Source organism: Oryctolagus cuniculus, chromosome 2, assembly GCF_964237555.1.
Source record: "Oryctolagus cuniculus chromosome 2, mOryCun1.1, whole genome shotgun sequence".
In the NCBI taxonomy this organism is placed as follows: domain Eukaryota; kingdom Metazoa; phylum Chordata; class Mammalia; order Lagomorpha; family Leporidae; genus Oryctolagus; species Oryctolagus cuniculus.
In genome coordinates, this window is record NC_091433.1 from 109,269,844 (window position 1) to 109,558,201 (window position 288,358).

A 288,358-nucleotide genomic window follows, 5' to 3' on the forward strand; every position below is an offset into this window, starting at 1 on the left:
TGGGACTTAATTTATTATCTTTTTTTTTTTAAGATTGATTTATTTATTTGAAAGGCAGAGTTACAGGGAGGCAGAGACAGAGAGGTCTTCCATCTGCTAGTTCAGTCCCGAATTGGCCACAGAGGCCAGAGCTGGACTGATCCGAAGCTGTGAGCCAGGAGCTTCTTCCGGGTCTCCCAAGTGGGTGCAGGGGCCCAAGCTCTTGGGCCATCTTCTACTGCTTTCCCAGGCCATAGCAGAGCTGGATTGGAAGTAGAGCAGCTGAGACTCACACTGGCACCCATATGGGATGCCGGCACTGCAGGCGGTGGCTTTACCTGCTGCACCACAGCACTGGCCCCTTATTTTATTATCTAACGATAGGTATAACACATTTTGAAAAAAAAAAAAAAGTACTGAATTTTAAGATGTTTCTATCTGGTCACTTTGCTAAACTCTCTTATTAGTTCAAATAGTTTACCAATTTACTCTGTTGGATTTTCTAGGAGGTGATCACTCTGCACTACTGACAATTTTGTCTCTCTTTTTTAAAAGATTTATTTGAAAGGCAGACTGACAGAGAGGGAGACAGAGAGATCTTCTTTCTACTGGTTCACTCTCCAAATAGCCACAACAACCAGGTCTGGGCTGGGCTGAAGCCAAGAGCCAAGAACATCCCCGTCTTCCACGTGGGTGGCAGGGACCCACGTACTTGGGCCGTCTTCTGTTGCCTTCCCTGGAGCATTAGCAGGGAGCTGAACTGGAAGTGGAGTAACAAGGACTGAAGCTGGTGCTCAGTAGGGGATGCCGGCATCACAAGTGGGTTAACACGCTGCGCCACAATACTGGTCCCAACAACTTTGTCTCTTTTCCAGTTTTATATATGGGTGATAGCAGCATAGCAGGCATCTCGATTTTAACTTAAATAGGAATGAATCTAAGTAATTATGGTTTCTAGGATTAATTCAAGACATAGGCAGCCCCACGTGGATGACTAGACATCAGCACTAAAATACATGTAAGGAGACAGGAGAGTTATGTTTACATTAGAAGAGAGCAATTATTTTCATTAAGACAGTTGTTTTATAAGCTGCTTCACATTCCTTCATTGCTTCTTTGAATTAATAGACATTGAAACTAGTATAGAAACTTCCCATTGTAATCTGCATATGATATACACAGTACAGCTTTAGAAATACATTAATAATTCAGGCAAAAAATTTAACTCTCGCTGTTAACAGGGCATTGGGAACATGCAGCAAAGTAGTGGCCTAAAAGAAATAAAAGAGTCACTCAGGAACCATGGAGTATTGTTGGAAGTAGAATATTCTTCTTCAATACATGACCGAGAAATTAGGTTGGTGTGCAATATTTTAATTTTTAAATTTCTGTTAATGTTTTATGATTGCATGTTACTATTTTTAAATATTGAAAATTTGAATAATTGGAGTAACTTCTTGAGGAGAAAATACTTGAATAACTGTTCTTTGTGTGCATTTAATATTTCCTAGTAGAATAAAATTTACATGTTCTGTGTCATGTGAGAAAGATGAGTAGTTTCTTGTCTGTTCAACTCTCTATGTAATGTTATGTTGGAATAATTCATTTTCTAGTGAAATTAATATTTACTCAATGTGGTTTTACTTCTTATTGGATATTAAATATCCTGGTAGTTTGTGGGTCTGTAAGAAAAGAGCATACACAGTTATTTTAGCAGGGTTTTCATATGTTTATGGCAATATCATCCTTGGTTTTAATGAAAACTTGTTTAAAAATTATTTATTTTAGAGGCAGAGAGAGAGAGAGTAACTCTCATCCTCTGGTTCACTCCCCAGTGCCTGAAATAGGCAGGGGAGTTACTGAAGCAAGCAGCCAGGAACTCAAAGCAGGTCTCCCATGTGGGTGGCAGGGCCCAATGCCTTGATCCATTACTGCCTTCTCCCAGGTTCACATTAGCAGGAAGCTGGACTCCGGAGCTAGAGGCTTGCATTAAACATAGGTACTCTAATGAGGGACACTGGCATCCTAACCTGCATCTTAACCACTAGGCCAAATGCCCACCCGTGAAAACTTAAGCAGAACCTAAATAAACGAAGCAGATGCAAGTGCAGCCACTTGCTTAAGTGGAGGTCAAGGCCCAGGGCTCTTCCTCACCTCCCCCAGATCCAAGTAGGAGAGCCTCTGAGCACCACCAGCAGTCCCCCTAAACACACTTGCACTCGTCAGCAGGACAGGGAGACTTTTAACCAACAAGCTGAATTCAAGAGTCAGTTTTGATTTAATTGTTAATTTTTTTTACCAGTTAATCAGACCAAGTGATTGTTTCTACAGGATGGCCGTTTTGTTTCATTCTATGCAGAGGCCCTGATTAACTCCAGATTTGATGCAATTCCTGCCACTGGAGGAAACAGTGGGAAATTTTGCTGAGAGTTAATACACTATAGCTTGAATAATTGTCTGATTTAAATGTCTTCAGTGTAATGCTATATACTAATTTCCATAGGTTCAACAATGGATGGATGATTAAGATTGGAAGGGGACTTGATTATTTTAAGAAACCACAGGTAGGATATAATCTTATGAGTATATATATAGTGTTGTTTTCATATCATTTTTAACAGTATCTTTTTTTTTTTCTCTTCTTAGGGTCGTTTTTCCCTTGGATATTGTGATTTTGATTTAAGACCATGTCATGAAACAACAGTGGATATTTTTCATACCACCCACACAAAAAAAATATGATGGGTAGCAGCCTTATATGTTTCTGCTCTAAGTGATGTCTTAGTCTATTTTCTGTTGCTACAACCAAATACCAGACTGGGTAATTTATAAAGAATTGAGATTTATTTAGCTCATGATTCTGGAGGCTGCAAAGTCCAAGAGCAAGGTGCCGGCATTTGATGGAGGCCTCCTTCCTGCATATTAACATGGCCGTGGCATCTCTGGCCAGAGAGAGCTCGCTACTACAACACACCACACCAGCAACAGCCCATAACCCATTATCACAAAGGAGCCTCTGCAACCCAGTCATCGCCCAGCACTGCTGCAGTGGGGACCAGATTTCCAGTACCTGAACTTCTGGGTCAAACCTTAGCCAGTGATTATTGGATTTTATTTTTTTATTTGAACAGATGACTTTTATAATGTATGAATGTAACAATAAACTCTATTTCTAGTAATTTACGGCTGCATTGTTCACTTGAAGGAACTCCTGAGTACTTCTGTGAATATTATTCTCAGTAGATTCATAGTACAGTGTTTCTTTTCAGGTCACACAGCCAATTTAAACATTTCATCAGTTTTTCTCTTACTTTTTGGCAAATAATTGCACAAACAGTAAGTGGGTATCAAGAAGATATTAATCTTGACCCTGAAAAGGGAAAATTATCCTGGATTAGAGTGCTCTTAAGAGACAGATGGGAGGCAGATGTTGTGGCTTAGTGGGTTAAACCACTGCTTGGATGTCCATATCCCACACCAGAGTGGCAGCCCGAGTCCTAGCTGCTCTGCTTCCCATCCATCCTGCTAATCATCTTGGGAGGCAGCAGGTGATAGCCCAAGTGCTTAGGTTCCTGCCACCCATGTAGGATACCCCTGTGGAGTTACAGGCTCCTGGCTTTGGCTTCTCCCAGCCATGGCTGTTGAAAGCATTTGGAGAGTTAAACGAGTAGGTGGAAGATCCCTCTCTATTTTTTCTCTCTCTCGTGCCTGTTCAAATAGATAAAAAAATAAACATTTTTAAAAGGTGGACATTGGGAGTCCAATAACCAGACCAAAACACCACAACATTAATTTTATGATTAAATTAACTGTCGTTGGCAGAATCGCCAGTGTTCAGTTGTCTGATATGGATGACTCCATTCAATTTGAACCTGACTCTAGACAGGCACATCGACTCAGTTATGCAGATGCATTTTGCCCCTCATTCCCTTTGGCAAACCCTTGAAGCTCAGAATCCACTGGATTAATCCATCCAGATGCTGGTAGAGCGACTAGGGACAAAGATTAGGACTCATGGAGACGGTCAGGAAGAGGGAAAGCATCCTGGCGGCAGGGGGCAGCCCACAAGCTTAAAGAACAAAGCCAAAGTCCCTAAGGGAAAGCTGAAGTACCAGTTTTGCAGAGAGTATTCAACAGTGTGGTGGACCAAAGCCAGGTAAAGGCCACTGGAACAAGGTTAGACAGGGGTCCTGGGCAGCCTGGGACACTGGGTTTATGTTTAGTCTTTGTGTCCAACAGGTATTTGAATTGGCATTCAAAGACAGGAAGGGCTTCCAGGAAATTTCCTGATGTTTTTCTTTGATATTTTCAAGTTCAGTTGCTGATAAGGCTGAATCTGAAAAATAGACCCAACTAGTTTTTCTAAGATTATCTGGAAATTAAGGGTGTCTGGAGAACTCTTGGACAAGTTTTTTGGTTTTTTTTTTTTTTTTTTTTTTTTTTTTTGGTTGCTTTAAGATTATTTTATTTGAAAGAGTTAAAGTGAGAGAAGGGAAGACTGAGAGAGGAGAGAGATCTTCCATCTGCTGGTTCACTCCCCAGAGGGCCATAACAACCAGGGCTGGACCAGGCTGAAGCCAGGAGACCCACTGGGTCTCATGTAGGTGCAGGGGTCCTAGCAGGGGGCCACCCTCTGCTGCTTTCCCAGGTACATTAGCAGGGAGCTGTATCGCAGTGGAGCAGCTGGGACTCAGACTGATGCCCATATGGGATGCTGGCTCTGCAGATGGCAGCCTAACCTGCTGCCCTATGGCTCCAGCCCCAATTGGACAAGTGTTTAACTCCATCAAAAGTTCCCTTCTGCACAGTTCCCCAGCCTGTCTTGCCAGTACCCATTGCCAGGTGGAGTGGCTTTTCATTCAGGGGACAACTGTGGTAGACCTCTTTATCTTTTTCCTGTTAAAAATAACAATTTGATTTATAAGCCATTTGAATCTGTCACTATAGAGAGTAATTCACAGCCCTGTGAAATCAACTTTTATCCAACTTCTTTAAAAATCCTAGCTAAGAGATAGTGGCGTTTAAGAAAGTGAGTCTGTGTACTATCCATTATTTTAGATATTTGCAATTTTATCTCCAGATCAAATTAAAGTACCAGAAGGCTACCAAGTACAAGTTTAAATATATCAAGAGATGTGCAAGAATTACGTGGATATTTAAAAGCTTTATGAAAAGATGTAAAGGCAAACCAGAGCAACTGGAAAGACAAATTATATCCTGAAAGGGAAAAGTTAGTTTCAGTTCTCCCTAAATTAACTTACAAATCAGATGACAAAGGAGACCTAACACTAGACTTACCTGGCCCACTATAAAGAAAAAGCTACAATATATATATATAATACACACACACACTCATGAACATCCAGTGACTAGTGTAATATCTGGCATATAGAAGCCACTCTGAAATAAACATAGTGAATGAATGAACTGTAGAGACAGGAAATGGTCAAGAATGATATTTTTTGTTTTTACTTATTTGCGAGACAGAGCTGCTGCCTACTGGTTCAGTACCCAAATGCCCGCAACAGCTCTCCACTGGGGCCAAAGCCAAACTGAGAACTCAATCCAGGTCTCCTACAAGGTGGCAGGGACCCAACTACCTGAGCCATCCCAGGATGCGCATAGCAGGAAGGTGAAATTGGGAGCAGAGCTGGGACTTGAACCCAGATACTCTAATAAAGGATGCAGGCGTCTTCATCACTAAGCCAAACACCTGTTCCTCTTACAAGTTTTTGCAATGAAGAGATGGAGAGAAAGGGTCTTAAGCAGGAGAGTTCTGAGACCGAGATGTATGTTCACTAACTATGGTTAATGATACAGTAAAAAGGAACAGAGGGGAAAATGTGATACACAAAATACAAATTGATAGTGCAAGTCCAAACACAAGCAGGAGAGAACAGAATCCAGCGTACAATTAGGACAGCATTAAGGAAAGAAGGTACTTCTGAGACTGCATGAGAAATGTTGAAGTAGAAAGCATGGAGGCCACAGGGACTCTTACTGCATGCAACTCTCAAATTAGGAATGAAAGTTTAGGACAAGGTGAGATTCGTGGAAATCTGAGTGGGAGACCGGTGGAAACAATAATCCCTCTTAAGAAAGAGGGAGTGTACCAGAGACAAACCGAATGACACTAACAGCAAGAAGATATGAAATTGGACTAACATGTGTGATTACATAATCCCCACGCCCCCCAGCATTGCTTGACATTTAGGTACAGGTGTTTGGATTCAGCAAATGTGGCTGTGAGTAGGAGGTGAAGGGAGAGAAGTAAAAGAATACAGGTAAGAAAGTACAGTATTCTTGCAGTAATTCTGATTGGAATATGAAGGGAAGTGAAGCAAGAGTTAGGGCTCTTCTTTAATCTTACAGAGCAGTAGGTTTCGTTTAGTGGGAGAATGAAGACAATGAAACCTACTTAGTCCCCAATATTTGCAGATTCAGTCAACGAGGGATAAAAAATATTGGGGGGAGGGAATGCATCCCTACTGAACTTGTCTAGGCATTTGTCCTTGTCATTATGCTCTAAACAATACAGTATAACAGCTATCTACCTAGCTTTTACATTGCATTCTAGAGATGATTTACAATATATGGGAAGATACGCATAAAGGATATATGCCATCACCATGCCATTTTTTGAGACAGAGAGAAAGGTCTTCCTTCCGTTGGTTCACTCCCCAGATAACTGCTACGGCCGACTCTGCACCGGTCCAAAGCCAGAAGCCAGGTGCTTCTTCCTGGTTTCCCATGTGGGTGCAGGGGCCCAAGCACTTGGGCCAAACTCCACTGCACTCCCGGGCCACAGCAGAGAGCTGGACTGAAAGAGGAGCAACCAGGACTAGAACCTGGCGCCCATATGGGATGCTGGTGCCGCAGGCGAAGGATTAACCAAGTGAGCCATGGCACCGGCCTCACCATGCCATTTCTTTAAGGAACTCAGTCATCCACAAATTTTGGTATCCTTCAGGTGTGCTGGAACCAATCTTTCATGGATACTGAGGGTCAACTGTGTAACTAAAAGGGAGAATTTTAGAGTTTAAGAAAAATAGAAGCCTGGGTTATAATCCTTAGAAATAAAAAAGCAAAAAACAAATTCAGAGTTCAGAGTGTCTAACATGGTTCCCATCTCGAGGTCAATAAATGAGGAAGAAGCTTGAATATAAATATGTGCCAGGTATTAAATCAGTGAAGAAAGAAAGAGTATTCTAGAAGACGGTAGGAAATGGACAAGGATTGGTGATCATTTCAAATGGGAGTTACTGGGAGAGTAAGCACTCTCTCGTTTTTCAAAGCAGACACAAAACATGCATTGGGAATTTTTATTTTCTCATTGAAATGGTATTAAGAAATGTAGGAATCACATTATTCCTTTAATTTTTTCACAGAGCATATTCCATTTACTGTGCAGTTCATGGTCTTCTGGACATGTTCTAAGTAATATATTTGTTAGCATGGTAGTTTCAATTGGGCAAAACTTGCTGCCAATAAAATTTGAATTTAATTTGTCACATATTTCCAGTGGCAACCAATGATCAGGTGCTTCAATACTGCAGATTTCAATTCTGCCATTCTTTATGTCTATGAATACTTTAATTTCTAGGTGTGAGTGTTTATACAACACATTAAAGGAAGTGTTTATACTAAACTTTGGAGTTTTGCCATATATCCATTCCCAAGTTTGTAGCTCTTTGGCTTTGCTATTTATTCCAGGAAACAGTGTCTCGTCTGCTGGGTTTATTAGGGTAATGTGATTATCAAGTTGATGGTAGGCAGCATACTCTGCAGCAATGGCATTCATCACCACTTCACAGGTCAGAGTTGGATCTTTTTCAAAAAGATTCTTTACCACGGAAGGTATGCTAGTGGTGGCATTGGTCTTGATCCCCTGGTAAGGGCTCTTCAGCAAAGAAGATAAGGCGGTCCTATCAGTACAACATAATAAAGTGCAATGGTGATAGGCAGTCACCCGGCCGATCTTAGAGGCTGTTCCTGAGATTTTAAACTGTCCATCGAGTAAAAGGTCAAACCTTTTGGTAGCCTGCACATCCAGCTGGGGTTGGATGGCATTCAGAGCTCTCACAACCAATGTCAGATTTTTCATTCTATCATACCTGTTTTTGGTTGTAAAGAAAGTCAAGTTGATATTACCCATATCATGGTAGACTGCTCCTCCTCCACTTCTTCTCCGAGCCAGTTTTATACCTCCTTCTCTCATCAGATTCAGATTACATTCCTGCCAAGGATTCTGATGCCTACCAATTACAACAGAGGGAGAATTTCTCCAAAAGAAAAGAATCGGCTTGCCTTCTAGATTCACATGGTCATGGATCCAGTCTTCCACAGCCAGATTTTGATAAACGTCATTGGAAACTGACTGTAAAATGAGTCCACTTTTTACTGTGGTTTTAAAGCCAGCTACTGGGACCTTGTGGTTACAAAGTAACTGGAGGCAATTCTTCATTGAAAATGGAGTCCGCATGCTCTGAAAAATGGAATACAAACCAGTAAATTCAAGGAAAATTAAATTCTCTTTTCTCACTATCAATTATTGGTTATTTATTCCAAACACACCTAATTCTCTGAAGTATCCAGTTCAGTTGCTTCTCATGCCTTTTAGCTTTATTCTTAGTCCTCTGCAACTCTACAACACAGTACTGAAAGTACTATTTGATCCCTCTTTCTTGTAATATTTAGAAGGCAGAGACGGAGATAGAACTCTTCTATTTGCTGGTCCACTCCCAAATGCCAGTGACAGCCAGGGTGGGCCAAGCTAAAGACCGGAGCCCAGAACTCTGTCTGGATCGCCCCTGTGGGTAGCAGAAAACCAAGTCTTGAACCATCACCTGCTGCCTCCCAGGGTGGCTATCAGCAGATGCTGGATCAGAAGTGGAGTAGCCAAGACTCCAGGCTCGACACTCCAATGTGAGATGTGGCCATCCCAAGTGGGGACTTGTCTATTGTGCCAAACACCATTCCCTTCTCTCCCTCCCTCCCTCTCTCCCCCCTCACCCTGGTTCAGATCCTTGTTATCTTCAGCCTTGACAACTGCATTAGTCTACTAGCTGCTCTCCCTACTTCTAGTCTATCCTTTCTCTAACATGTTGTCAACCTGCAGCAGCAGGCTTATTTAATGGCCGACTTAACACTTTCCTGCTTAAAACATTTGTGAAGGTAATAGCTACTGTTCAGTCCTGGCGCTGCGGCTTGATAGGCTAATCCTCCACCTGCGGCGCCGGCACTCTGGGTTCTAGTCCCGGTCGCCCCTCCTCCGGTCCAGCTCTCTGCTGTGGCCCGGGAGTGCAGTGGAGGATGGCCCAAGTGCTTGGGCCCTGCACCCCATGGGAGACCAGGAGAAGCACCTGGCTCCTGGCTTCGGATCAGCGCAGTGCGCCGGCCGCAGCACACCGGCCACAGTGGCCATTGGAGGGTGAACCAACAGTAAAGGAAGACCTTTCTCCCTGTCTCTCTCTCTCCCACTGTCCCCTCTGCCTGTAAAAAAAAAAAAAAAAAGTAAATAGAGCAAACTCCAAATAATTTCAGTTGACATAGTTTTCAAGCAGTAAGTCTACAGCATATACATTATGTACTAAATCTCAGAGCTGAGAAAATTTATTATTATTATTGTTACTTTTGAGAGGCACAGAGAGAGAGAGAGAGAGAGAGAGAGAGAGAGAGCTTCCATTCACTAGTTCATTTTCCAAATGCCTGCGATGGCTGAAGCCAGAGCTGGGTACCAGAAACTCAATTCTTGAGCCAACATTGCTTCCTCTCAGGGTGCACATTATCAGGAAGCCAGAGTCAGGAGTGGGAGCCAGGTGTCGAACCCAGAAAGTCTGATGTGAGCCGTAAGCATCTTGGCTGGCATCTTAACTACTAGGCCAAATGCCTGCTCCAAATCTTTTTTTTTTTTTTTTTTTTTTGACAGGCAGAGTGGACAGTGAGAGAGACAGAGAGAAAGGTCTTCCTTTTGCCGTTGGTTTACCCTCCAATGGCCAGCGCACTGCAGCTGGCGCACTGCGCTGATCCGAAGCCAGGAGCCAGGTGCTTCTCCTGGTCTCCCATGTGGGTGCAGGGCCCAAGCACTTGGGCCATCCTCCACTGCACTCCCGGGCCACAGCAGAGAGCTGGCCTGGAAGAGGGGCAACCGGGACAGAATCCAGCACCCTGACCGGGACTAGAACCTGGTGTGCCGGTGCCGCAAGGCAGAGGATTAGCCTAGTGAGCCGCAGCGCCGGCCTGCTCCAAATCATTTTAAAGTATTTCTTTATTCGAGAGGTAGAAGCAGGGGTTCGGGGAGGGCTAGCTCCCATTTGTTGGTTCACTTTCCAAGTGCCTGCATAGGCATAGGCTCAGGCTGGGCCAGGGCCAAAACTGTGAATGCAACCCAGGTCTCCTATGGGGGTGAAGGCAACCTCATTACTTGAGGCATCACCGCTGCCTCCCAGGAGGCAGGACTGCACTGGCAGGAAGCTGGAGTCAGAAGCTGAAGTCAGGAGTCAAACCCAGATACTCTGATGTGGGATGCAAGCATCGTGACTAAATGCCCACTCCATCAAACCTAAGCAAATTATTTTGAATTCACAAGTAATACAAGTTCATTGAGAAAAATGAGAAGATACTGATAAGTAAAATACAGAAAATAAAAGAATCCATAATCGCACCACCTGGAGAGGATCAAAATTTAACATTTTAGTATATACCCACTTTATTTCAGGCCATATGTGTGTGTATACGCATGCACGCACACACATACACACAGAGGTTATTCCAGGCAAAGGCAAGAGTCATCCAATAGTAAGGCATCTTCTAGGGACACCTTCCTAAGGGACAGAGTTATATTATCAGTCTTCTAACTCCACTGAAGCCTCTGGCTACACCATCCCAGGAAGTCCCTGCATCCAGATTGCATTTCTTTGGTAAGTCTCATCATTCTTGGTTCTATTTGAATTCCTCCAACAAATATTTAAGGAATGCCTACTAGGCACAAAGCAGGAAGGGGACAGAGGAGAGGACAAGAAAATTTCTTCTAATCTGTAACATTTGGACTGAACAGTAGCTATTACCTTCACAAATGTTTTAAGCAGGAAAGTGTTAAGTCGGCCATTAAATAAGCCTGCTGCTGCAGGTTGACAACATGTTAGAGAAAGGATAGACTAGAAGTAGGGAGAGCAGCTAGTAGACTAATGCAGTTGTCAAGGCTGAAGATAACAAGGATCTGAACCAGGGTGAGGGGGGAGAGAGGGAGGGAGGGAGGGAGAGAAGGGAATGGTGTTTGGCACAATAGACAAGTCCCCACTTGGGATGGCCACATCTCATATTGGAGTGTCGAGCTGGAGTCTTGGCTACTCCACTTCTGATCCAGCATCTGCTGATAGCCACCCTGGGAGGCAGCAGGTGATGGTTCAAGACTTGGTTTTCTGCTACCCACAGGGGCGATCCAGACAGAGTTCTGGGCTCCGGTCTTTAGCTTGGCCCACCCTGGCTGTCACTGGCATTTGGGAGTGGACCAGCAAATAGAAGAGTTCTATCTCCGTCTCTGCTTTCTAAATATTACAAGAAAGAGGGATCAAAGTGCCTTCAAGAAAAGAAGGTCAAAAAAAGAAAAAGAAAAAGAAAAAGAGACAGAACTCATACAAAGAATTTGATCCCAGTCGCTCTAGTATATATGACTGCAAGAATTGGGGAGTTGCAAGGGATAAAGAGATAGAAGAGGTCAGATTAAGATAAGCCTTAAAATCCTTGTGGAAACAATAATCCTTGAGAAATAATTGAACTTCACCCACAGAAGCATGAGGGAGGCATATGGTACTGTGGAAGCTTCAAGGAAACAAGAGGGGCAACAGAGCCAAATGCTGAAAACAGATCAAATACGATAAGGAGTGGAAAGATCTATTAGCATGAACAGCATCAAGGTTATTCGTGATCTTGGCCAAAACCAGATGTGCTGTGGCAAATGGGAAGCCCACAGTGGAGAGCGAGTGTATCCTAGCTGTGAGGTGGGAAATCTAGGGCAGTAGTCAGCAGTGGTATGTGCAGTTAGGAGAAGACTTACGACATAAGAGACCCGAGTATGTTTAGATCCCGGTAGGAGAGATGGAAGATGAGAGGACAACCTTGGTGGAGGCAGGTCTCTGAAAAAGTGATGGTGTTGGAATCCAAAGTGCAGATAGGGAGGCAGCCTCTGCCCGCACCAAGGAGTCTTTCACTGGGATCCAAGGGAGCAACAGTAACAAAGAGGAGTGGTAGATGCTACTAAGCTGGATGGTGTTTATAATGGAGACCCTCAAAGACCTTGTGCACATTCTTCCCTAAGGCTAAGGCTCTCACACTAGTCTGCGAATGCAGCCTGTAGCAGGATAGCAAATTACTGAAGAGCTTAAAATTTTAATCCTGGCTCTGCCACTTAGCACTAAATAACCTTAGGCAAGTGATTAACTTCTACTTGCTTTAAATGCCTCAGACTTCACAGAATGCTTGAGAATTAAATGTGTTAAAATGCACAGAGTTAGCCAGTACTGTGGTGCAGAGGGTTAACACCCTGGCCTGAAGCGCCAGCATCCCATATGGGTACTGGTTCGAGTCCCGGCTGCTCCACTTCCCATCCAGCTCTTTGCTATGGTCTGGGAAAGCAGTAGAAGATGGCCCAAGTCCTTGGGCCCCTGTGCTGCATCGGAGACCCAGAAGAAGCTCCTGGCTCCTGGCTTTGGATCGGCGCAGCTCTGGCCATTGCGGCCAATTGGGGAGCGAACCATTGGATAGAAGACTTCTCTCTCTCTCTGACTCTCCTCTCTCTGTAACTCTTTCAAATAAATCTTTAAAAAATCAAAATAAAATGCACAAAGTATCCATGTCTGGCAAACATGAAATACACTATGTTAACTGTCATTATATTATATTATAGGCTTCCTCCCTTCTCATCTTCATTCTGATCATACTGTTCCTGTCGTATAACAAGCTTTTCCTCAAGTGTACAAGAATTCCTAAGACACATCAAATTGACATCTGCCTTGACAAATTAACTGCAGTTCACAATATATTAGCCAAAAACATGATCTTGTTGGGGTTCCAGGATTAATTCAATTCATGCATTGTGGATCACATATTAATCTAATTCATGTCTTTTTTTTTTTTTTTTTGACAGGCAGAGTTAGACAGTGAGAGAGAGAGACAGAGAGAAAGGTCTTTCTTTTCTGTTTGTTCACCCCCGCCCCCCCAATGGCCACTACGGCCGGTGCTGCGCCGATCCGAAGCCAGGAGCCAGGTGCTTCCTCCTGGTCTCCCATGCGGGTGCAGGGCCCAAGCACTTGGGCCATCCTCCACTGCCTTCCCAGGCCACAGCAGAGAGCTGGACTGGAAGAGGAACAACTGGGACAGAATCTGGGGCCCCAACCGGGACTAGAACCTGGGGTGCTGGTGCCACAGGCGGAGGATTAGCCAAGTGAGCCGCGGCACCGGCCGTAATTCATGTCTTTTAATAGTGCTCAAAATATCTCTATTCATTTAGGTATTATGTGTACAGTGTGAATGAGACAACAGAGGAATGAATTTAACAAACTGTGCATCTATTACCTGACAGGCATTGTTCTTGGCACTTGGTACTCATCACTGGGTCAATTAAAAGTGAAAATAAAAAGCAGAGGAGGGAAAGGGCGAGGACTGGAAATGTGTACTCTGAAGGAACTGGGTTGGAGTTCTGAGTAGGGTTGTTATACAACGGCCCTCATTAAAAAGCTGACAGGGGAGCAACCATGGAGGAGTTAGAGGGAGTACCTATTATTGGCCCAGCAGTTTTCAAGGCAACTGAACATGTGAACCCATAAATAGGCCTGGGGATGTAACATTTTAACTGAGCCCTGAAGAATTAGAAAGGGTCACACAAAAAAGTAAGAAAAAGTACAAAGGGGTTGCTCCACAAACTCTGAATGCAATTTTCCAAGAGAACTACGGACTACCAGCCAGATACTCAGATCAGCCTGCGCAGCTACTGGCTGCGGGAATACCGATAAACCAATTTGTCCCAAACGTACCTGGTGAACATACAATCAGAACAAAAGGGTTAAGTTCTACTCTTTCAATATCTGATTGGAGGGGACCAGAGGAGATCATGTCCACACCCGGGTCTGGAGAGTTAAACCAAGATATCTGTTTCCTTAGATTTTTCTGGGATGGGTACACCTTTCCTTCTCTCCTTTTTTTTTTTTTTTTTTAAGATTTGTTTATTTATTTGAAAGGCAGAGTTACAGAGAGCAGAGGAGACACAGAGAAAGAGGTCTTCCATCGCTGGTTTACTCCCCTGATAGCCACAATGGCCAGGGCTGGGCCAGGCTCAAGCCAGGGGCTTCACCCGGGGTTTTCCACGTGGATGGCAGAGGCTTGGACACTCGGGCCATGTTCCACTTCTTTTCCCAGGCCATCAGCAGGGCGCTGGATCAGAACCAGTGCCCACATGGGATGCCGGCATCGAAGGCAGCCGCTTTACTCCCTATGCCAAAACGCTGGCCCCAACACGGCCTTTCTTTAGCTGTTGGGATCTAGTCAAGCCTTCGAATGCCTGGTAATACTTTGTTTGAAGCCATTTTGCATATCTCTGCTTTCCCTATACTCTGTTTTGTTTTTACAGTTTTCTCTTTGAGGGGTTGATTTTATTTATTTGAGAGAGGGAGGGAGAGCCAGCGACAGCGCTCTCTTCCACTGGCTGGGTCACCCCCTAAAGTCTGGCAATGACCAGGCTGGGCAGTCAGGAACCCACCTGCTGACTCCCAAGGTGGGCACTGGCAGGAAGCTGGAGTCAGGGGGGCGCCGAACGGGGGAATGGATCCCAGGTACCCCAATAACGGACGTGGGGGTCTTACCGGCCATGGCACCTTAATCGCTAGGCCAAACGCCAGACCCCCTAGGAAGGCATTCTTATTGCTGTGTTCTTGGGGACACTTCGCTACCGCTTCGCACTGCCAAACACGCTTTTCTATCACCAAACAGCAAAGCACAGTGCTATCTATGTTTCTAGGCAGGCCAAGCTGCTTCACAAAGACCCCATGATTTTGCTGCGTCTCTGAGAATTCACAACCTATCCGGCATCTCATCCCGGGAGTGCGCCTGTTTTACTGCGCCTCTAGGCTCTCTGCGGGCGTGCACGCAGCTAGCAGCTAGCACGTTTTACGCTGTAGACCCTCCTTAACTGGATTTAGGATCAACCATTCCTAACAGGGAAAATCAGGTCGTTCCAAGCGCGGAGGGCAAACCACAGACCCCCGAGCTCACGCTGCGGCGAGCCTCGGGCGGCCAGCACGCGGGACCCACCCTCAAGGTCTCCGGGTCCGTGCCTCCGGCGGGAGGAAACCCGCGCACGCACCCGGGGCCCAGGTCTCCCGCCAAAGCCCGGGAGATCTGCTTCCGGTTTCACTTACCGGCTGCTTCCGGTCGCGTCCCGGGCTTCTTGTGTGTTCTCACGGGTTATTGCGGGACGAGGACGCGTCTGACTGCGAGCTCCCGGCGTCCCAGTCGGGCCCGGCCTGGGTCTCCTGTCGGCTCCGCCCAGGGGCGGAGTCTAGCCTGGGCCCGCCCCCCGAGGGCCCGCCCCACCGCTCGCAAGGCCTGACTGCCGGAAGTGCCGGCGGAAGCGGGGCTGTCCCCGGAGCGCGCCCGTGCTCCCTTTGGCTTTCCGGGGTCTTGGGGCCCGGGGCTCCCGTAGGGCTTCCAAGGGCACTTGTGGGAGGGCCAAGCCCACCCAGGGACGCAGGACACATGGGAATAAAATACAAAAGTCACAAATCCCCAGTTCAAATGAGAGTTCTGTGCGTGACGGCTCGGAGTTAACCGCCAGCCGGAGGCGAAGGTGGGAGAAGCCGGTGTTGTGTGGTGTGGTGGAGCGAGCTCAGGGGGAGGCGCCGGAAACCCAGGGCCGTCGGGCAGGGGTCTCTCACCCCATCCCGAGCACTGACCCTGCAGGTATCGCCCTGGTCTTTCATATCGCCTTCCCACTGTCCAGACGGCAGGTTAACTCCCCTTGACAGGTGAAGAAGCTCACTCATATCGGCTTGGGAAGAAATTGCATTTGGAGGAATAAACGTAGGCATTCGCAATATAGAGATAGCAATAAGTAGGATGGAGTGGAGCGGAAAACGCACCCCGAGGCTAGTGATTTTTTGCTTAAGGTTTATTTTATTTATTTCACAGATGGAGTTAGAGAGAGGTAAATAGAATGAATCTTCCATCCGCTGGTTCACTTCCCAAATGGCCATAACGGCCGGAGCTGAACCATCCGAAGCCAGGAGCCAGGAGCTTCTTCCGGGTCTCCCACGCGGATGCAGGGGCCCAAGGACTTGAGCGCACTAGCAGGGAGCCGAGCCGGATGGGAAGTGCAGCAGGCGGGACTCACAGGGGGTGTCGACGCTGCAGGCTGGGGCTTTAACCCACTGCGCCACAGCGCCATCCCCTAGCGATCTTTGTTTAGGGTGTCCCTCATACCATTTGGCAGGAAATCCCCCCAGCTGCTAAGGTAGCATGGTCATAGTTTCAACTCACTATTGCATGCCTTAACAAACTGCCACCAACATTAGTGGCTTACAAGGACTTATGGTCTCTAGCAATCATGTGGCAGGTTGGGTGATTCCTCTGCTGGTATCACCAGAGCTTCTCCCCGGGCTTCCCTAGGCCAGGGCTGGCTGCACTGGGCTGGTTGGGCAGAGCCTTAGCAGCAGCCCTTCAGCTGCATTGTTTGCCAAAGCAACAACAAAGCCAGCCCAGAGAGAAGGGGTCGGGTAATGGGCCCATAGAGTTTAGTAAACCTTCTTTTTCAGTGACAGTGGAACACAAGTCTTGCCTCTTGGAGTAAGAAGTGATCAAGGTTCACCACTTGGTGGTGCCAATACTGCATCTGACCAGGGTGTCCTATAGAGCTACGGTGAAGACCCAGTGACCCCTCATTTATCATTACACCTGTGAACAGTCACCCAGAGTCGGTCTTGCATCATGCACGTGGGATTAGTGTCCAGAATTTAATTCCCATAGGCATTTTCCTATTTGAAATAACCACGTAATACTGTTACTCTGCTTATATCCCTGCGAAATGCCATTTCTTTGGAAATCAAGATGGCTCTCCCCCGCCCCGTACCCGGCCCCTATTGTCTTCTGAGGTGGTGTTAAGGGTCCCCTGCCTTTCTCCCTCCTCTAAGGCTTCTGTCCCTTGGTTATTCTTACTCCCTCTCCTACCTCTTCGCCTCTCTGTGACACTCAGACACGCGTACCCTGTCTCATCTCAACAGTCCTCACTTCTTCCACCTTCATCCTTCCACTCCCTTCAAAGCAGAGCTGCTTCTACTTCCCCACTTCCAAATCTGCTCTAAAATGGCTTTTGCCTCACTGTCCCAGCGGAAGTGCTTCTGACCCAGGTCACTGGTGACATCGTGTTGGCAGATCCAACGGACTTTCACTGTTCTTCATCTAACCTCTCGGCTCACGGCCTCTACCTGGCAAGACTCCTGTGGGTGACCTTGACGTTCACCTGCCCCGGTTTTTCTCCAGCCCCATTGCCAAATCCTCAGCGCTCAGCTGTTCCTGTTCTCATCAGCTGCTAACCGTTTCGGTTTTTATCTCACACTGTGTGTTCTCCTTAAACAATCTCCCTCATTCCTATGGCTTTATAAATACCACATCTGAATACAACTTCACATTTTTTTTTTTTTTTGACAGGCAGAGTTAGTGAGAGAGAGAGACAGAGAGAAAGGTCTTCCTTCCATTGGTTCACCCCCCAAATGGCCACCACGGCCGGCACTGCACGGATCCGAAGCCAGGAGCCAGGTGCTTCCTCCTAGTCTCCCATGTGGGTGCAGGGTCCAAGCACTTGGGCCATCCTCCACTGCCTTCTCAGGCCACACCAGAGAGCTGGACTGGAAGAGGAGCAGCCGGGACTATAACCCGGCACCCAAATGGGATGCCGGCGCTGCAGGCGGAGGATTAACCAACTGAGCCACCATGCAGGCCCCCCAAAATATTTTTTAGTTCATATATATAACTACTTTAGAAACCTAGGATGTCCGAAATCCGTGCACCTGAATTCTCTCTTCCCCTCAGGGGATTTTCGTGTGTTGCCCTTTCTTGCTAGAAACCCTTTCTTCTTCCTTACTTTCCACTTCCCAACCATCACCACATCTGCCAAGTTCTCCTGGACTCTTGTCATAATCTACTTGGACAAGCATGTCAATGCAAAAACTATAAATGTCATGTCCTCAGAGACATTGTGAGAACTAGCCTTCCTAGTTCTCACAATTAAAATCGAGTTTATGTGTTGTGCCTCCTATTATTTCTCTCTAAATGCTTCAGTTTTTCTCCCAGGCACGTCAGTTTTATCTTCTGCAGTTAGTCTGTAATGTTTTTGTCTTCTCTGGTGGACAGTGCTGTGAAGGCCGTGGCTGCTTACTCACTGCTTATCTCCAGCACAAAGCACAGTGCCAGGGCAGATATGCCAATGAAAGACTTGTATGTTTTTTCTATTTTTCTCTTCTAAAAATTGATGTTCTGTAAACGACACAAAGCATGGTCTTATTGGCTTGTGTTCCATTCAACATTTTTTTCCTCCTCTAGGCCCACTACTACCTACAAATATATTTCCTCAGTATTTTTCTGATTTATAAAATACTGACTCCCCCAAATGAAGATTTCTTTTCCTTTTCGTTTGTTATGACTATTAAGGAGGTTACACAGTTCAGCATCAATAAAGTACAGGAAGATGTTCAAAACATATATAATACAATTACAGGCCATAGTCCAGTTAAAAAAATGGCTTTAATTTCATCTAACAATATTGCTGTTCCACACAAGACATTTTAATAACCAATATATTCAACATTTTTTTAAACACTGTGTTTTTTAAATTAAATATTGGTGGTATACAATGGTAACATCTGCAAGATAAACCATTACAATTGGAAAGAGTATTTTATAACTGAAATTATTTCAATGTGAGGAAAATAACAGCTTTAAAAGGAAAGTGTGAAATGTGATATGCTTCTTTCTGAAGATACACAATTAGCCTGTCTTTTGCAGAGTTCGTCTGCAGTGATCTTATACAGAATAGAAATGGAAAATGTAGGAAGGTAAAGTACCTCAAAGCAAAATCCCAAATTGGAAATGTCACATACAGAACTGGTCCACCAAACAGCATGTGAAATACTGAAGTCAAATTGCTTGCACACTTTAAAAAAAATAACACTTGCTAAAGAAATACAGTGAATGTTGATGCCATTCAAATATTCTTACTGAAAAACTCTGTTTTTTTTTAATAAGGATAGAATATACTACCAGAGAAACCTGTTTTAAATTTTGGAAGGTTTTTTCTCCTTAAAGCAACTGCCTTTTGAATACACATCATCAAAAAATGCAGTCTAAGATGGCTCATAAATAGTGAAAAATAAATATTCTTCCTTCATTTTGTCAACTTTCCTGAATAAAGTTCAGTTCTCATTCAACACCCCCTCTTTCAAAAGCGATTTTGGTTTCTGTGTTAGTATGTAGAAATTACTTCATTCCACATCTGTCATTTCTATTCCATCACTTTCTTTAACATATACCACTGAACCCAAGGCTTTCTCTGAAAGATATCCTGTGCCAGTCCCTTCATTCCTTGAAAAGTTGGCTTGGTTTGTATCTTCAAACCTTATTTTCTTGGTGTTCTGAAATAACTGAGTCACAGGTCCCAACTTCGTTTTCTCAGTCCCCTGTATTAAGTGGTCATCCATTTTTGAATCAGTATGCATAGCAGTTACCTGAGTGACAGATTTACTGAGTGAAAATCCCATTGGGACTGCTGAACAGATACCACAGTGGTTCGCAGGCACCTTTTTAAGTTGTGGAAATGTTTCTTCAGCTTTATTACTGAAAAAAAAATACAGGAAACAAGTGAATACAATAGGAATTTCAATCAATTTTATGTTAATGTTTGGATAAAATGTCATAACAAAAATTCACAGAATAAAATTGCCTTCCACACTTCAGCATTTACATATTCGGGGGAGCACTTGCTCTATACATTCTCACTGAAATTCTTTTTAAAAGGAGATTTGCCTAATTTTATGTTTGGTTGCCTTTCTAAAAATAGAACTTCTTATAATTGTCCTTCAATCTTGTTAGTAAAAACGTGTAATTAATTATTACTAGGTTATAGAAATAATTACCACAGGCCCTGCTAGGTATTCTGCAAGAAAAAAAAAAAGTCCAATAAAGATATGGTATTTGGTATTAAGAATGCCCTATTTATTAATAGTAGAGAGCAGGCAACATTGAGTGAGGCCTTAAAAAGTTTCCCAAAGGAGTGGGGGCCTAGGTCAGGGTGCGGCTTTGAAAGGCAGGCAGGAATTTTCTAGGAAGAGTTGACCAAGATGGTAGAAGGGGAGGGACTCATGGCACAATATATTTGAGAAAGCCCAATTCTTTTTCTTTCTTTAACAGGGTTTATTTTTATTTATTTGAAAGGCAGAGTTACAGAGAAAGGGAGATCTTCCATCTTCTGGTTCACTCCCCAAAGGGCTGCAATAGCCAAGGCTGTGTTAAGCAGAATCCAGGAGGCAGGAGCTTCACCTGGATCTCTGGCATGGGTACAGGGGCCCAAGCACTTGGGCCATCCTCTGCTGCTTTCCCAGGCACGTTAGTAGGGAGCTGGATTGGAAGTGGAGCAGCCAGGACTTGAATTGGCATCCAAATGGGATGCTGGCACTGCAGAAATTGGCTTTAACAGATACGCCACAATGCTGGCCCAAGGAAGCCCAGTTCTTATTGCAGAATACTAATCTACCAAAGGTGCTGAGATCTGAAGCACACTCCACAGCTATGAATGAAGGCATTCACCTACTTGCTAGAATATTTGCTTTAACAGTTAGCTACTATAATGTTTTTTAAGATTTTTACTTATTTGAAAGGCAGCATTACAGAGAGGCAGAGACATAGAGAGAGAAAGAGAGAGGTCTTCCATCCGCTGGTTCACTCCCCAGATGGCCGCAATGGCCGCAGTTGCATCAGTCAGAAACCAGGAGCCAGAAGCTTCTTCCAGGTCTCCCACATGAGCGCAGGGGCCCAAGGACTTGGGCCATCTTCTACTGCTTTCCCAGGCCATAGCAGAGAGCTGGGTCAGAAGTGGAGCATCAGGGACTTGAACCGGCGCCCATATTGTATGCTGGCACTGCAGGAGGCAGCTTTACTTGCTGTGACGCAGTGCTGGCCCCTCTAATGTTTTTTTTTAATGTAAATTTTATTTCTCTTTTTTAAAAACTTTTATTTAATAAATATAAATTTCAAAAGTACAACTTTTGGATTATAGTGTCTTTTCCCCCCATAACCTCCCTCCCACCCGCAAGCAAGCATCCTATCTCCCACTCCCTCTCCCATCCCATTCTTCATCAACATTCATTTTCAATTATCTTTATATACAGAAGATCAATTTGGTATATACTAAGTAAAGATTTCAACAGTTTGCACCCACACAGATACACAAAGTATAAAAAACTTGTTTTCAAATGTTTGAGTACTAGTTTTACCATTAATTCACATAGTTTACAATTCCATACCCTTCAAGCCCTAATTATCTTGAAATCCTGTTTATCCATTTCTATAATGGAATACCGATGTTTAATCTAGCCTATTGTAGTATTCTAAATACTGTAGTTGTACAAATGTTAACAATTAGATAAATAGTAATGATTTGGCTTTGTGGGAATCAAATACAATTTCACTAATTTTGTAAATGTCTCTGATGAAATTCTAAAACGTAGGTACACTTGTTTCTTAGATTTGTAACGTCAAGATGGATTTTTCTTCCTCACCAAAGTAATATCCAGTACTACCTTCAAATTAATAAAACTGGCTTTGTTCTATTCTATGGTTTTTCTTCTTTAATTACTGTCGCTCCCCCTCTTCGTGGAGGAACGACACAGGACCCTGCGCTGTTCTTTTGTCTGCTCGGCCCTCCCCGGGTTTGCTGCTGGTTCTTCCCGGGTTGGCTACTATCCCTTCCACCTCCGTGGAAGGGCAGTTCCCCCTGGCCACATTCCCCACTTCCGCAGGGGAGCGGCACACCGCCGGCCGGCTCCTCTCGGGGGCTGCACAGGTGTTCCTTCAGCTAGATGTTCCCCTTAGATGTTCCTGGTGCATGCCGTCTCTCTCCTCCTTTATAGTCCTCCTCCGCCAATCCCAACTCGGCTGCCCACACGCCGAGTACGCTGCTCTCCTCCAATCAGGAGCAAGTCCTACAGTTTATTGGCTGAACTGGAGGCAGCTGTGCAGAAGCTGTTTACTTCTCTCCCAGCGCCATATTGTGGGAGAGCAGATGCATAGAATAAGTCTTAATTCCAGTAACTCAGTCTAGTCCGGGTTGCTCCCCACAAATTACAAAGAAAACATCCTGTCAAAAATGCATAATCTGAATCTACTCATGAAAAAACAAAGAAATCCAAATTGACAGTCTATTAAACAAAATGCCTGTATCTGTTTTATAGTATCAATAACATGAAAGTAAGAAAAGCAGAGGAACTGTTTCAGATTCAAGGATAATAAAAATGCAGGACTTCCAAATGCAATGGACGATCCTGAATTGAGGTTGGTGGTGGAGAATGTACTATAAAGTCACTGCTTGAACAATTTCAGAACTTAGATATGGAGGGTTTCTTAGATAATAATGTTGCAATGTGACCACTCTATTCACGTTCTGGTGAATGTCCTTGGTCTTAGGAAAAACATGCTGAAATAAGGGTGAAGGATCAGATCTGAGCTTGTTTTCAAGTGGTTTAGCAATAGACACACTGATAGGAAGACAAATACAGAGAGAAAGTAAAATATGCCAAATATTAACAATTGTTGAATCTAGGAAGTAAAGAGTAAAAAACTAAGCATATTATTCTTGTTACATTTCTGTAAGTTTAAAGCCTTTCAAAATGTCAAAATTGGAAAACAGTTTGAAAAAACACTAACAAATTCTACAGTCATACTGTGTCTGAAAGCAACAAATGTAAACTAATAATGACATAATTATCAGTTTGTACATTAAACTTCAATCTAATAGTGTGATTGAAGAGGAACCAAGTAGGTAAGATTTGGCACTGCGGATTATCTCACCTTACCTCCCCCAGAATCCAGAGGGCTTGCAGGAAGAAAAAGTCTAATGGGGCTTCTTTGGCCTGCTTGCCATTCATGAAGTCTTAAATGTACATGGAAGAATAAAAGAATATAAGAAGCTAAATCAGGGTTGACATTGTACTGCAGTGCTTACTTCTGGTCTAGCTGCCTGCTAATGTGCCTGGGAAAGCAGTCAAGATGGCCCACGTAATTGGGCACCTGCACCCATGTGGGAGACCTGGAAGAAGCTCCTGGATCCTGGCTTCTAGCTTCAGATTGGCCCAACTCCGGCTGTTGAGGCCATTTGAGGAGTGAACCAGCAGATGGAAGATCTTTTTCTCTCTGTCTCCCACCTCCCCCCCCCGCCCCGCTCCAGCCCCGTAACTCTGCCTTTCAAATAAATAAGCTTTTTTTTTTTTTTTTTAAATAGAAAGGCTACATCAATTTGGACAAAAAGAACAAAGAAACTTGCCTACTTGCCTTAACAGATATGTTACAAAGCCAAAGTAACACAACTAGTCAGGTGCAGTTAAACCCATAAAACAGGACAGAACTGCAACTTGAACTTGGTTATGTTCAGGAACTTCACATATGACACAGGCGGCACTGTTAGGCAAAGGAGAGAGAACAGACTTAGTATGACAATGTTATGACCACTGGCTCATTATGTGGACAAAAGTAAAGCAAAGATCCCTGTCATATATATATATATATATATATAAATATAAATATATATATATATAAATATATATATATATATAAAAGTGGAGTCCAAGTGCATTAAAGATTTAAATATGAAAGGCAGGACTGTAAATGCAATAGAAGAAAATGTAGGAAAATATATTTGTTACCTTCAGGTGAAGGATTTCTTGAACAAGACCTAAATATAAAAAAGAACTTAAAGTCAACAAGGAAAAAAGAAAAGTTAGTAGAAAACTGGACAAAGAATATAAAGACATAATTCACTGGGTAGGGAACTCCAAGTAGATAATGAGCATATTAAAGAGATATTCCTATTTAGCAAAAATCACACAAATGCAAATGTACTGCCACCAGAATGGTGGACTTTACAAGGGTAAACAGTATCAAGTATTCAAAAGACTACAGGAGGACAGGAAACTTTGGACACTGCTGGAGGAGTCATTCCAACTCCTGTCTTTGAGTTCCATGCCCAATTTACCAATGAATCTCCCCCCCTCCTTTTTTTTTTTTTTTTAAGATTTATTTATTTGTAAAGGCAGAGTAACAGAGAGCAATAAAAGCAGAGAAAGAGATCTTCCATCTGGTGGCTAACTCCCCAAATGGCTGCAACAAGCCAGGGCTGAGCCAGGCTGAAGCCAGGGGCCTGGAATTCCATCCAGGACTCCCACGTGGGTGGCAGGAACCCAAGTCCTTGGGCCATCTCCACTGCTTTCCCAGACACATTATCAGGAAGCTGGGACAGAAGTGGAGCAGCCAGAGCTCCTGCCAGCACTCATTGCTGTTCCTCAACTGTGTGCTGTGCCAAACCCTCTCCTGTTTCAAGGTCTTTGTGCTTGGTTTCCTCAGCTGGAAACAATTTTTGCATTGCAAACGCTTCGAAGTTGGGGATAACTAGTGACATGGGACCTGCGGCTATGAATGGGGGAAGACGTCTGCTTCCATCCATAGTGGAGGAATGGGGACCACATTTATCCTCATGCTTTAAACATCTTAAAAATAACAACAGACAAAACACATGGAACAATGATCTTCTGATGTTGATGTAGGCAGCAGCTCAGTAAAAAGGCAAAATTGCCCCAGACATTATACTGGAGTTGATGATAAACCTTAAAAGCGAGACTCTAAATAGCACTATGCAATAGAGCTTTCTCTAGCGAGGGAAATATTCTGTATCTACACCATTCCATATGGTAGCCAGTTGCCAAATATGGTTTCGGAATTTGAAATATAGATAGTACATCTGAGGAAATGATTTTAAAAACTTTATTTCATTACTATAAATTCAGACAACCACATGTAGCTAGTGGCTTCCGTTTGAGATAGTACAGATCTAAGTTTTCCAAATAAACTTACTGCATCTCAGAAGAAAGCCAATTTTTTTAATCATTTATTTGAAAAGCAGAGTTATAGAAAGGAAGAGGCAGAGAGAAAGAGAGGTCTTCCATCTGCTGGTTCACTCCCCAGATGATGTGCCGATTCAAAGCCAGGAGCTTCTTCAGGGTCTCCCACGCAGGTGCAGGGGTCCAAGGACTTGGGCCATCTTCTACTGCTTTCCCAGGTCATAGCAGAGAGCTGGATCAGAGGTGGAGCAGCCGGTACTCAAACCAGATGCCGGCACTGCAGGCTGGGGCTTTAACCTGCTGATATACAGCGCCGGCCCCAGAAAACCAAATATTTATTTTTTTCCCTTTTTTTAAAAAAATATATTTATTTATTTGAAAGGTTACAGAGAGGCAGAGGCAGAAAGATAGAAAGGTCTTCCATCTGCTGGTTCACTCTCCAGATGGCCACAACAGCTAGAGCTATGCGGATCCAAGGCCAGGAGCCAGGAGCTTCTGGGTCTCCCACGTGGGTGCAGGGGCCCAGGAACTTGGACCATCTTCTACTGAAAGCCAAATATTTTTAAAGGAAAAAACAAAAACAATCCTATAGCATCCAAAAGTGCAAAATCTTCACTCTTTCAAAATCAATCAAAACTCAGAAGGCATGAAAAGAAGCATAAAAGTACAACCCACAGGGCTGTTGCTGCAGCATAGTGGGTAAAGCTGCCACCTGTAGTGCTGGCATCCCATATGGGCACCGGTTTGAGTTCTGGCTGCTCCACTTCCAATCCAGCTCCCTGCTAATGTGCCTGGGAAAGCAACGGAAGACAACCCAAGTGCTTGGGCCCCTGGCACCCACAAGGAAGACATGGCTGGAGTTCCAGGCTCTTGGCTCCGGCCTTGCCAAGTCCCAGGCATTGCAGTCATATAGGGAGTGAACTAGCAGATAGAAGTTCTTTTTTTCTCTAACTCTGCCTTTCAAATAAGCAAATGAATCTGTTAAAACAATAACTAATTAAAAATGAACAGAGTGGCGCTGTGGCTGGCAGGTAAAGCCTGCAGTGCCGGCATCCCATATGGGTGCAGTTCAAATCCTGGCTGCTCCGCTTCCTATGCCACTCTCTGCTGTGGCCTGGAAAGCAGTAGAAGATGGTCCAAGTCCTTGGGCCCCTGCACCCACGTGGGAGACCCGGAGCTCCTGGCTCTTGGCTTTGGACTGGCACAGCTCCAGCCGTTGCAGCCAAGTGGGGTGTGAACTAGCAGATGGAAGACCTCTCTCTCTTTCTACCTCTACCTCTTCCTCTCCTTCTCTCTGTGTAACTCTTTCAAATAAATAAATAAATCTTAAAAAAAAAAAAAAAAACAGCATCAGTAGGCTGTGGAATGCTAGTTTTTTTTTTCCTTCTTTTCTTGGAAGGGACCAGGAAAAAACAAAAAAGGCAAAACAGCTGGTTTTTAGTGAAGTTTATGAAATGATGGAGAAACTAAGGCACTAGAAAATCCAAAACTTATAATGAGACAGAAGGTGTCTGAATCAAGAGATAGCAAGAGTACTAAATAAGGTTTACGTGGGGGAGGATGGAGCACTCACCACTCTCTGGGATTCCATAGAGGGAAGGGATTTCCCTCCCAGGTTAGGGAAGTTAAGAGTCCTCTACGGAAAAACAAAGGAAGATCTGTATGCTCTGTTTGACCTGAAAATGATCTTTTTCCCACATTCTTCCCATAGAACTTTCAGGAATATCTAGATGGCATATTTCATTGCCTAAACTTTTGTCACTCATTTCCTAATAGAATTACTTTCCTACCTACTTTATTAATAATCCTCTCCTCTCCACATTTTTAATTCTATACAGTACATTTTTCTTATTAGTTTTCAATAATGCTAGGTAACAAGATTCCTATATTCAAACTAATTTCAGTTATCTGAAGACGCCATGAGATTATCCATTTATTCCCAGAACATAATTTTTCAGAACGATTTCTGAGAATGCACTGCTTCTTTGTCACTTATTTTATCACTTATGTATAATTATATTTCAGGACAAATGTGTTCCTTGGGTCTTCTGAGATGTTTACCTGAAAATAAAAGGCAGCAGTTGGCAATTGTCTCATGGGTAGCTGGGATACTCATGTCTCATTTCCGACTGGGTTCCTGGCCACCAGCTTAGTCCCCAGTGGCTGTGGGCACTTGGGGGAGTAAATGAGCAGATAGGATCCCTCTCTCTCCCTTGTTTCCTCTCAAATGAACATTTAAAAAAACAATAAAAGAGACACTCAGTTTAACTTTCTAGTGTCGTTATACTTTAAAAATGGTATCTGAAAATAAAATACAATATATGAGACTATGGCACAAACACCCTATGAAAACAACAAGAAGCTGAAAAAATAAGGGACTTTTATGAAGAAACTGTTTGAACCTAAAAATTGCTTATCCTTTTTATGTTTGTGTGTGTGTGTGTGTGTGTGTGTGTGATGGGGGAAGAGTACTCACCAGGAATTGTCTCCTTAAACAAATCTTACTTTCAAAACGCACAGGTGTATATTACATCTAGGGCATCAGAGGACTGCTGTAAAAACCGAGTATCTGTAATTCAACTGTAGAAAAATGCAAGGGGATGAAGTCAGCGCTGAGGTTCAGAAGTTCTTGGGTTGTTTAAGAAAGATGACATACTAAATAGTAAGAAATATTCCTATTCAAGCTGGGCCCTTAAAAAACTGGCAGAATCACGCCAGTCTCATTCTTCACTAAAAATCTAATTTACCAACCTCAAGGTCATGTTCATTTTCACGCACTTGGATGGCCAAAAAGACGACAAAAGGTTAAGTTACTGAGTGAGCTCCGACCAGAGGCTCCCAGATAAAAAAGTTTAAATAGTATTAAACAGAAAACGATCCAGTATTAAATATGAAGTGAGATTGTACATCTTTTCGTTTTCTTCGTTAAACATCACCGGTTTTCCGGAAATGGGGTCTGGCGAAGCACCAGCATGTGCAGAAGAAATAGTGGGCAGGAACCAGGGTTTTCACTGCTTGTTTTGCCACTTCCCAAATCAACCCAGCCTCGGCGGCACAGCGCTGACCGAGGCCTGGTCGCCTCACTCCCCGAGGCCGAAGAAGAACCCCACCTGGTAGGCTTCCTGGAAACCGGCCCCGTCGGCTGCGGCAGCGGCTGCGCCAACAGCAGCTCTGAGGAGTAATGGGCTCGCCGAACTCAGGTCCCAGACGATTCCGGCTCCCGGGGCCAACTAGCACAAAGACACCGCCACCAAGCAGCAGGTGTCCCAGAGGGAGCGGAGGCGCCTGCGCATGCGCGTTCCCGCCAGGTGCGACCGGCCCGGGCCGCGGGTACGGAAAGAAGTCTCGCGGCTGGTTACTAGGAGACGGGACGCTCGGGCCGGGAGCTGGGCGCTGCGTGGGCGTGCGCCTGCGCGGCGCGGATGGGCCAGAGAGACGCCTCTCCTCGGCGCCCTGTACGGCGGGCAGGTGGATGTACGCGACGCTACGTGCGTAGGTGCGCGCGCGCACGGCTGTAGTCCTGTCGAGAGGGAGGGTCGAGCCAGGTACGCGTGCGCACGGGGACCGGAGGCGCGTGGGACGGAAGCGGAGCCAAGGCGCCGCTGAGGTGGAAGACGAGCCCGCCCCAGGTACAGAGCGTGAGGGCGGGGCCGAGGGCGGCTCCGGCCGGCGCTAACCGCCCCCGCCCGCTTGCCGCCGGGTCCCCTCCCTCCTCCGACTCCGCCGGGGCGGGGCCAGGTCGACTGGGGGTGTGGGAAGGGCGGGGACAGGGGCGGAGGATGGAGGCGGGGAGGGCCCCGGCTCGCCGGCGGAGGCCGAAGCCCGGCAGTCGCCGGGATGAGCTCCGCGGAGGACGCGGGGCCCAGGAGCCCGAGGAGGGACCCGGAGCGCCAGGTAGAAGCACGGAGGATGCGCCGGGGTGGCGGGGTGGGCTCTCCTGGGCTTGAAGGCCCCGGCCGCGGGAGGGTGGGAGTGGTCGGCGTGGGGGCTGCGGGCGACCTGAGGAGGGTCCTCGCTGCCCGAGCCGCGGTGAGGGGCCGGAGCGGACGGAGCGGCGGGGTCCGTGTTGTCCGGCCTTGGGAGCCTAGTCCCTATGGTGACCGCCCCGCCTCCTGTCGCTCCCCGCTCCGTTGTTGGGGACGCGGTTTTGTTTGGGAACTCTGTAGCGGAGCTGAGGAATTTGGAAGGCGAGAGATGGGGAGGTTCAGCCTGGCTCTCAGTCTCTCTTCAGAGTCTCCATAGACTTAGGGAATCGGGGGCCGAGACCGTAGCAGGCATTTGCATGAAATCCTCGTATAATTTCAGGAGAAACTACAGCGAAGGCAGGGTAGCAGGGCTGTGTTCGGAAAAGATCCTTGAGCCTGGTTGATCAGGGACCTGACACTGAAATGCACAGGGATACACTTGTGTGGGGGTTTTTTTTGCCCGTCAGATAAAGTCAAGGATTGCGGCTTTAGGAAGTTTTGCATGTCGGACAGAGTTCCAGCGCTTGTATACCACGACATCCGATGCTTTAAACTTCCTCTGCTGATTGTCAGCCCTTTTTTTTTTTTTTTAATTTATTTGACAGGTAGTGTTATAGACAGAGAGAGAGGTCTTCCTTCCGTTGGCTCACTCCCCAAATGGCCGCTACGGCCGGCCAGCACTGCGCGGATCCGAAGCCAGGAGCCAGGTGCTTCCTCCTGGTCTCCCATGGGGTGCAGGACCCAAGCACCTGGGCCATCCTCCACTGCACTCCCTGGCCACAGCAGAGAGCTGGACTGGAAGAGGAGCAATCGGGACAGAATCCGGCGCTAGAATCCGGGACTAGAACCGGGGGTGCCGGCGCTGCAGGCGGAGGATTAGCCTAGTGAGCCGCGGCGCCGGCCAATTCTTAATTGTATTTTAAGTAATCTGTAACCCAATCCCTGAGTCCTAATCAGTGGGAAATTTACTTTATTAATTTATTATTAAATTTACATTAAACCCTGAGGCAATACTTAATGGTGGCTTTCAAAATATATCACAACTGTTAACTTTCTGAAAAAAGAAAAAAAAGTCACTGCTTGTTGTCTGGAGTATAATCAGGTATCCAGACTGGTTGGGCTCTCCTTTCTGTCTTTTTCAGTTGTTTGAAGCAGTTTGCTTTAGGATGCTTGGTTTTTAAAGTCTCCGTACGCAGAGGCAATCGGAGCAGGTGTCACTGTTCATCCTCTTCAGATCATCCATCCCTTTCTCTCCCCACAGGTAGCAACTATCTCAACTTCTAATAGGATTTTTCCTTACAGTTTGAAACTATATATGTGAACATGGGAGTTTAGTTTGCCTTTTTTTTTAAACTTTATATAAATAGAATTGTATTTAGGTATTCTTGCTGTTGCTTGTAGTTGGTTTGCTGGCTAGTGTTCTATGTTCTGTTGTAAGGGTGTATTACAGTTTAAATACTGCACTGTTGGTGGACATTAAGGTTTTTACAGTTTTTGGCAATGATGAATGACACTGCAATGAACTTTTCATACATGTATTTCAGGATAACCTTTCGAAGTGAGCTCATTAGCAAAGTAATTATTTTTGTTAAGCTATTAACATCAGTCTTTTATGTTAATAAATTCTTGTAGCCCAGAAGAGCTTCTTGAAAACAACTGTGTAATCCCTGATGGAGCAAGGACAAAAAGCCTTAGATCCATGTTGACGTCTCAGCTACATAACAGCAAGCGAGCCCCCTTGTCTCTGCCCTGCTAATACAGCCCGCCCTGCTGTGATCAGCCCTGCCCTGCCTGGACTGCTGGACACTCCACTATCTGAAGAGTCCAGCTATCAGGCTGAGCTCGCCCCGCTCCTCCCAAACTCTCTCCCTTCCCCTCCCTCGGTTCAGCAGCCCAGCCTCAGCCCAGACCCCTCCCAGTTCACACCGTAATCTCTCAGGACCTTTAGAACTAGCTCAAGCTCTCCCTGTATCTCAGACCCCAAGCCCTCTTTGCCACTTTGTACTATATAAACTGCTAGTCTGTAAGGGAAGGGGCTCTCTCTGCTGTGTGTTCACCTGGGAGTGAGCCCCTCCCTGGCTTTATTCTTCTGAATAAGCCTGGCCTGGCTGTGGCTTCATACTCTGTCTGTTTCCTGGTAATTCCTTTTTGTGTTTCCAAGAGGTCTTGATAAACATTATTTCTCCTGTGGCCATTTTTTATGCTTCTTTGAAAAGACAAGTTATTTCTTTACACTTATGTGTGGATTGTGGAAAAGAGAGGAGCTTGGGTTTGGATGGAATGACCAGGGAGGTTCTTCTTCTTAAGAAGGATTGAACAGTGGGGCTTTACTGTTTTGTCTGACGTGAATTCCCAAAACATTTATTCAATTATGTTTATTGTAAATAAAAGGAGTCAAAATTATATATAAAAATTCTGTGTGGTTTTCCACATCTTTCTGTTAGTAAGGCTATTTCTACTTCAGAGTGTGTATAAGTCTAAAAACTTCTGGAGATCATTAAAAAAAAAAGATTTATTATTTAAAAGAATGATTGAGTGAGAGAGAGACCTTCCATCCAGTGGTTCACTCCCCAGATGGCCCCAACGGCCAGGGCTGAGCCAGACCAAAGCCAAGAGCTTCATCCTGATCTCCCATGTGAATGCAGGGGTCCAAACACTTTGGCCATCTTCTGCTTTCCCAGACCGTTGGCAGGGAGCTGGATTATAAGTGGAGCAGCTGGGACACAAACTGATGTCCATTTAGGATGCCAGTGTTGCAGGTGGCAGTTTTACCTGTTACTCCACAACACCAGCCTCTGCAAAGAATTTTTAAAAAAGAAAACAAATTCAATCCTAGTTGAGCTTTTGTGGAATATGATTGAAGAATCCCATGTGAAAGTACTCTGGTAGTCTCTATTAGCCTGTCAGAATATTCAGTAGACATTGTTGGACCCATATGTGTCTCATGTTTTGCTCAACATTGATGGTATTTTTCAGTACCTCTTATCTCACTGGAAAATTAAAATTCTAGCAGATAGGAACTTTGTCAGATTTCTGTCCCTTTTTTAAATTGTCACTTATACTTGCTAGTGCACACTACCTGGATCTCCTTAGCTGTCTTTCTTTGTCATTTTACACTACCCATATTAATTAGGTTAGTAACCAGCTGTCTTTCTGTCAGTCAACATTAACTGTGTCTTAGGAATATTTTTTTTTTAATACTCTAGGGCTGGGGCGGTGTTGTGGTATAATAAGTAAAAGTACTGTCTGTGAGGCCAGCATCCCATATGGGTGCTGGTTCATGTTCCAGCTGCTCCATTTCTGATCCAGCTCCCTGCTAATGGCCTGTTAAAAGCAGTGAAAGATGGCCCAACTGTTTGGACAGCTGCCATTCATGTGAGACACCCAGATAAAGCTCCTGGCTTCAGTCTGTCTCAGCCCTGGCCATTATGGCAGTTTGGGGAGTGAGCCAGCAGATGGAATATCTCTCTGTTTCTCCTTCTCTCTCTCTGTAACTCTTTCAAATAAATAAGTAAAATCTTCAGAAAAAAAAATACTGTAGGGTTTCATTACCTGAGGTCATAAGATTATGCAAGGACCTAAGGGAGTTCTAGAACTGTCCCCACCTTGTCCAAATTGTAAAGTTTTGTGTGCACAATATGCATTTTCCTGAGGAGTGGACTCAGGGCTTTTATTTGATTCTGAAAGGGGTCCTTGATATAAAGAGAATTAAGAAATGAGTGTGTCTACTCTTGAAAGGACCTGGCACAGCATTCGTCTGCCCCCGATTTTTTCTCTACTTTTCTTGCTCCTACAGGCATGCTTCCTGAAAGAAGTCTATGTTCCCTATGTTCCCTGTTTCCTTTTCTTTACAGTTCCTTTATTCATTAATCCTCTTCAAAGCTGCTTCTAACCCACACCTATCACTGAAACGGATTTGCTTGAATTAAAGTGTGTGGTCTTGAAAGTGTTTTATTAAGTCCCAAGTTCATACTGGGCAGTTTTCAGGCTTTAAGGATATAACCAGAAAAGAGCCTTCATCTCCCAAGTTTATGTTCTAATTGGGGGAGACAGACAATAAAGAAATGAGCAAGTAAATGGTATAATATCAGGTAGTGGTAAGTGCAGATAGCCTGATGAGCCAGTGACTGGGAGAAAGGCTACTTTAGGTAAGAAGTGCAGGAAGACCCTCTGACATTGCAGCTAAAGAGCTGAGGATGAGAAGGGGCAGCCAGAAGGAGCTAGAGGAGAGAGTTCTCCTGGCATACTGCATTAGCAACCTCCATAAATTTCTATTAACACCTTCCTATTATTTATAAACTTGGCAGGCTAGTGGAGATACAGAGAGCTTTTGGATATTTCTTGTTTTTAATAGTCTAACAACAGTGTGAAGAATACATACAGAAAAATAGCTATATTATTTTGTGGCCAGTATATATAGAAGTCTCAATGGAGACATAATCATGCTTTGGAGAAGACAGAAAATCTGGAGAAAGGCAGTCAAGCTGAGTCTTGTAAGTGTCTTTAGTTAAATGGAGAAAGGAGTGAGTGCAAGGCTTATGAGTAAAAGGTAAAGTGCTTTTGAGTGAATCAAGAATGTGTAGAGGTCTCTTGCTGCAGCGACGCGAGTGGGATCTCCAGCAACCGGGAACCGGAGCGAGACGCCGCGGGTTTAAGAAAATGGCAGACAAGCCGGACATGGGGGAGATCGCCAGCTTCGATAAGGCCAAGCTGAAGAAGACGGAGACGCAGGAGAAGAACACCCTGCCGACCAAAGAGACCATTGAGCAGGAGAAACGGAGTGAAATTTCCTAAGAGCTTGGAGGAGTCCCCACCCCCGTCATCTTGGAGACCCCAAGTCGTGATGTGGAAGATGACCCACCTGCAAGATGGACGCGAGCCACAAGCTGCACTGTGAACCCTGGGCACTCCGCGCCGCCGCCACCGGCCTGTGGGTCTCCGAGGGGACCCTCCCCCAATCGGACTGCCAAATTTATCCGGTTTGCCCTGGGATATTATAGAAAATTATTTGTATGATTACTGAAAATAAAACACACCTCGTGGCAAAAAAAAAAAAAAAAAGAATGTGTAGAACAGGGACTGGTGCTGTGGAGTAGTGAGTAAAGCCACTGCCTGCAGTGCCAGCATCTCATATGGGTGCCAGTTCAAGTCCCGGCTGCTCCACTTCATCCATCTCACTGCTGATGGCCTAGGAAAGCAGTAGAAGATGGCCCAAGTCCCTAGGCCCCTGCACCCCCGTGGGAGACCTGGAAGAAGCTCCAGGCTCCTGGCTTCGGATCAGCCCAGTTCTGGCCGTTGCAGCCATTTGGGTGAGGAGTGAACCAGCAGGAAGAAGACCTCTCCCTATCTCTCTCCCTCTGCCTCTCTGTAACTCTGCCTTTCAAATAAATAAATCTGTTTAAAAGTGTGTAGAATAGTATTTAATGTGTTACTAGAAGTGTTTTAGGAGGTAAGTGTGGAGAAATGGGAAGGGATCAAATTATGAACTCTGAATGTTTGATAGGTTTAGACTTTAAGTGAATAGATGTTTGCTTTTGAGTGTAGTCCTTGTACAGACAAATGGGGATTGCCCAGCAGTTTTTCAGAAATGCAGAATCTCAGGTCTACAGTGACTAAGGTTCTGCATTTAAGTGATTCCCAGGTGATTTCGTTTATCCACTAAAATTTGAAAAATACAGTGGAGGAGTCATTCTGTTATTCTAAGTCAAATGTTTACAACTGGGAACACATTTTTTCAACAGAAAATATTTAAGAAATGATAGTAAAGGTTTTTATATAGTCCATAAAAGCCTAAATAATTGATAATTTCAAGTACTCTGAAAGCTAATGCTCCAAATGTCTAGTAACTTTGAGAATGAAGAACAGAAAAGCAGGTTTTTGTCTTGTTTAGACAAAGGAAAAAAGGGAAGTAAATCTGCCAGCCTGTGTTAAGTGCTGGGTTGCACAGAGTACAAGTTTAGGTTAGTTGTTTGCGTGATCCTGATCCAGTAATTCCCTGAGATCTTGGAGAAAACAGCTGTGTTCACTGGAAATATATAGGAAGTTCGTAACAAACTCTTACTTTCTCAACATAATGGCAACTTTGATTGAGAGAAAGAAGTTATTTTGCTAATATGCAAAATCACCAGGATACACTGTCAGGTAAAAAGCACAACGCAGAGTATTATGTATAATAAAACGTCTTTCACGTTTGTAATGTTGCACATTGGCAAACGTATCTGTAGGATAAATTCCCAGAAGTCGGATTATTTGGACAGAGGCCATATGTGCATTTGTAATGTTAATAGATTTTTAAAAAGATTTATTTACTTATTTGAAAGGCAGAGTTAGAGAGAGGGGGTGGAAGAAAGAGATAGTGACCTTCCATCCGCTGGTTCATTCCACAAATAACCTCAATAGCCAAAGCTGGGCCGGTCCAAAGTCAGGAGCCAGGAGCTTCCTTTGGGTCTCCCACATGGGTGGCAGAGGCCCAAGCATTTGGGCCATCTGCTGCTGCTTTCCCAGATGCATTAACAGGAATCTGGATCGGAGGTGGAGCAACCAGGATTCAAACTGGCGCCCGTACCAGCACTGCAGGTGGCAGCTTTACCTGCTATGCCACTGCGCCAGCCCATTAGTAGATTTTTTGTATACACTTGTTCTCCATAAATATTGTATCCATTCACACTGCCACCAGAGTTGTTTAAGAATATTATAGTGTTTCATTTCTTTTTTTTTTATTTATGCAAATTACATTTCCTGGAAATCAGCGTTTACTATATGGGTAGCAAACCTTTGTTAAGTATACAATAGCAACTGCAAATGTGTAGCTGATGTCTACTATACCAGACAACAGAAGCCTAGAAATTGACTATTTAATTTACCACCAACCTGGGTTTACTTCGAATAGTGATTACAAGGGAATTAGGGCAGGGCATATCTTCTTTGAAAAGCATGTTCAATGTCATAGTTTGATATTTGGAAAACACAAAATTTTGTAACGAAATTTTAATCCTCCTAGCTGGTGGGAAATGGTTCTAAACAACATATTTAATAATGTTATTTTAAAAATTTATTGATCTGAAAAAAATCATAGAGCTGTTTTTAACTGAATGCTTGTGCATTGTTGTCCATTCTTTCCACTAGGTTACCACCAAAGAACATGATTTTGGTCTAGGGGCTCCAGTTTCTGAAGCTGAAAAATACCAGAAGACTCTGCAGCTAGAACAAGAAGTGAGAAACCAAGACAGATTCATCTCTACACTAAAATTACAGGTTTACCTTTAGTTTACATATGTATTTTTCTGAATTTGAATTGGAGCCTACTTTAAAACAAGATGGACAGGGTGGGCATTTGGCAGAGGTTAAGAAGTAACATGGGGCCGGTGCCGCGGCTCAATAGGCTAATCCTCCACCTAGCGGCGCCGGCACACCGGGTTCTAGTCCCGGTCGGGGCGCCGGATTCTGTCCTGGTTGCCCCTCTTCCAGGCCAGCTCTCTGCTGTGGCCAGGGAAGGCAGTGGAGGATGGCCCAAGTGCTTGGGCCCTGCATCCACATGGGAGACCAGGAGGAAGCACCTGGTTCCTGCCTTCGGATCAGTGCAGTGCGCTGGCCGCAGCACACCAGCCGTGGCAGCCATTGGAGGGTGAACCAACGGCAAAAGGAAGACCTTTCTCTCTGTCTCTCTCTCTCTCACTATCCACTCTGCCTGTCAAGAAAAAAATAAATTAATTAAAAAAAAAAAAAAAAAGGCAACATGGGGTACCACATCTCATGTTGGAATGCCTGAGTTTGAGTTCCCACTCCACTTCCAATCCAGCTTCTTGTTAGTGTGCACCCTGAGAAACAGCAGATGATGGCTCAAATACTTGGGTGGCACCTGTGTGGGAGACCTGGATGGAGTTCCAGACTCCTGGCTTTTGCCTGGCCCAGCGCTGGCTGGGCATTTCAGAAGTGAACTGGTGGGTGGAAGAAGTCTCTTTGTCTCTGTCTCTGTTGCCCTGCCTTTCAAGTAAATAAAAATTAATAAAGATGTTTAAGAATAAAACAAGATATAGAATAAATAATTATTAATTCACAGCTCATTTAAATCTAAACCATTCAATTTTTATCTTAACCTTTTGGATAAACAGGTTCAGAGTGAGTGAATGCAAACTTTGTGCCAACTTGTGAATCAGATGCTTTCAGGAACCTTTTGAAACAGTGATGGTATTTCCATTTATAGACATGAAGCTGAAGTTCCAGTAGGTTAAGTAATTGTGATATTCAGCGAATGAGTGACAGCTAGGATCTGTCTGAACTCCCAGGTTAGCTGAGATTTGGACCTAGTTCTCTAAACTCCCAAGTTCAGTGTTGTTCCTGTTCTCAGGATGTCTAATGTGGTATAACTGTTAATAAAGCCTGTGAAAGAGATTACAACTTTGGAATGGAGTAGACTTCTTTCTTTTGCTAAATACACCTAAAAACTCACTCTGAACTTTATATATAAAATAAACAAAAGAATGCTCTAAAAGTAGAGGGACATCAGGACACATGCTACTGAGTTCCTGGATTTTCTTTTTCCCTATATGTCTCAGACAGGGTGCAGGAAAAACTGGCAAATGGAAATGACAATGAGTGCAGAAAAAACAGACCTTAGAAAAACCATTCTTATCTGGCCAAAGGACCAGGAAATGGGCTGTCTAGCAAGGCAGATGACATTTAGACAATGTCTAATAACTGCCCTGTCCACACAAAGACCATAGAAAAAACTACAGCCCCATTCCTGCCAGCACAGGACAAGTGGAAAGCCTGTGCTTGTGCCTACGCTTGTACCCTTGCCAGGGTCTGACAGAGGTTCCCAAGCCTTCCTGTTCCCTCTCCCCTTTGTGGGCTGAGTACTGAAGTCCTCAGTAGGCGATGCCAAGTGGAGACCACATGGGGAGGCAGGACATCCTTCCCTATCCTGCAGGAAGAGGTAGCCTCCTCCTCCTTGGGATGGTGTGAGAGGAGACCTGGTGCAGAGTCAGGACACTGGCCATCTCTCAGCAGTAGCAAAGCCGCATACTCATGATGTCAGTGATAGACACAGGAGGAACCCTAAGGAGGAGCCTTTGTTCCTCCCAGCTCTGGTGGTAACAACAGAGGCCTAGAGGGAACCTGATCTCCCACCCCTGTCTAGGAGTACCTAGGAGCCTGGCCCTCCTCAGGTGTCAGCTGAGGTTGGGTAGAGAAACTGTACTTGTACCCTTTCCTAGCACTGATGAGGCAGTGTCTTCCTTTTCTAGTGAAAGGAATATTAAAAGAGGCCAGCTAAAGTAAAAGATCACAGTCTTACAGTCTCAATAGGTCTCAATTAAAAATTCACTCATCCCAATAATAAGAAATATGAGAAAAGACAAATCAGGCAAATATGAGAAATGAAACAGATGTTAACAGTTATCTGGTGGTCTGCACTGTGGAGTAGTGGGTAAAGCCACCACCTGCAGTGCCAGCATCCCGTAGGGGTGCCAGTTCGAGTCCTGGCTGCTCCACCTCCGATCCAGCTCTCTGCTATGGCCTGGGGAAGCAGTAGAAGATAGCCCTTCACCCACATGGGAGACCTGGAAGAAGCTCTTGGCTCCTGGCTTCGGATTGGCGCAGCTCCGGCCATTGCAGCCAATTGGGGAGTGAAACAGCAGATGGAAGACCTCCCTCTCTCTCTCTGCCTCTCCTCTCTCTATGTAACTCTTTCAAATAAACAAATAAATCTTTAAAAAAAAGTTTTATCTGTTGAAGATTTTAAAACAGTCATAAAAAAATGCTTAATAAATAATTATGGGCATGCTTGAAACAAAAGAGCAAAATAGAAAGTCTCAGCCAAGAAATTAAAGTTATAAAGAACAAAATGGGAATTTTAGAACTAAAATGACAATTGGCTCACATAAAAAATCTTGACACACATATTTCTAGCAGCTTTATCACAATTGCAAAAACCTGAAAGTAGTCAAGATATCCTTCAATAGTAGGTGAATGAATAAACAAACTTTGATAACTTTTATACAATGGAAAGTATAAGTGATAAGAAGAAATCAACTATGAAGCGAAAAAAAAGGCATGAAATAACCTTGAAAGCATTAAGTAGGTCAAAGAAAATGTGAAAAGCCTTCACTCTATGTGATTCCATTTATGTGACATTCTAACAAAACAAAACCATAGAAACTAAAAAAGGAGCAGTAGCTTTCAGGGATTTGGGAGATGGAAGGAATGAGTACACCAAGTAGAGCAACTTTTAGGGCAGTGAAGCTATCAGTATGACACACTGATAGTTAGCATGCCATTCCACCTTCACAACCCACAAGGTCTACCAGGAGTGAAGTCTCCTGGGGACTGTTCACATTAATAATCTATCAGGATTTGTTTATAGTTAGCATGTCATTCCACCTTCATCACAACCCATAAGGTCTACCAGGAGTGAAGTCTCCTGGGGACTGTTCACATTAATAATCTATCAGGATTTGTTTATAGTTAGCATGTCATTCCACCTTCCTCACAACCCACAAGGTCTACCAGGAGTGAAGTCTCCTGGGGACTGTTCACATTAATAATGTATCAGTATTTGTTTATAGTTAGCATGTCATTCCACCTTCATCACAACCCATAAGGTCTACCAAGAGTGAAGCCTCCTCTGAACTGTGAACATTAATAATGTATCATTGGCCATCGCTGCGGTTCGGTAGGCTAATCCTCCATCTGCAGTGCTGGCACCCGGGTTCTAGTCCTGGTCCGGGCTCCGGATTCTGTCCCAGTTGCCCCTCTTCCAGGCCAGCTCTCTGCTTGGGCCCTGCACCCGCATGGGAGACCAGGAGAAGCACCTGGCTGCTGGCTTCAGATCAGCACGGTGCGCCGGCCGCAGCGGCCATTGGAGGATGAACCAAGGGTAAAGGAAGACCTTCTTCTCTGTCTCTCTCTCACTGTCCACTCTGCCTGTCAATAATAATAATAATATTAATAATGTATCAGTGTTTATTTGTAGCAAAAGGTGCAAATAAAAGGGACACACTGTTGTAGCAAATGTAACATAAGATCTAATAGGAGAAACTGTAGGGAAAGAGTTTATGTGGGAACTGGACTTTCTGACAAGTTTTTCTATAAACTTCTCTTTAAAAAAGTCTATTAAAAATAACATGGCAGAAAATATTTCCAACTCATATATTTGGTTAGAACTTAATATCCAGGATATAAAACATCTACTACTCAACCAAGAAAGAAAACAGGCAGGTGTTATGGCATGGTGACTTATGTGCCTGGATCAAGTCCTAGCTAGTCTGTGTTTCTGACTCAGCTTCCTGCTAATTCATTGGGAGGCAACAGGTGATGGCCCAAGTACTTGGGAACCCACATGGGAGACCCAAGAAAGTTCTGGGCTCCTGGCTCTTGTTGGGCCTAACCCTGGCTGTTGTGGGCATTTGGAGAGTGAACCAGTGGATGGAAGATCTCTCTCTATCTCTCCCTCTTTCTCTCTGCCTTTCAAGTAAATCTTTAAAAAAAAGCAATCTAATTCAAAATTGGACCAAGGGTTGAATGGACAATTTCTCCAAAGAAAGTATACAAATGACCACCAAGTAAATGAAAAGATACTCACCATCATGTGAATCATAACCACAATGAGATACCACTTCATAATCATTAGGATGGCTATTATCAATATAATAAAATGAGTGGGGACAAAGAATATAAAGAGACTTCTGTGTTGCTTGAGGGAATGTAAAATGATGCAGCAGTTTTGGTGGTTCCTCAAAATGTTAAAGCTTGAATAACCAGGAGCTGACACTGTGGCGCAGCAGGTTAAAGACCCAGTCGGCAGTGTCAGCATACCATATGGGTGCCAGTTCAAGTCCTAGCTGCTTCACTTCTGATCCAGCTCTTTGCTATGGCCTGGGAAAGCAGTAGAAGATGGCCCAAGCCCTTGGTCCCCTGCACCTGCATGGGAGACCCAGAAGAAGCTCCTGGCTCCTGGCTTTGAATTGGCGCAGCTCTGGTCATTGCAGCCATCTGGTATGTGAACCAGCGGATGGAAGACCTCTCTCTGTCCCTCTGTAACTGTACCTTTCAGATAAATAAATTAAAAAAAAAAAAAAAAGATTGAATAACCATATGACCCAGCTATTTCACTCTTAGATCCCCTAAAGAATTGAAAGCAGGGGCTCAGACACTTACACAGAGATGTTCATAGCAGCATTGTCCACAACAGCCAAAAGGTGAAAACAATCCAAGTGTACATTAGTAAATGAATGAATAAACGTGGTATGTAATACAATGGAATATTAGCCTTAAGAATAAATGACCTGGGGCTGGTGCTGTGGTATAGTAGGTTAAGCCTCCATCTCTAGTGCCAGCATCTTAAAACAAGTGCCAGTTTGTGTCCCAGCTGCTCCACTTCCAATCCAACTACCTGCTAATGGCCTGGGAAAGCAGTGGAGGATAGTCCAAGTGCTTGAGCCCCTGCACCCACGTGTGAGACCCAGAAGAAGCTCCTGGTTCCTGGCTTTGGATAGGCCCAGCTCCAGCCATTGCGGGCATGTGGGGAGTGAACCAGCAAATGGAAGACACTCTTTCTCATCCCTCCCCCATCCTGTAACTCTGCCTCTCAAATAAAAAAAAAAAAAAAAAAAAAAAAAAACCTTCTGGTACATGAATGAACCTTGAAAACATGCTTAGTAAAATAAGCTAGACACAAAAGGACAAAAACTGATTCTACTTGTACCTAGAATAGAGAGATTCATACAAAGTTAGTATTAAATAAGTAGAGGTTTTTTTTAAGATTTATTTATTTATTTGAGTTACACAGAAAGAGATCTTTCATCTGCTGGTTCACTACTCAGTTGGCTACAATGGCTGGAGCTGCACTGATCCGAAGCTGGAAGCCAGGAGCTTCTTCCAGGTCTGACACGTGGGTGCAGGGGCCCAAGGATGTGGGCCATCTTCTACTGCTTTCCCAGGCCACAGCAGAGAGCTGGATTGGAAGAGGAGCAGCCGGAACTTGAACCAGCGCCCATATGGGATGCCGGCACTGCAGGCAGCGGCCCAAGGGGATGATGAAAATTCTGGGAACTGATGGTGGTGATGGTTGCACACACTGAACATACTTAATGCCACTGAATAGTACACTTAATTATGGTTAAGATGGTAAATTTTATATTTTATTGCTAAAAACATTTACAGTAATAAAAACTCAGTGTTCTGAAACAATGGAATGAAAGGTAGAGGAATTGAATCAGTAAACATTAGACTAGGATAACAGAATTATTTAATCTGAACACCAGAGAGAAAATAGGTTGAAAAAAGTGTGACTGGAGCCTCAGGAACAGCTGAAACTATAACAAAAAGATCTAACATTTGGGGGCCAACATTGTGGTAAAGTGGGTTAAGCTCCCACTTGCAATTCTGGATCTTGTATGAGTGCCTGTTTGGGTCTTGGCTGCTCCATTTCTGATCCCTGCTAATGCAGTTGGGAACGCAGCGCAAGATGGCCCAAGTGCTTGGGCCCCTGCACCCTGCACCAAGTGCTTGGCCCCCAATAAAGTTCCTGGCTCTTGGCTTTGGCCTGGCCCAGCCCTGGCTATTGCAACCACTTGGGAGAGTGAACCAGCTGATGGAAGATCTCTTTCTGTCTTTCCCTCTCTGTTGCCCTGCCTTTCAAATAAATAAATATCTTAAAAAAACCCACTCTAACATCTGACTCACTGGAATTCCAGAAAGAAGTGACAAGGGTGGGCACTGCAGCATAGCAGTAAAAGTGTTGTCTTCTGTGCCGGCATCCCATATGAACACTGATTCAAGTCCTGGCTGCTCCACTTCCGATCCAGCTCTCTGCTATGGGCTGGGAAGGCAGTAGAAGATGGCCCGAGTCCTTGGGCCCTTGCACCCGTGTGTGAGACCCAGAAGAAGCTCCTAGCTCCTGGCTTCGGATCAGCCCAACTCTGGCCATTGTGGCCAACTGGGGAGTGAACCAGTGGATGGAAGACCTCTCTCTCTGCCTCTCCTTCTCTCTGTGTAACTCTTTCCAATAAATAAATAAATCTTAAAAAAAAGTGACAGAGTGGTCTGAAAAAATATTGGAAGAATTGATAGCTGAAATTCCTCATGTTTGGCACGAAAGATGTAAAAGAGATTTAAAAAGTGAGTGAACACCTAACAGGAGTTGCCCAGCGAAATACATCCTGACACTTCATAATCAGATTTCTGAAAACTCAAGACAAAAAATCCTGAAAGTAACCAGAGAGAAAGGATACTTTTAAAAACACACATAATTTTTCATCTGAAATTGCAGCAGTAAGAAGGAAGTGATGCAACATTTTTCAAGTTCTAGGAAAAAAACTATCAACCCTGTATTCTATATCCAGAAAAAGAATCTTTGAGGAATGAGAAGAAAATCAAGACATTGTAAAATGGGGAAAACGGAATTTGTTGGTCAGCAGAGCTACTCTAAAAGAAAAAAAAGATTTTGCTGACCATGATGAAAGAAGGAATCTTGGAACACTTCAATAAGAAAGAATGAACAACATATATAATATAGAGAAAATATGGGTAAATGCAAAAAAATTGTTTTTAGTTTTTAATATGTTTGACCAGAGTGATTCTTAATATATAGGGAGGAAATATTTAATATGGTTATTTTATTAGTAGAGATGAGTGGAAGCAAGGTTCATACCCTTGAACTGGTAAAACATAGGTTGTGATAAGTTATATGTATATCAAGTAATGCCTAGAGCAGCTATTATAAAAGACACACAAAGAGATAACTTAAAATCCCTAAGATAAATCAAAATGAGTTTCTAAAAATTGTTAAAATAACCCACAAAAAGGAAAAAGCAGAACAGAAGAGAAAAAAACATTAAGCCTAAATACGTAAATAATGACATCAAATATAATCAATACAGCAGTTAAAAGGCACAGATTGACAGAGTAGATTTAAAAAACATGACCTAGAGACTGGCACTGTGGCACAGTGGGTTAACGCCCTTGCCGGAAGTGCTAGCATCCAATATGGGTGCTGGTTCAAGACCTGGCTCCTCCACTTCCGATCCAGCTGTCTGCTATGGCCTGGGAAAACAGTGGAAGATGGCCCAAGTCCTTGGGCCCCTGCACCCACCTGGGAGACCCAGAAAAAGCTCCTGGATTCTGGCTTCAGATCGGCACAGCTCCAGCCATTGTGGCCAACTGGGGAGTGAACCATCAGATGGAAGACCTCTCTCTCTGCCTCTCCTCTCTCTGTGTAACTCTGACTTTCAAATAAATAAATAAATCTTTAAAAAAAAAAGTTGGAAAAACAAAGCAAGTAATATAATTAGAAGCACATTTTAAAAAATGACCTAGTTATATGTTTATCAGGAGTTACTTCAAATATGATTATGCAATTTGGTTGAAAGATTGAAAGGCATATAGACCTAAATTGAAGCAGTAAAACTGCCCATTTGCAGATGACATTATTGACTTAAAAATCATACAAAATCTACAATGCAAAAACTAGAATTAATGAGCCGGCGCCGTGGCTCAATAGGCCAATCCTCCACCTTGCGGCGCCGGCACACCGGGTTCTAGTCCCGGTTGGGGCGCCGGATTCTGTCCCGGTTGCCCCTCTTCCAGGCCAGCTCTCTGCTATGGCCAGGGAGTGCAGTGGAGGATGGCCCAGGTGCTTGGCCCCTGCACCCCATGGGAGACCAGGAAAAGCACCTGGATCCTGGCTCCTGCCATCGGATCAGCACGGTGCGCCGGCTGCAGCGGCGGCCATTGGAGGGTGAACCAACGGCAAAGGAAGACCTTTCTCTCTCTGTCTCTCTCTCTCACTGTCCACTCTGCCTGTCAAAAAAAAAAAAAAAAAAAAAAAAAAAAAAACTAGAATTAATGAGTTCATCAGGATTGCAATATACAAGATAAACATTGTATTCCTGTGTATTAGATACAAATGGAAATAAAATTTTAAATACAGTATCATTTATTGCTATTCAAATAGAAAATGAAATTGAAAGATTTAAATCTAGCAAAACAAATACTAGTGATAGAAACCACAGAAGACCTACACAAATGAAGAGAGAGAATCAGAGTCATGGATTGTAGCATCAACATAGTAGAGATTTTAATTTGAGGTTTGGTGCATTAACCGTCAAAACCCCAGCAAAATGACTTTGAAAACAAAGAATAAAGACTGGTTCTCCCTGATTTCAACTCTTATTGTATGTAACTATAGAAATCAAGAATCATTGCTACTTGGGAGGGGTAGACATAGATCAGTGGTACAGAACAAAGAATTCAAAGATAGTCTTATACATGAGCTGGATGCTTTTTTTTTTTTTCTTGACATAAGCAGACTCAATTCATGGGAAAAAAGAGGTCTTAATAAACAGTAATGGAGCAATTGGATGTTTTAGCAGCAAAAAATTGAACCTCTACTGCCACCTCATACCTCATACAAAAATTAACTCAAAATGGGTCATTTAAGTATGAAATTGTGCGACTTCTAGAAGGTAACAAAGGAGAAAATTTTCAGGACAGAGTTCTTCACAAGCATGATTCATAAAAGAAAAAATTGATAACTTGAGCTTTTTCAAAATTTATGTCTTGCTCTGCAAAAGTTCCTGATAAAATGATGAAAAAAATAAGCTACAAACCATGTGTGCTGAAAAACTTGAAGAATTTTATATGAAGAACTCTCGAAATTCTACAGTAAAAAGAAAGCAGTACAATTTGAAAATTAGCATAAGGCTTGGAGAGATACTTCACCGAATGATGTGTGGTTGACATGATAGAGATTCTCTGCAAACATCAGATAAATATACATTAAGACTATGATGAAATAGCAATACAGCTAAATAAGAACAACTAAATAAGAATAACTAAAAATTGGCAAAAATACCAAATACTGGCGAGGCTGTGAAGAAACTGGATTACCTATACATTCCTGCTAGGAATGGTAAATTATACAGCCACTCTGGAAAGTAGTTTGGCAATCGTTTTCATGAGACTAAACATAGATATACCATAAAACACAATGATTACACTCTTAGGCATTTATTCCAGAGAAAACTGTGCACCGTTTTTTCATAGCAGCTTTGTTTTAGTCCAAAACTGGAATCAACCAAAGTTTTGTCTTCTCTGAGAATAGTTGAAGATAGGAGATATTACTCAGCAATAAAGATGAATGAATTGTTGGTCCATGTAACAACTTGTGGGGGTCTCAAGGGCACTGTGCTGAGTGAGAAAAGGCAATCTCAAAAGATCACATACTTGGCCAGCGCCACGGCTCAATAGACTAATTCTCCACCTGCGGTGCTGGCACACCGGGTTCTAGTCCCGGTCAGGGACTAGATTCTGTCCTGAGTGCCCCTCTTCCAGGCCAGCTCTCTGCTGTGGCCCGGGAGTGCAGTGGAGGATGGCTCAAGTGCTTGGGCCCTGCAACAGCATGGGAGACCAGGAGAAGCACCTGGCTCCCGACTTCGGATCAGCGGCCATTGGGGGGTGAACCAAGGGTAAAGGAAGACCTTTCTGTCTCTCTCTCTCACTGTCCACTCTGCCTGTCAAAAATTAAAAAAAAAAAATCACATACTGAAGGGTTTATTTACATATTCTCAAAACGACAAAATTACACAGATAATGATTATTAAGAGTTGTCATGGGGGCCCAGTGCTTTGGTATAGTAGGCTAAGTTTTTGCCTGCAGCACCAGCATCCCATATGGGCACTAGTTTGAATCCCGGCTGCTCCACTTCAGATCCAACTCCGTGCTAATGGTCTGGGAAAGTAGTGGAAATGGCCCAAGTTCTTGGGCCCCTGCACCCAGGTGGGAGAGCCAGAAGAAGCTCTTGGCTCCTGGCTTCAGATTGGCGCAGCTCCAGCCTTTGCAGCCATCTGGGGAGTAAACCAGCAGATGGAAGACCTCTCTCTCTTTCTCCTCTCTCTGTAATTCTGCTTCTCAAATAAATAGATAAATAAATAAATCTTTTTTAAAAAGTTGTAATGGGGAAAGAGAGGTTGTAATATACAGGGGTGCTAAGAGGGTTATCTTTGTGGTGATGGAACAGTTCTGTATCTCCAGGTGGTAGAGCAATCTGCACATGTGAGAAAATTATATAGAAAAATATACACACAATTATTGCAATTATAGTGCAATAGATACTGTACTGTATTTAAGATGCAACTATTAATTTGCATGTGAGCCTTTAGTTATTTAAAACTAAAAGCTTTTTTCTTAAAAAAACTTAATTTTGAGTACCTATTACCTGCCAGTAATTTTACTTGAGATTTTATAATCTCTAACTACGACCCTGCAAATTGTAAGTGTTCTCTCCATTTAACAAATGAGACTCCAAAGTTTCCCATTTATTTTTTCTGAAGTCTGATGCATTTCCTAGGATCCAGAAAGTATAGTAAATTGCCCAAGGTTATGTCACTAGTAAAGAGATACAACAGGAGTTAAGCCTAACTGCTAAAATCCAAAGCCCACATCCTTTCTATTACTGTATATGGCCTCATCTAAAGTACTTTTGCCTTAGAGTGGAATAAAAATGGATTTGCTGTCAGAGGTGAAGGGAGTGTTCATTTATTGGTTCATTATCTGTTTATGTAACTTGAACATTATGTGTAAGATGTATAATAAAGGATATAGAAATCAGACTTACATTGATAGATGAGAGATGTGATCCCTTAAGTTGCTTAGAATTTACTGGAAAGGATAGGGAAATGAACAAGAGATTTTCTAAAAGATTCATTCATTCATTCATTCATTCATATGAAAGGCAGAGTGATGGGGAGAGAGAGAAAGAGATCTGCCATCCACTGGTTCACTCCCCAGATAGTGGCAAAGGCCAGGTCTGGGCCAGGCTGAAGCCAGAGCCAGAAACTCCATCCTGGTCTCCCACATGGGTGGTAGAGACCTAAATACAAGGACCGTCATCCACTCCTCTCCCAGGCACATTAACAGGAAACTAGATCAGAAGCAGAGCAGCCAGGACTGGAACTGGAACTCTCATATGGGATGTTGAAGCTACAAACCATGGCTTAACCCACTGCGCCACAACACTGACCCCTGAACAGATGATTTAAAAAAAAAAAAATTTATCTCAAAATTGGTCTTCCATCCACTGGTCCAATGGCCCGAGCTGAGCTGATCTGAACCCAGGAGCCAGAAGCCTCCTCTGAGTCTCCCACATGAGTGCAGGGGCCCAAGCAATTGGGTCATCTTTCCCAGGCCATAGCAGAGAGCTGGATCTGAAGACGAGCAGCTGAGACACAAACCTGCGCCTTCATGGGATGCTGGTGCTACAGGAAGATGCTTAGCCTATTGTGCCACAGCGCTGGCCCCTGAATAAATAATTTTAATATATCATAAAATACTCAGATTAAGCCGTTTAACAGGCTTTGGGAGTATGTACAAGGGCAATTCAAAGAGTTTATGGTACATGGGATTAAAAGATAAATATATTTTTGTGCAAAAGTTTTTAAATCCTTGCATAGCTTTTTTTTTTAAATAATGTGCATTTTCCATGAACTCTTTGAAGACCCCTTGTATGGAAAAGGAGAAGCATTTAACCTTTCCTGGTGTAGTGGAAGGTTAACAAGCATCATTATTAGTGTCTGCTGAGAACTGTAGCATAGTAGAAGCTAAAAACAAAAAATGTAGATAGATAAATTGAAATTTATCTGTTCATCCCACATCCTGTAGTTGTTAGGATAGGGAAAAACAAACTTAGTAGAAGTGTGGGATGAGAATAACAAACAGATCATTGCACACAATTTCTGTAGAAGTTACTCGAGTTGGGCTGCAGATTCAGCTATAAAATTAATTCAAGGCAGAGGCCAAAAGGATGTATTAAGTAACTCATGGTGATTAGGGTAAAAAATGGGAACGCAAAAGAAGTATTTTCAGGGAAGTGGTTGTGGCACAGCCATCTCTTGGGATGTCTGCATCCTCTGTTGTGCTGGTTCAGAGCCCAGCTGCTGTGCTTCTGATCCAGCTTCCTGCTGAGGCATCCTGGGAGCTAGCAGGGGATGACTGAAGTGCTTGGGCCCCTGCCATCCACCTGGAAGACCCAGGTGGAGTTCTGTGCTCCTGACTTTGACTCGGTCCAGCCCTGGCCAGGCATTCAGAGAGTGAACCAGCAGATGGAAGATCACTTTCTCTTTATCATCACCTATCATGTAGATAAAGGTAAATATTTAAAAACAAACCAAAAAAAGTATTTCCCTGAAACTGATGTCTGAGCAAAGATTTTCCATGAGGAGTCTCATAAAGAAGGTTCTGAATATATAGTATATAACAATTAAATAATTTCCCTAAAATAAATTTTTAAATGAGTTTAGATTGTTTCTTACAGTGTGTCTGGAGCTTAGGTATGTATTTGGAACAGTGAGAGGTTAGGCTGGACGGATAAGTAGGCTGGGATTACAAATGTCATTTTTAAAAGTCTTCATATGATAATAGACTATGAAGTTAAGGGAGTGACCTCAAATTTGCATTTTTGAAAGCTTTTTTAGCCCCATATGGGAGAAGGCCAAAGAGAAGAGAGTAGAAGTATTGTTTTGGTAAGACTCTACTAATGAAATAGGGCATTTATAGTTTCCCTGTTTTTAAAAATTCCTTCAAATTCTTTCTTATTTCTGGCTTTGATAATTTTCTTTTGAGTTTTGTAAGTAGTGTGCCATACAAAAATGCCAAAGCAAGGATTGGATTAAACTAATTACTTTTACCATGCTTCTTGGTGTGTATTTATTGGGTAGAGTAAGTCGCATTGTAACATATTTGGTTAAAAACAATTTATGACCTCTAGGGTATTCCTATTATAGTGTCAAATTATAGATAAACTTTACATTTTTAAAGAAAACATTGATTTTGGTAGTTTTGGGGAAAGTGTCTTTATATTATTTGAAAAGGGCAAGAACAGTGTTAGAAACTAGAGATCAAGGGTTTAGGAATTTGAGATGCTTCTTCCAGACAATTTCTCCTGGGTTTTTTGTTTGGTATCTTCTTCAGAATGCCAAACAGTATTTAAATTTTTATTAAATACACAATGAAAGACGAACACTGTGGAAAAGTATTTTTGCCACCACTTTATCTCATAGCTGTTTGTGTTATTATACATTTGTGTTTCTTTAAGAAAACAAAATTCTCTGAGGGCAGGTACCAAAGCAATCTTTGGAATTTAATATAGTTCCTGATGTAATCGTGCAATTATTATTCAGTAGGTCTAATGTGTGTGTTTTTTTTTTTTTCTTTAAAGGCATTTGAATACCTTCGTGATAGGAAAGGCCCTTTTCTTCATCCGTTGATGGTTTGATAGTGGGCTGGGAAGGAAAGCTGTGGTCCTCCACATTAGTCAGCAAATACTTGATTGATTTGGTATTTAGTTTAGTCAAGTAAGTTATTGATACATTCAAATGAACTTTAAGAGCTAACATATTTTGATAACCAAAATTAGAGATGTAATTCTAAGGAACTCTTCGTGATGTTAATCATTAAAATTAAATTTAAGTGCCAAGTTCTAGTCCCAGTTGCTCCTCTTCTAGTTCAGCTCCCTGCTGTGGCCTGGGAGGGCAGTGGAGGATGGCCTAAGTGCTTGGGCCCCTGCACCCACATGGGAGACCAGGAGGAAGCATCTGGCTCTTGGCTTCAAATCCGCGCAGTGCCGGCCGTAGTGGCCATTTGGGGAGTGAACCAACGAAAGGAAGACCTTTCTCTCTGTCTCTCTCGCTCACTGTCTATAACTCTACCTGTCAAATAAATTTAAAAAATTAAATTTAAGATCAAGATGTACTTGTTGAAGATAAAAGTATTTGGCCATTTTCCTAATAGTTCGGTTAGAAATCAATAGTTACTATTGATACTATTGTTACAATCTTATTTTAAAAAATAAATTGTGAATTATATGGAAATATAAAAGTATTAAAATTTGAAATGTTCATTCTTCATGTATATTTATAAATATATTTATATGCTACAATATTCAGAAGGTACATAAAGGTGTACAGTTAAGTCTCCTTGTCTGGCAAGCAAATCTCCCTGATTCCAATGACCTAGTTGCTCTCATCAGAAGTAAGTTGAGGGAATCTTTTAATGTGATTTTTTTTTCTTTCTGATTACAACAGATTGAAGACCTCACACAGACAAATCATGGCTTAGAAGAATATGTTAGGAAACTCTTGGATAGTAAAGAGGTGGTAAGCAGTCAAGTAGACGACTTAACCAGCCACAATGAGCACCTTTGTAAAGAATTGATTAAAATTGACCAACTAGCACAGCAACTAGAAAAAGAGAAGAATTTTGTGGTGAATATTGCTGACAAGGAACTTGAAGAAGCAAAGGTACTACTGATCAGGATTTTAATTCTGCTTTAAATATCATGTAATTATTAAATATATTAGAAAAGAAATTCTTACATCATTTGGAAGCTTTTCAGATGTGACATTTTATTTAAGTGTTCTGAGGGTTAGATTGTGTTATATTTTATTTATTTAAAATTTTTTGGTCAAAAATTCCCAGGGCAGGCCAGATATTTGGTGCAGCACGTAAGGTGCCCCTTAGGGCACCCCCATCTGGTTAGCTCAGTGCCTTGGTTTGGGTCCTGCTCTGCTTCATTACCTGAGGCAAGAATTTGACCTAGTGATTGGGTCACCGCTTGGGCTGCCTAAGTGGGTGGCTGGTTCCCAAGCACTTGAACCACCATCTGCTGCCTCCCAGCGTGCAGATTAGCTGGAAGCTGGGTCAGAAATAGAGGTACCAGGACTCAAACCAAAATTCCAATACGGGGCGCAGGTTTCCCAAGCAGCAGTTTAACACTTTGCCGAATGCCTATCTATCTATCTATCTATCTATTTATTTATTTTTAAATAATCACCTTGCTTATCTTTTTATTTATTTATTTTTATTTGAAAGGCAGAGTTACACAGAGAGAGAAGGAGAGGCAGAGAGAGAGAGAGAGAGAGAGAGAAAGAGAGAGAGGTCCTCCATCTGATGGTTCATTCCCCAATTGGCCACAACGGCCAAAGCTGTGCTGATTGGAAGCCAGGAGCTAGGAGCTTCTTCCGGGTCTCCCACGCGGGTACAGGGTCCAAGCACTTAGGCCATGTTCTACTGCTTTCCCAGGCCATAGCAGAGAGCTGGATTAGAAGAGGAGGAAAAGATCTAACTATGACTTGGTTCCTATTGTCCTAATTTCCTCTCTATTCCCACCCCAACCCCTTCCCCACCACTGCCACCACCAGCCCCTTACTAGTCACTATTCTGATTGAGGTTTGCTTTTTTGTTTTTTTAAGGTTTATTTGATTATTTGAAAGTCGGGGGGGGGGGGAGATCTTCCATCCGCTGGTTCACTCCCCAAGTGGCCATAATGTCTGAAGCAGGACAGGTCTGAAGCTAGGAACCAGGAGCTTCTTCCTGGTCTCCCATGAGGGTACAGGGACCCAAGCACTTGGGCCATCCTCTACTGCTTTCCCTGGCATGTTAGCAGACAGCTGGATCGGAAGTGGAGCAGGCAGAGCTCAAACTGGCTCCTAACAGGATGCTGGTACTGCAGGTGGCAACTTAACCCACTGTGCCACAGCAGTGGCCCCCGTGTGGCAGTTGTATTTCTAGTTTTAAAAAAAATCTCTATACTGCCTCCCATAGTAGCTGTACTAATTTGGATTCCCACTAACATTGTACAAGAGTTCTCCTTTCTCCATATCCTCCACAGCACTTATTACTTTCTTTTTTGAAAGATTTATTGCCAGCACCGCAGCTCAATAAGCTAATCCTCTGCCTGTGGTGCTGGCACACCGGGTTCTAGTCCCAGTCAGGGCGCCGGATTCTGTCCCGGTTGCTCCTCTTCCAGGCCAGCTCTCTGCTCTAGCCAGGGAGTGCAGTGGAGGATGGCCCAAGTGCTTGGGCCCTGCACCCGCATGGGAGACCAGGAGAAGCACCTGGCTCCTGGCTTCAGATTGGTGCGGTGCGCCAGCCGCAGCGTGCCGGCCGTGGCAGCCATTGGAGGGTGAACCAATGGTAAAGGAAGACCTTTCTCTCTGTCTCTCTCTCTCTCTCTCACTGTCCACTCTGCCTGTCCAAAAAAAAAAAAAAAAAAAAAAAAAAAAAAAAAAAAAAAGATTTATTTATTTATTTGAAAGAGAGAGAGAGAGAGCAAGAGACAGAGATATCTTCCATCCACTGGTTCACTCCCAAAATGGCCACAATGGCCAAAGCTGGGCCAGGCCAAAGCCAGGAACCAGGAGCTTCGTCCAGGTCTCCATATGGGTGGCAGTGGCCCAAATACTTGGGCCATCTTCTGCTGCTTTTCCTAGGCCATTAGCAGAGAGATGGATCAGAAGTGGAGCAGCCGGGACAGGAAATGCCAGTATTGCAGGCGGGGACTTTACCTGCTGTGCCACAATGCCAGTCCTATTACTTTCTTTTTGATAGTAGCCGTTCTAATAGGGATGAGGTGATAGTGCCTTGTGATTTTGATTTGCGTTTTCCTAATGGCTGGTGATGCTGAGCATTTTTTCGTGTATTTATTAGCCGCTAGTATTTCTTCTTTTGAGAATTATCTATTCAGATCCTTTGCTCATTTCTTAGCTGTATTTTTTGTTGTTGAGTTCTTTGATTTCTGGTATATATTCTGTATATTAACCTTTTGTCACCTAAGCAACTTGTAAATATTTTCTCCCCATCTGATGCTGCCTCCCAGGATGCATTAGGATGGAGCTGGATCGGAAGCAGAAGTGCCGGGACTTGAACAGGCACTGAAGTATGGGATGCAAGCATCCCAAGCAGTGACCCACCTGCTATTCCACAATTCCCACCCCCTAAATGTCATTTCTTAAACATCTTTTTAATGGACCAAGATTCCTGTGGTAGGAGCAGATGTTTGGCCTAGCAGTAAGACACCTATTAGAATACCTGTGTCCCATATCAGAGTGCCTGTGTTTGATTTCTAGCTCTGGCCCTTGACTCCAGCTAATGCAGACCCTGGGAGGCAAAGGTGAGGACTGAAGTGGTAGGCTCTTGCTGCCCACATGGGAGACCTGGGTTGAGTTTTTCAGATCCTAGCTTCAGCCCAGCTGGGCTGTTGCAGGCATTTGGAAAGTGAACTAGTGGATGGATGCTCTCTTTCTTTCTGTTTCTCTTGGTCTCTCAGATAAATATATTAATAATAATAGTAATAATAAGCCTGTGGCATTTAATAAAGCATTTAATTCAATAAATGATAGGGCTAAGAACATGTTAATGAAGGCATTATTTGTTAGAGTAAGTTGAAATATAAGAGCCCAGGTGATGAACTCTAGAGCGTTGTGTTTTTACTCAGTGACCTCACTTATTTACACTCATGAAGGATGAATAAATCTAAATTAGCAAACAAATAATAGAAAGTTTAAATACGCAAAGCTTATTGCTTTAAGGATGAGAGCTTCTCCAGCAGTATTGGCTTGAAGAGTGTTTAGGAGAACTGCTTGAGTAGTTTATTTTTCACCTTGTGAATTATTTATCTTTTAATGGTTGTTACTAAAATTTTTTTATTTGACAGGCAGAGTTAGACAGTGAGAGAGACAGAGAGACAGAGAGAAAGGTCTTCCTTCCGCTGGTTCACCCCCCCCCCCCCCAAATAGCCGCTACGGACGGCGCTGTGGTGATCCAAAGCAAGGTGCTTCCTCCTGGTCTCCCACATGGGTGCAGGAGCTCAAACACTTGGGCCTTCCTTCCACTGCCCTCCCGGGCCACAGCGGAGAGCTGGACTGGAAGAGGAGCAACCGGGACTAGAACCTGGTGCCCATAAGGGATTGCCGGCGCCGCAGGCAGAGGATTAACCAAGTGAGCCACAGCGCCGGCCCCGTTAATAAAATATTTGAAGAACATTTAGAAGTAGCTTGGATATTGAAAACATTTCTCAACAAATTTTTTGTTTGTATTATTATTGTCTCTATGAATAGTTATCCTTTATTCATTATTTGGTGGAAAATTGAGCTTAGTTTTTGTCTTAATTATAAAAATTACTATATTGAAGAGATTTTTAATGTCTTATTTTCCTCTTCAAATTAAAAATAATTGAACTCCTTCCTAGACAGAGGGAAGCATAGTTGGCTGAATTCCAGTGAGCTTCTCAGTTCTAAAGGCTTCTTAGGATCTGTCTTCAAGAGAAAGAATGAATGCTACTATATCAGGGTGAATTTTCTGCTGTCGAAAGGAAGAATGTCAGGAATGGAAAACTTCCGAAATATAAGAGCTAGGATTTACCTAAAACTGAATAGACTAAATTTGCAGGTGGAAATTCTGCCTGACTTAGAAAAGAATATTTGTAGGAAATAGATATCCAATTAGAATGTGGAATGTTGGGTGTATTCAATAACTAGAAAACCATTTGAGGAAGAGGTGGGCAGCAGCTATTTATGAATAGAGATTGTATTTCCAATTCAGGAAAGACATGAGAAACTTAATAAGGATGAGACAATGGGGCCGACGCTGTGGCGTAATAGATTAATCTTCTGCCTGTGGCGCTGGCATTCCATATGGGTGCTGGTCCTAGTCCTGGCTGCTCCTCTTTCAATCCAGCTCTCTGCTATGGCCTAGGAAAGCAGTAAAGATGGTTTAAATGCTTGGACCCCTGCACCCACGTGAGAGACTGGGAGCTCCTGGCTCCTGGCTTCAGATCAGCGCAGCTCTGGCCATTGCGGCCATTTGGGGGGGAACCAATGGAAGGAAGACCTTTCTCTCCATCTGTCCTTCTCACTGTCTGTAACTCTACCTCTCAAATAAATAAATAAAATCTTTAAAAAAAAGATGAGACAAAAGAGTACTAGGTCCTTTGGGTGGGTAGAATGTCCTGAAATGAAGAAATCACCAACCTCAGATAGGTACATGACCTCTATGCATTTGTGGAATAACTGTCAAATAAATCAAAACACTAGATAGCATGTTTTCACTTGAGCCAGTTATAATTTTATTTTTAAGAGTAAGATTAGCATTATTTTTTATCATGATAAAAATAATACATGTTTAATTATAAGAATTTCAGGGCCGGCGCCGCGGCTCACTAGGCTAATCCTCCGCCTAGCGGCGCCGGCACACCGGGTTCTAGTCCCGGTCGGGGCGCCGGATTCTGTCCCGGTTGCCCCTCTTCCAGGCCAGCTCTCTGCTGTGGCCAGGAGTGCAGTAGAGGATGGCCCAGGTGCTTGGGCCCTGCACCCCATGGGAGACCAGGAAAAGCACCTGGCTCCTGGCTCCTGCCATCGGATCAGCGCGGTGCCCCGGCTGCAGCGCGCCGGCCGCGGCGGCCATTGGAGGGTGAACCAACGGCAAAGGAAGACCTTTCTGTCTGTCTCTCTCTCTCACTGTCCACTCTGCCTGTCAAAAAAAAAAAAAAAAAAAAAAGAATTTCAGTCTATATAGGAAAGTATAATGAAAAATAACATCTATCACAATCATACCTTGACACCTAGACATAATCTATCTTCTTCTGTTTATATATTGTTTTGTCTATATCTAGGATGCGTATATATACACTTTCAGGAGAATGTGTCATACTAGATACTTGTTTTGCCGGGTGAATTTTTATTCTTAATTTAGTATGGAAATCTTCACGTGTTATTCAAAATACACCCATGTCTTTTTAGAGTCTACATAGTTAAAACATTGAAAATTATTTGTTTAAAATTATACATTAGCTTATATTGCAAACTTTAGAATCCGTTAATGCTTCATGAGCTTAAATGTCATTACCAGAGACATCCTAGACAAGAACCTTGGTGTAAAAAATAAATGGAGAACAGTAAAACCAGAAAATTCAAATTCAAACTCTAGCAGGCATTATCAGGGCAAATTTTATTTTAATATAATGAGGACATGGTTGGCGAATTTAAAAATACATTTATTAAGTTACTATGCTAATTTTTAGCAAAGAGCTTTACTGCTTTGCATAAAAACTTATCAGCCTTTAGGAACTTACAGTGCAGTCATATTCTAAATATAGGTCTACAGGTAGATACACCTTAAGACTGGGAAAGTTCAATGTCATAAAATTGACTCAACCATATTTTCTGGGTTGGATTGAAATAAACTATTTAAAGCAGTTCAGAGGAGAAATTAGTATATTATGATTGAGATAACTTGGGAAAACTTTTATTTCAACCATTCTTTTTTTTTTTTAAAGATTTATTTTATTTATTTGAAAGTCAGAGTTACACAGAGAGAGGAGAGGCAGAGAGAGAGAAAGGTCTTCTGTCTGCTGTTTCACTCCCCAGATGGCTGCAACTGCCGGAGCTGCGCCAATCCGAAGCCAGGAGCCAAGTCATTTTTCCGGGTCTCCCATGCGGGTGCAGGGGCCCAAGGACTTGGGCCACCTTCTACTGCTTTCCCAGGCCATAGCAGAGAACTGGATCAAAAGTGGAGCAGCTGGGTCTCGAACCAGCACCCATATGGGATGCTGGCACTTTAGGCCAGAGCATTAACCCACTGCACCACAGCGCCGGCCCCATCAACCATTCTTATCACTTCTATATTTCCATCTTTAGAATTACAATTGGTATTAAAATTTTATTACCATTTGTGGGGCATAGTTTGAAAAAATATAGTCAATTAATATTTTATGCAAAATAGTGCATAATTTAAAGGAATGCTGTATTTCATGGTAGATTCTTTTACCATTAAATGTAGGTCAACATAAGAGGTAGGTTATTTTCTTCTTAAAAATATTTACTACCTTCATGTTTGTAAGTGTCTTGTTTTTTTTTCATATGCTCTCCTTTCAGTTAAATCAGTTTAAACATCTTTAATATAAGTAACATGTACTGTTTTGCTTGATTTTTAGATTGAACTCATTTGCCAGCAAAATAACATAATAGTATTGGAAGATACTATAAAAAAGCTTAGATCTGTAAGTACATTTTTTTAAAAGTGAATGTTAAAGAATCATTTGTATCTGGTTAGTAAGCTACAAAAATTACATGTATGTTTTGTCTCTCATACCTTTTGTTTTCTTAAATCAGTACTCACAGCTCAGGCTGTCTGTCAGACTGATGCTTTTCATGCTCCATTTCATCACTACTTTCTTTCCTGGAAGGAAAGAACAATTTTTGTTTGGTTTTATTAATGCATTTAGCTGTTTCTTGATTTAAAATAATGACCCTGAAAGAGCTAATTCTCAAAATGTAAGGTGTATTTGCCTACACATGAACTTTCATTGCCCTTAGTAATATTTTAAAGCCATTAATTTTTGTTACTTAATTCCAAGTAATGCATTTTATTTATCCAGCAACTTGAAATGAAAACTATTGTACTTAAACATTTCAGTCTTATCATTTAAAATACTTAAAACACTTTTTGAAAGAATCTGTAGTTTTCTTCCATATTGGTAACAGAGTTGTTCAAGAAATGTTTCTAAACATATCAAATTTGGTTGAAATTCATGGGAATGCACTTGAAAGTGCATGTGTAAGTAAGGAATACCCAGTATTTCATTCATTCATTCATTCATTGAACAATAATTGAATAGAATTTACACATTTTAACAGATGCTTTAATAATAGCACACAAGTTTTCCTAAAACAAATTAATTCCATTTCTGGGATTTGGAATCTGTTGGCAGATATTTCTGGGCAATCAATGTTTTTTAACCATTTTTTCTTAAAAATTATTCAGTGGATTTAGGGATGCTTTCAATTAAATAAAAATATAGCACATCCAGAAATGCTGGAAAGGAAAGGCATCTAACTGCTTTTCAAAAACTAATTATGGGGTATTTTTTTTTAATTTTTTTTTTTTTTTTTGACAGGCAGAGCTAGACAGTGAGAGAGAGAGACAGAGAGAAAGGTCTTCTTTTTTCCGTTGGTTCACCCCCGAAGTGGCCGCCACGGCCAGCACGTTGCGACCTGTGTGCTGCGCCAATCCAAAGCCAGGAGCCAGGTGCTTCCTCCTGGTCTCCCATGCGCGTGCAGGGCCCAAGCACTTGGGCCATCCTCCACTGCCTTCCCAGGCCACAGCAGAGAGCTGGCCTGGAAGAGGAACAACTGGGACAGAACCCGGCGCCCCGACTGGAACTAGAACCCGGAGTGCTGGTGCCGCAGATGGAGGATTAGCCTAGTGAGCCGTGGCGCTGGCCAAGGTATTTTTAAATTTTTCTATCTTTAAAGTACCAAATTTAATGTATTTTTTAAAGATTTATTTTATTTATCTGAAAAGCAAAGTTACAGAGAAAGAGGTCTTTCATCCTCTGATCCACTCCCCAAATGCCCACCACAGCTGTGGCTGGACCAAGCCAAAGCCAGGAGCCAAGAGTTTCTTCTGAGTTTCCCATATGGGTGCAGGAGCTCAAGCACTTGGGTCATCCCTTGCTGCTTTCCCAGGTACATTAGCAGAGAGGTGGATCAGAGGTGGAGCAGCCGGGACTTGAACTCACCCCCAAATGGGATGTCAGCACTGTAGGCAGCAGCCTAACCAGCTATGCCACAGCACTACCACTCCCAAATTTAATATTTTTAAGGATACCATTAAAAATTAAAGCTTTCATTTAGAAAAGGACACTATAGTTTAGCTTAAAATAATGACCTGATTTTTTTCTTCTTTGGGAAGATAATTTTAGAGACTGAAAAAGCACAAAATAAATCTCCTTCCAGACTTGATTCCTTTGTCAAGACTTTAGAAGCAGACAGAGATTACTACAGGAGTGAAGCACAAAATTTGAGAAAGATGATCAGAAGTAGATCTAAAAGTCCGAGACGCCCATCACCATCTTCCCGGGTAGGTTTTAGAAACTTATAAATACTTTGGAGTTTGTTGTTCACATACTACTCTTATTCTTTGATTTACCTAATCTGGAAATAATTCATTTTAATTTGATATGAGTTGAGGTTTGGAGAGCGAGGTCTCTGATGGCTGTAGTAGACTACCTGTAATTAGTTCTTTATCCTCAGCATAGTTAATAGTTGGGAGGTAAATCAGATAATGCGGAGCAATTTAGGATGAAGCTGTTTAAAAGAGATGATTTTGTGGCTTTGTCTTTATCACTTCCTTTCTTTATATCATCATGTTTGCTTGGTAGAGATGTGTATTGCTATCGGTAGCACCTTTTTATTAGTGCCCTATGTCAAAGAAGCATTTCAAATGTCTTATATAATAATTGCAGGGTGCAAATTGTGATGTAGAGCTTTTGAAGTCAACAACAAGAGATCGTGAAGAACTTAAATGCATGCTGGAAAAATATGAGCGTCATTTGGCAGAAATTCAGGGTAATGTCAAAGTTCTTACCTCTGAGAGAGACAAGACCTTCCTTCTTTATGAACAAGTAAGCTTACTTATGAGTAAGAAAATTATGTAAGTAATAATCCTAGAGATATGGAATCCTTTTTAAGCTCCATTAGAGTTCTTAAACCTGTCAGTCAAATTAATATAACATTTGGGGATTGCTTTTGTTCTTAAGATGCTCTTAATGACATGTAATATGTTTACAATATAGTGAATGTATGAGTACACACATGTATTTCCATACCTCCACAAAGATCATATACATGTATAAATATAATCTAATTTTCAGAATGACAAATGGGAAAGTGTTAAATGATAGGGCATTGTGATTTCAAGGTGAAACAGTAAGGGTTTGGGAATTAAAAAAACACATACCCGGGCCTGCATTGTGGCGCAGTGGTTTAAGCTGCCGCCTGTGACACTGATATCCCATATGAGCACCTTTTTGAGTTCCAGCTGCTGTCATATGAGCACCAGTTTGAGTCCCAGCTGTTCCACTTCCAATCCAACTCCATTAGTTGCCAAGACTTGGGAATGACATTTGCATTTTTTTAATAGAGAAAGATTGAAACACTATGTTTTTTTTTTTAAAGATTTATTTATTTATTTGAAAGAGTTACATGGAGAAAGAAGGAGAGGCATTGAGAGAGAGAGAGAGAGAGAGAGAGAGAGAGAGAGGTCTACCATCTGCTGGTTCACTCCTCAACTGACTTCAGCGGCTGGAGCTGGGCCGATCCAAAGCCAGGAGCCAGGAGCTTCTTCTGAGTCTTCCATGTGGGTGCAGGGGCCCAAGGACTTGGGCCATCTTCTACTGCTTTCCCAGGTCATAGCAGAGAGCTGGGTTGGAAGTGAAGCAGCGAGACTCGAACCAGCACCCATATGGAATGCTGGCACTGCAGGCAGTGGCTTTACCCACTTACAGCGCCGGCCCCCAAAACATGTTGATATTCATCAAAACAATAGTCTCTTTCAATTGTATTGAATTCAAATTTATGCTTTAAAATATATTAATAGAATATGTTAAATAAATAAATTTCTTAGTGAAACATTTTCTGGTGCACTGACTCCGAGTTAATTTTATTTTAAATTTTTGGCCAAGATATTATAAAGTGAATTTCTACTTAAATACATTCGTTTTATTTATATAGACTCATTTAAAAATAAAAATACCATTACTCTTCTACATGCATATTTATATAAGTTTGCCTTTTAACAGGGTAAATATAAGATAGCTACATTTATGTTTGTCTTAAGGCTTATGAAACTGAATTCTTCTATGTATTTAAATAATAGGCACAAGAGGAAATAGCCCGACTTCGACGAGAAATGATGAAAAGCTGTAAATCTCCTAAATCCACAACAGCGCATGCTATTCTACGGCGAGTAGAGACTGAAAGAGATGTAGCCTTCACAGATTTACGAAGAATGACCACAGAACGAGATAGTCTGAGGGAAAGGCTAAAGGTATGAAAGCATCTTACCTGTATTAATATATATGAAGCACAGGTGCACTGTCATTGAAAGGATTTGTTTTGTTTTTGTTTTGTAAACAGATTGCCCAGGAGACAGCATTTAATGAGAAGGCTCACCTGGAACAAAGGATAGAGGAGCTGGAGTGCACAGTTCATAATGTAAAAAAATTGCTCTGACCCTAACCTATTTTTTCAAGATTTTATTTATTTATTTGATAGGTATAGTTACAGACAAATGGTTCACTCCCCAAAATGTAGCATTTTGTTATAATGAAGAAAAAACACTAGAAAAAGAAACATTTTTTTCTTTTTCTTTCTTTCTTTCTTTTTTCTTTTTTTCTTTTTTTTTTTTTTTTTTTTTTTTTTTTGAAAAGCAGAGTTAGATAGTGAGAGCAAGAGAGACAGAGAGAAAGGTCTTCCTTCTGTTGGTTCATCCCCAAAATGGTCGCTATGGCTGACGCTGTGCCAATCTGAAGCCAGGAGCCAGGTGCTTCCTCCTGGTCTCCCATGCGGGTACAGGGCCCAGGCACTTGGGCCATCCTCCACTGCCCTCCCGGGCCACAGCAGAGAGCTGGCCTGGAAGAGGAGCAACTGAGGACAGAACCCGGCGCCCCGACCGGGACAGAACCCAGCACCGCAGGCAAAGGATTAGCCTAGTGAGCCGCGGTGCCGGCCACTTTTCTTTTTTTTTAAGATTTATTTTCATTTATTTGAAAGAAATAGAGAGAGACAAAGAGGGAGAGTGGGAGGGAGGGAGGGGTGGAGAGAGAGAGAGAGAGAGAGAGAGAGAGAGAGAGAGAGATATTTTGCATCCACTTCCATTATTCTCAGATGCTGCAATGGAAGGGGCTGGGCTAGGCAGAAGCCAAGAGCCTCCTCCAGGTCTCCCATGTAGGTGTAGGGTCTAAGCACTTAGACCACATCCTCACTTCTTTTCCCAGGCAATTAGCAGGGAGCTGGATCAGAAGTGGAACATCCAGGACTGGAACTGGCACCCATGAGGGATGCTGGTATTGTAGGCACTGGCTTAACCTGCTATACCACAATGCTGGCCCATAATTTTTATTTTCATACTCTCATTTTATATGTGTAGGCTATTAACATTGGACAACAATTAAGAAATCCTTTTGCAGATAGGACTCGTATGCTATAGTTTAGTTGAACAAGATCGAAAAATACAGACTGATATACTATAATGTGCTTTATAGAAAAGAATTTAAGTGGCTTGTTCTTGTTTCTACTACGTAATACCTTGTCCATAAAACCTTCCATTCAGGTCTAACTGATCATCTCATCCTGTAAATCTTGACATAAACCAGTTTGCACAGAGGGAATGTGTCTCTTCAGGAGCATACCTAAGGCATTTTAGTGATGGCAGTAACCTTGTCATTCTACTTAATATAGCTTGATGATGAACGTATGGAGCAAATGTCAAATATGACTTTGATGAAGGAAACCATAACTACTGTGGAAAAAGAAATGAAATCACTAGCAAGAAAGGCAATGGATACTGAAAGTGAACTTGGCAGACAAAAAGCAGAGAATAATTCTTTGAGGTAAACTAAATGACCTTTAAACAACTAACAGTTCACTCTATAGGTAATAACTCTGATTTTTGTTGTATATTTTATAATGAAAATTAAATTGCTGTTGACTTTAATTTCTGAGAGGACTGTTTTGAAGTTTTAGAACCCTCAACACACATTGAACGATGTCACCAAAATCAGTCAGACTGGTAATGCCACACGTAGCTAAAAGTTATACTTGCAGTAATTTTAACCTTCCTTTGCAAAAGCCTTGAAGTTTAACCAAAATAATTAAAAAAAAAAAGACTTATTTATTTGAAAGAGTTACAGAGAGTAGGGAGAAACAGAGAAGTCTCCCATCTGCTGGTTCACTCCTAAGATGGCCACAAATGGCTAGGGCTGGGCCAGACCAAAGCCAGAATCCACGTGGGTAGCAGGGGCCCAAGCACGTGGGCCATGCTTTGCTGCTTTTCCCGAACCATTAGCAGGGAGACTGACTGAAGTGGAGTAGCCGGGACAGGAATTGGCTCCCATATGGGGTGCCAGCCATTGCAGGTGGAGGCTTTATACACTATGCCACAATGCCAGCCCCCAAAATAACTTTTACGAAGCCCTCTGAGTAAACAGCATATTTGGCTTTGGTATTTGGTTGTTTAATGTACCTTTATAACTTAAATTCTGTTCTGGGATATTAACAGAATAAGAAAGCACAGATGGGACAGTAGCTTAGAAAAAGGGTACTTTAGCTTATAATTAAAAGTCTTAGAGAAAAAGGATGGAGCTTCTGTTAATTGAATGCCAAGTATTGTTCTTAGCCATTTCTATATACTTGGTATACTAGCTGAAGAAATACCAAAGATGCCTACAGATGATAAGTATGGGAGAATACATTTTTGAAGATCTCTGCATTCCTAGTTTTACTTTAGATCTGTTAATATGAGAAATAGAGGTTCTAAAAGTTGAGCATATCTGAATTTCAGTGCATTGGTGGATATTGGAAAGAGTTCATATGCTTTAGAAGTATATTATTAAATTTACAGATAATACTTGGTTTGCATACAAACTCCCAAAGTCTCTCTTTGATCTTCTCATAGTACATAGGTTAGAATCAGTTGTCAGGACAGATGGTTACTCAAACTCATTCCTTTCACTTATTTTAAAATTTCCTGCTTATAAGAGTGTTTTAAGCCTGGGAAAAATTAAGCAAATTATAAAACATATGACAACAAAGAAAACCTTGGAATACAAAAAAAAGTAGGGAGAGAATTTAAATTACTCATGATTCCATAATCTGGGGAGAATTGAGATCACCCTTATATAGTTTTATATTTGGTCAATTTCATTTAATTATTTGCCATAAGCATTTCTCCATGTCATTACAATCTCTTTAAAGGCATTCTAGTAGTCTTTAAAAATATTCTAATGGATAGATATGTTATAATTTAGGGTTTTGTATATAAATTTGTCTTAACAGTTTCATTGAAGTATAATCAGTGCACACACAGTACACTGGACATACTTCATGTGTTCAGCTAGTAAGTTTGGGCATATATATGCACCTGTAAAACCATCACCACAATCAATTTAGTGAGCATATTCTCTACTATTCTCAGAAGTGTCCTTATGTTCCTCTGTTATCTCTCCCCCGCCTGTCGTTGCCAGACAATTGGTGATTTGCTTTCTGTCAGAGATTTGTTTGGATTTTTAAAATTTTAAGAGAGTGAAAACATACAGTATGTATGCTTTTGTGGGGCTGTGTACCTTCATCATAATTACTTTGAAATTTTTTCTTGCTGTTGTGTGTAATCAGTATTTCATTCTTTTTGATTACTGACTAGTATTCTATTATATAGATATACCCATAGGCTTTTGGATTGTTTCCCATCTTTGGCCATAACAAATAAAGCTGCTAAGAACATTTCCATACAAGTCTTTGTGTGGACATATGCTTTTATTTCTCTTGGATTAATTCCTAGGAGTATGATGGCTGAGTCATATGATAGATATTTGTGTTTTACTTTTGAAGAAACCATTAAATTGCTTTCAAAAGTGTCTGTACACTTTTATTTTACATTTGCACTAGCAGTGCATGAAGTGTTTCAGTAGTTATCATCCCCAACATTTGTTATGTAGTGCCTTTTTAATTTTAGCCATTCTAATAGGTATATATTCTTGTTTTGATTTGCCTTTCCCTATTGACTAATAATTTTGCACATCTTCATTTTCTTATTTGTCATCCATTTATCTCCTTTAGCTACATGTCTGCTCAAATCTTTTATGTGATTATAATGAGTTGTTTTTATTGGTAAATTGTGGAAGTTCTTTCTATATTCTGTGTATAAGTCTTTGCCATATCTATGTTTGCAGTTATTTTCTCCCGTGAATGCCTTGCCTTTTTATTTTCTTAATAGTGTCTTTTAAAGAGAAAATTTTAAAATTATTTGTTTAATTATTTGAAAGGAAGAGAAAGGTATCTCTTGTCTACTGATTCACTCCCCAAATGTCTTTAGTGAAAACTGGGTCAAGTTGAAGCCAGAGCTGGGAACTCAATCCAGGTCTCCCATGCAGGTGACCCAACTGCTTGAACCTGCTGCTTTCCAGGGTGTACATTAGCAGGATGCTGGAACTGGAAGTAGAACTAGGCAGAAAACCCAGGCATTCCAATATGGAATACAGGTGTATTAACCACCTACCCTCTGTGAATTTTTTGAAGACTCCTTGTATCCACTTCTTTATCCATTTATTTCTTGACATTTGTGCTGTTCCCCTGTCTTGGCTATTGTGAATAATGATGCAATGAATTGGGTCTTTGATATAGTAATTTTATTTCATTTTGATATTTATACCCAGAATTGGGTTTGCTAGATCATATAGTTGCTTTAATTTTTTGAGGAGCGTGCGTACTGTTTTCCATAGTAGCAATACCAAGTTACACTTCTACCAAGTGTGCAAATGTGTTTTCTTTTCTCTGTATCCTTGTCAACACTTATTATCTTTTATCTTCTCAATAAGAAAACTGCCATTCTCACATGTATAAGGATATTTCCCTGATGGTTAGCATTGTTGAGCATCTTTTCATATACTTGTTGGCCACGTGTGAGTCTTCCTAGGAAAAATGTCTGTTTAGGTCCTTTGCCCATTTATTAATTGGGTTATTTGTTGTGGTTTTTGTTGTTCTTTTGCTATTAAGCTGTACGAATTTTTATATACTTTAGATATTAACTTCTTATCAGATACCCAGTTTAAAAATGTTTTCTCCCATTTTGTAAGTTGCCTTTTCTTTTTATTGATTGTTTCCCCGGCTGTGCAGAAACTTTTTATTTTTATGTGGTGCCATTTTTCTTTTTTTTAGGTTTTATTTATTTGAAAGCCAGAGTGAGAGTGACAGTGACAGTGGGACAAAGGAGAAGGAGGAGGTTGGGAAAAGAGAGAGAGAGAGAAAGAAAAATCTTGTATCTGCTGATTTGCTCCCCAAATGCCTGCAACAGGAAGGGCTGGACCAGGCTAAACCCAGAAGACTGGAACATTCAGGTCTCCCACATGGGTGGCAGGAGCCCCTAAGTACTTGAGCTATTGCCTACTACTCCAGGGTGTAGTAGCAGGAATTTGGATTGGAAGCAGAAGTAGAAGTTTGTACCCAGGCACTCCAATATGGGATGTGGGTGTACCAAGCAGTAACTTTACTACTGTACTACAGCACCCATCCCTCTGATGCCATTCTTCTGTTTTCTGCTTTTGTTGCCTGTGCCTTCAGTGTCATATTTAAAAAAATTGTAGCCAATGTCATGGCACTTTCCCCTTTTTTCTTCTGGGAGTTTTATAGTTCTAAGTCTTATATTTAATTTTTAAAATCATTTTGAGTTGACTTTTTGTGTATGATGTAAGATAAGGATCCAGTTTCTTTCTTCCTTTCCCAGGCCATTAGCAGGGAGCTGGATCAGAAGTGGAGCAGGCAGGACACAAACTAGCACCCATATGGGATGCCATTGTCTTAGTTGGTGGCTTTACCTGCTATGCCACAATGACAGCCCTTTAAAAATACCTTTAAAAAGCACCCATTTTTGTTCAGTTAGTAATGTCAAAAGACTACATTAACATAGTTAAATTTCTAGGACTCTCATTTCTTTAGTGACAGACTAAATGGCTGATATCCTTGCTTACAAAAGTATCTTCAACTTGATTGAGCTTATGTTGAGAAATAAAGCCTAAGTTTTTTTACTTTTATCTTTTAATACCATTTTCAATGAAAATCAAGTCCTCTCATTTATTTATTTTTTCCAGTGAGTTTTATATTTTAATATGTTTTCATCTTACTAATTAGCATCCTTTCATTTCAGCTCAAAGAACTCCCTTTAGCATTTCTTGTAAGGCAGGTCTAGTGTGATGAACTCTCTCAGCTTGTGATTGTCTGGGAAAGATTGATCTCTCCATCATTTCTGAAGGACAGTCATGTCAGGTAAAGTATTCTTGGTTAGCAGGTTTTGTTATACTTTCAGCACTTTGAATGTATTATCCAGTTTTCTCCCAGCATGTAAAGTTTTCTGCTGAGAAATCCACTGAGAGCCATATGGAGATTCCCTTTTATAAGAATGTGAGGAAACTACTCTTTGGGCATTCAAGATTTTCCCTTTGTCTTGATTTTATAACAGTTTCATTATATTATGTCTTCAAAAAGTCTTTGATTTGAAACTGATTGGAAACCTTTGAGCTTCATATACTTAGATGTTTATATTTTTCCCCAGATTTGGGAAGCTTTTATCCATTATTTCTTTAAATATGCTTTCTGCCCCTTTTCCTTATATTCCCATAATATGAATATTGGCTCTCTTGACCATAGCCCATAAGTCCTGTGGGTTTTCTGTTTTCCTCTCTGATAATTTTCAGCTGACATTTTTCTGCTTCATCATTGCATTTTTCTTTTCTTTTCTTTTTGGCTGTGCATAATATTTACAAAAATTTCAAAGATTGGGATTCACAAAGAATAGGTCATTTAGAATTAAGTCAGTCTCAGGGACTTACTTACACTAAAGAAGGAGAAAAAGAATTCTTGGGATTATTAAACAGTTTTATGGGAGGGCCTCATTTAGACAGAAAAGCCCAGAATGGAATTAAAAGGTATGATTTTCAAAAGCAATATTCACAGCAAGCAATGATAAGGTACTATTTACTGAAGTCATAATGAGTCCCCAGTGTTCATCATGTAAGAAAATTTTTTTGAAATTCTAAGAAAAGGTTATGAGATCTTAGGTAATTTACTGTTTTCTTTATGCCAGACTTAAAGTGACCAGTAAGTATAGTATTACACATAGGCTGATGGAACTCAAAATAATCCTTATGCTAAGGTGGCTATTTTGGGATGAAATACTCTTGACATCTTACAAAGTTCAGATGTCTTAGAAACAATGAACCTTACACATATGACCAAGCATTTTACCAATTTTACCAGTGCAAGTTTGATGGATATTGCAAATGTGACCTTTGGAAACATTGTCAGTGTCAGCACTGACTTCAGGGTTACTTTTCTCAAACAATGAATCATTGCATTTTTCATTTCATTCATTGTGTTTTTTCAACTCCAGAATTTCTATTTGATTCCTTTTTTAAAAATCATTTCTATCTCTCTGTTGAAAATTTTGTTTTTGTTTTGTGTTGTTTCCTAATTTTGCTAAATTAGCTATGTTCTCTGTGACTTGGCTTTCTTAAAATTATTATTTCAAGTTCTTTATCCAACAGTCCATAGAATCCATTTCTTTGGGATCAGTTACTGGGAAATTCTTGTTTTCCTTTGGTGGTGTCATATTTTTCTGGCTTTTTTTTTCTGTTTGTTGTTGCCTTGTATTAATGTCTGCGCATTTAATGGAATAATCAGTCACTTCTACCAGATGCTTTATGGCCTAGTGTCAGTGGGGAAAGATCTTCAACTACAGGTGAGTGAGTGAAAGGGCACTATTTGGATACAGTGCAGTGGTTCAGTCTCTAGGGAGAGCACAGCAGCATAGTCTCATACATTTCTTTCAGCTGAGTTTGGAATCAGCAGAGATTGTGATCTTCAAGCAACCAAGTCTGTGGATGTCTGCTCCGGTGCAAAAGTTATTGTGGTCTTTGATGGCAAAGACTGTTAGGGTTCTTCTGATCTCTTTTTCTCCTGTGGTGGAAATTTTAACTAAAGATATTTGTTGTGACATTGATGTCCTGTGAACAGACTGTTATGGAATGGCTTCAGTGACAGGATCTCTAGAGCACAGGTATGCTCTAGAGAGGCTACCATTGCTCTGGGGAGGGGCGTGGGACATCTGCTGCAGCAATGGCCCCAATGTCCATAGTGCTGGCATTTGTAGAATGGCTGAGGGATTGGGGTTTGGAAAGTAGTCACAGATATGATGACAGTGGCTTTGTGGCCTAGGTGCCTTCTAGCTTGCCAGGTTGGTGCCTCCCATGTCTGAAGAATGGATGCACAAGTAGCAGTTGTGGCACCATGGTCCATAGTGCAAGCATACACAGAGTGTCCATGGCTCTGGACCCTAGGATGGGGCTAGACCATAGTCATATGGCTTTGATATTTGATGTATGGGCATGCATGGAGCAGTCATGGCTCCACTGTGTAGGACACATGCAGGTTTGGGATGGTAGTGGACCTGGTTCCAGGACAGAACGATACTGACTCCTTGGAGGTAAGGGCAGAGCAACTTCTTCATCTCCGAGGGGCCTGTGGCAAGGGTGACTGTTGGTTACCTTAGTGGTAAAAACTGCCAATGCCCTCTGTAGAGCAGCCTGCTAAGGATCACAGTGGCATTCACCGTGCGTTTGATACTGATAGCTCCTGTTTTATTTGTTCCTAGTGACCTCTGGTTGTCTCAAGTGTGCTGAGCTCTCCAGCAATCTTTTCTTAGCTGTTCTTTTTTCATTCTTTTCCTTCCTTCCTTTCTTTCCTCTCCACTCTGTCGCTACACTTTTTTTTTTTTTTAAAGATTTATTTATTTATTTATTTTGAACAACACAGTTACAGAAAGACAGAGAGGAAGGAACAGAGAGAGAATCTTCCATCTACTTGTTCACTCCCCAGATAGCTGCAATGGTCAGGGCCGAGCCAGGCCAAGGCCAGGAGCCAGGAGCTTCTTCAGAGTCTCCCACCTGAGTGGCAGGGGCCCAGCTACCTGGGCCATCCTCTGCTGCCCTCCTAGACACATCACCCTAGGGCCCACGGGTCGGAAGTGGAGCAGCCAGCACTCAAACTGGAACCTATTTGGGATGCTGGTGACTTTACCCACTATGCCACTGTACCACAGCACCAGCCCTGCTGCACATTCTTAATTGGCCCCTACAGTTTCGTTGGAATGTATTTTTTTCATGGATAGCCAGTTGTTTTTTTTTTGTGTGTGTATGTTGAGGAATGAAGGCTGGTATTTCTTCTGCCATCTTACTAATGTCACACTTCCTATTTTTAATGTTTTGAGATTTCATACTGTTTTCAGTGGCAGCTTTCCCAGCAGCAGCACATAAGGGTTACATTTTCCTCCGTATCCTTTTAAACCTTTATTTTCTTATTTTCTGTCTTGATGGGGGTTTTGTCTTTTATTTTTATAATGGCCATTCTAACCAGTTACCTCATTGTGGTTTTGATTTGCATTTCCTTGATAATTGGTGCTGTTCAGCATCTTTTCATGTACCTGTTGGTCATTTGTATGAATATGGCTTCTTTGGAGAAATGCCTATTCGAGTCTTTTGCCCATGTTTTGTTTATTATTGAGTTATATAGATTCTTTATGTATTTTGAGTATTAATCCTTTATTAGATACGTATTTTGTGAATTTTTCTCTAATTTTGTAGATTGCCTTTATTTATTTTTTTTTTATTTTGACAGGCAGAGTGGACAGAGAGAGAGAGAGACAGAGAGAAAGGTCTTCCTTTGCCGTTGGTTCACCCTCCAATGGCCGGCGCGCTCCAGCCGGCGCACCGCCCTGATCCGAAGGCAGGAGCCAGGTGCTTCTCCTGGTCTCCCATGGGGTGCAGGGCCCAAGCACTTGGGCCATCCTCCACTGCACTCCTGGGCCACAGCAGAGAGCTGGCCTGGAAGAGGGGCAACCGGGACAGAATCCGGCTCCCCGACCGGGACTAGAACCCGGTGTGCCAGCGCCGCTAGGCGGAGGATTAGCCTAGTGAGCCCCGGCGCCGGCCGCCTTTATTTTTTTAAAAAAATTATTTGTTTATTTGAAAGATTTACAGAAAGGGAGAGAGAGAGAGGTCTTCCATCCCATGGTTCACCCCTGAAATGGCCACAACAGCTGGGGTTGCGTCAGGCTAAAGTCAGGAGCTAGGAGTTTTATCCAGGTCTCCCACATGAGAAGTAGGAGTCCAAGCACTTGGGCCATCTTCCACTGCTTTTACCAGACCATTACTAGGGAACTGGATCGGAAGTGGAGCAGCTAAGGCACAAACTGGAGCCCATATGGGATGCAGGCATTGCAAGTGGCAGCTTTACCTGCCACACCACAACGCCGGCCCCGTGATTGTCTTTTAAGAGACATTTATTTGAGAGAGAGCTCTCAGCCACTGATTGACTCCTCAAACACCTGTATTGGCCAGCACTGGGGCAGGCCAAAGCTGGAGCTGGGAACTCAGTCCAGCTCTACCACATATGTGGAAGGAACTCTTACTTAGTTTGAGCCAACACTGTTGTCTCCCAGGGTCTACATTAACAGGAAGCTGGAGTCAGAATCTGGAGCCAGGTATTAACCCCAGGACTCCAATATAGCATGCAGGTATCTTAATTACCATTCCAGCCACAAGGCTAAATGCTTGCCCCATGGGTTTTAGTCTGTTGATTGTTTACTTTTTTTGTCCAGAAATTTTTAGTTTTATATATTCTCATTTGACTTTTTTCTGCCTGCCAATGCTTTTGGTCTCATATTCAAGAAATCATTGCCAAAACCAATATAATGAAACTTTATCCTTTTTTTTCCCCTAGGAATTTTATAGTTTCAGGTAATATTTTGATTATCCATTTGAGTAGATTTTTGTGTATAGTATAATATAAAGGTACAGTTTAATTTTTTTGTGAGTGAATTCCCAGCACCATTTATTGAAGTGACTCTCCTTATCCTGTTATGTAGTTTTGATACCGTGTTGAAAATCATTTGACCAGATACGTGTGGTTTATTTTAGCACTCTCTTTTCTATTCCATTGGTCCATATTTTTTTTTGTCCATACTAGACTGTTCCATCATTGTAGCTGTGTAAGATGCTTTGAAATCAGGAACTGCAAGGCCTGTAGATTAGCTTTTCTTTCATAGGGTAATTATTTCTCAATCTAGGAAAAGGTTAGCCAATTTTGTTGATCTCTATGGGTATATTTCTTGATTGATCTATTTTATTCTATGAATCTATTTATGTATTTTGAGTCTTTACAATCTTAATTACCTTAGTTTTTTTAGAATCTTATTATATAGTGTTAATCTTTCATCTTTTTTTCTAGTTTTTTTAAGTTGTTTTGGCTAATCCAGTTCTTTTGCTTTTCATTAAATTTTAGAATCAACTTCACCCACACAAAAAATCAGGATACTAAAAAAAAAAAAAAAAAAAAAAAAAAAAAAAAAAACCCAAACCTTGAGAATTTGATATTGTGGAGAAATGGTAACAAAATTGTCTTCCATCTCTCCATGTAGTTAGACCTTTAATTTGCCTTAGTAGTGTTTTGTAGTCTTCAGGGTACAGATCTTGTACATCTTTTGTCAGATTTATCCTTATGTGTTTCATATTCTTTGATGCTGTTGTAATGGAGTTTTATGTTTCAATTTCTGAGTGTTTATTTTTAGCATATAAAAATTCAATTAAAAACGATCTTAGAACAGTTTTAGGTGTATATAAATAGTGTGAAGATTGTATAGAGTTCATGCACACCTCACATCTAATTTCCTCTAGCATTAGCATCTTACATTAGTGTGGTACCTTTATTATAATTAGTGAATCTATACTAATACATTATTATTGACAAAAGTCCATGCTTATGCAGATTTCCTTAGTTTTTTCCTAATGTCCTTTTTCTGTTCCAGGGTCCCATCCAGGATACCACATTATATTTAGTTGTCATGTCTCCTTAGGCTTCTCTTGGCTATGACAGTCTCAGACTTTCCTTGTTTTTGATGACCTTGACAATTGTGAAGAGTACTGATCAGGTATTTTGTAGAACGTCTCTCAATTGGGTTTTATCTGATGTTTTTCTCATGATTAGATTGCAGTAATATGTTTCTAGGAGAAGTTCGCAGAGATAAACTGCCATTTTAGGGTACATATGTATCAAGAGTACATATGGTCAATATGATTTATTACTGTTGGTTTTTATATTGATCACCTTGCTGAGGTAGTGTTTGCCTTTTCCAAAATGTTATAGACTTGGAATCATCTATTAAGTAGACCTTTCATATTTGCTTCTTTTACTAAGCAGTGTGTATCTAAGGTTCATCCGTGTCTTTTGTACCTTAATAACTCATTTCCTCTTATCACTGGGTAGTAGTTCACTGTATAGATATACTACATTTTGTTTATCCTTTACTTATTGAAGGATATCTTGTTTGACTCCATGTTTTTGGTGATTATGAATAAAGACACTATGAACTTTCACATGCAGGTTTTTGTGTGGACATAAATTTTCAAATCAGTTCATTAACTACCTGGACCACAATTGCAGGATCATATACAAGTAGTAATACTATATTTAATTTTATAAGAGACTGCTAAACTCTTTCCAAAGTGACCAGAACATTTTGCATTCCTGCTCAAGCTCCACATCCTTTCTAAGATTTGATATCTTTTTTAGCTATTATAATAAATGTGAACTGATGCATTGTTATGATTGCAATTCCCAGATAACACATGATGTGAAGCATTTTTTCATATACTTATTTTCCATTTGGACAAGGGGTCTTCAGAAAATTTGTGGACAATGTATATTCCAAAAAAAGAGATATGTGCATTTCAAATTTTTGCAATAAAGTACACTTATTTTTAAACTCCATGGTTCCATGAACTTTTTGAAGTTCTTTTGCATATCTTCCTTGGTAAGCTTTTATTTAAATCTTTTGTTTATTTTAATTATTTATTTACAAGTACTTATTGTTTAAGAATTCTTTGTATATTTTTGATACATTTTCTTATCAGACATCTATTCTGTAAATATATCTTCCCAATGTATGCCTTGTCTTTGCTTTCTTTTTACCATGTGTTTTACAGAGCAGAAATCTGTCATTTTAATAAAGCCCAACTTGTCAATTTTTTCTTCCATGGATTGTGCTTTTGATGTTGTACTTAAAAACATATCACTAAACCCAAAGGCGTGGATAGTTTTCTCTTTTGTTTTCTTCTAAAAGTGAAATAGTTTCACATTTTCCATCTAAGATCAGTGATTCAGTCTGACTTAATTTTTGTAAAGTTGTGAAGTCTGTGTTCACTAATTAGTATATGAGCAGCCTCAAATTGTTCCCTCACCATTTGCTGAAAGGCTATTCTTTCTGCATTGAATTGCCTTTGCTCCTTTATCAAAGATCACTTACCTATACATGTTTGGGTCTCTTTCTCAGCTCTCTATTCTGCTCCATTTGTCTGTTTTTCTTTTGCCAAATCATGCTGTCTTGATTATTGTAACTTGATAGTAAGTCTTGAAAGCAGGGGTGGGCATTTGGCCTAGAGGATATGATGCCATTTAAAGATGCCTGCTTTCCTGGGTTTGGGTCCCAGCTCTGGCTTTGATTCTAGCTTCCTGGTAATGCTGGAAGACAGCAGGTGATGGCTCAAGTGGTTGGATTCCTGCCATCTTCATGATATATCTAGATTGAGTTTCCTGGTTTACAGCTTCAGTCCACCCCAGTTCTGTTGGGCAGTGAACTAGTAGATGGATGCTCTGTCGCTGTCTGTGTTTGTCTCTTGAACAACAACAACAAAATCTTCTGAGTCTTGAAACCAGGTAATATGATGAGTCCTCTAACATTATCTTCTTTGTTAATAACATTGTTGTCCATTCTGAGTCTTTTGCCTTCTCATATACTTTAGAATTTACTTTGTCAATGTCTGCAAAATAGCTTGGCAGGATTTTAGTTGAGATTACCCTACAAATAGATCTTGGCTGTGACCATCTGTACTTGCCTTTATTTTCAAATTTTGGGGTGGCAGTTTGCTCTGAAACTCAGTTCCCTGATGTGTCCAAGAAAATCTTTTATTTTCAGTTTGTTCACCTTTGTTTTGAATGAAAGTGATGGATTGCAAGCTCTTTACACGTTTGGGATAAAACAGGAAATCCTACAATTGATTTTTTTATGTATTCATTGTATATATTGATTTATATATATTGATCTGCTCTATGATCTTGCTAAGTTTACTTTTTGCTTCTTGTAGACTTTTTATAGATTCATTGACTTTTCTACATAGACAATTATGTCATCTGAAAATAAATAAGGACAATTTTATTTATTTAGTCTGGATGCCTTTTTCACTCCTTTTCTTGCCTTTTTTTTTTTTTTTAAGATACTTTATGTGAGGGGCAGAGTTGCAGAGAGAGAGGAAGAAGGAAAAGGAGAGAGAGAGAAAGAGAGATCTTCCTTTGCTGGCTCACTCCTCAAATGACCACAGTGGCTTTAGCTGTGCCAGGCTGAAGCCAAGAGCTAGCAGCTTCATCTGCATCTCGCATGTGGTGGCAGGGCCCTAAGCACTTGGGCCATCTCCCGCTGCTTTCCCAGCCACATTAGTAGGGAGCTGGACTGGAAGTAAAGCAGCCAGGACTCAAACCAGCACCCATACAGGTTACTGGCATCTCAGGTACCACCTTAACCTGCTATACCATAATGCTGGTCTGCTTTTCTTTTTTATCCTGGGTAGAATATCTAGTACAATGTTGAATAGGGATAGTGAAGAAGTGGACAAGCTTGTCTTATTCTAGATCTTAACATGGAAGCATTCATACTATAAACACACAGTATGATGTTAGTTATAGATTTTTTTATGGATGTCTTCTATTAAGTTGAAAAAATTACCTTCAGTTCCTAGTTTACTTAGAGATTGTTTTTAGGATTGGATGTTGTACTTTGTCAAATTCTCTTTCTGTACTTACTGAGGTGGGCATATAACTTTTTTACTTTAGCTAACTGAACTGTAATTTTTATCTGAACCATTCTGTTGTTAGATGAATAGATAATTGTTGCTTTTTCTGTTCTACTTATTTTTCTTTGTATTGATTCCTAAAAGTAGAGGTGTACTTAAAAAACTTTACATCCTTTATTTCTGTATTACCTTTCAAGAAATATTTATCAATTAAAAAAATTTTAAATAAGAAGGCAAGTTTTGTTAGGTCTTTAGGAGCATTAATATTAACCTTTTAAAAAAAGGTGGGTATTTGGTGCAGTCATTAAATCGCCATTTAGGACGCCCACGTCTCATATTGGAGTGTTTGATTCAAGTCTGGGCTACTTCTGGGAAGCAGCAGGTAATGACTCAAGTGCTTATTTCCCTGCCAACCACATGGAGGCTCAGGTGGAATTCCAGGCTCATAGCTTGCCTTGTCTGGTGCAGGTATCTGGGGAGTGAACCAGAGATTGATCAGAGACCTCTGTCTCTCTGCCTTTCAAATGAAATTTAAAAAATAGATAAATATAAAAAACTTTCTAATTTAGTTTTTTAAAAAAATTATTTATTTATTTGAAAGGCAGAGTTACAGAGAGAGACAGAGAAACAAAGAAAGAGATCTTCTATCTGCTGGTTCACTCCCCAGATGGCCGCAATGACCAGCACTGGGCCAGGGTGAAGACAGGAGCCATGGTGCTTGGGCCACCTGCAGGAGGTGGCTTAATCTGCTGTGCCACAGTGCCTGCCCCGGAAAATCTCATTTTAAATCACTTTAATTATGAAATTGAGGGTGATGAACTTTGTGGCATAGCAGGTTAAACTGCCACCTGCAATGATGGCATCCCATATGGGCACAGGTTTGCATCCTTTCTGCTGTACTTCCAATCTAGCTCCCTGCTATTGGTCTGGGAAAGGCAGTGGAAGAAGGCCCAAGTGTTTGGGGCCCTGCCATCTACATGGGAGACCTGGATGGAACTCTTGGCTCCTGGCTTTGGCCTGGCCCAGAATTGGCTTTTGCGGCCATCTGGAGTGAGCCAGTGGATGGAAGATCTCTGTCTCTCTGCCTCTTCTGCTCTGTAATGTTGACTTTCAAAACAAATAAACCTTAAAAAAATGAAATTGAAGATTTAAAAAAATGTATTAATTTTTCATTTATATAGTTATTGAAATCATTTTTTCTGATAGGTAATTGATATTTAAATGAATTTGAGTGTATTTTTAGAGAAGATGTATTGAAAATGGTTAAATTTTATCATATTTGTGATAACTATTTTAAGTTTTTTCTTTTATTACATCTTTTAATATATAAATACTCCTTATTTTTAAATTTCTATTTTCCTTGGTGATTTATTTCACTGCTTTTATGAAAATAGTTTAGTTAACACACATATACACAATGGAGATGATAATTGTATACCTGAATACCTTAATGAATTGTGGGGAGCAACTCGGATTAGACTGTTACTCGAATTAAGACTTGTTCTATGCATCTGCTCTCCCACAATATGGCGCTGGGAGAGGAGGAAACAGCTTCTACACAGCTGCCTCCAGTTCAATCAATAAACAGCAGGACCTGCTCCTGATTGGAGGAGAGCAGCGTGCTCAGCGTGTGGGTAGCAGAGCACGGATTGGTGGAGAGGACTATACAGGAGGAGAGAGACGGCATGGTGGTGTGGGTTGGTTGGAGGGTGCATTGGAGAATTCGCGGGGAAGTTCGTTGCTTCGTTCTTTCTCATTTCTCTCTACTCATTCTTGCTTTGGGAGTTCGCTGTTTACTTATTCTTACTTTACTATAGAAAAGACTTGTAAAAAAGGGGAACAACAAGCGTCCGGTCCGGTGCGGCTCCTCCGTGTGCGGAGGAGCAGCAATGAATTATTATAATGTGAAATCCCTTTCTCAGTTTAAGAAATGCAGTGGTTTAGTCACTTTATAAGTCCCTTATGCCTGCACTTAATCACATGATACTTAACATCCACAGAAGTAATCACCATTCTGACTTTTATGACTACCTCTCCCTTCCTTTCCTTTATAATTTTGCCACCCATGTATGCAGGCCAAATGGTTTGGTTTATGCTTTGTATTGCTGATCAGGTTGAGCACCTTTCAGTGTATTTATTCACCATGTGGTTGTATTGTTCTGTAAAGTGTTCATTCATATTCTTTCTCCACATACCTATCTTTTTGAAATTGTAGAAGGTGAAGACAGTGTGCTTTATGTTCTATGGTAATTTATATATTCTGGATACCTGCAGATTGTAACTTCTCTCTCTCTCCTTGACTTGTCTGTTTTGCTCTCTTTAAAGTGTTTCTCGAGGATGGTGTTTGGAGCAGTGGTTAAGATGCTGGTTGGGGGCCAGCGCCGCGGCTCAGTAGGCTAATCCTCCGCCTAGTGGCGCCGGCACACCGGGTTCTAGTCCCGGTCGGGGTGCCGGATTCTGTCCCGGTTGCCCCTCTTCCAGGCTAGCTCTCTGCTGTGGCCAGGGAGTGCAGTGGAGGATGGCCCAAGTGCTTGGGCCCTGCACCCCATGGGAGACCAGGAAAAGCACCTGGCTCCTGGCTCCTGCCATCGGATCAGCGCGGTGCGCCGGCCGCAGCGCGCCGGCCACGGCGGCCATTGGAGGGTGAACCAACGGCAAAGGAAGACCTTTCTCTCTGTCTCTCTCTCTCACTGTCCACTCTGCCTGTCAAAAAAAAAATAAAATTAAAAAGATGCTGGTTGGGATGCCCACATCCCATACTGAAGTGCCTGCTTAAAGTCCCAACTGTGCTTCCAATTCCAGCTCCCTGTTAATGCACACCCTAGGCAACAGCATGTCCAAGTACCTGGGTTCCTGCCACCCACATAGGAGACCTGGATTCAGTTCAGGCTCTTGGCTCCAGCTTGGCCCAACCCCCGCTATTGTGGACATTAGGAGAATGAACCAACAGATGGAAGACTTCTCTCTGTCTTTGTCTCTCTGCCTTTCAAATAAACAGTAAATAAAAAAAAATTAAAAGTCTTTTGATTAACAGAAGTTACTTGTATAATCAGCTTTATCAGTCTTTCCCATTTAGTTTATGGTTTTTTGTTTGTGTTTTACTTAGGAAATATTTTTGTACCTTAATGTCATGAAGGTATTTTCCTGCATAATCTTCATTTTTATATCTGAAATTCACCCAGAATTACTTTTGTATATGCTGTGAGGCAGTGGTCACATACTGTTTTATTTTTGTATATATGGCTACTCAGTTTTTCCAGCAGTATATTGTGAGATTATCCTTTTCTCTACTGCTCTGCAAAGCCATTTTTCTCACTCATTAGATGTTCCTGTTGCTAGACTCAATAATCTGATTTGTATTTTACAGAACTCTTCTAATTAAGTGTGTAGTAAGTGGTGTATTTATTAAGACAAGTCCACATTGTTCTCTCTCTCTCTCTCTCTCTCTCTCTCTCTCGACAGGCAGAGTTAGACAGTGAGAGAGAGAGACAGAGAGAAAGGTCTTCCTTTTTCCGTTGGTTCACCCCATAAGTGGCCGCTACAGCCGGCGTGTTGCGGCCTGCGCGAAGCCAGGAGTCAGGTGCTTCCCCCTGGTCTCCCATGCGGGTGCAGAGCCCAAGCACTTAGGCCATCCACCACTGTCCTCCGGGGCCACAGCAGAGTGGACTGGAAGAGGAGCAACTGGGACAGAATCTGGTGCCCCAATTGGGACTAGAACTCGGGGTGCCAGTGCTACAGGCAAGATAGCCAAGTGAGCCGTGACGCCGGCCCACATTGTTGTTCAATAAGAAAATCTTAGCTGTTGTTGGCCCTTTGCATTTCCAATTTCCATATGAACTTTAGAGTGAATTAGTCAAACTCCACAGGGGAGGGAGTAGAAAAAACTCTTAGGAAGATTTGATTGTCATTGAGTTAAATCCACAAGTGAACTTTGGAAGAATTTATATTTTTATACTCTGAGTCTTCTAGATCATAAACATTGTATATCTCTTCTTATATTTATATGTTCTTTAATTTCTTTCAATAATTCTCCTAGTTTTTTTGTGTAGCAGTCTTGCTTTCATTTTATTAGGTTCATAGGTACTCAGTATTTTGACACTATGTTAATTTTTTTTGTTTGTGACTGTTATATAAAATTGGTTTTTGTATTTTGGTTTGGTATCCAATAGTCATTAAATTTTTGATAATTTCAATAACTTACCTCAGTGATTTCAATAACTTATCTTTAGATGATTCTCTTCATTTATGCTCCATATATTCATGCCATCTGCAAATAGTATTAATTTTTTTCTGCCTTTCTAATCCTTTGTACATTTTACTTCTTTTTCCTGTTTTGTTACATTGGATTTGGCTTAGTAGTGTACCAAAATGTTGTTAGTGGGCATTTTCATTTTGTTCTGTATTCCAAGGTTTCAACTTTTTAAATATATTTGTTGTAGTTTTTTTTGGTAAACATCTGTATTTCTTCTATTCCTAGTTTGCCCTGATGTTAAAAATTATACATATTTACAATGATCATATGATCTATTTTTGTTTATATTTTGAAATGGTAGCTTTATTTTTCTCTTATTCTATTAAAATGTAGGATTATAGTGACTATTGTGATACTAAACCAACCTTACAGTTTAGAGTAAATACAAATTTGTCAAGGCATAGTATACCTGTTATTTATTACTGAGCCAAATTAACTAATAATTTGTTAAGGATATTTTCATCTCTTTTTATAATTATGATTTATAATTTGTCTTATGGCTTCTTTATCAGATTTTCTTATAAAGGTAATATAGCTTTCTTTCTGATTCATTCCTCTTCATTTTGTCTTTTGTTACTTGGAAGTTTGTATAAGCCGAAAGTTGTATTAGTGAACTCCTGGGTCTCTATTTTCTTTCTTTCTTTTTTTTTTTTAAGAACTGAGCTTTCATTAGAAATTAAAATACTTCTTTTAAAGCATTTGTGAGGCAGAGAGAGAATATGAGAGTGAGAAAGGGAGAGAGAGGGACAAGAGACATGGAGATGGCTCTCTGAAACCGGAAGTGTAACCAGATCTCCTAACTGCTTGTCACATCACCTACTGCTTCCCAGGGTGTGCATTAGCCGGAAGAAGGAATTGGGAGCAGAGCTGGGTCTCAAACCCAGATGCTGCAGTACTGGATGTGGGCTGAATGGCTAGGTCAAACGCTTGCACCTCTCTTCTTTTTAACGGAAGTTTTTATTTTACAAAATAGAGCAGTTAGAATCTTCTTATGCCATTTGTTTTGTCTAAACATTTTTAAATGTTTAGCATAATGCTATTTGTAATATTCTGTGAAAATCTTAATGTCCACCGAATCTCTAATAATTTCCTATTTTTGTAGTCTGGAATTGGTGATTATTATTAGTCATTTCAAGGGACTAAATGTTTGCTTTTTTTTTTTTGGTTGTTGCTACAACTTGTTTTATTATTTCACTAACTTTTATTCTTATTTTTGTTATTTTCTTTCATTTATTTTCCTTAGATTTCGTTTTTTCCCTAATGTCTTCTTTTCCGAATATAACCATGTAAAGCCATAAATTTTCCTCAAAATACTTCTTTTGATATTTACAAGCTTTGAAATATACTAATTTCTTTATAAAACATTTATAATTTCTGTTATGATTTCTTATTTGGAACATTATTTACATGTGTTATTTTAAATGTTCAAAGCCACAATAAATTTCCAGTTACTATTTGTGATTGATTTCTTACTTAATACATTGTTTTTGAAAAATATACTCTTAGAAATTTCATATTTCTGACATTTGTTGACCTATACTTTATGGCCAGTTTCTGGCAATTTTTTTTTTTTTTTTTGACAGGCAGAGTTAGACAGTGAGAGAGAGACAGAGAGAAAGGTCTTCCTTTCTCTGTTGGTTCACCACTGAAGTGGCCGCTATGGCCGTTGCGTTGCGCCGATCCGAAGCCAGGAGCCAGGTGCTTCCTCCTGGTCTCCCATGTGGGTGCAGGGCCCAAGGACCTGGGCCATCCTCCACTGCACTCCCTGGCCACAGCAGGGAGCTGGACTGGAAGAGGAGCAACTGGGACAGAATCCGGCGCCCCGACCGGGACTAGAACCCCAGGGTGCCAGTGCCTCAGGTGGAGGATTAGCCAAGTGAGCCACGGCGCCAGCCCTGGCAATGTTTTATGTAACTTATAGAAATTTTACGTTCTGAAACAGTTGGATGTGGTGTTTTATATTTGTGAGATGAGTTTTGTAATTATCTTATTCAGATATTCTATATTCATGCTACATTTTCTATATGCTTTATATATACATACCATTATAAATGTACAACATAAGTATGTTGAATTTTTCCACTGTGATTGTTGTTTTACTATCCTTGTATGGTCAATTTTTTCTTTCTGTTTTTTGAGAGTGCACATAAATTACTATGTATATGTAAATTTAGATATTTATTTGAAAGTCAGAGTTAGAGAGGGTAAGATAAAAGAGAGAGAGAGAGAGAGTTCTTTCATCCACTGGTTCATTCTCTAGATGGTCGCAATGGCCAGCATTGGGCCAGGCCTAAGCCAGGAGCCAGGAGCTTCTTCCAGGTCTCCTAGCAGGGAAGCAGGGGTGCAAGCACTTGGGCCATCTTCTGCTGCTTTTCCCAAGCCATTAGCAGGGAGCTGGATCAGAAGTAGAGCAGTTAGGAAACGAACCTGTGCCCATATGGGATGCTGGCATTGCAAGCAACAGCTTAACCTGCCACCCCATTAAACCAGCCCCTATAATTTTTATATTACTAAGTGACAAATCATGTTTTTACGTTCTCCTTTACCTGATATCAACATAGCTTTATCAGATTACTTTTGGTAATGATATCCATGAAAAATGTTTACTGTTTCTCCGTTGTCATCCCTTTTGGTATCCTTATGCTTTAGATTTCATTCAAAAATAGTATATAGATAAGTTTTTTTTTTAAGATTTTATTTATTTGAAAGAGTTATGGGGGGGGGTATCTTTCATCCACTGGTTCACTCCTCAATTAGCTGCAATGGCCAGAGCTGAGCCAATCTGAAGCCAGGAGCTTCTTCCAGGTCTCCCACGTGGGCGCAGGGGCCCAAGGACTTGGGCCATCTTGTACTGCTTTACCAGGCCATAGCAGAGAGCTGTATATGAAGTGGAGCAGCTGGGACTTGAACCAGTACCCATATTAATGCTGGCACTGCAGGTGGCAGCTTTACCTGCTATGCCACAGCCAGCCTGTGGCTAAGTATTTTTAACCCAAATTGACCCCTCTGATTTTAACTTGATCATTTGTTCCATTTATATTCATTTTATTTTGTGATTTTTATAGTTTAACAATATATGCTTCTTATTATTACTCTTTATTATATGATTCTTTATTTCCCCTTCCTTGCCTTCTTTAAGACTGATAGGGTTTTTAAAAAATCATTCATTTGCTTTCTTTTTTTCTTTTTAAGTTTTATTTATTTATTTGAAAGGTAGAGTTACAGTGAGGCAGAGGCAGAAAGAGAGAGAGAGAGAGAGAGAGAGAGATCTTCCAATCAATGGTTCACTCCCCAAATGGCCACAAAGGCTGGAGCTGGGCCCATACAAAGTCAGGAGCCAGGAGCTTCTTCCAGGTCCCCCATGTGGGTGCAAGGGCCTAAGCACGTGGGCCATCTTCTACTGCTTTCCCAGGCTATAGCAAAGAGCTTGATTGGAGCAGCTGGGTCTTGAACTGACGCCCATATGGGATGGCGGCACTGCAGATGGCAGCTTTATCCATTATACCACAGCACCAACCCCCATTCAATTGCTTTCTGTCAGCTTAAAAATCAGCGTAAAAGTTATAAACTTTTTAATTATTATTTTAATAATTACCTGAGAGATTACAAATACCTTAGATTGTGAACTCCATTTAACTCCTTCTCAACCACCATTGTCCTCTATTTTAATAAGGCAGATGTTTGCCTATGGATGTCTAAATGTATGCATATAAACTTAAGATTCTGTTATTGTTTGCTTGGTCAATATTTGTTTAGGTTTACTTAATACGTTCATCTTTTGCATCCCTTTATCTCATCACCTTTGAGTGACCCTGAGTCTTTTTTTTTTCAATCAGAATACTTTACAGAATTTGTTATAATTTTTTCTGTTTTACTTTTTAAATTCTCTTATATATTTTAGATTAAGAATATACAATAAAATGTGATCAATTTGATGAGTCAGATAGTTCTATGTATCTTTAACCACCACTTGAGAGAAAACATTTCCTTTCCTCCAAATGATTACCTTATTTTCCTTTCCCCTTTATTGTCAGTTCCTTTCCTTTCCATTTCCTAACACTTATGATTGATTAATTTTGCCTCTATTTGGATTGCATTTAAGGCAGTCCTCACTTTTCATGACTTCTCTGTGCATGAATTTGGTTAACAGGGTTTAGGTAAACTAAATCAGTTTCACCATCCATACAGTTCATATTTTGTTTACCACAGTAAAATTGAGTAACTAAATGAAGTACAAACTTAACCTCTAGTTTTTCAGACCATAAATCACTAATTGAATAACAGCTGTAGATCATGAACAATGACCAGTCACATCATTTCTTTCAAAATACTTTGGTGATTGTTCAATGACACGTGTTATTCAATTCATGTACAACAGCAAAGCATGTTATTACAGTGCCTCTTAGTCTCCCAATGATAAACAGGCACTACATTTTATAAAATGTATATTTTAAAGAGGCAGTTGGTCATCAATGATGAAAATATAATAAACAAAAAGTCATAATACTGGAAGTAAAATTTGAATCAGTAAATGTATTTTGGAAGAAATATCTGACCATGGGATTGTAGACTCTGCTGTCAGTCAAGAGATTCTAGTTATGCAGTCAAGGGAACTTAGTAAAGGCAACCTTATCAACATAAATGAATAAAGTGATTGCAACACACAGGATGAAGGTGGTCTAGAGCAGGGGTGGGGAAACTTTTTTGTTCTGAGGGCCACTTAGATATTTATAACATCATTCACAGGCCATATAAAATTATCAGTTTGAAAATTAGCCTGCTATAGATTGATTGAATTTTGAGTGTCCCCTGCAGTTGCCTTGGCAGGCTAGACCAATGTGATTTTATGGGCCTATGTGCCCCAGGCCACACATTCCCCACCCTTGGTCTAAAGCAAGTGACACTGGCAAAACATCAAAATAAAGGAACTCTCGTGGATATTTAATGATGTGGAAAGCATAAAGGATATAACATGGAAGCTGATCCAAACTTAGAAAAGCATATAAAGTTGGCCAAGGTGTAGAAAAGATGCTTACTTGCCCTGTTTTGACAATAATTTTATTTTTAACTTAAGTTTTTTATTTATTTGAGAGAGAAACGGAGAGAGAGTTCTCACCTGCTGTTCACTCTCCAGATGCCTGACAACACTGGGGCTTGGCTGGGCTGGGCTGTGCCAGGCTGAAGTTGGGAGTTGGGAATTCAATCCAGGTCTCCCCTATGAGTGACAAGGACCCAGCTACTTGCTATCACCACTGCCTCCCAGGGGTTATATCAGAAGGAAGCTGGAATCAGAAGCTGGAGCTGGGCACTGAACCCAGGTACTCCAGTATAAGATATGGGTACTTTATTTTTTCTAAGATTTATTTACTTATTTGAAAGAATTAGAGAGAGAGAGAGAGAGAGAGAGAGAGAGAGAATCTTCCATCTGCTGGTTCACTCCCCATATGACTGCAACAGCCAGGACTGGGCCAGGCCAAAGCCAGGAGCTTTATCTGCATCTCCACATGGGTGCAGGGGCCCACACACTTCAGTCATCTTTCACTGCTCTCCCAGGCACATAAGCAGGGAGCTGGATCAGAAGTGGAGCAGCTGGGATCAACCATCATCCATATGGGATGCTGACACTGCAGGCAGCAGCTTAAACCGCTATGCCACAGCACCAGCCCCAGATTATGGCTACTTTAAATAGTGTCTTAACCACTAGGCCAAATGCCTGCCCCTTGACAATAATTTATAAAGGTGATGTAAAAACAGTTTTCCCCATTGTTGATTAATCGTTTTGCATGCTCAGCTTCTGTAGTCGCTTTTGTGTTCCTATACAGCTGTGAAACCAGGACTTAGTATATGGATGATGCAATGTACTTTTTTAGGCTGGCTTCTTTTTTTTTTTTTTTTTTTTTTTTTACCCACTACATGGTATATTTTGGAGTCATCTGTCTCATTACTCATACAAGTTTCAATCTCTTTTTAATTTCTAAAACATATCCCATAGTATAGATATACCTTACCTGTGTATTCATTCTCCTGTTGATGGATATTTGGGTTAATTACCCATTTTGGCTATAAGGATTAAGACCACTGTAAATTTTTTGTACTTTTTTGTAGTTGTATTTTTCTATTCTGTTAATCAGAGTGGAAATGCTGGATTGCATAATAAGTACATGTTTAACTTCATAAGAATTGACCGGGGGGCCGGCGCCGTGGCTTGTTTGGTTGATCCTCTGCTTGCAGTGCCAGCATCCCATATGGGCACTGGGTTCTAGTCCCGGTTGCTCCTCTTCCAGTCCAGCTCTCTGCTGTGTCCCGGGAGGGCAGTGGAGGATGGCCTAAGTGCTTGGGCCCTGCACCTGCATGGGAGACCAGGAGGAAGCACCTGGCTCCTGGCTTCGGATTGGTGCAGTGCCGGCTCTAGCGGCCATTTGGGGAGTGAACCAATGGAAGGAAGACCTCTCTCTCTCTCTCTCTCTCTCTCTCTCACTGTCTATAACTCTACCTGTCAAAAAAAAAATGACCAAAATGTTTTCCATGGTGATTGTATGATTTTACAGTCCCAATAAAAGTGTATAATGCAGCCCTTCATAGTAGGGACTCTGAGAGAGCCTAATCCACTAAAGTATCCATTGTATGTAATAAATTACCAATTACCATCTCTCTGTGATTCTAGATTTCTGGTACTAGCTTTGTACTCTTCTTAAGGTAACTGAGAAAATGGTCTCTCACATACTATATATATATATATATATATATATATATATATATATTTAATTAATTAATTTGAAAGCCGAGTTACACAGAAAGAAAAGGAGAGAGACAGAGAAAGAGAGAGAGAGAGAGGTCTTCCATCCGCTGGTTCACTCCCCAATTGGCCTCAACGGCCAGAGCTGTGCTGATCTGGAGCCAGGATCCAGGAACTTCCTCCAGGTCTTCCATGCAGGTGCAGAGGCCCAGGACTTGGGCCATCTTCCACTGCTTTCCCAGGCCAGAGCAGAGAGCTGGATCGGAAGTGAAGTGGAGCAGCTGGGACTCAAACCGGCTCCCATATGGGATGTCAGCACTCAGGTGGCGGCTTTACCCGCTACACCACAGCACCGGCCCCCACATACTATATATTATCTAATTCTTAAGTCTGTTACAGAACCCAACTTGAGATAGGTTGTGTGTTTCATTTGCCTCACATCCTTGCCAACATTAGCTGTTGTCATTCTCTGATTCTACCCATTCTATTGGATATCAAGTGTTATTTCTTTGTGGTTTTAATCTGTATTTTATTGATTGCGAATGTTTGGTGCCTTTTGGTGTGCCATTTGTATGTCTTTTGTGAACTTTATGTTCAATTATTCTGTGATTTTTTGTTTGCTTATCTTTTATTTGTAGAAATTTTTGTAGATAGGAGCCCTTTTTCTGAAACATGTGTTATCAGTTTTTTCCCAGTCTGTGGCTTGCTTTATGTTTTTGATTGTCTTGTTTTTTTTTTTTTTTTTTTAATGAGAAGTTTTTAGTTCTGATAAGTTGTTTTTAATGTCTTTTTAAATAGTTTGTAATTTTTACTATCTTGGAAAGTCTTTGCTGATGCTAAGTTTTTTGAAATACTACATATTTTCCAGAGGCTTAAAATTTCTAGAGGCTACTGTAGGTTATGATACTTCTTGAATTATTTTTGATTTGAGGTATGATAGGGGCCATGGTTCATTTTTTTCTGTATGAATATTTAGTTTTTCCATGAACATTTATTTGAAAGATTTTCTTTTCCCTATTGAATAGATACCTTTCACACCTTTCTTGAAAATGAATAAATTTAATAAGTTTGATTTTATTTATAGAGTCTGTTTCTATTGATCTATTTCTCTGTTTTTATACAGTACCATAATATATCTTGATTACTGTAGCTTTATAATGAATCTTGCACTTATTTTATCTTCGTTATCTTTAACCAGCTTTATTGGTGTGTGATTTACATACAATACTATATAGCCATTTTAAGAGAATAGTGCAGTGATTTCTGACAAATGTTTACACCCAAGTAACTACTGCCACAATTAAGGTAGGACATTTCCAGCACTCCACAGGGCTCCCTAGTGCCCTTTTGCTGATTGGCATTCCCTAGTTCCAACCAACTACTGATCTGCTTTCTGTCACTGTAGTGACAAACACCTGCTACCCGGGCTACACAAAGATACTGGTTGTAAGCCCAAACATGAGCATGGAAAAGAGCTTCCCCTTTGGGATTTGGTGAAAGCAATTTATAAATACGTCTTGAAGGATGTTTTACATCTGTTTTCTGACATTAGAGTCGCAAGTTTCTGCAAGAGAAGCTACCAGAAACTATTTCTAAAGTTTCTCTTTCTTGAATGCCTGTTTTAGGATTTAGTTACTGATTTTTGGACAGGAAGCAGGATTTATTGGGTGACATGGTTAAGAAGGGGACAGCACAGTGTAAGCCCTTATCCGTGCAGAAGCCATAACTTGCCAAAGGGACCGTGACTGAGGATGTATTTGAACCTGCAGCCATCGGGAGCCACTTTTCAGCCACAGTGTCTCCAAATCCACCCTAATTAATGTTGGTAAAGCCCCACTTCTTTGAGATGTGGATCTTCTGGTAGCCTGGACACTTGAACTTGCTCCTGCACAAGGCTTCAGTTGTACGTTCCTTGATCTGCAGCTTAGTTTGGATGAACATAATGACTTAGCCAATGTGAGCTCTGGCCACCATGCCCTGGGGCTTTCTAAAAGCTCCCCACAAACCTATGTAGAACCTAGATTGGAGGCAGCACAAGGCAAGACTCATGAAGGTTCATTGAAAGGGGCTGTCTCCAAGGGTTCTAAACTTAGGGTAGCAAGTACAAGCAACAGGCTTCATACACTTACTACAAGGTTGCTCTTTACAGCCACTGCACACTAGGCCTCTGCATGGAAAGGAGCCTGTTCCGCTTGCTTGGCTGCAGAAGTTATTTTTTAAATCAATGATTTAATGAACTGATTTAATGACTTCTGATAATGCATATAGTTTTCCATTTTCTTTTTTTCTAATTAAGTGGTTCTGCAGTGTTCTTCAGGGATTTTATTGTTGTTTTAGAAAATACTGGTAATGCAGTTTAACAGCAGAAGAGTAGCCACAGTGTATACCGAAAGGTTTTGCCAATGTATATGGATAGAACAGTCCTGAGGAGGCAGTGACCCAGATGCCATAAAACCACAATGACTTTTACCTCATGTAACACCTTCTCTGTTACAAGTTTTTCACCTTTTGCCCTCCTGGGTGAAGTGATGTTAGGAGGCATACCTTAACAACTTTGGCTGCATAATGGAATCAAACAAGGGGCTTAAAAAAAAACAAACAAACAAACAAACAAAAAAACACTGATGCCTAATTCCTGCTCCCAGAGAATTTGATTTAATTGGTTTAGTTGTACATGGATCTAAAAAATTTTTTAAATGATTATTTATTTGAAAAGCAGAGTGACAGAGGGAGAGACAGAGAAGTTACTTTCCATCCTCTGGTTCACTCCCCAGATAGCCAAAGCCAGGAGCCAGGAATTCCACCTGGGTCTCACCTGTGCAGGGTCAGGAAACCAAGTACTTGGGCTCTATCTGTGGCCTCCCAGGAACATCAGCAGTAGCTAGATCTGAAGTGCAGAGTAGCCGGGACTAAATCCAGTCACTCTGATTTGGATTTGGGTATCCCACGCAGCTGCTTAACCTGCTGCACAACAAGACCTGTCTCAGATTTGGAAATTTGTTTTCAGTACTTTAAATTATTTGCTAATTCATAGGAAGTCACAGAAGTATGCAAAGAAGTCCATGTACCTTTTACTCCAGGTGTTATCATTTCTTAGTGTATTTTGTAATTTTGAATTGTGACATCATTTTTAAAGGCATTTAACTGGGATTTAGTCCTGTGCCTGGGTTGAGTGCAGGTCAAGTGTTTTAAATTATGTGAACAACCTGGAACCAAATTTTATTTTGATTTTTTTATTTAAGTTTAATGATTCTGGGGGGGGGTACTTTTTATTTCTCTGAGGCTAGCAACAATTTAAAAGGTCTGGCCTTTCCACTAACAGTGTAGCCTTAAGTCATTTTATGTGTGACATTTTATTTCTATTCCTTGTGCTGCAAGGCCTCACATTATGCTTCTGAGTGAAAGCATAAAAAACCTAGGTTACTGAGACAGACAGACCCCCATCCTAGCTATTTAACATCAGTTCACAATCTTAGTCTGATTTGTAAGGGGATTTATGTGCAAATCCATACAAGTTTTGCTGTACATTTAGAAGGATGATTATGTTTTTATTCAGTATGGTTTTTATGGTGAGAGAATGTTCAGATTGTTTAGTCTTCTATGTTTCCAGAAATTGAATTCTGTTTACTTGTCTTAACGATGAACTTCATGAGTATTGTGCCAATACCAACCTGGTTCACCACAGCTTCCTCAACACCTAGTCCTAGGTACATACTAGCCACTTAATAAGCATTTGTGGAATTAATGGAATTCTGTTAATTACAGAGATTAATAAAAGTGAAAAAGTAAAATGAACCCTGAATATCTAATAATAGGGGAATAGTTAAATGGTTACATCTGCTTAAAAGTAGATTGCTCTCAGTCATGTAATGTTTTAAGCCAGAAATTAATGATTTAGAGGGCTATATTATTAATACTAAAATTAATGATGGAATGAAGGTTAAAAATGTAAATTTATAGTATGGTAACTCTAAAATGTGTATAGCAAAAAAACTGCTAATAGTAACTGATGTTGGAGTGGTAGATTAAGGATCCCTTTTAAACATTTGTTTTCCAAATTTCCTGTTGTCTGATTTTAAAATGAAAACATTAAAAAGAGGGAAAGGTATATTAATATCCTTGGAAGTTTTTATGTTTAGATACACTAAAAGTTAACATAAAAATTTCAGAATTAGCTTTATTAAAATATTTGCAGACTTTTATATGAAAACACAGAAAAAGATCTTTCTGATACTCAGCGACACCTTGCTAAGAAAAAATATGAGCTACAACTTACTCAGGAGAAAATTATGTGCTTGGATGAAAAAATTGGTGAGTGTTTTTCCTTCTTATGTTACATTTATTTTTGCTTAAGACTAGTAGGAAAATACATTTTCTTTTCTTCAGTTATAATATAAATAAAGTTGGAAACAAGTACTTCACTTGAAAGTTTATGAATAAATTTTTTGTAATATAATTTTTTAACTTAGATTTAGGACCACAGATACTTGTTAATTATTTAAAATTTATCAGTAAAGAAAATAGCTAGACAAAGGGGCAACACTGTAAAATTATAATGATTACTTTTAAATTTATAATTTTTTGAATGATATTATAGCTTGTTCATAGCTATTGTAGTAAAACACAGTGCATCTATATTAGTTCTAGGAAAAGTATACATATGTTTGGCTGTGCCTGTGATATTGGGTTTATAGAGAAAATTACTTTTATGAAGTCTCCTAGTTTCTTACCAGTGATCTAATAAAATTTGGTCATAGCTTAATCTTCCTTTAAGGTAAAATTTTGTCAGGGCTATAAAAGAACCTATTTTAGAGCACAGGAAGTACTTTTAACATCTGCTATTTAGCCGGCGCCGCGACTCACTAGGCTAATCCTCCACCTTGCGGCGCCAGCACACCAGGTTCTAGTCCCGGTCGGGGCGCCGGATTCTGTCCCGGTTGCCCCTCTTCCAGGCCAGCTCTCTGCTGTGGCCAGGGAGTGCAGTGGAGGATGGCCCAAGTGCTTGGGCCCTGACCCGCATGGGAGACCAGGAAAAGCACCTGGCTCCTGCCATTGGATCAGCGCGGTGCGCTGGCTGCAGCGCGCCGGCTGCAGCGCGCCGGCCGCGGCGGCCATTGGAGGGTGAACCAACGGCAAAGGAAGACCTTTCTCTCTGTCTCTCTCTCTCACTGTCCACTCTGCCTGTCAAAAAATAAAAATAAAAAAAAAAAAAATCTGCTATTTAAGTTCAAAAATGTCTGACACAAATCATTAGGTAGATGGAACTGCTATTTATGAATACAGGAAATATCTTAAAAGGAATGTAAAAGTAATATCGAAGGAGAATTCTTTTTTTTATATTTTAAATTTAAGTAAAAATGTAAGGTAAGCAGTTGAATATATAAGTTTGTGCTTCAGAAAATAAGTCCACACCAAAGATATCTCTTAGGGACACATAAGCGTATAAATGATTTTTTTGCAGAAAATTTATATATTTGAAAGGCAGAACTACAGAGAGAGAGAGAGAGAGAGAGAGAGAAATCTTCCATCCACTGGTTCACTCCCCAAATGGCCACAATAGCCAGGGGCTAGGCCAGGCCAAAGCCAGGACTCAGGAGCCTCATCTAGGTTTCCCACGTGGGTACAGGAGTCCAAGCACTTGGGCCACCTTCTGCTGCTCTCCCAGGAGCATTAGCAGGGAGCTGGATCGGAAGTGGAGCAGCCGGGACACAAACTGGTGCCAATATAGGATGCAGGTGGAGGCTTAACCTTCTACACCACAACTCCGGCCCCTATATTTGATATTTTAAAACCATGAAATCACCTTGAGAAAATATAAAGAATGAGGGAGAAGAGGATCCAGAACTGGGTAAGAAGAGACCAAAGACGTAGGAAGAAAACCCAGAAGTGAGTGTTTTGGAAGGCAAGAAAGTATTTTACAGAGATCAATTGTCAGACACTTTTGAGAATGAAATAAGATGAGGGTACAGAAATATGCATTGTATTTAGCACATTGGAAGTTCTGATAAGAAACAAAAAAAGTTTGAATGGAGGGTTGGCTGTGGAAGATAGAGTAGATTGAGGAATGAATGGGAAATGAAATGGATACTGAACGGAAGTTTGGCTATTAAAGGGTTGCAAGAAAATAGAGTGGTAGCTCGAGTGGAATGTGAGGTGGATTTTGTTTTTTAAATTGCCACTGCTAAGCTATTTTAGTGATTGATTGCTAACAGGAATGAATTCAGATATAAGAACATCTGAAACATATATTTTATAATGAGGGCAGTATTGCCTGCAAAAAGAGATACGATGCACTGTCAAGTACTATTTAGAGCCTACTGTTGGCATTATGATTGTGATATTACTTCTTTAAGTACTGCGGCTAGATGCCTTTGGTGGGGATTAACCTAGAAGTATGGGCCTTCTTACAGTGCTCTTGGCCAGTGGCCCTTAAACTTTGGCGTGTGTCAGAATTACCTGGACAGCTAACAAGGATCCCCGGAGCCAGAGTTGTGAAGTAGGATGGGACCAGACTTTTTTATCTTTACCAATTTCCCTGGGTAATTCTGATACGTTAGTACCTCTGGTCTAGACCACTGATTCTTTTTTTTTTTTTTTTTTTTTTTGAAAGAGCTACATAGAGAGGTAGAGACAGAGAGAGAGGTCTTTCATCCACTGGTTCACTCTCCAGATGACTGCAATGGCTGGAGCTGCGCCGATCCGAAGCCAGGAGCCAGGAGCTTTTTCTGGGTCTCCCATGTGGGTGCAGGGGTCCAAGGACTTGGGCCATCTTCTACTGCTTTCCCAGGCCACAGCAGAGAGCTGGATTGGAAGAGGAGCAGCCAGGACTAGAACCGGCGCCCATATGGGATGCCAGCGCTTCAGGCCAGGGCGTTAACCCGCTGTGCCACAGCACCAGTCCCAAGACCACTGATTGTTAAGCCTTATTGTACATTAGAATCACTGTGGGGGAGGGAGTTCAAAATAAATTGCTGTGCATCCCCTCAAGAATTTCTGATTCAGTGAGTCTGGGGTAGGGGCCTAAGGATTTGCCTTCCCAGGTGATGTTGATATTTGTTTAAAAACCACAGTTTGAAAACCACTGTTCTTTACCAACCAGTTAGACCTCAATATGGACATAGGCTTGCCAGAGTACTCACGAGTTGATTCAGGTTTCCTGGATGGTTTTTTAATAGAATTTTTTGTAATGTTACTTTAGAAAAATCAGACTGTTAGAAGACATTTGACTCTGAAGATTACTTGCTTGAATATTACATTCTGTTATTGACTAACTTTACATACAATAGTCATTCTAGGCTAGAGGGAGCATAGAGGAAATTAGGGTGGTAAAGCCCACAGATCATTTTGATATTCTACCTACTTCATCTGCCCATCTTCCCCCTGCCACACATGTAAATCTACTTTGAGAACTTGTGATTAAGAGTTTCCATTTGCTATCATAATTCATAGGTATAAATTGTGCTTTTTTTTTTCTTTTCTTTTTTTATTTTTTGACAGGCAGAGTGGACAGTGAGAGAGAGAGACAGAGAGAAAGGTCTTCCTTTGCCGTTGGTTCACCCTCCAATGGCCGCCGCGGCTGGCGCGCTGCGGTCAGTGCACTGCGCTGATCCGATGGCAGGAGCCAGGTGCTTCTCCTGTTCTCCTATGGGGTGCAGGGCCCAAGCACTTGGGCCAGCCTCCACTGCACTCCCTGGCCACAGCAGAATGCTGGCCTGGAAGAGGGGCAACCGGGACAGAATCCGGCGCCCCGACCGGGACTAGAACCTGGTGTGCTGGCGCCGCAAGGTGGAGGATTAGCCTAGTGAGTTGCAGCGCCGGCCTAAATTGTGCTTTAACATTTATGAGTCATTTTGAACTTTATGACTCATTGTAGCTTTTTTAATCACAAAAAAGCCATCTTTTTCTTTTTAAAGGTAGAATTTTAAAAATTATTTATCTATTTGAGAGACAGAGAGGGAGAGAGCTCCCAATCACTGTTTCACTCCCCAAATGGCAGCAACAGCTCTTGGCTCAGACCAAAGCTGGAAACTGGGAACCCAAACCAGGTCTCCCACATGGATGGCAGGAACTCGCTTTCTTTTTTTCTTTTTTCTTTTTTTTTTTAGGATTTTATTTATTTGAGAGGTAGAGTTACAGACAGTGAGAGGGAGAGACAGAGAGAAAACTCTTCCTTCCGTTGGTTCACTCCCCAGAGCTGTGCCGATCTGAAGCCAGGAGCCAGGTGATTCTTCCTGGTCTCCCATGCGAGTGCAGGGACCCAAGGAGTTGGGCCATCTTCTACTGCTTTCCCAGGCCACAGCAGAGAGCTGGATTTTGGAAGAGGGGCAGCCGGGACTAGAACTGGCGCTCATATGGGATGCCAGCACCACAGGCAGAGGATTAACCTGCTGTGCCACGGAGCTGGCCCCAGGAACTCACTTTCTTGAGCCATTATGGCTGCCTCCCACAATCTGCATCAGCAGGAAGCTCGAGTCGGGAGTAGGGCCAAGTGTTGAATCCAGGTACTCCAGCACATCACATGGGAACCCCAACCACTGTCCTCTAAAGCCATTATTCGGAATATAGTATTGTTGTTTTTAATTGTTGAGTATCATATGGGAGAATCCATTTGGAAAAGTATTTAAATCTGCTTGCACTGGAAAAAAAAGTTTTGTCTTGATTAAAACTACATCTTTATGATTACATATTTAGATAATTTTACGAGGCAAAGTATTGCACAACGAGAAGAAATCAGCATTCTTGGTGCAACTCTCAATGATATGGCTAAAGAAAAGGAATGCCTGCAAGCATGTTTGGATAAAAAATCTGAGAATATTGCATCCCTTGGAGAAAGTTTGGCAATGAAAGTATGTTCTGAGACCTGTGGTTTATAAGAAATGTTTAAGTGAAATATTTAAATGTTTATAAACTGGCCTAAAAGAGCTCAAATCTGAATAAAACAGTAGGATTTTCTCAGTCTTTTTTAGAGAGCTGAAAATTTTAAATCTTACTTAAGAGTATTTTAAGGCAGTCTTAGAAATATGTGTGCAAATCCACTAGGCAACATTTTCTATGATGAATCATTGACTACCATTCACTGATAATTACCAATTCTAATATCAAAATGTAAAGCATGACAATAAAGTAGCAAAAGTGATTACTTTTTTTTTTTTTTTTTTTTGACAGGCAGAGTGGACAGTGAGAGAGAGAGAGACAGAGAGAAAGGTCTTCCTTTGCCGTTGGTTCACCCTCCAATGGCTGCCGCGGCCGGCGCGCTGCAGCCGGCGCACCGCGCTGATCTGATGGCAGGAGCCAGGTACTTCTCCTGGTCTCCCATGGGGTGCAGGGCCCAAGCACTTAGGCCATCCTCCACTGTACTCTCTGGCCACAGCAGAGAGCTGGCCTGGAAGAGGGGCAACCGGGACAGAATCCGGCTCCCCGACCGGGACTAGAACCCGGTGTGCCGGCGCCGCAAGGTGGAGGATTAGCCTAGTGAGCCGCGGCGGCGGCTCAAGAGTGATTACTTCTTAAAAACATTTTCATGTAGTCAACTTGGAAGGCAATATGTTTATTCCATTGAAACTGCCTTTCTGATTCTGTTCAGAACTAGAAACACATTCTACACTATCCTCTGCTTTTGAGAATATATCACATGGATTCTCTTTCTCTCTCCTTCCTTCTTTCCTTCTTTCCTTCTTTCCTTTTTTCCTTCCTTCCTTCCTTCCTTCCTTCTCTTTCTTTCTCTTTCTTTCTCTTTCTTTCTCTCTCTCTCTCTTTCTCTCATTCTCTTTCTTTCATTCTCTTTCTTTCATTCTCTCTTTCTCTTCCTTCCTTCCTTCCTTTCTCTCTCTCCTTCCTTCCTTCCTTCCTTCCTTCCTTCCTTCCTTCCTTCCTTCCTTCCTTCCTTTTCTCTCCCTTCCTTCCTTCCTTCCTTTCGCTTGTAAAAGAAAGGGTGTTTCTAACAGGGTGTTTCTTTTCTAGTTCATACACTGATTCTGAAGGCAATTCCAAACCTGTTTTTCACAAATCTCTTGGCAAAGGCAGCATCATTGGAATAAAATCTTTATCCACTCTGTGGAAACCAACTATTGATTTCCATCCATTTATGAGCACCTCTTGACGTGCTTTAGATATTATATTACAAACTGAGGGTGAGTGGACCTGTGGTATAATGGGGAGAGATAAATGAAGATGCTGCTGTGATAGACATGTGCACAGTGTGTTGTTAGGGCTTGGCGGAAGCACACCTGAATGGGATCAGCCCTAGAACTAATCAGGAGAGGAAGCCTTCCAGAAAGTAATGCCCTGGAAAATGACTACAAATTAACCAGGAAAAGTTTTAAGGGGAGAGGACAGTGAGAAATGTGATCCAGACAGGTCAAGCAGCTAACATAAGAGTCCAGTGGCTTTCATGAGAGAATTCAGCAATACTACCTGATAGTTTAGTATGGCCAGAGATTAGATTGCAGAGAAGATTGTACAGAAGAACAAAAGAGATGAGATAGAAAAACATCATAAAAATACATGTGATGTGGAGTGTAGACTTTATTATGAATACAGAGGAGGGTCTTTGAAATAATGCAAATTAAATGTTAACATCAGATTTTTATTATAGATCAAATATATTTTTACTTGTAAATCCACCTAAAGATGGCTGATAGGCAAATGAAAATAGTGACAATGACACCAGTTAAGAGAACAGTGATGAGACATGTATCAGAAAGGTGGCAGAATCAGAGAAAGAAAGAAATAGATCTATTAAAGAAGTAAAATTGACAAGATGTCGATTTAGGAAACTACATGGATAGTTTCTAAACATAGGAAAACAGGTATAGCAAGGAAGATTATTGGCATTCTAAGTCTGAACTGTCTTTGGTACATACAGGTAAAATATTCATAGGATTTTGACTTTTAGATTTGGAGAGGAAATTAAATTGAGGCTAATAGATTTGGTATCATGGGCCTAACTGAAAGTCATCAAAGGTATGAGATAGTAAATACTAGCTAACTTGTTAATAAGGCTCATTGATTATTTTTGAAATTTTATGATTTTTAGGTAGAATTTTGCTTCTCCTTATCTTAAAAACATTTTTGAATTAAGTATGATTTCTGTTTAAAACACTAGCACTAAGTAATTCTTCACATCCTTTTGAATCTCACTTCCCCCTGCCATATCTAGTACATGAATGCTGCCTTCGTTCTGCTCTGTACCGACAGTGTCTTTCTTGCAGCAGGAATACTGTTTCAGTCCAGCTCACAAAGACTTTGCATAAATGAATACATCCACCCTCTGACGGGAAAACAACTTTTAAAACAGTGTTAGAAAGTCAAAAGAGCATGTATCTTCTGTAATATCTCAGAGCTGAACTAACAAATGCCCTTCAGGGAAAAGTAGTACTACTTTACAATTGATTATAGAGAGTATAGAAATAAATTGGTATGGCAAATGGTATGGTGTGATAAGGTATAGTGAATGAGGTGAAATTTTTCTGCTCACCATAGCTTTGGAATATGTTTTACTGCTTGCTGTCAATTACAGTTAGAAAACTCAGCAGCATGTCCATAGAATTTTGAGGAAGATGAGCCAGAATTGTTTGTGTAAAATTTCAGTTAATTTTTTCTGAATACATTTATGACCATCCTGTCCAGGCTGAATTTAAACAGTTAACTTGAATATATATCCCCAGTTGGACAAGCATTCTGAGGTTGTATGGGAATGTTTCATGATGGTAAATTTGAGAAATGGTACCAGGGGCATATTAAGAGAAAAATAGACTAAGAAGATATATTATTGAATTCTGTCCATTAATTTTGTTGTCCTGGATACTTTGCAATCTTCCTAGAGAGTCTTACTTTCAAGGTGCACTTTTATTGATAAAGAAATAATTACTTTTAGGCATTTAAAGTATATTTTAAACTTAATCAGGTAATACATTTTTAGAGCCACTAAAAATTCACTTCATCCTTCAGAATTTGTTTAAAAATATATTAATTTATGTTTCAATTCAATATGTAAACATTCTGCTTTATGAGATATTTTGGTTTTGGGTTTTTCCTCCACTGGCTTGTCCTTCTTAAAGGAGTGTAACTGGTTTTGTAAGTGGGTATTTTAGCTATACTCCAATATCCATTACTACCAGGTGTGGAATTTCCACCATCCTATCAGAAAACACGGTGAGAAAGAATAGCTAAAAATACCCTGGAAAGAAATACATGGATAAAGGAAGGTAGTGGGCACACACAAAAAACAAATTCTGCCCGTAAAAAGACAGAAGCAGAACTGAGAAATATAATTTTGATTTTTCATCTTTTTACCTGGTTATTCAGGGTTTGAAAATTCAAAGAGCAGGGTAAAATCTAGTCATTATTTAGTGAAAAAATGATTTCTCTACTGTTTTTTAGGCTTAAGGTTAGCTGTAAATGTTTGCTTATGGCTTAGACTAATTCAGGCTCAGTTCAAGTTTTAAAAGGTGATATGACAATGGTAGTGAAGATACTAAGATATCCAAACTCTTCAACATTGACCGACTCCACTAATTCTACTCCCTCACAAGATCTTGGCAAAAGGAGAATGTAAATAGTTTACTGCCTTATACCTTTTTTTCTACACCAAATTTTATCTCCTTATTAACTAAAACTTGAAAATATTAATAGTATACTGTTTGTGAGTGCTTCCATGGAGCAGCTATTTGAAGATGTTATTGCTGACTAATATAAAGAATATAACTGATGAAAGTTATTTTTAAGAGCTAATTTTAGTTATGCATCATTCACTTCTCTAGCTTTTTAACGTGAAGAGGGTAAGGAAGCACATCTGTCCTGTTACCAGGGTAGGACACTGTAGTACCAATCTGTCAATTTGCCTAAAAACAGTGGCTTATGGGGTTCTTGCGTTGTTGGATGATTCACAAAACATCTTTTGTTTTTTTTTTTTACTTGTTTGCACCCATTTCATAAATACAACTCCAGGAACATAGTAATTCTTCCCACTATACATGCCCTCCCACCTACTTTCTCTCCCCTCTTCCTGTTTTCTTTCCTGTTCCCTGTCCCAACAAAACATCTTTTATCAAAATATTTGATACACTGATCTTACATCAGTACATCTGAGTGAAGGCTTCGTGTCCGTGAGCATAACCTATTGTTTTTACCACATGCAAATATTCATACTTACATGCTAAATTTAAAGTATAGAAAAGAAGAATAGGACAATAAATGTTTAAAATCAGATTGAAATCAAAAGTGGAGGAGAATTTTTTTATTCATCCAGTTTTTAAAAAAATAAGTTGAAGATAAATTTTTAATGTAATACTTATATTACTTTTCAAGGAAAAGACCATTTCAGGCATGAAGAATATCATTGCTGAGATGGAGCAAGCATCAAGGTAAATCATTCATTCAACAAATATTTGAGAATTTACTGGAGGCAGAATACTATATTAGGTACAAAGATAGTAAAAAACAAGAGGTATAGTGTGAGGTATAAAGCAATAACTCTCTAATATTCAAAAAAATCCCCAATCTATAAATAAATAAAGCATAAAAAAAGAAAAAGAAAACCTAAATCTATTTAGGGACATAAAAGACTGAAGAATTTCAAAGTAGAAAGAAAGGCAAAGAACCACAGAGAACTACAGATTTGTTCAAGAGCCTCTTAAATTACAAGGGAGGAGAGGCTAAGCAGACAGAGGCCTATGTTACAGAAAAATGAGTCTTGATTTTATCCTTTGGACAATAAAAAATCATTAAAGAATTCTGAAGAGACTGCCCAGGCAGAAGAGCTATTGGTAAATTGGGGTTTAGGGATGACAAAGGTCTTATGTAGGAGAGACTCTAGGACAATGTCGTGTTTCTGAATGGGGATGAATACTGAACAGGACAGAAACATAATAAGAAAGATAGTTGTGGTTTTTTTTTTGTTTGTTTTGTTTTGTTTTTTGGACAAGCAGAGTTAGACAGTGAGAGACAGAGAGAAAGGTCTTCCTTCCGTTGGTTCACCCCCCAAATAGCCGCTACGACGGGTGCGCTGCGCCGATCCAAAGCCAGGAGCCAGGTGCTTCCTCCTGGTCTCCCATGCGAGTGCAGGGCCTTGGGCCATCCTCCGCTGCCTTCCTGGGCCACAGCAGAGAGCTGGACTGGAAGAGGAACAACCGGGACAGAATCCAGCGCCCTAACCGGGACTAGAACCCCGGGTGCCGGCGCCACAGGTGGAGGATTAGCCTAGTGAGCCGTGGTGCCAGCCGAGAAAGATAGTTTTACCTCTGAATTTGAGGAGCCTTTGACACTTGCTGAAAACCTGTCAAGTAAGCAGTTATAGTTAAATTTGAGTCCGGAGTCTAACAGAGGGGCTAAGGCTGCAGACAATGACATCGGAGTCATCTGGGTATAGATGGGGTTAGGAATTACGAACATGAATGCAATCTGATCAGAGAAGGGCCAGAGTGAGAACCAGGAGGCTAAGATTTGAGTTCTGATAAATGTAGATTTTTTTTTTTTATTTTTTGCCAGGCAGCCTTAGACAGTGAGAGAGAGAGACAGAGAGTTATAGACAGTGAGAGAGAGAGAGAGAGGTCTTCCTTCTGTTGATTCACTCCCCTAATGGCTGCTATGGCCGGCGCTGCACCGATCTGAAGCCAGGAGCCGGGTACTCCCAGTCTCCCATGCGGGTGCAGGCACCCAAGCACTTGGGCCATCCTCCTCTGCCCTCCTGGGCCACACTCAGAGAGCCGGACTGGAAGAGGAACAACCAGGACTAGAACCCTGGGGTGCCGGCACCGCAGGCGGAGGATTAGCCAAGTGAGCCATGGCGCTGGCCAAAAATGTTGATTTTTAAGAGACAGAGGAAGAGGACTCTGTAAAGGAAACGGAGCCATTCCATCTATAGGTGGGATGAAGGTCTTCCTATCCTTGAGTGTCAAAAGTTTTGAACTGCATAGCAAGTTGTTGACTGCTATGTATATTTAGTACCCTCTTCATAGTGAGATGATGGCAACATAGATTGGAATGTACTGTATCAGCAGAATTTATTCCTGTGCACTTACATATATTAAAAACCTCCTCAAATGTTTTCATGCTAACTGTCCATCTTCTGTCTTGTGAGAATTTGTTATTCTGTTTCAGTAAAATGTCTCTTCTTATGTGCTATTTGATTTGTGGAATAGACAGTCTACTGAAGCCCTAATTATGTGTGAACAAGACATTTCCAGAATGCGCCGACAATTGGATGAAACAAATGATGAGCTGGCCCAAATTGCCAGGGAAAGAGATATCTTGGCTCATGACAATGACAATCTCCAAGAACAGTTTGCTAAAGCTAAACAAGAAAACCAGGTACACATGTTCCAAGGGTTTCGTTCTCCAAGAATGCAGTTATTTCCTAGGCACAGCCCTCATTTTATTTTATAGGAAAACCTAGATGCAATTTCTAAATGAAATTCTCAGACCTAAGTATTAAATATTAAAAGAAGGAATGGAGACATAAAAGATTTGTTCTAAACATTTAAGAAGTACTTCCCTTACTGAGGGGCCAGTATTTAAATAAATCAACAAGTGATGATAAAAACTTTTAGAACCTTAAAAAAGTGTTATACTTGTAGCATATATTTTAAAAATATTTATGATATCTTAACATATAGGAATTTTTAAATATTTTATAGTCAAATCTAGCTGTCTTTTTTTCACCATAGGCACTGTCCAAAAAATTGAATGATACTCACAATGAGCTTAATGACATAAAGCAGAAGGTCCAAGATACTAATTTGGAGGTTAATAAGCTGAAGAATATATTGAAGTCTGAAGTATGTATACAGTTTTTTCTCTTTGCTCATGATACCCAAGAGATTTCATAAGAGTTAATTTAGTAATCAATTATACTCATTAAGACAGTTGAATCAGGTTTTCTTTTAATACATATCTTATATTTGTTTTGACAATGGTGTATTAACTGTATATTTAGAATGTCCCCAGTGTCCAGAAATGCTTAAGAATGTGGGTCAAGCATTTGGTGCATTGGTTAAGATGACAAGGATGTCTGCAATCCCGTTTCAGAGTGCCTCGTTCCAGTCCCAGCTCTTCCACACTTATGACTCCAGCTTCTTGCTAATGCACACCTTAGGAGGCAGCAGGTGATTATTCAAGTAATTGGGTTTCTGCCACTTACGTGAGAGACCTGAATTAGGTTCCCAGCTGCTGACTTCTGCCTGACCCAGCCCCAGAGTATTTGAGGAATGAAGCAGTGGATGGAAGATCTCTGTATTTCTGTCTCTGTCTCTTTGTGTCTGCTTTCAAATAAATAAAAATTAAAATAAAGAAGAATATTCCCCTTTTACTTTGCTACTCAGCCAAACTAGACAGTCAAAATCTTCCAAACTGATTGAAGGACAAAGGGTCAGAATTGACTTGCCTCACTTATATTTGAAAATGGAGTTTTCTATTACAGATCTCTAACAGAAGAGACTCTGCCTGACTGTGTAGAAGATCAGGACTGGTCACCCTGTTAGGGAGCCATCTGTTTCTTAGGACCATAGAGCAGATGGCTCTTCTCTGCAATTGTCTGTTAGTGAACAGTGGACCAGACTTATGTATGTGACATCAGATGATTCCAAATAAGTGTGGGTGCGTGTGTGGCAACCCTGGAAGAAACAACCTGGCAAAGAATATTAGATGTGTTCATTACGTAAAATATCTAAAATAGTACAGGTGGATTTTTATGGTATGGTATTACCTACATACAACTTCAACCATTAATGGGAATAGTTTCCTTCCAAACTGTTTATTGTTTAATGTATCATGTAGTATCAATTCACAAACATATCTTTTTAAATTTTTTAAAACATTTTATTTGGAAGAGAGAGACACCTTCTATCTACTGATTTGCTTCCCAAATCTCTGCAGCAGCTGAGGCAGGGCCAGGCTGAAGCCAGAGGCCTGAAACTCAATCCAGATTTCCCATGTTGGTGGCAGGGACCCAAGTTCTTGAGCCATCAACTGCTTCCATCCAGAGTAGCAAGGAAACTAGAATCAGAGGTGGAAAGCCAAGACGAATCCAAGTATTCCAATATGGGTTGCAAATACCGCAAGAAGTGTCTTAACCATTGCATTAAATGCCTGTCCTTACAAACATTTTAAGCGTTTATTGATAGTATACATACGACTATTAAGGGCTTTCAGGAATAAGAGATTGTAAGGACTTCAAAATTACGATCTATACTTTGAGGCAGTAAGACAGCAGAGTTATGCAGGCAAAGCAGGTTGCTTCATATACTTCTTGATTTTAAGATGCCTCAGTGTAATATGTAAAAGGATGGAGCCCTGGGATTCAGACAGACATGGTTCCTCTTCTCACTAATGACATGGACTTACCTGGGCTATGCAATTCCTCTGAGTCTCCATTTTCCATGTGTAATTGGGAAGAACATCCAAGTAAATGAGATACAGTATTTAAATAATTTTTAAAGTTTCATTTTTTAAAGATTTATTTATTTATTTAAAGACAGATTTTCAGAAAGAGAGAGAGAGACAGAGAGAGAGGTCTTCCATCCTCTGGCTCACTCCCCAACTGGCCGCCAACAGCCAGAGCTGCACCAATCTGAAGCCAGGAGCCAGGAGCTTCCTCCAGGTCTCCCACGGACTTAGGCCATCTTCTACTGCTCTCCCAGGCCATAGCAGAATGCCGGATTGGAAGAGGACCAGCCAGGACTAGAACCAGCACCTACGTGGGATGCCGGCGCTTCAGGCCAGGGCTTTAACTTGATGCGCCACAGCGCCAGCCCCAAGAGATACAGTATGCAAAAGACTGAGCACAAAGAACCATCTAAATCTATTCTGAATTAGGTCAGAAATAAATAAGTGAATATCTGAAACAACATAAGCTTTCAGCCTGTGTTAGACAATTCCCTTGTCTCTCTAGTCTGTCAGTCATATTACCTGAAAGTTTACCTTTAGGAATTGGAGCTTTTAGAAGCTAGAATTATATTTTTAGACATTATACATCAAGCTTCTCTAAAGCATCTGGCATGAATTTGTTTTTGAGATTGGACTTTACAACACTTGATGAGTCTAGACACCCGCCTGGAGAGAATGAATCACAGGTCCATTTTGATAGGGAAAGGCCATCAAGTAGTGTGGGGTACTTCATTCACTCACACTGCAGTATGCTAGGTGCTGAGGTGCCAGAAATGAAGATCGGTGGAAACAGAGTGGCTCCCCAAGAAGTGGGAATAGCATGAGCGAAGATGTGAGGGGTGGAGAGGGGAGTACAGTTCCTGTAGCTACAGTGGAGTGTGTGGGTGGGTGGTAAGAGAGCAATAAGAAGGGCCTTCTTAAAACTTCGTTTTTCATTAAAGTGAAAGCTTTCATTAAACTTAAGCACAGAAGTTATTTGAGAATTGCCTTTTAGAAAAAAATAGTTATAAAGATTATGCTGGAAATGTTAGGGAGAATAAGTCAGAAGGGTAACAAGGAGAATGAGGGGGAGCAGTTAGGGAGGCTGTAACACTAATTGAAGCAAAAAGTGCAAAGGACTCTAATTGAGAGAGGTAGAGTGTTTGCAGTGAGCCTGTGGGCAGCCAGAGGGGGCCTTGTAAAGGATGGGATTGGCACCATACAGTAAGAGATTCTGAAAAACAGCACAGAGAATACCCAAGAATTCTTTCATGTTCTTTATGATGTTATCTGCGCTGTCCTAGCCTCAAGGGCAACATTCAGAAGGGAAGTAATATGGGCTCTGGTTGCCAAGAGAGAGAGGCACCGAGTAGTTGAAGGACATGAGATATTTTATGGTAATCTTTTTTTGCTCTGAGCCACATGTTACCTGGTCACAAAACTAAATGCTATTAGTGGTTCCTATCCTCATGAAATACATGGCATTACTGAGGAGGCAGGACCTCCACACCACACTACATAAAGCTGAAATGAAAGGCAGTTCAAAGAGAGTGACATAGACAATAAGTACAACAGAGTTAAAAAAGAGAAAGGTTGATGAGAGTAAAATTCAGCTAATGTATATTGTACCACAAAATCCCAAGTACACACTCTGTAACCAACTGTTTTAGTACAATCAGGGAAACCATACATCATATTCCTGCTGGAACATTTGGATTATCTGAATCTTAAAAGCTAGTAAAGTAGTTTAGTATATAAATTTGACAGACTTGGCGAAGCTCTTTCACATTAGAGGCCACAAGGTGGCAATATTCACTGAATTTCTTCTTCTTTTTTTTTTTTTTTAAAGATTATTTATTTTATTTGAAAGTCAGAGTTACACAGAGAGAGGAAAGGCAGAGAGAAAGAGAGATCTTCCATCCAATGGTTCACTCACCAGTTGGCCACAACGGCTGGAGCTGCGCCTATCCGAAGCCAGGAGCCAGGAGCTTCTTCCAGGTCTCCCACGCGGGTGCAGGGGTCCAAGGACTTGGGCCATTCTCTGCTGCTTTCCCAGGCCATAGCAGAGAGCTGGATTGGAAGTGGAGCAGCCCAGTCTTGAACTGGCTCCCATATGGGATGCCGGTGCTTCAGGCCAGGGCATTAACCTGTTGTGCCACAGCGCCAGCCCCAATATTCACTGAATTTCAACCAGTCTCTTACTAATCATAATTGTAAGACTATAAAACATCTTTTAAAAAAGATTCATTTATTAGAGAGAGAGAGAGAGAGAGACAGAAAGAGGTACCAATCTTCCATCCACTAATTTACTCCCACATCAGCCAGGCTAAGGCAGGCTGAAACTGGGAGCCAGGAACCAGGAACTCCATCCAGGTCTTCTAAGAGGGTGACAGGAGCCCCCATACTTGGACCATAATCTGTTGCCTCCCAGGCATGTTATCTGGAAGCTAGATTGGAAGCACAAAGTAGCTGGGACTCAAACCAGGCACTTGGATATGGGACATTGGTGTCTTAATCACTAGATTGAACATCCACACCTATTGGGCTATATTTTTTAAAAGCATATTCTAGTATTATGATATATGGCCAACTTGCAAGAGAGCTCTTTCTACTTTATCTGTTAATAAATCGAACATTTCCCTGTCAGAAAAACTGGGCTAAATGAAATGACCAAATTGCAGTAAATAATGTATCACTCCATAAGCCTTCTGAATCAGGTTAGTGGCATGGCAGGTTAAGCTGCCATTTGGGATGACTGCATCGCTTACCAGAATGCTGTTCAAGCCCCTGGCTCAGTCTTCTGACTCCAGCCTCCTGCTAATGCAGACTGTAGGACAGAGCAGTGATGATTCAGATAGTTGAGTCCATGCCTCCGATTTGGGAGACCCGGATGTAGTTCCTGACTCCTGGCTTCAGCCTGGCTCAGTCCCAGCTACTGTGGGCATTTGGGGAATGATGAGACATCTCTCCTATTTTTCTTTCTTCTTCTCTTTTCTTCTTTCCTCTCTTCTAAAATAAATAAGTAAATATTTTAAAAAGCATAATGCATATGACTCAGTATATTGTTTGTAGAGTTGAATTTTTCCCTGTAGAAATAAGATCCTGCTTTAGTCAGTCTACTTATAATAGAACTTAAAAAGTTTTAAAAATCTGATTCTGTATTGTGTGCCCAATTTATACATGAATGTATATTTGTGATTTGTGCATACTGTTTATGACTAGTGGGGTATTTTGCATCTGAACAATTTCAGGTAAGTTACTAGAAGAGCAGGAAGAGTGAATCATGCAACAGTACATGATAAAGGAAATTAAGACTGGAGCTCTGATTGAAAGACAGAAATGACACAGGGAATGTGCCAAGCCAGGAGAATTATCAGAAATTGACATGAAAGATACACAAGAATGTAGTGGGCATTTAGCCTAGAAGTTAGGATACCGATTGGAACACTGATGGCCCACGTGGGAGTTCCTAGCTCCAACTCCTGACTCTTGCTTCCTGTTGATGTGGACAGTAGGGGCAGTGCTGATGGCTCAAGAAGTTTGATCCCTGCCTCCCATATGGGAGACCCATGTGGATTTTCTGGCTCCCTGCTTTAGACCAAGCTCAATCCCAGCCACTGAAGGTATTTGGGGGAGTAAAACACTGGATAACACACACTCTCTCTCAAAAATAAATAAATAAATAAGAAAATAAGTAAATTTGTAAAAGATATGCAAGCAGTGGTAAAGTCTGGAGCCAGTACAACCCAATGAAGTGGTCTGGAACTAGGGAATACTAGTCTGGTGTAGAAACCAGACTAGCAAGTAGTAAACAGACTTATGGGAAATGAAAGCAATGAAAAATTTAGTTTGAACAGAGGAAATATAAGAATGTATTCATTCAGGTCCTAAAGAGAAGAGTAATTTATTAGCAAGATGAATGTGACTCAGGAAGCAGGGAAGGTCCTGGTCTCATTCCCTTTTGTAAATAGCAGGATAACCAGTTTTCTAAACTTAGAGTAAGGATGGGTTTCCAGAAGTTTATATTATAAATGCTGCACATGGCAGGTGAATTCCCAATTACCTGGAAAATGTTTGATTTATGTCATATATTGAACATTTTGAAAGTTTTAAAGTAACACCTAAGGTTTACTTTTTAGGAATCTGAGAATCGGCAAATGATGGACCAACTTCGAAAAGCCAATGAAGATGCTGAAAGCTGGGAAAATAAGTCCCGTCAATTAGAGGCGGACAACAATACCCTTAAGTTGGAACTTATCACTGCTGAGGCAGAGGGTAACAGATTAAAAGAAAAAGTAGATTCCCTCAACAGAGAAGTTGAGCAAGTAAGTCTGGGAAAATATATGTATAATACATCCTGTATCATATTAAGAAGAGTTTTGTTGGTCTTCCAAAAATGAAATATATAAATAGGCAATTAAATTATTTAAATATACTGTGATTTATAGCCTATTAATCATTCTTTAACTTTTATTTAATAAATATAAATTTCCAAAGTACTGTTTATGGATTACAATGGCTTCCCCCTCCCCATAACTTCTTTCCCACCTGCAACCTTCCCATCTCCTGCTCCCTCTCCCATTCCATTCGCATCAAGATTCATTTTCAATTATCTTTATATACAGAAGATAAATTTAGCATATATTAAGTAAAGCTTTCAACAGTTTGCACCCACACAGAAACACAAAGTGTAAAATACTCTTTGAGTACTAGTTATAGCATTAAATCACAATGTACAGCTCATTAAGGACAGAGATCCTACATGAGGAGTAAGTGCACAGTGACTCCTATTGTTGACTTAACAAATTGACACTCTTGTTTATGGCATCAGTAATCACCCTAAGCTCTTGTCGTGAGTTACCAAGGCTATGGAAGCCTTTTGAGTTCTCCGACTCTTATCTTGTTTAGACAAGGTCATAGTCAAAGTGGAAGTTCTCTCCTCCCTTCAGAGAAAGGTATCTCCTTTGATGGCCCGTTCTTTCCACTGGGATCTCACTCGCGGAGATCTTTCATTTAGGTCCTTTTTTTTTTTTTTTTTTTTTTTTTGACAGGGTGTCTTGGCTTTCCATGCCTAAAGTACTCTCATGGGCTCTTCAGCCAGAACTGTATGCCTTAGTGGCTGATTCTGAGGCCAGAGTGCTGTTTAGGACATCTGCCATTCTATGAGTCTGCTGTGTATCCCACTTCCCATGTTGGATCATTCTCTCCTTCTTAATTTTATCAGTTAGTATTAGCAGACACTCGTCTTGTTTATGTGATCCCTTTGACTCTTAGACCTATCAGTATGATCAGTTGTGAACTAAAATTGACCACTTGGAATAGTGAGATGGCATTGGTACATGCCACCTTGATGGGATTGAATTGGAATCCCCTGGCACGTTTCTAACTCTACCATTTGGGGCAAGTCAGATTGAGTATGTCCCAAATTTTATATCTCCTCCCTCTCTTATTCCCACTCTTATATTTAACAGGGATCACTTTTCAGTTAAATGAAAACACCTAAGCATAATTGTGTGTTAAGTACAGAGTTCAACCAATAGTATTAAGTAGAACAAAAAATAATAAAAGGGATAAAGTATTAAGTTGTTCATCAACAGTCAGGACAAGGGCTGATCAAGTCACTGTTTCTCATAGTGTCCATTTCACTTCAACAGGTTTCCTTTTTGGTTCTCGGTTAGTTGTCACCAATCAGGGAGAACATATGATATTTGTCCCTTTGGGACTGGCTTATTTCACTCAGCATGATGTGTTCCAGATTCCTCCATTTTGTTGCAAATGACCAGATTTCATTGTTTTTGACTGCTGTATTCTATAGAGTACATGTCCCATAATTTCTTTATCCAGTCTACTGTCGATGGGCATTTAGGTTGATTCCAGGTCTTAGCTATTGTGAATTGAGCTGCAATAAACATTAAGGTGCAGACAGCTTTTTTGTTTGCCAATTTAATTTCCTTTGGGTAAATTCCAAGGAGTGCGATGGCTGGGTTGTATGGTAGGGTTATATTCAGGTTTCTGAGGAATCTCCAGACTGACTTCCATAGTGGCTTTACCAGTTTGCATTCCCACCAACAGTGGGTTAGTGTCCCTTTTTCCCTACATCCTCAGCCAGCATTTGTTGTTGGTAGATTTCTGTATGTGAGCCATTCTAACCGGGGTGAGGTGAAACCTCATTGTGGTCTTGATTTGCATTTCCCTGATGGCTAGTGATATTGAACATTTTTTCATGTGTCTGTTGGCCATTTGGATTTCCTCTTTTAAAAAATGTCTGTTGAGGCCCTTGGCCCATTTCTTAAGTGGGTTGTTTGTTTTGATTTTGTGGAGTTTCTTGATTTCTTTGTAGATTCTGGTTATTAATGCTTTATCAGTTGCATAGTTTGCAAATATTTTTTCCCATTCTGTCGGTTGCCTCTTCACTTTCCTGACTGTTTCTTTTGCAGTACCAAAACTTCTCAGTTTGATGCAATCCTAATTGTTAATTTTGGGTTTGACTGCCTGTGCTTCTGGGGTCTTTTCCAAGAAGTCTTTGCCGGTGCCTATATCTTGCAGGGTTTCTCCAATGTTCTCTAATAATTTAATGGTGTTGGGTGAGATTTAGATCTTTAATCCATGTTAAGTGGATTTTGTGTAAGGTGAAAGGTAGGGGTCTTGCTTCATGCTTCTGCACATGGAAATCCAGTTTTCCCAGCACCATTTATTGAATAGACTGTCCTTACTCCAGGACTTGGTTTTAGATCCTTGATCAAATATAAGTTGGCTATAGATGTTTGGATTGATTTTTGGTGTTTCTATTCTGTTCCATTGGTTTATCCATCTGTTTCTGTACCAGTACCATGCTGTTTTGATTACACCTGCCCTGTGGTATGTCCTGAAATCTGGTATTGTGATGCCTCCAGCTTTGTTTTTGTTGTACAAAATTGCTTTAGCTATTTGAGGTCTCCTGTGTCTCAATATGAATTTCAGCATCATTTTTTTCCAGATCTGAGAAGAATGTCTTTGATATTTTGATTGGCATCGCATTGAATCTATAAATTGCTTTTGGGAGAATGGACATTTTGATGATATTGATTCTTCCAATCCATGAGCATGGGAGATTTTTCCGTTTTTTGGAATCCTCTTCTACTTCTTTCTTAAATATTTTGTAATTCTCATCATAGAGATCTTTAACGTCCTTGGTTAAGTTTATTCCAAAGTATTTAATTGTTTTTGTAGCTATTGTGAATGGGATTGATCTTAAAAGTTCTTTCTCAGCCATGGCATTGCCTGTGTATACAAAGGCTGTTGATTTTTGTGCATTCATTTTATATCCTGCTACTTTGCCATACTCTTCTATGAGTTCCAGTAATCTCTTAGTAGAGTTCTTTGGATCTCCTAAATAAGGTATCATATCATCTGCAAAGAGGGATAGTTTGACTTCTTCCTTTCCAATTTGTATTCCTTTAATTTCTTTTTCTTGTGTGATGGCTCTGGCTAAAACTTCCAGAACTCTATTGAATAGCAGTGGTGAGAGTGGGTATCCCTGTCTGGTACCAGATCTCAGTGGAAATGCTTCCAACTTTCCCCCATTCAGTAGGATGCTTGCCGTGGGTTTTTCATAAATTGCTTTGATTGTATTGAGGAATGTTCCTTCTGTACCCAATTTGCTTAGAGTTTTCATCATTGTTGTATTTTATCAAATGCTTTCTCTGCATCTATTGAGATAATCATATGGTTTTTCTTCTGCAGTCTGTTAATGTGGTGAATCACATTGATTGATTTGCGAACATTGAATCATCCCTGCATACCAGGGATAAATCCCACTTGGTCTGGGTGGATGATCTTTCTGATGTGTTGTTGCATTCTATTGGCCAGAATTTTATTGAGGATTTTTGTGTCTATGTTCATCAGGGATATTGGTCTGTAATTTTCTTTCTCCGGCTTAGGGATTAAGGTGATGCTGGCTTCATAGAAAGAATTTGGGAGGATTCCCTCTCTTTCAATTGTTCTGAATAGTTTGAGAAGAATTGGAGTTAGTTATTTAAATGTCTGGTAGAATTCAGCTGTGAATCCATCTGGTCCTGGGCTTTTCTTTGTTGGGAGAACCTTTATTACTGTTTCAATTTCTGTCTCAGTTATGGGTCTGTTTAGGTTTTCTATGTCTTCATGGTTCAATTTAGGTAGGTTGCATGTGTCCAGGAATCTATCCATTTCTGATAGGTTTCCCTGTTTGCTGGCATTTAAGTCCTTGTAGTAATTTCTGATGATTCTTTTTATTTCTGTGGTGTCGTTACGTTTCCTTTTTCATCTCTGATTTTATTGATTTGGGTCTTTTCTCTTCTTTTTTTAGTTAGTTGGGCCAATGGGGTGTTGATTTTGTTTATTTTTTCAAAAAACCAGCTCTTCGTTTGGCTGATTTTTTGTAATGTTTTTTTGATTCAATTCTGTTGATTTCTCCTCTGATTTTAATTATTTCTCTTCTCCTACTAGATTTGGGTCTGGTTTGCTGCATTTTTTCTAGAACCTTGAGATGCATTAAAAGCTCATTTATTTGGTGCCTTTCCAATTTCTTGATGTAGGCACCTATTGCTATCAACTTTTCTCTTAACACTGCTTTTGCTGTATCCCATAAGTTTTGATATGTTGTGTTGTTATCCTCATTTACTTCCAGAAAATTTCTGATTTCTCTTTTGATTTCTTGAATGACCCAGTGTTCATTCAGGAGCATGTTGTTCAGCCTCCATGTGTTTGCATATGCTCTAGGGATTCATGAGTTGCTAATTTCCAGCTTCATTCCACTGTGGACTGAGAAGCTTCACGGTATGATGCTAATTCTTTTGAATTTGCTGAGACTTGCTTTATGGCCTAGTATGTGGTCAGTCCTAGAGTAGGTTCCATGCACTGCTGAGAAGAATGTAAAATCATTAGAGGAAGGATTGAAAGTTCTGTAGATATCTGTTAGATACATTTGGGCTACAGTGTTGATTAAATCTGCTGTTTCCTTGTTGATCTTCTGTCCGGTTGATCTGTTTCTGAGAGTGGAGTGTTGAAGTCCCCCAGTACTATTGTATTGGAGTCTAAGTCTCCCTTTAAGTCCCTTAACATATCTTTTAAATAAACCGGTGCCCTGTAATTAGGTGCATATACATTTATAATAGTTACAACTTCCTGTTGAATTGAACCCTTAATCATTATATAGTGCCCCTCTTTGTCTCTCTTAACAGTTTTTGTGTTAAATAATAATTTAACACATTAATAAGGCTACGCCAGCTTTTTTTTTTTTTTTTTTTTTTTTTTTTTTTTTTTTGGTTTCTGTTGGCATGGAATATCTTTTTCCAACCTTTCACATTCAGTCTGCATGAATCTTTGTTGGAAAGATGTGTTTCTTGTAAGCAGCAAATAGATGGGTTTTGTTCCTTAATCCATTCAGCCATTCTGTGTCTTTGAACTGGAGAGTTGAGTCCATTAGTGTTCAATGTGACTATTGATAAGTAGTAACTTTGCCCTGCCATTTTCCCAAAGATATTTTCTAATATATGCTTTGAACTTCCTGGGATCTTTTACTGTGAGGTTTTATTCCTTTACCTTCTTTCATATTGATGGCCATGTTTCTGTGTGTAATACATCTTTTTTTTTTTTTTTTTTTTTTGACAGGCAGAGTGGACAGTGAGAGAGAGAGACAGAGAGAAAAGTCTTCCTTTGCCGTTGGTTCACCCTCCAATGGCCGCCGTGGTCAGTGTGCTGCGGCCGGCGCACTGCGCTGATCTGAAGCCAGGAGCCAGGTACTTATCCTGGTCTCCCATGGGGTGCAGGGCCCAAGCACTTGGGCCAACCTCCACTGCCCTCCCTGGCCACAGCAGAGAGCTGGCCTGGAAGAGGGGCAACTGGGACAGAATCTGGCACCCCGACCGGGACTAGAACCCGGTGTGCTAGCGTTGCAAGGCAGAGGATTAGCCTAGTGAACCGCGGCGCCGGCCGTGTAATACATATTTAAGCATCTTTTATAGGACTGGACGAGTGGCGACAAATTCTTTCAATTTCTGTTTGCTATGAAAGGTCTTTATTTCACCTTCATTCACAAATGAGAGCTTTGCAGGATATAATATTCTGGGCTGGCAGTTTTTCTCTCTTTGTACCTGGGCTATATCTTGCCATTCCCTCCTAGCCTGTAGGGTTTCTGATGAGAAGTGTGCTGTGAGTCTCATTGGCAATCCTCTGAGAGTAATCTGACGTTTCTCTCTTGTACATTTTAGGATCTTTTCTTTATGTTTCACTGTGGTAAGTTTAATTACCACGTGTCGTGGTGAGGATCTCTTTTGGTCATGTTTATTAGGGGTTCTATGAACTTCCTGTACTACGATATCTCTATCCTTCTCCAAACCCCGGAAGTTTTCTGCTAATATCTCACTAAAAAGGCCTTCTAATCCTTTCTCCCTCTCCATGTCTTCAGGACCTCCTAGAACCCGAATGTTGGGTTTTTTAATAGTATCCTGTAGATTCCTGACAATATTTTTTTTAGATTTCTAATTTCCTCTTCTTTTTTTGGTTTGACTGTATACTTTCCTGTGCTCTGTCTTCTAAGTCTGATATTCTCTCTTCTGCTTCACTCACTTTGTTTTTAAGGCTCTCTAATGCATTTGTCATTTGATCTATTGAATTCTTCATTTCATTTTGATTTCTCTTCACTATCACAGTTTCATGTTCTACTAGTTTCTTCATTTCATTTTGATTCCTCCTTAAGATTTTATTTTCACGAGAGAGATTTTCTATCCTGTCCAGTAAGGCTTTCTGTAGTTCAAGAATTTGTTTTTGATAACTTCTAGATGTTCTTATCATAAATTTTTTGAAATCCATATCTTGCATTTCTTCTGTCTCATCATCTTCATAATCTTGAATTGGAGTGTCTTGTTCATTTGGGGGCATCATAATGTCTTCCTTGTTCTTGTTTTCTCGGTTTCTGCGTTTGTTGCTTGGCACTGTGGAGATATTCTTTGGTTTCTTCACTGTAGTGGTTTTTCTAGTTATACTATGACCCTAGATTAAGTGGACTGTCTGCTTTTGATGGATCCTTAGAGGCTTGTGAAGGGTGTGACCAGCAAGCTCTGTTCGGTTCTTCAGGGTTAAGGTTGTGCCAATGGTGACACACCAGATTAGACATGGTAAATCTCTCTCTCTCTCTCTCTCTCTCTCTCTCTCTTTCTCTCTCTCTTTTTATTCAGAAGGGAAGTAAATCCGCACAGCTGAGCAGAGTTGAAGGCAGTCAGTGTCTGAGCTCTGGCTGCTGTGGGTATAATATTCGTCTGCTCTGTCCCAAGGACCTCACAAAGGATTTGTGCAGTCTTCAGTGTAAGCTCAAACTCCCCTGCAATCTCCCACCGGGTTGCCAAGGTTACCGAGATTGTGGTGTCTCCGGAGAGTACTCACATCTCCGGTACTCCGTGAGTCCTCTCACACACTCTCGATTTTTTTTTTCACAGTCTCAGTTCATTAGCTCCACACATTCACTAGGTCCTAACCTCTTGTTATTTCTCCCCATTAGAGTCAGGTTTTTCTGCTTGGCTGATGGCAGGCACAGCTTTTACATATGTCCAAAATGGCGCCTGCTCTTTGTCTTGCTTGCCTTTGTAAGGTGAGTGGAGAGAGAGAATCGTGTCCGTACCAGTCCCTTTTATTTATTTATTTTTTTTCTCTCCTCTAGTTAGGCTGGTGAACTTTCCCCATGGGGCTTCAAGCCTCGTTCCCTCTAGACTCTTCCTTCCATTTTCCTGCCAGTGTCTCGGGCTACTGAGGTTTCACCTCACCTCCCTTTCCAGCACTGGTGCGAAGATTTGGTGGCTGGGGTCCCGAGCCGTGGGCACCCATGCCCTCCACGTAGGTCCACCATGTCCCACTGGTTCCGGAAGAGTTTCCTCTGCTGTTTTTTCCCTAACTCTTTCCTGAACCTACAGTATCTCCACTTTTATTAAACTGTCTTTTCCCAGACTATCAGTGTGCTCCCTCCCTATTCCACCATCTTGGAGCTCCACCACCTATTTTTCTAATCATTCTTCTTATATCTGTTTTGTTCTTCTGTAATCTCTTATCTATCCTACAACCAGAATAACCTTTATTACTTTCATTTTATTAAGTAAAATATTTAATAGGAAAAAATTTAACAATGATAAAAGATACAATTTGATAGTGATGAAATGTATTGAAATCTGTAATGCAAAGGGTGTTTAAAGCACCATGAGAAATCATCAATAACACAATGTTGTACTAGATCTATTAGATTCCTTTGGGCTTTCACATATAAAGTAGAAAAAGGATTGAGTTAATATGGATATATAGAATTTGATTATTATCATAAGATTAGTATTAGTTTCAAACTTTATAGGCTACAAAAACAGGAGGACCTATGAGAATTTCCAGTTGCTTCCCAGGGGCCTTGACAGATTCAGATGTTCAGGAAAAGGCTGCTTAGCTCCCCCCGAGATCATGACCAGTCACGGAGGGTGGCTTGTCTCATTTCTTGGGCCTCTGTAGGCTGAGCTGCTCAGGACTGGTTGCCTGGTTGCTTCCCAGGGCCATGGGTACCTTGTGTCCTCTTAAGAATCATAGAAAATTTAAAAATCAATTTCAAATTCACTGGTCAAATTCTCCAACCACTCAGTTTTAAGGAAAATTCATTTGGAAATTGTGAAAGAAGCAATTTTCTGTATAACTGCTGAATTAAAAGGCAGATGAAAGCTATTATTATGGACTATTAAAGATATTAATGTATATAAAACTTGAGGTTATGACCACATCTAAACCTACAGATATCTCTCTAATGCTGTCATGATCAAGTAAGAAAAAATGAAAATGGATGTAGAAACATTAAACAAAAAAATCTGTCCAATTGCTTCCTGGGATGAAGGGTGGGTTGGAGGGGCCAAGCACCTGCTTCTCAGGGCCTCAGTAGGGCAATCATCTGTGAATGGGCTGCTCAGCTGCTTCTTGGGATCACAGCAGGCTGAATAGGACTGCCCATATGTTTCTTGAGGACCTCAGCAGGCCAAACCATTCAGAAAAGGCTACAGACTATTTCCAAGGGTCGTGGATGGGTGAGCAGAATGGCTTGTAGGCTATTCTGGGCCTCTGTGACTAGCCATTCAAGACTGGTTGCCTAGTTGTTTTCTAGAGCCAAGTGTTCATAGACCAGGCTATCTGACAGATTCCAGGGCAGCAGTAGATCAGGGTTGCCTGACTGTTCCCTGGCACCAAGAGTGGGGATGTGGGGCTGCCTGATTGTTTTCTGGGAGTCTTTGCAGGCTGAACCATTCAGGATATGCAGCTCCTGTTCTTCCCAGGGCTGGAGGGTAGTGGGTGGGCAAGGAACCAAGATGGCTCTGTGTGGCAAGAACCCTAGAGCCTCTCTGTCTCTCTCTCTCACTGTCCACTCTGCCTGTCAAAAAAAAAAAAAAAAAAAGAACCCTAGAGCCTCAGAAGTGAAGAGGGTACAATACGTAGTCTGGAATTTCTCTAGGACAATGCAGTGGTTTGATAACTCAGTGCCTCCTCAGATTGGTCTCAGAGTTTGCAAGGGCGCAGGGTTCTCCAGTGGTCAGTGCCTTCCTCGGTTATCTGTGGTGTGAACTTGGACTGTTGAGGGCATTTAGATCTTTAATCCACTTTAGATTGATGTCTGCAATTTAAAGTGGAGATATAATTTTTCTTTTTGTCGATGGATATCCATCATCTTTTCTTCACTTATCAGTTTGCTTTATTATAAAAATAAATGTCCATGCATCATGCACTCTTGTAGCTTCTGTATTTTTATATTAACTCCTTTTATCTGAGATAATTAATGATCTCCAAAATTATTTTGATTGTGCTTGATCCTTACTAAATTCTCTCAAATGATTTTAGAATAAATTCATCACATTACGTGATTTTCTTTCTTTTTTTTATGTGCTTTTAAGGCTGGAAATTTCTATCTATTTCTTTGTCTGCAGTCCACAAGTTTTGATGTAATGCTTTTGTCTCATTGCTTTGTTTTTTAAAGATTTGCTTATTTATTTGACAGGCAGTTACCAAAATAAAGAGAGAGAGAGAGGGAGAGAGAGAGGGAGAGGGAGAGAGAGAATGAATGAATGAATGAATTTTTCATCCACTGGTTCACTTGCCAAATGGCTAGGGCTGGGCCAAGTCCAAGCTAAGAACTCCATTCTGGTCTCTCATGTGTGTAGCAGGGACCAGTCTTTCACTGCTTTCCTAGGCATATTATCAAAGAACTGGATCGGAAGCAGAGCAGCTGGGCATTGACATTGTGGCATAGAGGGTGACTGCCACACCAGCATGCCAAAATGGTACTGGTTTGAGTCCTGGCTGCTCCACTTCTGGTCTAGCTTCCTGCTGATGCATCAGGGAAGGCAATGAAGGATGGACCAAGTGTTTGGCCCTGGCACCCACGTGGGAGACCTGGAGGAAGCTCCTGGTTCCTGGCTCCTGGCTTCAGCCTGGCCCAGTTCTGACTGTTGTGGCCTTTTGTGGGAATAAACTAGCAAATGGAGGACCTGTCCCTCTGTGTCTCTCCTTCTCTCTCTGTAACTCTGCCTTTCAAATAAATAAAGTGAAAATAAGGAAGTAGCAGAGCAGCTGGGTGTTGAACCCATGCTCTGATACTGGATGCTGGTGTCTCAGGTAGCCACTTAATCTGCTGTGCCACAACACCAGCCCTTTCAGTCAGTTTTAAATATCACTTAAGTTCATAACGACATTTTAAAAATAAACTTTATTGTATTTATTTGAAAGGCAGAGTGACAGAAACAAAGGGGGAGAGAGAGAGAGAGAGAGAGCTCTTTCATCCACTGTTTCACTCCCCAAATGGCCACAACAACTAAGGCTGGGCCAGGCTGAAGGCAGGGGCCAGAGGCTTCTTCTCAGTCTCTCCACATGGCTGCAGGGGCCCAAGCGCTTGGACCATCCTCTGCTGCTTTCCTAGGCCATAGCAGGGATCTGGAATGGAAGTGGAGCAGCCAGCATTTGAACTGGCATCCAAATGAGATGCTGTCAAAACACAGACTGATGCTTTAAATAATAATAATAATAAATTTTCTGATAGTTTTGGAGGCTGGAGTTCCATGATCACAGTGCCAACATGTTTGATTTCTGCTGGGGCCTGGTACCTTAATCCATAAATGACTGCCTTTTCCAGTGTCCTTTACTCTGGTGCATGTGAATCCTTGCCTCTTCTTACAAAGAAGTAAATCAGATTAGCCCCTACCCTGGTGACTCCATTTAACCTTAGTTATCTCTTAAATCATCCTGTCTCCAAATACAGCCATACTGGGGTATAGGGCTTCAACATATTAATTTGAGATTGTTGGGAGGAGAGGGCACAATTTAGCCCATAACAAGTCGTTTTTAATTTTTGGCTATTAGGAATAAAATTTCTGTGAACATTGTATTGAAGTCTTGATGTGCACATACATTTTCATCTTTCTTGAATAACTAGAAGTGGAATTGTTAGATTGTATGGTTAAGTATACTTTGAAAGAAACTGACAAATTGTTTTCTGAAGTTGTTGTACCACTGTTCACTTTCCTGTGGCATTATTTGATAGTTCTAGTTGTTCCATATCTTCTCCCGTGCTTGGCATTGTTAATAAGTATGTAGGCTTATGGCTTTGTTGTTTTAGTTTGCATATCCCTCATGACTACTGATGTTGAGCGTGCTTATTGGTCACTATTCTATGCTTTTTGGTGAAGTGTCCATTGAGATCTGTTGCCCATATTTTTATTGGGATGTTTGTTGTCTAGTTCCTAAGTTGTAGGAATTTTTTTTTTTTTTTTTTGACAGACAGAGTGGACAGTGAGAGAGAGAGACAGAGAGAAAGGTCTTCCTTTTCCGTTGGTTCACCCTCCAATGGCCGCCGCGGCCAATGTGCTGCGGCTGGTGCATCGCGCTGATCCGAAGGCAGGAGCCAGGTGCTTCTCCTGGTCTCCCATGTGGGTGCAGGACCCAAGGACTTGGGTCATCCTCCACTACACTCCCGGGCCATAGCAGAGAGCTGGCCTGGAAGAGGGGCAACCGGGACAGAATCAGGCGCCCCGACCGGGACTAGAACCCGGTGTGCCGGCACCGCAAGGTGGAGGATTAGCCTATTGAGCCACGGCGCCGGCCAGTTGTAGGAATTTTTTAAAAATACAATGAATGTTTATTTGTCAAGTATTTGTATTTTGTATATTTTCTTCCAGTCATTGGTTCACCTTTTTATTTTTAGTCTTTCTAAGAGAAGTTTTAAATTTGGTAAAGTCAAATTTATCCATTATTTTATATTTATCAATTTTTTAAAGATTTATTTATTTGAAAGGCAGAGTTACAGAGAGGCAGAGAGAGAGACAGAGAGAGACAGAGAGAGAGGTCCTCCATCCAGTGGTTCACTCCCCAGATGGCTGCAATGACCAGAACTGCACTGAACTGAAGCCAGGAGCCAGGAGTTTCCTCTGGGTCTCCTACATGGGTGCAGGGGCCCAAGGACCTGGACCATCCTCCATTGGTTTTCTAGGTCATAGCAGAGTTGGATGGGAAATGGAGCAGCCGGGACTCAAACCAGTGCCTGCATGGGATGCTGGCACTACAAGCAGCAGCTTCACCCGCTACCCACAGAGTGAGCCTAATTTATTTTATACTTTGTACTTGTATGTCCTGTCTCATAAATCTTTGAATACAAAGATACATAGACTTTATTTTAGGAATTTTATACTTTTAGATTTTATATCTAGATTGTTATACATTTTGAATTAATATTTGTGTGTATATAAGGATCAAAGTTTACTTTTTCTCATGTGGATATCAAGTTGTCTGGTAAAATTTGTTTAAAAAATCATCCTCCTACCAGTAAATTATCTAATAACCTTTGGCAAAAATAAAATGATTATATACAAGAGGTCTTCAGAAGTCATGGAAAGGGTGTGCTTTTAATTCTGCGTTTCCGTGAACCTTTGGAAACCTCTTACATATGTAGGTCTACTTCTGCATTCTCTTCTATTCTGTGGATGTATTATATGTCTATACTTAGCCAGTACCAATATCTTGATTAATATATCTTTATAGCAAGTCTTGAAATGAATTAATATTGTTATGGGGGTGATCCCTGGGTGAGCTTGGTCCATATTCTTCTCTCTGTTCCAAGAAGGAATTCAAGGAAGAGATATAAACAAAAGAGAGAAGAAGTACTGCTTTTATACTGTCAGCAGGAATAGAGGTATGGAGATGGTAGGAGATTCCTAAAGCAGTGGTTATCTGTTGAGTTATTTTAGAGACAAGGGAGGAGCTGTTATCATATCAAAAGGACTTCTGGAGCCCAACACATGGGATTTTTTCTTTTAGTAGGACTTTGGATACTTCTTGTGTTTTTTCTGTTCAAGTTGTAAAAAAAAGGATGTCTTCTATCTGGCAAACCAGAAGCACATTTTCGAAAGTGGGGCTTACCATCAACTTTTGTGATTACACAGCTCTTTGGGGATGGGGCTCCATGTGGAAATTTAGAAAAGAGTAAGTGGTTCCCATATTCATTGGAAAATTGGTATTGTTACCTGCGACATACAAGATCAGCTGGGGCTCCAGGAGTGTGATCTTTAAATGGGTTGTGGAAGCCCCCTGAGTTCTCAGCCTGGTCAGTCTTCAAATAAGGACATGAGGGACCTGGGAGACCTTCTCTCCTTTCAGAGCTGAGGGTAATTCCTTTTTCATAGCCCTTTTCCTTGAGGGTAGGTTCCATGCAAGCTTTTCAGGTGGGAACATTCCTTGCAAATATTCCAGTTTCCCACACCCAGAACATTCTCTCATGAGCCTTTCAGACACGGTAGGACACATCTGATTTGGAGTGGTACATAGAAAGGAGTTGGGCAATTAGTGCTTTGGAAAGGGGATTTGGATAGAGTAGGCCTGGCTATCTATACTGCAAACTATGAGTTGGCTGGGGCTGCTGCATGAGCTGGGCAAAGCTGTTGCAGCTACACCACAATAGTACTATCAAATCTCAACTCCTCTTTGCTAGCTACCTACTTGCTCCTGTCAGCATTAGTCCTCTAAATATGTTCTTCCTCAATATGCTTGGCTATTACTGATTCTCTGTATTTCAATATAAATTTAGAATGAGCCTACCATTTTCTTCCTCCCAGTCTCCCATGCGGTCCCCTTGGGCAGGGACCCAAGCACTTGGGCCATCCTCCACTGCCCTCCCGGGCCACAGCAGAGAACTAGACTGGAAGAGGAGTAACCGGGACTAGAACCCGGCACCCATATGGGATGCTGGTGCAGCAGGCGGAGGATTAACCAAATGAGCCCCGAGCCTACCATTTTCTACAGAAAAAAACTACTTGTGGTTTGATTAGCATTGTTTTGAATGTAAAGAACCATATGGAGAAAGTTGAGATTTTAACAGTCTTGAGTCTTCCAATCTTGTCAACAGGGTACATCCACCCATTTCTTTATATCAGTTAGTCTTATTTCTTTTTTAAAAAATGTGTTTATTTATTTGAAAGGCAAAGTTAGACACAGAGGAAGAGACAGAGAAGGAAGGAAGGAGAGATGGAGAGAGGGGGAAAGAGAGAGGGAGGGAGGAAGGGAGGGAGAGAGAGAGAGAATCGCCCATCTGCTGGTTCACTACTCAAATGGCCACAACACTCAGAGCTGGGCCAGTCTAAAACCAGGAGCCAGAAACTTCTTCCAGGTCTCCAACATGGGTACAGGGGCCCAAGGACTTGAGCCATCTTCCACCGCTTTCACAGGCACACTTCCGGGAGCTGGATTGGAAGTAAAGCAGCTGGGACCCTCAACTGGCACCCTTATGGGATGCCAGCATTGCAGGTGGCAGCTTTACCCACTACATCACAAAACCAACTCCTTTGTCTTTTATTTTTTCAACAATCTTTATACATTTCAGTTTATGAAATTAATATATATTATATATAATATGTATGTGTGTTTGAGTTTATATTATTAAATTTATCTCATCTATCACATGAGCTTTTAAAATACCATTGTAAACTATATTAAATTTTACATTATGTTTCTGGTAGCCTATATGTAGAAATAGAATGAAATTTTCTGAGTTTTTATTCTGTTTCATTGCTTAAATTCAATATTTTACTTCTAGCAGACTTTGCAAGGATTTTCTATGTATACAATCATGTTCTGTGCATATGAAGATAGTTTTCCTTCTTCTTTTCCAGTTGAATGGCTTTTAATTCTACCCAGTACTTCAAGTATGAATATTGAATAAAATTGGTGAGAGTCGATGTGTTTCTTTCATTTATAGTCACAGGAAATAATATTCAGTATTTCAACTGAGTATGATGTTAGCTGCAGATTTTTTTGTAGAGACATTTTTTCAGGTTAAAATATTCCCTTCTCCTTCTTCTCTGCAACTCTGACTTTCCAAATAAATCTTAAAAAAAAAAAAAAACTAAACAGAGGGGCAGGCATTGTGGTGCAGTGGGTCAAGCTGCTGCTTGGGATGCCAACATCACATATGGGCACCAGTTCAAGTTCCAGCTGCTCAGCTTCCTATCCAGCTCCCTGCTAATGCACCTGGGAAGGCAGAGGAAATTAGCCCATGTGCTTGGCTCTTGCCACCCACATGAGAAACCTGGATGGAGTTTCTTGCTTCAGCATGGCCCAGGGCTGGCTGTTGTACCCATCTGGGGAGTGAATCAGCAAAGATCTCAGTCTGTCTTTCCCTCTCTCTGTGCCACTCTACCTTTCAAATAAATCTTTTAAATAAGTGTTACTGTAAAAAAAAAAAAAAAAAAGAGTGTGGTGGGAGCAGTGCTGTGGTGCAGCAGGTTGAAGCCTGCAGTGCCAGTATCCCATATGGTCGCCCATTCAAGTTTCGGCTGCACTATTTCTGATCCGGCTACCTGCTGATAGCCTGGGAAAGCAGTAGAAGATGGCCCAAGTCCTTGTGTCCCTGTACCACAAGAAACTCCTGGCTCCTGGCTTCAGATCCACTCAGCTCCAACTGTTGAGGCCATCTGGGGAGTGAACAAGTGGATGGAAGACTCTTTCCATCTCTACCTCTCTTTGTAACTCTTTCCAATAAATACAATAAATCTCTTTAAAAAATCCCCTTCTCATTCAAGATTTTCTTGGGACTTTTATCATGAATGGAGATAGAATTTTATCAAATACTTTTTCTGTTTCTATTGTGCTGATAATTTTCTTTTAGTCTATCAACTTGGATAATACATTGATATTTAAAATGTACCCCTCAGATAAACCCTAGTGGGTCACGATATAAGAATATTGTCTTTTAAAGAAATAATTATTAGACTGCTAATATTTTGTTGAAAAATTTTAAAGATTTATTTGAAAATTAGAGTTACACAGAAAAAGGGAGAGAGAAAGAGAGAGAGAGAGAGAGATCTACTGGTTCACAACGGAGCCAGGAGCTTCTTCCAGGTCTTCCATGTGGGTTCCAGGGCCCAAGGTTCTTCCAGGTCTCCAACATGGGTACAGGGGCCCAAGGACTTGAGCCATCTTCCACCGCTTTCACAGGCACACTATCCGGGAGCTGGATTGGAAGTAAAGCAGCTAGGACCCTCAACTGGCACCCTTATGGGATGCCAGCATTGCAGGTGGCAGATTGCACCTGCAAGTTTGGCTTACACTGTTTTTCCCAGGCCATTAGCAGGGAGCTGGATCAGAAGTGGAGCAGCCAGGACTCAAACTAGTGCCTATATGGATGTCACCATTGAAGACGGCAGCTTAATCCATTATGCCACAATACCTGCCCCTTGTTGAAGATTTTTACATTTGTATTTACGACTGTCTTTTGAGATCATCGGTGTGTGTTTTTGTAAAGATTTATTTTTTATTTGAAAGAGTCACCTTTGATAGGGAGGACAGATAGACCATTTGCTGGTTCACTCCTGTGATGGCTGCAACAGCCATCACTGGGCCAACCAGAAGCTTGGAGCCAGGAGCTTTATCTGGATCTCTCATGTAGATGGCAGGGGCCCAAACACCTAGGTCATATATCCATCTTCCTCTGTTCTTCCCAGGCCATTAGAAGGGAGATAGATCTGAAGTAGAGCAGCCGGAAGATGAACCAGCACCCATATGGGAAGCTGGCATTACAGGTGGTGGCTTTCCCCACTACACCCTGACTCCAGCCCCTTCTTTATTTTTTTATTGTATTTTTAAATTGCTTGTTTTCATCTATTTGTAAGAGAGAGAGAGAGAGACCCTCCAAATGCCCACAACATCCAGGCTCTGGGCAAGCTGAATCCAGGAGCTTGGAACTCCCAGATAGAGTTTAATAGACCTATAATTTAATAGACTTATACCAACAAAGAAATTAATTAGCAATTTTAAGACTTCTCATGAAGAAAAGACCAGGTCAAGATGGATTTACTGGTTAATTCTACTGAACATTAAAGAAGAATTAAACTAATCTCAAACCAAAATTTCATTACCTAAAGAACGGGGCCAGCAGAGTGGTGTAGCCTGTAAAGCCACCTCCTGGGACATCAGCTTTGCATGTGAGCACTAATTCACATCCCAGCTGCTCGACTTCTGATCCAGCTCCCTGCTAATGGCCTTGGGAGACCTGGATGAAGCTCCTTGCTCCTGGCTTCAACCTTGCCCAGTGCTGGCTGTTATACCCCTTTGGGGAGTGAACCAGTGAATAGTAGATCTCTCCCTCTCTTTGTAACTCTTTTAAAATAGATGAATATATCTTTTTTAAAAAAAAGTCTAAAATAAATAAATAGTCTAAATTTTTTTTTTAATTTTAAAAAACCCCCCCAAAATAAAAAATTCCTTTTGGATCATTTTAGTGTTTTTTTTTTTTTTTTTTTTTTTTTTTTTTTTTTTTTTTACAGGCAGAGTGGATAGTGAGAGAGAGAGAGAGAGAGAGAGAGAAAGGTCTTCCTTTTGCCGTTGGTTCACCCTCCAATGGCTGCTGTGGCCAGCGCACTGCGGCCGGCGCACCGCGCTGATCCGATGGCAGGAGCCAGTTGCTTATCCTGGTCTCCCATGGGGTGCAGGACCCAAGGACTTGGGCCATTCTCCACTGCACTCCCTGGCCACAGCAGAGAGCTGGCCTGGAAGAGGGGCAACTGGGACAGAATCCGGCGCCCCGACCGGGACTAGAACCCGGTGTGCCGGCACCGCAAGGTGGAGGATTAGCCTAGTGAGCTGTGGCACCGGCCCTTTTTAGTATTTTTTACCACTCATTTTTATTTTTCTCTTTAAATCCTTGGACATACTGAGTATATTTATAATAATTATTTTAATCTCTGTTTCCTAATTCCATCATGTCTGCCATGTCTGATTCTAAATCTATTGACTTTTTTCTCAATTATAAGCCTTTTTTTTTTTTTTTTTTTTAATTTTTGACAGGCAGAGTGGACAGTGAGAGAGAGAGAGAGAGAGAGAAAGGTCTTCCTTTGCCGTTGGTTCACCCTCCAATGGCCGCCGCTGCAGCCGGCGCACCGCGCTGATCCGATGGCAGGAACCAGGAGCCAGGTGCTTTTCCTGGTCTCCCATGGGGTGCAGGGCCCAAGCACCTGGGCCATCCTCCACTGCACTCCCTGGCCATAGCAGAGAGCTGGCCTGGAAGAGGGGCAACCGGGACAGAATCCGGCGCCCTGACCTGGACTAGAACCCGGTGTGCCGGCACCGCAAGGTGGAGGATTAGCCTAGTGAGCTGTGGCACCGGCCCTTTTTAGTATTTTTTACCACTCATTTTTATTTTTCTCTTTAAATCCTTGGACATACTGAGTATATTTATAATAATTATTTTAATCTCTGTTTCCTAATTCCATCATGTCTGCCATGTCTGATTCTAAATCTATTGACTTTTTTCTCAATTATAAGCCTTATATTTATTTTTTTAAAGATTTATTTATTTGAAAGACATAATTACAGAGAGAGGTAGAGACAGAAAGAGAGACAGAGAGAGAGGTCTTCTATCCACTGGTTCACTCCCCAGATGGCCACAATGGCTGGAGCTGCACTGATCTGAAGCCAGGAGCTTCTTCCACGCAGGTCTCCAACGTGGCACAGGGGCCCAAGGACTTAGGCCACCTTCTACTGCTTTCCCAGACCATAGCAGAGAGCTGGATCAGAAGTGGAGCAGCCTGAACTAGAACTGGTGCCCATATGGGATGCCAGTACTGCAGGCCAGGACTTTAACCCGCTACACCACAGTGCTGGCCCCGAGTCTGATATTTCTATATTTGAGCCCATCTTAATTTCAGGTGGGATTTTAGATGTTGTTAGTTTTACGTCATTCAGTGCTAGATTATTATTATTATTATTATTATTGATAGGCAGAGTGGACAGTGAGAGAGAGAGAGAGAAAGGTCTTCCTTTTCCGTTGGTTCACCCTCCAATGGCTGCTGTGGCTGGTGTGATGTGGCCGGCACACCTCGCTGATCCGAAGCCAGGAGCCAGGTGCTTCTCCTGGTCTCCCATGCGGGTGCAGGGCCCAAGCACCTGGGCCATCCTCCACTGCACTCCCGGGCCACAGCAGAGAGCTGGCCTGGAAGAGGGGCAACCGGGACAGAATCGGGCACCCTGACCAGGACTAGAACCCGGGGTGCCAGCACCGCAGCAGAGGATTAGCCTAGTGAGCCGCGGCGCTGGCCAAGTGCTAGATTTTAAAATATTAGGTTTTATCTTGAACAAACTGTTAAGTTGCTTACAGGCCATTTAATACTTTGGAGGAATGTTTTACAACTCTGGGATTGTTTTTTAGTTCTCTTTTCTAGGGCCAATGCATCCCAGCTTGTGAAGTGTGATGTTTCCTATGTCTCTTTTGAATGCCCTGTGTATTCAGTGCAGTGTCAAAGTGTCCTTATTGTGGCTGAAGGGATTTTCAGTAGTTCCTGGGCCTGTATGAAATGTGGGAATTGTTTGGCTTACAGGTTTTGTTGTTTTGTTTTGTTTGTTTAGTTTTTGATAATTGTTCTTTCTTAGAAAGTTGTTTTGGTTGGCCTCAGAGTTTCACCTATATGTGTGCAGATTTCTGTTACTCTTTCTCTGCATAGCTTCCACCTCTCTTCAATTTTTGCTCCACAAATTCTATCCACTTCACCTTCCCCAAATTCTGCTCTGCTCTTTTTCTTTTTTAAGATTTATTTATTTTATTTAAAGGCAGAGTTACAGAGAGGCAGAGGCATAGAGGAGAGAGAAAGAGAGAGGGAGAGAGGAAGGGAGAGAGAGAGGGAGAGAGAGAGAGAAAGTCTCCCATTTTCTGGTTCATTTCTCAAATAGCTGCAATGGCCAGAGCTGGGCGGATCTGAAGCCAGGAGCCAGGAGCTTCTTCCGGGTCTCCCACGTGGGTATAGGAGCCCGAGCACTTGGGCCATCTTCTACTGCTGTCCCAGGCCATAGCAGAGAGCTGGATCAGAAGTGGAGCAGCCAGAACTTTAACCAGGGCCCATATGGGAGGCTGGCACTGCAGATGGTGCCTTTACCCATTACACCTCAGTGTCGGGCCCTGCTCTTTTCTTTTAAACTTAGTGAGATCTTTGGGTTGATTTTGGTTTATTGTCCCTTCTTCATGATCTAGAATTTGTGTCTAGGCAAGATGCTGTGGCAGCCAGGAGTTCTCTTGCTGGTTTTCCTTCACTCAGGTATCATAGTTCTGTACCATCTGCTACCCACCATTTGAAAACAGACTTTCCCTTCTATTTTTTGTCCATTTTTAGTTATTTATAGAAACAAGGTAATTTATTTGATTTCAGAAACCTTTAACTTCCTTTTATCTAGATAATAGCTGTTTTGAAGCTCTCTCTGTTCATGCCGTCATTTGTCATTTTTTTATACCTGTTTACTGTTGGCTGATTTTTATTCTAGTTGTAGATGCTGTTTCCTATTCCTTTGCATGCCTGGTGTTTTAAAAATTGAGTAGTAGACATTGTGAATCATTTTTTGTTGAATGCTAGTTTTTCTGTCTTCCTTTACAGAGTGTTAGACAAGTTATTTACAAATCAATTAATATTTTCAGATAATTTTGAAGGTTTGATAGAGCATGTAAAGTAGCCTTTTTGGTAGGCATAGTTTAGATGTAATCCTTCTGGGGTCTCTGTTGAAGGCCCATCCCAAGGTTGGCCTTACTCACTCTGCAGAGCAGATTCAAACTCTCATCATCCCCAACTCTGTGAGCTACAGGATTGTTTATCTTGTAACTCCCTGATTGCTTGTTTTCCAATTTTCTGGAGCTTGACACTATACATTTATGGCATCAGACTCAAGAAAATTGCTGGCAAATTTCTGGAGGTCTTTGTGTAGGTCCTTCGCTTCTGAAACTCTACCACACAAATATCAGACACCTCTCTGTCTCCTCAACTCAGCAAAATGACTATGCTCTGACTGGAGTTTCCTTCCCTGAACCAATCTGGGAAGTGTCTCCATTTGGAAAGTTGGGATGGTCATAGGGTTTATCTCGTTTGTTTTCCTTCTTGCAAAGATCACAGGTGTGTGTTGTCAATGTCTGAAAGCAATTGTTTTCTTTTGATGCCTTTAAAATGGAGAGGGGGGATCATTAATTAACTGAAAAACTAAATTTATGCATATAACATTCCTAGGTTAATTAAACACACACATGTAATGGTGGTCATCAGTCCCAAGGATCAATTGCTGCAGATATCCATAATTTCAGGGATTGAGGGAGGATGCAGGGTAATGAGCATCCTCAGATGCTGTTGAGCAAGTCCTACCAAAAAAAAAATAGTTTTGGGGGTAAGTGTTTGGCACAGTGGTTAAGATGCCACTTGGGACACCCACATCTCCTACTGGAATGCATGGATTCAAGTCCTAGCTGTGCTCCCAATTCCAGCTTCCTGCAAACGTTCATTTTGGGAGGCAGTAGGTGATGGCTCAAGTAGAGTCCCTCTCTCCCTCTCCATCTTTCAAATAAGTTAAATTTTAGAATTTTTAATACAAATTTTGACTTGAAATCTTAGATTTTTGAAAATAATTATAAAAATAACAATGAAAACAGTTAATTTTTTTAACTATTTATTTCATTTGAAATGCAGAACAACAGAGAAATAGAGAGAGATCTTCCATTTGTTGGTTTACTCCCCAAATGGCCACAATAACCTGGGCTGGGCCAAACTGAAGCTAAAAGCCTGGATCTCCATCCAGGTCTCCAACGTGGGTAGCAGGGACCCAAGTACTTCAATAATCTGCTGCTTTCCCAGGCATATTAACAGGGAGCTGGATCAGAAGTGGAGCAGCTGGGACTGGAAACTGCATTCCAATGTGGGATACCGACACTGCAGGCTCTGGCTTAACCTGCTGTGCCACAATAGCAGCCCCTAAAATTGTTTTGATTAAACATGTAATCCCTACACATTTTTATGGGGCACAGTACAATATTTCAACACATGCATATGATGTAAACTGATTAACATTTCATTTTCTTTGTGTTTGGAACCTACCAACACCTCTCTTCCAGTTCTTTATACAGTATATAATACATTTCTGTGAATTATTAGTTGCCCCACTGTGCTGTAGTGCTCTAAAATTTATCACTTCTAACTATGGTCTGGTCTTATACATATGAATATCTCATTTTCCTAACTCCATTTATTGAAGAGACTGTACTTTGTTCAGTACATGTTTTTGGCAAGTTGGTCAAGAATTAGTTGACTTTAGATGCATGGGTTAATTTCTGGGACCTCTATTCTTTTGGTCCATATGTCTGTTTTTATTCTTTTTGATTCAATCATCTTTATTAACCTTACAATGTTACATTTATACATAATATCTAATTTTTTTCAAAGGGCTCTACCTTTAAGTACATCAAGTTATTAGTAAAAAGCCAAGTAAGATGGCTACATCTCAACCCAGCATTTTAATATCCTCTGGACAAGAGAAGCTAGAAGGTCAATCACTTTACATACATGTAAGAATAGTGTTCCAAAATAACTAGGAAGCTGCTACATTTTTTAAGCAGGGAAAGAAAAAACTTTGATTTTGGTCTTGTTTTATATTCCAGCAATTTATACTTCAATTATAAAAAATTTATACTTCAATTATAAAAAATGCTCTGCTTTTTTAAATTTCTGAACTTCAATACAAATTAAAATAAAATAGTATTGGAGTCTTTTGGGATAGCAATCAGCTACATTCATCAGTGTAGCTGAGCCTCCTTATCGATAACCAGGTCCAGGTTGGACATAGCTCTGACCAAAGGGAGGACGAGAACGTACATAAGGGTTGGGCCCACTTGTAGGAGGGGCAGCGGTACCTCCAGGGGGTGAAGTAAAGCCTGGTCTTGGTTGATAGGCCCCAGGTTGGCTTGGAGCCATTCCAGGTTGACAGGCAGGAGCCACAGTGTAATTGGTAGGCTGAGACCCTGGGGTAGTGTACGTTTGTGGAGGATAACTGCTCGCCTGGTACTGCTGTGGCGGTTGAGCAGGCAGTTGTTGGTTGAGGCTGACCAGAAAAGGCAGGAGCTGGCGCCTGGGAAGTTGGTTGTTGGCCATATCCCCGGAACTGCTGAGGCTGCTGGGGTCCAGTCTGCTGACTATAACTGGCTGAATACTGCACACCATACTGCTGAGGTGGCTGAGGTGGGGCCTGCGGCTGCTGCGCACCATAACCAGCCTGGTGCTGGTGCTGTTGGTACAGCTGGCCTTCGGTCTGACCTGCTTGTGTCTGAGCTCCCGTGTGCGGTGGCTGCTGCGGCTGAACTGGTGGGTGAGCTGCTGAGGAGAGGAAGCAATGCTGTCAGGAGTGCCTGATGGATCTTTCGCAGGAGCACTTGGTGGTCCTGAAACCTGATCATCTGTTAAGCCAAATGCTGACATAACATTTTTATTGATTTCATCTTGGTTTTTCAAAGGGTCAAAAGCTGACATGCTTGCTGCCCTACCCTGAGTAGACTGTTTCCCAGCAGTAGGTTTCTTCCCTACCATCCACAGTACCATTTTCAGGAATACTGGTGGAAGGTCCTGGCTCTCCAGGTGGCTCCAAGCTGTCCAATAAGCAATTCACTTTATTTCGAAGCTCGATCAGTTCTCGAAGGAGGTATTTCACCTGACTTGATTCAAGGGGTCTGGTTTGATCGTTAACAAACAATGTCAGCTTCAGTATCCCACTACACTGAATTGCAAAGGAAAGGTCAGAACTATCAAAAATTGTTATAAGATCTCCATCTTCATCTTTATACTTTATTGTAACTTCATCATTACTCAGAAGTTTTCCTCGGAAAACTCATTGCATCATTAGCACTAATTCATCATAAGTAATATCTTCATTTTGAATGGGAATTCGTCGAATATCCTCCCCGTGTTGAGCTTTGATGATTAGCTTTCCACTCAGGTCCAACTGTCCATTCATGGTGGATTCCAGGATGTTCTATATATACTAGTCTGGAGAAAAACAGCTTGCCAAGGCCGTCGCCGCCTCTCGTGGGTCTGCGCTGACCCCGCCAGGGCGAGGGAAGGCTCATGGGAGAGGCTGCGGTCACGGCCCGGTCCATCGCCCTCTGTGGCCGCCGCACTTCGCTCGCAGGCTCGCGCGGGCCCTGGCCAATTGCACAGACCCCTGTTTTTATTCTAATTTGCTATTTTGGTTATAATGGCTCTTTAGTATGTCTGTATTTTATTGCCCCCAGATTTGTTCTTTTTGTTCAAGATTGTTTTGACTAGTGCAGGTATTTGGTGACATGGTTAAGATGTCATTTGGGATGCCCACTTCCCATATCAGAGTGCTTCAGTTGAAGTTCTGGCTCCACTCCTAATTCTAGCTTCCTGCTAATGAATAACCTTGGAGGCATCAGATAATAGCTTAAGTGGTTGGGTCCCTTCCATCCATTTGGGAAATCAGAATTGAGTTCTCAGCTCTTGGTTTTGGTGAGGCCCAGCCCTGAATGTTGCTGGCACTTGGGTATTGAACTAGTGAATGGAAGAGCTCTGATCGTCTCTGTCTGATTGTGTGTGTGTGTGCATGTGTGGGCACATATGCAATAACATATGTTATTTAAAATAAATAAAAATAACAAAAATGTTTAAGAAAATAATGCTTTGATTATTCAGAATCTTTTTTGCTTCTTTATGAATTTTAGGATTTTTTTCTAATTCTGAAAAGAATGTCATTAGCATTTTCACAGGAATTGTGTTGAATCTGTAAATTGCTTTGGATAGTAAGGACATTTCAATATTAATTCTTCCAATCCATGAACATGGGGGAATATTTCATTTTTTTCTTTTTAGTGTCTTCTTCAATTTCTTTCTTTAGTGTTTTATACTTTTGATTGTGGAAATCTTTTGCATCCATGCTTAAATTTATTCCAATATATTCTTTTATTCTTGTAGCTCTGAAGAATGGGATTGCTCTTATAATTTCTGTTAGTAAGTTCTTTATTGGTACATGAAAATGTTACTGATTTTTGTGTGTTGATTTTGTATCCTGCAACTATATTATAGTCTGCTGAGGCCCATAGTCCTAGGATTTTGTGAAATGTCTTGGCACTCACCTACCATTTCTTCTCCCAAGTGGAAAATTATTCTCTCTGAGTTGTGTTGCCTGAGAGTGGGGATAGGAATTGAGTGAGCAGTTCTGTGGCCTTCAGTGCCACAATAGTACCCAGAGCCCACAGCATGCCAAAACCAGAATGGCATGGGGTAGGGCCAAGGCTCAAGTTGCTATGGGCTGCCTCCTGCCAAAGTGGACTTAGGGTTTGGGGCCACTGCAGCCTACCATATATAATGCTGGTCAGGATATAAATCTAATCTACTAAGGCCTTGGGTATCCAACTTTGCACTGGGGCAGGTCCAGAGGTTCCTTTTGTAGGCACTGACCTATAGATGGCAACATGAAATCTTCCCAGGGTTGGGTTTTACCAGCCTGACATTGAAGTCTAAGACACGCTCCTGTGCTACTCCTCACTAGCTGGAGTCTTGCTCTTCACTGTCTGTCCAAGGTTGGGGGAGGGTTGCCACAAGGGTATAGGTCTTCATCTTATGCTGGGCTGGTATAGAGGCTCCTTCTGAGAGGGGATGGGTGGTAGAGGCAGTGCTTGGTTGCCCAGACTAATACTCAGTGTGATACCTGGATCTTGCCATCACCAGGCCCTGAGCAGTCTCGGAAGTACATGTCAGGCCTGCACAAAACTGTGGTACAGGCTTAAACCAGTCCCTCTCATCTGAGTGCAGGTCTCTAGCTGATGCTGGGCAGATCTAGAATCTTCCTTTGTAAGCACTGTCCTGGGGATACAGGCCTTTGAGCTTTAGGTCGTGCTGAGTCTCATTGCAGCAGGACTGGCACTGAGGTTCAAGGCAGTGTCCTGCGCTCACTTTCTGCTGAACTCACAGCAGGCAGAGTCTTGCTCTGCTGTCTGCTGGAAGTTGGGGGGAAGGGGTGGTTACTGTGGTCTCTTGTCCACCTGCTTAAAGAGGGTTCAGAGACTTAGTCTGTGTACTCCTTGGAGCTGATATAGGAGTGACACATGTAACTCTTTCTTCCTTCCTTCTTCAGTATGTCTTTGCTTATTATTATAACAAACTGTGGTCTCTAGCCCTTGTCTCTGTGAAAGTAGCTCGGTGTGTGAATAGTGTCTTCTTCAACTGCCATCTTGCACCACTTCTTCTCTCTCTCTCTCTCTCTCTCTCTCTCTCTCTCCTGAAACCAGTTTTCTAGTTATTTCCAGTGGGATGATACATTCTGTCCCAGTTACCCTGTCATGACCTGAAGCAGAAGTATGACGTATCTTTTAAAAAATGCTTTTTATTGTCAACTATTTATCTCTAATAATAAATGTCATATGGATTTATCTAAAAAATTTAAATTGAGAATGTCCTTCTATTAACTGTTAAGTTTAATCTGCTTGTATTTATTTATATTACTATCATATTTAGACTTATTATTACCCAGTCATTTAATGTTTTCTATTTACCGTGATATTATGCTTCTTTCTATTCTGTCCTATGTGCTTTTGTTCTTTATACACTTTCTACTCCAATGCTCACTGACTTTGAAGTTCTTATTCCTTATTATTTTAGAAGTTAAAATTTTAATAAACATATTTGTAGCAAAATTCTATCACTGATACCTCCAACACTCTTTCTAAATAATACAGGGACCAAGACTATTTGAATAACGAGCACAGCACTCTGTTGTATACTGTTTTAGTTCTACCTTGTTTTTTTATGTCACCCACAAATGCATCCTAATGTGTTCCAGTCAGTGCTGATCTGTATCTATCCATATGTTTATACAGTCTTTGCTCGTCATTGCTTCCTGCATTCTGTTTCTTCCCTCTAATTCAGTTTCCTTTCCTCAAATTACTTCCTTTTAGCAAAGATCTGTGAATTAATATTCTCAATCTCTCTCTGAAAATCAGTTTATTTAACCTCTGAAAATGAGTTTACTTATGGTTTTGCTGAGTAAAGAACTCTAGGTTAGAAGTTAATTTTTTGTTGGTACCATTGCAGTATTTTTTTTTTGTCATTTTTTTGGTTGAAAGTCTGTTTTCATTATAGTTATTTATAAATCTGTCTTTTGTCATTTGTTCACTTTACAATCCATTCTTCCCCCTTTGTTTTCAGTTTCACTATTTTAATCTAGGTATTGACTTGCTTTTCTGGTTTTGGTTTTATGCTCCTTTTCATAGCTGTCATGCTTTTTATCAGTTATAAAAATTTTTCAGATATTATTTATTTAACTACTGCTGCTTCCAAATTCATTCTATCTCCCTCAACTCTTATACTTTTGGAATCTTCTCCTTCTGGTTCCCATGTTTTATTAATCATTTTCTCATAGTTTCTATGTGTTATTATTAGTCTTCCTTTTTAAAAAAGATTTTATTTATTTATTTGAGAGGTAGAGTTACAGAAAGAGAGAGGGAGTGGCAGAGAGAAAGGTTTTCCATCCACTAGTTCACCCCCCAAATGGCTGCAGGCCCATCCAAAGCCCAGAGCCAGGAGCTTCTTCTGGGTCTCCCACACGGGTGCAGGGGCCCAAATATTTGAGCCATCCTTCAGTGCTTTCCCAGGCTATAGCAGAGAGCTGCATCAGAAGAGGAGCAGCCAGGACATGAATGGGCACCAGCGCCACAGGTAGAGGCTTAGCCTATTAGGCCACAGCGCCAGCCCTATGATTAATCTTCTAGTTTATTCTTCCTCTGTTTAGTTTTATTAGTATATTCTTTGATATGTTGTGTTTTTAATTCCAATGACTACTTTTCTTTCCAGAAGTTATATTCAATTCTTTTTTAAATCAATGTGGTTTTATTTATGTGTGTGTGTGTGTGTGTGTGGATCTTATCCTTTTTGTCTTGAAATTGCTTCTACGTTAATCTGTTTTTCTTTGCTATAATAAAATACTTAAGACTTCATATATTTTTTGACAGGCAGAGTTAGACAGTGAGAGAGAGAGACAGAGAGAAAGGTCTTCCTTCTGTTGGTTCACCCCCTAAATGGCTGCTACGGCTGGTGCACTGCGCCGATCTGAACCAGGAGCCAGGTACTTCCTCCTGGTTTCCCCTGCGGGTGCAGGGCCCAAGCACTCGGGCCATTCTCCACTGCCCTCCTGGGCCACAGCAGAGAGTTGGACTGGAAGAGGAACAACCGGGACAGAATCCGGTGCCCCAACCAGGACTAGAAGCTGGTGTGCCAGTGCCACAGGCTGAGGATTAGCCTGTTAAGCCATGGTGCCGGCCTAGAGTAATCATTTCAAAACACAAACATCATCAAATCACCTCCCTATTTAAAATCTTTTAGTGGGTTTTCATGGAAAACCCAACAAAATAAAGATCAAAATTTTAACATGCATTACTAGGCTTTGTCCTGTATGTTTTCTGTATCTTTGCAACTGTATCTCATATCATTTTTTTCTTCACATTCTAGGCTCCAGACACACTAGCCTTCTCTCAGTGATTAAAGCATGTCGTTCTTCTTGTTGCCACAGTGCCTTTGTGTATAGTATTCTTCCCACTTGAAAAGCTCCCTCCTCAGCACAGTTCATCTCTACTTACTGTTCACTTCTTGGCTCAAGTATGCTTTACTCAAGAAAGTCTTTCCTGACTTCCTGGACTCTCTCAGTCTAGGTCAATTTCCTTTTTATATACTCTTCCTCCAAAAATATTTTCTTAATATTTGTTTATGTTCATCTGCTTCTTGATTTGATTGATGCATGACTTCCCCAGTAGTCTGGAGATTTCATGAGATCAGAGACCATTTTGCTTACCATTAAATATATGTTGAGGCACAGAGACTAGAACATAGAATATATGCAAGAAATATTGGACAGGTGGGTAGATGGATGGGTGGATGGATGGATAGAAGGTTGGTATGAAACAGTAAAAAGATGAGTGAGGAAGAAAGAGAAGGAAAGGCAGAGAAAGGTAGGACTGAATTGCCGCCAAATAATTTCCACTAACAGCAATTTTTAGTGCTTTATACTTGTAAAAGCACCTAAATGTCTTTGTCTCTCCGTTCTGTTATCTTCACATTATAGCAAACAAATACTTCTCTGTAGGTGGCAGTGCGCTTACATATGACATTTTTCTTGAAAAGGGGAGGAGTGGAGTCACCTTTAACATTTGAAAACATTTGTGTAGCTTGAGTCTCATGGTTTTTTAAAACGCTTATATTTCTCATGACTGTATGCGTGTTTAATTTATACTTGTTCAGAGTTTTTTCTCTCTTAGCGTATTAATGAAGTGCTAGAGAATTTATGGATCTCATCTTATGATATTATGATTGATATCAACATACCAATCAAAAATTGAAAAAGAAATGTTGTGAACAAAACAGTGGCTAGCATTTCTCTTTAGCAACAACAGCAACATTTGTATTTTAGAATCATTGAAATTGTAGCAAGTATAGATAGAATTTTAAACTAAACGTATTTGAAATAGGAAAAGGTTTTTTCCTACATACATTTAAAAGAATGATCATTTGACTACCCTACTACTCATTAATTTTATTGAAATAAATTTGAGGCTGGAATTTATCTTTCCCAGAGTGTTTTGAGCCACCTGTACCATCTAAAGCTTCTAACAGTCTAAGTATATTCTCATTAAGATTTACCCTACTTTTTTTTTTCCATGTTGTGGTTTATTTCAAGTTTTTATATACATGTCCATAAAATCTCGTCCTTGCAGCACCTAAATGCAGAAAGATCTTACAAGTCCCAGATTTCAACCTTACACAAGTCAGTTGTAAAGATGGAAGAGGAGCTTCAGAAAGTTCAGTTTGAAAAAGTATCTGCCCTTGCAGATTTGTCTTCCACAAGGGAACTCTGTATTAAACTTGACTCTAGCAAAGAACTTCTGAATCGACAGCTGGTTGCTAAAGACCAAGAAATAGAAATGGTATGTAAAATATTTTTAAAAAGTCTTTTAAAATGGCTATTTCTATAAAGTTACTATAATTTTAGAGAAAAGTTCCTTTTTAAAATAAAATATTGCATCAAGTCATGTATTTCAACTTTAGATTTTATTTTTTAAGTCCAAAAATTAATTTATGACAGCTATCTTGCAAGCAATCCAAAAATATAACAGGAAGTTTTCCTCTGAACATGTAATGCTTACATTTACTTTCAGCCAGAATAATTATAGGAAACATTGACATCACAATCAGCAAAGAACCGTGAATTTGAGGTTAATTCAGCTGGTTTATAACCTTAGTGACATTCTTTTTTTGTAAGATTTATATTTTGTTTATTTGAAAGGCAGAGTTAGAGAGAGAGAGAAAGAGAGTAAGTCTTCATCTGCTGTTTCACTCCCTAAATGGCCACAGAGGCCAAGGCTGGGCCAGGCTGAAGTAGGAGCCAAGTTAAAACAGGAGCTGGGAGATTCTTCAAGGTCTTCCACGTGGGTGCAGGGGACCAATCACTTGGGCCATCCTCTCTGCTTTCCCAGGTACATTAGCAGGGAGCTGGATCAGAAGTGAAGCAGCTGGGACTCAAACCAGCGCCCATATGGAAGACTGTGCTACAAGTGGCAGTGTATCCTGCTATGCCACAGCACGTCCCCATTTTTAATTTGAAAGCGTTACAGAGAGAGGTACAGCCAGAGAGAGAGAGAGAGGTCTTCCATCTGTTGGTTCATTCCTCAAGTGAATGCAACAGCCAGAGCTGAACCGATCCAAAGCCAGGAGCCTAGAGCTTCTTCTGGGTCTCCCACGTGGGTGCAGGGGCCCAAGGATTTCTGCCATCTTCCACTGCCTTCCTAGGCCACAGCAGAGCTGAATCAGAAGTGGGGCATCTGGGACTAGAACCAATGCCTATATGGGATGCTGGTGCTGCAGGCCAGGGCTTTAACCCACTGTGCCACAGAGCCAGCCCCTGATATTCTTTTAAAAGCTAGCTTTATTTACAAACTGGCTGAATTCTTTTCAGCTGTAATTCAATTGATTATATCTACTTTGTGCCTGACTTAGTATTCACAAAGATACAGGCTGCTGTCCTCAAGGATCTCTCAGCATTTACATACAAATATTTAGAGATGAATGTTCTAGTAACAACAGATACTTAAGGTTTTATAGAAGAAATTCCTGTTCAGTTTAGGGGTATCAGGGAGAGGGTCTCAAAGAGGTACTACTGAACTCTAGGCATGAGGCATCCTATTCAAGGGGAACAACAATTTAGGCATACATGGATATGTGTGTGGATTCTTGAGTGAATGATAAGTAATTTATAATGGCAACTGTGGCATGCGTGGGAGAACATGGCTAGAGAGGTGGATATACATACAGTGTAATTAAAATATCAGAAAATTTTGATATTATTTAGTTTTCTGTTGTTACCAAGCCTTATCAGATTTCTAATTTTGTTAGTCTATTGTTTGATGATGCATTTGAGAATAACATGTCTGGCTTGTTTCTGTAAGATTCCATGATTAATGTTTTAATGAAGTGGTATATGCCAAATTTCTCAGATCCTTCCTTGAATTATTTTTTATTTCAGTAAGAATGTTTTAGTGATGTAAGTGACTCATTAAAAATGTTCACTCTAAAAACCAAACAATATTTCCTTGTTTTTTACTTGATGTTTTCAAATTAGTAAAGTATCACATGTTGTTATAATAACTAAAGCAATATAAAGGTGTAATACCATAAGCTATCATACCAAAGCTGGTACAGACAATACACTATGACCAAGTAGGGTATATTCTAATAATATTCTTAAGGTTTTAAAGTCATTGTCTTTAACATAACTATATATAAAGCTTGACAATTTATACTAATTTTAAAAGTTTGAAATTTTTTTACTCCATGTTTCATAGTTTATTTATTTCCATAGTACTTCAAAATATTCCTTATATTAATCCTTTCTTGTCTTGGAATTTAGTTATTTGTGTATATGTTTTTATATCCTCAATTAGCTGCAATCTTAGGTGCTAGAACCATCCTATTTACTTTTCTGTTTCTTTAGCTTTACTATATGCATATGGGAAGCACTCATTTTTTTCTGAATTAAACTTTTGACTTCAAGATAATGGTAGATTTGCATCCTATTTAAGAAATAAAACAGATACATCTTGTGTAGCCTTTACTTGGTTCCCACTGATGGTGATACAGTCTAACACCAAAACCAGGATAGGAACATTGATGCGAGTAAGATGTAGAACATCATTAATCTATTCTCCAATTCTGTAATTTTGTCAGTTCAAGGGTGTTATATAAATGGAATCATACAATATGTAACCCTTCGGGATTGGATTTTTTTTTCACTCAACATAATTCTCTAGAGATCCATCCAGGCTGTTTTCTCTGACATAGTCCATTCCTTTTTATTGCTGAGTAGTAGTGCTCCATACTATTTGTGTAATACAGTTTGTTTAACCATTCACCCTTTGAAGAACATCTGTGTGTGTTTTTTTTTTTTTTTTTTCAGTTTTGTAGCTGTCACTCCCCCTCTTCGTGGAGGAGCGACACTAAACCCTGCCTAGGCTTCATATCCGAGTCACGGCACCATTATGTTGCTCCCCCTCTTCGTGGAGGAACGACACAGGACCCTGCGCTGTTCTTTTGTCTGCTCGGCCCTCCCCGGGTTTGCTGCTGGTTCTTCCTGGGTTGGCTACCGACCCTTCCACCTCCGTGGAAGGGCGGTTCCCCCTGGCCACTTTCCCCACTTCCGCGGGGGAGCGGCACACCGCCGGCCGGCTCTCTCGGGGGCTGCTCAGGTGTTCCTTCAGATGTTCCCCTTAGATGTTCCTGGTGCATGTTGTCTCTCTCCTCCTTTATAGTCCTTTCCGCCAATCCCAACTCGGCTGCCCACACGCCGAGTACGCTGCTCTCCTCCAATCAGGAGCAGGTCCTGGTGTTTATTGGTTGAACTGGAGGCAGCTGTGTAGAAGCTGTTTTCTCCTCTCCCAGCGCCATATTGTGGGAGAGCAGATGCATAGAATAAGTCTTAATTCCAGTAACTTAGTCTAGTCCAGGTTGCTCCCCACAGTAGCATAACCAATGAGGGTACTGTTAACACTTGTGTACAGGTTTTTGTATGAGTTTAGGTCTTCAGTTCTCTGTAGATGCCTAGGAGCATGGTTTTGGTATCATGTGTCAGTTTCATGATTAGTTTTTCTAGGAAGTGCATAACTGTTTTCCTGAGTGTCTATACCAATTTGCATTCCCACCAACAATATGTGAGTAATCGAGTTTTTCGAGATTCTTGCCAGCATTTGGTGTTCTGTTTTTTTATTTTAACCATTCTGATATGGGTGTAGTGCTAATCATGATGGTTTTAATATACATTTTCCTAATGACTATTGATGCTGAAATTCTTTTTTTGTGGTTTTTACCAATTGTAAATCTTTGGTGAAATGTCTCCTTATGTATTTTGTTCATGTTCTCATTGGATTGTTTGCTTCTTTAACGTTTTCACTATAGAGTTCTTTATTCTCGATACCAGTCCTTTATTAGATTCGTGGTTTGAAAATATATCTTCTCACTTTTGTAGCTTATAGCTTCTCTTCTCTTAACAAGATCTTTCTCAGATCAGAAGTTTCAAATTTTGATTAATTCTAATATATTAATTTTTCTTTTATGGATCATACTTTTAGCTGTAATTCTTTTTTTTTAGATATTTATTTATTTATATGCAAGGCAAAGTTACAGTAAGAGAGAGTTACAGAGAGAGAGAGTTACAGAGTTAAAGAGAGAGAGGGATATCTTTTCATCTACTGGTTCACTCCCCAAGTGGCCACAATGGCCAGAGCTGGGCCAGGCCAAAGCCAGGAGCCAGGAACTTTATTCCGGTCTCTCACATGGATGCAGGAGGCCAAGCACTGGGCAGTCTTCCAGTGCTTTTCCCAGGTGCCTGAGCCCAGAGCTGCATGAGAAGTGGAGGCTCCGGAACACTAATTGACACCCATATGGGATGCTGGCATTGCAGGTAGTAGCTTTACCTGCTGTGTCACAATGCTGGCCCCTATAGTTCTATTTTTATTCCATCATTCCTTTTGAGTTAATTTCTTCATAAGGAGTGAGGTTTAGGCCAAAGTTCACTTTTTTTTCTTTCTTTCTTTTTTTTTTTTTTTTTTTTTTTTGCCTATGGTTATCCATTTGCTCAAATACCACTTATTGAAAAAGCTATCTTTCTATATTTAAATTGATTTTTTTTTTTTGACAGGCAGAGTGGACAGTGAGAGAGAGAAAGGTCTTCCTTTGCCATTGGTTCACCCTCCAATGGCCGCCGCGGCTGGTGCGCTGTCACCGGCGCACTGCACTGATCCGAAGCCGCGAGCCAGGTGCTTCTCCTGGTCTCCCATGGGGTGCAGGGCCCAAGCACTTGGGCAGTCCTCCACTGCACTCCCGGGCCATAGCAGAGAGCTGGCTTGGAAGAGGGGTAACCAGGACAGAATCCGGTGCCCCGACCGGGACTAGAACCCGGTGTGCCGGCGCCGCTAGGCGGAGGATTAGCCTAGTGAGCCGCGTGCCAGCCGAGGTTTTTAAAATAAGAATTGCATTAAACCTGTGAAACAATGTGGAGAGACTTGACATATTTACCATGTTGAGGTTTCTAATCCATGAATAAGTTGTATTTTATTTAGATTTTCATTTTCTTTTTTAAAAAGATGTATTCATTCATTTGAAAGGCAGAGTTACAGAGAGGCATAGGCAGAGAGAGAAAGAGATTTTCCACCCTCTGATTCACTCCCCAAATGGCTGCAGCAGCTGGAGCTGGGCCAATCTGAAGTCAGGAGCCAGGAGCTTCTTCCCAGTCTCCCACATGGGTGCAGGGGCCCAAGGACTTGGGCCGTCTTCTGCTGCTTTCCCAGGCCATAGCAGAGAGCTGGATAAGAAGTGGAACAGCTGGATCTCAACCCAGTGCCCATATGGGATGCCGGCACTGCAAATGGTAGCTTTACCTACTGTGTTAGAGCGCCAGCCTCTTATTTAGATTTTCTTTGAGTTCTTGTATTTTAGGTTTTTTTTTTGTTTGTTTTTGGTTTTTTTTTTTTTTTTTTTTTTTTTTTTTTTTTTTTTTTTTTGACAGGCAGAGACAGACAGTGAGAGAGAGACAGACAGGGAGAAAGGTCTTCCTTCCATTGGTTCACCCCCTCAAATGGCCACTACGGCCGGCGCGTTGTGCCAATCTGAAGCCAGGAGCCAAGTGCTTCCTCCTGGTCTCCCATGCGGGTGCAGGGCCCAAGCACTTAGGCCATCCTCCATTGCCTTCCTGGGCCACAGCAGAGAGCTGGACTGGAAGAGGAGCAACCGGGACAGAACCGGCGCCCCATCCAGGACTAGAACCCGGAGTGCTGGTGCCGCAGATGGAGGATTAGCCTAGTGAGCTGCGGTGCCAGCCAAGTTCTTGTATTAACCTTGTATAACTTTCAGCATGCAAGTTCTGTACTTGTTTTATGAAATTTACACCAACAAAATGCAAAGTATCTCTTCTTTTTTGAGTTATTTTAAATGGTATTCTAGCTTTAATCCTACTGTCAGTGTGTTCATTGCCAGAATATAGAAATACTATCAAATTTTGCATATTTATATTATATCCTGTGATCTTGCCAAACTCACTAGATCTACAAGTTTTAGGCAGATTTCTTGGGTTTTTCTCTGTAGACAACCCTGTTATTCTGTTCCAATCTGTATGGTTGTTTGTTTGTTTTTCAAAGATTTATTTATTTATTTATTTGAGACATAGAGTTACAGAGAGAGAGAGAGAGAGGTCTTCCATCCGCTGATTCACTCCCCAAATGGCCACAATGGCTGGAGCTGGGCCGATCCAAAGCCAGGAGCCTGGAGCTTCTTTCGGGTCTCTCACGTGGGTACAGGGAGCCAAGGACTTGGGCCATCTTCTACTGCTTTCCCAGGCCATAGCAGAGAGCTAGATTGGAAGTGGAGCAGCAGGGACTTGAACCGGCGCTCATATGGGATGCTGGCACTGAAGGCAGCAGCTTTACCCGCTGTGCCACAGTGCTGGTCCCTGTTTGCTTGTTCTTATCTTTGTATGCTGTTGAGTGCTTTAGTACTAGGTTGAATAATAGTGGTTAAAAAAAAAAAGTGAACCTGTTGCCTTCTTCCCAGTATAAGAGGACAATTTTCAGTGTCATTTAATTAGTATACTCATGTCTGTAGTGATGTGTAGTTTCTTTTTATCAAGTTGAGGGTGTTCTTCTCTATCTCTGTATTTCTTAAAGATTTTATCTTGATTGATATGCTTTTGAATTGATGGCTTTTGAATTTTTGCTAAGTACTTTTTCTATACATATTGACATGATCATATGATTTTTCTTCTTTAGCATGTTGATATGATAGGTTACATTGATCGATTTTTGAACATGGGTCCAGCTTTTCATCCCTGGAACCACTCCAATAATTCTAATTGAGAAAGGAAAAATTAAGGACAAAAGATCTAAATTTCTGTCTTCATTCATAATGACTTAATACAATAACATAAGGAATTCTAGAAATGTTTTTAGTCATAACTGTTTGATTTTCTTTTTAAAAATATATTTATTGGGTTGTAATATACATACAGGTTCACAATTCACCCATGTGTTAGTTTTCTATCTTTAAAATCATAAATATACTTCATATGCTTAATTAACTAACTCTCCTCAAGAGGATTTTGACATCATGAGTTCCAAATATTCTTCCTTTAACATCCTTTAATTAATACTTACCAATGATTTCCTTATGAAAATTTGAAAAATGCTTTGGAGACATATATGTATTTTTTGAATGAAGCAAAGGATTTTAAAAATTATAATCATCATCTTAGGCTACAGGAGATTTCATAACCTAAAACTAGAATGAGGATCTTTCTATTGCTGTAGGCATTTTGTTACATTTCCTTCTTGCTCTTTTCTTTCCCTGTGCAGACTTTTTTTATTTTATTGCATGTTTGCAATAATAGTATATTAGTACTGATTGTCCTACTTTTTGCCATTTTTGCATAAATGTTTTCATGCTTCTTATTTGCACATAAAACAAGATGGAAAATATTTTGTTGCATAAAGCTTGTATCACATTTTGTATTATATTCATAGGAGTCCCATAAATGAAAATTTTAGCATAGACATAGAATTTTCAAAAAGTAGTACTTAAGAGGAAGCTAGTAGATTTGTGACAATAAGAAATGAAGCAATAAACCTCCTATAAGTTTAATAGAGAACTGCAGACAGAGACAGCTGAGAGCAGCCCTCTTGGGGACAGAGCAAGTCTCAGAGATTTGTCTCAAAACTATGCCTGCTAGCATAAGTTTTTCAGAGAGTAGAATGGTGGTGACCAGGGTCTGTAGGGTAGAAGAAGAGAGAAACTGGTGGTCACAAGGTACTGACTTTCAATTATAAGATGAATTGATGTATATCTGCTATGCCACAGTGCTGTTCCCCTGCCTTTTATTTTTAATTAAAAATAATTGTGATTTTAAAATATTTATATATTTTATTTGAAAAGGAGAAGTGGGAGAGAGAAAGATTTCTTATCTACTGGTTCACTTTCCAAATGTACACAATAACCAGGACAAGGACAGGCTGAAGTCAGAGCCAGGAACTCAATTTGGGTCTTCTGTAAGGATGATTACTTGTGCTGCCTCACAGGGTATGCGTTAGCAGGAAGCTGGAATCAGGAGTGGAGCTGGGACTCAAATCTAGGCACTTTCATATGGAATGTGGAAGTACCATGTGGCATCTTTTTAAAGAGAGAGAGATCTTCCACCTGCTGGTTCATTCCCCAAATGCTTGCAACAGTCAGGGCTGTGCCAAGCTGAAGCCAGGCTCCAGGTACTCTATCCAGGTCTCCCACTTGGGAAGCGGGGACTCAAATACTCATCATCTGCTGCCTCCTAGGCCCAATTGGCAGAAACTGGATCAGAAAGCAGAGGTGGGACTCAATCCTAGACACTCAGTATGGAATGCACATAATCCAAATGATGGCTTCATCCGGTGCATCACAATGGCCACTCCACACGTGGCTTGTTTTTTTTTTTTTTTTAAGATTTGTTTATTTATCTGAGAAGCAGAGTGGCAGAGAGAGGGAGAGACCTAAAAAAGATTTTTCCATCCACTGATTTACTCCTCAAATGCCCACAACTACCAGGACTTGGCAGGGCCAAAGCCAGGAGCCAAGAACTCTAATTTGATTTCCCACATAGATGAGAGGGACTCAAATACTTAGGCCATCTTTTACTGCCTTCCCAAATACATTAGTAAGAAGCTGAATTGGAAGCGGCATAGCCGGGACTTGAACAAGCACTCTGATATGGGATGCCGGCATCATAAACAGGGTCTTAACCTGCTGCACCACCATCCCCTGCCAGTGTGGCATCTTAACCGCCATGCTAGATGCCTGTCCTGTAATACTTTGATTTATGTTTACATTGTGAATAGATTCTGTCAAGCTAATTAACTAATCCATCCTCACCAGCTTAACATAAATCTGTAAAGCACTCTGCCAATAAGTAGAAAATCTTCTCAATTGTATATGGAAGATCCTCCAGAACAGACGATAAAACAAGCCTCAATAGATTCAAAAGGATTGAAATCTAACTATTTTCTCCACAGTATTTGCACCACAGTGCAATTGTTAGAAATTAGTAAAAAGAAAACTTGGGAAATTCACAAGTATATAGAAATTGCACAATACATTCAATTAGAATGCATTCACGGAAGAAGGAAAAATCCAAACAGCCTTTGAACCAGGCCTTGAATTACAATTCCATGCAGTTGATGAAGAAAGCTATCAAATAGAATTGCACTAAACAGGGTAGCATCAGAAGAAGACAACATACTTAGGAATAAACATAACAAAATAAGTACAAAACTTATAGAAACTACAAAATATTGTCAAAAGAAATTAAAGAACACCCATATGCAGGTACTTCAAAAAGTTCATTAAAAATGGAATTAAAAATATGAATGTATTTTGGCAAGTAAGAATTTTTGCAATCCATGCTTAATTTTTTTATAATACACATCTTAACCATTTTCTACATATTATGAAAAACTTTTTGTAAAGTTTTTGAGAGGGAGAGATAGAAAGAAAGGTCTTTCATCTTCTGGTTCACTCCCCTAATGTCCACAGTGGATAGAGCCAGGGCAATCCAAAGCCAGGAACCAGGAGCTTCTTCTGGGTGTCCCATGCGGGTACAGGAGTCCAAGCACTTGAGCCATCTTCTACTGATTTCCCAGGCTACTAGCAGAGAGCTAGATTGGAAGTGGAGCATCTGGGACACGAACCAGCACCCATATGGGATGCCAGCACTGCAGGAGGATGCTTAGCCTACTATGCCACAGTGCCAGCTCCCATGCAAAACTTTTGTACACTAAAATAAACCTGTACTTTAAAAGAAAATTATTTCTTGAGGTAGAGAGAAACATTGAACTCCCATTTGCTGGTTTACCCCTCAAATTCCCACAAGAGCTGGGGGCGGGGGACAAATGCAAGGAGAATTCAACTACTTGAGCCATCACTACTTCTTCCCAGGAGCTAGTTTAGTAGAAAGCTAGAATCAGGAGCCAGAGCCAGAAATTTGATCCAGGTTCTCCTATGTCAGACACGGATGTCCTAACTGTTGGCTTACCTGCCAAGCCAAATGCCTACCCCTTCATATTTTTTTAAAGATTTATTTATTTTATTTGGAAAGAGTTAGAGAGAGAGGGAGAGACAGAGAGATCCTCCATCCACTGGTTCACTGCATGATGACCACAATGGCCACAGCTGTAGCAGTCCGAAGCCAGGAGCCAGGAGCTTCTTCTGGGTCTCTGTGGGTACAGGGGCCCAAGCACTTGGGCCGTTTTCCACTGCTTTCCCAGGCATATCGGCAGGGAACTGGATCAGAAGTGGAGTAGCTGGGACTTGAACCAGCACCCATATGGGATGCTGGTGGTGGCTTAACCCACTACACCACAACACCACCTCCCCTTCATATTTTTAATTCCATTTTTTCATGAATATGTTAAAGGACCCTCATATAAATGGAAAGATATCCTATGTTAATGTGTCATAACAATTTTCATGATTAAGATGGCAATACTCCCCAGATTCATCTACAAATTTAATATAATGCCTCTCAGAGTCCACTGTTGTGAAATTGACAAGGTGGTCTAAAATTCATATGGAAACGCAAATGACCCAGAATACCAAAACAATCTTTAAAAAGAAGCACAAAGTCAGGGGACTCACATTTCCTGATTTCAAACCTGGCTGCAAAATTATGCTAACCAAGATAGCATAAGGAAAGACATAGAAGATAGTGGAGGCCGGCGCCGTGGCTCATTAGGCTAATCCTCCGCCTGTGGCGCCAGCACCCCGGGTTCTAGTCCCGGTCGGGGCACCGGATTCTGTCCCGGTTGCTCCTCTTCCAGTCCAGCTCTCTGCTGTGGCCCAGGAAGGCAGTGGAGGATGCCCCAGGTCCTTGGGCCCTGCACCCGCAGGGGAGACCAGGAGGAAGCACCTGGCTCCTGGCTTCGGATCTGTGCAGTGCCGGCTGTAGCAGCCATTTGAGGGGGTGAACCAATGGAAGGACGACCTTTCTCTCTCTCTCTCTAACTCTGCCTGTCAGAAGAAGAAGAAGATGATGATGATAGTGGAACAGAATGGTTCTTTTACATTTATGAACAAATGGTTTCACAAAGCTGATGCTATGACAGTTCACTAGGAAAGGGTAGTATTGTCAACAAATGGTGCAGGGATAAATATGTATCTATATGGAAACTAATTAAGTTGGATCCCTACCTCATACCATAGCAATGATTAACTTGAAATGAAGCATAGGCCTGCAAGTAAGAACCAGTACATCTTAGTGACTTTGGGTTAGGCAGTACTTTCCCAGATACATATCATAATCTCAAGCAAGAAAAGAAAAAAATAAAGGTACTTCATCTAAATGAATTTTTTAAAAAAAACCCTTTTTATGCTGCAAAAGAAACCATCCAGAAACTGAAAAGACAATGCACAGAATGGGAGAGAACATGTGTGAATCATACATCAGATTAGAGATTTGTATCCAAAGTTTATTCAGAACTCCCACAACTTAATTTTTCTCTATAGAAGACATATAAATAAACAATAAGGACATGTAATGCTGTTCAGTGTCATTAATGATAAGAGAAATGCAGATCAAAACCATACCATTTCACAAAAACTAGTGTTCTGTAGTCAGAAAGTCATGAAATAAAAGTACTAAGATGGGGAGAAAGTGGATCCCTCATTCATTGCTGGTAGGAATATAAAATAGTGAAATCACTTTGGAAAACGTTTTTCGCAGTTCCTCAGAATGTTAAAAATAGGATTACCATGGACCCCAGGAAGTCCACTCATATTTTTCTAAGAGAAATGAACACTTGACACTTGTGTATGGGGATGGGGTTGTGGCCAGCAAGTGAAGCTGCTGCTAGGGATGCCGGGTCCCATGTTGGAGTGCTGGTTTGAGGCCGGGTTCCTGTGCTCCCAGATCCAGCTTGCTGCTGAAGTGCCTGGGAAAGCAGTGGATGATGACCCAAACACGTTGTTTCCTGCCACCCACATGGCTCCTGGCTTCAGACTCTTGTGGGCATTTGTGGAGTGAGCCAGCAGATGGAGGATCTTGCTTTTTTTTTGCTACCATTCTGCCTTTCAAATTAATGAAAAAAAATGTTAAAAAAGAAAAACTTTACACAAATGTTCATGGCAGAACTATTTATAATCCTCTAAAAGTATAAAATGTTCCTGTCTCATGAATGAATGTCTGGTACATCTGTGCAATGGGATATTATTAGATGATAAAAGTGACAAAGCGAAACACTGATATCTGCTAAAACATTGATGACTCTTGAAACCATTATGCTAAATGAGGAAAACCAGCCACAGAAAGATCACACAAACAGTATTTGATTCCATTTGTTTGAAATTTGCAGAATAAGACAAGTCACAGAGAGAAAAAGTAAGTTAGGGATTGCCTAGGACCAGGGAGGGTAGGGCAAAGTAGCTGCTAATGGGTGCTAAGGTTTTTGGGTGAATGATGAAAAAGTTCTTAACATTAGATAGTTACAATGATTACACAGCTCTTTCAATATGTTAAAAAAAAAACATTGAGTTATTATGAAACTGTTACCAAAAAAAGTCATGCTCCATTTTGTACTGCTGCTAGAAAATATGGCATCGCCATTGCACAGCTTAGTGTTCGTCCAACACAAGCTAAAAATATTTGCCAGTTTGATAGATTAGAAAAGTGTCACCGGTTCAACCATGGAGTATTTTTGCTTCCCAGTAGATATTTATTTATTTATTTTTTACAGGCAGAGTGGACAGTGAGAGAGAGAGAGAGACATCGAGAAAGGTCTTCCTTTTTGCTGTTGGTTCACCCTCCAATGGCCTCCAAGGCCGGCGCACTGCGCTGATCCGAAGCCAGGAGCCAGGTACTTATCCTGGTCTCCCATGGTGTGCAGGGCCCAAGCACTTGGGCCATCCTCCACTGCACTCCCGGGCCACAGCAGAGAGCTGGCCTGGAAGAGGGCCAACCGGGACAGAATCCAGTGCCCCAACCGGGACTAGAACCCGGTGTGCCGGCACTGCAAGGCGGAGGATTAGCCTATTGAGCCGCGGCGCCAGCCTTAGCAATGTCTTGATACGTTTTTGATTGTCCTGACTAGGATAGGGAATCCTAGTGGAATCAAGAGGGAAGAAACCAGGAATATAGCCAACTATCCTATCATGCGTAAGGTAGTCCCTCACACCAAGTAATTAACCAACCCAAAATGTCAGTAGTTACTAGAGAAGAAACTCTGTACAAGAAATAGCACCTTATTTTAATTTGTATTTTTTGTATTACTAGTAAGGATCATTTTTTTCCATTTCATTGTATATCATAAATTTCGTATAATTAGTTGATATTTCTCATCAACTTGTCTGTATTCTTCATATTAGTAAAGATATTAACTATGTACTGTGTTTATTTATTACAGCTATTTTCTTTCAAATTTTGGTCATGTTTCTATTGACTTAAAATATTTGATCAAATTTTTAAGATTTTTGTGTTGTATCTTAGTTCTACTATATACCTATCCACTCCCACCTCCTGTAATTTCATTTTTACTCATTTTCTTTACTGGAATTTTAAGCCTTTCACATTTAAATTTTTTATGCATGTAGAATTTATTATAATATATATTTTGAGGTATGGAATAACTTTTTCCAAATGATAATGACTGGTCTTTCTCCATTTGAAGAAACATGTGGCTTACAGAGTATAATTTAGACTCAAAATAACCTTCAGAAAGGAAGCTCTTCACAGGTTTACACAAGAGAGCAAATGTGCCATTCCTCCTTATATTCCTTAACTTAGAGTGCAGTACATTCCTTCAGATAGGTGTTTGGAACTCACCTAGCTCAGGGCAAAGTCACAGAGATCACCATGTCAGCCTGTCAGCCTTGTAGAAACATAACATAAATATAGAAGCTAGGAATGGAAATTGGTTACAGTTGGGGTTAATATGCCTTTACTTAATGAATTTTGTGATAGGAGCTGAGAGATGGAGAAAGTGATATTATACATGTATGTGTGGTGTGTGTATTTGGTAAGAAGGCAGATAAAATTTCATTAAGTGATTTATCAGTTTATAACATGATACAACAATTTTTATGAATTCCTGATAATATACCAGTTACATGAATGAATGGGGATAAGTGTAGATGTCTTCATATTGTTATACAGATGGAGAATGAGTTAGATTCTGCTCGTTCTGAAATAGAACTCCTCAGGAGTCAAATGACAAATGAGAGGATCTCCATGCAGAATCTAGAAGCTTTGCTGGTGGCCAACCGAGACAAAGAGTATCAGTCTCAGATAGCACTACAAGAAAAAGAATCTGAAATTCAGCTTCTTAAGGAACACCTTTGTTTGGCAGAAAATAAAATGTGAGTTGTTTAGCAATATAATAACAGAAAGTCGTGTTTTTAATTTTCTGGTGCATTTATCGATTACAATTTTAAAGCTACAATGTAGAGAATTTCATTCCCATGATTTGCCATTAATTAACCTGGGTTCAGAAATACTATGATTTGCCTAAGACTTAGTATTCATTTTTATTTTGTTTTATATAAATTTGAGTTTAGCAGTCTCTATTCATTGTTTCCATCAGAGTTTTGGATATCATAGAATGTCAGATCTAAAATACTGCCTTTAAAAATATAATCAGATTAGAAAAGCAATTAAGCACTCTGAAACCAGCAGAGTTTTACATGTCTGGACCCTTCTGCCATTGCTATCTAGTCTTTCCATTTTTCACCTAGTATTTCTTTATGTTCCCGAGGCTATTGGAAGAACTACACTCACTTCCCCAGAACATGATTTGGGGTTGTGTTTGTAACCCCTAGCTTCACTAGTACTTTATTAGAAGACCCCTGGCTGAGGAATGGGTGGAAATACCTATTTGATTATAAACATTTTATGATTAAACTTGGTCACCTCACAGAAACTGAAAATAGGTCTTTGTACAAATAAAGAATGGGAATGGGAGAGGGAGGAGAAAGAAGGGTTGGAGCGTTGGCGGGAGGGAGGAGAGGGTGGGAATCATCTATGTGTTCCTAAATCTGTACATAGGAAATACATGAAACTTGTATTAAATAAAATTTTTTAAAAAGAAAAAAAACTGAGGCAGACTCTTAGCTTCTGTCCTTATTTGTCCCATCCATAATACTTTTTTGCTCTGCCCTCACGTCCATGCCTGAGACCTTGCAAAGGACAGAGATTGTGACCTCAGACACCAGTCACTCCTAGAAGCCCCTAAGGCTGCAGACTCAGGACCAGTTTCCTTCTGAAACTGCTTTCAGGTCATGGTAGCCATGACTGAGCCACTCCTTTTGGTTCCTGGAGCTGGGCTGTTGTGGTTCTTTCAGCTGGTTCTGCAGGATCACTTTCTCAAGCTGGTAGGTAGAAATCCACTTTTGTGAAGGATGCCAAAACTCCCGCGCCAGGAGGGACACTCTGTACCTGGCTGATGAGTACTATCACTAAGAGATGGTTAGCATGATGAACTTGTGCTCTCAGTCCCTGAGTTAACATTTCAGCAGTCTGTGCTGCTGTCCTGATAGCAGGCCCAGAGGGCAGAATGTTCTGTGCCAGCAGCCTTCATCTCTCATCAGTCTCCTTATGAAGTTGTACCTTATTACAGGGTTTTGAGGCCTCGTTTACCCTTAAGGAAGATCCTGTTAAGTTGAAGAGTTTTTGTTTCTAACTGTATGTATATAAATTTCATTCTGGCCAGTGCCGCGGCTCACTAGGCTAATCCTTCGCCTTGCGGCGCCGGCACACTGGGTTCTAGTCCCGGTCGGGGCGCCAGATTCTGTCCTGGTTGCCCCTCTTCCAGGCCAGCTCTCTGCTGTGGCCAGGGAGTGCAGTGGAGGTTGGCCCAAGTGCTTGGGCCCTGCACCCCATGGGAGACCAGGATAAGTACCTGGCTCCTGCCATCGGATCAGCATGGTTCGCCAGCCACAGCGCTCCGGCAGCGGCGGCCATTGGAGGGTGAACCAACAGCAAAGGAAGACCTTTCTCTCTGTCTCTCTCTCTCACTGTCCACTCTGCCTGTCAAAAAAAATTTTTTTTCATTCTATATATAAGTACATATAAGGCAGACCATATTAATTATTGTGCTTATGAATCCCCGTGTTAGCTGCTTGATCATGCTACTAAACACTTATATAATATTTCCAAGTACTTTTATAAAACTAATTTGCAGTAAATAGATAATATATATTATCCTATCTATATATAGGAAAATAGAGAAGGTTTAACCAATTGAGTGGTTAGGCTGGAATTGCTTAGGCCTTTCAAATAGGCAACTTTGTACATTCTGGATATCTGAAATCGGCAAATTTTAGAAGTACTAATAAAATCTCTCTGTAAAAATCAGTGTGACATTAACTCAAACTGAGAAACCATTCCTATGACTAGGGGTCATAGCCTTATCTTAAGTTTAATCAGCAACCACTCCTATCTTGTTTTGCACAGGGCCATCCAGAGTAGAGACGTGGCCCAGTTCAGAAATGTCGTAACGCAATTGGAAGCTGATTTAGACATTACCAAAAGACAATTAGGGACAGAGCGATTTGAAAGGTAAGTTTATTTCTATGGCCACTTTCAGTCTGGGAAACATTGTTTGTTGGGTACAACAGTAGGTTGAACTGCTTTCCTGAGGGTTTGAATTTAAGGTATGAATTGAGTTACGGTTTTATGAGCTTTGATAATGGTCACTGGATATTACAATTACAAGCACCATTATTTTGCTTTAGGGAAAGGGCTGTACAAGAACTTCGCCGCCAAAATTACTCAAGTAATGCTTATCATCTGAGTTCTACAATGAAGCCAAACGCAAAATGTCATTCACCAGAACGTGTTCACCATCGATCTCCTGACCGAGGCCTGGATCGATCATTAGAAGAGTAAGTCAGTATAAGAGTCGATCCTCTTGGAACCATATAGCAATATTTTCAGGGAGTATTTGAGAGTAAGGGAACTCAATATGAATATTGGAACAGTCCAATATTAATAGTGGTACTTAAACATGGTTACCAAGATATGTTGACATAAAAATAATTTTATGGTAATGATAAGCACATGTTTTTTAAAATTTTTCTTTTCTTATGCAAAAGTAGCATATTTTAGATGCTACTGCTTTTTTTAAAGATTTAATTATTTGCTTTAAAAGTCAGAGTTACAGGGAAAGAGGGAGAGAGAGAGAAAGAAAGATCTTCCATCCACTGCTTTATGGCCACAATACCCAGGGTTGGGCCAGGCTGAAGCCAGGAGCCAGGAGCTTCCTCTGTGTCTCTCACGTGGGTAGATGGTAGATGTCTCACATGGGTATTTGGGCCATCCTCTACTGCTTTTTCCAGGCATATCAGCAAGGAGCTGGATTGGAAGTGGAGCAGCCGGGTCTCAAACCAGCATCACAGGTGGTGGCTTTACTCACTGTGCCACAACACTGGCCTGCCCCCTATAGATGCTTATTTGCACTATGTTTTTCCTGCTTAATATATCCTATAAGTTATTCCATAATGATTCATAGAGATTCTCTTTATTCCTTTTGACAGCAGCCTATTCCACTGTGTGGATGTACCATAGTTATTTAACCACTCTCCTAAGTAGTTTATAACAATTTGCGATTATAAAGAAGACTGTAATTAATAATCTTCATATAGTTGTAGAAATATTATCAGAGTAAATTCCTAGAAGTAGGATTGCTAGATCAAGGGGTAAACCCATGTATAGTTTCGTTAGATAGTGCCAAATGCCTCTCTATTTTGCATTTCCTCCAGCAATATGCGAGAGTGCCTGTTTCCCCACAACCTTACCAGCAGAATGTACTCTTAAGCTTTTGAATTTGTGCCAGTATGGAAGGTGAGAAATAGTATTTCAGTGTACTTTTAATTTCAGTTTCTCTTATTATGAGTGAAGCTGAATGTCTTTATAGGTTTAAGGGCTATTTTTGTGTCTTTTTAAAAAATTATCTGTTCATTTCTTCTTTACTATTTTTCTAATAGTTTTGATCCTTTTGTTAAAAAATTTTAGAATAAATTTGAAATATTCAGCAGTGATACAGGCCACAAATATTTTTTCCCATTTTTGTCACTTCTATTTTGACTTTACCTGTACTGTTTTTTCCATGTGAAAGTTATTTTTATGTAATCAAATTTTAAAATCTTTTCCTTTAATACATATAGATTTCTATTCATAGTTAGAAAATCTCTGTATCTAGATAATTAAGGAATTCACTGTTTTCTTTCAGTATTTATACAGTTTTCCTGTTTTACACATGTGTATTTATTTATTTGTATTTTGTTTGAAAGGCAGAGAGACACATGGAGAGAGACTTTTTAAAAAAGATTTATTTATTTGAAAGGAAGAGTTACAGAGAGGCAGAGGCAGAGAGAGGGAGAAAAGAGAGGTCTTCCATCTGCTGGTTCACTTCTCAAATGGCTGCAACGGCTGGAGCTGTGCCGATCTGAAGCCAGGAGCCAGGAGCTTCTTCCAGGTGTCCCATGTGGGTACACGGTCCCAAGGACCATCTTCCACTGCTTTCCCAGGTCATGGCAGAGAGCTGGATTAGAAGTGAAACAATTAGGACTCGAATTGGCGCCCATATGGGATACTGGTTCTGCAGGCAGCAGCTTTACCCACTATGCCACAGCACCAGCCCCAAGAGAGAACTTTTTATATTCTGGTTTCTGATCCTTTTGGAGTTTATGTACGGTTTGAGGAATATATCTAAATTTATCTTTTTCCAAATGATTATCCAGTTGTCCCAGGACCATTCATTACAAGCTCTCTGATCTGGTGATTCAAGTGTCTTTCTGGACTTTCTGTTCCATTGATCTGCATAATCATGTGCCAGCCCTACACCGTTTAGATTATGGAAGCTTCATGGTAGGTTTTTGTTGTTTCGTTTCTTTTTGCAGGGCTAGTCCAGAGGTGCACTGGTGAACAAGTGCTTCAACGGGGAGGAGGGCAAAGCTCTGATCTGTAGCACCTGCCATTCTCTGTGGTGTAAATACTCCCACTCTGGCCAGTTCAAGCCATCAATGATTTAACAACTAGGTCCTAAAATCCTTAAGTATTTACCGTCAGTGGTAAGCCAACTCCAGCACAGCAATGGGCTAGTTCACTTTAACAGTTCTTCTTTTCAAGTGTTTATATTTTCCTGGGAGTTTTATTTTTCATATGAACTTTAGAATCAACTTGTCTAGCTCTGTTTTTAAAAATCCCATTGGAATTTTTATTAGGATCACACTAAACTTATGAGTTAACTTGGGAAGAACTGACATCTTGATTATGTTGAGATGTCCTAATCAATTTGTTCAAATTAACTTTTGTGTCTTTTCAGGAATTTCTTGTAGTTTTCTTTACATTGGTTTTGAACATTTTTTATTAAGTTTATACCTAAATATTTTTATCTTTTATGTTGCTATTATAGATGTCTGTTTCATTTGTTATATCTTCAGAAAATGCTATTTTTTCAAGATTTATTTATTTATTTGAAAGGTAGAGTTACAGAGAGGCAGAGGCAGAGAGAGAGAAAAGTCTTCCATCTTCTACCTGATGGTTCACTCCCCAAATGGCCGCAATGGCTGGAGCTGAGCAATCCAAAGCCAGGAGCCAGGAGTTTCTTCCAGGTCTCCCATGCAGGTGCAGGGGCCAAAGCACTTGGCCATCCTCTGCTGCTTTCCCAGACCATAGCAGAGAGCTGGATCAGAAGTGGAGCAGCTGGGACTCAAACTGGTGCCCATATGGGATGCTGCCACTGCAAGCAGTGGCTTTACCTGCTGTGCCACAGTGCCAGCCCCACTATTTATTTTTGTATGTTAATTTTTCATCATGCTACCTCACTAAATTCTTTTATTGTCTCATTAAGTTTTTTTTTTTTTTTTTTTTTTATTTCTTAACAGGCAGAGTGGACAGTGAGAGAGAGAGAGACAGAGAGAAAGGTCTTCCTTTGCCGTTGGTTCACCCTCCAATGGCCGCCGCAGCCGGCGCGCTGCGGCCGGCGCACCGTGCTGATCCGATGGCAGGAGCCAGGAGCCAGGTGCTTTTCCTGGTCTCCCATGGGGTGCAGGGCCCAAGCACCTGGGCCATCCTCCACTGCACTCCCTGGCCACAGCAGAGAGCTGGCCTGGAAGAGGGGCAACTGGGACAGAATCCGGCGCCCCAACCGGGACTAGAACCTGGTGTGCCGGCGCCGCTAGGTGGAGGATTAGCCTAGTGAGCCGCGGCGCCGGCCTAAGTTTTGTTTTTGACTCTCTAGATTTTTCTAAGTATGTTATCTGCAAAAAGAGGTGGCTTTCTGTCTTCTTCTGTTTCTGTGTCTTGAATTGTGTTTTCTATCCTTTAAAACAATTTGCATTGCTTTGAAGCTATCTGGTTTCTGAAGATTTAGTTGAACTCATGTATGAAACTGAGTCGCCTTGTTTCATTTTTGTGGAGTGCCTTCCTTGATAACTTGATTTTTCTTCTTTAAAAACTGATCTCTTAAAGCTCTCTGTCTGTATAGGCTTAAAGAATTATTTATTGTTTCTAGGTTTTCAAATTTATTTGTACGAGAGTGACCAATGTAGTATTTGTGAATTTTTAAATTTCTTCTTTATCAACAGTTACATTCCTGTTACCATTTTTTATTTGTGTATTTGTGTTCTACCTTCTACTTTTTTTTTTTTTAAGATTTTATTTATTTGAAAGGCAGAATTATAGAAAGACAGAGGCAGAGAGAGAGAAAGGTCTCATATCCGCTGGCTCAGTCCCTAAATGGCTGCAACAGCCAGAGCTGGGCTGATCCAAAGCCAGGCCTGGAGCTTCTTCCAGGTCTCCATGTGCCACCCTCTACTTTTTTTCCTCATTATATTAGTTAGTTCTTTGCTTACTTTGTTCATTGCATCAAAGAACCAGGATTTTTAAAAAAATATTTTTTAAAGAAAGCTTTTATTTAATAAATATAAATTTCATAGGTACAACTTTTGGAATATAGGGGTTCTTCCCCCCATACCCACCCTCCCACCCCTACTCCTGTCCCACCTCCTACTCCCTCTCCCATCCCATTCTTCACTAAGATTCATTTTTAATTATCTTTATATACAGATCAACTCTATACTAAGTAAAGATAAAAATCCTTCAAAAAATATTTCAGAAGCAGAAAGAAACACAGAGACCGAGAAAGAGAGCTCCCAAATGCCTGCAACAGCCATAGCTGGGGTTGAAGCTGGGACCGTGGGACTCAATCCAGGTCTCCCGAGTGATTGACAGGAATCCAATTACTTGAGCCATCTTCACTGCTTCCCAGGATCTGCGTTAGCAGGAAGCTGCAATCAAGAGTAAAGCTGGCTATGGAACCAAGGCACTCCGATATGAGGCCTATCTAAACTGGCAACTTAACTGTTAGGCCAGATGCCTACCGGAGAACCAGGATTTTGATTTGGTCACCTGTTTCTCTTACTAATTTTTTAAAATTATTTCCTCCCTTGTCCTATCTTCTAATTTGTTGTGTTTTTCCTGGCTTTTTCAGTTGGAGAATTTAATTAATTCTTTGTTCTTCTTTTATTTTATTGATATAAGTGTTTAGATCTATGAATTTTCCTCTGATCACTGCTTTAAATAGATCCCAAAGGTCTGGATACATAATAATTTTCTTCTCATTCTTTTCAGATGCTGTAATTTCTATTTATAGTTTCACTTTTACCTGAGTTGTTTGATAGGAAATATTTAATTTGCATTTTGAAGGGCTTTTTGTTTTGTTTTAGTTTCATTGTTAATTTCTAGTCTTACTACATGTGACTAAGGAATATTATCTATTGTGTTTCTGTTTTGTGGAACCTACTCATATTTTCTTTGTGCTTTGTGAAAAGTTCACATACATTTAAGAAGATGTGCCTCTTCTTATTGGAGTAGTAGCCAATATATTTCCAAAAGATTTACCTTTTTGATTTTCTGTAGATCTATTATATCATTGCTTAATTTTTATCCACTTGGCCTGTTTTAAACTAAGAGCATTTTAAAGTCTCCAGTTATTTGTAGGTTTTTATTTCTTCTGCTTTGTTGAAAAATATTTATTTGTTAATTTGAAAGGCAGAATGATAGAGAGAGAAAGATAGAGATCTTCCATCCACTAGTTCACTTCTCAAATGACAGTAACTGGGACTGGGCCAGACTGAAGCCAGGGATCCAGAGCTCCATCCAGGTCTCCCATGGGAGGTGTAGAGGCCCACATATTTGGGCTATCTTCAGCTCCTTTCCCGGGAGCATCAGCAGGGAGCTGGATCAGAAGCAGTGCAGCCAGGACTGGAACTGGCACTTCAATACAGGATGCCAACATCACAAGCAGCAGCTTAACTTGCTAGGCCACAATGCCACTTGCATCTCTAATTTTGTTTTCTATAGGTGGTTTGCTGTTTTATTTGTTGCATAGGTATTTTGAACTGCATTCTTCATTGTGGAACATAGATTTTATACTGTATCCTTTTCTTAATGCATTTAAATTTGGAGGGCAGAGGGAGTGGTACTACATTGGAGTTGCAACTCCTGTTTTCCTTTTGTCTCCATTTGCCTGGTAAATATCTTTATTTTTAGCTGTTTTGTTTTAAGCCTATCTCTTATGTATGCAGTATGGATTTGGAATTTACTTTGAGACATTTTGAAATGCTCTTTTTAAGGTAGATGAGTTAAAATCTTTCACATTATTTATGTGACTATTACGTTTGGTTGCAACTCTGTTATTATTATTGCGTGTAACGTGATATTTGGTTAATTCTCTCTTTTTAAACAAAACTGCTTATGGTATTTATGGAGGTTTGTATCTTATTGAATTTTTCCATCGACAGCAAAGAACTCACTCCCTCCTGAAACCCCTTGGTAGACTCTATCCCTTGCAGCCCTCTGCTTGCTCCTCAATCCCTTGGCAAACTCTAAATTTATTCTCTCTTTATTTTGGTAATCTTGAGAATGTTATGTGAATGGACTCCTATAGTGTATGTAACATTTTGGGATTGGCTCTTTTCATTTCTCATAATGAGATCCATCCCAAGTTGTATATAGTACTAGTTCATTCCTTTTATTGGTGAATAGCATTCCATAGTATGCATGTACCACAGTCTGTGAAAACTGAGTAGAAAAAAATACATCATACCCTTCACAGAAGCTAGAGGGAAATCTTAAATGTTGTGAAAGTAATGTTAGAATATATATTTTTATACATGCTGAAACAGTTAAATTAAATTGTTAATGTTAAATTAAAATATTAATCTGCATAATTTTTATCTCTCATAGGAATCTTTGCTACAGAGATTTCTGACACGCGAAAAGATTCTTCACATCCTTGGAAGAGTCAAAGTTACAAACTGATTTTTTTGCTATATGATTGCATTTATCTTTTGAACACGTGATGGTGTTAAATGTTTTTATTAACTTTGTGCCTCTGAATCTGTTCTCATGTGCCATGCCGCAGTGATCCGAGATGACTTATAAAACAAAAGTGTATGGCTCTTTCTATCCATACAGTAATAGTGAGTGTAAAATCTGCTTACTTCACTATTGAACACTGTTTTGTTAACTATCCAGAGTAAATAAAGAAACTTAAAAAAAAGAGGGAAAAGTGTTTTTACAAAACTGATGTCCTTTCCTTTCTTAGTATCTCAAATAATTGGTTGGTTAGATTTTTTTTTTCATTGTGATTTATGCTTTCATGGCTGAAGAAGTTGTGCCAAAATAGGCACAGTTTACCAGTACTGGCCTGGGACCCAATATTCCATTTTGGAACCAACCTGATATAAATTCCATGCCATAATCTGACTTCAAAGCAGCAGAAAGTAGGAGTGTGTCAGGGTTTTAAATCCATACTGTTGTACCACTCAAAGACTAATAAACATACATTTTCTACATTGTGTTTACTCCTGCTATTTTTAGAAAGGTAGGTGATGATACATCTGTCAAGAATGTAAGACTTTCAAAAATCTGTATTTTGAATAAGTTTTCTTTAAAACAGTAAAGTACTACAATCAACTTAATTGCCATTTAATTATATTTTTTGCCTGTGGCAGCTGTCTGTAATCTGGAATAACAAGTTCAGTGATGTTTCCCTTTTTTCCCCTCTTAAAATTTCCTAAATTGCTTATCTGTCCATAGGCTTTTATTTAATGTTGATATTAGAGCCTGAATGCTACTGTATTTTACTGATATAAGCTATTTGTATTCTTGCCATTTTAATAAAAGAAACAAATTCTGTTATGAATAGTATTCATATGATGTAGATAATTTCTCATTTTATCTAGTCACTTTTCAGTATGACTATAGTGTGTAGGACAGTGCCCTGATTTAAGTCATATTTAATCATTTACACACTGATGCTTTACTATAATTTCATGCTGCAGATTCACTTTAGTTTCATTTTTGAAAACCTTCAGGTTTACTCGTCTAGTTTAATATAGTCCCTTACAGATTGGTTAAAAATGAAAAATTTAAAATAAGATACCCTTTTACATGTATTTTAAGGATAAGATGCCAAAATGTTGTTCTTGCTAATATTAAATGATATATTGATATATATATACAAAATTAACCTTTTCTGGGGACCTCCATATTCTTAGCAGTAGGTCATCACAACATTGATTTTAGTCTGTCCATGTGGAAGAGCTGACCAAGAGCTGAGTGTCACTTGTCATATGCACTTAACACATCTGTACAGGGCAGTATGTAAGGAGAGCAGCATGAGAGGAACAGATGTATGTAAGAAAATATCTTCATGCTTGATTAAAAATATGCTATACTTGTGCTATCAATTACAGACTATTTAAAAAGAAAAGTATGTGGTAAATATGGCCAATATTATCCAAAGGCCAAGGAAACTTCAGATCTCCTCTATGTTAAAACTTGAAAGAAAATATTGCTTGTAATAATATTCAAGAACATTTTTTGTTTTAAATAAAAGTCTAATCATGTAATTATTTTTTTTTCTAATCATGTAATTATAAATATTCAGTAGCCCATTGATGTAGTAGAGACTACTTAATGCAAACTCAATATAAAAACTATAACAAGCATAGTCTTTCTTAGATGACAAATCACCTGAAAAAGAGCTTTCAGCTTCCAGGTGTCATGTCAGTACAAAACATACACTCCTGTTGAAGCAACAGTGTGTAACAGAAAATTGTTAAATCCAGAATCCCTGGTATAAACATCCTATTTTGAAGTTCAAGCACCACTAAGATGGCGTTAGTCTTGTTTTTGGCTTATCTAAACTGTCATCCAACTTTCTGTTGAGAGTAGAAGCAAAGCATTTGCATGGCGTGCCATTTGAAGTTCATAAGCTAAAATTTCAAAAAGAACACGTGTTACATTTTTGATCTTTAGATTATGACAGTTAGGGTTCATTCCTCTTATAATTTAGCAACAACATGCATAATGAGTTAACTAAGTGTATGTTCTGGTAGTATTAGCTACTAAAAACTTAGATGGAATCAACTAAAAATGTTAATAATGTAAAGAAAATGTCTACGTGACATTTTGTAAGAATACTGGCCACTGTGGTTATAAATGACTCACCTTGAAGATGCAGAAGAAAAAAGAATATGAATGGAAGCCTTTGGGTTTCTCATCACTTTTAAATGCTTCAAAACTTATTTGAAATTATGCATCCAGGTATTTATTAAAATATATTTCAAAAATCAGTCTCATAAGAATCTGCTATTTCCTCCTTTTCTACATATTTCCTCATAAGTCCTTGCTGTGCCCTTATATAGAATCTTCTCAGCTCCCCAAATTCTTTTATTAAGTTTTATTTTAAAGGCAGAGAGATGGAGAGATTTCTTTCATCTACTAGTTCATTCTCCCAAATGCCCAAAACACCTAGAGCTGGGCCAGGCCAAGGCCAAGAGCCCAGAGCTCAATCAAGGTCTCCCTTGTAGATGGCAGCAATTCATCCACCCAGCCATCTGATGTGAAGGTACTTAAAGAAGTTCATGAAAAATGGAATTGAAAGATGCTTATTTTGATGTAAAACATTTTTTAAATCTATGCATAGTTTTTCATAATATGTATTTTTGGGGCCGGCGCCGCGGCTCACTAGGCTAATCCTCCACCTTGTGGCGCCGGCACACCGGGTTCTAGTCCTGGCTGGGGCGCCGGATTCTGTCCCGGTTGCCCCTCTTCCAGGCCAGCTCTCTGCTGTGGCCAGGGAGTGCAGTGGAGGATGGCCCAAGTGCTTGGGCCCTGCACCCCATGGGAGACCAGGAAAAGCACCTAGCTCCTGCCTTCGGATCGGCCATTTGGGGGGTGAACCAATGGAAGGAAGACCTTTCTCTCTGGCTCGCTCGCTCTCACTGTCCACTCTGCCTGTCAAAAAAAATGTATTTTTGATGAACTTTTTAAAGACCACTTGTAGCCATGATTTTCAGTATTTTTGCACCAAAATAAAACTTTAATTATATTTTCTACAGATTTTTTTGAGGTACTTTGTATTACTGACAAAATATGAAGTGTATCAATTTCTTTCTTTCAGTAAATTTTCTAGTAGAAATAGTATTCCTTAATTTTATGAGGAATACACATGTTTTATAGTTTGGAAAAAGGATATCTATGTAATTATAGGATTAAAAAAGCAGAATATATTTTATAAACAGCATCAGACTAGTTTATTTAGGTGCTCCTTAATGTTTCAGTTTTAACAGTTTGTAGAAATAAGCAACCTTTAGAATTGTCTGATAAACATGCAATTAAAATATTTAAGTATAAATAAGTAATAATTGTGCAGTTCCTATAAAATAAAAATTATGCAAGGTGTTCTTCAATAGTAGACCTTATTCCAAATAATCCTGTGATTCATGGATTGAGTTAATATTGGAATAATGTAACATCTGCAGGCAGGAAGATAATCACAATATTGTCACATGTCAAATCTGCTTCCTTACGGTGCAGATTGAAATGTGAGGCAAGCAATAAGAAAAATAACATTTGTTAATTGTCTCATTACTTCAGTCATTCCTAATCCTAGCTTCACTTTATAGTGACTTGTGAATCTTTTAAAAAAATACAGTGAACTTAATGTCCTAGGGGCTGTAATGTGCCAAAAGCAGGAAATATCCTTATGACTCAATTCCAGGGAATCTATTCTTTCTGAATTTTTTGGACTTAAGTTATAACACTATTTGATCAAATTACTTATACTTGTCCCTTTTAAATTGTATTTAAAATGTTTCTTGTTTTTCTTCCTCATTTGATTCTCTAGGATTATAGAATGATTTCTCTAATATCAATTTTTTTCTGTACAATTTCTGTATTTTTTAATTAATTAATTTATTTTTAAGGAATACAAATTTCATATGTACAACTTTAGGAATATAGTCATTCTTCCCCTCATACTCGCCCTTCTACCCACATTCCCACCCCTCCTCCTCCTCTCTCTCCCCTTCCCAGTCCCATTCTCAATTAAGATTCATTTTCAATTAACTTCGTACACAGAAGATCAACTCTATAATAAGTAAAGATTTCAACAATTTGCACACACACACACGCACACACACAAAACTGCTTGGGAACAAGTATCACATTTAACTCTCATAATACAACTCATTGAGGACAGAGGTCCTGCTTGGGGAGTCGGTGCACAGTGACTCAGGTTATAGAGATTCAAAAGATGGTGGAGTAGGGAGAGAGCTTACTGCTCTGGTCTGGGAGAGGATAGCTTAAAAAAAGTGGAGAGTGCAGTCTGAGAGAAGAGTCAGGGAGAAAACAGCAGAGGAAACACTAAGCAAATTAGAGGGACACTGTGGACCTACATGGAGGGCGTGGACGCCCACAGCTCAGGACTCCAAGGACTCCAGCAGCCGAGAACTACTGCACCAGCGTGGGAGAGGAGGTGAGACCAGACTGCAGCAGCCGCAGCCACTGGCGATAAAGCTGCAGGAAGAGCCTAGAGGGGACCCGGCTTGGAGCCCCATGGCGGGGTAGTGTGTCTCTAATACCTCTTTTTTGGCTTTTTAGCTTATTACTTAGCATTTTATCTGTTACAATAAATGGCCTTTTCTAGCCTTTGTCACTGAAATGAATAATGTACCTTTGTGTGCTATAGTGGTAACCTCAGAAACAACTTTAATGAGTGAGACTTGGTTTGCTATGTTACAAATATGCGCTTTAAAGAAACACAGTGCTGTCCTCAGAGGATGTTACTGAATGGAGGAGGGCAAAACATATGCCTACTTGAGCATTCTATTGATTGCTATGCCTTTATATAGCCTCATGATGTCTGTGAGGTTTGTGAAAGGGCTGCTCGGATGTTATTGATCATGAACTTATGGGGTCCATGTCATCACCCGTCATCGCTGATTTGTTTTTGTTAGAACCTCTTGTCACACCTTGTATACTTTGCATTGTCTTTCTTAAATTAACTTTCTTCTTTAATATAGATTTAGTTATTCTTAGTCTGTCACATAAATGTATTCAGTTCCCCAAACAGCCAGTGATGTAGCCACGATTTTTTCCTATCTTAGGGGAGTAAGGAGAACATTCAATCTCAGACAGGTTTTATAACTATCTTTTATACAAGCTACAAAACAACTAAGTATTTGAGTGAAGGTCTTTCTTCTTTTTATTCATTTAAATTTATTCTAAAGGGAGAGAGAGAGAGAGAGAGAGAGAGAGAGAGAGAGAGAGAGAGAGAATTTCTATCTACTGGTTCACTCCCCAAATGCCTGAAACAGCTGGTGCTGGGCTAACTGAAGCCAAGAGCCAGGAACTCCATCTGGGTCTCCTATGTGGGTGTCAGGGGCCCAAGTACTTGAGCCATCATCTGCTGCTTTCCCAGGGTACACATTAGCAAGAAGCTGGATCAGAAGTGGAGGTGGGACTTGATCCCAGGGACCTCCCATATGAGACCTCCCATATGGGATGCAGGGTCCTGGGGTGGTTTAACCCACTGCCACACACTTGCCCCTGAGCCGAGGTCTCTGTGTGTAAGTCTGTGTGTTACCCGCTTGCTCTTTGCCTCCTCACCGCACAGAGATTGTGTGGCCATTGCCTGACAGGCGTGGTGATTTCACTAATTGGTGAACTTACCTATGACACAATTTTGTCATCTCTGTTCCTCCTGCAGAACTTACATTTTGAAGCTTCTTGGATTTTCCAATTTTCTTGAATTAAGGGTGTAATTCTGCAGAGTAATGGGTACTCAGTGTTCACACAGTATTATCTGTTATTTATGAAGCCATTTTCCATTAAAATCTGTTTATTTCTATTGACATGACAATTCAGAAAACATTGTTGCCAACTCTTTTTACATTAATAAACTTTTTGAACAGGAACTAAACATGCAAATACTTTACCTATGACTTTTACTCTGAACACTTCATACAATTTTGGTCTTTTCATTTTTTAAATTAAATATTTATTTATTTATTTGAAAGGCAGAGTTGGGGGGGAGGGAGAGAGAGAGAGAGAGAGATTAATTTTCCCTCTGCTGGTTCACTTCCCTCATGGCCACAATGGGCCAGACTGAAGCCAGGATCCAGGAGCTTCTTCCAGTCTCCCATGTGGGTGCAGGGGCCCAAGGAGTTGGGCCACCTTCTGCTGCTTTCCCAGGCCATTATCAGGGAGCTGGATTGTAACTGGAGCAGCAGGGACACAAACCCGTGCCCATATGGGATGCCAGTGTCACAGGTGGTGGTTTAACCCACTAGACCACAACACCGGTTCCATTTCACTTTTTTATTTTACTCAGAAATAGGTGTTAAATATGAAAATTTTAGATTAAAGCAATATGTATTTCCTTGATTAGCTGAAAGTGGATCTTTGTGAATGGTGTGGTCATCACAGCAGAGCATTTGTTGTAACAAAAGCATCTGAGCGTGGGATGCTCGACCCTCATATGTACTCAGGCTGGTTTTTCTCAATTAAGTCTTAAAGTCAGTGTTTAGTCTGATTCTGCAGCATCACAATTCCTTCTTGATAGAGTATAGTTATTGCAAAAATAAAATACAACCCTTTGAGGATGGGCGATAGCAATTTGTATTCTATAATAGCAAAAGTTTCTTTTAATGTACTGTTGATTGATCATTTGAGAAGGAAAGAATCTTATTTGAAGTTACTTGAACTTGTTTTGCATTGCTGTTTCATGAGGCCCTGTAAACTTTCTCCTCTTTGACACATTTGTTTATTCCTGTGTGACATAATGCTGCCTGAAATCTTCACTCCCAGCCCATTGAAATAGCCTCAAAATGAAGCTGCGATGTGATACATATTGTCACACCCTAGCTTTCTTTCCAAGAATAGACGCACTTCGACATTTTGCATTTCAGTAGAGTATTAAGTGGCTTGGAAGGCCTCGCTTTGCTGTAAAGAAGGAACGTATCGGAAGTTTTAGGATCCTAACAGACAGAAGAGTTGTAAGTGACTCTCTTTCACCAAGGATATCTGATATTTGATGTTAACACAGACCAAGTCTTCTGAATCATTTTTTTTTCAGCGAATAGTTCACAGATGTAATTATTTACAAATCTTCTTATGCACCCAAGCCAATTTGAAATATACCTGCTTAACTTGCATAATTGATGTATCAGGCTATGCATGCTTTTAACTGCTGTTGAAAATTTAATTAATTTATGTAATGTTTTAAATTGTTTTGGAAGAAAAAATTTTGTAGCTTCTAAATTCCAGAGCTTAGAGTCGTGCCAAGCACATCCTAAGTTTTTAATAGATGTTAACCATTGTTACAGTACCTCCCTTACTTATCCCATAAAGAAATTGGAAAGGACCTAGAGAAGACCCATGCTCCCTTTCTCTAGTGTTGGCTGATGTTAAATACAAACACGTAAAAGAATGAATTTAAGAAACTTACAAGTGTGAATTTGCCAACATTACCTCCCACAGCAGGGCTGCGAATCACCACTGCTAAGAATTCCAGGATGTCATAAATAGTATATTTTAAACAGATTTAAGTTTTATATGTGCTAAAATATGATAAATGTCTTTTCTTTATTTTCAGCAGAGAAATGAACACCAGCTAAAACACCCCAGATGTCTCACAATAGAAAAACCAATGATTTTGAGTAAAGCTGCTCACATGAGGAGTCTTCAGAAAGGTTATGGAAAACGGGCATTAATAAAACTAGACATGGATTTCAAAATAAACATTTTTTAATTCCATTTCTCCCACCAATTTTTGATGCTGCCTGTACATGATCTCTTTGCCATGCAGTTCCTGGTTTCTGGCCTCAGTAGCACAGCATCTCTCTAGCAAGGGAGGTTTGGCCAGACTAATGCCTGTTAAGGCAGGGTGTGAAATATTGTCCAGAGGTGACATCATCAGCAAACGGCACAGTGCTGAGACTCCGTGTGCTGAGAGGGCCTGCAGAGTCCGATAGTGCTGTTTTGAACTAGAAGGACACCTTCCATGGGGCCACACTTTTTAAAAAATTTTTTTTTATTTTTTGCCAGGCAGAGTTGGACAGTGAGAGACCGAGAGAAAGGTCTTCCTTCTGTTGGTTAACCGCTATGGCCGGCATGCTGCATCGATCTGAAGCCAGGAGCCAGGTACTTCCTCCCGGTTTCCCATGCAGGTGCAGGGCCCAAGCACCTGGGCCATCCTCCACTGCACTCCCGGGCCACAGCAGAGAGCTGGCCTGGAAGAGGAGCAACTGGGACAGAATCCGGTGCCCCAACCAGGACTAGAACCCTGAGTACCAGCGCCGCAGGCAGAGGATTAGCCTAGTGAGCCGCGGTGCCGGCCAAGGAGCCACACATTTTCAATAGTCTGCTTGTTATTTCCCTTTATGCATTTTCTCATGGGGAAACTGTTTGTTATTACTGAATCGGTACTTACTCTCCTATGTAAATTAAATAAAACACTAAATTATACCATGAAACTAATGTACTCCTTCAAAACCAGCACCATATTTTCCCCAAAGAAGCATTTGATCTATAATGAACATTTTCAATATATAAGCCAGTGATCATGAGGCCAGTGAGAAGCAAAAGAGCGCTATGTGTCAACTGGAGCTGGAATTCTTTGTTTTGTATGAATGTGAAGAGTGTAGGGCAACTGCTTAAGGGAAACTGAAGAGCTACATCCTCCATAAATATGAGATTAAGAATTTTTAAATATCTCCACATAGGCAACCTTTTGGAGGGCTTGAAATAACTCATGATGACAGCTGATAGCAGAAATATACACATTAGAGGCAGGCATCTGGCCTAGTAGTTAAGCTTCCAGTTGAGATGCCACATCCCATACCACAAAGACTGGGTTCAAATCCTGGTTCCACGCCCAAATCCAGCTTCCTGCTAATGTGTGGGCAGTGTTAATGGCTCAAGTACCTGGGTCCTTCCCACACGTGTGGAAGACCCAGGGTGAGTTCCTGGCTCCCAGTTTTGGCCTGGCCCTGTCCCAGTTGCAGGCATTTGAGGAGTGAACCTGAAGGCAGAAGAAAACTTGTGTGTTTCTCTCTCTGCCTCTCAAATGAAAAATAAAAATAAACCCATTATTACTGTGTGACTATATACACAAATATGCATATATAAAATTATTCATTTGTGTTTTAAATAAAGGTATTTAAACTTAACTTTTGTGTAAACATTGGCTGATCCTCCAGAATTTAGAGAGGTAACCATTCAAGTGAAAAAATCATCCACACACTCAATTTTACTACAAGTTAATATAAGCCAGTAAAAATGTGCCTTAAAAGTTAACACCAGTAATAAAGTTAATGCTGTGGCTTACTAAAGAAGGAAAATGCTCAGTTCAAGAGTGATATGTCTGCTCTGACCACTTAATTTCAGCAGAGACAAAGCGTTGAGAAATGTTAACCAGTGCTAGAGATTGGCAGGGTGGGAAAAGTGGGAGAAAAGGAGTCAGGGATGCTAGTGATGTCTGCTGCTGGACAGTGTAGACTGCGGATCCCACAGGAGTAAGTCCTCACTCTCCCAGTAAGTAACACCGTTGCCGCCTTTAGATTGTAAGATTCACAAGGGCAAGGCCATGTCCTAAGTCACTACTCTAGCCCCACACCTAGGTCAGCACACTTTCTAGGTCTCACTCAATATTTATTGACAGCATCCATGTGTGAGTCTAGCATCCAATGTCTTTACGTGATGTGACCGTACAAATTTTATTCTCCAGCCCAGATGAGAAGGAGGAAGGAGACCTGCATTGCAAGAGAACAGACCAATGTGGAGAAAGGTGCCAAGGTCTGAAGGAGCTAAACAGTCTGGGGATTGCAGGTGATTCACTGAAGGTGCAGCACAGAATGCGAGTGTCTGCTGGCTGACAGTGGTGCCGGGTAAGGAAGGGACTAGGTCATAAGGAACTTCCTATGCTGTACTAAGGGGTTTCAGCTTTGTCCAGAAAGCCTTTAAGGAAATTTCAGGGTACCAGTAACCAGGGGAATGAGCTATTCAGCTTTTCGTTTTAGAAGGATTACTCTAGGCATGGGATGGGAGTGGGGACAGACCAGTTAGAGGCCACTGCTATAAATCGTAAAACTAAGCTAGTGGGAGGAGGGGGAGCGGCACTGTGGCTCACTTGGTTAGTCCTCCACCTGCAGCGCCGGCATCCCATATGGGCGCTGGATTCTGTCCCGGTTGCTCCTCTTCCAGGCCAGCTCTCTGCTGTGGCCCGGGAGGGCAGTGGAGGATGGCCCAAGTGCTTGGGCCCTGCACCCGCGTGGGAGACCAGGAGGAGGCTCCTGGCTCCTGGCTTCAGATCAGCATAACTCCGGCCGTGGTGGCCATTTGGGGGGTGAACCAATGGAAGGAACACCTTTCTTTCTGTCTCTCTCACTGTCTGTAACTCTACCTGTCAAATAAATAAATAAAAATCTTTTAAAGAATTTTTAAAAAACCTAAGGTAGTGGGAATGGAGAGGTGGAAATTTCAGAAATATTGAACAGTTAGGACTTGGTAAGCAACTGAATAAATGACTTGAAGGAGAGAGATGTTTAGGATTTACTTTCAAGGTTTCTGGCCCAGGAAATTGCAAGACAAGGTGGGTTCACATTGTTGTTTGGGATCTCAAAGGAAACCCAGCGCTGTCTGCTTGGCTTCTGTGATGCCGTTTGCTCATGGTTTTCCTTCTGCCTCTCTGGGCTTTATTCTCTCCTACAGATGTCCTCTGCCTTCAGACGACGGTTTCCTCGGTGCTCCACTGTAGACCTCCTTTTAAAATTATTCCAGAGATCTCATCTAGTTCCTTGGTTTTAATTATTATCTGTATGCTTTTTTTTTATTCTTTTTTTATTTATTTTTTTATTTTTTTGACAGGCAGAGTGGACAGTGAGAGAGAGAGACAGAGAGAAAGGTCTTCCTTTGCCGTTGGTTCACCCTCCAATGGCCGCTGCGGCCGGCGCACTGCGCTGATTCGATGGCAGGAGCCAGGTGCTTCTCCTGGTCTCCCATGGGGTGCAGGGCCCAAGCACCTGGGCCATCCTCCACTGCACTCCCTGGCCACAGCAGAGGGCTGGCCTGGAAGAGGGGCAACCGGGACAGAATCCGGCGCCCCGACCGAGACTAGAACCCGGTGTGCCGGCGCCGCTAGGCGGAGGATTAGCCTAGTGAGCTGCGGCGCCGGCCATCTGTATGCTTTTTAATTTATCTTTCCAGCTTTGATCATTCTCTTGAAAACCATATCCCACTAGTTGCCTACTGAATATCTAAATAGCTCATAAGCACTCAATTTCACTATAGCTAAGCAAAATTCGCAACGTCTCCTCCCTGAATCCTTTGTTCTTGTTCCCCACAGCTCCACCAGCACTGTGTCAGATGTCTGATCCTTGAGCCCACCCATCATCCTATCACGTCCTACCTTTCACACTCCCCACATTCAGTTAGCCTAAATGTCACTGTCTACTATAAAATACTGCTGAAAAAATTTTAAGATTTAAGCAAATGGAAAGACGTTATGTGTTTATGAATTGGAGGGCTTAACTTGCTGAGATGACAATATTCCCCAAAGCCATCTACAAACTGAATGTAACCCTTATCGAAATACCAAATTGTTTATTTTTCATTCTAAATATGTACATTTTCTTCATGTTTTTGGGACTCAATTGTTAAGTTTATAATTGTTTAACTGTTATAATTAAACATTTCTATAAGTGTTATGTTATAATTGTTTGGTCTTTCTGATGTATTGACCCATTTGTAGTTATAAAATCTTTCTTTACCTCTCATAGCAGTTTTGTTTAAAGTCTACTTCGATGTTTAAAGTCATTCTAATTTTCTTATGTTTGCTGTTTACATAAGTCTTTAACATCCTTTTACTTTAAATTTTTTTTGCTTTTATTTCTGTTGTATCTTTGGATCTTAAGTTTGTATTATAAAAAAGAATACCTGAATTAAAAAAAATTGGCCTGTCTTTGCCTTTTGGTTGAATTGCTTGTATTCATGGCCATGCTTTTCTTGACTGTGGTTAGATTTACCTCTGCCACTTACCGTTTTGTTCTCTATCTATCGCCTGTCTTATTTTCCTCTTGTGCCTTTCCTGTCTTCTTTTCTATTAGGTCGCTGTTTTCTAATTAACATTTTGATTCACGTAATGGCTTTTAGCTATATACTGCTAGTTGTTTCCCCAATGATTGCTCTAGGATTCTCAGTATACATCATAACTTATTAGAATCTACTTGGCATTTTTTAGTAACTTAATTCCAGTGATATGTATTGTATGTTACAACCCTTTATTATAATTTTATGTTTCTTAAAGAAGTTCAGAGAAGAAAGGAGAGCACAACTGTTATAGAGTTTTGAGACAAATTAACCTTCTTGTATCCCAATTTAGTTTTTTTCACTTCTTCCTGTGAAGTCACCAACTGGTGTGATTTCTTTATCCCAATATAGTTCTGTTCCCACACACCTCCTTTGTGATGTTGTCAAATATATGACATTTCCTATATGCTATAGACCCCAAAATACAATTACATGCATATGGTTTTATGTAATTATTTTTAAAATATGAGAAGAAATGAGAACTATGCAATTATACTGTCACCTACATAATTACTTTAACTGGAATTCTTTGTTTGTTGTGTGTAGATTTGAATTACCCTCTTTTGTCACTTCCTTTCAACCTAAAGAACTTCCTTTAGTATTTCTTGTAAAAGCTGGTTTACCATGAACAAATTCTCCCCATTTTTGGGTAACTAGAGTGTCTTTATGTCTCCTTTTTGAGAGAGAGAGTTTTCTTGGCTATGGGAATCTAGAATGACAATGTTTTTCTTTCAGCACTTCAAATATGTCATCCCACTGCCTTCTGGCCCCCATTGTTCCTGATGAGAAATAGCTGGTGGTCTTTTGGGTTCTGCTATAGCAACTGACAAGTGAATAGTTAATCTTACTGGGGTAGTTAATGAGTCAATTTTCTCTTGGTGCTTTCAAGGTTTTCTTTTTGTCTTTGGTTTCAAAATTTTGGCCATGATGTATTTATGTGTCAGCCTCTGTGTTTATCCTACATACAACTGGTTGAGCTGATTAGATTTGTAGATTAATGTTTTACATAAATGTTGTGACTTTTTAGCTATTATTTCTTCAAATATATTTTCTGCCTCTCTTTTCTCTCCTATCCTCTGATATTCCCTGACACATGTAAGGACACTTCAAAAAGTTTGTGGAAAATGGGAATTTAAAAAGTTTATTTGGGAGCAAAAAAAAATTTTTTAATAAAGATTTTTATTTGAAAGGCAGAGTTATAGTGAGAGATGGGAGGAAAGACACAAGATTTTCCATCTGCTGGTTGGTTCATTCCCCCAAATGGCCGTAGCAACCAGGGCTGGGCCAGGCTGAAGTTAGGTGCTTCTTCTGGGTCTCCCATGTGGTTGCAGGGCCCAAGCCCTTGGGCCATCCTCCACTGCCTTCCCAGGTGCATTAGCAGGGAACTGGATTGGAAGTGGAGCAGCTGGGACTCTAACTGGCACCATACGGGATGCTGGCACTGCAGGCAGCAGCTTTACCTGCTACACCACACCCTCAGCCCTGTAAAAATTTATTTCTGATTATTTTATTTATTATTTTTTGAGGTAACATTTTTAATTTACATTTAATCAAAGGCTTAATGACTCCACTAAATAAGGAATTCAACAAGCAAAAAATAAAAAGACCATGGTCAACGGGAAAATAGGCAAGGGCTATACACAAAAATCCAATGAAAAGATGCTCAACTTCACTCATATAAATTAAATTTTCAAGCATCTACAAAAACATTAAACTTGTAGTAGTATATAATTCCTATCAATTTGACAAAGATTTGAAAGAACGCTTGATAAAACATTGTAAATGCTGAATGGGGCAGATTAAGCTGCTGCTTGGGACACCCACATGCCTTATTGGAGTGCTAGTTTCAGTGCTGTCACCTCTGTTTCTGCTAATGCCTCCTGGAAGGCAGCAGATGATGGCTCAAGTCCTTGAGTCCCTATTACATGGGAGACCCAAACTGAATTCCTAGCTCCTGGATTGGCCTGCCCCAGCCCTGGTTGTTGTGGTTGGAAGAGCTTTCTCTCTCCCTTCACTCTCTCTCTCTCTCTCTCTCCTGCTCTCTTGCTGTGTGCGTGTGTGTGTCTCACTCTGCCTTTGAAGTAGATGAAAATAAATACATGAGCATTTAAAAAGTTGTATAAATTCATGCTTAGTTTTTTTTGTAATACATATTTCGATAAAATTTTAAAAAAGTATTTTATTTATTTGAAAGGCAAAGTTATAGAAAGAGGAAGAGACAGAGAGATCTTTCATCTGCTGGTTCACTCCCCAGATGGCCTCAATGACAAGGGCTAGGCCAGACCAAAGCTAGGAGCTTCATCTGGGTTTCCCAGGTGGTGGCGGGGACCTAAACACTTGGGCCATCTTCCCCTGCTTTCCCAGATGCATCAGCAGAGAGCCAGATCAGAAGTGGAGCAGCTGGGCTTGAACTGGCGCCTGTCCAGCATACATGTAGGTGTCACAGAAAGCAGCTATGCCCACTGCACCACAACGCCAGCCCCTTGATCAGGTTTTTGAAGACCCTTGCATGTGTGGCTGAGCTTAACGGTGCCCCACGTTTCCTAATGGATGTTCAGTTTTCTTCATTCTATTTTCCCTCTGTCCTTCAGATCACGTGTGCTCCACTGATCTGTCTACATTTGATGATCCACTCTTCTGTCATCTCACATCTATAACTGAGTCCCTCTAGGCAATTTTTTTTCACTTTGGTCGTACTTTTCAATATCAGAATTTTCAGATGGTTCTTTTTTTAAAATATTTTTCAAAGATTTCATGTATTTATTTAGGAGGCAGAGAGAGAGAGGTCTTTCGTCCTCTGGTTCATTCCCCAAACAGCTGCAGTGGCTAGAGCTGAGCCAATCCAAAGCCAGGAGTCAGGAGCCAGGAGCATCCTCCAGGTCTCCCAAGCAGGTGCAGGGGCCCAAGGACTTGGGCCATCCTCCACTGCTTTCCCAGGCCACAGCAGAGAGCTGGATGGGAAGAGGAGCAGCCAGGACATGAACCAGTGCCCATATGGGATGCTGGCACTGCAGGCAGAGGCTCAGCCCACCATGCCACAGTGCTGGCCCCTAAAATAAACTTTTTATTGTTGATATTATTTGTTTTATGAGACATTGTCACCACACCTTATTTTATTTCTTCAAACATGCTTTCCATTAGTTCTTTGCACATATTTATTAATAGCTGAGACATTGTCAGCTAAGCCCAAACATCTGGGTACCCTCGAAGGCAGTTCTATCCTAGGGAATGGTCAAACCCCTCACACCACCGTTCTGTAGGTCCTAGCAGAGTTTTTTCTATTGGGTCTTCGAAGTCATCATTTTTAAGTATTTAAATTGGGTAAGCTTTCAGAATATGTAAGTCCTTTTTTAAAAAAAAGAAACTTTTTTTCCCGAAAGTACTGATGAAAACAGAGGAATGTAATAAGCTGTTGAGGAATGAAAAGGATTGTATCTTAGAAAAAGTACATGCACTTGATGGTCACAAAGAGAAAAGACCCAAATGTACGAATTCTAGGAGATCCTTTCTTTGGGCTGTGGCTGGAGAATGTACCTTCATTACTTTCAGTTGAGGTGGATAGAGCAAACCAGGGACCAGTGAAACTGAGTACAACAAATCTACTCAGTGGGAGGGGGCTCTCCGTCTAAGAAAGCCCAGGTGTTCAGCTGATGAATGCCCACTCATCTTTTTTTTTTTTTTTTTCCTGACAGGCAGAGTTAGTGAGAGAGAGAGAGACAGAGAGAAAGGTCTTCCTTCTGTTGGTTCACCCCCTAAATGGCCGCTACGGCCGGTGCACTGCGCCAATCCGAAGCTAGGAGCCAGGTGCTTCCTCCTGGTCCCCTACGCAGGTGCAGGGCCCAAGCACTTGGGCCATCCTACACTGCACTCCCGGGCCACAGCAGAGAGCTGGACTGGGAGAGGAGCAACCGGGACAGAAGGGGCGCCCCAATCAGGACTAGAACCCCGGGGTGCCGGTGCCGCAGGCGGAGGATTGGCCTTATGAGCCGCGATGCCGGCCCACTCATTATCTTTCCTGACACCTTTCCCTTTTAAGTGTCTCTGATTTAGTACTGGAGAGAAACCCATTCCCCTTCGTGTTTTAAATTTCTTGTTGCTCTACTTACAGAAAATTTTGCCCCTTACACCTACCTATTTAGTAAAATGAAGACCAAACCTTGTAAAGCTTCAACAAAAACAAAACGACAAAATAAATATATGAAGACCCCAATTTTATCCCTCAGGAAGTGAAAAATTACTTTAAATTCATTTTGCTTTTGGAGGTAATGTTGTATATATATATGGTAACATTGAACTGGTATCCATTCGAGCAAGACAAATATGCTATTATGTTTTCAGGAGTTAAGGGAAAGAAATTATCTTCTGTTTGCTACCTACTTGTATGTTTTGTTTGACTCAAACCAGTTTTATCTCAACAGAACAGAGAGATTATGGCAATCATCCACGCATCTGCGTCATCTCTTAGGCTATAGCATCTGTGTAATAGAGATGGCCTTTTGCAATATTCTCAACAGGAAGACTTTAGACTCCTCTGTGTGACAGAGTTCCCTTTCGTTCTGTCAGTTTTCCTAAGGCTGTGTAATCTTAGGGACTGCATTAAAGGGTCAGTTTCTCTAACGAGGCTTCCATCAAAACTGGTCCAACTGGAAGCAAGCCTGGCTCAAGGGCAGCTAATTAACTCCATCTGTGCTTCCTTTGCCCCAGGATAACAGCCTGGAGCAAGCAGGTCCAGGGAGTGATGGAGACACTCAGGAACACGTCTCCTGGTTGCCTTGTTTCAGACGTGATGTTCACAGGAAACAGGCTTCATCTGTATTTAAGCATAGGCTTAAACCAACCTTTACTCTCCTACAATTCTTCCTATTTCTGTTTAAAGATTCTAACAGCATTTTTCACTAATGCAACCTAAAGCATCAGAAATTTTCAGATAGTAGCTGTTTAGTAAATATTTGTTGAATGAACAAATGAGTGAAATGTGTTTTTAATTTTTAAAAATTTTCTAAAATTTGGCCGGCGCCGCGGCTCACTAGGCTAATCCTCCACCTTGTGGCGCCGGCACACCGGGTTCTAGTCCCGGTCGGGGCACCGGATTCTGTCCCGGTTGCCCCTCTTCCAGGCTCTTCTCACTGTCCACTCTGTCTGTCAAAAAAAAAAAAAAAAAAAAAAAAAAGGTAGAAAACCCAATCCAAAACTGGGTAAAAGACTTGAATAGAAACTTCACAAATACATGTACCAGTTGGAGCATAGGCATCTAAAAAAGTGCTGGATTTTCTTAGTTATTAGGGAAATGCCCACGATAACTGCAGTGAAACACTATTTCACACACACCAGAATGGCAGGAGTGAAAACCATTGACAATACCAAGCTTGTGGAGCTACAGTAACTCCCTTAGACAGCTGGTGGGTGTGTAAATTAGTACAATTACTCAGGGAAACAATTTGGATTATCTGTTAAGATGAGCACAAGAGTAATTCTGCCTCTAGGTGAACACCCAACAAAAATACATGCACATGCACACTAAGAAACGTCCGTGTGAAAGTTCATAGCAACATTGTCCTTATGAGTCACCAGGAAACAACTCAAATGCCCATTACCAGTAGAGTGAATAAATAGTGTTATGTTTGTATAATGGAACAAATGCAACAGTGAAAATTAGCAAGCTGAAATTATAGCTAGATTCATCAACGTGGGTAAATCTCATAAAAATATTGAGGCTGGCATTTAACATAACAGTTAAAATGCAGCTTGGGAGCACTGGTGTTGTGGTGTAGTGGGTTAAACCGCTGCTTACAAGGCCGGCATTCCACATGGGTGCCTGTTTGAGTCCTGGCTGCTCCACTTCCAATCCAGCTCCCTGATAACAGCCTGGGAAAAGCAGCAGAAGATGGCCCAAGTGCTTGGACTCCTGCCACCCACGTAGGAGACCCAGATGAAGCTCCTGGCTCCTGGCTTTGGCCTGGCCCAGCCCTTGCCATTGCGGCCATTTGGGGAGTGAACCAGTGGATTGAAGATTCTCCCCCCACCCCCACCCCACCCTCTAACTTTGCCTTTCAAATAAACAAAATAAAACAAGAGATGCCACTTGGGATACCCATGTCCCATATGAGTGTTTGCTCTACTTCTAATTCCAGCTTCCTGTTAACGTGCACCCTAGGAAGCAGCAGGGGACAGCTCAGGGACTTCGGTCCCTGCCACCCATGTGGCAGTTGATGGAGTTCCTGGCTTCTACTTTCAAACTGTCCCAGTCCTGGCTGTTTCAGGCACTTGGGGCGTGAACAGATGAGAGAGCTCTGTCTCTCTGCCTTTCAAATAAATTTTAGAAAAAAAAAAATTTTTTTTTTTTTTTTGGACAGGCAGAGTGGACAGTGAGAGACAGAGATACAGAGAGAAAGGTCTTCCTTTTGCCGATGGTTCACCCTCTAATGGCCGCCACGGCTGGCGCGCTGCAGCCGGCGCACTGCACTGATCCGAAAGCAGGAGCCAGGTACTTATCCTGGCCTCCCATGGGGTGCAGGGCCCAAGCACTTGGGCCATCCTCCACTGCACTCCCGGGCCATAGCAGAGAGCTGGCCTGGAAGAGGGGCAACCGGGACAGAATCCGGTGCCCCGACCGGGACTAGAACCTGGTGTGCCGGCGCCGCAAGGCAGAGGATTAGCCTAGTGAGCCGCAGCGCCGGCCAAGTTTTCTATCTTTTTAAGTTGTAGTTCCCAGATCCTGGATATAAGCCCACTGTCAATAATATGTGTTGCCAATAACCTTCCATTGTGGCTTGCTTTTCATTACTCATTTAATGTCTTGTAATAAACATGTTAATAATTTTAATATACATTGATTAATAACTGTATTGATCTGTATTTTTAATATGTATTTATTTTGAAAGAGTTACAGAGAGAGAGGGAGAGACAGAGAGACAGGGAGAGATCCTCCATCTGTTGGCTCACTCCCCAGATGGCCACAATGGCCAGGGCTGAGGCAGGTGGAATCCAGGAGCCTGGAGCTTCATCTGGATCTCCTGAATGGGTACAGGGGTCCAAGCACTTGGGCCATCTTCCGATGCTTTTTGCGGGCCATTAGCAGGGAGCTGGATTGGAAATAGAGCAGCCAGGACATGAACTGGTGCCCATATGGGATGCTGGCATTGCAGGCGGCAGCTCTACCTGCTATGCCACAATGCCAGCCCCGGATATGTATTTTTTTCTGTTATAAGAAATATTTCCCAATCTTAAGGTCATAATCATTTTCCATATTATCTTCTATGGACTTTATTGTTTTGCTTGTCAATTTTAAGGCTGCAGTCCATTGAAAATTGATTTTTATGAATGGTATGGGGCCATTTGATAATTTTTAAAATTTTACATACACTTTGTATTAACTCAGCACCAGTTACTGAAAAAACTTTTTCCCACTGTCATGCATTGCCACTTTTATTCTATTCAGTTCCTGATCTTAGGGATCAGTCTGGCTATAGGTTTATCTTAGATGCCCTTTATCAAGTTGAAGCAATTTCCTCTTTATTTCTACTTTATTAAGTGCTTTTTTTTTTTTCAAAAAAAAAAGATTTATTTATTTGTTTGAAAGTCAGAGTTACACAGAGAGAGAAGGAGAGGCAGAGAGAGGGAGAGAGATCTTCCATCTGCTGGTTCACTCCCCAGTTGGCCGTGATAGCCAGAGCTGCACCGATCCGAAGCCAGGAGCTTCTTCCAGGTCTCCACGAAGGTGCAGGGGCCCAAGGACTTGGGCCATCTTCCACTGCTTTCCCAGGCCATAGCAGAGAGCTGGATTGGAAGTGGAGCAGTTGGGACTTGAACTGATGCCCATATGGGATGCCAGCACTGCAGGTGGCAGCCTTATCTGCTATGCCACAGTGCTGGCCCCATTAAGTGTTCTTGTCATGGGAAAATGTTGAGTTTTTGTTAAATGCTTTTTAGAATTTCTGCATCTAATGAGATGTTCATGTGGTATTTGCCTTTTATTCTGTTAATATGCTTTATTGCATTGATTGAATTTGGCTTGCATTTCTGGATAAATTCCACTTGGTAATAATGCATAATAATATCATAATGTAATACATAACCCTTTTTATATGTTTCTCAGTTAATTTTGCTAGTATTTTATTGGGAATTTTTATATTCTTACTCATAAGAAATATTGGTTGGTGGTTTTCTTGTGATGCCTTTCTTTGTTTAGATATAAAAGAAATACTAACCTTACAGCTTGAGCCTGGGAAGTGTCTCTCTAGGAACTTTCCATTTAATGTGGGCATTTGATTTGTTGCCATACAGTTTTCATGGTCTTATACTCTTTTTATTTCTGTGGGTTGATAATGATGCCCCTTTTTTCATTCCTGAATTTGATTATTTGATTTTACTTAGTTACTGTAAACTAGAGTTTTTTCAATTTTGTTGACATTTTGTAAGAAATGCCTTTTGGGTTATAATTCGCATCAAAGCTGCAAATTTTGCATCTATTATTCCTCCAGCTATTTCTCTTTTCTTTTCTTGTTCACTTTTCCCTTTACTCTCAGTCTGGGACTTTAATACCACCATGTTAGAACATTTGCTACGGGCCTGTAGGCCCCTGAAGCTCTAGCCCATTTTCACCTCTAATTTATTTATGCTTTATTTTGGATAAATTCTGTTGTTTTGTCTTCGACTTCACTCATTATTTTTCTTCTACAGTCTTTGTTCTGCTGTTAAGACCATCCAGTGAATTTTTAATTTTATAAATAGTTTTTCCACTTCTAGAAGTTCCAATATACACACATCCCCACATTTAACAAATGAGCAGGTGGGAAAGATAGAAAGCCAAACTTTGCTATGTTCATGTTTTTCTTTAAATGCTCGAGCGAGCTCAGTTACAGCAGTCGCTTTCCTTGCTTGTCTGTCGGTCCTGTAACCTCTGTAAAGTCTGCCTCTGTTTCTGTTGCCCAGGATTTTTCTTCTGGGCGCAGGTGACCGTTTCCTTGGAGTAATTCACCTTCTATTGGATGCTGCAGTGTGCACATGTTGGGTCATGGAGGGTCTTGATTTTGTTTGTCTTCCTTTTAACAGGGTTGCTCTTTGTTTTGAAAAGCAAAAGCAGGCTTTCAAAAGAACATGAGTTTATCTTTTCGTATGCATGGACCTTTTACATTTAGTATCTTCTCATTTAACTGACAAGGGAATGAAAGTTCAGGAAGCTTTTGAAACTTCCACCTAGGTGGGCAAGCCGCTCAGAGCTGAGGCAGCTCCAGGACCAGGGCACTTGTCACTCACATGAATGCCGCTGCTCTGACTGTGCCCCCAACAGTTCTGGCCACTCCTTCTCATGCTCCTTGATTTTGTTTCTTACACTCGTCCTAGGCGGCTGGCATCGCTCCCTGCTTTTGTTCGGGGGAGAGACTTGAACACTTGTTTCTCAGGATGCCCATCATGCCTTGTCACGCCACTGCTAACCGGGTCGGTGGTGGTTTTATTCTTCAGGGGGCATGGAGCTGGTAAAGGATCTCTTCACTGGGTATCACTTTGAGAAGGGAGGGCTCAGCAGGCTGTTTTTAAAGTGAGTCAGAGTATGAAGCATAAAACCGTTTCGCCTCTGAGATTTTTCTTTCCAATGACTTTCCTTTTGTAAAGATATTATGTGTAGGTAAGGACATTGGAAGTTCGAAAAGTTCATGGAAAATGGAGATGCCAGGTAAGTTTATTTTGGTGCAAAAAGTTTTAGAAATCCATGCATGGGCTGGTGCCGTGGCTCACTAGGCTAATCCTCCGCCTGTGGCGCTGGCACCCCAGGTTCTAGTCCTGGTCGGGGCGCCGGATTCTGTCCTGGTTGCCCCTTTTCCATGCCAGCTCTCTGCTGTGGCCCGGGAAGGCAGTGGAGGATGGCCCAGGTCCTTGGGCCCTGCACCTGCATGGGAGACCAGGAGGAAGCACCTGGCTCCTGGCTTGGGATCGGTGCAGCTTCAGCTGTAGCGGCCATTTTGGGGGTGAACCAATGGAAGGAAGACCTTCCTCTCTGTCTCTGTCTCTCACTGTCTAACTCTGCCTGCCAAAAAAAAAAAAAAAAAAAAAAATGAAGAAGAAGAAGGAGGAAGAAAGGGAAGAAAGAAATCCATTCATTGTTTTCCACAATGCATATTTTCCATGCGCTTTTTGAAGACTCATATATGCACAGATTAGGAAAGATAAGAGTGATCGTGTGAGGAGAGAACCAGCCAGAAATTCAGAACAACTCATTAGACATTAAAAATTAAAACTTTGGGATGGGATGGGATGGAAGATAATAAGTTCTTTTCACACAGCTGTTCCATACAGTGCAACTGTCTGCAAAAATAGGAATAGATCACACAGCAATTCAACTACAAGCTAAAGCCATAGTCTTGCTTGGGTTTATAACTTTTGAAGTCTTTAAAACTGGACTAATCATCAAAGACCTTTTCGTGAATAGGCCAAGGAAGAAAAGCCTAATTTGTTTTTAAGTGCTTTAAACTACTGTCTGGCCCGCAGGTGGCAGATAGGCTGTGTGGGAGTACACCCAGTTGTTTGCAGTCCATCTTAACAGGTGAGCCCACTGGAGAGAGAAGACACTAGATTTGCCTTGGTTTCCTGTTGCTCACATAGATTCCCAGGTCACTTAGTTTAACTGCTGGGTAAAGATGTGGTTAAAGCACCATTCCCGAAGGAGAAAGCATGGGAAGTTTGTCTGCAAGTCCCCTTTGAGACTTACAAAAAAGTTCAGCCTCTCCTCTGCCGCTCTTTCACAGGGGTCTCGTTCAGAGAGACCTGCTCTCCTAAAGTTTCTATTTTGCTCAAATTCTCAAGTGGGTATTTACATTCAGAGTCTAGTTGAGGCAGTGCAGGTACAACTGGTCTGGCCAGGCACAGCCTGTGGAGGCTTGCAGAGTGTCCCACCCCCTGCCTCCCCCACTGACCACACCCGCCCCGCCTCCTTCTGAGTCTTGTGTATTCATTTTCTAAGGATGTCATAACGAAGTACGACCACAAGCAAGTGTTTTCAAACCACAGAAACGTGCCGTCTCACGGTTCTGGAGGCTGCAGGTCCAAGGTCAAGGTGTTGGTAGGTCTGGCAGCTTCTGAGGGCCGTGAGGGGGATGTGTGGGTTTGCTGGCAATCTTCAGCATCCCCCGCCTCCTAGATCCATCACCCAGACCTCTGCCTTCACGCTCACAATGCATTCTCCCTCTGGGTGGGACTGTTCAAATATCCCCTTTTTACAAAGACACCAGTCACATGGGATTAGGGGCCTACTCTACTCCAGTATGACCTAATCCTAACTAATTGTATCTGCAGTAATCCCTCTTCAAATAAGGTCAACTTGGAGGAATTGGGGGTTAGGGCTTCCGCAAACAAACCTTGTAGGGGAGGGGGACAAATTCAACCGTGGCTACGGTGGGTGTAGAGGATGCGTAATCCAGGAAAAGCTTAGGCCCGCTGTGAAGGTGTGACCCTTCGTGGATCTTCCCTGAGCGAGCTGTGTGACCCCCACAAAACTCTCCCTTGGCCCAGAGCTTGAGTGGCCCCTATCAGGATGAGACCTGGGGTGGTTCAGCGTCCACGTCCTTGGTCATCCGTTGTTCGGCCTTGTGGACGGTCTTCCTGGGCGCGGCAGCCTCACACTCAGCAGAGCCTAGATTCCTGGAGTTCTTTCCCCCAGGACTCTCTCCTTTCCAGAACTCTGCCCTGCACATTCCAGCCCTTCAGCCTCCCTGAATTCCCATCTCCATTTCCTTAACTCAGCGAGACTCCAGACTCTGGATTCCTTCTGCCTGCCCACGCAGTCTAGAAATCACCCTCAGGCAGGAAGCCAAGGTGAGCTTGGGATCCAGCTTCAGCTGTTTCTTGTTTTCCTCAGGGCTCGCTGCCGGTAGCCCAAGGTCCCTAGTCATTGCATATCGTTTTCTCCAGTGTTCTAATTGTTCAGCCCTTCTTATACCATTGTACCCAGAGGCAGAAGTTCGGAAGACAGTATTAAAAATCTCTTCTGTTTTACTTAATTGACTTGAAAGGCAGGCCTACAGAGATACGATTTCGATATATCCATTTGTTCATTCTTCAAATGCCTACAATAGTCAGGGCTGGGCCAGATTAAAGCCAGGAGCTGAAACTCAAGCCCGGTCTCCCATGTGGGTAGCAGGGACCCATCACCTGCTGCCACCCAGGTGTGCATTGGCAGGAAGCTGGAATCTAAAGCAGAGGCAGGCTGGAGCCCAGGCACTCCAACATGTGATGCTGGCATCCCTAATGGCGACATAACCACTGCGCCAAATGCCCACCCTCTTCTATTTTTAAAACAGCTACACAGTCACCTGAGTTGGTATAAATTCTGCAGCTTTAACTGTCTTCAGCATGTCGAACGCTGAGTTGTGCTATGGGTGCACCAAGGCTTAGCTAAAAGGACTGCAGAGCCCTCTTCCCCACAGGCTCACAAGGGCTCCCTAATGACATTGATCACGGGCCTCATCCAGACAGCGCATTTGCGTACCAGCAAGCAGGAATACACTAGTTGGCTAAATCTGTTCTCAGGTCACATGGGGAATATAAGCTACAGGAGACAAGTGTGTGGCATCCCGAAGCTTCAGGCCATCCTAGAAAAAATGTGGGAGTTGGCTCTGCCGTTTGTAGCGCACGTTGCTCACTGGTTTTGCTGTTATGCCCCACAGGCTAAAAAGAAATATATTCCCATTTCTACCATACCTTTGAGTTCAGAACTATCAAACTATCTTACTTAACTCAAGGATCAGAGGAGAGGCAACTTCTGAGTGGCTGCGGGTGAGGCTTCCCAGGCGGGTCTCAGTCCTGGCTTCGCCGCTCAGCCCCTTGACCTTTGGCAAGTATGCTCTGAGGTTCCTAATTCCTGGAATGGAGATAATATTTATCTCATAGGTGCCTGTGGGTGTTACCCAGGAGCACATGTCTGCTTGCAGCTGGCTCATGCAAAGGCAGCTGGGCTTGCTTCAATAAGCAGTGTCAGGGAAACGCTAACAGCCCACCCGACAGCTCCTCCTCCAGTGCCCTGTCCTAGGCTTTTTCCCAACAGGCATGCATTATCAAGGGCCTTTTTTAAAAGGATTTTACAAGGTTTTACATATCTATCGAAGATAGAGTCTGGAGAACATCAAGCGGGAATATGCCATTTACCCTTTAGAAAAGGATTGGTTTACAAACATGGTGGCTGACTAGTGGATGGGCATATTTGAATGAAGACTAGGGCGCGGGCAAAAAATGGGGTCTTGCTTCCAAAAAGAGGGCCTAGCACATCTGCAATACCATCTTTGAGCTGCAAGTGCATTCAAGACAAACTTCACCCCCATCATAGTCACCACCCCCCGTGCAATTGAGCGTAGAATCAACACTAATCGGACCATAAGCAACCAGGGACAGATACACAGGTGTTGAACACTTCCACGCATACGGGAAGTAGGCCAAGACTCCTAGGCATTTAGAATGGGAGGCGATAACAGTGGCGAAATGATCACCAGTTGTCTTGAGGTCTGTCAGCGATGCCATCCCATTTCTTTTCAGCAAGTCTCCGAGTCTGCCTAAGGCCTCATAGGCACAGGCAGACAGCGCCTATGACATTGCTCCTATTTTTCCATGGAAACAATGAAGAAATTATTCCACATCCTACTTTCACTCCAAACCCTATTTTTAGTGCTACCATTTGCTATAGAAACATTTTCTGCCTTCTTTCACCTTCATGTCCTAGCATTTCACTGCCAGCGACGAGGAGCTGCTCCAGTGAGAGTGTGTGCGCTTTGGGTACACAAAACAACTGCTTTCTGTACCTGTTCATAACTCAGCCACAAATAAGGAGCTGCCCAAATATTGACCATTACAAAATCTTTGTGATAAAAAAAAAAGAATCCCTACATTTCTCTTTTAAATTTACAATCTGCTTCCCCTGCCAATGAATAAGACTGTCACTAGTGTGTCCTCCCAAGAAGATAAGTTGTCTGGCAAAATGTCGCTGGGGCTGCCAAGGCTCAGGGAGCTGTCCAGTCAGACTGAGGTGGGCGGCTGCGTGTGGGGGACTAGCGCCCCCTCCCCTGGGTGCAGCTGTAAGGTGCAGCTCGGCCATGGACCCGTAACCCTGGGCCAGTCGCTCTCCCGCCCTGAACATGAGACTGAAGAACAAGATCTCTTAGATCCTGGGCAGCTTCCAAGTCTGCATTCCAGTCACGTAGCACATCCTGCTGAGGAGGGCCCCATCTAAATGAAAATGAACGGCACTGGGTACCCCGGATCTCAGCGGAGCGCTCATTGGCAGAGATGATCACTCTTGTTCACTGCCTTACATTTCTACTCCCACATTTGTTCTCCTTGCTTCTAAATTAGTCAGTGTAAAGACTTTTACAAGATTAGCTGGTTTAAAGCCACATTTGCAAAAGGAGCTATGTGGGCCAGCACATAAATCAGATAACAGGCTGCTTCTCTCTCCCTGCCCGAAAGAAAAGCAGTGGTTTAGACTTTTTCTTTATAGCATAATTAAAGTCCTCATTCCTCTTATTTAAAATATTATGCCATATAAACTCAAAGTAGGCCCCTTAGGGCACTGTTCCAAAATAATCTTTCAGATTCATCCACAGTCCATGGTACTGACTACATCCTTGGACGAGCAAGTCACAAGTAGCATCAGAGGAAATGAAGGGTTATGCATGAAAGTGCAGAACGTTCTGGCAAATGATATTATTACTGTTAAAGACCAACAGAACTCTGATTTTTAGGTCACCTAACTTTTCTAACGTTTTTGTTTCTTTGTTTAATTGAAAGGCAAAGTGACAGAGAGAGAGATCTTGTATCTGTTAGTTTGCTCCCCAAATGGCTATTATAGCCCAGTCTGGGCCATTCTGAAGCCAAGAGCCAGAAACTCCATATGGGTCTCCTACCTGAGTGATGTGAACCCAAGTACTTGAATCATCACTGTTGCTACCCAGGTGCAGCAGCAAGAAGGTGGATCTGAAGCAGAGGTGGCAGGCTGGCGCCGTGGTTAATCCTCTGCCTGCGGCGCCCGCATCCCATATGGGCGCCAGGTTCTAGTCTCGGTTGCTCCCCTTCCAGTCCAGCTCTCTGTTGTGGCTAGGGAAGGCAGTGGAGGATGGCCCAAATGTTTGGGCTCCTGCACCCGCATGGGAGACCAGGAAGAAGCACCTGGCTCCTGGCTTTGGATCGGCATATCACCGGCCATAGCGGCCATTTGAGGAGTGAACCAGCAGAAGGAAGACCTTTCTCTCTCTCTCTCTCACTAACTCTGTCAAATAAAAAAAAAAAAAAAAAGAGAGAGAGAGAGAGAAGCAGAGGTGGGACTGGATCCTAGGCACTCCCATATGGGATGCAGGCATCCGAAGTGGCGGCTTAACCTGCTGCACCATATTGCCTATCCCAGAACACATTTTTTTAAAAATCAGGGAAAAATTAACTTAAAAAATCTTATAAAATATGGGCATGTTGAGACCGAAAATGTTTTTGTTTTAGCAAAGGATGTAATTGATTGACGTTATTGAAGGTTTTATAAACTGTGGGAAGATATTTAAATGACTGAACAAGGCCCCAAAGTCTCAGACTGTCAGTGTTTTCTTTTTATTAATAAAGGGCGATATCTCTATGAGCCTTAGGTGAGAGTCTGAACCCCTTTAGAGCAGTTTGAATTATAACCTCCATTTATTGGTGTGTGTGTGAATTTATTTTATTTGAGAGACAGAGACAGACCGAATCCCTGATTCAGTGATTCATCCACTGATTTGCTTTCCAAATGCCTGGAATAGCCAGGGTTGGGCCAGGCCGAAACCAGGAGCCCAGAATTCAATAGGGTCGCTCAGGTGGATTGGCATGGATCCAAGTACCTGACCATCACTGCTGCCTCCCAGGATGCACACGAGGACCAAGCTGGATCGAGAGTGGAGCAGGGACGTGTCGCCAGGCCCTCTGATACGGAACGCAGGCATCCCAATCAGCGTCTTCGTTGTTAAGCCAAATACCCACCCTGACGACCTCCATGGAAGACAGGAAGTTTTTTCATCCAGGCGTTGGCCACCCTGTGTCTGCTGGGCCTCTGCTTAGACTGTGCCCGTGCATAGCGCTGGGAAGTGGGTTTTCCAGCAATAGGATCAGGCTCACCTTTTAGAAATCTGCAAATGTTTCCTATCGCTGTGGTGACACACTACCACCAACAAACCACCACAAGCTTTGTCACCAGGTGACACAAATCCATCATCTCATGATTTTGTCCGTCAAAATCCTGGTCTGGGGCCCACAGGGTGGAAACAGAGGAGCCTGCAGGACTGCCGGGGAGGAGTCACTTCCTTGCGTCTCTGCGTTGTAGGGGCTGCCCCTTCCTTGGCTGTGCGCCCTCCTCCACCCCCAGTCGGCGGTACGGGGCAGACCCTTCTCTCACCCTCGGCTGGCTGGTCCTGCCACTCTCCCTCCCCCACTGGAAACACCTTGTGACCATTGGGGCATCACCGAGATCGTTCCAGAAACTCCCTGCCCCCAGTTGCCGGCAGCTGATTGGCGGGCTTATTTCTGCGCTGGTAACCTTAACTTTCTCTGCAGCAGGAAGTGAAGCCACGTGTTCAGAGAACGTCGTGGCCACCGGGAGTACACGCGAGACAGCGGTGAGGGCCGGTTCTGCTGGGAGGAATGGGAAAAGGAGCTGCCGGTGACAAGCGGAAGTGCGTGGAGTTGTGGCATTTGGGATCTAGAACCTTAGAAACCTTCATACTCTGTGTCTCAGAGCCTTAAACTCAGGAATTCCTCCCTGGGCTTTCCTAAGGAAATAAATACTGGCAAATAAATGCAGACAGATTGCGTACACAGATATTTGCAAAAGAACATGTATTGTAGGGCCGGCGCTGTGGCATAACAGGTAAAGCCACCGCTTGCAGTGCCGGTATCCCATATAGGTGCCGGTTCTAGTCCTGGCTGCTCCGCTTCCGATCCAGTTCTCTGCTATGGCCTGGGAAAGCAGTGGAAGATGGCCCAAGTCCTTGGGCCCCTGCATCCCAGGGAGTGAACCAGCGTAACTCTGCCTTTCAAATAAACTAAGTACATCTTAAAAAAAAATTATGCATTACCTTCAAATTGGAAACAGCACAGAAGGGTGAAAATACAAATCATGATATGCTCACATAATGGAATATTTGCCCATTATTAAAAATTTATGCCTATGAAGTCATTAATACAAGTATCACATGGGATGGTACTTGTATTAAAAAGTGGATGAAAAGTCAGGATACAAAATTATACATTTGGCTTAATTTCAACTATGTAGAAGACACTTGAACTTGTAGGCAAGCTCAAATGCCTCTTTATTTATTTATTTATTTATTTTTTGACAGGCAGAGTGGACAGTGAGAGAGAGAGAGACAGAGAGAAAGGTCTTCCTTTGCCGTTGGTTCACCCTCCAATGGCCGCTGCGGCCAGTGCACTGCGCTGATCCGATGGCAGGAGCCAGGTACTTCTCCTGGTCTCCCATGGGGTGCAGGGCCCAAGCACTTGGGCCATCCTCCACTGCACTCCCTGGCCACAGCAGAGAGCTGGCCTGGAAGAGGGGCAACCAGGACAGAATCCGGTGCCCTGACCGGGACTAGAACCTGGTGTGCCAGCGCCGCGAGGCAGAGGATTAGCCTAGTGAGCCGCGGCACCGGCCTCAAATGCCTCTTTTATAAAAAAGGAAAACTGGGAAAAACCAAAGTGGCAGTGGAGATTCCATTGGGGTTGGAATCATGCATGTTCTCTCTTATTTTATGTACCATCCTATTTGCCTTTTCAGAGCAGGGTTAAAAGTAGTAAGGCTCAAGTGAGGTTGAAGACTACATTTTCGTGGTTTTACTCTGCATGGTTTTGTGAGTTTTCCTGGCGGCATGAAAAGGCCTGGCTGTAGGGATGGAGGAGGCTGGGGCTGAAAAGGCGAGTCACAGACAGGGAGAAGTTTGTGCATTCTCTCTCTCTCTCTCTCTCTCTCTCTCTCTCTCCTTTCCTCCTCTCCATATGTATGTATGTGTATATGTATGCATGCACACACAGACCTAAATACATATATGCAAAAACATATTTCTGGCAAAGGAATCAGACCTAGAAGATATAAGAGCTCCTATCAATATATAAGAAAAAGTCCAGCACCTGTTGTGGTACAGCAGGTTAAACCATTGCTGGCAAAGCCAGCCTCCCCTACCAGAGTGCTGATTTGAGTTCCAGCTGCTCTGCTTCCGATTCAGCTCCCTGCTAGTGTTCCTGGGAAGGCAGCAGAAGATGACCCAAGTGCTTGGGTTCTTGTAGCCACATAAGAGACCCACATGGAGTTCCTGACTCCTGGCTTTAGCCTGGTCCAGATGTAGCTGTTGTGGCCATTTGGGGAATAAACCGGTGGATGGAAGATATCCCTCTGTCTCTCCCTTTCTCTCTGTTGCTCTTCCTTTCAAATCCATAAATAATTAAAATTTTTAATGTAAAATATCCAGTAAAAGAGGATATCACAGTAGCTAACGAAAAGATGCTCAGTAGTTATGAGATAAATGAAAAGTAAAACCATAGTCAGATACCGCTACAACACCTACTGGAAGCACTAAAAAACAGCAGTACATTTAAAAGTAAAACTTCTACATGAATGGTGGCAATTTAAATTAGTTCAACCACTCCAGGAAGATGTCAGTACTAAAGCTACACACACCTATGCACCGTGTCCCAGAATTCTGCTCTTGGGAATACTAGCAAAACTGAGGGCTTAGGCCTACCAGAAAAAATTCATGGGGAACAGTCATAGCAGATTTATCATAATTACCCAAACCTGGAACCAATGCAAACACTAAAGAAAACTAGCAGGGGTAAATTGTGGTACATCCATATGAGGGAATACTATACAGCATTGTGAGGGAATGAACTGCTACACACAACATGGATGAATCTCACAAGCATAATATTGAAGAACAGAAGTCAGATACAAAAGAAAACATACTGTATCAGTCCGTGTATGTCTATCTATTTACTGAACACCAAGCAAATTTAATCTGTGGTGATAGAGATTGGAAGAGTGGTTAGCCTGGGACTGTCAGTGACTGCAGAAGGCCACAGGAAAGCATCCTGTGTTGTGAGAAATGTCCTCGATGTTGATGTGGACAATAGTTGTCTGGGAATGATCATATGTAAAAATTGACACTAAGCATTTCAGCTGTGTGTTCTTTAGGTCAGGTATACCTCAGAAAACAAAAACCAAACCAACCCTTCCATTCAAACAGACCACAACAAATGCTGCCAAGATTTACCCAACCCTGAAATGGTAAGATTTTATGAAACTTATCATCCCTGATAAATTTCTAACAAAACTACAGCCTCCCAGCCAACATTAGGCCAGAACTACTGAGTATTCTTACCTCACTATGTTTTGGGGTGGCTAGGTCAAGATGTCATCAGCTGTTTGGGTCCAGGTTCTTGTCTCCAATGCAAGAAGGAATTCAAGAATGAGATATAGGTAAAGCAAGGGAAGATGTATTTGCAGGCAAAATGAAAGTACACACCCAGGAGCTACACCCAGTAAGGTTCAAGGCCATCCCTTCACATGATTTGCAGGCATGCAGGGTGGAGTTTGGGTAGCAAAGCTTTCCTTGCTCTCTTATGGAGATCCCGGAAGTGTCATGATGTCAGGTGCATTATGGGAGCAGGAGTGTCAGCCATGGTAATTTTATTGTAATGGCATTATAATTAGCTAAAAGTCATCATGGAGAAGTGGTTGGCATCCAGTTGGTTACTTTGGGCCAGTGCCAGCTATGAGCGGCAATTCCTTGGAAGCTGTGGTTTCCCACTGCACGGGAAGGTTTGGGTGGTGCTGGTGGGGCTGTAGGGCAGGAGGGACTGCGGAGCGGAGCTGGTGACCTCAACTCCTCCTTGCTAGCTGCCTCTTGCCTACATCAAGGAAGCCTGCAACTCTTTGCTAAATATCAGCAAACTGGCCATAGAATTTCCTAAACACCAGTAAACATAAAAATATACTGTTTAGGTTAAAAAATATAGAATGCTTTGAACTTGTTCTGACATAAAACCTACTTAGTTTTTAATCTGCCATCTGCCTTACAGAAATGTCATAGAGGTTTATGAGAAAACATTCAGGACCTCTGAAATAAAGATGTGATATAGACGCGAGGCCTCAGGGCTGTTACCGTTACCTTGAAAATAGTTCATCACTAGGTAGAGCCAACATGCATACTGCAACTTATTTGTGGGGGCAAAAAGGTACCTGCTTGGATTTCATGGTGACAGATGATGCCGTGTACATAACAGGCAAGCAAGTAGGAAACATAAAAGAAATAGGTGCGGAATGCCTAAGTGATAATAGAATTTCTTAGTCTCCGAACAAAGCATCGACATCAAATGATGAGGATAAAACTCAGGTGAAAAAATGAGATTATGATGTACCCCCTTTCAAATCTGGAACAATTAAGCCTAACATGCAGAAAATACTTAGAAATCCTACATGGAAGTTGAGAGCTTGAAGTCATAGGTGGGGTGTGACAGCCTCAGTGTGAGTGAGGAAACATTCCACCAATTCCTGAATTTCAGGGAGTTCCCTCCCAAAAGTTCAAACGGGAATCTCTGGAAGCAACTGCCATAATATCTTATGTACAGCAGTTCCTCAATGACTGGTAATTGATCCTAATTCTATCTGAGTATTAGAAAGACTCGCATCGTGGGTTGTAACCTTGGAGGAAGTGGGTGCAAGTCAGCCTTGTCTGAAATGTCAGAGGTGAGGAAATACCATCTCACATGAAGCGTCAGGAATCCTGTTGCAGGACTGGAGTGGGTGAGGGGTTTTGAGAGTCCATGGTTGGGAATGTTGGTTTTCTCTGCAGAATGAAGCAAATCCATGTGTTCGGAAGAGGATACAGTGGCCACCGGAGCACAGGAGCACGGTAGCAGGGAGGGTTGGTTTTGCTGTGGGGAACCGGAGGAAGAGCTACCTAGGGACGGATGAGAGTGTGTCCAGCTGTGTCATTCAGTCTTTGGAAGCTTCAATGCTTCGTACTCTGTGTCTTGGAGCCGGAGGTTCCTCCACACCCACCCCACTCATCAAATCTCCCCTAAAGAAACTCATGAAGGCAGACAAATTATGTGATAGACATTGTCAAAGAATTTTGTATAATATCCTCAAATGGGAGACAAGGCTGTGAAGAATTTTTTTTTAAATCCAAAGAACAGAATAGTAGCTATGTATCAAAAATGTTTACCTGTGAAAACTTTACTATCACATGGGAAGGTATTTGTGTTATAAAGTAGTTGTGGGGCAAAAGGGGGAACCAGGATTCAAAATTGTGATTTGGCTCAATCTCAACTCGAGAGAAGACATTTGAACGGGCTTACCAGATCAATCACCTGGAAGGAAAAACAATCCAATGGCATCGATTGCCTGTGATGAGATTCTGAGCGGTCTTGCGTCTTTCTTATGGCATGTGCCACCCCATTGTTTACCTGAGCATGATTAAAGCTAATAAGACCTGAGGAAGGTTGCAGACTACACTTTGTGGTTTCCATCTGCGGGCCTCTATGAGCTTCCTTGGCAGCATGGAAAGACCTGGTGGTAGGAACAGAGGAGGCCCATGTTGGGTGGAGTTTCCAGCAGGATTATGGCAGGAGACCAAGAATGGAGGGCACCAGGGGTACCGGTAAGAGAGCCCTGCGGTGATGACCATGAGGGTCAGTGCTAGGAAGAGCAAGGCTGAGGAAGGATGACTTCTGAGACAAGAGGAGATCCCTACAAGAGCAAATGGAACTTGTGGGGCCAGCATTTAGGTAGCAGATTAAGCTCTGCTTATGCTACTGGTATCCCATATGAGAGCACTGGTTCGTGTCCCTGCTGCTCTTCTTCTTTCTGCTAATGCATCTGGCAAGGCAGTGGAAGATGACCCAAGTGCTTGGGCCCCTGCCATTCATGTCGGAAGCTCTAAGATGCAATTCCTGGCTGCTGGCTTTGGTTTAGCCCAGCTCTCTGGGTTGCAGCTATTTGGAGAGTGAATCAGTAGATGGAAGTGCTCTCTCTCTCTCTCTCTCTGCCTTTCAAGTAACTAAATAAATAAACTCTTAAAACAGACACTGCTGTTTCACACATTGGAGGCAGAACAGCTCAGCATCGTGACAGGTCATGGTAGAAACTTATTGATTCATAGATATTTATCAAGCAGCTGCCATGCACCAGCACCGTGCTGGAGGCTGGATATACCACAGTAATGCAGGAAACCGATGCAGTCTGCTGGAGGCTGTGCCCTGGTGGAAGAATCCAGGAGAAATCCCAAAGATAGTATGTGTCCTAAGGAAAAGTAAAAGTGCTATGGGGAAATACAGGTCAGGACAAAAGATCAAAGGAAGTGACACGTGAGCTAAGACCTGAGAGATGAGAAGGCACTAGCTAGGGGCAAGGCAGTTTCAGATGAAGGGTGGTGGGAAAGCACTCCAGGGGAGGAGGCAAAGACCCCCCAAGGCCAGACAGGGCTCTAGGTGTTCCCGGAACAGGAAGCAGGCTAGTGGGGTAGGAGTGCGGTGAGCAGAGAGCATAGTGAGAGGGGGCCGAGAAAGGGGCAGGGAACAGAGGAATCTCTCAAAGGATCTGGCTTGTGTCCTCCTGCATGGTCCCCAGGGAAGGGTTTTCAAAGAGGGAGATGAGGGGATCCAATCCATATTGCTGGTGTAGGATCCAGGGAGGGAGGGATCCTATAGCACTGAGATCTGGGTACTGCTGGGTGGTCGGCACCTGGAGGGTCCCTCACAGGTAGGAGCCAGGTGACCATGGCAATGAGGCAGCTGAAGCCAACATGTGGGCAAAGGCCTGTCGTCATGGGAGGAGGGTATCTTTTCTTCCTGGTTGGTTCCTGGCAGGCCTGTAGCTCCAATCCTTTACCTCGGTAAGGATGCCTGGGCCTGTAGGGTTTGGATTTTCTGAACCCAAGTGAAGACAAGCAGGTTGAGTGCTATGAGGACCCCGGCTGAGTTCTGGGACGAACAGCATTCTGAGGAAGCCTGTTCTCACTGCCAGCCGGGTTAGGGAGCCTGGTGCCTTCATTCATGCGGAGCCTCTGGTGGGAGTTAATGAGGCGTCAGGAGGAGAGAGACGGATGTCTAGTTAGGTCTTGTGATGATGATGGTGGTGGTGCTGGGAATAATTGAGTGACGAAGGAAACATAAATATTTTAATGGGTTGTAAATATTGAAAGAGTAAGTAGCCCTGCTTTCTGGTGTCCCAGAGGGTACATCACCCTGAGTGCTGGAAGCGCTAATTCTTTTTCTTCTTTTTTTTTTTTTTTTTTCCCCCTAAGCTGAAAGCCAGCCTCATTTTTTTCAGAGGACTTCAATTTTCAGAAAGGCAGCCCTGCTCAGGATTAAGAGTGGAGATTGTGGGTTCAAACCCTGGCTCTGCCTCTTGTTACCTACACGACCTTAGGCATGGTCCTTGTTCTTTCTGTGCAGTCTCTTCGCCCACAGCATGGAGACAACATCAAGGTCTCACCTGTACACTGTGGTAATGGCAACTCTTCTCTCAGGGTTTACATGAGTGACCATTAAGTGGCTTAGAACACATGCCTGGTATTGATAAAAATGTGATCCCAGGTGAGATGTAGTATATTCAGATGTAGCATAGCCTTCTTCTGTTTGGCTTGTCACTGAGGTCCCCCTTCCATGGATGTAGGTTTTATTGAGGGCTAGCTGAGGGAGGCTTCCTGGAATCCCAGGGAAGCAGCCAGCCCTACGCTCCCAGCTTTGCGGTGGTCTGCGTCAGATGCCTTTGACCTCGCAGCAGAACCTTGCTTGAACAGCTTAGCCTTTTCTCAATGCAGCTTAGAGGATTGCTCCAAGAGGCTTTAGGAGAGAATAAGCTTCCTTGATTGCCACTTGGTAGAACCCTGGGAACCAGAATTCTTGGAAGGTGAGCGTCCCGGGGGTGGGGTGGGGGGGCATTTTTTTTCCTTTCCAGAGAGACTCAGAGACAGACAGCTCTCATCTGCTGGTTCATGGCCAGGGCCGGGAACCAGGTAGCCAATCCAGGTCTCCCAGTTGGGTGGCAGGGACCCAACTACTAGGATCACCACTACCGCCTCCCAGGTCTGCCTTAGCAGAAAGCTGGAATAAGGAGCTACAGCCGGGCATGCAAGCCAGACACCCCAATACGAGAGTCGGGCATCCTAGCTGGCATCTTACCCGCTGGCCCCAAACACCCACCCCCTTTCCCACATTTGAAAAGTGCGAAGGTGTTTGCTCTGCAGGCTCCAGATAACTTTCCATTTTCCTAACCTGTGCACAAAGTTCCCTGCCACTTTCTATTTTGGGTGTTGACACCATGTTCCCAGCCTTAGCTAATCATCAAGAACCTTGGTTTTTGTCCTCTGAAAACCTGCAGGAACTTCAAAGCCACCCACAGTACACACAAATAAAGCCAGGGGCTTAAGACATTCTGGAAACAAGGTTCTTTAGGTAGAAAGGCAATCCATGGAATCAATAAATATTCAGCAGTTACAACAACAACAAAAATACATGTGATTTTGAATAGCAGGGGACAGAGGCTCAAGGTGGGATATAAATTTGCCTGCAGTTGTTCAGTTTGGTTTGAAAATTTTGAAGCAAAGCACACACACACACACCCCTGACAAATTCATTGTCTCTGCTTGTCATGAGTCACTTGTCCATTGTGAATGCGGGTCGTTAATTTGGGGGCTGCCGAGACCCACAATTTATTTTTGTTCCGTTCATACAGGAAAAGGGGGCTACGGGTGTGGAGGCGGTGGGGGCTGAACAGTTTACACCAAAGGGTATCACAGCTCTACAAAGGAAACTTCCTTTTCTATGTCGCAAAGTGGGCTCTGCGTGCAACCTCTCCTCCGACTCCGCCGCGGAGGGCTGCGGGGACGCCGGGCTTTCCGGCTCGTGCCAGCCGTCAGACCCACCGCGCCACGGGGCGTGGGGTGCGAGCCCCCACGTCGCGGCGCTTGCTGGCCCGGCGGCTCCTTCCAGGGGCCCCGAGGTATCCCCGTCGGAGGTCCGCACCCTTGCAGCGGGGCGCCGGGGCTTGCGCGGGGGGGTTTCCCGCCGCGGCCGTGGTCCCCAGGGCTCCCTTGCAGCGGGGGCGGCGGGGCTGTGGGATCTGCAGACCACAGCTGCAGGGCAAGACCTGTACTGGTTTGCCCGCGACACCCACGTGTGCTAAGACGGTCTCCCGCCGCGGCCCGGCCCCGTGTTGAAGAAGGGAAGCTACAAAGCGGAGCGGGCGAGGCTGGGGAGCCATCGGCAGCCTTTCTTCCCACACTTGCCCGTGTCACAACAATGATTCACCTCACGACGGGGCGGCAGCTTCCCTAATTAGCCCGGAGACGTTGAGGACCCACACGGTTATAAAAAAAAAAGTATATATATAAAAAAACTTTTTTATTCAAATGCACCTTCCCCTCCCACGCGCCGGCCCCGGGGCCCGCGAGCCGCCAGCTCTGCGAGGCGGATCCCGAGCGCCTCAGGCCCCACTGGTGACCCGGAAGGTGGAAGCTGGAGCCGGCGTCCCAGCCTCCGTCCCCGAAGGTGCGTGCACAGGTGTCCCCCGAGCGCGGGTCCCCTCACCGCCCGCCCGTGGCGGGGCGGGGGTTCTCCCGGCTCAGGTAACGGCGGCCAGGCCCCGAGCCCCGACAGCGCCGCCGAGTGGGCGGCCCGCGCCGCCGCGGCCGTGTCCCCCGCGGGGCCGCCCAGGCCGCGAACGCCGTCCCTCACGCGGCCGCGGCCCGAGTCGGCCCGGCGGCGGCAGCGCGCCGCGGGGGAGGTGCGCGCGGCGTCCGGCGAGCGGAGCGGCGTCCGCCCCCGCCGAGCTGAGCGGAGCCGAGCGGAGCCGAGCGGAGCCGGCGCGCCGGGCTTGGAAGAGCTGCGAGCGCGCGCGCCGAGCGCAGAGCTGAGCGGAGCCGAGCCGGCCGCGGGAGGGTCGTGTCCACGCCGGCGTCCCGGACCCGCGCTGGGTGGAGGCCAAGCGGCCACCTGCTGCGTCGCGTCGCCGAGCGCTGGGGCTGCGGGCAGGGGTGGGTCAGACTCGCACCAAGGCCTGAGCAGCCCCCGGCCCGCCGCACCCCGCGGACGGCGCCCTTCCCTGCGAGTCCGGATCCCGCTCCTGTGCCAGGTACCCCCGGATGGCTGGAAATCGCGTGGCCCCAAGGCGTGAGTGGGTGAAAGACCGGGGCGGCGAGGGCAGAGCCCACGAGGCCAGGAGCCCTTGGTCCTCGAAGCGGCGCCACCCTCGCGGCCGTCGCCTCGGGCAGTCCGGGGCCGTGGGGCGGACGGGAGGCAGACGCGCGCGTGCAAGCGCCCAAAGTTTCCCTTTGCTCACTTTGCTGGACTTAACTTAGCGTTGCGAGGCGAAGCCCAGCCTTTTACGCGCTGATGAAACCGATCGGGGCCGGCGGTCTTGCTGGGCTTCGATGGTGAGCGTTTGTCCCTAAGAGCCATTGCAGGGGGAGATAGTGGACTGATTCGCTAAGTGCTTCGCTTATGCGTCAGGGAATGGTTTGTTGAACAGGTTTTTTTAGGCTTGGATGACAACCCACCATCGGAGATCCTGACTTGGATCTAAGAAATGGTCAAATTCCTATTCAACAAATATTTGTGGAATCTCCGCTTTCTAACAGGCTGGGCTCTAACAGTAACGCGTGATCAGAGCCTAAAGGAGTTACTCAAATGAGTGAGCTTTTGGCTTTGGGAATGCAAGTGAAAAAGGAATCCCACGGTATGGATGGGTCTCGCACCTGAGCACAGGCCGGCAGCTGGCACCCTGGCACTGCTGAACACTAAAGAAAAAAAAAAAATTTTTGTTTTTGAACGCTAAATTTTGAGCCAGAAAAAAATCCGAGCGGGAAGACAAGCAGATCCCTTCTTAGAGCCTGCACACCTCCTTGGGGTTACAGAAACACAGGACCACGTATGGGGTCAAGTCTGGCCCTGGGTGTTCTTCCTGGCGTTCGGCTGGGCAGGTGCGGGGTGATGAAGCGTTGTGGTCACCTTAGGAGCCACTGGAGACAGAGCCAAAGACAGCACCCTGGGGTGCCATTGGGGTCCCTGTGTCCTGGTGGACAGAGCTGAGCTGGGCTGGTTTCCAGGCCCTGCCCAGGTGCTGTGCTGAGCCACCTTGGAGCCTGAAGCCGGAGGGAGCATCAGGAATAGCAATTCTGTCTTCATTTCAGATCGTGGCATTTTGCACCACTCATGGAATTTTGTGTTAATTTTAACGTTTTAAAATGCTGCATGAAAACCTGTCCCTTAGTGAGTTTTTGAAATCCCCTTAAACCATGTGCCCTGGGCAAAGTGCCTCACTTGCCTTTCTCTAAGTCTGGATTTGCTCTGCGAGTTGAGTCTCTCAACCTCTGCAAGCATCCGTGTCCTTGTCTTTGAAATGAAGTGTGCCAGCCAGGGGATGTTGCCCGGCTTGCACACCGCCGTGGGCTGCTGCACGGGGCAGGCTCATGGGGCATGCTCGAGGCGGCTCCCCACTTGTATTGCTACTCAGCTTGGTCGTTCTGGGGGAGTTTCCAGATCTTGCTAAGCCTCAGTTTGCCGTGGTGCTATGGTCTCAGTGTTTGTGTCCTCTCATAGTTCATGTGTGGAAACGCTCCAGGTGACCGGATTTGGAGGTCGGGGCTTGGAGAATGGAATTAGTGCCCTATAAAAGAGGCCCAAGGGAGGTGGGTTGCCCCTCTCACTATGCAGGACAAAGGCACCACCAGCGTGGGTGATCTTCGTAACCTCCGGAGCCGTGGAAACAAGTTTGTATTGCTTAGCAACCACCTAGTCTGGGGCATTTTGTTATAGCAGCTTGCATGGGCAAAGACAGGTGTTCTCAGGCTTAAATGAGAGAGAGAATGTGTGTGAAGGTGGCTGGAGGGCAAATTGTCCACCATGGCCCAGTGGGCCTGGGTTGGCGTGGTGGTTGTAGCCCCAGGCTTTTCCTCTGTGCCACGTGGTGCCCACGTCTATACGTACTGCTCATGTTGCAAGTGGAGCCTGCAGAAGTGTTTCAGACAGGCTAGAGATGTTTTCTGACCAGGGTTGATTGTGGAGGGGTGCGAGGGCTGTGTAAGTGACCCTAATTTTGCCACCTCAAGCTGCTTCGGTTCCCTTTTTGGTGTAGCTCCGGTCCAGGCTCATGGGTGGCTCCTCTTGAGCCAGCCTTACATTACCGTTTTTCAGTCACTGCCTACTTAAAGCAGCTTGGCCCCGAGAATGGCTCTCAGCCCCTCCAGGGCACCCCCAGAGGCTCCTTCTCTCGTGGGTGGTCTGTGGGCACCAGGAGAAGGCTGCAGTTGCCTCCAGGCATGCATGGGTGGCGTCTTATTGATCCTCTGGTCTTCTCGCTGTCCTACAGTGATCCCTGGCTCACAACACACACACACACGCACACGCACACGCACACTGAGCTTCCTTCTCATGTGTCTGCTGCATAGTGTCCAGCTGGGTGTCCCTGGAGTGAGTCAGAGCTGGCAGCCTGTGGCCCTGCATTGGCCCCGAGGCATGTCCCATGGTTCTGAAGTTTCTGCCGGGCCGGGTCCCTGCTGGGCACCCGAGAACCTGTCCAGCTGGTGCTGAGTGAGCCGCGCTGGCCACCGTTTCTGCTCTGCTGAGCATCTCTCCCAGGCGTGGCCCACAGGAAGCAGGACAAGAACGCCCTCAGCCTCCCAGGGCCTTTTATTCTCTTATTGCTCCGCCTCCTCCAGGCAAGGGGCAAGAGGGGGATGGGGTCGATGGAGTTCCTCCAGGCTCGCTGCCTTGGGGGGGGGGGAGGCGAGCGGGAGTGGCCTCAGGTTGTAATTCTGCCCTCTGTGTTCAGTGTGGCTCAGGGTGGTGCTCCAGGCTCACACCCCAGGCTTTGCTGTCAGTGTGTGGACAAAACCTAAAAATGCTTTCATGTGAGAGGAACAAGTTCTGCAGCATAGTAGGTGGCTACAGTTAATACTAATTTATTGTTTTATTCGCTCACTTATTTTATATAGTTGAAAGGGCAACAGAGTGGGAGAGAGAGAGAGAGAGAGATCTTCCATCCCCCAGTTCACTCTCCAAATGCCCACCACAGGTGGGGCTGGGCCATGCTGAAGCCAGCAACCTGGAGCTCTATCTGGATCTCCCCTGTGGGTGACAGGGACCCAAGCACCTGAGCCATCAGCTGCTGCTTCCCACAGTTCACGTCGGCAGGAAGCTGGAAAGGAAGCAGAGAGCTAGAGCTCTAACCAGACACTACCGTATGTGACCAAGTGCACCGTGACCACTGCACCACACCCCACCCCAGGAATTTATTCAATAGCTCAAAATAGTTAGAAGATTTTAAGTGTTTCCAACACAAAGAAATGATAATTGTCTGATGTGATGGGTGTGGGAATTACCCTGATTGGATTCTGACACTCTGTATACATATATTGAGGCATCACATTGTACCCCTTAAATGTGTATGGTTATTATGTCAATTTAAAAAAGTGTATTAACCTCTCCCCTCCGCCAGCCCTGGAGAAACCACGTGAGGTGGAAGGAGGCAGGGAGGAACAAGCTGGTAAAATGGACAGGGGGCTCCCTCCTTTTCCTGGTCTGGCAGGCGGACCCCGATCTTGTGTGCTGGGCTTTTCATTCCCTGACAAAGGCTGGGAAGCTGTGGGGTCTGAGGGAGATGTCCACCAGGGGCTGGGGGAGGCAAGGGTGAGAGCAGCCCCCACGCCTCCAGGCTGGTGGTGAAGGGGGATAGAGCACTTTCCGCCTACACGTTACTGAGCCCGGCCCAGTAAGCCAGTTTATTCACTCATTATTATTTCCTATTTATTTGAGAGCCAGAGAGACAGACAAAGGCAGAGAGACCGCTCCTAATCCCTGATTCACTCCCCAGAGGTCCACAATGGCTGGGGCTGAGCCAGGAGCCAGGAGCTCAATCCAGGTCTCCCATGTGAATGGCAGGGACTCAGCCGCTGGAGTCATCTCTTTTGCCTCTGGGGTCTGCATTAGCAGGAAGCTGGAATGGGAAGCCAGAGCTGGGAGCTGAGCTCCCACACTCCGATGTGGGACACAGATATCCCAAGCAGTGTTCTGACTGCTGGGCCAAGTGCCTGCCCCCAGCCAGGGTTCTTAGTCCTTCTGTTTTCCCCAGACTGAATGGAAATCGGGTGAATTCTCTTGTAATCCTGTTATTCTCAGATCTCTGCACCTGGAAAATAATGTCAAACCTTTAGATCAGGTACAGGATCTCTGGGACGCATTTGTGATTCTGAGAAGCGAGCTGCAAGTGCTTTGTGTTGCTTTGAACGTTACCACCTGCACTTCTGAGCTCAGCGAGTCCTGACCATGAGATGCTGCGTGTGTGCTCTGTGCAGGTAGCCGCGAGCCGACGGGAAATGCGGCGGCAGGTGTGTGCCCCTCTCTCCGTGTCAGCCGCCAGCTTCCTGCAGACTCAGACACTGCTCCTGAGGAAGTTCCTGGTAGGAAGGGTTCTCAAATATTTTTCTTGTGATTACGGTATCTGTGAAAAGAAATTGCGAAAGATCCTTTTGGAAGCGAGGAGTTGAAGGTGATTTGTTTGTTCAGGCCTCCTCCTAGCTGTGGTGTGCAGAACTGGTTTTTAAATGTATGCAGTTGAAGAACTTCCAGAAGTAGTTGCTCTCACCTCCAAGGTCTGAACACCAGTCTCTCCATGGCTTCTGCCTTCACGTTCTCATGTCTGTGGGAGGCACCGGGACCGTGAGCTGTGGTGCAGGTGGTTCCTGTCTCAGAAAGACGTGCCCCCAATGTGGGATATGAAAATGTCAGAGGGGCTTCGCGTTCTTGGAGCAGGTGGTCCAGCTGATGGAGGAGCTGGGCTCTGGTCTCTGCTCTGTCACTTGGGGGCCCTGTAAACAAGGCGCCGTATATACTAGGAGTGGTTGTGTGTGCATACACTCACATGCACACACACACACACGCATTCAGTGAGGTGCAGGCATAGGAAAATGCCTCCTATGTGACTTGGGGATATGTCTTTCTTATAAGAAGGTCAAAGGGCTTTCATCATACTTCCCAATTAGGTCCCATGGTAGAGCACAGTGCTCTAGGGCAAAAAGGGTCCTTCCACAGCCAAGATCTGATGACCTTATTTAAGGAAATCCATTTCTAGATTGGGCATCTCCTGTACCCGATGTCCCTGAGCAGAGCCAGTGGTGGGAGATGCCCTGTTGGAAATGACCTGGATGCAATGTAAAATGTACAGTGAGGAGCTAGGCCAGAGTGCTGTGATAGGTGGCGCAGGGGGGAGAGGGTGCTGTGATCGGGAGGCCCACTACCCTTGCAGCCTGGGGTACAAAGCACGCATGTGGCCCATCTCTCTGCAGCACCAGCCTCCCCCACTAACAAGTGGTTACAGGCCTGGGCTTACAATGTCAGCAGTGGGGCCGCAGGTGAGAGGGGCCCTGGGCCAAGGACATGCACACTTGTGCTGTGGGAGGGACGCCGGGGCACTTCTGCTCTGTCACATCTGATGACAGTCTGGGGTTCAGAAGACCAGAGCAGATGGCACCAGTGAGTGACTGATGACTGAATATTGGACTCCCCTTGTATATTTATTTTTATTTTTTTTTTATTTTTTATTTTTGACAGGCAGAGTGGACAGTGAGAGAGACAGAGAGAAAGGTCTTCCTTTGCCGTTGGTTCACCCTCCAATGGCCGCCGCGGCCGGCACGCTGCGGCCGGCGCACCGCGCTGATCCGATGGCAGGAGCCAGGAGCCAGGTGCTTTTCCTGGTCTCCCATGGGGTACAGGGCCCAAGCACCTGGGCCATCCTCCACTGCACTCCCTGGCCACAGCAGAGAGCTGGCCTGGAAGAGGGGCAACCGGGACAGAATCCGGCGCCCCGACCGGGACTAGAACCCGGTGTGCCGGCGCCGCAAGGCAGAGGATTAGCCTAGTGAGTGCGGCGCCGGCCTCCCCTTGTATATTTAGTCTCATACATCTGCATGCATTATCATGAATATTGAGAACCTTTTCTGTATTTGATGCATCATGAATAGTTTTGCCCAGCTGCCTTGGGTACGTCTGGTGCCCAAGACGGGTTCCTGTTGGTCCTTCCAATTCTTCCCAGCGTTACAGTACATGTGTGCTGTACTCCCTGAGACTGTGCCCATACTTAGCATTTCTTATGTGATTCATCCATTGCACCGGTCGTATTTTCATCAGAATTGAATGTTCCCAAACAATGCAACAAGTGCACAGGAGAGGCCATTCGTCTCCTAAAGCTGATTTCCAGGTCGGGTGTGCTTCCTGTGTGGAGGGGAGCCCAAGGTGCTTGGGGACCCCCAGCTCCAGCGAGGGTCTGTGGGGGTTTGTGAAGCTTGCTCACGCCCCCTCCGGTTCACCCACAGTGCTGAAGTACGTGCTCAGGGCTGAAGTCTACCCTTGGCTCCTCAGTAAGGACAAGTGCCCCTGGGAGAACGCACGGATCCCTTGGTCCATGCCGCTTTCTGTCTTGTGCACCGTGGTCGGTCTCCGCTCCCAGCAGTTCTCGTCTGCTTGCAGCACCTGACAGGTGTTGGGCCAGTAGACATCAGGGCTACAGTTTGTCCCAGGGCTTACCCTGTGCCCGGAACTCTTGAATTCCTTTCATTTCTATGCAGCCGACGTCGTTGGGAACATGATGAGTAGCCCGGAAGCACCGTGTCTGGTCACTCCAGTACTCCAACCTGGCTTGGTACCCAGCCCCTAGTCCTGAGGGTCTCTGGTCTGGCTTTAATACCTGAATTATTCACCTTCCCCTCCCACCCCAAGAACTTGCTTGTGGGTCGTTTTGCACGGAAGTTTTGTGACTTCGATGCTGCAGCGCTGGCTGTGCCCGTGGAGACAAGGCGGGAGAGGAATGGGGTCTGTTGGAGGGTCAGACCCGGCTGCCGAGGTCTGAATCACAGGGCGTCCCTCCCCGTGGGGCTCGGTGATTCATTCTGAACTCTGATCGTTTCCACAGGAACCGGATTCCTCATATTTTAGGGTGGTTTCTGGGTGTCAGAGCCTTAAGTCATCACGTATTAGTGCTTCCAGGATGCTCTCTGGGTGAAAATAGGATCCTAATGTACAAGCACGAGCTTTGTGCAGCTTCGAGTCGCCCATTCTCCCAGGCTCGGCCCGAGTGACCGAGTTTTCTTTGTGGTCTTTGAGTGGAGGTGCCCTGGTAAGTGCAGCCCCTCTGGTACCACACTCTGGGACAGAATGACTAAGTGTGTTTCATGGTCCTGGGACATCCCCCGGGGCCACTTCTAGCAAGGCTAGCAAGCAGGGGAGGTCCCCTGTCTGCCTCAGGGACTGCACTCAGAATAGTGATCATCTGACCCTCCTCGGGGTGCTGGTGTGACAGACACGGTCTTCCCAGGCAAAGCCAGGAGCAGAACAGGTGCAGAGGTCTCCGTAACATCTGGGACAGGTCCTTCCACATGTGTGTCTGCGCTGTATTAAATACGCATCCACAAAAGTACGTACAGTCATCCTTCCAAGTCCCCGCATGCCACCTGTGACTTAGCCTTCTGTGGATGGAAAATATTGGGGGAAAAAATCGCATCTGTGCCGAACACGTCCAGACTTTTCTTCGTGTCATCATTCCTTAAACCGCACATGAGAATAACCACTCATGTGGCGTCTACAAGTAATCCAGAGGTGATTTACGGTGTGCCCGAGGGTGTGTGCAGGCTATGTGCAAATCATCGTTTTTACCTGGGAGACTTGGGCATCCGTGGATTTTCGTATCTGATGGGGGTCCTAGAACCAATTCCCCACGGACGCCGAGGGATGAGAACTGTATTTACTAGGAAGGTACTATCTGTGTGGGTGCTGTCTACATTGTTTAGTGGGCTACCTTTTCAAAATGGATTGTATGTGTTGAGTCTGTTCCTCCACGTTGTTAGATTCTTAGACACTCTTCCTACGTGTCAGTTCCTGTGGCTGTGAGGAATACCACTGCGGGCTAAGGCCCGGTTTCCTCGCCCGGGCCCTCTCTCAGATGGGTGTTTAATTAGGTCATTTTCAGCCTCTCACTACTTAGTAACAGCACGCTGTCTGTGCACATTTGTCTGACTGGTTCCTTCATACCATAATTTGCTAAGTAGATTTCGGGGTCTATAAGAGACTCCCCCTTGGATAAGTCCTGCCTGAAACGTGTCCCACCCGCCACACCAGGGCATTCTCCCATGACATGAAGTCTTACTAGGATTTCAGGCCTCTTGTTTGTAGCATCTGTGTTATTCGGGAGTCCCTCTAGTTAGTCTAAGCAGAAGAGGATTTAACGTAGGAAGTTCTGGGCTACCAGAACGGTTGGAAGCTTGGCTGTCTGGGAGGCATCCAGAGACGACCCCAGAGTGATACTGCAGAGCTGGCCTGCAAGGAGCCACTGCCACCTCTGTCACAGCCGGGGGATTGGTGGTGACTCCAGCCCACAGGCCTCCTGCCACCCACACCTGTCTCACGGAGGTTCCACCTGCTGCTAAGCATCCTTGGGGCTGTGGACAAGGCTCTGGGACACCCCCCCCCCGCCCCCAAGAAAGCCAGATGCTAAGGTGGTCTGTTGCTGCGAGCCCTGAAGCCCCCTCCCTGCTGTCTCACAGCAGTCAGACTGGAAGCTTCCGCAGCCCGACTTTTAAGATGAAGCCACACACGGGCACTTCCTGCAGACGCGCCTGGCGTACGACCCGAGTGTCCAGAGATCAGAGCCCCAGGGGCCTGCAGGCTCAGAGGGCGTGTGTGTTGCAGCGGCCTCTCCGGTTATTTTGTCGATGCCTGAGAACACTTGGATCCCTTGGCCCCTTTCTTGTCAGTGCTGCTCATATGGAGCCGCTCTCTGCTATCAGGCGTGGGTGGGAGGCAGGAGTTAACCTACTGCTAGGTTAATAGCCGATTTTTTTTTCATGAGTCATAATTGATCAGCAGTCCGTTTGTGAACAGTGTTTCTCTTGGCCTCTTCAAACAGGCTTTTGTGGATAATTACTGTGAACTCAGGTGTTTCTGTAGTTCTTAGCTACCCCTGTGAGTGGGTTATTGCATTTTCTGTTCAAGGAAAAGTACAACTGAGCAAAGAATTCAGGAAAGACAATGTCTTCAGCAGCCCGAGCACAGCCAGGGGCTGGGGGAGTGTTGCAAAAGGTGGGGGGCTGGGGAGGAACCACTGGGTGCACACTCTTGTGACCCCCAACAGTGAGTGTCAGTCCTTCAGGGGTGCATTGTTTAGAACGACCTGGTGCTCCCCACCCGCTGTGCGCCTAGGGGGGTCAGCCAGAGGAAGAAGGAGCCCAGGCCAGGCCTCCTGCTCCGAAGGTGGGGGGGTGGGGCGAGGGGGGTGTGGGAGGGTGGTCTGCTCCTGGAGGGGAAAGCAGGTTGGCAGGGTTCGTCCGGGAACCCATCATTTTGTAGGAGAGAAGGTGACAGCAATTGGACACAGAGCAAATGATTCCCCAGAGGTTTCTATGGCACCTTCTCTTTATGAAGGTGGAATAGGGCTTGACTTACATGCAGTAGCTGCTTTTCTGTGGGGAGGGGGTGCACTGGTCGTGTATTGTGAAGCTGTAATAATGATTTTACCAGCAATAGCTACTTTTCCCTTTCAGTTCTGTTCGCCATTATAGCATGAGGTTCTTAGGGGGCGTTTGGTGGCGTGCAAATGCTTTGGTAATTCTGGACGCCTGGGGTGCAGCCCCTACCCCCAACCTCTTATCTTGTGCTTTCAAATAATGAGTAAGGTGGGAGGGTGCGCACAGTCCAGAGAGAGCCTCGCGCCAGCTCCGAGGCTGACCTGGGGGAGTGCTGCCGCTCAGTCTGGGTATCCCCGTGCACTTTTCAAAGGTGGAGAACCACGGTCAGGAGATGGGAAGGAGCTGGGCTGGGGCTGCCTGGCTGGCAAGTGACAGAGCCCTGAGCCGCCCCGGGCCCTGACTTCCCTTCCAGCTCGGCCTGCGTTTGTCCTCACATGTGTGCAGGGTGCTTGTTTGTTGTCCTGGCGTGGTGATTCCTTACCCCTCACTGCTAAGTCCCCAGAGGGGCACCCTGAGCCGCTGAGCCGGCTCTGGCCTTGCCTAGGTGACCAGCACACTGTGGAGCAGGGATTTGAACCAGGTTCCTTTCCTGCACCCTGTTTTTCATCTGTTTGAACTGTGACCTTGGAAACGGCCGTCTGGGGCGTGTCCTCCTAATCCTCCCAGGGTTTCGCTTCCTGCGGGTGAGGTTAAGCCCCAGGGTGTGCAGAGCCCCGGGAGCTGGGCCTGGGGTGTGTGTGCTGGGGGTGGGGAGGGCTCTGTACTCCCCAGGCAGTTCCTCTCTCCTCCTGGGTCCAAGCCCAGACCCTCCCCTTCTCCTCCCACGACTCTGGGAGAGGATGATGCCTGCCGGAAGTGGCAGATAGGCTGGTGTCCACAAGTGAGTTGGAAGCATTTTTATTATAATTAGATCTCCTTAATCCCTCCCCTTCCTCCCATTAAAAGAGACTAAGCCTAGGTGAGGTGGAGGTGCTGGGCAGGGCCCCTGGGCCTGGTGTGGGGGGGGGGAGTAGAGATGAGGTGGCGGCAGGACTCTGCTGCTGTCCTTGCCCTGTGATGGAGGTGTCACCTCCTTGAGCCCAGCTCCCAGTACAGCTCTGGGTGCAAAGCCCGAGCCTCCCCGTGTGCAGGAGCGCTTCAGGAGCCCGTCCTCGGGGAGGGACAGTCACACGCTGGCTGCCGTCTGATCTGATGATAAAAGCCGAAGGGCGCGGATGGGAACGGAGTCACAGTTGGCTGAGCGGGTGCTGTGCTCCCAGCACCACTAGGCAGTGAAGGAACGTAGCATCCCCTCGTCCCTTGTCACTGTTCTGTGATTCAGCGTGCAAACGGTGCTCCTGTTTCGAGGTTAGGAAACTGAAGCCGAGGGAGATGAAAGAGGCTTGCCTGTCCCTAGCCTGGGAGGGGGATGGTCCCCTGCGGCGAGGGCTGGGGTCCGCAGCTGGGATGCAAGCCCAGGCGGGAGAAGGTGGCTGTGTCCCTAGACTCAGTAGCTCCTCAGGCCGCCCGGCTCCAGGATGAACTGCTCACCAGCGCCAGCATGAGTGACAGGAGAAGCAGATACTTCCCAAACGTCAGCTGTTCTTGTTTCTGCCCTAGAGAAACGCTTCCGCCGTGAGAGCACGTTGGCATCACAGCGGTTCTTTGCTCTTCTGACGGACGTGCAGTCCTCAGTGAAAAGTTGTGATGTAAGCTCCACGCCAGCAACCAAACTGGACGCCACGCGGAGTTCCCTTCCAGGGTCGGGATCCAGGGTGGCCTGCTGCGGCATCGGCTTTGGCGTTGGCTTTCTTAAAGGCTGTTTGCTCTCCCACAGAAGCCAAGCTCCCAGGTTTTTCTGGGCGCAAGGACCCCTTTGTAACATTGAGCAATTGGGGAAGCCCTTCACGTGGCAGTCACTGTATTTCTGCAGCCTCTCAACAGGAAGAATAGACATCCGCAAAAAGATGCTGAGCGTTTTGAGATCTGTTTCAGGGACTGACCCCATCAACATCCAACACATTGTTGAAAAGTAGTAACCTGTGTGTGTGTGTGTGTGTGTGCGTGTGAGGGAGGGAGAGAGAGAGAGAGAGAGAGAGAGAGAGAGAGAGAGTAGTGTTGATTCTGTTTCTAGATGCCACTTGTACACCAGGAAATCACCTGTGAAAAGCTAAGGATCCCTGTTTGGAGATCTCATGTATATAACCTTCCAAAGAGGGCAAACTGGCTGCCTTTTGGCAATTTGCATTTTTTTTTGCTTGCAATTCCAGTCGCTGCCATCAGGGGCTGCCTGGGATCATGGTGTGCCTGTGCTTGTGTGGGTTTTCTACTCCTCAATGTTTTCTTTTAGGACAAAAAATATTTTCTTCAAAAAACAAATAAACAAACCACACTAGGGGCTGGTGTTTGGCTTAGTGGGTAGAGCCACCTACAATGCCACCATCCTATTTGGGTGCCAGTTCGAGTCCCAGCTGTTCCACTTCCAATTGAACTCCTTGCTAATGGCCTGGGAAAAGCAGTGGAACATGGCCTAGGTACTTGGGCTGCTGCACCCACATGAAAGACCTGGAAGAAGCTCCTGGCTTCAGTCTGGCCCAGCCTGGCCGTTGCAGCCATATGGGGAGTGAACCAGCAGATGGAAGAACTCACTTTCTGTTTCTCCCCCCCCCCCCAACAACTGTGCCTTTCAAATAAATAAAAATAAATCCTAAAAAAAAATCATATGAATGAGCAGAATATAGTCTAACAGAAGTAACCAAACATGAACACTAATAACAGCAGGCTCAGATACCAACTAAAAGCCAGTGATTAGTTACTGCTCAGTTTTATCGCATTCTGTGTTTTCTTTCTTCTTAGCTTCCAGACAGTAAAAGAAATCCCAGGCATTGGCCTCTGGGTCAGTTCCAAAGGGATTGAAGTGCCATAGCCCAATACAGCTTTAGTGTTGGAAGTCTGCAGGCCAGGGTGGGCATTTGGCCTAGTGGTTAAGACACCAGTTGGGATGCATGCATCCCATATCATGATGTCTGGATTCAGGCCCCAGCTCTGCTCCTGATTCCAGCTTCCTGCTGATGCATACCCTAGGCTGCAGCAGGTGATGACTCAAGTAGTTGGGTTCCTGCCACCTCCATGGAAATCCTGGATTGAATTCCCTGTTCTCAGCTTTGGCTGCAGCTGGGACCATTGCAGGCAATTGGCGAGTGAACCAGCAGATGGGAGATCTCTCTGCCATCTCTCTACCTCTTAAATGAATAACTAAACATTTGAAAGTAAGAAACCTGCAGGTTGGCTTGGCCACTCAGGGAGTGGTGATGCCCTCAGGGTCCCTCCTTCTCTGGAACTCTTGCAAGTGTGTCCTTTTCTCTGTAGCCTGGTCCCACAGGGAACCTTGGCCTGCACTCATCTCTGTGTGTGTGTAAGAGAGAGCTGGGTTCAGTACTTATTTCAGGATGAAATACATAGTCACAAGGGAACTGGGTAGGTTTCCCAAGAAGACCTCTTGATTCCTCCAGCAGGCCCATAGGTGAAAGCCCACATTCTATTCGGTGTTCTAGCAGGACACATTTAAGAGGCCCTGGTGGGTGCACACGCTCTAGCTGTGTCCACTGAAGTGCAGCAAGGGCAGTGGGGAGGGCGGGGAGTCCCTGAGCAGGTGTGCCTGGGGCCCAGGTATAGAAGTAGTGCAAGCTTGTGTTGGGCCTTCCGTGGGAAGTGTCCAGGGGACCCTGAGGGGCTCATGGTGGGGTGCTAGGCCAGAGAGGCACAGTATTGAGGGCCTATTGTAGTTTTCAGGGCCCATAAAAGGGTTTTAATTTGGGTGATGAGAAGGAAGAGGTAGAGAGACAAAGACAGAAGCAGAGAAAGCTTCCATCCGTTAGTTCACTCCCCAAGTGCCTATATTAGTCAAGGCTGGACCAAGGCCTAAGCGAGGAGCCAGGAGCCAGGAGCCAGGAGCCAGGAACCAGGCAGGAATCCAATCACTTGAGCCATCACCTGCTGCCTCCTTGGGTGTGCATTGGGAGCTGAAGCCAGGACTCGAACCCAGGCCCTGCAGTATGGGATGTAAGCATCTCAGCTGGCATCTTAATGGCTAGGCTGAACGCTTGTCCCAGCTTAGCTCATTTAATACTGAAAACAGTCCTGCACACTGGGTTTTGCATATTAGCACCTTGGTCAAATGTCTGCCCATGCAGTCCTTCAAAATCAGAAGTAAACGTGAACTTCAGGTCAATGAAAATGTTTCAACATATGCATTTGTATGTCATCTTTATACCAATGCTATGGAAAATACACTTTTCTAAATTTTTTTTAACTGTGCATGAGAACAAAAGTGCACAGGGCCCAAGGAAGTCATCATGTGACCTTGCCTGGGAGCGAGACAGAGGGCCCTTGGTGACCTGGGTAGCAATGGCCCAGCTCATGGGCTGGCTCAGCGATTTGGCTTAGCGATGCAGAGTGTAGAATGGGGCGGGAGAGGCCTCAGGGACTTGGAGGGACCCCACTTCAGTCAGAGCTCGTTCCTTGTTTCTGCAGGTGCAGGACCCACTGCCTGCATGACTTAGGCTTGGGGTTCCCGAGAGCTGGATACCTGGGAGTTTCAGGACTTTGAGAGAATTTTAGCTAAAGCAGAAAAAGGACAGACTTCTCAGTTGGAGTCTTTCCTGGTGCGTGTCTCGGCCTGCTCCCTTGGGGATGAGACTGCCGTCTCTGACAGCATCTCCTCACCTGGACACGGGGGCAGCTATGCCGAGAGAACTCACAAGACCTGGCACCTGTCTTTCCGAGCCCAGGGTCTGGCTCTGGGCCACCCTGGAAGGTTGGTTTCCTTCTCCATTGCCTGTTGGCTCCATGGTGGTGCCACTTGCGGCTGCCGCAGCCTCACCCTGCAGGGCTGACTCAGGAGGGCTGGCTGGACTGTCCGGGTCTGACAAGCTTTGCAGGTGACTGTGCTGTGCAGCGGGGCTGAGGAGCCCAGCCTTTGCCCCAGCGTGTCTGGGCCCCGAGTAGACGGACTTGATTTCCAAGAACAGGACTCTCTCCTTCCCCGGGGGAAAGAGGAGCCTGAGACCTGGGGCTGGACTTGCACACACCCCTGTCAGCTCTGGGAGGCACAAACATGCTTTTGTCCTTAGCTCCTCTGGTGCGGTTCTTCCTTTTGGCTCAGGAGTGAGCAGGGAGGAGGGGCTTCTGCACGCCACGGTGCCCAGTGCAAGCCTCCTTGATGCCGTTAGTGAACAGGCGCTTGGTGCCACCGAGTGCGTGGCACCGTGATTTAAGGCAGGGTGGCTGAGGGGCAGGCCTGCCTGCACAGCCCCTCTGAAAGGGGCTGATTCTTACCGTACAATAGATGGAAGCGAGGGCTACTGCACAAGACGAAGACCCAGCAGGGATCTGTGGATCTGGAAGAAGATCAGTACCTTAAACATTTCAGTTGTTCCAAAATTAGTTTGTGAATTTAATGTAATTCCTGGCCAGAATCTGAGTGGATAACTACCAGATATTGCCCATTTATGAGAATTCAAGCATGTTGTTATTGGGATGAAAAAGCATGTCCATGGAACAGACTGAGAAGTCTGGACAATGGAAGTTAATAGATAATATTTATCCACTTGGGAAAACATCAGACACCTCACTCATATCAAATCCAATTTGGTCCATGTGGATGAAACATTTTCATGTGAAAATGGAATTATTAAAGCGCTAGAAGAAAGTTTAGGAAAGAAAGCAATTGCCAGCTATGGAACATCTTTCTACACGTGATACGAGACACAGAGCCATGAGCGCAGAATTGTGGCTGTTCATTGGAGTGAATTAAACCTTTCGTGTACAAAACCGAAATTCAGATGATAATCTGAGAAAAAACGCCTACAATGTATAAGACAAATACCCCATTACATGAGCAACAATTATTAGCATTGATCTGAATTAGTTCACAGGAGGAGAAATATAAGTGACAATAAACGTAAGAAAGAAAGGTTAATCAAGTCAGTGCACACTGGAATGAGATAGTGTTTCTTGGCATCAGATTCGCAAATGTTGGGTGTGTTTTGTTGGTGCTTGTTTTTGTGAATGCGGGTATGCAGTGCAGGTGAAAGGGTGTGGCGGGGACGCTCAGGTGCCTGTAAGAGTGGGAGCTACCAGCTTTTTGCCAAGCGCTTTTTCAGGAGCTCCCAAAACCTCTAGAAGAATTCCTCCCTTTGTCCTGGTGATTCCGTTTCTAGGAACGGCTCCCAAGGAGCCAATTCAGTCCACAGTCAGAGATTCCTCTGCAAGGGTGTTCGCCACTGCCTTATTTATAAAGGTGGAAATGTGGAAGGCATCCAGATATCTAGCGAGGGGCTCTTCATATGCTGAGTACAGTCGAGCCCTCAGGAACATTTCTGAAGGAGGCTTAGTCACAAGGGAGCTTCGTGATCTGAGGCTAAATGAGGAAGGCAGGGTGGATGATGGGCTGGCGCTGCAGGGAGCAGGAGCACCCGTGGGAAAGCGGCGGGTGGCGCCGTGCAGACCGGAGGCAGGAGGCGCAGCGTGTGCTGGAGCAGGGGCCTCCCGTCAGACTCTGCAGAGGATGCTAATCCGATAGGTGCTGGCAGCAAGGCGCTGTCATTTTGTCTCCATGGAGTGCTGGAGTGACAGGGAAGCGTGCTAATAGGGCGGGCTCAGCACTAGGGACTGATGCTCCCGCACTGTGTCCACGCCCGCACCCTAGCAGGCTTTGCCAGGGGACTCCGCCCCTCTCCTGGCCGCTTAGGCTCTCTCTCCCAGGGCGTGCATATGGGATTGGACTCCAAGACCAGGCCCAACAAAAACTCAGGATCTGTAACTTTTTAAATTAAATAAAAATTCAGGGTATGGAATTTCTTAAAAGAAAGACTACATTTTACTTAAAACCAAATTGATGCATTGTTTGTATGTGTGTGTAGGACAAAGACATACCAAATGTTATGTTTGGGTTAGCTTTGGTAGAATTGTGGGAGACTGCTTATTTTTCTTTCTTCAGCATGGATTACTTTGGGGGAAAAAAAGCTTTATTGAGTATAATTGACCTAAAGTACACAGTTCGATAAGTTTGCTGTTGCTGTCCACCCAGGTTTAGTCCATGGTTTTGGTGCAAAAGTGGCCTGTGTTGGCGAGCCCTTCATGAGTTGTGACTTAGGAAACCAGTGTTACAGCCAGGATACTAAACACACATACCTATCTGCAACTACTCCTCTCCCCCAACCAGGGAGTTCCCCAGGTCCCCATAGCCACTCCTTCCATCTTGAGACCCTCCAGAGGATGACCAGTGGTCACCTGTCACTATAATTTGCATTTTCTGGAATTTTCTATAAGTGAAATTGTACAGCGTGCACTCTTGGGGCAGCTTTCAGTCCATAGCTACTTTGTGATTCACCTGTGTAGTTGTATGTGTAGGTTGTTTGTCCCTTTTTTAATACCTTTTTTAATAGTTAGAAAAATCCCTACTTTCCTACAAGTACCCTGAGACTGCCCACGGTCCGGAGAGTTCGAGTCTGGGCTGTCCGCATGCGTGTGGAAGTTTGGGGCAGTTCTCCAGGCCCGGCTGCTGTGACCTTAAGGGCCAAGGACCCACGGGTTCTGCCAAACAGAAGGCTCAGCCTAGCCCAGGAACACTTGAGCCACGGGCAGAGTACATCTCCGTGGTCAGAGTTTGGAGTTGGGTACCCAGGAGGTTTCATGCTGGCCAGAGTTTTACGAAATGGTCCTTCTGCTTTACAACAGTGAGAGGCTTGGAGAAAGCTTTGTTGAAAGAGCTTGACCTCTTGTCACCAATTGGCATTGACTGTAACCTTGTCATATCACCCATGCTCTTTCCTGGAATCCACACATGGCAGCAGCTCTTCCCGCACCCCCACCCTCAGTGCAGAGGGGTTCTCGTCCACACTGCTCAGGGAGCTCTGCCCAGGTCACGCTGTAGCTTTCGGTAGAGCTGATGGCCCTCCGCCTTCTACTGCGCTTGGTGGTTTTGGTGAGGTCTCCTGGATTCACGGGTCTTTGGGACTCCAGACAGAGTCATATTTTCACCAATTCCCGGGCATCCCTTATGCTGTGGTCCCCATGATGTGCTCCGTGCCCCCTGCGTTGCCCCATGCATCTCTGGGGGGCTTCCAGGTGCTGCCACCTGCATGCTGAGGAGCAGGTCCACCGTGATACCATGCTCGGCCGCCTCTGGACCTAAAGGGAGGACTTAGCCATTGCTGGGTCTCTGCAGAATGTAGGGATGCAGAGGCCAGCAGCAGCCCCTGTCCAGGGCTCCATGCCTGCTGGCCCCTGTGCCAGAGGCTCCTGAGCTCTGGCACGTGACACCCTTCTCTGCCTTTCCTTATCACTCCAAGTACAGGTTAACCCAGTGAGGGCCAGGCCAGGAAGTGGATGTACTCACCTTGGCTGGCCTCCCTCCCGTGTTCTTTCTCTACCTGAACACTCCCTACCACCCCTTTGCCAAAACCACTCATGTTGGCTGAGACGTGTGACCCTGAACAGGGTGCTGATGCAGGGGTCTCCGTCTGCTGCCCCAGACTGCACCCTCGCCACTGGGCACCTGCAGACCGACGATACAGCCCCTCAGGGAGCTGCCTTCCCTCTCCTCTCTCTCTGAGGTCCCAGATTCCCGGGGTGATGTTGTGTCAGCGGGCACAGGAGGAAGGACCCTCTCCTTGGAGGGGCTGATGGCCCCTGTACCCAGCCCCTCTTGGGCCACCCTGCTTGGAACAGAAGCACTGAGGAAGAGGCCGGTGGCTGCCTGGGTCCTGGGCATGGGTGACAGCAAGCAGAGGAGGCTCTGTGAACTTGTGAACTGGCTCCACAGGAGGCAGGTGAGGGCTTGAGGGGGTGGGAAAGGGGGGAACTAGCACAGCGCTCTTCTCTGTTGGTGGGGCTCCTGTGTTTTGTAAAGTCTCCCTCGAAGAAGATGGAAACAAACAGTAAGCCGGCCTGGCCAGCATCCAGCTGTGTAACCTTAGAGCCGCCATGCGCAGCCACAGGCCCCAGCTTATGTAACCTGAGGTCCTGGTGGGGGTGAGCTGGGGAGCCTCCAGGACTGCAGACTGCCTGTGTAGGGCTCAGCTTGCATGGTCCCCACATGGCGGTGCCACCACCCAGCCTGCCCCCTTCCTGGCTGAGATCAGTGCAGGAAGTGGGCCCCGGGGGGATGGGTTCTGCTCCTTACCCTGCTGGGGACAGGAGAGGGGCTGGGGGCAGCAGGACCCTGCTCAGTTTTCCCATGGGGCCTGGCCTGTGTCTGAAGCTACCCAGGTATGCGATTACATGTTTATCCAGAGTGACGTCCACAGTACACATAGGTGTGCCATCCCCTTCCCCCTGGAAACCTGCTCCACGATGCTTCAGACCGGGGTGGGGGTGCAGAGGCTGCCTGGAGTGCATGTCCACGCTGCTGTGGGAAGAGGCAGGGCTGCTGCCTGGGGCTCGAGGGGGTGGAGGAGGAGACTGACTTCTGAGTGAGACATGGCCCCAGCGCCGTTACCTGGGGCTTCCGGCTCTGGGCTCGGATTCCCAGCTCCTGACAGCGAGCGGGGCACACAGAGGTGCAGAGATGGCTTCCGAGCCGTGAGCAGGCACATGGGATGCCCATTCCTGGTGGGAAGCAGGCCACAGCTCTGCAGCATCAAGCCCCCTGCCCAGGGCCGACTGCGGCTTCTAAAACGTGCAGTTGGGGTTTGATGCCAACCTCTTTTCTCCCCATCACCTCCTACTCTGTCAGATGGTCACGGTGAGCGAAAGGCACAGGAGACTCCACAGACCAAGGGCTTCCACATAGCTTATTATTTTTTATTTTATCTTATTAAAAGATTCTTTTTTTTTTATTTTTTTTTTTTGACAGGCAGAGTGGACAGTGAGAGAGAGAGACAGAGAGAAAGGTCTTCCTTTGCCGTTGGTTCACCCTCCAATGGCCGCCGCAGCCGGTGCACTGCGGCCGGCGCACCGCGCTGATCCGATGGCGGGAGCCAGGAGCCAGGTGCTTTTCCTGGTCTCCCATGGGGTGCAGGGCCCAAGCACCTGGGCCATCCTCCACTGCACTCCCTGGCCACAGCAGAGGGCTGGCCTGGAAGAGGGGCAACCGGGACAGAATCCGGCGCCCCAACCGGGACTAGAACCCGGTGTGCCGGCGCCACTATGTGGAGGATTAGCCTAGTGAGCCGCGGCGCCGGCCTTATTAAAAGATTCTTTTTAAGAATTTCTTTCTGTTTATTCTAGGGGAGTGCAGGGTTGGGAGACATACACAGAGTTCCCATCTTCTGGTTCACTCCCCAAATGCCTACAGCAGCCAGGACTGTGCCAGGCCAAAGCTGGGAGCCAGGAACTCAATCTGGGTGTCCCACATGGGTGACAGGGACCCAAGAACTTGAGTTGTGACCTGTTGCGTCTGAAGATGTACATTCGTAGGAAACTGGAATTGGGCACGGAGCTGGGACTCAAAGCCAGGCACTCCAACAGGGGATGTGGGTGTTCCTGCCAGTGTCCTAACCACTGTGTCACATGCCTGCCCAGCTTAGCTCGTTTGGTCCTGAAAACGGCCCTGCAAGGTAGCCACGGCCTGATTGTTTATTCTGATGATATGGAGGCTCAGGGTGCGAGTAACCAGCCTAACCACACACCTTTGTTACGGCTTTCTACTCCCAAGGTCCCTACTTCCCACCGCTCCTCAGACGCCCTGAGCCGCCCTTGAATGAGAGGCGTGGTCCTGGTGACTAAGGGACCATGTTTATCCAGGCTGGTCTCTCCGCCTTGCCACGTGACCTTCCATCTTCACCTTCCAGTCCTGTCTCCTCAACACTGCCCCCCCCCCCGCCCCTCCGCCAGGTTCCTTCACAGCCTGTGCACGCGCTGTGGGACACAGGTGTTTCTGTGTCCAGCCCCTGCTAGTACTGGCCCTCCCCGAACCCCACAGGGCCTGGCCTTGATTCTTCCTGTTCTGCAGACATCCGCATGCACCACAGGCCCCCACACCTGTGTCTTCTCAGCCCCAGCACCTGCCCACCTGACCCCCTGCCTACAGTCTCCTGGAGGCTGCCTTGCTGGGCTCTCCCCCCCACCCCCCCGGCCAGAAGGGATTGTCCTTGTCACTTTCCCTCTAATGCGCCCTACCTGTCACAGGTGGGCTACAGAAATGCTGTGTGCTTAGGCTTCTCGAGGGTGGGTACTGCACTTTAGGTTTTGGGGACCTATGAAAGACCACATTAATGGGGGTTCAGTCAATTTTGAATCCAGTTGGAATGGATTTTTAGATGCCCACCATCTCCCTTCTTGCCTGAACGAATGCTTTTATATGTTTGAGAACTTCAGCAAATTGTAAGACATTTCCACGAGCTGAGTCGGGTCGTGGTGATAAAGAGTGATACGGGTTTAATGTTTAACTCCCAATTCCGTCCTTGGGTACCATGAATATGTGGCTGGGGGAGGGAGGTGCCCACAAGAAATTCGTGGGAAGTAACATTTGGGTTCATCTGCCACTGTGTCCTTGCAAAGGCGGGCAGAGGCCTCAGGTCCACCTGAGGACTACACTGTCAGCCTGGGGATGGGGCCCCGGCTGCTGCCGGACGCCCAGCCAGGGCCTTGCAGCCCTCCTGCCGGGCCAGGCTTTGGGTGCCTTAGCATGAGTCAGAGCATGTGCAGCGTGGGCTTGTGCGGGAGGTGGGGAGCCCAGAATTAGCTCAGCTGCCTGTCAGCGAGGCTGTTGCGGGGAGGGGAGGTGGTGCCAGGCGGGGGCCTAGAGGCTCTGTAGCTTGAAGCTGCAGCTCTCAGGAACCATCATAGGCCTCAGGGCATGTTGGGAAAGCCTGCTTCTAGCCTGGTACATGCCCCATTGTAGGTGAGCAGTGGGTCAGGGGAGCAGACCGTGGCATGGCCCTGCACACCTGAAACAAATACGCATGCTAGATGGCCAGGTCACTCCCAGGGGTGAGTGGCAGACAGCTGTGGGCATCCCCAGTCTCACTGTCCCCATTATAGCAGGGACAGCTGGCTTCGTGCCTTTTCCTGCCTGTACACACCCACGTAGGCAGAGCCGAACCAAACCTAAGCCCACCTGACACCAGAACGTGTAGCCTGCTCCTCTGTCTGGCTGTTTACCTCTTTGCAAACTGCTTTTTTGCTAAACTGCAGAGAATTGTTAGCCATCGGTACCTAAATCAGTTGCAAAATATTTTGTTCTCCTTTCCACCTTCTCCTGCTTGCTCTGCTCTCTGGCACAGATGTGTTGCCCAGGACACCAGTGGTTGTCATCAGAGGAAACAGGGACTCAACTTGGCTTGTCACTGCGCCCAAACATAAGGGCCAGCTTCAGACCTCGCTGGGGTGGGAGAGCTGGGTACTTGTGTCAACACCAAATGAGTTGGCTAAATGGGACAGTGAAATTTTTCCTCTCTAGGCCAGCGCCACAGCTCACTAGGCTAATCCTCCGCCTAGCGGCGCCGGCACACCAGGTTCTAGTCCCGGTTGGGGTGCTGGATTCTGTCCCGGTTGCCCCTCTTCCAGGCCAGCTCTCTGCTGTGGCCAGGGAGTGCAGTGGAGGATGGCCCAGGTGCTTGGGCCTTGCACCACATGGGAGACCAGGAAAAGCACCTGGCTCCTGGCTCCTGCCATCGGATCAGCGCGGTGCGCCGGCCGCAGCACGCCGGCCGCGGCGGCCATTGGAGGGTGAGCCAACAGCAAAGGAAGACCTTTCTCTCTGTCTCTTTCTCTCACTGTCCACTCTGCCTGTAAAAAAAAAAAATTTTCCTCTCTAATGTGTCAGCATTGTTCTAGAATAAAAAAAAAAACCCACATTGATACAGGATTTGGTGCGCTGTCTGGGCACACAATGTTATTTTTGTGGTTTTCCCGTTGCCATGTGAGATGCACACAGGACAGAGCGATTGGTGTGTTTGGGGTTTCCATGGGGAATAGAACAGTATGGGGAAGGAAGCAAAACAGCTGACAGTCCTCAGGGTGGCCCAGCTTGGAGGCTCAGCTGGGTCATTCCCATCTTCCAGCCCCAGCCTGGCCTTGGCCACCAGTGTGTGGGATCAGGAGGCCACAGGGGATTGGCTCAGTTGTTGCCCGTGGGTCATCCACAGGGCACCTCCCCAGCAGAGCACCTAGCCAGGACCCTTCTGCAGGTGCCTTCTCCCTCTTGCCCTGGCACTGGCACCCCCAGTGCTGATCTAGTCCCCATTGCTCCATGGACACAGAAGGTTTCCAGAGGGGTGTGCTGGGCAGCACCTGGCCGCGGCATGTGCTACCGTGCACTTGCCCTTTGTGCCTGATGGATGATGCCTCACTGGGCATATCTGTGCCCAGGGCGCACAAGTCTGGAGAAACGGCCCCCTCCCTGCAGTCATCCGTTCTCCAGGCTCAGCGTGCATCCCGCTGTCTTCCGTGAGCTCCACCTGTGCGGCAGGGCAGGCGGGGCCCGAGTTCCCAGGCCCTTTTGGAAGCCCAGGTGCCTGAGGCCCAGGTGCAGAAGGGCTGTGCCTGCACTGGGAGCAGACTGAGTGTGGTGGGCCTCCAGTGTCTCAGCGCAGCAGCCTGCCCAGGTGCCTGCTGCTCGGCCGCTGTCCGGCGTCATCCCACCGCCTGCAACATTTCAGAAAATAAAAGGTTTCTTAGATCCTTCTGATTCTCTGTGCCCAGCAAGCTTGTTGGAGCCTGAGGTGGGTCCTGAACTGCCCCTCAGTGATTTAGGGGTGATTGCACACGACCTTGAGCTCAAAGCTGGACCCCAGCACCTCACTGAGTTCTCCTGCCACCTGGGAGAGCAGGGACAGTTACTGGCTCCCCATTACCGAAAGTGGGCGGGGCCTGCCCATTTGAGGCAGACCTTGGCTGAGCTCATCCACCAGGCCTGGCAGACTCCGAAATCCATGCTCTGGCAGCTGCGGGGCACGAAGGGAGGGGTCCCCTCAAGTCTGACTTTCATCAGCTTTGAGGCTGCTCCGTGTGTGTGTGTGTGTGTGTGTGTGTGCGCGCACGTGCATATGTGTGTGTGTAACGGTTGTAAACTGTGAGCAGAGCAGACACTGGTCCTCAGAACGGCCATTTGGGATGCAGGGAACCTCTCTGGATGCATGGGCAGAGCTGATGCTACAGTTTGCCTTTCTCTCTCTCTCTCTCTTTTGAAAGATTTTATTTATTTATTGAGAGGTAGAGTTACAGACAGTGAGAGGGAGAAACAGAGAGAAAGGTCTTCTGTCCGTTGGTTCACTCCCCAGATGGCCGCAATGGCGAGAGCTGCACCGATCCGAAGCCAGGAGTCAGGTGCCTCTTCCCAATCTCCCATGCAGGTGCAGGCGCCCAAGCACTTGGGCCATCCTCTACTGCTATCCCAGGCTACAGCAGAGAGCTGGATTAGAAGAGGAGCAGCTGGGACTAGAACCGGTGCCCATATGGGATGCCAGTGCCGCAGGCAGAGGATTAACCTGTGCCACGGCGCTGGCCCCCTTTCTCAAAGGGCACATGAGGTGTCCTGCCTGAGGGTGAGCATAGCCCACAGCCCCCTTGGCCAGCAGTGTCTCTGAAGGCTGCCTCCCACAAGTAGGAGCCACGGGAGGAGGGGTCAGAGCCCTAGTGGGGTGAGGGGAGACAGTGACCTGTGTTCCTGACGGCTCTGAGGTCCCCCAGTTAGAGACCCGAGGACCTGAGCGATAACGCACTGGCTTCCTCCTTCACAGGTAAATTACTCCTTTCCGGAAGCCCCTGCCCACACTTTCTGTGGCTGGCCCTTGTAGCCATGGGGCTGGCCCCTGGTCACACCAGCTGCCACGCTCTGTACCTCCAGACAGGCTCTGTGAGTTTACAGGAGCGACAGGTGGCCAGGTGGCCTGGGGTAGCTGGCAGAGGCAGCCTGTGGTGCCAGGGCTCCCCCCCAGGGAGGCATCGGGTTTCAGGGGGACTTGGAGCCTCTGGCAGGCAGGTTGCCAGCAGGAACGTGCTGGCGGGAGGAAGCGCCACTCACCACCCAGTGTTTGCTCAAGTCCAGGAGGCTGACCGCTCCATTTATTTGTCCCATGAACAGTGAAAAGGTTTGAAGACAGGTGTCTGGGGACAGTGCGCGGAAATCTATAACCTTCCCTGGGTTCCTGTATCTCCTCATCACGGCTGCTGTCGTACACACGGTGCAGGGGTTTTCTTACCTGCCCACGTCTCCTTACACGTTACAGCTGTTTGATCACACGGCTGTCACGTGCAAATTGGGAGAACATGGAACAAACATAAAGCAAGTAATCTTGTGAACAGATTAGCACCCCACCTTGAGAAGCGCAGGAAATGGGGTACAAACAGCGTAGGGGAAGCTTAGGAACCTGCCGTTGCCTCCTGGGGCTTGTGAACCTCACGGGGTGCGCAGCGTGGAGTTTACGCAGAAATTACCTGGCGGTTTTCTGCCGGTCTCTTCTGGTTCTTCACCAGGGGTTCCTCCCAGGAGTCTCGGAGGCAGCAGAGCCGCCTGCTGACTCTGCAGGAGGCTGATCGCCAGCAGCCACTCCCACTTCCTGGACGCTCAGTGTTTGCACTAAGCTGTTGAACAGGGGAGCAGACAGGCCAGGTGTCTGTAGCAGCCTTCGCCTGTGTGCAGACCTCCCAACCTGTCGGATTATTCTGGCTACCGATTATTCTAGAGAATGGATATGGGGGCTCGGTCCAGGCTGATAAATGAAATCCCTTTCCATTTGCGTGGACTTTTAATGGACATTGTGAGGCTCTGCCTACTTCTTAGGTGTGGCTCTGGCCTCTCCTAGATCCTGAGTGTCGTGGTACCACTGCTGGCGGCGACACCAGAGAAGGGGAGGTCACTGGACTATGACTTGGAAACCCGAGCCTGGTCGGTCTGTTGTGCAGGGCAAGGGGAGGCTTGTGTGCTTACCAGGGAAGGGAGGAGGAGGCCCCTTCAGGTCTTTATCTGCCTGGTAGGCGTTCCCAGCAATAGGTGAGTGTGGCTTTGGGTTTTTATTTGAGCTGATAAAATCTTTCCGTTCACTTACAAGCTGTTAGGTTGACAGGCCATGCACAGGCTGTGGGACAGGAGAAGCTGTAGAGTCATTTAACTAGGCAGCGAGGCAAAACTACTGGCTTCTCCCCAACCTGGCCTCCTCCTTGCAGTGCCAGAGGCATAAGTTTGCTGGAAAATGACTTGTGTTGACAGGTTGATTGGGGCTGCACCTGCGAGGGAGGCGGCGCACGGCCCACTCCCTCCCACAGCTGAAGAATGCCACTGTTTCAGAGGCCAGCTCCTGCCGCTGCTGAAGCCGGGCCTGGCCAGAACACCATGAGAGGGGGTCCTGCCACTCCAGCCTTCATCCCCGCGTGTTCCCCACTGGCGTCGGAGGAGAGCTGGCCTCACGTTCCCATGAGTTTATCTGAAGGTGCACATCTTATTCCCCGTGCCTTGCGTACATTTGCACAGGTGTCTACCAGGTGGCAAGGCATTAGCGTTTTCTGCTTCAAGCAGAACACACTCGTCAGGGTTGTTCATGTGGCCCGAGGGTGTGCCCTCACAGTTTGTCTTCCCATATTTTCTCTGCAGCAGCCAGAATCACCTGTTACAATGTAATCAGACTCCAATCCCAGATATGATAGTGATAGATACTGGATTTTCTCTCCTTTTCTATCTATGATACTAGACAAAAAAATACTTGAAGCAACTGTTTTTAAGAGTGGAACGGGCTGGTGTTGTGGCACAGTGGGTTAAGCTGCCACCTGCGATGCCAGCATCTCACATGAAGCTGGTTCAAGTCCTGGCTGCTCCGGTTTCCATCTAGCTCCCTGCTAATGTACCTGGGTCCCTGTACTTGGGCCCTTGCCACTTCCAGGGGAGACCCAGAGGGAGTTCCAGGCTCCTAACTTCGGCCTGGCCCAGCCCTGGCTGTTGCAGCCATGTGGGAAGTGAACCAGCAGATGGAGGATTCATGGCTCTCTCTCTCTCTCTCTCTCTCTCTCTCTCTCTCTCTCACACACACACACACACTCACACACAGTGACACACAGTTTCTCTCTCTCTTTGTAACTGTATTTTTCTGTAACTTTGCCTTTCAAATAAACAAATAAATGTTTAACAAAGTATTTTTAAAAAAATTTTTTTAAAGATTTACTTATTTGTGTGAAAGGCAGAGTTACAGAGAGAGAGAGAGAGAGAGAGAGAGAGAAAGAGAGATTTCCATCTGCTGGTTCATTCCCAAAATAGCCACAATGACCAGGGCTGGACCAGGCTGAAACTAGGAGCCCGGAGCTTCTTCCAGGTCTACCACGTGGGTGCAGGGGCTTAAGCACTTGGGCCATCCTCCACTGCTTTCCCAGGCACATTAGCAGGGAGCTGAATTGAAAGTGGAGTGGCCAGTACTTGAACCAGTGCCCAGATGACATGCTGGTGCTACAGGCCATGGTTTAAACCATTGACCAGTGCCCAGATGACATGCTGGTGCCACAGGCCATGGTTTAAACCATTGTGCCACAGCGTCGGCCCCTGAGCTGCATTTACACAGAGTCAGACTCCTTGAGGATCATCAGAAAACAGCTACCTTTCAATAAATAAATAAATCTTTAAAAAAATTCCAGTATCAGAAATGAAAGAGGCTTATTTGTAAATATTTATACGTATTAAATGGATAACAAAGGGATAGTAATAACTAATTTACATTGATAAATTTAGTGAATTAGATGAAAAAGGTAAATTCACTGAACAACAAATAATCAAAATTGACACAAGAAGAATGCTGAAAATTGAGTCAAATTCTTACTTAAAATTCTTTCCTACAAAGAAAACTCTAGGCCCAAATGACTTCACTAGGAAATTTTAGAGAACATTTAAGAAGGAGATAGCACCATTTTTTTAAACATTTATTTATTTATTTGAAAGGCTGAGTTACACAAAGAGAGGCACAGAGAGAGAGAGAGAATGAGATCTTCCATCCTCTGGTTCACTCCCCAAATGGCTGCTACGGCTGGAGCTGGGTCAGTACGAAGCCAAGAGCCAGGAGCTTCTTCTTGGTCTTCCACATGGGTGCAGAGGCCCAGGGACTTGGGCCATCTTCTACTGCTTTCCCAAGCCATTAGTGGGGAGCTGGAATGCAAGTGGAGCAGCCAGGTCTTGCTGCAGCCCCCATATGGGAGGCTGACATCGCAAACAGCTGCTTTACCTGCTAGGCCACAGCACTGGCCCTGATAGCACTATTCCTATGCAAAATCTTTCATGGAAGAGGAGGCGATATGTCCCAGATAATTTTATGAGGGCATGATTTTTAAAAAAGAGAGAAAGAAGTTATAGACCAGTATTTTTTATGAATGTAGAGATAACTAAAAAACAAGAAAATAATTGTACGTTGAATACAGCAATATATCCAAAGAACAGTGCCTCATGACCACATGGGGTTTATCTCAAGAATGCAATGTTTGTTTAACATGTGAAGTTAGTGAATTTAATTCACCATATTAAGTGAATAGAAAATTATATTAGCTATTCAGTAGATGCAGAAAAAGATTTGACAAAATGTACAGTTTGTTGTTGGTTAAAAACTTAGCATTGTAGGAAAAGGAGAAAAATCCTCCTCCCTGTTAAAGTTCTCGCAGAAACCCACAGCAAAAAAATCATTCCCAACAAAAAGAAGTCAAAAATATAAAGGATGAAAAGAAGAAAAGTTGTCTTCATTTTCAGAAAACATAATTCTACACACAGTAATTCCTCCTTATCCGGGAAGAGTATGTTCCAGAACTGCCAGTGGATGCTTGAAGTCACAGATAGTACTGAATCCTGCCCACCTGCCTACCTATCCACCTGCCTACCTACCTGCCTGCCTACCTACCTACCTACCTGTCTAGAGCTATATGACATATGGTGTATCTGTAGATTATATATGGCATATCTATATGTAATGCTTTTTTCCTTTGCATGCGTACCTGTGATAAAGTTTAATTTACAGATCAGACATAGAAAGAGATGACTAGCATAGAATGTTTTTCTTCCCTTAAGTTGAGAACTGTCACCTTTTTGCGTCAACGAGGCACTGTGTGGCTTTCTTTGACATACTTGAACTGCCAGCGTTGCTACTCTTAGACTTTAAGTCCATTGTTAAGTGAAACAAGGGTTACTTGAACACAGCACTGAAACATGGCGGCAGACAGCCTGATAACGGAGGTGGCTCTTGTTGGACAGGTGGGTAGTGTATGTGGCATGAACACGCTGGACAAGGGGGTAATTCACGTCCTGGGTGGGATGGCTTGAGGTCTCCCCCAGCACTCACAATAGCACACAATTTAAAATGTAGGCATTCCTTGCTTTTGGAACTTTCCATTTCCTGTTTCCAGACCGCGGTGGACAACAGGTAACTGAAACCGTGGAGGTTGGGGGCCTGCAGGAATCCACGGAAATGTTAAAAGAATCAACAGTGAATTTAGAAAGGGTCCCGGGTATGTGGTCAATGTGAAAAGTAATTGTACTTCTGTGTACTAACACAAGTAAGTGGAAAATGAAATCAAAATATAAATCATTCTGTGCCAGCCCTCAGCTCAGATGACCTGAGGGCATCTGACTTGACTCAGGATAAAATCTAAGCTCTTGTCCGTGTGCTGTCCACCCTGTGTCTCCAAGCCTGTAGCGTGTCTCAGAGCAACTTGTTTCCCCTTTGCTCTGCTGTTCTGCATCGTGGCGTTTGCTCTCCCCTGTGCCTGCACGATCCTCTGCCCTGTAGCCCCCCCAGCTTAGCCCTCAATTCATTCTCGCTCTGTTGAAGGGCCACCTTCTCAGAGAAGGCCTTGCATAGCCCCCCTGTGTAAACTGGCACCTCCCCTTCCCCAGCCTCAGTTCTAGAGCGCTCCCCACCACCTGGCACAGTGAACATCTGTTTGTTTATGGTCCTTCTCCACCCTGAGAACAGCACAAGGAGGACTTTGTCTTTTGTTGCGGATGGCTGCTGAATCGGCAGTGCCTGGAACTCAGTGGTCGTCCAAAAATATTTGTTTCGTGAAAATCTGGGGACAAAATGTACTGCCAATAGGGGCAGAATCTGGGGCAGATATCCTGAAGTGGAAGTCCTTGATGTGGTACACATACACAACGGAATATTATTCATCCATTAAAAAAGAGAAATCCTGTAGCTTCCAGCAGCGCCGATGGAACTGGAGGACCTCATGGGAAGTGAATGAAATAAGCGGGGCACAGAAGGTCTCATTTGTACAGGGAAGGTAACGATGTTGCCCTCTCAGATATGGAGTAGAACAGTGGTTCCCGGAGCCTGGGGAGAGTGTGGGGGAGGGGGCAGGAAGGGGACGGTCCAGGAGTGCAGGTGGAAGGAGGATAACTTGTGATATTCTATAGCTCAGTAGGGGAACTATGGGTGACAGCAGTTAATTGAATATTTCAAAGTAGTGGGAGGGTTTTGAATGTTCCCAACACAAAGAAATCAATGTTTGAGGTAAGGATGCATGGTTACCCTGATCCAACTGTTACACATTGTACACATGTATTGAAATATCACGTGATGTCCCATGTATATGTAAAATTGTGTCACTTAAGTTTTTTTTTTTTTTTTTAAGAATTGCTTAAAAAGAAAGTACTTGGTATGATAGGCTCTTTTGTCTTGTAAAAAACTCTATTGAATTTTGTTGTGAAAGGAAATTTTCCATTAGAAGTCCCAAGGCAGCAGGGGGCGTGTCTGCAGGAGTGGCTGTGGAGGCACCCGTCCTTAGTGTGGTGCGCTGTCGTTTGCAAAGTGCTTTCCTAGATGGTGGCACACTGGCTCCGCACAGGGTCCGGTGACGTAAGGGGGTAGGATAGTGAGTCAGAGACATCCAATTGCCTGCCCAGCGCTGCACGGACAAGCTAAGGCCAGGAGTCCTGGCTTTCAGCCCTAGGTTCTTTGCCAGTGCACCCCACAATGGGTATTGGATCCTGTGATGGAGTTATTGCATGGGCTGTATGGGCAAGGGCCCCTCTGGTCTGATCTTTGTGAGGTCAAATATTCTGCTGTCTCTCTTTTGTGCACAAGAGCTGAGAGTGAAGTGGCAGGTGGAGGAAGAAGAATTTTCCAGGTCTTCTAGGTCTCTGGGAGTTAGAAGCTCTAAGAATGGATGTTGGCCCAGGTCAGCAACACTTCACAGGGGTGGGTGTTGTGCATTGGGTTAAGTCATTGCTATGGGAAAGCCAGTTCAAGTCCCACCTCCTCTGCTTCTGATCCAGCTCCTTGCTAATGCACCTGGGAGGCAGTGGATAATGATTCAGGTACCAGGGTTCCTGCCACCCATGTAGGAGACCTGGATGTAGTTTCTAGGCCCTGGCTTCAGCCAGGCCCAGCCCTGCTGGTGGTCATTTGTGGAGTGAACCAGTGAATGGAAGATCTCTCTCTCCCTCCTCCTTCCCCTGTTCCTCATTCCTTCCTTTCCCCCTCTGCCTCTCATTGTGCCTTTAAAATAAATAAGTCATTTTTTTTTTAAATCATGCTTTTGGGGCCAGCACCGTGGTTCACTTGGTTAATCCTCTGCCTGTGCCAGCATCCCATATGGGTGCCGGGTTCTAGTCCCGGTTGCTCTTCTTCCAGTCCAGCTCTCTGCTGTGGCCCAGGAAGGCAGTGGAGCATGGCCCAAGTGCTTGGGCCCCTGCACCCACGTGGGAGACCAGGAAGAAGCACCTGGCTCCTGGCTTCGGATTGGCACAGCGCCGGCCATAGCAGCCATTTGGGAGGTGAACCAGCGGAAGGAAGACCTTTCTCTCTGTGTCTGTCTCTCACTGTCTATATATCTACCTGTCAAATAATACAAACCATGTTTTTTATGTTTTCATGTGGGAAAAGGCTCAGGAAGGGCCAGCTGGTCCTGGGGCTGAGTGAGGACTCTAGGGTGTGAGCTGAGTTCAGCAAGGAGGCCCAGTAGGGCCTGTGGCCTGTGGGTGGCCCAGCTCTTGTCACCTATGCCATCTGGAACTATGTGAGGGGAAGTAAAGGTGGCTTTTCTCTTCTCTGATTGACCTTTGTGTCAGCAGATCGGCATCTGCAGGGGCTCTGTTGCAGATGAAGAGGTGCACATTTGCGTGCAGTATCTCGTTGGGGCCTCCAAATGGACAAGAAAAAAAAAATGCCTCCTCCATCTGCTTAGACAAAGAAACAGGCAAAGGATGGTCATGTGGATTTCCCAAAGTTATTCCCGTATTTGGTGGCACATCTGGGACAAGAATCCAGAGCTGAAAATTCCGAAGCCAGGGGGTGGTGTCGTGGCAAAGCCGGTTAAGCCGCTGCCTGTGACACCAGCATCTCACTGGAGCACTGGTTTGAGTTCCGGCTGCTGCACTTCCTACCCAGCTCCTTGCTAATGCACCTGGGAACGCAGCAGAAGACAGCCCAGATCCTTGTGGGAGACCTGGGTGGAGTTCCACGTTCCTTGGCTTTGGTCTGGCCCAAACCTGGCTGTTGCAGCCATCTGGGGAGTGAGCCAGTGGATGGTAGACCAATCTCTTCTCCCCTAACCCTTCTTGTAACTCTGCATTTCAAATAAATAAATAAATAAATCTTTAATAGAAAAAAAAAAAAACACCAAATTCCCAGGCAGATGTTCCCTTGGAGGGCTCCAGCTCAGACTTCATGTGTGAGCGGGTCCTGGGGAATGACTGGGACAGAGAGAGGTGTGTGGGTGCTGTGGTTCCACAGGGGGGCTTCCTGGAGGTGTGTCCCTGGGGGAAGGAGTGAGGGTGGCCTTTGTGAGAGGAGAGGGGTTAAATGAGCTCCTTTGAGGGTGCAAGACAAGAAGTGGGCCCTTTGATTCCTACTCCTTTGCAGTCAGCGTCTGTTATGTCAGGGGTCCCTGTGTTTTTACAGCTCTCCCTGGGGGTCATTTCACCTTGTCCTCACAGGGGCCAGGGCCAACAGTGTTGCTGACACCTGAAGTGAGAGTGCAGCAGGACTCTCTGCTGGGTTGCAGGTGCCCCTGGACATCAGGTAGCTGGGGACACACCAGAGATCAGACAAAGGAGCGTCACCAGACCACCATCCAGGAGAGCAGGACTTCCTACTGCGGCAGCCTGGACTCAAAACCGGCGCCTGTATGGGATGCCAGCACTGCAGGTGGCTGCTTTACCCGCTATGTCACAGCGCCGACCAAGTTAGCAAATTCTTATAAGTGATATGTCTTGAGGGCAGGAGGTTGGCTGGTTTAGGACAGCTGGGCTCTCAGCCCACCTGATTGTGGCCCCTGAGCGCCCACTGATGACAATCGTGGCCCTGCTCCGTGTGACCCTTGCATTAAGTGAGCAGCAGCAAGGGAAGCTGAGGCCAGGTGTGAGCTGCTCATATGGACCCCCAGGGCTGCACAGGATAGGAGCCAGCCCCTCCCAGGCCTCTGCAGCATTGAGTTTGGGGCTCCTCATGGGGAGAGAGGCTAGGCTGGCTCCATCCCCATGGCCAATGGCAGTGAGCCCTTGACTGCACGAGTGCAGGTGCTCCTCACTCCACTCTGTGGTCACGCAGTGCAGTTCCTGCAAGACTCTGCATCCCAAAGGCCAGAGCTTTGTCATCCCAGGGCTGCAGGCTTCTAGGCGAAAGGGTGGTCTCGCTGGCTGTAGACCCCAGCCCATGCTGGTGCCTGTTCCTGAGTAGTCGGCTTGGGGGCACGTGCTGTGGGTTTCTTTGCTTGCCTTGGAGAGATGACTTGCGGGCCCAGATGTGTCCTCTGAGTGAAGGGGTGGCTGTTGAGCCTGGAAAGCTGGGCCCATGGGGGAGAGGTACCTGGCCGTCTCATTTCAGGGAGAAGGGGCAGTGGTCTTCTCAGGAGACCCCCAGCTGGTGCAGGACTCGTGGTCCTCTAGACCCTTCCATCCGACTCTGGGAGTGGGTAGGCCCTGGCAATGACCAGCGACCCCTCCCAAGCTCATTCAGAACTACTCTGGAAGCCTGAAACCTGGTGTGTGAATTTTGAACAGGGGGATATGTCTGTTCCAAAGACCAGAACGCCCCTTCGTGGCGCCCACATACTTGGGGAGCCCACTCAGCTGCATCTGTCCTCTGTGCTGTATGGATTGATGTGCACATCTCATTTGCAATAGTTTCCCTTCATGTTTCAGAATCGCGGAGCCTCCAGGCAGCCAACCCTGCTTCCATTTATTTGCAGGCCTCTAGAACTTTCCACGTTCCAAAGTGGCCGTCTTGGCACCTCCCGGCATCGGAGGCTCCGACTCTGTGGTCCCCCTTCTCTGTGGCTGTCCAGTTGTACGCTGTTGCTCCCAGCCTCCCTGGGGTTCACAGATACCACTGTTGGACCTGACCTCTGAACTCCTGGTGGGGAGGGGCCATGTATGATCCTGACTTCCACACTGGATGCAGCACGTTCCCAGCGTCTCGCTCGGTCCCGTGATGCACATGCAGATTTGGTCATTCTGGCCCCAGAAAGTGGTCTCTTTATAAGAGGCCCTACCCCTTGACTACATGTCAGAGCCTTTAGACTCGACCTCCTTTGTGACTCAGGACTTTGAGAAGAAGAGAAGGGTTTCCTACAAACTGCAGGCTCCACAGAGCCTGCCCTGATACCTTCCTGTGAGGTTCCCCGTACGTAGGTGAGCATCCCAGACAAGACGCTCCTGGGGGATGTGATACATCTGCTTGTGGCCCCCTGCACTGAGACGCTGCTGCTTTGCAGTGAGGGGGAGCCTGCCAGGGGATCAGGACCCTCAGGCCACACACACTGGCTGCCCACGTCACCCACTCCACCCTGCAGAGCCCTGAGTTCTGAACCAAGGGAGCCCATGTGCCTTTGCCTGTGCCCTGTGTGTCTCACTGTACAATACCGACCACCTCCCTACTGGGGCAGAGGCTCCACGGCCTTGTCACGGTCAAAAGGGACACTGTGTTTTCAGGCCACCCTACGGCCAGGCCCTGTGCCACACTAACATCGTTCAATTCCCAACAACCTTGCCCAGAGGGGTGAGTCTACGCAGCAGAACCAAGGTGCAGACTTAGGCCAGCCACACTGCATGCTCGCCTCCCCCACCCCCATTGCTTGCTGGATCATGGTCCCCGGGGGGGAAAGGGGCTCAGTGCCTCTTTCTCCAGATGAGATCCCTCACCTGCTGACTACCCATGATGGATGGCAGAGACCGTGACCTTCTGCATGCCCAGGGCCCTGTCCCTGCAGCCACATGCATCTCTAATTGTTTCCTGTGCTCTGCTCAGCAAGGCTTCTCCAGGAAGGCTCACTCTCTCTCTGGCTGGGCTCTGGCCTGCACATCATTTTGGGGTGCCCAGTTGGGATGGGAGGAGTGTACTTGGTTCTTCCAGGAGTCCTGCTTCTCTCTGTCTCTTTTGACCAAAGGAGCTGACAGGTAGCAGTAAGACTTTGTCAGAAACCCCACCACCTGCCACGCTCACACACAGCACCCAGGCTTGGCAGCCAGGCCCAAGTCCCATTTCTGCTCTTTTTCTCACCTGTTGCCTCTGCTCCTTGGAAAAGCTGGGGGCAGTGTGTATCCGTGGGACACTACTGGGAAGGTTTGACAGCCTGGCTGTGGCCATGGGGGAGACCAGGGCACCCCTCTTGCTGAGCCTGCAGTTCACCCCTGCATTTCTGCTGGGCTGAGATCTTCCAAATGCGCTTCCCCTGCCTCACTCCCAAACCCTCCAGCGGGAGGTCTGCCCTCTCCCTGGCCTTCTCCAGTCCCCCTTGGGTGCTGTTTTCCTTCCAGTATGATGGGGCCACTCCATCTGCTGACCACGCCTTGCCCTTTGCCTCCCTGCCCCTCCTCAGTTCTTTCCCACCTGTTCTTGCACCTGGCTGTACCCTGCCTGTCTGTCAGAGCTCGGCTGGGGTCCCAGGTGTTCCAAAGCCACAGTGATCTCAACCTCGGGAACGTCCCTTGGCACCTGCTCCTGTTCTTCCTTAAGGACACTTTGCTTTCCTGTATAGACTTCTTTTCACTTATGTCTTCCTCTGCCACCCACCTGGAGGGCCCATGACCTATTTTGGTCATTTTTAGGGACTTACAAGTATTTGGATTTTCTTACAAAGCATTGATGTCTTGAGGTTAAGAAACCTTGTCCCACACCTCTGCTGGCCCTCAGCTACTTCCTGTCAATGGAACCATTGCTGGGCCAGGGGAGAGGGACAGAGAATTGTGCTGGGACTGGAATCTGGGCTGAATGGAGGCAGGTGGATATGTTCTCTGCCACTGTTCTGCTGTGGGTTGGGGGCTGGGGGTTGGGGTTGGTCCCAGACACCATAGCTCTTCTATGTTAGGTCCGGGGAGATGGAGGGTGTATTTCTGACATCCTGACTCAGCCATGGACTGTCACTGGATTTTATTTCCTGTCGCCGTGATGGAGGCCTTTAATTGTGACACCTGTCTGGATCTCAGTGTATCTTCCTCATTTTTGGAAGGAAGTTACCTTCTGGAAGAAGTGAGTGCATTGTTCTGTTTTGAAAAATATGAAAAGTTGTCCTCTTTGAAGTAGGCCTTTGCCACGCCAGGCACCAGGTCAGGCCTGCCTTGTGTTCCTTGAGTATCTGTCTTGCACCGCCCTCTATGGCCTGTGCTGTCTTCTTTTGTATGTTCCGAGGGTTCCCTCAGGGCTCCAGGCTGTGCTGCTGGGGCAGAGGAAGGCAGCCATGCCCAGGCTGGTTAGGAAGAAGTCCAGCCAGCCTGTGGACACCGTGGGAGTGGTAGGTGGGCGCTGGGCAGCTCAGCAGATGAAGATGAGTGTACAGGGGCAGACTCAGCTCCCTGGAGCCCGTCTGAGCCATGGGCATATGCTCTGGGCCCAGAGGGTGCTCACTGTGGCTGGATAAGGGGGCCTTAGATGTGCTGATTGAGACGCAGAGAGCTCGTGGGCCACTCCATGATGTTATCTGAGACTCACACCGTGCTTTGATGTCTGTGTTGGGGACACGAATTCCCCCAAGGAACTCAGGGAAGCAAGCACTGTGCTCTCTTTGAGGCCTCTGCTTTGTCAGCCAAGTTGGCTTGCCCATGGCTCCCCACCCCCCTTTTTGCTAAGATTTATTTGAAAGGCGCGCGGGGGGGGGGTATCTTCCATCCACTGGTTCACTTACCAAATGGCTGCAGTGCCCTGGGCTGGGCTGGACCAGTCGGAAGCCAGGAGCTTCATTCCATCACCATCTTGTGCTGCGTTCTCAGGAGCGTTCTCAGGGAGCTGGAGCAGAAGTGGAGCGGGCAGGACTCCAGCCAGCACTCCTGTGGGATGCTGGCACCACTGCAGGCAGGGGCTTAAACCTTTTGCACCACAATGCCAGCCCCCTCCTGTGGCTCTTGAAATGAGTATTGACCTTGACTTTCTTCTCTGACACCAGCAGTCAAGCCCCACCTTACAGGCCCCCGCTGAGAATTCCCTCCAGCTGACTCCACAGTCCTGGTATCTTTAGCTAACAGTGTAACATAACCCGCCCTTGATGCGTTGGTGTGACAAACTGCACATCCCATGTCAGCTTCCTCACCTGCACTGACTCGGGCCCCCTGAGCCACCCCATGAGTGCTGGTGGAAGCCCAAGGAGCGTTGTGATTTTAACAGTCTCAGCAAGGTGCCATAGGGAGCCAGCTGCAGGGAACCTCCCAGTGGACTCTGTGGCCTGGGGACCATGAGGACACACCTCCCTCCAGGGCAGGAGCGTGTGCCACCTGCCCCTCTTCTCAGGACTCTGTATCGAGGGCACATGCAGCCACTCAATAAATATTTGCTGAATAAACTGTGAAACAAGGGTGCCATCCCCAGTTGCTGCGTAGCCCAGACTTCTGTGCACAGCTAGGCCCCTGTATTCTTATGATAATGGTAAGCAAATATGGAAGGTATTACTTGACTTCCTCTCCCAAGTTAGGTCTGTAAACAACGAAAATAAATGTGATTTTCCCCCCTTTTCCATTGGATTATGTTCAACATCCCTGCTATAGGCATTAGAACTGACCAGAAGGGGCAGGCATTTGGCACAGGGGTTAAATCTCCACTCGGGATACCTGCATCCCATATCTGAGTGCCTGCTTTGATTCCTGGCTACTCTGCTTCCTGTCCAGGTTGCTGCTAATGTGCGACCTGGGAGGCAGCGGATGATGAGGTGAGGACTTGCGTCCCTGCCACCCACATGGGAATGGGAGACCTAGATTGAGTTCTGGACTCCTGGCTTAGGCCCGGCCCAGTCCTTGCTGTTGTGGTAGCATTTGGGAAATGAACTAGCAGGTAGACAGTCTCTCTCTGCCCTTTAGAATAAAAGGAAAAAAATAGATTTTTTTTTTTTTGGTAAGGTAAAGTGACCTGAAAAATGTTAGCACACACAAGCTTCAGGGCCTCATTGTTTTACTGATCTATTCCAGCAGAAGTCACTGGTTTTTCTGCACACTCAGTGTTAGGAATTTGGTTTGTGCCAATCAGGACACCTGTGACAGAGACAATTTCTTTGGCATCTGTGCAAGAGAAAACGTAGGTGCTAAAAGGAGCAAATTATATCTTTAGCAATGCTGTCAGTGCACCTGTGTTTAATACCAGGAGGGTGCAGGGAGCAAACGCCTGGCCCCTGCAGCAGCTTGCGTGACTCTCCGAAGCCCCGCGCTCAGTGAAAGAAGCCAGTCTGTAAATGTTCCACACTGTACGATTCCATTTCTGTGACATTCTGACAAGACAGACCGGGCGCCGCAGAGATGTGGGAGCCGGGAGTCTGTGCCTGTGGAGGCGGAGCCTGCGGGGGGCGGGGGAGGGGTTTCTGGGGATGGAGGCGGGGTATTGGGACAGCTCTGAATCCAGGGGGTGGCCTCAGGACGCCGAGCCTGTGTCCAGAGCCACGGAACTGCACGCCCAGAACCGCGCGTGCCTGTTTATTGCAGAGTCGCCGACGGCAGGCTCGGGCAGTGCCCCGGTGCCCAGGGCTCACCTGCGCCTTCTGCTGCTGTTGTTGATGGTCACTCAGCCTTGCAGCCGCGCCTCCTCTGTGTAGAAAGAGAGATCGTGACGTTGGCACATCTGCTGCAGACTGGCCCCTTGAGGTGTATGTAGGGTGGATTGTTTTTTGGGCACTCAGGGGTCATTTTCTTTTTGATGAATGGGAGTGCTTGTTTATATGAAGTCTCTCAGTTTAGGACCCTTGCTCCCGTCCAGCTCTCGATTTATCCCTTGGAAATTTTGTCTGCAATGAAGACACGCTTATGACAGAAGCTGTGAGCGCCTCTTCTCTCCCCTGCCCAGCCTCTGCTCGCCCGGCCGTGACTCCAGCACGGGGACCGTCCTCCTTGTCTCTGGGCCTCCGTTCCCAGCCCTACCTCAGGCACCGTGACCTCTATGTCCTGTTTCCTGCAGAGCCCTCGCACTGGCCTGTTCCTCTCTCTGCCACCGTGCAGCCCTCCTGGGTCTGCCCGTGACTTGGTCTGTCAGAGCAGTTGTAACAAACAACCGTAGCCCAGGTGGCTTGTGAATTACAGAAGGGTGCTTCTCACAGCTCTGAAAGCAGGCAGTCTCCTAAGATCGGGGCTCCAGCCGATTTGGTTTCTGGTGCATAGAGGGCGCCTTCTCACTGTGCCACATGCGGCTGAAGGCGAGGTCTCTTTTATAAGGGCATTGCTTCCCATCCATGAGGTCTCCACCCCGATGACCTAGACAGCCCCCAAAGGCCCCACCTCCCGACCCCATCACCTTAGGGGTTAGGATTTCTACATAGGAATTCCAGGGCGGGGGGACGGGGAACATAAACTCCCAGGCCATCCCCTCTAACCGAATAGATCTTCCTGATGCTCAAGTATGATGTCACTCTGCTATTGAAAATCTTGTTCTCATTATTGATAGAGTGCAGACGCCTCATCCTGTAGCTTAATCCCCTGCCCGCCTCAGTCCAACACTCAAAGCTTCAGGCCTTCTGAACTCCTACAGTGCCGCCACCAGCTTGTGTCCTCTCTCGCCTGCTGGCCTTTGCCTGTGCCATTCGTCATACTCGGAACCTCGGCCTGGGCCCTCGCCCCACCACGCTGTTTGTCACCTGGCCACCCTTGGCCCAGGTCCCACTTTGATCTGTGTGGAGCATCCTTCCCTCCTGCTCTGTCCTGGCACCTGGCACACTGCGTCATAATTGGCCCTGGAATCTAGGCTGTAAGACCTTTTTTTTTTTTTTTTTTTTTTGACAGGCAGAGTGGACAGTGAGAGAGAGAGACAGAGAGAAAGGTCTTCCTTTACCGTTGGTTCACCCTCCAATGGCCGCTGCGGCTGGTGCGCTGCGGCCGGCGCACCGCGCTGATCCAAAGCCGGGAGCCAGATGCTTCTCCTGGTCTCCCATATGGGTTCAGGGCCCAAGGACTTGGGCCATCCTCCACTGCACTCCCGGGCCATAGCAGAGAACCAGATCAGAAGTAGAGCAGCTGGACTCGAACCAGCGCCCGTATGGGATGCATGCACTGCTTTACCCGCTGCGCCACAGCGCCGGCCCCTACCTGCCCATTTCAAGAACTCTTTGAAGTGTTCTCACAGGTAGATCTACCTCTTCTCTTAACACTCCTTAGTAGTTAACCATTCCTTTAGCAGGGGTGTTTATGATACGTTACATTTTTTTAAATATAAACCTGACTGCAGGAAACATACATATTTGTTAATTTATCTGTATATGCCTCTTTGAATATTTATATAGAATAAATTTCCAGAACCAGGATTGCTAGGTTAAAGCATATACACTTGGTGTGCTTAAGATTTTGTTAGAGGGCCAGGTGTTTGCCTTAGCAGTTAAGACAAGGGTTAAGTTGCCTGTGTCCCATAATTGCAGTGCCTGGGTTCAATGCCAGGACCCCATTCTTGACTTCTGCTCCCCACCAGGGCAGACCCTGGGAAGCAGCAGTGATGGCTCAAGTAGTTGGGTCCCTGTCACCTGTGTGGGAGACCTGGGTTGAGTTCCTGGCTCCGAACCTTGGACTGGTACCGTACTGGCCATTGTGGACATTTTGGGAGTGAACCAGTGAATAGGCACTCTCTTTGATGCATACACACACACATTCCTCTCTCTCTTTCTCTGCCTCTTGAACAAATTAAAAATAAATTTTTGTAAGAAATTTTTGTTAGAAATTCCCAACTGTTTATCCAAGAAACGTGTATTATTTCAAAACTCCTAGCAGCAGCACATGGGAGTGCCCGTTTCTCATACTCTGCCAACCATGAATAGTCTCTGTCTTTTCAGATTTCCAGAAATCTGGTTGTTATGTACAGTTTTTAGTAGGGCTGCCCGTTTTTTATATGTTTACTGACCATTTTGTCATGCATATTATTTTCACATAACCTATGCCTACTTTTCAATCGAATTATTCACATTTTTTTTCATATTGCTTTATAGGAACTTTATAAATCAAGAATGGAAATCGTATGAAAGTACTTCCAAAAAACTCCTGGAAAAATCGAAGTAAAAGATAAATTTGTCTTACTGCAAAAAAATTTGAAATCCACACATACAAAAGAGTCTTCAAAGAGTTTATGGAAAATGCTTATTAGGAAAAAAACTATGCATGAGTTTAAACTTCTTTTTTTAGCCAAAGTGTACCATATGTATTGTCTCCCATAATGCGCATTTCCCCATGAATCTTCTGAAGACCCTTCACAGGCCGTTCTACTCCAGGAATTTACACACATGCACCTTGACATTTTCATAGCAAATTGACTTAAAGGATGTCTAGTTTGGTCCAAAAATTTTGGAAAATCTCACATAGTTTTTTTTATAGTGTACATTTCCATGAACCTTCTGAAGATTCCTTGTGTGTGTGTGGTGTGTGTGTGTGTGTCTATCTCCAGCATGCACCTTTTGTTGCATATCTGTGTGTACTTTCTCTATCTCTTGCCTTTTATTTTTATCGAAATCCTTCACAGGTAGAAAAGGCTTGGAATAGATAGAAATAGAAAATCATGTACTTTCAGGATTACAAAGGAAAGGCTTGTGATCTTCATACAATGTTCTAAATTATCTTGAACTTTACTAAGAAGAAAAGTTTCAGGAATTGCATTTTATGACTGTACTGGATTGCTTTTATCTCCCTTCACCTTTTTAATAATTTTTTTGACAGGTAGAGTTAGACAGTGAGAGAGATAGAGAGAAAGGTCTTTCTTCTGTTGGTTCACCCCCCAGATGGCCGCTACGGCCATTGCGCTGCACCGATCCGAAGCCAGGAGCCAGGGGCTTCCTCCTGGTCTCCTATGCGGGTGCAGGGCCCAAGGACTTGGGCCATCCTCCACTGCACTCTCGGGCCACAGCAGAGACATGGACTGGAAGAGAAGCAACCAGGACAGAATCCGGCGCCCCAACTGAGACTAGAACCCAGGGTGCCGGCACCACAGGTGGAGGATTAGTCTAGTGAGCTGCGGCGCTGGCCCACCTTTTTAATAATTAAGATAGAATTCATATCCCAAAAGAAAATTGTGAATTATCTTCACTATTTATTTCTAGAACATTTTTATCACCTTGAAAAGAAACCATATACCCCATAGTAGTCTTTAAATATTTGATAGAATTCACCTGTGAAGCCATCTGGGACAAAACTTTTCCCTGTGGAAAGTTTTAAAATTTCAAATTCAATCTCTTTAGTTGTTACATAGTTTCCATTTCGTCATTAGCCTCCTTTGGTAGTTTGTGTCTTTGTAGAAAGTTGTCCATTTCCTCTAGCTTATCTAGTTTGTTGGCATACAGCTGTTTATGGTATTACCTTATAAACAAATTGATTTCTGTATGGTCAGTAGTGATGGCCCTTCTTTCATTTTTTTTTTTTTTTTTTTTTTTTTTTTTTTTTTTACAGGCAGAGTGGACAGTGAGAGAGAGAGAAAGAGAAAAAGGTCTTCCTTTGCCATTGGTTCACCCTCCATTGGCCACTGCGGCCGGCGCGCTGTGGCCAGTGCACTGCACTGATCCAAAGCCAAGAGCCAGGTGCTTCTCCTGGTCTCCCATGGGGTGCAGGGCCCAAGCACTTGGGCCATCCTCCACTGCACTCCCTGGCCACAGCAGAGAGCTGGCCTGGAAGAGGGGCAACCGGGACAGAATCTGGTGCCCCGACCGGGACTAGCACCCAGTGTGCCGGCGCCGCAAGGCAGAGGATGAGCTTCGGCGCTGGCCCTTTCATTTTTTAATTTTCGTAATTTAAGTCCTTTTTTTGGTCAGTCTAGCTAAAGCTTTATCAGTTTGTTGATCTTTTCAAAGAGCCAGCCATCTATTTTTGTAGTCCCAATTTCATCAATATTTTCTCAGACCTATGTGTATATATATGCATTTGAAACACAGAGAGGGAGAGACAGAGAGTGAGCTCCCACCTACTGATCATTGCAGAAATGCCTACAACAGCTGGGACTGGGAACTCAGTCTAGGTGGCAGGAGCACAGCTAGTTGCATTCCAGGGTCTGCATAGGCAGGAAGCTGGAGTCAGGAGGCACAGCCAGGCGTTGAGCCCTGGCACTCCGACTCGGGAGGCAGTTGTCTCAACCTCTGAGCTGATCACTCACCGCTGTGCACTAGTCTTTATTATTCTTTCCCTTCTGCTTGTTTTGGGTTTAGCTTTATTAAAATATTTTATTAAAGATTTTATTTAATTATTTGACAGGTAGAGTTACAGACAGTGAGAGGGAGAGACAGAGAGAGAGGTCTTCCTTCTGTTGGTTCACTCCCCAAATGGCCACAAGGGCCGGAGCTGTTCCAATCTGAAGCCAGGAGGCAGGAGCTTCTTCCGGGTCTCCCACGGGTGCAGGGGTCCAAGGACTTGCACCATCTTCTACTGCTATCCCAGGCCACAGCAGAGAGCTGGATCAGAAAAGGAGCGGCCAGGACTAGAACTGGCGCCCATATGGGAGGCCGGTGCCACAGGTAGAGAATTAACCTACTGCGCCATGGCGCTGGCCCCTATTTCTTCATTTTTTAATGTGGCCATAAGTTTTGGAATGTTTTATTTTTGTTTATTAATCTCAAAGTAGTTTCTAATTTCTCTTGTGATTTCCTCTTGAACCCACTGGTTATTTGAGGGTATGTTGCTTAATTGTTACATAATTGTGAATTTTCCAAATTTTATTCTGTTATTGATTTTTAATTAATTCTACTGGGGTAGGAGAACATATGAGTGAATATACTTTAAAATGTGGGAAAATGGAATTAAAAGATAACTCTGTTTTGGTGCAAAAAAATTGAAATTCATGCATAATTTTTTCATAATACATGTGTTTCATGAACTTTTAGAAGATGCTTTATAAACTTTGTGATTTTTTTGAACCAAAATAAGGCTATCCTTTAACTGCATTTTCTACAACCTTCCAAAGTACCCTCATAATTAGAATGATTTTAATCTTGTAAATATATTGCCATTTAATGGACTAACTGAAGAACGTTCCATGTACCCTGTGTTTTCTGCTGTTAGTGGGTGAGTTTTCTATAAACATTGGTTCTGTCTAGTTGACTTATCATGTGTTCAAGTCTTTTGTTCCCTTATCAATCGTATGTCTGATTTTTCTATGAGTTATTGAAACAAAGCATTGAAAATGCCAAATTCTGTATTTTTCCCATCAGTTCTGTCATTTCTGGAGCCTCTATTACTAGATGTGTTTTTAAGTATAATTGTTAAATCTTGACTGATGGGCCTTTTTATAATTATAGTTTCCTGCTTTATCACTAATTTTTGTCTTAAACATACAATATTTTGTCTGGCATTAGTATAGCCACTCTACCTCTGTTTTGATTACTATTTCCATGGTAACCAATGGAAGGAAGACCTTTCTCTCCGTTTCTTCCTCTCACTGTCTGTAACTACCTCTCAAATAAATAAATAAAAAATCTTTAAAAAAGATTTATTTTATTTATTTAAAAGACAGAGTTACAGAGAGAGAGGTAGAGAGAGAGAGAAGTCTTCCATCTGCTGGTTTACTCCTCAGATGGCCGCAACGGCCAGAGTTGCACCGATCTGAAACCAGGAGCCAGGAGGTTCTTCTGGGTCTCCCATGTGGGTGCAGGGGCCCAAGGACCTGGGCCATCTTCTACTGCTTTCCCAGGCCATAGCAGAGAGCTGGATCGGAGGAGGAGCAGTCGGGACTAGAACTGGCGCCCATATGGGATGCCAGCGCTTCAGGCCAGGCCTTTAACCTGCTGTGCCACAGTGCCAGCCCTCATCCTTTTACTTTTAACCTAATAGTATCTTTGAATTTAAAGTATTATTAAATTAGATCATTTCTATTCATTTTGTCAATCTCTGCCTTCTAATTGGAATATTTAATCCATTATATACTTATATTTAATATACTTATTAAAGAAGGTAGAATGCCATACTGTTCTTTGGTTTCTGTACATCTTGTGCTTTTTTATTTCCTCTGTTCCTCCATTGCTGCCTCCTTTTATATTAAATGGGTATCTTTCTAGTGTAAAATTTTAATTTCTTTTTTATTCATTCTACCTTTTTTTTTGACAGAGTTAGATAGTGAGAGAGAGAGAGACAGAGAGAAAGGTCTTCCTTCCGTTGGTTCACCTCCCAAATGGCTGCTACAGCCAGCACTGTGCCAATCCGAAGCCAGGATCCAGGTGCTTCCTCTTTGTCTCCCATGTGGGTGCAGGGCCCAAGCACTTGGGCCATCCTCCACTGCCTTCCAGGGCCACAGCAGAGAGCTGGACTGGAAGAGGAGCAACCGGGACAGAATCTGGTGCCCATATGGGATGCTGGCACTGCAGGCGGAGGATTAACCCAGTGAGCCACGGCGCCGGCCCCTATTCTGCCATTTTTAAGATTAGTTTCTTACAAGTCACCCTGAGGATTGCAATTTGTGTCTTAATTTATAACAATCTAGTTTTCATCAATTTCAGTTTGATTTTTTTGGTGTACAGACACTTAGCTCTTTTTTTTTTTTTGGACAGGCAGAGTGGACAGTGAGAGAAAGAGGCAGAGAGAAAGGTCTTCCTTTGCCATTGGTTCACCCTCCAATGGCCGCCGCGGCCGGCGCACCGCGCTGATCCGATGGCAGGAGCCAGGTGCTTCTCCTGGTCTCCCATGGGGTGCAGGGCCCAAGCACTTGGGCCATCCTCCACTGCACTCCCTGGCCACAGCAGAGAGCTGGCTTGGAAGAGGGGCAACCGGGACAGAATCCGGTGCCCTGACCGGGACTAGAACCCGGTGTGCCGGCACCGCTAGGTGGAGGATTAGCCTAGTGAGCTGCGGCGCCGGCCAAAATTATATCTTTAAATAGTATGTGCTCAGCAACATGCTTCCTTGTTTCTTTTATGTGTTATCATCTTTGTTGAAAAATTTCAAAACATCACGTGGAAACTTGAGATACTGGGTTCTCCCTCCTTCCCTAGGGTTTGTCGCTCTTGCTGTTTGTGGTGGTGGTGTGTTTGGTGACTTCTCTTAACTAATTCTGTAAATCCTGTGTTTTTGTTTTATGTGGCCGCTGGAGTCTTCCTGGTTTGTTTAGTAATCAAGTAGTAATTGGATAGAGATTTTTTTTTTGACAGGCAGAGTGGACAGTGAGAGAGAGACAGAGAAAAAGGTCTTCCTTTGCCATTGGTTCACCCTCCAATGGCCGCCACGGCCGGCGCACCGCACTGATCCGAAGGCAGGAACCAGGTGCTTCTCCTGGTCTCCCATGGGGTGCAGGGCCCAAGCACTCGGGCCATCCTCCACTGCACTCCCTGGCCACAGCAGAGAGCTGGCCTGGAAGAGGGGCAACTGGGACAGAATCCAGCGTCCCAACTGGGACTAGAACCCGGTGTGCCGGCACTGCAAGGTGGAGGATTAGCCTAGTGAGCCGCGGCGCCTGCCTGGATAGGGATTTTCTAAAGCATTTAGAAGCAGTGAGGCTTTGCTGGCAGACCGCGTGTGCTTGTTGGGACACTCTCAACACTCCAGCATGCAGTCCCCAGCTCTGTCTAACCCTCGCTTCCTACTGCGGCAGCGCTTCAGCCAACCAGGGGTGACAGTGTAGGGGTTTCTCAGATTCTGTTTCCTGAGTATGTGCGTGGCCTTCAAGGAGGCGTATTCTCCTAGGGATATGCTGGGCTTTCCTATAAGCTTTTTAGTCTGTTATTTGCCCAGACTGTCGTCCACTGCCTCCAGCAGCTGCGAAGTGCAGTGTTTGTCTACAATTGTCTTCAAAAAACACCTCAGTGGGAAGGAAAGGACTTCTCACAGTGGGTGAGCTCTGACTCAGGTCAGAATGCCTTTGCTTTTTTGCAAGGGAGTTTCTCCTAGGCGCTACCAGGCAGGTTAAATAATGACAGTTCTCTGGGAATGGAGCTTTGAAGAAACTTTAATCTCATTTTTTTGCCCTGCAATGGCTGCCACACTGCCAGTTCACACGGTAATTGTGAAGCTGCTTGGTCTTCAAAAATTATCATGGAGCTAGAGAGCAGGGGATCGGATACTGCAAGTTAAATGCCACGAAACTCACTGTTCCTGCCGAGAGTCAGCTGTTTCTCTTGTATCAATGCTCCCTGGAATCGGCTGTTGCAGTCGATTATTCGGCAGCTATAAGGGGTGCATGAGACATATTGCCTGGATAATATGCCACAATACTTTTCAGAGTTCTGGAAAAGTTGTTTCTGAATGGGGATGCGATTTTCTCCTTGCCTTTATAAAAGAGAGAATTTTGGAGGTCCTTGTTCTGCTGTTTTCGCAGGTCCACCTGCTTTTGTTCTTTATTATGAAATGTGTTTTGGGTCATGTTGAATTTCTGCATCATCATATGTGATTAGCAAAGAGAACTCAGCTTTGCCACTAATGCACTCTGTGTCCTGGGGCAAATTACAGAACCTGTCAGCCTCAGTTCCATGGCTGGAAAAATTTTTTGGTTGATTGCCAGGTTGAGAGCTCCAGTTTTTACCACCTCCGAGTTCTGAGCTTCTAAAGCCATTATTTCATCTGCATTTTCTATTCCTCCGTATGCAGTTTTACTGAGTTCATTTTGTTAAGTTCTTATCACAGCCTGTTAATCATATTTTTGCAATAATTATTTCATTCTCAGCTGTAAACATGCTTCCAATAGCAGAATTATGGCTCTTGGCTATTATGCATTCCTGCTGAGAAAACGCTGTTGCTAAAAAAGAAAAATGGTAGAAAGTACAGTTACTCTGCCTACCAACATCCTCTCCCTTGGCTTAGTACCTCCGAAGTGTGCAGTCCAAGGAGAGATCTTGGGGCTAGCATTGTGGTGCAGCAGATTAAGTTGCTGTCTGCAATGCTGGCATCCCATTGGGCACCACTTTGAGTCCTGGATACGCCACTTTCCACTTTCTTTTCCCTCTTTTTTTTTTTTTTTTTTTTGATAGAATGGAGAGAGAGAGACAGAGAGAAAGGTTTTCCTTTACCCTTGGTTCACCCTCCAGTGGCTGCTGTGCTCAGTGCACCACGCTGATCCGAAGCCCGGAGCCAGGTGCTTCTCCTGGTCTCCCATGGGGTGCAGGGCCCAAGCACTTGGGCCATCCTCCACTGCACTCCCGGGCCACAGCAGAGAGCTGGCCTGGAAGAGGGGCAACCGGGACAGAATCCGGCGCCCTTACTGGGACTAGAACCCGGTGTGCCAGCGCCGCAGGCGGAGGATTAGCCTAGTGAGCCGTGGCGCCGGCCCTGGCTACTCCACTTTCAATCCAGCTCCCTGCTAATGTACCTGGGAAAGCAGTGGAAGATGGCCCAAATTCTTGGGCCTTTGCACCCATGTGGGAAAACTGGATGAAGCTCCTGGCTCCTGGCTTTCGCTTGATCCAGCCCTGGTCACTGCAGCAATTTGAGGAATGAACTAATGGATGGACGATCTCCCTGTCTCTCACCCTCTCTCTGTAACTCTGCTTTTCAAATAAATAAAATAAATCTTAAAAAAAAAAAAAGGAGGGTCACAGTCGTAGGATATTGCTGTCAGTTCAGGAGTTCAAATGCCATAGTATCGGAGCCACATGTCTCATGCATCCTTTGGGGTTGCTGGAGAACTGACCCCAACATCAGGTTCCCGTCACTGTCTTGACTGGGTCATCGCTATAACCACAGGAGCTTTGGCTTCCTGCTGCTGACCCTGCAGTACAGCTACCGATGGTCACAGACACTGCCCGATGGTCACGGGCACTGCCCTCCCCACACCCTCATGCCCTTCTGTTCCAGGCACTCTCTCTGCTTGCTCGTGAGCTTCTGAAGCTGACCCAGCGCTACTTGTTCCAGGGTTTGAGAAGGAGTCACAGGATCGATGCCATCTCTGCATGGCTCAGGTGTGTCCTTGCGGTTTTCAGTGGCCTGCCAGGGGCAGTGGAGGCTGGGGGCAGGTGGTCTGTCTAGGTCCGCTTGGCTGTTGTAACAGAATACCGTAGGTCAGGCACAGGAACACATCCCCCACAGTTCTGCACTACAGGAAGTCTAAGACCTAAGCATGTGCAGACTCAGAGACCAGTGAGGGCCCCACTGCCTGCCTCACAGACGCACCTGCTCTGCGCAGCCTCACCTGCTGGGAGGAGTGAGGGCAGCTCCCGGGGCCTCTTCTATGAAGGCACTAATCCCTGACAAATCCCTGGCAAAAGCGCTGCAAACTCATGATTTCACCACCTCTGAAGGCAAGGGGAGGGGTTCCCCTCCCAATTCCATCCCCTTGGGGGTTCGGATTTCAGTCTGTGAACTTTCTGTCTGTGGCGGGATCCTGGCAGCATCCTTGCTTCTCTCTCTGTGGGATTTGAGTCACATGGCGATGATGGGCAGGGCTGTCAGGGTGGTGTGGTCAGGTGTACTGGCTGTCCATCACTGTGGGAGAAGGTGGAGGTCAAGTCCGGCCCAACCATCTCAACTCTCTCTGTCCCTGCTTCTAACCCTGAATGCTTTTGTTCCTGGAAGTCTGAGCAGAAGGCTGTAGGAGGCCGCTGGCAACATGTGGCCACCTCTGTACCTGTCCATCAGTGTGGAGCCCCGTCCTGGCTCTGCAGGTGCGCAGGCCTCTGAACCGCTGGCCAGAACGGAGAATTGGTTGCTACTCCAGGCTCTCTTTGGACTTGGTGCCATTCATTCACGGCACAAAAGCTTCCAGGGCCTCCTTAGCACCAGGTTTAACCTGCACAGTCTCCCTCTGGCCCTCTGCTGGCCTGTGCCTCCGTGGACGAGGGCCCCTGCAGGTCTGCTGCTGCCGGCCTCCCCAGCCACAGCCCCTCTCCCGGGGGCGGCACTATTTCTGAATCCCAGTGCGGTAGGACAGGACAGCCAGAGCAGGCCTGTGTGGAGGCGGTGTGGGTGGGTGCCCATGTGCTGCATTTTGAGAGATGCCAAAAATAACAGTGAGCAACGATCCCTTCTATTAGCTCCATCCCTCCTTTGTACGTTACATCATCTCATCCAGCACAAGACAGCAGCCTGCGCCGCAGGCCTCCTTGTCCTCTTTTGATAGCCAAGAAACTTCCCAGCCCCAAGGAAGCGCCAGCAGGACGACAGCGTTGACAGCCAGGTGGACTCTCTCGGCGTGCTCAGGCCCAGGTTTAGGCCTTCATAGGAAAGCAGAGTTTTATCGTCTCTGGTCCATCACACTGGTTGTGCCTCGTGCCACCTCTGTACAAACCTGCTCTCTCCAAGGTGGTACAGAACCAGTGGTGACAGCATGCTGCTGCCTTCATTGAGCACTTGCTGTGTACAGAGCCTCCAGGGAGGGCATCCAAGGCTTCCAGTGCAGATGTGGGAAAAGCAGAGCTTTCACTCCATGTCTCCTCTAAGCCCCCTGGGGCTGCCTGCCCATCTTGATCTCAGCTACCTTGGTGTTTCTCCCAGCTGTCTGCACCCACAGGTCACCCTAAGCTCTGGGTTCAGCGCCATGGAACCTGGGTGTCTGGATGGGGCCATTTGTCCAGTCCTTCAAGATCTCCACCCCCCCGCCCCTGTGCTGGTCGCTCTGGGTTCTCACTGAGTCTTCCTTTGCCGTGGCCCCTTTGTGTTTGGTGACCTGTCCCACTCCCAGGCCACCCCTGCAACACAGGATTTCTGCCACTCTGCTCCTTTTGGGCTCACGGTGCCATGGAAGACATCCAAAGCTTGCTTTCCTAATACTCCTTGCAGCTCTCTCTACCCAGGGATCTTGTGTGGACCTGGGTGGTCTTACTCCAAGGCCCTTCATTCTTTGTCAGATTCTTTCCCACCCAGTGGAAGAAGCTCTCAGGATGCAGCGGGCACATGGCAGAGCAGGGGCCCGAGCGTGGAGTCCTGCTGGTGACTGAGCTGTTCCCAAGTAATGCTGATGCAAAAGGCATCGTACCTCCGCCCGGTGTAAAGCTACATCAGACCCCGCCTTTGCTGATACTGCCTGGCTGTGTGCCTCTGCCTGTCCTGGTGCAGCAGTCCTGAAAGCGCTTGTGTGCAATAGATCTGCAAGCTGAACCAGGCAAAGCATGCCCGGGCGGCCTCACAGAGTGCAGACGGCTGCCTGTCACGCAGCCAGCCCCTGCTTGGGACTCTTTCTTTTGCATGGAAGGCTTGCAAAGGCTTGTTCGGCTTTTTTTTTTTTTTTTTTTTAAATGAGAGATAGATCTGTGGCTCGTGTAACTAGAAAGTCACCAATGGCTGGTGTCAGGAATAGCTGGATCCAGGACTCCAGGTTTCCCAGGTCCACTTGCTCTTGTCATTTCTTGGTGTTTCCCTCTTCTATAGATTCACATCCTCTCAAACCCAACAGGAAAGAATATTATCTTTCACCAGTTCCAAAAAGCGATGAGCTTTTTAAAATCCATGCATTTTTTTAATAATAACACTTTTCATGAACATTTTGAAGACCCCTTATATGCATGATTTCAAAAAAAAATTTGCACCAAAATAAAGTTACCTTTTCTATTTTCCATGATTTTTTGGAAATACTCTTGTACATGGGGAGTGGTCTCCAAGTTTCCCCAGCTGCAGGCTTACTTTGAGGGCAGCATTCAAAGGTCTCAGCACACTTGTAGGACAGTACTTCTCTACCTTGACTGCATTTTGAATGTGTCTGGGGAGCCGTGCCCCGCTGCCCGCAATTGGACTGGGCCATAACCTGAGCATCAGGAGTGCTCACAGTTCCCAGGTGATTCTGCTGTGCTGCCAGTGTTGAGAACAACTGCTCTCAGGCTGTGGTTCTCAGCCTCAACGGTGTAGAGAAATCACCTGGGAAATCTGTGAAATACAGATTCTGATTCTGCAGGTCACGGTGAAGCCTTAGAGTGTGCATCTCTAACCAGCTCCCCGTGGGGCTGAGGCTTCTGAGCCTGGCCTGCCCTTTGAGTGACAGGGGGCACTCAACACTAGCATTCCTTCCGTGAGCCTCTGAACTCCCTGGCAGGTGGGCACATCAGCCTGTGACAGTGCTCGCTGCGTGCCCACAGAACTGGCCACGGGGCTTCAGACAGATGCTGAGTCCAGCCCACTCCACGTGAGCCCCCTGGGACTGCCTGCCCATCTTGATCTCAGCTACCTTGGTGTTTCTCCCAGCTGTCTGCACCCATGGGTGATCCACTAGGATCCCTGACGTAGGGCTGGCGGCCATCCTGAGGGTGGGCTTAGGGACTAGGTGAGACGCAGCTCTGCAGGTTGGTCTACCCGTGAGCGCCTTGAGTTATTAGAAGGATGCTTGGCAAGTATCCTTCAGTCTTAGCAACCCTAGGGGCAGAGCAGACAGGGGCTGTGCGCCCCCCCCATGCAGGGAGGTAGATGGATCAGACTTGCAGGAGAGCACTTGGGGACTGGAGTGTCCCAGCATGCCACCCAAGTGTCTCCCAGGCCCTCAATGCTGCCCTTCGGGGAGTTTTACGGCAGCCCTCTGGCCCTTGGAGAGAAATTGGCCCAGAGAAGGGTATGGAGAGAAGACATGGTTGGCTCCTGTTCTGTGTGGCTGCCTGAGCTTGCTCCCAGAGCACGGGAAATCCAGTTACTGCCTTAGGACACGCATCTAGCAGACACACTCAGAAACAGGAGGGACATTATTTAGGGACATTGTCAGGATGCCCAGAGGCCACTGCCCTCCCCCCTTCCCCCATGCCTGCCCTCCTGCTTCCTGACTGCCACCTGGTGAGCAGTGCGGTCCCTGGCTTGGAGGACATGCTCATATCATTCAACTGAGCTACCACTGAGGGCTTGAACATAATAGTTGGCCGGCGCCACAGCTCAATAAGCTAATCCTCTGCCTGCGGCGCTGGCACACCAGGTTCTAGTCCCGGTCGGGGCACCAGATTCTGTCCTGGTTGCCCCTCTTCCAGGCCAGCTCTCTGCTATGGCCCAGGAGTGCAGTGGAGGATGGCCCAAGTTCTTGGGCCCTGCACCCGCAAGGGAGACCAGGAGAAGCACCTGGTTCCTGCCTTCGGATCAGTGCGATGCGCTGGCTGCAGCACGCTAACTGCGGCGGCCATTGGAGGGTGAACCAACAGCAAAAGGAAGACCTTTCTCTCTCTCTCTCTCACTGTCCACTCTGCCTGTCAAAAACAAACAAAAAACATATGAGAGCACTTCCCAAAGTGTGTGAAAAAGTGAAGTGAAAAGATAAGTTTAGGGTCTTATAGATAAGTTTGGCCTGGTGGTTTAGATACCATTGAGACTCCCATTTTTGTATCACACTGCCTTGGATCCAGTCCTGGCTCTACTCCTGCTAATGTGCACCCTGGGGGGGCAGATGGTGGCCCAAGTAGTTGGGTCCCTGCCATTCATGCGAGAGACCTGGATTGAATTCTGGCTCCCAGTTTTGGCCTGGCCCAGCCCCAGCTGCTGCAGGCATTTGAGAAGTGAACCAGTGGATGGATGTCTCTATCTCTGCTTCTCTACCTTTCAAGCAAATAAAATAACTTTAAAACTAAATTTATTTGGGTGCCACATATTTCTGAAATCTATGGGCTGCTTTTTTTTGTAATACACCTTATCCAAGAACTTTTTGAAAATGCTGTCTTACACGTTATTTTTTTTTTTTTTTGTACTAAAACACTCTTATCTTTTCATTGCACTTGCCGTGAACATTTTGCAGTACCCTCGTAGGTCAGCTGGTTAGAATGGTTCCTGGCACGTGGCAAGCTGCCACTTTTGTCAGGTGCTGGCTTTACTACAAGAGCAAAGTTTGAGACATCCCCAGCGTCCTCATTTGTCCATGAGATCTTACCTGGTCCCCACAGCCTTCCCTCCCCGGGTCACTTTCTTGTGCAAATGCTCCCCTAACAAGTATGGTACCAGGCCTACTGCTGTCACTGCAGGTGACCCTGCCAATAGGAGAATTGCATAGTTCACATGTGACACTGTGTTCATAACTCTGCATTTCTTCTTCTTTTTTTTTTTTTTTTTTTTTGACAGGCAGAGTGGACAGTGAGAGAGAGAGACAGAGAGAAAGGTCTTCCTTTGCCGTTGGTTCACCCTCCAATGGCCACCTCGGCCGGCACGCTATGACTGGCGCACCGCGCTGATCCGAAGCCAGGAGCCAGGTGCTTTTCCTGGTCTCCCATGGGGTGCAGGGCCCAAGCACTCGGGCCATCCTCCACTGCACTCCCGGGCCATAGCAGAGAGCTGGCCTGGAAGAGGGGCAACCGGGACAGAATCCGGCACCCTGACCGGGACTAGAACCCGGTGTGCCGGTGCCGCTAGGCGGAGGATTAGCCTAGTGAGCCGCGGCGCCAGCCAATAACTCTGCATTTCTTAAGCACCCACTGTGTGTGCAGCACCATGGGACATAACAGATTATCAAGATTTTGGTACTGTCCTCCAAGACTTTACAAGTTTCACTGAGGAAGCCAGCTAGGACCCAGGAGACAATGCAGCAGTCGTTCAGGGTGAGACATCTGTAAACACCACCCATCCCCTGGGACATGCTCAAGAAAATGAAGACTTCGATGCTTCTTTTGTAGGCTCCTAAAATACAGGGGCTAGAATGATTTGGAAAATAAGGTGTCTTCACGTAATGAGCCAAATGTATTTCCATATTGCTCCATGTCCTCACCCTGCAAATGAGATGTCTCAGAATTTCAAAATAGGAACATATTTATGTCAAACCAGGCCAGCCCCCGCATCTGAATCACACAGGGGCCCTTTGTCAGAGTCTTTATTTGGTACAAATAAAAATCAATTATTTGAATATATATATGTATATATTTATATATAACTTAGGAGACAGCTAACACAGTGACAGCCTTATGAAAAGGTTGTTACCTGATGGATGTTCTCCATAGGTTCTACAAGCCTAGGTGGTGAGGCTCACACATTCATAAAATATTTATGGAGCCCCTACTGTGGGTAGGTATTAGGACTACACAGATGAAAAGATCTGGTCTCTGCTTTCAAGAAGTTCCAAGTCCGGAGGACAGAAGTGCAAAAATTAAATGTGCTGAGTGGACAGGGGCTCCAGGAAGGAGGCAGCTTCCCCGGGGCGTGGTTAAGGTTGCTCATGTGTGAGAATGAGACAAAGGGTGGGCCTTTCCAGCAGCAGTGGCTGCCTGTGGCCCTGAGCTGGGGATGGCAGGAGAATGAGTGGGCCAGGAAGGGCTTCCTGGGATAATATCGTCACGACTTCATTGTTCTGGGTCACAAACAAGCAGTATATCGATCGCTAGTTTTGAAAATGCAGTCCGTCTTCCGTATCTGTACCCATGGGTTCTGGTTCTCTGAAGTCTACAGCTATAAATCCGAAATATTTGAGGAGGGACTGGCATTGTGATGCAGCAGGTTAAGCCACAGCCTGTGATCCCATATTGGAGCAAGGGTTCAAGTCTCAGCTCTCCCACTTCTGATCCAGCTCCTGCTAATGCACCTGGGAGAGTAGAGGAAGATGGCCCAAATGCTTGGACTCCTGCCATCCACATGGGAGACCCGGATGGAGTTCAGGCTCTTGGTTTTGGTCTGGCCCAGCCCAGGCTGTTGCAGCCATTTGGTGGGGTGAAGCAGCAGGTGGAAGATCTCTCTCTCTCTCTCTTTCTCTCTATCTCTATCTCTATCTCTATCTCTATCTCTATCTCTTCATCTCTTCCAGTCACTCTGCTTTTCAGATAAATAGTCTTTTTAAGAAATATTTTTGGAAAACATTGGTTCTGTAGTGAACATGTAGAGATCATCTTCCTTGTCACCATTCCCTAGACAATATAATGTATCAACTATCTACACAGCATTTACATTGTATTAGGTATTATGAGTCATCTAGGCATGATTCAGAGTATACAGGAGGATTGTGCAGGTTATCTGCAAATACTGTGCTATTTTATATAAGGGACTTGAACACCCTCAGATTTTGGGGTCCTTGGGGGCTCCTGGAACCGTCTCCCATGAATATTAACATGTGACTACACAAGGGTGCTTCAGAATGTTCATGGAAAAAAGGAACTGACAGATAAATTTATTTTGGTGCAAAAATGTTGCAATCCTTGCATAGTTTCCTGATAAGATACATTTTCCATATGTTTTATATGTTGGCCAACTGAAATATCTGCACATAAAAGGAAGTTTGTGCCAATTCTACAGACCTGTGTTTTCCAAAAGTGGTCCAATAGGATGTTAGATGTCAGAGTCCAGACCAGTTCCATCACAGCTCAGGCAGGCCTAGGCAAGGCAGTGATTTGTCTTAAGTCACTCAGCTTAACAAGATAGCTTGTTAGTGGCAGAACCAAGGCTAGAATGGAGTTCTGCCGAGTTGTTGCTATTTCTGCTGATGGTAGCAGCATGCTTCTAGCCAAGTATCATGCTGAACTGCTGGCAGTGGCTGCCTAGAGTACTGTGCCGTGAACAATCCTGAGACTAATGCTGTAATTGATTGTTGATGTCTGCCAGGGACAAGCGAGTAGCAACCAGAGTGCCAGGTATTACCATTCTTCCTCATCTTTCCTTGTGGTGATGAAAAGGAAGCGTCTTCAAAAGAACTGTTAAAATTAGCTTTAGAATACACTCATGTGAGTTTATAATAATTTATTAGGATCTGAACACAAAGCTGAATTCCACATAGCCTGGCCCTTTCTAAGGTCACAGTCTTAGGGTAAAAGCCCCGTGGGGTAAGGAACCTTCCTCAAACAGCAGCAGCTTGCAGAATAGAAAAATGAGGAAATAATTTAACAGCAGATTTAAACTCTGTAGTGCATTTATACTGGTTGTCTAAACTATTTTAATGTTAAGACAAAAACCAAATATCCCTTTAGATAAAACTAAATATCCTTTTAGTTATGAAAATCAGCAAGGTGATTTTGGACCCATAAAGGCATTAAACTATTACCTGCAGTTTTACTGTCAATCTCAAAACATATAGGCAAACAAATTTTTCTTAAAGATTTATTTATTTATTTGAAAGGCAGGGTTATAGAGAGGCAGAAAGAGAGAGGTCTTCCATCCTTTGGTTCGCTCCCCAAATGGCTGCAACAGCCAGAGCTGGGACAATCTGAAGCCAGGAGCTTCTTCCGGGTCTCCCATGCAGGTGCAGGGGCCCAAGGACTTGGGCCATCTTCCACTGCTTCCCCAGGCCATAGCAGAGAGCTGGATCGGAAGTGGAGCTGCCGGGACTCGAACGGTAGCCCATATGGGATGCCGGCACTGCAGAAGGCGGCTTTACTCACTATGCCATCGCACCAGCCCCTTGTTTTCAATAATCTTGTAATTCCTCAAATCTTTGCATCCAACTCCAAGCCTTGTAGGTCAAGGAGATGGTTGGAGCAAGCTGGCTTTTGCTCCCAAGTCTCAGGAACCAGTTTGCAGGTTCATGGCTTAACCTGGGGTCAGGCTGGGTGGTGGGGAATATGAGGGTTGGTCATGAGGCAAGTGAATGGGCAGGCCGGCCATGCTGAAGTGTGGACAGATGGTGCTCACCAAGCCCTCGAGGGCCAGTCGTCGGCTACCGCAGCCTCTGTGTCATCAGGTCTGCACGGTGCCAGCCCACCGGGGCAGATGTGGAATTTCATGCGCCTGCTGGTTCCTGTCACGTCCTTTTTTCCCAGTAAGTGCAGAAACCTGCTGTGTGTGGCACGTCTTTATTTCTGTCCTCAGTGTTGAATCCCATTTTCCCAGTCTACTGCAGCACATCCTCTCCTGTGAGTCTTGATGCCTCCGCATTGAGTCACAGACGCGTGGCTTCCTCATTAGGCCGTGAGCTTCCCGAGCCTTGTTCTGCACGGAGCCACCAGCTGCCAGGAGTTGGAGAACAGCCGGCCGGCCCCAGCTCACTCTGTTCTCTCCTGCTCCCCCTCTGTCAGCCGTGTGCCTCCTCACACCCGTACCGAGTGACTGAGAAACAGGACAGATGTCACCGGGGAGCGCAGTGTCTGAAACGATAAGGCTGGGAGCTGTCGACTTGGAGGCAGGCCCGGGAGGGCCACGTCTTGTGGGAAGGGGAGCACGGAATGTGGTGTTAGGAGGCCAGGTGTCCTCATGGTGCCCTTGCACTAAGCAGCCATGAACCTGAGCAAGCAGCTGAGTATTTGCAGCAGTGTCTGCACTACTGATTTTTTTTATTTTTTTAAAGATATTTTATTTATTTGAAAGACAGAGTTACAGAGAGAGGTTGAGACAGAGAGGTCTTCCATCTGCTGGTTCACTCCCCAGATGGCCGCAATGGCTGGAGCTGCACTGATCTGGAGCCAGGAGCCAGGAGCTGCTTCTGGGTCTTCCATGCGGGTGCAGGGGCCCAAGCACTTGGGCCATCCTCCACCGCCTTCCCGGGCCACAGCAGAGAGCTAGATCGGAAGAGGAGCAGCCGGGACTAGAAGCAGCATCCATGTGGGATACCGGCACTTCAAACCAGGGCTTTAACCCACTGTGCCACAGAGCTGTCCCTGCCCACCACGCTGTCTCTTGAGTGGCTTGTGTACATCAGCTGGGGACCAGGCCAGGCCCTGACAGCGAGTTCAGTGCTTGGGCAGCTGTGTTGAGTGCCAGCGCTCTGGGAAATGGCATTTGCATGGCCTTGCCATAGATGTGATGTGATCTTATAAGTATGCCAGCTGCGTTTGTCCCACACTGCATGGGCTCCAGGTGGGAAGTGAAATGAAGAACCAGTCCCACGGCCAGGCCTGGGAGGGCTGTCCTGGACTGTTTCGGGGAAGGCACCTAGATGGTCTGAGGAACTCGCTGGGGTGAGTGTGGGTTGCCGTGGTGAGCAGAGGACCTGAGTCTGTGACCCTGGGTGGAGGCAGCACTGCAGTGAGCCGTAGAAAGGACAAACCTTTCTTGTAGAGAGCATCTTTGTCACCTGTGCTTGGCCTACCTCTGAGGGTGGAGTGATGGTGTGACAGCTGGTTGACAATGGTGGAGTGACCCTAGATCAGAAGCACACCACCAGCTGGAGTGACCCTAGATCAGAAGCACACCACCAGCTGGGGCAGCCGTTGCCTGTTTTTTTTCTGGGGGGGGGGGGGGCGGGGATCAGCCTCTCAGGTCTGCAGTGTGGGTTTCTGGAGGGCCTTGGAAGAGACTACATGGTCCTGTCTTTAAGAATAAGTCCGGGCCGGCGCCGTGGCTCAATAGGCTAATCCTCTACCTTGCGGCGCCGGCACACCGGGTTCTAGTCCCGGTTGGGGCGCCGGATTCTGTCCCGGTTGCCCCTCTTCCAGGCCAGCTCTCTGCTGTGGCCCGGGAGTGCAGTGGAGGATGGCCCAGGTGCTTGGGCCCTGCACCCCATGGGAGACCAGGAAAAGCACCTGGATCCTGGCTCCTGCCATCGGATCAGCGCGGTGCGCCGGCTGCAGCGGCGGCCATTGGAGGGTGAACCAACGGCAAAGGAAGACCTTTCTCTCTCTGTCTCTCTCTCTCACTGTCCACTCTGCCTGTCAAAAAAAAAAAAAAAAAAAAAAAAAGAACAAGTCCGTAAGTGACTTTTCATTGCATCTTGGGCATGGGAGGGGGTTCCAGAGCACACTGAGGGTGTCCGGGCCCTGTGGCCTGAGTCCAGTCAGAGTGACTTGGGCCCAGCTGTGTGTGCAGGGCCACCTCCTGACCCCGAGGGGGCTGTTGCCCTGGGGCTTTATGCTAGTACTCTGACACAGTGAGGCACGACTGGAAAGCACAGTGTTAAAGCTGTGGGCACAGCATTGTGGTCTGTGAGTGTTGCTTCTGCATCCTGGGTTTGGTTAGATGGCAGTAACCCACAATGGCTGTTGGGTTCTGTGTAATGTCATTCTGGGATATTAAACAAGAAGAGGAAGTAGATGAGGCAGGTCCATGTGTGCAAGCTATCCCAGCAGAGGGGAGCATTCCACGTTATCTAACGCATTTGCCACCATGGTAGACAGCCAGTCTGAGCCATTTCGGAGCCCAGGTGGGCTTTGGAGCTGTAGCTGTTGAATTGCCTTTGCGGCTGGAAGGAGCTTGCTGACAGCACACCTGTCTCTGGGCTTGGAGTTATTTCTGCAGCCTCAAGGTTCAAAACATCGCAGGAGGAAAAGCACATCGTGATGTCTCGAAAGTCCCACAAGTGAGCAAGGGTTACCCTTGAGAGGCATGGATGGGCTAAGGGACCCAAGTGTGAGGGCTCCCCAGGCCCCTCTTCTGCATCTGTCCCAGGCTAGTACAGCTCGGGGCCCTGGTCCTGCCGTGGATCACAGAGCAGCCACTGTAGTCCGTGTGTGTGTGTGTGTGTGTGTGTGTGTGGTGCATGAGAGGGGCATTAGCAGGCTGCATTCTGTGAATGGAAGCTCTGGGCCTGGCCCCACGCTGGCACCTCACAACCCTGGGCCAGCTGGTTACCCTCCTTACAATACCGCGCACCAAAACTCTACCATGTTCGTTCTTCCTTGAGCCCCGTCACAGGGATGGTGTGGGGACCAAGGAGAAAACCACTGCAAAAGTGCTTTGGGAAAACCACAGGAGTAGAACTGCTTCTCCTAGACACAGCTCCTTGCTTCCAACAGCAGAGGCGGCAGGACCTGCCATGGGGGATTCCCCTCGGGTGCCAGGCACTGGGTAGAAAAACGTACACGTTGGCTGTGCTTTAATCCTTGTGACGGTCTGTTAGGTTTTCCAAGTTAGGAAACCGAGTCTCAGAGAGCGAAAGGAATTTTGGTCCAAATCCTGAGCCCCAAATCCCAGGCTGTTTACTTCACACTGTCTGTCTTTCAGAGCAGCGTTCGCAGCTTCTTCCTAATTATCAACAGACTATGTGTTCACTCAGGAAACTCACAAAGCACAGAAAAGCACAGTGAGAAAGTTTCACAGGTGTGCAACTCCAGGTCCCAGGAATAACTTCACTTCTCATCTTTCTGTGGTCCTCTTTTGTCCCTTCTGTATATGAAGAGATTTAAAATCTAGGCTCTTCCTGACACATCATTTTGTGGGATGCTGCTTACCAAAGGGGGGTCTGTGGGCAGCACCGTCGGCATCACCAGGATCTTGCTGGAAATGCAAGAAGCCTCTCGGGTCCCAGCCCATACTTCCTGCAGCACTTCTGTGCTGAGTAACCACTTCAGACATATTATTAAAGAAATCTATTATTTTTGTCTTATTTGGTTGAAAGGTAGAAAGACAGGTGGACAGGCAGACAGAAAACTGCCATCCTGTAGTTCACTCTCCAAATACCTGCAGTGCCCAGGGCTGTACAAGGCCAAAGTCTGTAGACAAGAACTCCAGGTCTCCCTGCAGGTGGGTGGCAGGAATTCAAGTGCTTGAGCCATCGCCTGCCGCCTCCCACGGTGTGTATTGGCAGGTAGATGGAACCAGGAGCAGAGCCAGGGCTTGACCCCAGTCACTTCATTATGGGGTATTATGGGCTACAGGATACTGGAGCCTTAACCACTGGTCCAGACACCTGCCAGCCCCTACACTCACTTGCATAAACCCCATCATAACCCGTTTCCTTGCGGTGTACTGTGGGCGTTCTCACAAGCCAGCCAGTGCCTTGCCATCATGGTTTTTAGTGGCTGTGCTGTGTCCGCCAGCCAGACTCCGGTTTATGCTTCCTCCTGATGAGCCTGCGGGGTGTTTCCAGGACACTGTGATAAGGGAGTGCTTGATTAGCTCTTTAGAATAGATTCCCCAGACCTGGAGTTACTGGAGCAGCAGCAATGAGGATTTTGAAGGCTTTTGATCGATGCTGCCAGGCAGGCGGCCCAGAAAGGATGGACCGCGATGTGTCCCTCGGGCTCTCAGCTTGGGATTCTTCGTGGGGAAGGCATGCGTGTCAGTGGTGTGGGCATCAGGTTCCCTGCTTCTGGGCCCAGTCCTCTTGGACAGGTCTCTTAACCTCTCAGACCCTCTTTGCTACAGAAAGGAGATGAACCCTTTAACTCACAGGTGGTTGTGAGCATTGGATGAGAGCAAATATAACCCACCTGGGACTTGGTGTGTGCTTGGGAAACATTTGCTCCCTTTCTCAGAAAAAATGAGCCCAGGGACTAAGGAGGCCTTAGATTCCCTTGCCTAGGAGACTCCCACTCACACGTTAATCATTGCATTTTAATAGACGCACATGGGTGTTGGCCTCTGGGTCTGGCTCTCTAGTGTTCTAGGGTTCTTAGGCCCCACAAAGGAGAGCAAAGAAAATAAAGAAAATTTCTGAACATATGGGTTAAAATTGAGCCACGATGTAAAATGTGAGAGCTGGGTGGTGGTAGAGGGGGCAGTGAGACATACATGTATGTGGGCGTGCATGTGTGTATGGTGTGTGTGCACACGTGCGTGGCCTGGGTCAAGCCTGCGTCCCATCTTGCTCACCTGGCTCTGGGCATTCAGCAGTGTGACCCCAGGGTGGGACACCGCGTCATATCTTACGGTGCTTGTGTCAGTCTAGAGTGGCATCTTGGGGCACTGGGCACCATACTGGGTACCATGCTGGATGCAGGGCCACCCCTGTGACAAAGCGCTGATGAGGCTGCCACAAGCCGAGAGCAGGCGACAGCAGTGACAGGCGAGCGCACGCTCTGTCTGGCTGACTTTGAGCAGGGTACAATTGCCCCTGTGGCTCTTGTCTTGTAGGGTTTGGCCTGCTCGTGCCACTAGATAGAGGGTGCTGCCGGCTGAGCTCAGTCCTTAGAAATGTCAGCCCTGCAGCCCTGTCCCTGTCCCTTCAACAATCTGCGCTTGCTACATGGTTCCCTGCACTGCCTCCCAGGAGACAGGGGCTCCCCGCCAGCGTGTGTCTCCTTGGGAGAAGGCTCACTTGTTAGCAGTGGTGTCTTCCCACAGGGGCACCTGCAGAGTGTCACTCCAGGGCTTCTCGCCAAGTTCTATGAACTCACTATTTTGTCACCACCAAATGTATTTGTTAGGCGTTCTCCTTTACATTGTAAACCAGTTGACTAGAACTCTCTACACAATTGCATTTTGAAAAACAGAAGAACAAGATAAGGATTTTTTTTTTGATAGGCAGAGTTAGAGAGAGAGACAGAGAGAAAGGTCCTCCTTCCGTTGGTTCACCCCCTAAATGGCCGCTACGGCTGGTGCTGCATCGATCCGAAGCCAGGAGCCAGGAGCTTCAACTTGGTCTCCCATGCCGGTGCAGAGTCCAAGCACCTGGGCCATCCTCCACTGCCTTCCCGGGCCACAGCAGAGAGCTGGACTGGAAGAGAAGCAACCGGGACAGAACTGACACCCCAACCGGGACTAGAACCCGGTGTGCTGGCATCGCAGGGGGAGGATCAGCCTAGTGAGCCACGGCGCTGGCCTGGATAAGGATTTTTTAGAACCATCTTCCAAAGTTGCCATAGCTGCCTGCCTACTCCTGGGTTTTAGTAATGCATACTCATGCCCTTTGGTTGCCTAGAGCTGCTGTCAACACTCCAGACGTGGCCTGAAAACTGCTGACTGTAACCAGTTAGCAGCTCAGCAGCTTTAGACTTGGGACGAACTTGAGTTAGTTGGAATCTCGATGCCGGTTGCCAGAGTCTATTATTTTGAAGTGGCACCTGCAGATAATCAGAGAGGACGTCACCAGGGCAGGTGGCTTTGTCACGTGGAGAGGGTGAGGAGGCTGACCTGGCAGGCGCTCTCTCTGTGATTTATCTTGGGTGGGCGTGGCCTATGCACCTGCCAGGTGTGATCTCCAGAGCGAAGGGTGGAAATCCTATCAGTGCCACAATGAGTGGGGTACACAGGTCCCCGAGTATAAGGAGCATTTGGAAGGTCCCAGGAAAGCAGTTCACAAAACTTATTTAGGGTACGAGCTAACAGGATGGACTTTTAAGAAAAAATACAGCAAGCTACAACTGGAGAGCTAGTGTGCAGGCAGAGAGCTGTGCACGCCCCCATCTGGCCCCTGGCTCAGCAGAGAGCAAGGTGCATCCAGGGGGCCTGGGGTGAGGGAGGGGCGCCCTGGGCGCTGGTGTGTTTGGCTCAGAATTTGTTCCAGATCTTCGCAGCTGTGGATCTTAACTTCTTCCGCAGGATCTGCCCTCCCTGGGTGGGGCTTGCAGCCTCATCCTCCTGTTGCCCTTTGCCTGCTTCCATGGTGAGTGCCATAAAACAAAGTCTGAGTCTGTTGTTTTTCGTTCTCGCAATTCAGCAGCAACTCCAATCACAGGGCTGCAGACCAACTCCCTGGGGAGTCAGGCCCTCGGGGCTGGGCTGGGGTGGAAGAAGGAAGTGTGCCTGCAGCTCAGGCACCTGTGCTGCTGTGGGCCCGCCAGGCAGCTTGCGGAGCTCTGAGCCGGCCGGCTGGCAGGAGCCTCGCTCCTTGGTGGCCCGTGGGTGCCACCACGCCCAGTGGTGCTGCCGGTGGAGATAGGCTTGAGGCTCTTGCTAAGCGCCCAGAGCTGCAGGCCACTCGCCAGAGGACGGGAGCCAGCGCGTCTCCCTGCTTGCCGGTTTCCACAGGAGGATGAAGGAGGCCGAGGTTGCAGCCACGGTCAGGAAGATGGCTGTCTTCTCCCAGTGCGTCAGGCCTCTCCCCAGGTGCGCCCTGCGAGCAAGGAGGTCGGGGTGGGCGACGAGATGCAGGGAGGGTGGACCATGCTGCCCCTACCAGGGCATGAGTGGCCCCCTATCATGGGGGCCTAAGGATAGATCTTCAGGATCTGTTTAATGTTCTAGAATGTTTATGACCTGCTTCTGTCAAATCCTGATTGTATCCCCTTGAATTGAGTGAACTCTGGAGCAAACTAAACATTCTCTTGTTTGTTTTCCTTGTGACACACACACACACACACACACACACAAACATACCCAGAGGCAGGCTGGGTAGACAGCCTTTCACTCTTACTTGCAACTTGGATCCACATGGCACGGGTGATTTCCCCGTAAGTGGCAGCAGAGGTCAAAGGACCCTGGAATTATTCTTATACCTAAAGCTGAATACTAAAGGCTTGTGCTCAGCTGCCAGCCACAGGCATGGGAGGTGCCCTGCCCTGCTCCTGAACACAGAGCCCAGTAGCCCTGTACACAGCCACCTGGCCCTGCTTTAGGGGACAGTATCCTGGAAAGATTTTGGTTCTCAACACACTTTGATTCTATGCATAGTGGCGTGGAAGGAAGTAGAGCTAATTCTTTTGCTTAACATAAGTAACCAAATTGTCTGTCTTGTAACCTCAGATGGAAAATTTCCAGGGTGACGCCTCTGTCAACTCAGGCCTTTGTCCCATCTGCACGACACTTGAGCTGCGTGGACAGTCCTGGGACATCCGTGTTGCATCTTGGCAAGGACCCGCCTGCATCTTGGCAGAGGGGGTGCAGATTCTCAGGGACCTGGGGCAGACAGTCCAATCCCGAAACCTTACTTTCTTCTTTTGTCATGTAGGAGTAGTAACCCAACAACTCCGGGATTCCTTGTGAGCACAGGGCCTGGTACTGGATAAAGCATGTGAGTCCTCCTCATTGTTACTGTTCCATAAACATCTTACTAATTGTTCGGCCCCAGCATTTGATGCTGCCTGTTTCGAGTGGGCCAGGAAAAGTTGGTGGAATTAGGTCTTCTTATTACTAATTCCTGAAGCCTGAATTCCTTCTAAGAAAAACAAACAAACAAACAAACAAACAAAAAAACAAACCCTCAGCTCTGCATCTGCCATGGTGCAGAAATGCCGATCACATAGGTGGCATTCTAGATGAATTAGGCAAAAAGTAAGTGTACTCCTTTAGTAAACTCATGAAGTTAAAAATAAGCCAGACCTGTGAAACTGCTCCCAGTGTCCTGGTCTTCCGTGTGCCATTCATATGCTCGTGTGTGTATGTGTGTGTGTGTGTGTGTGTAGCAGACAGCACAGGACACGGCTCTGACTCCAAGACTGAAAGTCTCCAAGTTAGATGGCATCTTTGCAGCATACTTCCCAGCATACGAATTGACTTATATTGTCTTCCTCCAAGAATTGTGCAAATACAGTTTCAAAAATAAGGTTATAAACTTATTTGAAGCTCTGTTGCTTATCTAATTTTGATATAATACTATTATAATACTTTTGTAAAGTCTTTTTTTTTTGTTTGTTTGTTAGAAATATCTAAACTAATGTTTTTCAAATCTGATAAGAAAGCGTTCAACTCTAGCTGAGTGAGAACAGGTTGCTCTTGGCAAAGCCATCCTGCTTCACTGAGAAATGAATTGTATTCAGGTGCATTTACATGGGCTTAGGCTGCCTGTGTGAATTTAGATCCATGCAAGAGGGTACTCGGAAAAGTTCATGGAGAAATGGGATTTTGTGGCCGGCGCCGCGGCTCAACAGGCTAATCCTCCGCCTTGCGGCGCCGGCACACCGGGTTCTAGTCCTGGTCGGGGCGCTGGATTCTGTCCCAGTTGCCCCTCTTCCAGGCCAGCCCTCTGCTGTGGCCAGGGAGTGCAGTGGAGGATGGCCCAGGTGCTTGGGCCCTGCACCCCATGGGAGACCAGGAGAAGCACCTGGTTCCTGCCTTTGGATCAGCGCGGTGCCCCGGCCGCGGCGGCCATTGGAGGGTGAACCAATGGCAAAGGAAGACCTTTCTCTCTGTCTCTCTCTCTCTCTCTCTCTCACTGTCCACTCTGCCTGTCCAAAAAAAAAAAAAAAGAAATGTGATTTTGTGTATTTCATGACATATGAGTACAGGAATACACAACTGTACTAAACAGCTATATGCATTCCTTGCTAAGAGCGTAATTTGCTCATTTGTAAGGATTCTGAATCCCACTGAATCAACTGATGCATGATTTTCAGAAAATAGTGGAGTCTATCATATTCACATAAGGTATAAATTAAAAATATTTGTAAACTAGGTTGTTCATCCAGCAATGGCTGAGCTTGTTGGAACAAAGCAGTGTGTTTCTTTGCAAAGAAATACCCCCGGGGAGTTGTGGCCCACTGCCTCATCCTCTGGAGATGCCCTCACGGTCTCCCTGCTCATGGCCAACGGGGATTCTGGAAGGGACCGGGCCTCCAAGCGGGGGCCCCCCTCTGCATGCCTACTCCTTCCCTCCTAAACTGAGGGACCCGCACAGCCCCTCACACAGCAGCTTTGCGTGGCTGCATGGCCAGATGGAAGTCTGACGGACGATGATGGGCAAGAAGAACGCAGGCTGCAGAAATGTGGTGTGGCCTAGCTCTGTCGCAGACAAGGACCAAGGGCAGGGTGGCGTAGAGGACAGTGCCCGAGGAGTCCCATTTTTAACAGGAAGCGATTCTTTGATCTAGCGAGCAAGCGTTCCAGATAAGTGACTCACATTCACTCATTCATTCATTCAACAGCACTTGGCAAGCACCTACTATGGGGCAGTGCCATGCTGGCCTGTGTGCCCTCGTCCTCATGGAGCTAGGCTTCAGGTGTTATCTACTGAGTAAAAAGGGGGTGACTCACGTCTCTAGGCCAAACCTTATTTTCCGTTTATGAAGCAAGATAAACATTACACTTGGAGGCCTCAAAGCTGGTGCGTTCCTCTGCTCTCTTCTTGCTGTCACTGAGCACCGGGGTGGGGGTCTCCTCTGTTCCTGGGTGTCACAGTGAGGCTGTCCTTGCCTCCATCCTGTCGTTTCTGGGCAGAGGAGGTTGGGGTGCTGCGGGGAGCACCAGAGCCTTCATCTGCTAGCTCCAGGGCAAAGTGGCTGGCTGTGGGGAGGTCCCATGTCCTTGGCCCTGCACTTCCAGTGTGGGGACAGTAGCCAGGTTCTCCTGCTCCTGAGGGTAACAATATCCCCCAGCAGCAAGCTGCAATGTTCGCACAGATTTCTCACAGAAACTCTGTGAGCATCCCACTGTATTTGTTTCAGTGATGTGAATCTGATTTTTCTAAAAAAAAAATATCCCATCCAATCCTGGTGTGACTCACCAGAGAACAATAGTTAGTCATAATTTATTTTCATCTTTTTCCCCAAGAAAAGGAAAAATTGGTTACATGTACAGAGAATGTCTGCAGAGGGGATCTGGACCTCTCAAACCTCAAACTAGAAGTTCCTGGAAATGTCTATTGTGATAAACCTGGACATGGATTTCCCTTTTCTTTTCTTTTCTTTTTCTTTTTCTTTCTTTTTTTTTTTTTTTTTTTCACCAGAACAAACTTTCTATAAACTCTGCGAAGTCCTCTCTCATACACAATGGGTGTGTTTTGATGTTTTGTGAGGCTCAGGCGCAGGGGCTCCTGCAGTCTGACGTGTGAGGTCTTACGCATCCTGCAGGGGTAGACTGGGCTTCCTGGGGAAGTGGAATGGAAGCTGAATGCTGAAGGCAAGCAGGCGATGGTTGGACCAAGGTGGGCATGGGGCACATCCAGCAGAGGGGACAGCACCTGCGAGGCCCTGGGCTGACAGTAGATGGGACATTGTGGGGAGAGGAGAGCAGGCGCCAGGTGCACTTCTGCTGGTTGCGCACAGAACCTCTGGTGGGACTGGCAACATTTAGATTTCCCCACATCAACGTTGCTCCCCTACCTGCCCACCTCTCCAGGCTTCCAGCCCACGTCATATCCTTCTGTGCGAGTGTGCTGGAAACACAGGGCATCGAGTCTCCCTTTCTGAAGCTGCTTTCACTTTACCTTTTATTTCCTGGTAACACTTTGTTTTTTTCTTCCAACGGCTTTGTTGACAAATAATTCACATACCATAGCGCTCATGGATTTCAAGAATCACACACCCATGAACACAGTCTAATTTTAGGAAGTTTTCATCTCCTCAACAAGAAATAAATCGCGTGCTCATTAGCGGCCACCTCCCACTCCCTCTCACCTTCCCCTCGACAGCTGTGGGTGATCATTCATCCACTGTGTCTAGGATTTGCCCCTTCCGGACATTTCAGATAAATGGAATCATACAGAGTATGATCTTCTGTGACCGGCCCCCTGACTTCACGAGATGTGTTCAAAGTCCACCCATAGTGTGGCCGGCATTGGTACCTCACTCCTTCTTATTGTTGAATAACGTTCCACTGTATGCGAACACATTTTTAACCCACCCATCAGTAGGTGGGCATTTGGGTAATTTCTGCTTTTGATTCTTATATAATCAGTGCAGCTATGAATATTGATGCACACGTTTTCTGTCACTTTTTTTCCTTATTTTTTTAAATGGTGACATACACACAGAATTTGCCATCTTAACCATTTTTAAGAATCCGGTACAGTGGTGTTTATATTTAGATTGTTGTGCAACCATCACCACCCATCCATCTCCAGAATTCTTTTGCTCTTGTAAAATGGGAACTCTACACACATTTTTAAAAGTCCCTCCCCAGCCCCTCTTCCTCTAGTCCCTGGAAGCCACTATTACACTTTGTGACTCTCCGACCTATGACTGCTCTGAGTACTTCATGTAGCTGTAGGTGAAATCATACAGTTTTTGCTTTTTGGTAACTGACTTAGTTCAATTAGCATAGTGTTCTCAAGGTTCATCCATTTAGTTACAGTGTAAATCACAAATTTCATAAAATTTTTAATGCTGACTGATAACAAGGGACTTATGTCATTTTGATACTGGTTTGCCATGTGCCTTATAATATTTTTATCTCTTTTTCATTTTATGCATTATCATCCTTGTGCGTGTATTTAGCTGCTTTTCTTATAGTGAAACACTTAAGTTCCTTTCTCACTTCCTTTTATGCATATTGTATGGCTATTTTCTTTGTTACCATGGAAATTTCATTTGACATCCCAAAGTTCTAACACTCTAATTTGGATTTATACTACCTTACCTTCAGTAACATACAACATCTATGCTCTTTTACATCCCTTTCCTCATGTTTTTCACTTATTAATATCACTAAATCATGTTTATACATTGTACATCCAAAAACATAAACTAATATTTTTAAAAATGCATTAGTTTGCCGGCGCCGTGGCTCAATAGGCTAATCCTCCACCTTGCGGCGCCGGCACACCGGGTTCTAGTCCCGGTTGGGGCGCCGGATTCTGTCCCGGTTGCCCCTCTTCCAGGCCAGCTCTCTGCTATGGCCAGGGAGTGCAGTGGAGGATGGCCCAGGTGCTTGGGCCCTGCACCCCATGGGAGACCAGGAAAAGCACCTGGATCCTGGCTCCTGCCAGGATCAGCGCGGTGCGCCGGCTGCAGCGGCGGCCATTGGAGGGTGAACCAACGGCAAAGGAAGACCTTTCTCTCTGTCTCTCTCTCTCACTGTCCACTCTGCCTGTCAAAAAAAAAAAAAAATGCATTAGTTTCTTAGGTGTAGAAAGCAAAATGTGAAGTTATAAACCAAAGTTAAGTACTAGTTTTAAGGGTTGGTGCTGTGGCGTAGTAGGTTAAGCCTCCACCTACATCCCATATAGATGCCGGTTCGAGTTCTAGCTACTCCACTGCCAATCCAGCTCCTGCTAATAGCCTGAGAAAGCAGTGGAAGATGGCCCACATCCTTGGGCCCCTGCACCCAGGTAGGAGACTAGGAAGAAGCTCCTGGCTCCTGGCTTCAGACTGGCCCAGCTCCACCACTGAAGCCATTTGGGAAGTGGACCAGCACATGGAAGACCTCTCTCTGTAACTCTGCCTCACAAAGAAATAAATCTAGCTTTAGACTGTAGGTTAAAAAACGTATTAGTGGAGCAGGTATTGTGGTGCAGTGGGCTAAGCTGCTTCTTTGGAATGCTGCATCCCATGTAAGAGTGCGTGGTTTGAGACCTGGCTACTCCATGCTTCTGATCCAGCTTCCTGCAAGTGTGCCTAGGAGGCATCAATTGATGACCGAGTACTTGGGTTTCTGTCACCTACTTGGGAGATCTGGATGAAGTTGTTGCCTCCTGGGTTCGGCCTGCCTAGCCCTGGTGGCTGTGGGCATTTGGGATGTGAACCAGCCAAGGCATCTCTCTGTGTCTTTCAAATAAATATATCCTATAAAAATTAAAAATAAATACATGCAAAAGATAGTATTATTGTAACAACAGTTTGTTACTCTACTTTTTATTTTCCACATGATTTAAGAGCCTAATACATCTAAATTGTTATTTATGTATTAATTTGAGAGGCAGAGAAACACACTGAGTGGGAGACAGAGAATGAGACGCATGGTGAGAGAGCATTTTACTAATGCCTGCAGTAACTGATGCTGGACTAGGACTCAAGCTGACAGCTGCAAATGCCATCCAAGTCTTTCACATTGGTGACAGGAACATGAGCCATTGCTGATGCCTCCCAGGGTCTACACTGGCAGGAAATTGGAGTCAGAAGCTGGAGTTGAAGATCACACCATGGCCGGGACCTCGGCTCAGTAGACTAATCCTCCGCCTTGCAGCGCCAGCACACCAGGTTCTAGTCCCGGTCGGGGCACCGGATTCTGTCCCGGTTGCCTCTCTTCCAGGCCAGCTCTCTGCTGTGGCCAGGGAGTTCAGTGGAGGATGGCCCGAGTGCTTGGGCCCTGCACCCCATGGGAGACCAGGAGAAGCACCTGGCTCCTGCCTTTGGATCAGCGCGGTGCGCTGGCCGCAGCGGCCATTGGAGGGTGAACCAACGGCAAAGGAAGACCTTTCTCTCTGTCTCTCTCTCTCACTGTCCACTCTGCCTGTCAAAAAAAATAATAATAAAAAAAATGAGAATCACACCCAGATATTCCAATGTGAGATGTGGACCTCTCTCCTGGACTCCCACATTGGTGGCCCTAGCACTTGGGTCATCTTCCACTGCCTTCTCAGGCACGTTAGCTGGAAGCTGGATCAGAAGTGGAGTAGCCAGGACTGAAACCAGCACTATGACATGGGATGCCACATCACAAGTGGCAGCTTAACTCATTGCACCCCAATGATTATTGAGAATCTTATTTCTTCCTGTGACTTCAGGTTGACACCTGATGTCTTTCCATTCCAACCTGCAGTACCCTTGAGTATTTCTGGCAGGACAGTTCTAGTGCTAATGAGCTCACTCACCTCCTTCTCTATTGAAGGACAGTTCTGCCAGATACAGGATTCTTGGTTGACTTCTGTTTGTTTTAGCACTGTGAATATCTCAGCTGGCAGTTTTCCGAGGTCTCTGATGAGGACGAGGCTGCTAATCTTATTGAGCACCACTTGTGTGTCGCGTATTGCTTCTCTTGTGCTGCTTACAAGAATCGCCTCGTGTTTGTCTTTCAATGGTTTGATCACAGGGTGTCTCATTGTGGGTCTGAGTTCATCCTTGGATTTCATTGAGCTTCTTGGATGTTTATTGTATGTATTTCATCACATTTTAATGTATGGTGTGAGGTAGGAGTGCAAGTTGTTTTTTGCATGTCTATGTCTCAGAATTTGTTGAAAAGACATTCTTTCCCTCACTGAATTATCTTGGCAGCCTCGTTGCGACTCAGTTGACTCTAAAAATGTATGTTTATTTCTGGACTCTGAATCCTGTCGTGTTGACCTGTATGTTTACCCATATTTCAGTAAGATGCCGCCTCAATTACTGTATCTTCATAGTGTGTTTTGAAAATGGAAAACAGTCCATCTTTGTTCATATTTTTCAAGATTGTTTTGACCATTCTGGGTACCTTGCATTTCCACATGAATTTTCTGACCAGCTTGTCAATTTTCTATTAAAAAAAAAAAAATCAGCTGACATCGCGATAGGGATTGCATTGGCTCTCTCTCAACTTAGGGAACATTGCCATTTAAATAAAAATTAAGTCATCTGATCCATGAACACAGGCTGTCTTTCCACTTATTTATGTCTTCTTTATTTTCTATCAGCCATGTTTTATAATTTTCAATATGTTGAGTGTCCCACTTTGTTGGCTAAATTTATTCATATTTCATTCTTTTTAAAAAATGCTATTGTAAGTGGAATTGTCTTCTCAATTCCATTTTTGAATTATTTATTGCTACTAATATATAGAAATACAATAGGATTTTGTGTACTGAAACTTTGAAATCTTGAAACCTTACAAATTTTAGCTTTAATAGTGTTATGCTGAATTACTTAAGTTTTTCTGTATGCATGATTGTGTCATCTCTGATAGACATGGTTTTACTTCTTCCTTTCCAGCCTCAGTGCTTTGTATTTCTTACCCACTTGCCTTGTCCAGGATCTCCTGTAAACAGCTTGTATGAAGTAGATATCCTTGTACTTTACTCGTCTTACGGGAAAGCATTCCATCTTTACCACTGGGTGTGATGCTCGCTGTAGGTTTTTGATAGATGCCCTTTATCATGTGGAGGAAGTTTCCTTCTATTTCAGGTTTGTTGACTGTTTCATCATGAACAGATGTTGGATTTTGCCAAATGCTTCTTCTGCAATATTTGTTCTTTTTCTTGTAATTCAGTTTATTACACCAGCTTTTCCTGTGTTGACCACTTTCATTCCTCAATAGATACCATTTGGTTGTGATATATAATCCCTCTTACACGTTTCTGTGTTAATTTTGCCAGTTTTCTGTTGATGAGCTTTGCATCATGTGGTTTTGTCCTTTCTTTTAGAAGTATAAGTTTTACATTGATTTTCATACATGAAGCCAATATGTATTCTTGAAACAAATCCCACTTTTGCATCTTGATGGATTTGGCTTGCTAATATTTTGTTGATGAGAACTTTTGTGTTTATATTAATAAGAGATATTGTTTTGTAGCTTTTTTAAATTGTGATGTCCTTGTATGGTTGTGGTGTTAGGGTAATACTAGCCTCATAGAAGGAGCTAGAGTTCCCTTTCCTTTTTTGAGAAGACTTGTGCAGGGGGACTTTGCTATTAATTCTTCTTTAAGCATTTGATAAAATTCACCAGTGAAGAATTTTGGGCCTTAGTTCTTTCTTGTGGAAACTTTTTAAAGTAATAATTCAGTCTGTTATTTGAGTCTATTCAGATTTTCTATTCATTATTGATTCAAATTCAGTAGTTTGTGTCTTTCTAGAAATTTGTCTACTTCATCTGTGTTATCTATTTTTTGGCATACAATTATTCATAATATTCCCTTAAAATGCATTTTTATAGGAATGTTATTTCATCTCTGGTTTTAGTAAATTTCAGTGTTTGCTCTTTTTTGTTGTCAGTTGACCTAAAGGTCTGTCCGTTACGTTGATCTTTTCAAAGAACTTTTAGTTTCATTGATTTTCCAAATGGTTTTCTAGTCTCTTGTTATATTAATTGTTGCTCTAATATTTACTCTACCCTTTCTTCTGTTCCTTTTAAGTTTAGTTTTTTTTCTCATTTCATACATTAGAAAGTTATAATACTGATTAGAGATCTCTCTTCTTTTTTATATAGGTGTTTATAAGCACAGATTTTCCTCTACATAGCGTTTTATCTGCATCTTGTATGTTTTATTAATCCTAACGTACTTTATACTTTCTCCTATGATTTATTGCTTGGTACATTTGTTGTTTAGGAGTCCACTGCATAATTTGCACATATTTGTGAATTTTCCCAAATCCTTCCTGTTGTTGATTTCTAATTTGATTCTGTGTGATTGGAAAACATACGCTATATGAAATGTATTATTTTAAATATATTGACTCTTGTTTTATGATAGATCATATGGTATCATGGATAATGTTCCATAGGTAGGTAAAAAGACTTACATATTTTGTCACTGTAGGATTTGTATTTTAGATCTAGTTTGTCTACAGGGTTGCTCAAATTTTTCATATCATATCATTGTCTGCTTATTTGTTCTACCTGTTGAAAGTAAGATCCCCAATTATTGAAATTTGACTATTATTGTTGAATTGTCTTTTTATCAGTTTTTGCTTTATATATGTTTGTGAATATATATGGGGGGTTCTGTTTTTAGTTGCAGACGTGTTTATAACAATTATATTTTTCCCTGGTGGTTTAGCCTTTTATCATTATAAAACAACTCTAGCAGCTATTTTTTCTTTATATATTCCAGCATTGCCATTGCTTATTTAAGAATGTATTCTTTAATTCCCACCTATTTGATGACTTTCCCAAGTTTCTTTTTCTTATTTCTGGTTTCATTCAGTTATTATCAGAAAGCATAGTCTCTCTGACTTCAGTCCTTTTAAATCTGTGTAGGTTTATCTCGTGGCCCAGTCACGGTCCATCTAAAGAGAAGCTTCTATGTGAGCCTAGAAGCCTGTGTTTTGTTATTCAGTGAGGTGTTCTGTGGACTTCTGTTAAGTCTAAGTATTTTATATGATTCTTCAAGTCTTTTATATCCTGATTGACCTTCTATTTATCTGTTTTATCAAGTATTGAAAGTAGGGTATTAAAGTCTCTATTGTTTAATTTTCAGTTTCTCACTTCATTTCCATCAGTCTTTGCATTATGTAGTGTAGGTCTCTGTTGTTAGGTGTGTATATGAGGGTACTTCAAAAAGTTCATGGAAATGGAATGAAGAACTAAGCTTACTGGCCGGCGCTGTGCTTGGGCCCTGCACCCCATGGGAGACCAGGAGAAGCACCTGGCTCCTGCCTTCAGATCAGCACAGTGCGCCGGCCGTGGTGGCCATTGGAGGGTGAACCAACGGCAAAGGAAGACCTTTCTCTCTGTCTCTCTCTCTCACTGTCCACTCTGCCTGTCAAAAAAAAAAAAAAAAAAAAAAAAAAAAAAAAAAAAAAAGAACTAAGCTTACTATAATGAAATTTTGTGGAAAATTTGTATTAACAAAAAGGTGTTGACCATTTCATCACTATAAATTTTCCCTCTTTATTTTTAAAAAGATCTCTTATTTTAAAGCATGTTTTGTCTGCTGTTGGTATAGCTACTCCATTTCTTGTGGTTGCTATTTGTATAATTTAATGTTTCCATTCCTTTACTTTTAACCTGTTTGTACTTGTGAGACCAGTGTGTCTGTTATAGATAGCATATACTTGCATCTTAATTATTTTTATTTAGTCTGATAATCTGTTTGTTTTGAGTGATTGCTTCATTAGCCTACATTTACCCTTACTATTGATGTGGTTGGACTTATATAAGCCATTTTGTGTTTTGTTTTCTTCTGTTTATTTCATGAGTGCTTTATTCCTCTGTTACTCCTTGACTATGTCTGTCTTAAGTGACTATTATTTAGCATATGTTTTAATTTCTTATTGATTTTTATCTATATTCAGTCTTTTTTTTCCAGTGGTTGATGTAGACTTTACAATTCCTATCAGAGTCAGAATCAACTTAAGATTTATAATAATTCAATTCTGTAAGGTACAAAAAGATAAATTATTCCTTTATAATTCTGCCTCCCCTTCATTGTGCTGTTGTTGCATATATTACATCTGTGTTTGTTACAAACCCAACATAGAAGGGAAAAAAAGAACAAAATACAGAGTTTGTAAAAATATATTAAACTTCTTCATTCAACATTGTTTGACTTTCTTTTTCCCATGGGTCAAGTTGCCAGCCAAAGTCATTTTGTTACTCCAGGGCAGCTTTGTTAGAAAGCTGCAAAGGGACAAAATAGGACAGGAAGGTGCTTTTGTGGGGTCTTTAGGGACAATTCCAACATATTTATAGGAATTGCACTTTGAGAAACATTACTTTAAATAATATGCTATGCTCATAGGTGCCAGAAAAGGTGGCATGGGGTGCCACGCCGTGTGTGGGCTCATATGAGAGGAACTCCTAGGAAGGAGGCTCAGCCAAGTGGGGTGGAAGATGAGAGCGAGTGTAGACTCTTGGGCAGGTACCATTACTGGGGGCCAGAGTAGGATTCACTAGCGAAAGGCATGAGGGGATTTTGCTGATTCATCTGGATGTCACAGCCACAGTCACAAGCAGGGGACAAGAAAAGGAGAACTTGTTGCAGGAACCAGGCTTTTTACACTGACACACTGGGTCATCCCGGGTTGGGATTTTTCAGAGGCTGTTTGTGGGGATGTTGAAACATCAAGAAAATACAAGGCTTTAAAACTTTATAGTACAACAGCTTCATTTCTACAATCCTACTTCTCATTCTAATTGTCAAATATATTACATTTCTGTACTGTTATAATCCCAGCAATGCAATTATTGAATATTTTATGCAATTGTGTTTTAAATTGGTTACTAGAAGAAAGGGGAAGAGGGAAGAAGTAGTCAACAATACTGTGTTTTATAATTTTCTATAAAATTGCCTTTATGTAAGCTCTATGATTTTTTTTTTAAGATTTTATTTATTTATTTAAGAGGTAGAGGTACAAAGAGAGGGAGAAACAGAGAGAAAGGTCTTCCATCTGCTGGTTAACTTCCCCAATTGGCTGCAACGGCCAGAGCTGAGCTGATCCAAAGCCAGGAGTGCAGGGGCCCAAGGACTTAGGCCATCTTCTGCTGTTTTCCCAGGCCATAGCAGACAGCTGGATCGGAAGTGGAGCAATCAGGAAATAAACCAGCACCCATATGGGATGCCGGCACCGCAGGCAGAGGCTTAGCCTACTGCGCCACAACGGCAGCCCCTCTATGATTTTTCTGATGTGAATTCAAGTTACTGTCTGGTGTTGCTTCCATCCTAAAGAGCTTAATTTAGTATTTATTGTAAGGCAGATCTGCTAGAAAGATATCATTTGAATTTGTTTGTCCTACCTATCTTTAGCTCTCCTTTATTTCAAGACAGCTTTGTCAGATACAGGATTCTTGGTTGACAGCTTCCTCTGTTGGCACTGCAGTATGGCATCCTATTGCCGCATGGCCTTCATTGTTTCTGATGAGAAATTCGCTGTTCATTTTAGACTCATCCTATAGGATAAGTCTTTTTCTCTTGATGCTTTCAAGGTTTCTCCTTGTCTTTGGTTTTCACACTTTGACCATAATGTGTCTGGTGCAGATTTCTTTGCATTTATGTTACACGGAATTTGTTGAGCTTCTTGGATGTGTAGATTCTTTTTTGTCAAATTTGGGAAGTTTTCAGCCTATAGTTTCAGTTTTCCCTGTAGTTTTCTCTCCTCCATCTGGACTCCATTCCGAATATTGATATTGCTAATGATGCCCAGAATTTCTCTGGGATTCTGTTTCTTTTTCAAAATAATGTTTGTTTGTTTGTTTGTTTGAGAACAGGAGTGAGGGTGCACTCCTGTGCACTGGTTCACTCCCCCAAATGCTTTCAAAGGTCAAGGCTGAAGCTGGGAGCCAGGAATTTAATCCAGGTCTCAATGGGTGGGTAACAGGAACCAATCACTTATGCCATCCCACTACCTTACAGAGTCTGTGTTAATTGGAAGCTGGAGGCCGGTGCTGCGGCTCACTAGGCTAATCCTCCACCTGCAGCGCTGGCACGCTGGGTTCTAGTCCCGGTTGCTCCTCTCCCAGTCCAGCTCTCTGCTGTGGCCCGGGAGGGCAGCAGAAGATGGCCCAAGTGCTTGGGCCTTGCACCCGCATGAGAGACTGGGAGGAAGCACTCAGCTCCTGGCTTCGGATCAGTGCAGCGCCAGCCGTAGCGGCCTTTAGGGTAGTGAATCAATGGAAGGAAGACCTTTCTCTGTCTCTCTCTCGCTGTTTAATACTCTCTGCCTGTCTCTTTCTCTCACTGTCTAACTCTGCCTGTTAAAAAAAAAAAAAATTGGAAGCTGGAGTCAGGAGCCAGAGCTGGGCATCAAACCCAGATACTCTAATGTGGGGTGTGGGCATTCTAACCCACATTTTAACTACTAGGCCAAATGCCCACTCCTCTGTTCATTGGTTTTCTTCCAATTGCATACTCCTTTTTTTTTTTTTTTTTTTTTTGACAGGCAGAGTGGACAGTGAGAGAGAGAGACAGAGAGAAAGGTCTTCCTTTTGCCGTTGGTTCACCCTCCAATGGCCGCCACGGCCGGCGCGCTGCGGCCAGCGCACCGCGCTGATCCAATGGCAGGAGCCAGGAGCCAGGTGCTTTTCCTGGTCTCCCATGGGGTGCAGGGCCCAAGCACCTGGGCCATCCTCCACTGCACTCCCGGGCCACAGCAGAGAGCTGGCCTGGAAGAGAGGCAACCGGGACAGAATCCAGCGCCCCAACCGGGACTAGAACCCGGTGTGCCGGCGCCGCTAGGCGGAGGATTAGCCTAGTGAGCCGCGGCGCCGGCCTGCATACTCCATTTTGATCTATTTTCACATTTGCTGATTCTTTTATTTTTTAAAGATTTATATATTCATTTGAAAGTCAGAGTTACAGAGGTAGAGGCAGAGAGACAGGTCTTCCATCCGCTGTTTCACCCCACAAATGGCTGCAGTGGCTGGAGCCGGGCTGATCCAAAGCCAGGAGCCAGGAGCTTCCATGTCTGCCACGTGGGCGCAGGGGCCCAAGGACTTGGGCCATCTTCTACTGTTTTCCCAGGCCATAGCAGAGAGCTGGATCGGAAGTGGAGCAGCTGGGACTCAAACCGGTGCCGATATGGGATGCCGGCACTGCAGATGGTGGCTTTACCCACTATGCCACAGTGCCAGTTCCGAATTTGCTGATTCTTTAGAGCATCATAGAGCATGGAGATGCTAATCATAGAGCATCAATAATGATTATTTTGTAGGAGATCATGAAAGACAGTAGTATTGAATATTTCTTCCTCTTTCTTCTAGTAACTGATATAAAGTTGCATAAAATACTCCAAAATTGCATTATGGAACCATAACATAGACAATATAATATATTTGACAATTATAATGCAAAGGAGGAGGTAGGAATGAAGCTGTTGTATTGTGAATTTTTTACATTTTTATATTATTACTCTACAGTTTTTTAGCATTTCGTCACATTCACTTCAAATGCATACATTATATACAAAAATACCATTTTTCTTCATGACAGATATTAATGTCACAGGAAGATTCGTGACAGTGATCATAATGGGGGAAAGAAGAGTGTATTGTCATTTACATAGTATGACTCAGTGAAGCAGTATTTATAACTGAATACCAGAAGAGATGACATAGACAACTTTTGTACTCTCTCTGTATATTAACTTCCACAAATAAGAGGAAATGTGATATTTGTCTTTCTGGGTCTGGCTTATTTCACTTAGGATAATCATCTCAAGTTGCATCCATTTTGTTGGGCATGTCAGGATTTCATTCTTTTTATGGCTGAATGATATTACATTGTGTATATATACCACATTTTCCTTTTTTTAAAGTCAGATTTATTTATTTGAGAGGTAGAGTTGCAGACAGAGAGAGGGAGAGACAGAGATAAAGGTCTTCCATTCACTGGTTCACTCCCCAAATGGGTGCAACTGCTGGAGCTGAGCTGATCCGAAGCCAGGAGCCAGGAGCTTCCTCCAAGTCTCCCACACGGGTGCAGGAGCCCAAGGACTTAGGCCATCTTCTACTGCTTTCCCAGGCCGTAGCAGGGAACTGGATCAGAAGAGGAGCAGTCAGGACATGAACTAGCACCCATGTGGGATGCCAGTGCCACAGGCAGAGGCTTAGCCCACTATACCTGGCCCCACCACATTTACTTTATCCAGTCATCAGTTGACAGACATCTAGGTTGATGCCATATCTTTGCTATTGTTACTTGAGCTTCTATAAACAGGAGAGCACAGGTGAATCTTCCATATGCTGATTTCATTTCCTGGGGGTACATTTCCTGGAGTGGGATATCTGGGTCATATGGTAGATCTATCTTTAGTTTTAAACTTAATTTTTTTCTTCATATTTTTGCTAACTCAAGTCTCATGTTGAGCCCCTCCAATGAATTTTTCATTTTACTTATTATATTTTCCAACTCCAGTATTTTCAGTTTGTTCATTTTCATAATTTCTACTACTCCTTTTTAAAAATATTGTCTGTTTGATGAGTCATTATGATCATGTTTTCTTTTAATGCTTTAAATATTATTTCCCTTGTTTATTTGAGTATATTTACAGTAGCTGTTTTGGAGGCTTTGTCTGCTGAGTTGCACCTGTGCTCTCTCTCTCTCTTTTTTTTTTTTATCTTTGACAGGCAGAGTGGACAGTGAGAGAGAGAGACAGAGAGAAAGGTCTTCCTTTGCCGTTGGTTCACCCTCCAATGGCCGCCGTGGCCGGCGCGTTGCGGCCAGCGCATTGCGCTGATCCAAAGCCAGGAGCCAGGTGCTTCTCCTGGTCTTCCATGAGGGTGCAGGGCCCAAGTATTTGGGCCATCCTCCACTGCACTCCCTGGCCACAGCAGAGAGCTGGCCTGGAAGAGGGGCAACCGGGACAGAATCCGGCGCCCCGACCGGGACTAGAACCCGGTGTGCCGGCGCCGCAAGGTGGAGGATTAGCCTAGTGAGCCGAGGCGCCGGCCAGCACCTGTGCTCTCTTAATGACAGCTTCTGTGACCTGCTTTTCCCCTAAGTGTGAGTCGGGCTTTTCTGCTTCTTTGGAGTTGTTTCACCAAGCTCTTCACACTGTACCTCTGGAATTCCTGCCTCTCCCCTTTTTCAATAATTTTTAGAAAACTTTATATATAATCACCAAACCTACAGCAAAGTTCCATAACGCAAAGAATCTCCGATACCATTTTTATGAAGGCTCACCGGTCTTTCACATTTTGTCTCATTGTTCTGTATCCTTGTTTCTCTGTGTGTTTATCTGTATGTTCCTATCTGTTTTTGATGATCTGAGAGTGAACTAGAGAATGTACAAGTGTATTTTGTAAGAACAATAACAGTCCTCTAAATAATTGTAGTTCCAATGATCCAAGTTAGGAAATTGTACATTGACATGTTCTTATCCAACCTGCAGTCCATGTTCACTTTCGTCAGTTTTCTGGACGGTGTCCAGTCCTGGAACCTGAAGTGCCTCTGTGCTGGAATACTTCCTTGGTCCTGTGCCCTCTTTTTTAATAGCACAGCATGGTCATTTTACAGGATGTCTCTCATTTGGGTTTTTCTTGTGTTTCCTTGTGATTAGAATCTTTTTCATGTACCGTTTCTTTATTGGCCATTGGCATATCTTCTTCCTTGACATGTCGTTTCACATTATTTGCCCAATTTTGGAGGAGGGAGATTATCTTATTTATTTTCTCCCAGTCTCTGGCTTATCTATTCCTTTTTTGTAATACTGTCTTTTTGACGAGCAAAAATACTTCATTTTTTTATGAAGAGCAAAATATACCTTTTAATGGAGATTTATGGCATGTCTAAAAGGTTTTTGCTTCTCCCAAGGTCAAGAAAGTAAGTGTCTATGTTTTCTTTTAGAAGCTTTATATATTTTTCTTTTGCATTTACACACACACACACACACACACACAATTTTGCCAGTTTTTTCTATGTGTCCCACCTGGTTTTTTGATGTTATTCCTCTTGGTTTCTTCCTGTTCTGCCTTCTTTGGGATTAATTGAATACTTTAGTGTTCCATTATTAATTCTCTTTTGCCTTTTTAGCTAAACCCACTTACATTAAATTTGTTAGTGTTTGCTCTAGAGATCACAAAATTCATTCTACTTAGAGCTGAACAAATATCACTGGCTATTTAGAGTTAATATTTTACCATTTCATGTAAAATGCAAGAACTTTGTAATAATCTATTTACTACTCCCACATTTATGATGGAGTATCTTAGATAGATATATTGTATCTGTGTATGTTGTGGACTTATATATTCAATTTTTCCTTCAACTTGTCTTACGCCTTTAAATAAATTCAGAGAAGGAAAGAATACTTTTTAATTTAAAAAAAATTTTTTTTAACAATTTATTATTTACTTGAAAGTCAGAATTAGAGAGAGGGAGAGAGAGATCTTCCATTCTCTGGTTCACTCCCCAAAAAGCACCAGAGCTGGACCAACCAGGAGCCATGAGCTTCATCTGGTTCTCCCTTAGTTCTCCTTTGTGGGTGCAGGGGCCCAAGCACTTGGGCCATCTTCCACTGCTTTCCCAGGGACATTAATAGGGAATTGTATTGAAAGTGGAGCAGCTGGGACTCGAACTGGTGGCCATATGGGATGCTGGCACTGCAGACAGTGGTTTAACCCACTGTGCCACATCACTGACCCCCTTTTTAGTGTTTACCCACATATTTACTATATCTAGTGTACTTCATTCTTCCTGTAGCCTTAAATTTCACTCTAGGGATCTGGGGTCATTTTCATTCATCCTAAAGAACTTCTATTTGCATTTCTTGTAGTGCATGTCTGCTGGGGAAAAAAAAAATCTTACTCTTCCCTTATCCAAAAATATCTGTACTTTGCCTTCATTATTGAAAGATGATTTTGCTGGGTATAGAAACTGAGTTGCTGTTTTTTCTGTCAAGACTTTAAAGATGTTCTTGCATTGCTTTGTCTTACCCATTGTTGCTCATTCTTGTTGTCTGCCATAGGTGATGCGCTGTTTCACTCTTGCTGTCGTCAATATTTTCTCTTCATGTCTGACTTTGTGTACGAGGTTGTGTCCCGCGTTTCCTATGAGATCTCTAATGTGCATAGGTGTGGTTTTCTTGGAGTTTACTAAAATTTCTCGATGTATCCCTTGTACCATCTTTTGGAAATTTTTATTCATAAATTCTCTGAATCTTTACCTGCCTCTCCCCTTTCCACACCACCTTTCTCCTGCTCCTGGGTCTGAATTGCATGTGTGTTAGACTAATCGCTGTTGTATCACTTACAATTTTTTCTCCAGTCTTTTTTTCTCTCTGCTCTTCAGATTGTATCATTTCTATTGATCTGTCTTTGATCCAGTTCACCCTGTCTTGATGTCTCCAATCTGCTGTTACACTCATTCAATGAATATTTTATTTCAGAAATTATTATTTTCATGTTTAAACTTTCATTTTGTATAGACTCTTTGTGCCTCTTTTTACTGCCTTCTGAGGGTAGAGGACCTATATTCAAAAACTTCACAGGGTGTGTTGGGTTTCAGTCTTTACTCCAGACACCCATAAGAGAACTGTGAGTATTACAGGCATGAAGCTCTGGCCACAGAGTGCTTGGTGGGAAGTTTTCAGCAACCCCTCCCCAACAAGTTCTTGATGACAGTATTGTTCGGTGTTGTGAAAGAAAGGTGTTGGGGGTGGGGTGGGCTATGAAAGAACCCAACAGGGGTCTGAACACAGCCTGGAGGGTGGCGTGGGATTGGCTGATCTGTAGGGGTGAACACTAAGGCTTTCATGTGTAATTTGGGGTGATTGGATGTACATAACCAGAGTATAGATATGTTCCTTTGCATTGTGTAAATAAATGTAGCCAGCTGGGACGTGTGAAATGAAAGTGTGTTTTCATTCTTCACGTAAACAAACATTTGCAGTTTTTTTTTTTTTTTTTTCAGTAGAAGCTGCAACTAATGACAGTTGTGCTGTCAACTAGGAATGAGCCTGTGGCGACAGGGTGGAGAGAGGAGGAACTGGGCACCCCCAGTTCCTGTAGGACCCCCTGGACTCTGTAGGCACCCAGACAGACACTGATACGCACTGCAGAGTAGATTAGGAGCCCAGATTTAGCCTAAAGAATACGTTTTGCTTTATTGGATGTAGAACAGGGGTGGGAGGGTACTGGGGAAGACGCTGGTTGAAGGGGGTACTGATTTAAACTCAGACTTCCAGCGAGAAGCACTGTCCTCAAGTGAGATACCCTCACCATGCTGGGAGGTCTGGGGGAGGCGCCACGTTGCCTTTCTTTCTTTTTTTATTTGACAGGCAGAGTTAGACAGGGAGAGAGACAGAGAGAAAGGTCTTCCTTCCGTTGGTTCACCCCCCAAATGGATGCTGCGGCCAGCATTCTGCACCAATCCGAAGCCAGGAGCCAGGTGCCTCCCCCGGTCTCCCATGTGGGTGCAGAGGCCCAAGCACTCAGGCCATCCTCCACTGCACTCCCAGGCCCCAGCAGAGAGCTGGCCTGGAAGAGGAGCAACCAGGACTAGAACCGGCGCCCATATGGGATGCCGGTGCCGCAGGCAGAGGATTAACCAAGTGAGCCATGGTGCCGGCCCCCATGTTGCCTTTCTAACTACGGTTTTTCTTCTGGGTTTTGCTGAGATTTTACTGGGGGTGAGGAGATTTACTGGGGGTGAGTGACTTGGCCCAGTAGTAGGGGGCTATGCCACTGACACAGCCACGGGGTGTTCCCCCTTAGAATATGCGTGTGAAGGGGACATTTGTGCAGCTGTGCACTCCACAGTCCCACTGGGCAGACGTGCCTCATTGACCTTGAATGTGTTTTTGCTGGTTACCTGGCAGCGGTTTGACTCTGTCAGGCTGCAGGAATTAGGAAGCTCCCGGGGCAGCTAGGAATACTGACGTCTCATCTTAAAAGTGATAACAGGGAGCCATTTGTTTGCACAGGGAGGCTTCCTCTTCATGAGGTGACACGTCCAGGGCGGGTCCACCCTTGTGCGCCTTGGGTGCCATTTGTGCATGGACAGGAACAGCCAGTGGGAAATGAACCACCCTAATTGACAGCTGTTCCCACGCAGCGCCAGCTGGAGCCTGTGCTCTGGGCCCATTGAATTACAGTGTCACTGTCCCCCTTTTGTGGCTGAGACGTCCCAAGTCTTTGTTTCCCTGCACTGTGTTATACTCTTGCTCAAGTGGGCACTTGGCATGTCTATTTGCTATCCCTAAATCTGTGGGTGACGTTTGCCCCCTTGGGTGAATCACTGGTTCCCTTGGCATCTGGCAGTCTTCCCTGCATCTGCTTGCAGGGAGGATGGTGGAAGGACCCCTAGGAGAGACTGGGCCTCTCCTACTGCTCCTGCCCTCTGCCCACTCCTGAACCCTTGGCCCTGAGGGGCTTTATCACAGCCACATCATTCACCCAGGGAGAAGCAAGTCTGAGCTTCTGGACTGCAGTGGAAACAGGGGCCCTTCCCCACCACTCACACGCACAGACGCAGGGGCTTCTTTGCTGTCTCATGGCCCTGCACACCCAGCACTTCCGGATGAGAGCTGAAGGTGCTTATATCATCCAGAGCCTGGTCCTTTCCCAGGTGACACAGCTGGGCATCCTCAAACCCCCTCCCCCAGACTAAGATACCCTCGCATGCCCAGTGGGTGGGTTCCTGGGGCTCCTGGGCAGGGAGCCATTTCAGTGGGAGATTCTTCCCTGGAGCCCCTTTGGGACAGCCCAGGACCCTCCCCTTCACTGGGTCAGCCCCTGCAGGAGGTAGGGACCACAGTGGTCTCATGTGTCCCTGTATCCTCATGTTCCCAAAGCAACTTCCCATGCTGGGTGTACGATTAACATGAATGTCAAGACTGGTGTCTGCTTTGCTACCTTGGGTAAATTAATAATAAGCCACCTGGTATGTGTTCTCATCTCCGAAATGGGAAAACTAACAATCCTTGGAGAAGAAATGCAATAATTCAGATGCTAATACGTGGCATGATTGGTAGGCAATGTGGAGTTGGTGCAGGTAACTCCAAACTCAAGCAGTGGGAGGCTCTTGGGTGTCTGCTTTCCAGCTCAGTGGCAACCTTAGGAGAAGGTACCAACCAGGTAACAGCTGTGACTCTTGACCAACCCTCACCACTCTCACTCTCCCTCTTGCTGCTTGTGTGTTTCTTCTCTGTTGTCTCTTCCTTTAAATGCCCTGGTAGCTTTCCTCCCAGTGTCAGTGAACACAGGACACGTAGGGACCAGAAGGTTGCGGATGACCCCTAACATCTTGGGTGTTGAGAACACTTGGGCCTTTGGATCGGGCCACCTGCTAGAACCATTGTAATCATTGTACTGGTTGACAGCAGTGTGTCTGTTACTCTGGTGGTGAACACAGATAATGCAAGCAAAGATGTTCTTAGAAGCCTGAAACAGTGGTCAGGATTTGAAAAATACTATTTCTGTCCAACCCTCATTTTATATATAAGGATTGCATGATCATGAGTCCGATTTGGTGAGATTCCAACAAGGAGAGTGTTCAGCAGAGCTGACACAAGACAGGCGTGTTCCCAAAGCCGACTCAGGAAAACTGAGAGCTGACGACGGTGATGCTTTTCTCAGGAGTTGGCTTAGGGATAGGGAGAATGGGCGTTTTGACATTGACATTAAAGGAGAGCTAAACGTTAAAGCAAGGACTGGCACGAACTCATAACTCCTTGCCTCTGTTAGGTATTTTCTTTGTATTTCTCCCATCATTCTTCATTATGCGCTATGTACAAGTGGTAAATATGAATTACTTAATTAAATATTTGAGCTCCCATTTGAGAATTCACAGTGCCTACTAGTGAGAAATCTTTCTAAATAAATAGTTTGTTAATACATGTTTGTACATATAGTGCGTGGTCTGAAGGTCAGATATGGTAGGCAAGAACATAGCTCAATATTCTCTAGCAGGAATATTGAGCAGTTATCATTTCTTTTACTTTAATGAAGAGTCAGATTTTTTTTTAGGAAGAAACCAAACACTTGTGGCTGAAATGAGAATAGTGTTTGGAATTTTTCATAATAAATTCAAACAAGAAACTTGATGATAGCTTAATGAAGTTCAGTACTTAATGACACAGCTGTACTCATATGTGAAAAAATTATGTAGCCATTAAGATAATAATTATGAAGAATATTAATGACATGGTGTAAATCACTATAGAAAATCGAAGTTCCTAATTTATGTGCAGGTACACAAAATATTTGTGTAGCAAAAATATTGGAAGTAGACTTAAACGTTAGCTGTGGTTTCTAGATTGGTGGGATTATGGGTGATTTTCATTCACTAAATTTTCCAAACTTTCTACAGTAAGTAAGAGAAAAACATTATTTCCCATCATTTGAGGAAAGCTTTTTTGAAAGAAAGGAACGTCATCCTCACTGTGTGATTGGTGAGGCCTTTGTCCCAGTTATCTGTTTCCAGTAACTTGCTCCGTGAGTGATTAGATAAACACTTGTGTCCTGCTGCTGTTGTGCCTGTGGGCATTTTGGGCCCGTCCTGTCCTGCATGATGCCTTGGACTCTGTCTCTGCTGGGGTGTGTGCAGGCGAGGTCATGGGCACAAGCAGTCCCTACCACCATGTCTCTCATTGGTGACATCTGCTACACGTGTTCCTTTAACACGAATCTCCATCTGATTTTAGCGATCCGGACATGATTTCCACAAGAGTGATGGACATTAAGCTTCGGGAAGCCGCCGAAGGCCTTGGGGACGACAGCACAGGTAAGGTATGGCTCCCCCTGCTCTGGGCGGATCCTTTGTTTGGCTGCAGTGCAGAGAGAGGGGCTGGCAGTGCAGAGACTGACACCTCCAGGCTGCCCACCCTGGGAGTGAGAGAACGCCTGTGCTATTCAAGGCCACTCTCAGGTACCAATGATCCTTTGCTTCTGTCAAACACAGGGCCTCTGCACACGTTTCCCTCCTTCGTCCTGCAAGCAGACATGTGGCCATGTCTGGTTGACTGGAAAGTGAGGGAAGGAACGCATTTGTCGTCAGAGGGGGGTATCCAGAGGGGTCAGTGAGAGGCCCAGGCAAAGCACCAGCCGTCCAGGAAACGATGATTTCACCAAGACAGCCTCAGCCCTTCTCTATGGTGACTTCTGTTCCCACTAAGGAGGTGTCTGTTACAGCCTCCCCTGAGCTGCGTTGCAAGCCCGTGAATCATCACCTCATAGCACAGTCCAGGATGTCGTTGACTGTCACCTGCATACTGCTGTGCGTGGTGAGGGAGCTGTGCAGTTGACGTTGTAACCCTGGTCTCCTGCAGTACGCCTTTTCCCTATGTTAGACATTGTGGTTTGTTTTTGTTTGTTTGTTTGTTTTGCTTGATTTTGGGAGCAAAGTTCTCCACATCTCTCTTGATTGATGTGAAAAGGCCAGTAGTGATTTTCTTTGACTTAGTTCAGGAGGAATAGCTTCCAGTGATATTAAATCCTGGCTCTTGGCCACTAGCTTCAGGTAATAATTTCAGTAAAGACTCTATTCAGATAGATTTTATTTTTTTTCCAGTTATTCCATATTAT

General features: G+C 44.2%; 5 protein-coding genes, 1 long non-coding RNA gene, 1 other non-coding gene and 1 pseudogene across 45 annotated transcripts in view; 4 read left to right on the forward strand and 4 right to left on the reverse strand.

Annotated features, from left to right (window-relative positions):
- Positions 1-3,158, forward strand: part of MITD1 (microtubule interacting and trafficking domain containing 1) — an 11,344-nt gene extending 8,186 nt beyond the window's left edge. For both annotated transcript variants that reach the window (XM_017339664.3, XM_002709983.5), the window contains 3 exons: positions 1,221-1,336; positions 2,483-2,543; positions 2,626-3,158. In XM_017339664.3, the coding sequence (XP_017195153.1) occupies positions 1,221-1,336; positions 2,483-2,543; positions 2,626-2,721 (273 nt within the window). In that variant the 3' untranslated portion in view covers positions 2,722-3,158. The remainder of the gene's footprint in view (positions 1-1,220; positions 1,337-2,482; positions 2,544-2,625) is intronic.
- Positions 3,159-7,287: 4,129 nt separating this feature from the next.
- LIPT1 (lipoyltransferase 1) lies at positions 7,288-8,461 on the reverse strand. Its single transcript, XM_002709986.5, has one exon. It carries the CDS (start codon positions 8,459-8,461, stop codon positions 7,340-7,342), a length of 1,122 nt encoding a protein of 373 aa, XP_002710032.3. The 3' UTR covers positions 7,288-7,339.
- A 7,686-nt stretch (positions 8,462-16,147) lies between these two features.
- Positions 16,148-28,494, reverse strand: C2H2orf15 (chromosome 2 C2orf15 homolog). 18 transcript variants are annotated; one of them, XR_011386474.1, is made up of 8 exons: positions 28,235-28,375; positions 27,601-27,704; positions 26,698-27,185; positions 23,934-23,962; positions 23,563-23,688; positions 23,088-23,164; positions 19,746-19,854; positions 16,149-18,498 (listed from the first exon to the last, which is right to left on the reverse strand). It is a non-coding gene; the product is annotated as a chromosome 2 C2orf15 homolog (long non-coding RNA). The 18 variants fall into 18 exon arrangements; XR_011386475.1 differs by lacking the exon at positions 23,088-23,164; XR_011386467.1 differs by lacking the exon at positions 16,149-18,498 and having other exon boundaries at positions 18,747-19,854; positions 23,083-23,164; positions 26,698-26,760; positions 28,235-28,475.
- TSGA10 (testis specific 10) lies at positions 28,491-162,808 on the forward strand. Of its 13 annotated transcripts, none has more exons than XM_070068753.1 (22): positions 28,491-28,620; positions 36,215-36,343; positions 51,166-51,381; positions 57,852-57,917; positions 59,612-59,779; positions 60,165-60,323; positions 61,577-61,747; positions 61,837-61,914; positions 63,160-63,311; positions 91,551-91,666; positions 96,047-96,201; positions 100,664-100,719; positions 102,496-102,664; positions 103,021-103,131; positions 108,856-109,041; positions 121,221-121,322; positions 138,789-138,998; positions 152,777-152,979; positions 155,072-155,176; positions 155,353-155,502; positions 157,360-157,486; positions 161,870-162,808. In XM_070068753.1, the coding sequence occupies exons 5-22, from the start codon at positions 59,729-59,731 to the stop codon at positions 161,942-161,944; spliced, it is 2,376 nt and encodes a 791-aa protein (XP_069924854.1). In that variant the 5' UTR covers positions 28,491-28,620; positions 36,215-36,343; positions 51,166-51,381; positions 57,852-57,917; positions 59,612-59,728; the 3' UTR covers positions 161,945-162,808. The 13 variants fall into 13 exon arrangements, with proteins under 13 accessions (XP_069924854.1, XP_069924853.1, XP_069924852.1 ...); XM_070068752.1 differs by having other exon boundaries at positions 28,534-28,669; XM_070068751.1 differs by having other exon boundaries at positions 28,603-28,753.
- LOC138848553 (thymosin beta-10-like) lies at positions 33,660-33,971 on the forward strand. The gene has a single exon (XM_070068761.1). The coding sequence runs from the start codon at positions 33,665-33,667 to the stop codon at positions 33,881-33,883; it is 219 nt and encodes a 72-aa protein (XP_069924862.1). The 5' UTR covers positions 33,660-33,664; the 3' UTR covers positions 33,884-33,971.
- Positions 89,422-89,561, reverse strand: LOC127490444 (small nucleolar RNA SNORA70). The gene has a single exon (XR_007918394.2). It is a non-coding gene; the product is annotated as a small nucleolar RNA SNORA70 (small nucleolar RNA).
- Positions 131,716-133,031, reverse strand: LOC138848807 (protein TFG pseudogene; annotated as a pseudogene).
- A 36,654-nt stretch (positions 162,809-199,462) lies between the features above and the next one.
- CRACDL (CRACD like) overlaps positions 199,463-288,358 on the forward strand; it is a 135,203-nt gene continuing 46,307 nt past the window's right edge. Inside the window, exons 1-3 of one of the 9 annotated variants that reach the window (XM_070068741.1) lie at positions 199,585-199,603; positions 204,406-204,510; positions 287,479-287,558. In XM_070068741.1, coding sequence (XP_069924842.1) covers positions 287,489-287,558 — 70 coding nt within the window. In that variant the 5' untranslated portion in view covers positions 199,585-199,603; positions 204,406-204,510; positions 287,479-287,488. The other 8 variants (XM_070068740.1, XM_017339740.3, XM_070068743.1 and 5 more) reach the window with 8 other exon arrangements.

Excerpts from the sequence above, each read along its gene's own strand:
- TSGA10 (XM_070068746.1), top strand. The coding sequence starts at position 28,962 with ATGAGCTCCGCGGAGGACGCGGGGCCCAGGAGCCCGAGGAGGGACCCG. Across the intron at positions 36,344-51,165 it reads TCTCTACACTAAAATTACAG|ATTGAAGACCTCACACAGAC; the intron begins GTTTACCTTTAG and ends TGATTACAACAG. Across the intron at positions 91,667-96,046 it reads GTGCTTGGATGAAAAAATTG|ATAATTTTACGAGGCAAAGT; the intron begins GTGAGTGTTTTT and ends TTACATATTTAG.
- LIPT1 (XM_002709986.5), bottom strand. The coding sequence starts at position 8,461 with ATGCGGACTCCATTTTCAATGAAGAATTGCCTCCAGTTACTTTGTAAC.
- LOC138848553 (XM_070068761.1), top strand. The coding sequence starts at position 33,665 with ATGTGTAGAGGTCTCTTGCTGCAGCGACGCGAGTGGGATCTCCAGCAA.